Below are 288,358 nucleotides of genomic sequence, written 5' to 3' on the forward strand. Positions count from 1 at the left end.
ATGTGAGGGCAGCCCCCGCCCCTACGGCACCACCCACCACAGGGGAGGCGAGGGGGCTTCCTGGACCTGAGCAGCTGGGGCATGAGTGAGTGTCATGATACTCTGTGCTGCCCCCCGCCCCCTGCAGTCACCATTCCTGCCCCATGCTGGCAAGGGGCAGCCCCATCCCTCACCCCCTATTAGCCAAAAGTGAGGGGTAGCAGCAGGGGAGGAGATGCACATCTGATGGCATCCCCTTTCCCCCCCCCAGCACCCACCATAGGGGAGGCCAGGAGGCTTCCTGGACCTGGGAGGGGCCCTAGGAGCACATGCAGCGACGGTGGTGCAGGATGATTGTGCTGCCAGGGAGGAAGAGGGGAGCCCCTCCCCCGGAGCTTGCTGCTCCCAGCAGGGAGAGGGTTGTGGGGAGTCCTCCTCTTTGGCCCTAGCCCTGGGGCAGCCTGTCTGCACCCCAAACTCCTTCCCAGCCCTGCCACACCCCAGAGCCCTCACCCCACTGCACCCCAACCCTCAGCCCCAGCCCTGAGCCTCCTCCTGCACTGTGAACCCTTCAACCCCAGCCCCCCCAGAGCCTTCACCTGAGGGGAAAAAACACACAACTTAAATTCAGTGGTCGGTTTGGGGTGTGATCGTGTTTAGCACAATACTTGATTATTTTACACCCTTTAAAATATATAAGTGGTTGTATATGGGTACAACAAAATAAAATGCATTGAAGCAGGTGAGCATTGCTTCTGACTTTCACTTTTAATTGGCCCTTGTAATCTTGTAGCACCGGCGCATTGCAGCTTCATTTTATCCCAGCAACAAATTCTTGATTTGTAGGACCCATAATAATCAACAATGGATACATTCTTAATAAAGTTACCCAGAGAAAAAGGAAGAAAAGGGTAATTCATCAAGTGATGGCCTGAGTTCAACACCCAGCTTTCAAACTGAAAGTTATAGAAAAGAAGGATGTGGCAAATCTACAAGACAAGAAAAGGAGTTTTCAGCAATCTTGGCTATCAAGATTTATGTGGTTGGAGTACAATAGCAAATAAGACAGAGCTTTTTGCTCAGTCTGCAGAAACTGTTCTGAAAAGAAGATCTTAATATTTTCTACAAAGGCCAAACCAATGTTTATTTTGTCCGGATTTCAAGATTGGAGACACACATTGCATGGTTTTACATCACATGAAAGATCCTCCTGTCACAAGGAAGTGGTAATGAAGTATGCTGCTCTGCAATCACAGGTACGTGGTCTGCACTAATGTTGGCCAGTTACAGAAAAGAATCACAATCAGCTAGGAATGCACCGCACAAAACTTTTACCAGTGTTCAGTACCTAGCTCAACAAGGAATAGCATTACATGAGTGATTCAAATTTGATGCAGCTGTTGTTGCTATGCAATACAGATTCAGAGGAACTGAGAAAGTGGCTTAGTCGCACAAAATACAAGTGGCTGTCACATGAGGTTATTAATGAAATAATTGAAATGATGGCATTAAGACCAATTGTGCAAAAGATAAAGGCTTAAAAGTTTTCCACCATTGGAATGGATGACACTACTGGTTTGTCAAAAGAACAAGTAAGTTTTTCTTTAAGGTTCTTTTTTGTGAAGACTGGGAGATTTATGAGGAGTTTATTGGGTTTTACCAAACTGACGCAATGGCTGCTGCTTCTCTTTTCAAAATTGTGGAAGACACACTTCTTAGGTGTGATTTTCCCTTTTCTGATTGCTGGGGGCAGTGTTACAACGGAGCCAATAATGTGTCCATAAAATGTACAGGGGTCCAAGCCAGAGTGACACAACACAGGATGCCATGCATAATATTCTAGAACATCGAAAACATATCACGACAGTGAAAGATCTCATCAGTGCCTTCAGGGAGTCACCAAAGTGTGTGGCAGCAATCAGAGAGTTTCAGAATGAAGGGGAGCCTTCTTTACGACATTGTACCCAACAAGATGGACACTAAGGATCAGTAGCATTAAATCATTGTGCCACAACTCCAAGGCCCTGATGAACTGCCTAGATGAATTTAGTTACTCTTCTGATGGATTTGGCTCAAAATGTAGTGGATTCTCGAAGCAACTTCAAACTTTTTCAACATATTTTATGCTAACAGTTCTTGTGAAAGCCATGGGGCCTATAGAAGAAGCTAATGCAAGAATTCAAAGCCCAAACATGTCATTGGGAAGCTTTATGGAGAAAGTTGGCTTGTTGCAAGAGGTGTTGAGTGGGATGCACACAGACTTGTCATACAATCACTTCTGGGAAACAACAGTAGAGAAGGCAAGAAATCTTTATTTAGATTATCTTACACTCCCGAGAAAATGCAAGCCACGGAGATGGAAGCCTTCCTCATACCTTCAGTGACCACAAACAGTATTTTTGTCAAATATATGTTGGGATCATTGATGCTTGCAAAGTTGCCATTGAACAGAGGTTTTCAACAGAGAGCTTTACATTTGCAATAAAATTGGAGAAGCATATAGCTGATGCAGCAAATGGCTCAAAACAGGACATTGTCCCAATAAATGAAGCATTCCATGGTGACATTAACATGCTCTCTTCATTTAAAAATGTTGAGTAATATTTGTAGATTGAGAAATTGCCAGCTTAATTCGGTGAGCGAAGTGAAGCAATTTCTGAAACAAAATGAAGGCTTGAGTAACATATTGTTAGAAGTTACAATTCTCCTGAAATTATTCTACACATAATTCTACACATCCGACTACAACCTGCACCGCAGAGCAAGCATTCAGTTGCCTGCACAGACTGAAAAATTATTTGCGAACAATTGGTCAAGAATGTCTAAATCACTTGGATTTCTGCACATTCATAATTACTCTACCTCTAAATTGGACATTGCAAGTCTCCTGGATGAGTTCATTTCAAGAACTGAACAACAACGGAAAGTGTTTGCTGCCTCCTGAAGAACATCACAAAAGAAGGGGCTATATTTGTTTTAATTTTAGCAAGTATTTGCTTTTGAGGGTTATTGATCCAAGAATGCTTGGTTGTTTCCGTATTCAAAGTATTAATAAAGTTGATATTCTTAGTTAAATAATTTTTTTACGATAGCGATATTGTGCAATATAGGGAAACTGTTAAATGCTTACTGTTTCCAATCCATTTTTACAGTATTTTAAAAATATATATTGGCTTACGAGGACTTGGACCCATTCTGGGCACCACCAAAAATTATAAAAATCTGCCATCCCTGTCAACAAGCATGTGAACAAGGGGGATCCAGTGGATATAGTGTTTTTAGATTTTCAGAAAGCCTTTAACAAGGTCCCTCACCAAAGGCTCTTAAGCAAGTAAGCTGTCATGGGATAAGAGGGACGGTTCTCCCATGGATTGTAACTGGTTAAAAGATAGGAAACAAAGGGTAGGAATAAATGGTCAGTTTTCAGAATGGAGAGAGGCAAATAGTGGTGTCCCCCAGGGGTTTGTACTGGGACCAGTCCTATTCAACATATTCATAAATGATCTGGAAAAAGGGGTAAACAGTGAGGTGGCACAATATGCTGATGATACAAAACTACTCACGATAGTTAAGTCCCAGGCAGACTGCTAAGAACTACAAAAGGATCTCTCAGAACTGGATGACTGGGCAACAAAATGGCAGATGAAATTCAGTGTTGATAAATGCAAACTAATGCACATTGGAAAGCATAATCCCAACTATACATATCAAGTGATGGGTTCTGAATTAGCTGTTACCACTCAAGAAAGAGAACTTGGAGTCATTGTGGGCAGTTCTCTGAAAACATCACTCAATGTGCCGGAGCAGTAAACACACACACAAACAACCCCCCACCCCCAAACAAACTGAATGTTGGGCATCATTAAGTAAGGGATCGATAATAAGACTGAAAATATCACATTGCAGCTAAATACATCTATGGTACACCCACATCTCGAGTACTGCGTACAGATGCTGCTGCCCCATCTCGAAAAAGATATATTCGACTTGAAAAAGGTTCAGAAAAGGGCAACAAAAATTATTAAGGGTATGGAACGGCTTCTGTATAAGGAGAGATTAATAAGACTTGGGACTATTCAGGTTGGAAAAGAGACAGCTAAGGGGGGATATAATTGAGGTTTATAAAATCACGACTGGTGTGGAGAAAGTAAATAAGGAAGTGTTAGTTCTTGTGTTATAAGGGTCACCAAATGAAACTAACAGTCAGCAGATTTAAAACAAACAAAAGGAAGTATTTCTTCACAGAATGCAGAGTCAACCTGTGGAACTCTTTGCCAGAGGATGTTGTGAAGGCCAAGACTATAACAGGGTTCAAAAAAGATAAATTCATGGAGGATAGGTCCATCAATGGCTATTAGCCAGGATGGGTAGGGATGGTGTCCCTAACCTCTGTTTGTTAGAGGCTGGAAATGGGTGACAGAGGATGGGTCACTGATGATTACCTGTTCTGTTCATTCCCTCTAGGGCACCCGGCACTGGCCACTGTCAGAAGACAAGATACTGGGCTAGATGGACCTTTGGTCTGACCCAGTATGGCCATTCTTATGTTTTTAATGGTGGTAGGTTTGTTTGTTTATTTTTGGTGTTCTGTTTTTTACTTCATTTACTAGATATTTTAGTTTAAGTGCAGTTGACTATGGATACAGCAAGCATGTTTCTACATTAGTTGAATTAAATGGCTTTTATTTATATTGTATCACTGTTGCAGTTTATCTGTACCAGGTTTATTTTAAAAACCATTAAAAAAAAACCCCACAACCCTTTCCCCTCATTTCTGTTTCCATGTACAGCCAACACAAGAAACGGCAATTACTGTGAGGTTTGTGTTACCACAGCAACCATTCTCACATACTTTTGTCACTCAGAGGAGTTACAACGCGGGAGGAAATGACTATGACTTCCTCCTCTGATCTTACTTAGAAATAATTTTAATCATCGTGTTGGCAACTTTGCAATTTTTCTCATAAATTGAAACAAGTATGACAAGTCACTAATCCAGTATTTAATTTACTATACTGTACATACCACATGATATTAAGATTTCTTATAAAATATGCTTCCAGATGCTAAGTATTTAAATACTCTAAATATACTATTACTATTTAATATATGCATTAATGAAGCACCAACAATAGTGATATAGTTTTGAGATCCAGTGTCAAAACCCCTTTTGACTTCAATGTGAAAGTCACTATTGTATCTTAACTGCATGTGAATTGTGGAAGAAGAGGCACTTTATGATCCAGTGATCATTTCTGACAGCAGGTGTCAGGATTCCTGGGTTCTGTCCCCAGCCATGGCACTGATTTCATTCCCAGGGGCAAGTTACTTACTCCCTCTCCCACAGAATATCTGTAAGTATTTCTCCCTCACAGGATTGCGTGAAGTGCCTGAGATGCTCAGATGAAAGATGCTGTAATAGAGCAAATTATCATTAGTATTGCTTGTTGTTATGCAGAATTATAACAGAGCTGCGCCTACTGCACTGAGGTGGGGACCCTCAGCTGGTAAAAATTATCATTGTTCAAATAAATGGATTTTGCTGAGTCAGTCCACAGTTTTATTTTGCTTGGGGAACAGGTATAAGCTATGCTCACCTAAGCACCTTGTTGCCAGAGGTGAAAGTAACTTAAGGGACTTGTGTGTGTGTGTGTGGGGGGGGGGGGCGGTGGGTCAGGCAGAAGGGGTGGAGCCTCGGGTGGGACCTTTACATTTCTGGGTCCTTTAAGTCACTGCTGCTACCCCGGGGCTCTGGCTGCAGTAGCAGCGGCCGGGAGCCTTGGGCCCTTTAAATCACTGCCGGAGCCCCATGGTAGCAGTAGCTGCAGTGGCATCCCGGAGCCCTGGGGTTCTGGTGGTGATTTAAAGGGCCAGGGCCTCTGGCCGCTGCGCTCTGTCTGCGGTAGTGGCAGCTGGAAGCCCTGGGACCTTTAAATCACCGCCAGAGCCCCATGGTAGCTGTAGCTGCAGTGGCGGCCAGGAGCCTGGGCACTAGTTGTGATTTAAAGGGCCTGGGGCTCTGGCTGCTGCTGGGAGCCCAGGGCACTTTTAAATTTCTGGCCTGGGGAAGCTGCCTCCTGCTGGTATGGTTGGCTGTGTACCGGCTCTTGCCGGTATGCCAGACTGGACTGGCTTACTCTCTCCTCTGCTCTTCTCCAGCTTTTCTCCATCACAGTACAAGCATGCTTCAGTCACTCCCAGCTCACAAAATCCACCCTCGACCCTACTTGCCTCCCCAACTACCATCCCATATGTTTTCTCCCTTTCATCTCTAAGCTCATTGAACGCTGTCTAGTGTGCCTTCCTCCAGTTAATTTTAGACCCTCTCCAATACAGTTTCTTCCCCTTGCTTTCCCCTGAAACTATTCTCAGCAAAGTCTCTAATAACCTTTCCTAGACAAATCTCAGAACCAGTGTTCCATCCTCATCCTCCTTCAGCTAGCAGCCACCTTTGATAACATCAGCTATGAACTTAATCTTATCTTCCATTGGCTTCCAGGTCTCTGACCTCTTCTAGTTCTCCTCCTGCCCCTCTAACTGATCCTTGAGCATTTCCTTCAGAGAATCCTCATTTCTTCCCCTGCCCCGGCCCCGCCCCGGCAGCTTTCTGTGAGGGTTCTATAGGGCACTGTACTTAGTTCCCTTCACTTCCCCTCTATAAATTAGCTCTAGATAATCTCATTCATAACCACAAATGTAACAGCCATCTGTCGGGCCCTGTATGGATATTAGCCAAGGTGGTCAGGGATGCAAGCCCAGGCTCTGGATGTCCCTAAGCCTCTGATTGCCAGATGCTGGGATTGGACAACAAGGGATGAATCACTTGATAATTGCTCTGTTCTGTTCATTCCCTCCAAAGCATCTGGTACTGGCTACTGACAGAAGACAGGGTATTGGACCAGGTGGACCATTGGTCTGACCCAGTATGGCCATTTTTATGTTCTGTGTGGATTCTTCACAAATCTCCCTCTCTGCTCCAAACCTTTCTTCTTCTGTCTTGCAGATGGTTTCCACAATCATTTCTAAGATATGGCCTTTCTCATCCATACACACAACTAAAACACTCCTCCATGATCTCATCTCCCATCTCAGTTACTGCAACATCCTTCTCTCTGGCCCTGAAAAATGCATTTGTGCCCCACTCATATCCATTTAGAATGCTTCTGCAAAGATCATTTTGCTAGCCTGTCTCTTTAACTATGTCACCCTCTTTGTATCTCTCCAAGGACTTCCCTCTTCTCTATCACATCACATGTAAGCTATTTGTCTTCATTTCAGTGTCCCTCACAGCTGATTTTATAGGGACAGTCCCGATTTCAGTTACTCTTAAAAATTAAAACTTTTCTATAATCTTAAAAGAAACTATTTTTATCTGCTTATTTATTCATGCCATATGTACAGATTCTAGCATGCAAATTTGTCATCCTATATGATAAGGATAAATTGTGCATCAAAGTCATGAAATGGGCTACAAGTGCAATTAAAAATAAGGTATTCAATTGCAAGAGCAGTTTAAGTATTCTGTAGTACTCTTTAGTGCTTCATTTTCAAACATTAATGCTTCTGTTTCTGGAACACATTCTGCACGGACTTGAACTTCATGCAGCCCCATTGAGTTACCCGGAGTGTCACTAAGTGAAACTGGGTGCAGAATTTGACCGCATCTCAGTATGGGTAATTTTTTAGCCTCACTCAAGTGACTGTGCCTTTACATGAGCTAAATGTTGGAAGGTCCTGTCCAGGCTCCTCTCAATGATCCAAATTAATCTCTGTTGGAAAACTCCTGCCTTCTGTTGTAATGCATCAGGAACGAGTCTGGACTCAGTAACTTCAGTGCCCAGGCCCACTACAATTATGGCAGAAGAAATTAAGATAAAATTATGGGTTTCTGATGACACACAGAGTGTCTGGCAGACTCTGATAATCTTGTTATTTTAGCCATAGTGCTGAATAAAAATTCAACATGATCTGTCTGGAGTATAGACTCACTCGTCAATTAAGGAACTTCCAAATTCTGTATTTGCACCATTTGTAATGGTAATAATGCTAGTTGTCATTTGGCTTATGTTCTTATACGATGTGTTATGTTTCCAAGGGAATAGAAGAATCTAAAACTTATTAGAGGTGCACCAATGTCTAGGAGAAACATCATGGGAGTTGGAGCCAGGAACTTTGTTATAGAGTTAATGTGTGACCTTGGGCAAGTCACTTTGGCAACTTTTGAAGATGTTGCCCTCAGTTTTTGGATGCTCAACTTGAGACATGTAGGGCTGGATTTTCAGAAGTGCTGAACCACCTCTATTTCCAGCTGAAGTCAGTGGCAGCTGTGAGTTCTTGGCACCTCTGAAAATCAGCCCTCTAAAGTTGGCACCAAGATATCAAGGTACCAAAAAACAGAGGCCACTTGGGAAAATGCTGACCTTTGTTTCACATGCTTTGGTTTCCTCTCTGTAAAATGTGAGAAATACCCACAATATTTACCTCACGGGGCTTAGTCTGGTAATGTTTGGAGAGTGCTTTGAGATTATCAGCAAGTGCTAAATCTGTTTTTTGAAGGGGCTGTAATTAACAGTCCTTATCAGTACACTATAATCTATTAAATATGGCCTTGCTAACCCTCCAAGCCTGGTGGATTTTGCTTTATATCCATCTGTGAGATATAGAGTGACCAGACAGTAAATGTGAAAAATTGGAACGGGGGTGAGGGGTAATAGGGGCCTATATAAGAAAAAGACCCAAAAATCGGGACTGTCTCTATAAAATCGGGACATTTGGTCACTCTAATGAGATATATGGAGGACCATTGTATATTCTGCTTCAACACCGCATCTCCAAAGAAAACATTTTGCTCAAAAGAGCTTTTTGATTATCAGACTTGGTCTGAGTGGAAATAATGGGGTCGTTTAGATTAGAAAATAGCAGTTCTTCATGCCAAGCCATTTGTCTGTGCCAGCAGGTAGAGTACAGCAGGTGACTGATCCACTGAGTTGTAATCATAGCCGTGGTTTTGTTGATTAAGGGGGAGAGGGCAGGGGAAAGAGGCTTTTGTAACACAAAAATCAATTATATGGCTCCTGTTGTTTATTATAGAGAAATCCCTCTGCTGTGCTCAAAGGGCAGCCTTCACCAATGTGTCCTGGTTACAACATGGTGGTACTCTGACATGTTAACACAGTCTGGTCTGATGGTGTAAACAGGTGCAAATCATATGGTAACCATATTTCTGAATCGTTAATATTGGCTTTTAGCAAGTCTATAGCATGATTTGGGAACATGATTAAAACACGATTTGACCCCCCTCTACGCCTCAAGATGAGACTGTCTGAAATATTGTGGGATGACAGCGAGGTAAATGTATCCCTCAAAGTGGTATTAGTTTCAGCATAATTATGTCCAGAGCCACAGAATCCTAGTGCAGATGGGATCTTAGTTATTAAAGCATATAGGGTGGGGTAAGGGGAGGAATATAACCTATCATAAGACACCCATCATGTATTCGGTGACTCTCAGTCAAAATACAGTGAGTGCTCCCTAGTGTATGCTGAGGAATGGGAAACCTTTCAGTTGAGTTGTGTTATAGTGCCCCTATTGGTCTAAGACCAAATTGTTGTATATGCTAGACTTGCTATTGTTAAAGCACATTCTTCCTCTGCTTTACAAGAGAAAGCCCAAAAGATAGAAATGTTGGCCTCTTATTTGAAAGATCTTTTTAGATTTGCACTCCTGGAAGTGGAAATCTGCCCTAATGAGTGTGACATTGGCTTTGCCAGTGGACGGTAGGGGATAGATGGCTGTCAGAACTTCCAGGAGTGCAAATCTAAAAAGATCTTTCAAATTAAGGTTATTTGCTGCTCTCTGAGCTATTGCATGCCTTGACATTCCAGCATTTGAAGTTGTATCAAAATATATATGTTTGAATGTCAACTAAAAACCATTCCAAGATTTCACCTTCAAATCCTCTGGAAATGTGTTGCTTAACTTCCTGTATTGGAATGAGCTAGGCAGTGTGTATGGATGGAATCGGCACTGGTAATCTGTGTCTCGTAGTCCCCACACTGTTAATGGGAGATTCTCCTTTAGCTTGTCGTAAGGGCCTGTGTTCTTAGAACAGGAGGACGTGAATTCCAGCCTCACTGCTGCTGTGAGTTACCTGGTGTGCAGCAGGAAGGAAAGGCTGAAGTCCTAGGTAGCCCCACATTTATTACAATATTATATGCTATTGCTTAGGATCTTTGGAAGCTTGTGAGTTCATTTAGAAGTGAATATAAATGAGCCACCTGTAAGGGTTTAAAAAAATTTAGATGTGATGCATTCATGAGGTTGACAAAAATTAGTAAGAGGAAAAGCATGCAGCAGTAATGTGCAGAGTGTATGTGCCCAGCAACTTGTTCTCTCAAAGGATGTGTCATGGTCTGAGGTAACACTATGTGTTTAAAATTATATTTCAAACTCAGCAGGAACAACTGCCAGCTAACTAGTCTTGATCCAGGATCACAACTGCTGGAGGATGTCAACAACAAGGTATTCAATTACACGGGCAGGACATTTTAACCTTTTATATCCTGGCTACAATCCTATGTTTGCAATGAATACGTGCTTTAACATCCATCAGTTCTGTGTTTGTTCTTAGTGTGCTTCATTTCTGAACTGCCAAAAGGCCAATAGTTTCTTACCTCCAAGCGATCTGCTGTAGATTAATTAATCCCTTTGTTCTCTATATAACAGAGATGTTGGCAGTCCATTTTCTTTCCTCCGTGGATGATAATGGAAGGGAACTTAAATCCTTAACAACATGAGGTATCAATATTCCCCCTCTGCTCGATTAAATTTGTTGACTAATTCATATAAATATATATGCTTTTTGCCCTTTATTTGATGAGCAGTTGCTTCTTGTGTGTTCAGGTAAGTTACAGGTAATTTTTACCTTCTGAGCACCTCTTGCTGCTGCATGCAGTTCTGCAGGCCTCTTCCAGCTCCTGGCACCCCCTTTAAGTTGTCAGCCTTACTTGGCAGGCCTTCAGTGATTCAGCCCTCCAGCCAGGTCACTCAGTCAAAAAGAACTCCTTCTGGGGTAGCAAAGAGTCCAACAAAACTGTCTGTCTGCCCCCACCAGGGTCTACATCTCCAGCTCTGGGCCTTTAAATTGGCTTGGGCTTCCAAACTAGCCTTGTTCCCGTCTTGAGTTTTACACCATTTTGCTGAGTGGGAGACCCAGGCCTGCCCACTTATGCAGGTTCCACTCCAGGAACCCTGTACCCAGCAGCCATGCACCACTCACTCAAATTCATTGCTACTAATTCTCTGGGCTTCTTCCCACCTTGTCCTTTTATCTTCATCTCTTACCTTAGGGTTAAAGTTCTCAGGTCCTCTATCTCCCAGCTTCAGCAAATGCAGCCAGAACTAATCTCTTGTTGTCCCTCAAGTCCCTTTGGCCAGACAGGCACACCATTCCTCACTCCTCTGGTCCCAGACAGAAACTGATCTGTTATAGCCCTGCTGCTCCTTTTATCTGAGCCTACTGGGCTCCTCTGTGCAGTCTCTCTAGGCAGGCCTGGAGGACTCATCTTCACTGCTCCTTTCCTGGAGTAGAGTGTAGTTTGACTGAATCCTCTACATTTTCTGAGGACTGGCACTGGTGCATATACACAGAGCTTTTCGCCTCTGGTTCATGTTGCTAGCCATCAGAAGTTGTCATCTAACAGCTCTAATGGTGAGTTGTTTGAAATGTCAGTGACCTCTCTTCAGTTGAGTGGCTTCTACATCACATAAGTATTGGAGCATAAGCTTTTGTGGGTGAATACCCACTGCATCTGACGAAGTGGGTATTCACCCACGAAAGCTCATGCTTCAATACGTCTGTTAGTCTATAAGGTGCTACACGTCTCTTTGTAGCTTTGTACAGATCCAGACTAACATGGCTACCCCTCTGATACTTCTACATTACAGAATCCACAATTGGCACTCCAGAAAAGAGGAAAAGAATTGAATGGAAGTGGACACCAGGGCCATCCAGATCAAAGTTCAGGGCAAATCAGCATGGGGGAGCTCATGCTGCTATCTAATCTGCAGAGAGTTTAAACGGAGCACCTTCTTTTCCTTCTGCCAATCTGACACACTTCACGAGCACTAAAAAAACTCCCTAGAAAGGATTTGTTTTGTTCCATATCATCTAATGTACAATTTAACAGCCCATCCTTTCCTTTGGCATTTGCTGTCTAAAAATACCCTAATTTTCACCTACTGCTATTGCTTTTAATGTCAGTGAAAGCTGCATGTTTTATATGCATATATGCAAATTAAAAAAGAAATTAGATGCAAATAGTGTAGATATTATACACAGCAAATTTAGATACATATTAACTTTAGATTTCGCTATTCCACCTCAGTGTGTTGCAACCACCGAAGCATAATTTTGGCGCAATACTGCCTCCCATTGTGATTTGCCCAATTATTCTAATATCAAGATTATACATTAAAAGCTAGGCTTTTCTAGCCTCATTGTTTGAAGCGGATCTTCGGCAAAAGAGCTCTATTAAGTCCAATATTAAATTTGAGAATTTAAACACCCAGGCCAAGACTAGGAAAAGAATAACCATGCAGTTAAAACATAGAGCTGGGAGTCAAGTGGCCTGAATTCGGTTCTTATTTCTAACAGATTTCCTGTGTAACCTTGGGAAAATCTGTAAACACCCTGTAAAATAATAGCCACCTTTGGTTTGTGTGTGTGTAGGACAAAGACTGAAACAGATTTGTGCATTCATGCTCCCTCTAGTGGCTAAACAGAAGCAGTTTTACTAACAAGGGCCTGATCCTGTAAGGTGCTCCTATGAAGATGTCAATGTTGGTTGATGAGAGCATTCAGCATCTCACAAGAGGCACTTTGCAGAGTTGGGCTATGACCCAGACTGGACTATTGACATCACTGATGATTTCAAACTTTCAAGGAGGAGGAGGAGGTGCTGATAGAAAATCTCTGAACGGAAACCGGGAAAATGACAAAAGGGATGGTAAGTCTGCCTTCATCTACCCCCTAGATCTCAATAGTTACATCGGTGTGAGCACACAGCTAGGTGCTCTGCCTCCTGAAAAACAATGGCGAGAAAACAGCAGTATTCAAAGCTGTCTAAAAAGCACAGTAGATGGCTATTCACTCCAGCAGCACATGCATTTTGACACCACAGGCTGAGTTGACAACTCGCTAGAGCTGAGGGTTGTGTCTAATTTCCATATAAATTTACATATACTTAGGGACCAGTTCAGTGGCATATAAACATAACACTGGTTTGTGCCTGACTCTTCCTTGACAGATGAATAAGAATTACCTCAAAATCCCTGCAGTTCATGAGTTTTCTTCGTTCTTTGATAGTTAAAGGCATGACAACCAAAGGCTAATTAGTGGGAGCAGCTCAGGCTTCTAGGTTGACCCTCTGAGATCCACAGAGGTTCTCAAAAGTCCCTCACCCACCATTAATTATTGAAAGAAATGTGCTTCACTATCCGTTTTCTAAACTCTGTTGAAACTATTACACAAGCAAAGATAAAATCAAGAAAAACACATCACCAAAGCTAAGCTACTATTAATAATATTAAACTAAATGAAGAATAAAGCAATGCAACTATCAAATCAGAATCAAATCAATAAATCAGCAAGTTTGTTTCAGCACTGGATTGGAATTAAATAATCAAATTAGTTACGTCTTCAGATTAATTTAAAAAACAAACAAACAATCCTTAGAATTTAAAAGACGGTATCTAAGGAAGTGGTTGTCCATTTGGCTACAAACCCCTATTAAATAATTTTAGTAAGGCAATTAAATGGAAGTGGTTCAAATACTGAAGCCAATTTATTGTCGAATGTTTGAATCATACCCTCAGAGCCAGTTATAAGCTTCCTCTTTAGATGCCAATTCTTTTCTGGTAGGTAACCCTCCCCCCTTCTCCCAGAACAGAGATGTTCAAATCCAGACTTCAACAAAATGAATGTAATAAGCAGAAGTCTGACAACTTTTGTGAATTTTAAACATAGGACATGGAACATGCCTTAATGACTATCTTGATGAGGCAATGTTTGGGGCTAGTTAAAAGTGGGGAATTTTCTTTCTGACACCTTCCTTGTGTGGACTTTCTGGGTGCTCCTACACACATGGACAGCCACAATTTCACACCCTAATGTTAAAAATATAAAAAGGCTGGGACATCTCTCAGCTAATGAAAGCAAAAGACAAAAAAAGGGAAAATAAGTTACTTAAGATGATGGGCTGGGGTGAGGCGATGGGGCTTGTAAACTCTATAGCTCTCTCAGTCTTCTGAATTTGTAGAGCAGGAGCAGGGACCATAGTCATGAAGACAGATGATGATCTGCTGGCACAGCTCTTCTCACTAGTGGGCCTCCTTCAGGTGCAGGGAGACTGGTCAAAGGTAGGCGTAGCCTGTTTTTTGATGTCTTGACTTTCCCGCCTGAAGGCCCAGCTGGCCTTGGAGATTCTGGAACATCATTCTTCCCCCAGGTAACTTGTTTACCCACAAGGTGAGGCCTTCAAACAAATGAGGTGTTGGGCCTAGCTTGTAGCCCTGCAACTTGGTCCAGTCAGGTTTGAATGGGATCATCCTTAGCTCGTATTAACTTTGAAAAGTCCCCCTTAAGCCTGCCATTTTTAAAATGTGCTGTGAATATCACAGAGATGGAATTTGTGACCCTCCCCTCCTACTAGGATTGCCAATTTTGGTTGAATGTGTTCCTGGAGGTTTCATCACATGACATAATCTTTAATTAAAGATTAATCTTTAATTCCTGGAGACTCCAGGACAATTCTGGAGGGTTGGGAACCGTACCTCTTATCCCTCCCCCACATGATAATTAACTAACTAAATAAATAAATCCAGTGCCAGAGACCATTTCTGAGAAAGCTGTCATGGTCCTATCTGGGTGTAAAGTTCGTGAGATGACATTATGTCACCAGTTTCTGGAGAGTTTCACACACAAATTGTATAAATATAGCTGATTGCTATGGTTCTTTTCAACAACTAGTCACTCGACACTCATCAATCAGCTGCATTAAAAATCATTTGGATAATTTATGATGAGTGTTATTTTCACAAACAAGACAATTTACAATAATCTTTCTAATTTGAAACCAGGCTGTAAATTAAACAGCATATCTTTGGTAATCTTCACCTTGATAGAGAAAAGTTGCCTTTAAGATTAAATCCATTAAAAAAAAATTAAAAGTTTATATAAGGTCTGTATTCCCATATACTATTTTCTCAAGCGGGGCTGCTGAGGGAAGATTTGAGTAAAGATTTTAAAAGTGGATGCCTAAAGTTAGGCTCCTAAATAAGTGGTCTGATTTTTCAAAAGTGCTGAGTATACAAGCTCCCATTCAATTCAAAGAACATTTGAAAATCAGACCAGGTATCTGAATATAGACTAAGGAACCTAACTTTAGATTTTCACTGGTGCAACCAGTTTTAGTGGTTCGAATAATGAATTTCCTTTTCTCAAAACCAAAGAAACAAAATAACAACCCTACCTGAGGGAAGACTGGGCCTTGAAGAGGGAAAGTCAAGCAAATATCCAGTACTTTATTTAATGCTGCAGATACAGTGTGTATGGAAGATGCTCAACAAAACATAATTGTTGAATTGTATTTCCTAGTGGCTCACAAGAGGGCAGTGCATTCATATAATTTGCTTAGCTGGGCTGAGAACCTCTTTCAGTGTGTCTCTGTAAAGTCTGTGTGTCCTCTAAAAACCACAGCTATCACACAAGTGTTATATTTTTGCATGCCACTTGGCTGATTCCAATTTAGTGTTTCAGCTGTAGTTAGTGTCAAATATTAAGCAGCTTCCGTCTGAAATGTGTTGAAGATGATGATGATTGTTAACTAAGAGGATTCCTGAGAAAGGAGATTGCTCTAAACTCATAAGCCCCAATTGTCTACCAAATCTGTGTTGCGCTCAGATGCATAGAATGGAGAGTGGTGACCCCAGAATGCCAGTGGCAGCTCATTGATCCTCAGACACCTGGCCTTGGGAGAAGTTACAGCAGTTGGAGGGGCTTGTTCTAACTTCCACCACTGGTGGCATTTACAACCATGGAGGATCAGGCATAATGGCACTTTGCTCTATCACGCCCCTTCTTGCTCCCAACAGGCCCTCTGTTCCTTCCATCTAAGGGTGAAGGGGTGGTTAGCTCACATGGGAAGCAGCTATGCCAGTGCACAGGATTATGTGACAGAACAGAATCCAGCTGCTATGAAGGGGAAGCAGTGAAGTGTGTGTGCGCGAGTGTACGTACTGCATAAAGAGTCAATTCCTGAGGCGGGTGGGGAAGAGGGAGGAGGGATAGCTTTTTAGAAAACTAATGATGTGTTTAGACCCTGAAACAAAGGATCAGTGCAGCTTGATCCCCAGTTTTGTATTGGACTTGAGAGAGAAGAGGATTTGGGGTGAGCCTGCAGTGAGTGGTGAGAGATTAGGTATTTCAGACCTGAGGCTTATTAGGGCTTGGCTACACTAGAGAGTTGCAGCGCTGGTGAGGGGGTTACAGCGCTGCAACTTAGGATGTGGCGACACGTGCAAAACATGGCCAGTGCTGCAACTCCCTGGTTGCAGCGCTGGCTGTACACCCGGTCGAGCCTCAGGTGTAGGGATTCCAGCGCTGGTGATCCAGCGCTGGTCAGCAAGTGTGGACACCCACCAGCGCTTTTATTGACCTCCGGGGTATAAGGAGGTATCCCAGAATTCCTGTCCACAACAAACCGGAAGAAAGGGAGAGCTCGGAGTTCAGCCAAACTGCTTATTTAAAAAACAAACACAGCTCCTGTTTGCTGAGCGAGCAGAGGCAGGCAGGGGAATTACTTTGGAATGTTCACAGCTGTTTGCTTGAAGAGAGAAACAGCACTCTCACATGGCGGGGGGGAGGGGGAAGTCCGTGTTCAGCAGTTGCTGATCTGGTCTGACGGGTATTTAGCAGTAAATAATTTGCAATTAGTGAATGAGAGAGGAGTGGGGGAAGGGAGTTAGAACTTTTAAAATGATTGAAGGTAGGCACAGTCCTTAGAACTTGCAAGGCAGGGAGCTGAGAACAGTGTCAACTCCAAAAATCCATTCTGTCTGTCTCCTCCACGCTCCCTGTCACATTCCACCCCACCTCCCTCTTTTGAAAAGCACGTTGCAGCCACTTGAATGCTGGGAAAGCTGCCCACAATGCACCACTCCCAACAGCGCTGCAAGTGCTGCAAATGTGGCCACACTGCAGCGCTGGTAGCTGTCAGTGTGGCCACACTGCAGCGCTGGCCCTATACAGCTGTACAAACACAGCTGTAACTACCAGCGCTGCAAAACTGTAAGTGTAGCCATACCCTAAGTTCCAAGTCGTTTACTGTGTGAATGAGGATCTTCTGACTGAGGTTCTCTGCTGTATATGGCGTTAATGATCCCATGGCACTTTTCTGATAGGTCTTTTGTCCTGTGTCCTTGGTCATAGTCCCCATTCATTCCCTAGCCTCCACTCCACCAGAACTGTGTGCTGTGCACCAGTTCTCTTCTATCTGGATTTCAGTGGTGCTGTTATCCTGACTGTAAACAAGTTTATAGGAAAATTAAAAATTCCCACTATGGGTCACTCCCCATCCCTTTCTTCAGGGCTTGTTTTATTTCCAAAAACAAAGCTCTGAATCACTGCAAATCAACTTGAACTATGGAGTAAGACCCCCCTCTGAGGCCTTTCCAGCTTCAGCCAGCTGCAAGGAGAGCCCTTCCCCTAAGGTAACCTCCTTTCTATTTCCTTTTCTAACAACACTTGAGATCAGCCATGTGATAAACAGGAACTCGGTAATCATTGAAATGCCAGAGTGCCTTTACCCCTTCCCACGTGACTTTATCATTTTATTGATATAGCGCCATAACTGTTCATAGCACTTTCCAAACCTACAGGGACAAGGTCAGTGGCCTGATTACCTTATGTTTTGTGACCCAAATCTTGAAGTCCTTACTCAGATTTTAAGCAGTCCTTCCTCCACCAATCTCTTGTTGAAAGTTGACTCCTTTTTTTCTGGAGCTGTACAGTGGCAGAGACCTGGGTTCTATTCCCTGCTAAACCACAGACTTCCTGAGTGACCTTGGGCAAATCGTTTAATCTCTCTGTGCCTCAGTTCCTTGTCTGTATAACGGGGATCATAGCACTGTGCTATCATCCAGGGGTGTTGTGAAGACGGATATATTAAGATTGTGAGATGCTCAGATACAAGGGTGATGGGGGGCCTTATAAGTACCTTAGGTAGATAACAAGGTATTCTTTTCCAAGGCACAGCCTTCGTACTGCTTTCAGGTTAAAAACAAACCAACCACCTAAATATTTAGACTAATTTCCCCTACTGTTCTTTATAGAATCTCAGTGACAACAGCCTTCAAAAGTTCTCCTTGGAAGACATGCACCTATTTTTTATTTATTATAGAGAGAGCTGGGTTGGAAATGGGTTTTCCACCCTGTGAAAATTTTGAAAGAGAGACTCCCCTCTTTCATGTGGGCAAGACATAGCCTGGTGGTTAGGCACTCACCTGGGATGTAGGAGAGCCAGGTTCGAGTCCCTGTATTTCCCACATCCTAGGTGAATACTGTACGCTCTGGGCCATGAAGTCAGTTTCTCTCTCTCACCCACTGAATATTAAATACTCACACAAGTGGAACAGTGACAACATTAGAGACGGGGGGTATGTCTGTACAGCCCATGGCAATGAGCCTTCCAGCCAGGGTCGACAGATCAGGCTAGCAGGGCTTGCTCGTGCTCTAAGAATAGCTGTGTAGGCAGTGCCTTGACATTCTGCTGAGGCTCTAAAGCCCCAGCCCAAGCTGTAATGTCACAGCACTGTCTATGCAGCTCAATTTAGAGTGCTAGTGCAAGCACCGCTAGCCCAAGCTGTTGACTTGGGCTAGGAGTCAGGAAGAGGAGGTTGGCCGACGGGATTTCCTGTGACTGTACGTCCTATTTCCGTTCCTCCGTCTGTTCACGCATCCGGACAGAGTTCTATGGGCGGCGTCCACTGGCTCCCTTGACGCCTTCGAGGAGCAGTGGGCCTTGTCCAGGGTTCTCTGCTCGGTGTCCCCATCTGGTTCCCTTTGTTTAGCCCTATGACCTCACTCCCGATCCTGTTTTTTCATTAGTTGTCCCCCGTAATTACTTGGTGTCCCAGACCTGTGGGTCCTCCCCTTAGGCTGGGGGGAGGCCCTTTAGAAGTGTGCGGGCTTTGCCCGCCCACCCCCGCTGGATGCCAATAGGACTTGGGCTAGGAGGGTCGTTTCCATGGGCTGCATGGACATACCCTGAGAAAGACCCCCCTTTCCACCTTAGAATAGCCAATAGCCTCCTGGTTAGGACAGTCACTTGGGCTGTGGGGAGACCCAGGTTCAAGTTCTTGGTCCAAATCAGGGTCCTCCTACATCCACCAGGTTATTCTTGGTGTGGGTCTCTCCCTCCTTCCCTCTCTCTTTCAGTTTTGGCCAATTGGCATTTTCTGATGGAAAAATTCCTGACCAGCTCTAATTCCACGCAACTTGCACCGTTAATTTTTCTGGCCACAATCTCTTCTTTAAAAACTAAAATGCTTTTCTCTTGCACTGCAGTCAATGTGGAAAGCAACAAGGCTGACCTCTGAGACTGGGGAAAATGCATTTTGAATCTGAAAGGCAAGTGTGTGCCCTGCAGTGTTTGATAAATATCACCTGGAAATGTCATTTGTGTTCGTTTAACTTCTCTAGTGCATTGCCCCAGGACAGCTCACTTTTGCATGGGATATGGCACTCACTTTGTTGTTTTCCACCGGGCTGGAGCTTTATCAGCCCATGCTCACAGGAAATAAACAGCCGTTAGTTCTGTTCAATGACAGCCCTCTTCATTTGCTGTATGTACCATCACTCTATGATTGCCATAGAATATGGAACCCACGGTTGCAGTCTCTGGCTATTGATTCATCTTCACTGCTTTTTAATGTGCCCTCTATCATTTCTTGTATTGTTTGTTTCTTCTCATAATATAAATGTTGTGCAAACACCTTTTAATAAACTTGATCATTTGCACAGGGACATGCCATTTAAATACACAGATTAAAACATTGACTTTTAAACCCACTATTCCATTGGATGCAGATCTAACATGTAGCAAGCACTCCTACTCATGTCCAGACGAATAGCAGAATGCAAGAACCTGTCACCACCAGGGTTAGTGAATCTGTCCACGACTTTCAATAATTAAAAGGCACATTTATCGAAACCAAACTGACATTAGCTGACACTATCTACATTTTCTAGCTTGGTTTTCCGTTGAACTATTTATCTTTCCTGCTTTTTAATGATTTGCAAGTGTACCCACATAGAGATAAAATGGAGAAGTATCGGTGATGTAACACAACAAATATTTGAAGGTGTAACCCTCAAGTGAAAATTACACTATTCGGAGTAGTAGAACTAGGAGCAATGGGATGAGATTTAGAAGGGAGGAGTCAGAATTTGAGCTGCTTTACCCTCAGTGTGTAGTTTATGGCCATGTTAGCCCTAAACATTTTTAGTGGGCCAAGGCTTGAAGATCCTCCATGCTAGAAAGTATAGGGGCAGCCTACCCGTTTGTCTCTGGAGCTCCACCATAACTTCCATAGTCCCCCAGCATGGGCTCTAGTTTCTGCATCAATGCCTGAAGCATCATTTAAGCTGCTTGCAGAGGATGATGAATGAGCTTGCTGTATCATGTGCTGCATCCGATACAATTGAAATGGTAGCTCCTGCATCCACATCCATCTGACGTGATTATCTTTCCTCTGCTGGAGTCATCCTGCATCCATGTGAGAACCTTGATGCAGGGCTTGTTCCTGCAAATCCTCACTCATGAGCAGGCCTTACTCATGTGAGTAGCCCCATTTACTTCAATGGAGCCGCTTGTGTGAATAAGGATTATGTGTGAGAGTGAGTGTTTGCCAAATTGGGCCCCAGGTTACCATCTGCAAAGTTATGTCTTTTGAGCTACTCAGTTAGTCCTGGTTCTGTTGCAGTTCTTCCTGTCATGTCTCACTGCCTATGTTGTACCTTTACTGCCATTAGTCTTTTCCTGGAACTTTATTCTCCTGCTTACAGGTGTGTTCTCCTTGCACTGTTGACACATTAAATTCTTACACTAACATGCAGCTTCCGAATGACCCATTATGCCATATCAAATGCATCCTCAACTACCTGACATTTTTCTTGCAAGTCTCATTGTTAGGAGGGTAGATGGTATGCAGTCTTTAGCTAGGAATCAAGTCCTGGAGTGTCATCTGGAAGCACATTCAAAGCCAGGGCAGTCCATAGAAACTTTCAAGTGTGCTGGGATTGGGATGGAATTTGGAGAATGCGATCCCTGCTGGAATCTACCTGTCAGTTGGGTGTCCCTCGCTTCATTGCTTCTGTAGGCCAAGCTTACTACACACACCAGGGGCTCTATGTGCATTCCTCTATACCACCCCCCTGGTGTCTCAGCCTCTCACCCCCCTTTATCTCAGGGACTTACTGAAATACCCCCTCTCTGTCCCTCATGCCAGAGGTTCTGGGCATCCCCCATTCCCTTGCCCATGCCAGGGCTTGCCCATTCCCCATCCTACCAGGGTCTCACATTCTCCCTCCATTCCTCCCTTCCTTTCAAGTCTTCTGATTCTGCTCCCCCACCATTCTTTCTTTTCAGGGTGCTGACATTTTAACCTCAAGAGGGACATGGACAGAGCTAAAATGAAGACTATTCTTACATGGAATGTGCTGATTTCTGCTGTCAACCATTTCTTTGCTCTATACCGAATTACAGAGATGATTGAAGCTGCTGGCTTTGCTAACCAGATGCAAGGGGTCCATTTCCCTCTTCTGGTTTTTCCATCATTCACAAAAATCAGCAGGGTTTTGCCCATTGAGGCCTAGAAGATTCCCTGAAATTTTGGAATTGACAGATGCAGTGTTCCAAACTTATTATGTTACATCCAACCAGAGAAATGCCGTCAAGATGAGTGTAGGAGCCTCACAAGCCTGACCAATTATGGTAAAAATATTATTTACTGAGCTGTGACCATCATCCTACAGATATAGGAGAAGACACAGTGTGAAATCCTGTCCCCACTGAAATCAATGGGAATTTTGCCATTGATTTCAATGGAGCTAGGATTTTACCCAGTCTTGGCCCCAATTTTTGGTTTGAACCAATGGTGTCCACCATATTTTCAGGAACTTCTAGTGGATTTTACAAAACTAGAATATTGAGATTATTCACTTATCATTTTAATCCACTGATGATTGAATAATTTTTTAAATATAAATTATGCAAACAAACATATATAAGTTATAGGCAATAAATAGATCTGGCTGAAACATTTTTAGGGGTGGGAGCAAAAAATGGCTTTTCAACTAAAACCAATTTTTTTATTAGTCCAGATTATTTATTTATTAAAAAATGAAACAAACTGAAAATGAAACATTTGTGGAGGGGGGGAATTTTTGGTGGAAAGTTTGTTTTCAAACTGAAAACAAATTTCTAATTCAAAAACCAATTTTTGGTGAAAAATTTTGAAACAATTTTTTTAACTGGCACTGGTTGAAAAGAGCAATTATTCTTCATGGGAAATTTTGAAAGCAATTTTTTTCCAAAATTTCCCATGAAAAGTAATTGCTATTTTTCAACTAATGATAGTTAAAATGTGTTTTATTTAAAAACTGTTGGATGCAAATGTTTTAAACATTTACTATCTTCTTGATGATCATTTGATTCCAGTACTTATACAAAGATATATTAAGAATATTTGTCAATAGTATTTTTACCTATCTAAATGATACTGAGGCATCAATGAGTTATTCCTCACATTAGCAGATGGTGGCTCAGTAAGAAGATATGTTTTCATACCCTCACAATTTATTCCCAGACTAAACAAAGCCACTTAGATAATAAGGCTAATTTATTTTAATCTATGTTAATATATTTCTTATCAAACTCCATCAGCCTACTACATCTGAAGATGTCTAGACTTTGGATAAGAGTCTTCTTTATGATATATGAAAAGCATCATTAGAATTTCAATACAACACAGCAATTTTTGTGTTAATTAGGTAAGAACCTTTAAAGTGCTAAAGTAATGTTAAGCATTTGTAGCAAGAAGCACCATAAAATATGGTGATCAGAAATGTGGCACAGGGCAGTTATAAGGACACACGATTGTTTTGTTTTGTTATAGACATTATTGCTTGCACACAGGTGAGATAAGAGGGGCTGTAAAATTTGCATTATCTGAAACCAAGCTCTTTCTTGTATTCTGTGTCTTTGTCATAAATTTTATTGCCTGTTTTGAAAGGTGTTAGAGGAAGCTGATTTTAAAAGAGGTCAATCCAATTTTTCTGCCAGCAAAAGCTTATATTATGGCATTTAAATGTGTTTCTGCAGGTATGATAAGCTAAATAGGATTTAGGTCAGTTCTCTACATTTTATCATTTTATTGTTATAGCTGAATAACTGACTAATTCAATAATTCACCTATGTTTAATGGACAAAAATGCCAAAAATAAGGATTTTTAAGAAATAAATAAATATAAGGTTTCTAAACTAAGATTCATGCTTTTTAAATGTAATTGATATTTTTAAAATGTTGACAAACAAATGCTGTCTGTACCAAACGACAAGGTAATCACTCTCCCATTACACAGGGCCAGTTTTACACAGCTCCTTAAAGATTTTTTTTATACAACTTTACTGTGAATCCTTAAATGTTACATGTCAATAAGCAATTTGAGCTTTAGGGGTGAACTTGACAGTTCATTTTATATTATATATTTAAATATTCAAAGAAAATTGATTAATATGAATTTAGAGAGACCAAGTGGGTGAGGTAATATCTTTTATTGGACCAACTTCTGTTGGTGGGAAGTGAAAGCTTTTGAACTTGATAGATTTTACATGATTTTAGTAAGTCACATTTTCTCACTTTTATTTTTAATCCAAAAAATGTAATCGGACATTAACAAAAACAAATAGAATAAAAACACATATCAAAGTAAAACTATAGTGTAGGACAGGGGTCGGCAACCTCTGGCATGCAGCTTGCCAGAGTGCTTATCCTGGCAGGCCGGGCCAGTTTATTTACCTGCCGCGTCGGCTGGTTCGGCCAGTCATGGCTCCCACTGGCTGCAGTTTGCCATCCCAGGCCAATGGGGGTGGTGGGAAGCTGCGGCCAGCACATCCCTCGGCCCGCACCGCTTCCTGCAGCCCTCATTGGCCTGGGACGGTGAACCATGGCCATGGGAGCCGCGGTTGGCTGAACCTGCCGACGTGGCAGGTGAACAAACTGGCCTGTCCTGTGAGGGTGCTTACCCTGGTGAGCTGCATGCCAGAGGCTGCCGACCCCTTGTGTAGGACCTTTTATTGTGTTCTGTATCTCCTGAGTTTAGCCGCTGTATTTCTGGTAGCAAATGATATGCAGAGATGAGGTAGACTGCAAAGATCTCTGTCTGTTCAGAAGGACAGTGTGTTCTAGTGGATAAGCTATGGGACTAGAATCCAGGAGATATTGTATTTCTGGCTCTGCCTCTGATCTGCTGTGTGATGTTGGAAAGCCACTCCAACACTTTCTTTTCTTTGTTTTTATATACAGTAGCATGCTGTCTCCTGGGAGTGTATTGTTTCCTCTTCAAACTTCTTTCCTATCAGGGTGGGTACACTATGGACAAATTTTATTAAAGGAAAACAGGAAGTTCAAAAAGGGTAAGAGGGACTCTTCACCAGGAAAGAATTCTGAAGTAGTATTTTCAAAGGCAATTAGATCAGAGCTGGAGGGGGGGACACTTCAGGCCTGCGCCTTTGATGTCAGTGTGAGTTTTGTCTGTGAGAAACTGTATCCCCAACATTCCTCAAAGTATGTGTGCATGGACACGGAGCTAATGCTCAAATGTTCTAATTTTACAGATTTTGTGCCAGTGACTATGTTCTTTAGATGCCATATCCTGAAATCCTTACCCAAGACTAAGTCAAGTAAAACTTCCTATGAAATGCAATCTGAGTCAGTCAGGAGCACAGCATTTAACCCTTCATGATTATTAGAAGCTGTGGGTTTTTTCTGTCACCATCCAGTAGTACTATTTTTAAGATGTTCAAAATCATCGCATGTACAATGAGCGTAACTAGCCACTAGGTGTCACTGTTCTTCTGTAGAGATACAGGGACAAGGTGTTCATATAAAACTGTATAAAGCAATTTTGGATAACTGATATTTTTCTTTTCCTACACCTATGTGGGTAGAAATTGAAGTTAACCAATAATCCAACGTTATGGGCTGTAGAAGAGTGTTGGTGGGGATTTCAAATCCACTCAAAAATGGAGGCTTCAATCAAGGATGCTGGAACAATTTGTACAGTGTGGGTGCTGAGAGGCATTGAACCAAACTGTAAACTCTGACTATGATGGAAACCACTTCAAGCCAGGGGGTGCGGCAGTAACCCCAGCATCCTTAGTTCCAGCATCTATGGCTTCAATGTTTCCTAATGGAATCAAACTCTTGGAGGGTTAATTTGTGCTTAATAGTGTGGAGAAACAGAGAGAGATGGTGGCATTTGCCTGTCTGTTCCTTTGTTGCCTCAGCCGGTAATAAAATTGTAGGGAGTCCTTCAAGTGAAAAATAAGGAGCAAGAAGGGAAGTAGTGGGATTTTTTAGGATCCAGTGAAAGCTAGGTAACTGAGCAGTGAAGTCTGGGAGGCTGGGTAGTCGGGAAGCAATGACTGAGAAGAGGAAAGAGCTTCTGATAGAGAGGTTCTTGGGAGTAGAAAGGGGCAAGGCGACAAGAGATCTGTTGTGAGGAACAGGGGACTAGCTACCAACATGAAGTGTGTACACGTGCTGGAAGAACCAGTCTCCGCAGTATGCCAATAGTTTCCCCAAGGAAACCTGACATTACACACAATCTAATCACTAACACAGGAGACTTTCAGCTAACAAGTTTTGTCTTCACTGACAATAATGGTGTGCTTTTACCACAGGATAACTAATGCACGTTAGCTATCTCTTTGTAAAAACACAGTGGAGGTAAGGCATGGTAGTTTTACTGTGAGGTAAACTAGTGAGATCAATCAAGGATGGAGTGTATAGCGCTGAACTTACCTAGCTACCTCATGGTAAATGCTACCAGTACCTTGTCTCTGCTAGGATTTTATAGCAAGGTAACTAGCCCATATTTGTTATCTTGTTGTTAAAAAAAGCCCCACACCTTTGTGTCGGTGAAGACAAAAAGCCACAGAGTTCTAATATTGGTTGATAAAGCACTAAAAGAACTGTAAAAAATGTTGTCTCTGGAAATTTTAAATTGTTCTAGGCTTGATTCGCCACTGGGCCCGAGCATGCCCTCTCTTTCTGGTTTATTCCCCCCAACCCTGACATACCTTCTCCCTCCTCTCATGCTGACTTGGAGAGAAGAGGTACCTGTGCAAGAGACAGAGTAGCTGGTGTAAGAGGTGGAGTAGGCACCTCACACCTATGGAAAGTCCCACTCCATATGAGGAATTCTCAGATATCTTCAGCTGCTTTAGGCTCTCACTGCATGATATAAGCAGCATAAAGTGAACGTGGCAAACTGGGGAATCCAATCTATTGCGCTGTGTATGTAGAACAGACCTGGCTACAGTGATGGCATAAAGAGAGAGTAGATGGTGGAAATGACCAGTGTACATTTTCTTCACACGTATTCACATGGGATTGGAAAATGTAGGCACATTTTGGTACAGAGTGATGCCTTTCCTTCCCAACATGCCAATATTGACGTTACTGATGTCGCTTAGAACACAACAGAGCTCTTAGTCACAGTAGCTCACTTTAAACTCCTTTCCAGACGAGGGAAGGCTTGTATCAAAAGCAGTAATGCTAGGGCTAACCAATACCCATATTGAAATAAATATCTGAGAGGGGAACAGGCAGAGGGAGTTAAAAACCAATGCTCAGTAATAAGATGGGCTCATTGGAGAGGAGAGCAGATGCAGCTGAATTTGATGGGCCATTTACAGAAGCCAGTTGAAACTCTGTCTTTAAGATAGAGGCTTAGTGATACATTAATTCAATGAGGCTTCCTTTGCTTTCCTCTACTAAATAGCCAAGCTGTGTAGGTAGCTGAGTGACAGCCTCGGGTGCTTGCTCTTATCCACAAATTTATAGTGAGATTTCAAAAGCATGTAAATTAGGTGCCCAGCTCCCATTTATGTTCAGTGGATGTTGGGCATCAAACTCCCTTAAGCACTTTTGAAACTCCCACTTTGAATGTGTTTTGGAAGGAACATCGAAATAGCTGACTGGGTCAGACACCTAGAGAAGCTACTCCAGTGTCATGTCTCCAGTGGTGATCAACACCAGATGCTTCAGAGTAAGAGATGAAAAACGCCACAGCAGGCAGATAATCTTATCCTCTCCCTAAAGAGTTAGAGATTGGTTTCAAACATGAGGTTTTATTTCCCTTCCAAACATTTTTATTTGGCATTTACCCTTCTAAATCTGGCAATTCTTGTTATCCATATAAAAGTCCAGTCCTCCTTTGAATCTTGCTAAGAATTAAACTACAGCTGGAAGAGTATTTCTGTTACTGTACTAAGAATCTGATGGGGACCTTGAATACAGCTGCTTGTTGGAGTGCAGCCAGTCTTGTACTAAATCTAACACCTCTGCACCATATTGGGTCTCTCTTGCACCTTTCAGCAACTGTCAATCTTGCTGCAAAAGGCATACTGGCTTCTTTAGCTGGTGCCCCCCTACATGATATTTGAAAAGTTGCAAGACTGACTATCTTCTTTGTAATTTGTGCAGTGGCTCTGTGGATGATGTTGGCATAGCTGTGGAGCTAAACCACCAGTTTGGTGGGCAGTCTGATCAAGATGAACGTCAGCTGTTTATATCCCAAAGTTTAGGGTAGGCAACCTATGGCACGGGTGCCGAAGGCGGCACGCGAGCTGATTTTCAGTAGCACTCTCACTGCCTGGGTCCTGGCCTCTGGTCTGGGGGGCTCTGCATTTTATTTAATTTTAAATGAAGCTTCTTAAACATTTTAAAAACCTTATTTACTTTACATACAACAATAGTTTAGTTATATATTATAGACTTAGAGACCTTCTAAAAACATTAAACATCTTAAATTAGAGTGACTGAATGAAGACTCGGCACACCACTTCTGAAAGGTTGCTGACCCCTGCCCCAAACTGTTAAATTGCTCATCTCTTTCAGAGCCGTGGCAACACACCAAATATTAATGGAGTGATTATGCATCCGCATGGGGAATTCAAAAAGATCCTAATCAGTCTAAAATCAGTTTGAAAAAAAATTGGATTAATTTGGTCAGGGAAAATAACCCACTTCCTCCCCTGACGAACCAAGGGACAGACCCCACCCAGGTACCTATTCGCTACAACAACACTGACTTAGACTCTAAATACACTCTCTGGGTGGCATACCCGAGGTCACTTATTCAACGATGCTTTAAAAACTCCCGCAACCCAATCTGGGTCTATGCTGATTATGTGCTATGTATGTATCTTGTGAACCTTGTAACTGATACTTCTCATAACTCAAGCCTGACCCCAGATGTACAATACCTTCCCTCTTAACTTGTGTTAATTTGATTTTAAACATTAGCTTTCATAAAAAAAATTAATTTGTTTTAGAGATTTTTTTTTTTGGTTTTTGTTTTGTTTTGCTTAGTTCTCTTTTGAAATGTAATTATACGTGTTGCTGTGGCACCAGCAGAGAGAGTACAACCCATTGCCTGCTGGATTCTGCCCCTGGCTTTGGCCACTATACCCTGCTCTAGTGGTGTATAGGGGCTGTAGGGGAACCTCAGTAAAAGAATTCCCCTACCACAGGAAACAGCATAGGGCCCATGTAACCAGTCCAATCCTGCTCACCCTTACAGGACCTGTTGAGCTGGGAGGCACGGGCAGGGGCAGGTAGGTGAATCAGGGGTAGAAGGGAGCGTGCATGTAGCACTCATTGTTATAGGGAGTCTGGGCTGTCCATCAGCCCAAGTACCATAAACTGAGTGTAAAATTCATCTCCTTTGATCACCTGATATAAAACATTGCCCTTGAGCTCAAAATGGAGTATCTGCACAACTAAGTTGAATCACTTCACTCTCTGTGAGGGATATTCCTTCTTTGTATACCCTACAGAGGAAGGCCTCACTCTGTTGCTCCATGCTCAAATTAGAGGGACCCAGCAATTTATCTACATCTACGGGATCCTGTTCCCCACCTATCAATACAGCCGGGATGTCCAGGTGGGTTCAGGTCAGGTTGTCTTCCGTCTATGTTGGACTAGCACTTTCTCCCACCCACGAGCCAGTGTTTTCCCGCTGCTGGTCCCTGTCTTCATGCCTGGTGACTCTTCTTTCCCACTTGGCTTTATGGGATTTTGTCTGAGCTATGAACAAGTCTTCATTTGTAAATGTAGAATGCTCTCCCAGGGTCTTCTCCACCTGGGAGGGAGTTTCCCTGATTTCTTCCATCAGTATTTGTACCAGGTGTCAGAAATCCAGCCAGTCTTGACCTGTCAGACCCAAGTATGATCCTTCTTGGCTATTGAACATAAGAACACAAGAATGTCCATACTGGGCCACAGCAATGGTCCACCTAGCCCAGTGTCCTGTCTTCCAACAGTGGCAAATGCCAGATGTTTCCAAGGGAATGAACAGAACAGGGCAATCATTGAGTTATCCATCCCCTGACATCCAGTCCCAGCATCTGTCAGAGAATGGGGTTGTATCCCTGACCATCTTGGCTCATAGCTCCATGAACTATGGAACTTGGCTCCATGAACTTAACTAATTCTTTTTTGAACCCAGTTATATTTTTGGCCTCCACAACATCCCATGGCAATTAGTTCCACAGGTTGACTGTGCATTGTGTGAAGAAGTACTTCATTTTGTTTATTTTAAATCTGCTGCATATTAATTTCATTGGATGACCCCTGGTTTCTGTGTTATGTGAAGGGGTAAATAACATTTCCTTATTCCCTTTCTCCACACCGTTCATGATTTTATAGACCTCTATCATATCCCCCCTCACTCATCTCTTTTCTAAGATGAACAGTCCCAGTCTTTTTAATCTCTCATCGTATGGAAGCCATTCCATACCTTCTAATCATTTTTGTTGCCCTTCTCTGTACCTTCTCCAATTCTAATATGTCTTTTTTGAGATGGGGAGACCAGAACTGCACGCAGTTCTCTCAAGGTGTGGGTGAACTCTGCATTTATTTAGTGGCATTATATTTACTGTCTTAATATCTAGCCCTTTCCTAATGGCTCCTAACATTCTGTTTGGTTTTTTTTGATTGACACTGCACTTTGAGTGGATGTTTTCAGAGAACTATTCATGATGACTCCAAGATCTTTGAGTGGTAACCACTAATTTAGATTCCATATTTTTGTATGTATACTTGGGATTACACTTTCAAATATGCATAACTGTTGTAATCACATCACTATTGTGATGGTGACATGATTCATTTGTCCTTCCTCTGCTGACCCTACCTTCTCAGTGAACGCAAATCCTGAAATCACTTTAGAAGTCAGTTTTAAATTCTGAAAAGATCAAGAAAAGAAACACCCATGATGATAGCAATGTTTGGATTTTTTTTAAAAGAAGAAATGTAAATAGATTTTCTGAAATACTAGTATTAGCCTTTGCTAGGGAGAAAGAGAGATCATGTTTTATTCCCAGTAAAGCATGCGATGGGTTCGATGGGTCTCTCATTAGTTATTACAGCATTGTTGAAACAATTTAGATGTCTTTTAACCCATTTTAAAAATTACATTTGTTTTTTAAAAAATCGTTAGGAAAAACTTAGTGCTTGCAATATCAAAGCTTTTAAGTTTTTCAGATTTACATAAAGATGAATTTATAAGTATTTAAAATATTTTAGATTAATCTTCTTTTAAATCAATGTACATTGAGTAATATATCAATTCAACATGTTAGCTTATAAAATTTATCGCTACCTTTATTTGGTTGAACCATAGAACTTTTTGGGAAAGGTCTATCATGTTTCCTAACTCAGGGGTTCTCTAACTTTTCTGTAGTGTGGGACCACATGCTTAGATTCAGCGGTGATAGGCACTATGTAAAAATCTTAAATACATTTCAATAGAGAGAGTGTCTATGGACCACTTTATCTCACACTCATTATCTCATCATAACACTTTTGTGGCAACTGGAGCAACTGCTTGTGTAGTGACATCCCTGGAAGGTATCATCACTGAACCAGGCACTAGAGCTCTTTGAAATTTTTTTGAAAACTTGTCATAGAAAAAGGGACAAACGTTGCACTAAAATTTTCAGGAACAGATTTCCCGGTGTGTTGTTTAAACCAGCTCTACCTGGATCCTCTGAACCTAAAGACTTGTGCCTCTATTGTTTGAGCTAAAGAGGCAGAGGTGAGAGTCTCAGGGTACATCTACACTACTGGATTATTCCGATTTTACATAAACCGGTTTTGTAAAACAGATTGTATAAAGTCTAGTGCATGCGGCCACACTAGGCACATTAATTCTGCGATGTGCGTCCATGGTCCGAGGCTAGCGTCGATTTCTGGAGCATTGCACTGTGGGTAGCTATCCCATAGTTGCCGCAGTCTCCCCCTCCCCTTGGAATTCTGGGTTGAGATCCCAGTGCCTGATAGGACAAAAATCATTGTCGCGGGTGGTTCTGGGTACAGCCTCACCCCTCCCTCCCTGAAAGCAGCAGACAACCGTTTCGCACCTTTTTTTCCTGGGTGAACTGTGCAGATGCCATAGCACGGCAAGCATGGACCCTGCTCAGATCGATACCGCAATAGTGGACATTGTAAACACCTCACGCATTCTCGTGCAGTCTATGCTGAACCAGGACCTGCAAAGCCAGGCGAGGAAGAGGAGGCGGCTATGGCAGTGTGGCGACGAGTGATGAGGACATGGACACACAATTCTCTCAAACTGTGGGCCCCTGCGCTTTGGAGATCCTGCTAGTAATGGGGCAGGTTCTAGCTATTGAACGCTGATTTTGGGCCCAGGAAACAAGCACAGACTGGTGGGACTGCATAGTTTTGCCGGTGTGGGATGATTCACAGTGGCTGCAAAACTTTCGTATGCGTAAGGGCACTTTCATGGAACTTTGTGACTTGCTTTCCCCTGCCCTGAAACGCCATAATATCAAGATGAGAGCAGTCCTCACAGTTGAGAAGCAAGTGGCATGCAACGCCAGACAGCTACTAGTCAGTCAGGAATCAATTTGGAGTGGGAAAATCTACTGTGGGGGCTGCTATGATGCAAGTAGCCAAAGCAATCATTAAGCTGCTGCTACGAAAGGTTGTGACTCTGGGAAACGTGCAGGTCATAGTGGATGGCTTTGCTACAATGGGATTCCCTGACTGTGGGGGTGCGATAGATAGAACCCACATCCCTATCTTGGCACCAGGGCACCCAGTACATAAACCGCAAGGGGTACTTTTCAGTGGTGCTGCAAGCACTGGTGGATCACAAGGGACGTTTCACCAACATCCACGTGGGATGGCCAGGAAGGGTTCATGACACTTGCTTCTTCAGGAACACTACTCTGTTTAAATGGCTGCAGCAAGGGAATTACTTCCCAGACCAGAAAATAACAGTTGGGGATGTTGAAATGCCTGTAGTTATCCTGGGGGACCCAGCCTACCCCTTGATGCCATGGCTCATGAAGCCATACACAGGCAGCCTGGACAGTGGTCAGGAGCTGTTCAACTACAGGCTGAGCAAGTGCAGGATGGTGGTAGAATGTGCATTTGGCCATTTAAAGGCGCTCTGGCGCACATTACTGTCTCGCTCAGACCTCAGCCAAACCAACGTCCCCTTTGTTATTGCTGCTTGCTGCGTGCTCCACAATCTCTGTGAGAGTAAGGGGGAGACCTTTATGGTGAGGTGGGAGGCTGAGCCAAAACCCCTGGCCACTGATTACGCACAGCCAGACACCAGGGTGATTAAAAGAGCACACCATGAAGCGGTGCACATCAGAGAAGCTTTGAAAATGAGTTTCATAATGGGCCAGGGTACGGTGTAACTGTTTTGTGTTTGTTTCCCCTTGATGACCCCCCCCTTGATTGACTCATTCCCTGTAAGCAACCCACCCTTCCCCTTCGATTACAGCTTGCTTAAGGAAATAAAGTCACTATCATTTAAAAATCATGTATTCTTTATTAAAAAGTCATTATAATAAGAGGGAGAGAAATGACAAGGTATCCCGGGTGTGGTTTGGGAGGAGGATAGGAGGGAAGGAAAAGGCTACTAAAAACATTTCAGTGTAATGACAGCCTTTTGGTTGGGCTATCCATGGGTAGAGTGGGCGGGTGCACAAAGCCTTCCTCCACGCATTCTTACATGTCTGGGTGAGAAAGATATGGAACATGGTGAGGGTGGTTACACAGGGGCTGCAGCGGCACTCTGTGACCCCGCTGCTCTTCCTGAAGCTCCACCAGACGCCGGAGGATGTCAGTTTGATCACGCAGCAGCCCCAGCGTTGCATCCCGCCACCGCTGATCTTCCTGCCTACACCTCTGATCTTCCTGATGCCACCTCTCATCTCGAGCGTCTCTCCTATCCTCACGTTGGTCCCTCCTGTCCTCACGTTCACTGGCATCTTTCCTGTAATTTGATACCACGTGCTTCCACTCATTCAGATGAGCTCTTTCATTGCGGGTCACTTCCATGATTTCCAAGAACATTTTGTCTCGCATCTTCTTTTTCCTCCGCCTTATCTGAGATAGCCTTCGGGATGGAGTAGGGAGACTTGAAAAATGTGCAGCTGCATGAGGGAGGGAAAAAAGGGAGAGAAGTATTTAAAAAGATACATTTTACAGAACAATGGTTATACTCTTTCACAGTGAACAACACTATTCACCTTACATAGCACATGTGATTTCACTACAAGGTCGCATTTTGCATCTTAATATTGAGTGCCTGCTGCTCTGGTGTTACAGATCTCACAGACGCAGGTCCAGGCATCAGAATTCAGCTTGCATGCGTCCATGGTAAGCCATTGTCTTTCGGCTTCTGCATCCTTCATATACACAGTGCCCTCCTTTCCCAAATACCAAGCAAAGCCCGTTCAGTGCTGCTTCTTTCCTGTTAACATGCAGCAGCAGAAGCCACACCCCCAGGGCCGGTGCTACCATTTAGGCAGCCTAGGGCGCCAGAATAATTGGTGGGTGCCGTTTTGCCGGACGGGGTGGCAGGTGGCTCCGGTGGAGCTGCCGCAGTTGTGCCTGCGGACAGTCGGCTGCTCGCACGGCACCGGTGGACCGCCCGCAGGCATAACTGCGGCAGCTCCACTGGAGCCACGGAGCACTGGACCCTCCGCAGGCACCACTGCAGCAGCTCCAGCGGAGCCGCGGGACCAGCGCGTGGGGCGGCGAAATTGCCGTCCGCCTAGGGCGCTCAAACCCCTAGCGCCAGTCCTGCACACCCCCCCTCCAATTCTGTGGAATGATCGCTTTACCCTTCCCCCCACCGCATGGCTGGTATCATGGAAGATCACTGCTAATCACCCCCCCTCCCCCTGCCCACTGCGTGGCTGGTAGCAGGGAAGATCCCTGATAGCCAAACGCGAAAAAGCTCAGCACTATTCCCCTCCCCCTGCTTGGCTAGCGCAAGGAAGGATTTCTTTTAAGCAACAGGCAAACAGGCCAGTAGGAATGGCCATCTCTGTCCCTTTACTTAAATTCCTGAATTTCAACCAGGTTACCATAAACGATATCACTCTCCTGAGGATAACACAGCTTGATAAAGAATGGATGTTTCTTGAATGCCAGCAATCACCAGGACTATACGCAGCTAGGCTTTGTCATGCAATGATACCCGATTACTTGCTACATGCATGGTGTGGTAAAGTGTCCTACCATGGTGGACGGAATAAGGCTGCCTTGCCCAGAAACCTTCTGCAAAGGCTTTTGGAGTACCTCCAGGAGCGATTCATGGAGATGTCCCTGGAGGATTTCCGCTCCATCCCCAGACATGTTAACAAACTTTTCCAATAACTGTACTGGCCACGTATGCATCCCAAGTCCTCTGGGCAAATCAATCATTTAAAAACGCTTGCTTTTAAACCATGTTTTATATTTACAAAGGTGCACTCACCAGAGGTCGCTTCCATGGCTTCACTGTCTGGGCTAGTGGCTTGGGAGGACTGGGAGGGTAATTCTGTCTGTGTAAGAAAAAGCTCCTGGCTGTTGGGGCTAACTGAGTGCTGTGTGCTCTCTGCAAGCTCATCTTCCTCTTCCTCCTCCTCATCTTCCCCGTCCACAGAATCCTCAGCCATGGCTGAGATTACTACCACTACCTCGGAATCCAGGGACAGAGGTGGGGTAGTGGTGGTGGACCACCCTAGAATTGCATGCAGCTCAGAGTAGAAGCGGCATGTTTTCGGCCCTGCCCCGGACCTTCCATTTGCTTCTTTGGGTTTCTGGTAGGCTTGTCTGAGCTCCTTAACTTTCACTCTGCACTGCAATGAGTCCCTGGTGTGGCCTTTCTCCATCATAGCCTCGGAAATTTTTTCAAATATTTTTTCATTTCGTCTTTTGGAATGGAGTTCTGTTAGCACAGAATCCTCTCCCCATATAGCGATCAGATCCAGTACCTCCCATGTGGTCCATGCTGGAGCTCTTTTTTGATTCTCAGGAGACTGCATTGTTACCTGTGCTGATGAGCTCTGCATGGTCACCTGTGCTGATCAGAGCTCCACGCTGGCCAAACAGGAAATGAAATTCAAAAGTTCGTGGGGCTGTTCCTGTATACCTGGCCAGTGAATCCGAGTTGAGATTGCTGTCCAGAGCGGTCACAATGGTGCACTGTGGGATACCGCCTGGAGGCCAATACCATCGATTTGCGGCCACACTAACTCTAATCCGATATGGTAATACTGATTTTAGCGCTACTCCTCTCGTTGGGGAGGAGTACAGAAACCGATTTAAAGAGCCCTTTATATCGATATAAAGGGCCTCATTGTGTAGATTGGTTTAACGCTGCTAAAATTGATTTAAACGCGTAGTGTAGACCAGGCCTCACGCCTGCTCTGGCCCCTTTATTCTGGATGAAAGAGCCAGGGTGGCTGAAGAGGGTGCTAAAAGTCCCAGATCTAGCATATGGAGGATAGTCCTGGCACAGGAACTGACAAACACAGCCATAAGGTGTCTTCCAAGTCCTATATTAGGGGCATCTAGAGGTGTGTTTCAGGGGTGGTGCTGCAGCATGTAGCCCTGTAGCTTGTAGCAATGCTCTGCCACAGCACTAGGCAAGGCAATGACTCTAGCCCCAACACCTGGGCACCTGAATGAGTGGCACAGGCCCAGTTCTTGACCTTGAGTTGAAAGGGAGAGGGAGAGTCATAGCTCTGCTAGTGACACCAGACTCTGCAAAAGTTGCAGAAAGGGGTGCGGGAGGCTCCCTCCTTTGGCACTGACTTTCAGAATAAACTATGTCTTTGTGGGGAAGCACACACTGCACTTCCAAAGAGGCAGCTTACAAGCCATTCCAAGCATGATCCTGGAGGTATTTTGCCTGCCTCAGCACAGCAGGCTGCAGCAGCAGCCAAAATGCAGATAGAATCTGTGTCTGATGTGCGGCCTCTTCTGTCCCCATAATGCAGCTAAGCTATGGCTTTGAAAGCTACTGTAGAGTCCAGATTTTATAAGGCACTTGAGATCGTCTGGGGTAAAAGGCTTTGTATGATACGTGTAAGATCATAATTATTAGCACTTTGGATTTATTTCCATTGCTTTACTTGACATAATGGATGCTTTGAAGAACAGTATTGCATATGTTCTACCACACAAAAAGATTACATATTTCAAGGTTTCAGGTACTAGACAGAACAGAACACAAATGCCATCAATATACTTTGCACTTTACTTATCCAAACTATGGAATTCTAGCTTTCGGAAGGAAGAGAAGTTCAGACTAACAGAGAAGAGGATTCAGAGAAATGCATCTCCTTATGTTTGTTGCCAGAAGAATCATCACATATACCAAGTGGTAGAGGCTTGACAGTGAGTCAGCCACCAGTAGACAGGTGACACAATGGTCCCAGGACTTTCTAAATTATGTTAGGGTCTATAGAATAACCCAGGATTGGGAAAATACAAAGGAGACTTAACCTCTCTTCCCTTCCTCTTCAGCTGTTTGTTCTGTGCTATCTCCTGGTGGTGCAGCACAGAACCTCACTCCAGGTGCATTGGCTCAGAAACAGAAGCAGACTTCTAAACCCTTATATGTGCTCTAGTTGGTGACAGAGAATTATATGGTGTTAGCATGGGTTACACTTCCATGGAAAAGTAATATTTATGGATTTTGACAAAAGGAGGGTAGCCAGCATCATCTGACCAGCAAACTTTCTGTGGACCATTAGTGTTCCACACATTTCAAGTAGAGAACTTCTGATCTAATCCTTCCCTTCCCCTCCCCCGACCTCTCCCAGAGAAGGACTGTACCCTGTAGCACCTTGATTCCCCAGTGCTTTGTTCCATCTAGATTAAGCTGTTCCAAGTGCAAGGGTGTCTACTACTTCCCTCAGAAGGCACTTTTGCATCCTAATAGATCTCATTGCCAGGAAGTCTTTCCTGATATTCAGATTACATTTTCCTTTCCTTACTATCATTCATTTTATTTCTAACTGCATCCCCCTCCTATGCCACCTTAAACAATTTCCACCCTTTCTTGGTGTTTATCAGATGCTTGTAGATGGTTATCACATTCTTCCTACCTCTTTTTAGTTGGTATTTAGTCAAACTATGTAATTAGGTTTTGGTTCAGCAGAGGAACAGGCAGTGTCCTTTTAGCATCAGAAAAGGAAATCTTCAAATACAGAACTTGTGTATTTCTACATAAATCGCATTTAGTTTATATGACTCATCCTTTATAACCTTTGGTGGTGATGAATCAGGTGACCTTCCTCTAGCAGCGTAGATAATGCTAGATAATGCTGGTTAAAGAAAGTTTCTGATCGCTCAGAAGTTCTGGCTGTAAATTAATTCCCCTTTTTTTCAAATCCACTTCAATGTAGAAAGAACATAACATTCAGCCTTAAATTAGTGACTGCAGACAACCTCAACTGCTGATGGCAACTTCATCTGTGAGGAAAGTGTTTCCTGAGGCAAACACAATAGAAAGGAGGTTAAAGTAATGTCACTCTTGCATAACCTATCGAAATGGATGTTGACAATGAATGAACTGCGCCTTTCCCAGGCTTTAAGGGAAACCTAGATCACTTTTACTTCAAGATTATAAATATAGCTTTCTTTCTGCAGGGTAAGCACGTTAGTCTTGGCTATACTCGATGCACCCATACTGACAAGGATCTCTGTAACCTATATGACCTCTGTGTATCGAGGTTGTCATCTTATCCTGACAATTTCTGTGCCAGGAAGCAGAGGCAACTTCCCAAGTGGTGCTCAACCTCCGCCAGGAGCGGCACCAGGGTTTTTGGCGCCCTAGGCGGGGGTCCTTCCGTGCTCCCGGTCGTTGGCGGTAATTCAGCGGCAGGGGGGTCCTTCCGCGCTCCCGGTCTTCAGGGCACTTCGGCGGTGGGTCCCAGAGCGAGTGAAGGACCTGCCGCAGAATTGCTGCCGAAGACCTGGAGCGCGGAAGGACCCCCTGCTGCCGAATTGCCACCGAGGGCCGCAAGATGCCGCCCCCCCAAATCCTGATGCCCTAGGCGACCGCCTAGGTCTCCTAAATGGAAGCACTGGCCCTGACCCCTGCTTTGCTCCAGGCCCTAGTGGTTAGTGCCCCAGACCTCCAAACCCTTGTTTCTCTGTCAGGGTGGAGGTAGCAGTATCTGGTTCCTGACCTAAGGTCGGGAGTGTTTGGACCTCCTCCCCCTCCATCTGGGCCTTTGTCCTTAAGTAGGGTGTGGTAGGTGGACCCCGGCCTTCCCTCTGCACTGGGTGGCAAACCCAGGGCCTTGTGGGAAGTAACACTAGTAAGGTCCTCTGTGCAGTGAGTCTAAGTCTGCTGTCTTGGGCTACTTCTTATCTATGTACTCCTTCAATCTGGGGCATTGACCCTATAGTCCAAACAGTGAACAGCTTCACAAAGTCCAAATGAGCAGGGCCCTGCAAGATCTGCTGGTTCTTGAAGTGGTGGTTGAAGAAGGCTCTGCCTGAGAACTTTATCTTCTCTGTGGTTGCCTCTCAAGGTCCACCTTCTGTCTGGCTTCCTGGAGGAGAATTCCTCTCTCCTGCAGCCTGTCCACCACCCTTTTCTTGTGCTTCTGAGGTCCTTTTAACCCACTCCTGCAGCTGGAGTCTGCTAGGCAGGGCTACCTGAATTCAGCTAGGGTGACCAAATAGCAAGTGTGAAAAATCAGGATGGAGTTGGAGGGTAATAGGCACCTATATAAGACAAAGCTCAAAATATCGGGATTGTCCTTATAAAATTGGAACAGCTGGTCACCGTAGTTGCTCAGCATTGCCTTGTAACCCCTTCGGGCCAAGTGTGGGGTTTGTATACAGCATCACAGCCCCCCCCCCATCAATTATTAGCTCAGCTCTACACCTATTAAAAGGCCTTCTCTTCCATCTCTCCCCTTTTTCCCGGGGCAAGAAACTAACAAAGTACTGAGCCCAGCATAGTCAGTGCCCACTCTGTCCACGTCCCCAGGATTCAGGGCATCACACATTCCGTACTGACCAGCAGGTTTGGGGGATGATGGAGAACTTGGATTTGAGAACTAATTGCACCATTTTTTACTCAAAAGATAAGGCAGGTGCAATTAGACCAAACTGTTGGTCCATTTTGCTTGTTTTCCAGTTCCTAATTGGATTATTTCCTGACTGTTGAGACTTGTGCCATAAAAAGCACTTGGGAAATACAAGTGCATTCCTTGTGTCTGTTGGTGGCTCATGTTATCAGGCGCTGTATGTTGGTAGTGCACACTGAAGACTAGAGTGTGTGAAGGCCTTCTGCGCCATTGCTTACTGGCCACTTCTTGCTGGGAGAAGCTAGTCTCCAATAAATGGTGCGAAGAAAATGGGGTCATGGCCTCAACCTTCAGGCTTCTTTTTTTCCATTCACCCACAGAAGCAAAGGGAGCAGGTCTGGCATGCCGGAGAGAACAATCTGCAACATCCTAATAGCTCTGCGTTGCTTCCTATGCAGGTCTTAAAAGTCAGGGGCCAGCCTTAATTTTGACGAATCTCCAGTTTTCCGCACATTTGCTTGAAAGAGTCTCCTAGCAAAAATGTTATTCATTCTGATTAAGGGCAGTGCTCTGCATGGCCAGAGGATTTTGGTTTGCTTGGTTTCATTTATAGGATTAATTTTACTTTGACACCAGGCCATGCTGTACTCTTGTTCTATTTCCTTCTCTGCCTCAGAGGAAGTGTTCATCACTTTGTTGCAATAAGCAGCAGTACAGCAGGCTAGCTTCCAAGATGCAATAGATTAATTTGATGCTTTTGTTACAGCACACTGGTCTGATTATTGCCAAATTAGCTTTAAGGTAGCTATGGAATTGACTCTGGCACTTCAAGTTTTCATGTAGACTGGTAGAGGGACTGCTGGAATTTGTTTTTAGGATGAGATGTCCTGATCAGGTGTAGTGTTTAAGATTTCCTCCTGTTTTGCAAGAACAGGAGGAGTTTAACTCTGGTTTCCTGGCCAAATACAATTAGGATGATAATAGTTGTGCAATCACAGCTACACCTGCAGTTTACACTAATTGCAGCAGTGCCACACCTGCCTAAAGTGGGCAACTGAAAAGCCTGAGGTTTGAATCTTGACTGTTCCTGTGCACCTGTCCCTAAGGTTTTTCTTTGCCCTTAGATATACATACAGAAATATTGGCATAAAAGAAATTGATTTTCTTCTAATCAGGAAAATAATATATAATGTAACTTGAGTGACTCTGGACTACAGCATGTTTCATTAGCTCAAATGGTGTCTTCTTTGCAGCCTGTTTTAATAAGACCTATTTCCATATCCCAGAGCTACAGCTCTGAAAGTCCTCAAGTTATGGAGGCAGACCTGACAAATCCTACAGACCCCGAGGCTTGGCAGGTCTGAACATTTTCCACTCCCTATCCTTGAGGCCTGATTTTCAAAAATGCTCAGCCCCCATAATTCCCACTGAAGTCTATGGAAGCCACAGGTGCTCAGCACCTAAAAAAGTTATTCCATTAGTGTGCAATGCTACCAGAGACACCAAATTACACTGCAAAGGTGGCTGCCCTTTTTCAATTGTGAGTGAAGTGATTGCTAGACATGAAGGAACATGGCCTTATTCAGGGACAGCCTCAGCATGTGGGTATTTGGACAAGTGCCAGGCCCAATTGCAGGCCTTGAACTTGAGTTGAAGAGAAGGGGAGTCATAGCTCTGCCAGTGATATTAGACTCTCTGAAAGCTGCAGGAAGGGGTTAGGGAGGCACTGGATTTCAGAATAAACCATGTATTAGTGGAGAAGCACATACTGCACTTCCAAAGAAACACTCTAGGAGCCATTCCAAGTATGATCCTGGAGGCATTTTGCCTGTCTCAGCAAAATGCAGCTGGAATCTGCATCTGATGTGTAGCCTCTTCTGTCCTCATCATGCAGCTTTGAAACTATGGCTTTGAAAGCCACAAAAGAGCCCAGATTTTAGTGAGACACTTTAGGTCCTTTGGGATGAAAGGTTTTGTCTGTTACTTGCAAGGGACTATAATAATTAGCACTTTTGACCTATTTTATTGCTTGAGGTGAAGTAACAGATGCTTTGAAGGACAGTATTGCAAATGTTCTACCACACAAAATGATTGAATATTTCAGTGAAAAGGTATCGGGTACTGTATAAAACCAAAGATAAGTGCCATCAATATAGTCCAAACTGTGGAATTCTACCTTTGAGAGGAAAAGAAGTTCAGACTAGCAGAGAAGAGAGATTCAGAGAAATTTTTCTCCTAGTGTTTGTGGCCATGAGAATCATCACACATAGAATGCAGTGGAGGCTTGACAGTGAGTCAGCCACCAGTAGATAGATGACATGATGTCTCAGTTGACATTGAAGTAAATGATCAGTTAATCCTATATACAAAGTTCAACTCCAGCCTTCTTTCTACACCCCTGTGTAAATGCAGGTGAACATGTAGCATTCAAATAGCTGATGATAGCACCATCTGCAAAAGGCTAATGGCTCAGTCATCAAGCAGTGTGAGCCACAGTCTAATCAGATATTGTAAGATGAATAATTCAACAATAATCCAAGTGCTTTTGAATAAATATTAATTGAAGCAAAAACGTACATATGGTATGTTACGGGAACAAAAAAGGCATTTTTCAATTTCCCAGGCTGACAAGCTTGGTTATATTAGACATTAATCATGTGCATGCCTAAGACCCACGGAGAGGTTTTGAGTGAGGTGCTTGTGACACGGCATTAGTAAGCAGAAGGAGCTACAGAGCCCATGAGAAGATCCATTAGCTCTGTACTTTGTGGTTAGAGCCATGTAATCTGCATGCGGTACTACTAGAGGAAGGATGAACCAGTACACAGGGCAGTAGCCTGGGATTTGGGAGATCCAGGTTTGATTTCCTGCTCTGCCAAAGACTCCCTCTGTGATGTTGGGCAAATAAGTTTGTCATCACCAGTTGTTAGCTCAAGATATAACTTGTGTGTTGCCTCTAACCTGACTCCCGTCCACACACAAAAATCTCTAACCGGCCTGGAAGGGAATGGGGGTTGAAGCTCAAGTACTGCAGATGCTTGAGCTAATGCAGTGGGGACTCAGCTACTATGTGCTGCTAATCCAATCACTCTGTGCATAGGGTGACCCGATGTCCCAGTTTTATAGGGACAGTTCTGATATTCAGGGCTTTGTCATATAAAGGCACCGATTACCCCCCACCTCCTGTTGATTTTTCACACTTGCTATCTGTGCAGCTCCAGTGCTGTTTTGTGGTTTGTCATTTCTCACTCAAACTAGGTTAACCTGAGTGTAGATAATTCACGTCAGCACTGCACTGAGTGAAGGCAAGGTTTTAGTCTCTCTCAGCCTCAGTTCTGAATCTGTAAAATAGGGAAAACAGTAATTCTCTGCTTCACAGAGGTGTTGTGAGGGTAAATACATTAAAGATTGTGTAATGTGCAGGTACTATGGGCCTAAAGGGTAAAAGCGGCCATATAATTGCGGGCAAGAAGATAGATGAAACACAGACATCTCTGTGGTGCTCCTATCAGGTGGCTGGTCCAGCTATCCTACAATCCCTTATAATACTTGTAATGTTGATATAAAATCTGAATGTTATATTCCAAGTCAGATTAAATTCCTATTTAAGTGTAGATAAATCACAAAATTCATTCCTTTTCTTTCCATGTCCAGAAATGTCTGGGATTAAGCAAATGGCATCCTCCTGCTGACACAGGTAAAGCTATGGTACATTTCCAATAGAACAGCATCATCGGCATGACTTTAATATCAGACACACAGTGCTGATTTATATATCATTATTATCACCTAAACTGTCTAACTGTGTTTATGGTCAAAAGTAGGGCTGGGTCAGAAATTGTTTTCCCATCCTGAGAATAATTTCAAGAGTTCAAGAGTCTTGTTCAGGACAAAAAGTTGAAATCTTTGAAATATTTACACACAGAAAAAAACATTTTTTTTTTCATTTCAGGCAATCGAAACATTTCAGTTTGATAATTTCAATTTATTTAGTTTAGATTTTGACCTTTTTTCTTTAACTTTTTGTCAGCATAGTTAGTGTAAATTTCTAAACAAAAAGTTGTTTTGAAAGAGCAAACCAGTAGTTTTTATTTTGAAAATGTCTAAATGAAATGTTTTGAAACTTTTTTTTTCTTGACATTTTTTCAGCTAGGGAAATTCATTGAACCTGACTCTGTTTTGTGAACACTTTCAATTTCAACAATTTGGTTTTCTTTTTCTTTTCTTTCTTTTGACAAAAAAAGAATTTGTTGCAAAAGTCTTGATTAGCTTTAGTCAGAAGGACTCCATAAGTGGTCTTATGGGGACTTGTATTTATGCACACTCCAGGGTATGGCCTCCCATTGAGCTCAGAAATATGCCAGAGGCCACAAAGTAGGCAGAAGGATATGTGCAGTTGTTTGAGTGACTTACCTTGTGGGCTCACTGCCTCTAATAGGCAGAAAACAGTGCTATTACCTGTTCCCAGTAAAATCCTTGCCTCGGACCCCCAGCAGGAGCCCAGAAAATGCTGCATGGTGGGTTCCTGGCTGTGCGGGCTGCTCCTAGCCACTCTCCCCATGTGAGTACCTGCCCCGTCTGCCCACAGCCACCCGCAGCTGCCCCCTGCCCGCAGCCACAGCCCCTGCCACAGCCACCCCTTGCCAAAGCCCCTGCCCGCAGCCACAGCCTCTGCCCATAGCCTCCCGCAGCCGCCCCTGCCCCCAGCCACGCCCTGCCCACAGCCTCCTGCAGCCACAGCCCCAGCCCCCAGCCATCCCTTGCCGCAGCCACCCCCTGCCCACAGCCACAGCCCCTGCCCACAGCCTGCCACAGCCGCCCCCTGCCCACAGCCACAGCCCCTGCCCACAGCCTCCCGCAGCCGCCCCCTGCCCACAGCCCCTGCCCCCAACCACCTCCTGCCACAGCCTCTGCCCACAGCCAGCCCCTGCCCACAGCCTCCCGCAGCTGCCCCCTGCCCGCAGCCACAGCCCCTGCCACAGCCACCCCCTGCCAAAGCCCCTGCCCGCAGCCACAGCCTCTGCCCATAGCCTCCTGCAGCTGCCCCTTGCCCGCAGCCACAGCACCTGCCCACAGCCGCTCGCTGCTACAGCCTCTGCCTGCAGCCACAGACTCTGCCCACAGCCGCCCCCTGCCTGCAGCCACAGCCCCTGCCCACACCCTCCCGCAGCCACAGCCCCTGCCACAGCCACCCCCTGCCAAAGCCCCTGCCCGCAGCCACAGCCTCTGCCCATAGCCTCCCGCAGCCGCCCCCTGCCCGCAGCCACCTCCTGCCCACAGCCTCCTGCAGCCACAGCTCCTGCCCCCAGCCATCCCTTGCCACAGCCCCTGCCCACAGCCACAGCCCCTGCCCACAGCCTCCCGCAGCCGCCCACAGCCACAGCCCCTGCCCAAAGCCTCCCGCAGCCGCCCCCTGCCCACAGCCACAGCCCCTGCCCCCAACCACCTCCTGCCACAGCCTCTGCCCACAGCCATCCCCTGCCCCCAGCCATCTCCTGACCACAGCTCCTGCCCGCAGCCGCCCCCTGCCCACAGACCCAGCCCCTGCCTGCAGCCACCCCCTGCCACAGCCCCTGCCCACAGCCTCCTGCAGCCACAGCTCCTGCCACAGCTGCCCGCAGCCATCCCCTGCCACAGCCCCTGCCAGCAGCCTCCCGCAGCCACCCCCTGCCCACAGCCAGCCCGCTGCCCGCAGCCACCCCCTGCCACAGTCCCTGCCCGCAGCCACCCACAGCCGCAGCCACAGCCCCTGCCCACAGCCTCCTGCAGCCGCCCCCTGCCCACAGCCTCCTGCAGCCCCTGCCCACAGCCTCCCGCAGCTGCCCCCTGCCACAGCCCCTGCCCACAGCCACCCCCTGCCCACAGCCAGCCCCTGTCTGCACCACCTGCCCACAGCCAGCCTGTTGCAGCCAGCCTGTGTCACACTCCCTGCCTCCAGCTAGCCCTGCCCCACCCCCCTGTCTGCAGCCAACCCCAGGTCCACTGGTGCCCTGCAGTTCTCAGGGCAGTAACCTGCTTCAATGAGGGGGACAGGGAGCAGCTGGGACCCACACATGTGCACACCCTAGGGTGACCAGACAGCAAGTGTGAAAAATCGGGACGGGGGTGAGGGGTAATAGAGCCTCTATAATAAAAAGACCCAAAAATTGAGACTGTCCCTATAAAATTGGGACATCTGGTCACCCTAGCACACCCCAAGGGAGTGGCAGGGACCCACACATGTGAAACGGAGCTCATTTCTAGTTCAGGCCCATCTTTTTAAAAAAGAACTTTAGGTAGGGTTAACATACATCTGTATTTTCCCAGAGATGTCAGGCTTTTAGGTCTTAAATTGCTGTCTGGGTGGAATTTTAAATTTAAATTTTAAAAATTCCTCCCGGGAAAATACGGACGTATGGTAACCCTATTGGTACAAAAAATATATACTGTGGCACATCTCTTAAATCAGAGCTTTTTATAGGGAACTGATTGTTAAGATTTTAGCAGCTCATCACTGGTGATCAGGAACAGTCAGCATGGATTCACCAAGGGCAAGTCATGCCTGACTAACCTTATTGCCTTGTATGATGAGATAACTGACTCTGTGGATGAGGGGAAAGCAGTAGATGTGTTATTCCTTGACTTTAGCAAAGCTTTTGATACGGTCTCCCACAGTATTCTTGCTGGGACGTTAAAGAAATATGGGCTGGATGAATGAACTATAAGGTGGCTAGAAAGCTGGGTAGATCATTGGACTCAACGAGTAGTGATCAATGGCTCCATGTCTACTTGGCAACTGGTATTAAGCGAACTGCCCCAAGGGCCGGTCCTGGGGCCGGTTTAGTTCAATGTCTTCATTAATGATCTGGAGGATGGCGTGGACTGAACCCTCAGTAAGTTCGCTGATGACATTAAACTGGGAGGAGTGGTACATACGCTGAAGGGTAGGGATAGGATATAGAGGGACCTAGACAAATTGGAGGATTGGGCCAAAAAAAATCTGATGAGGTTCAACAAAAACAAGTGCAGAGTCCTGCACTTAAGACGGAAGAATTCCATGCACTGGCAAAGACTAGGGACCGAATGGCGAGGCAGCAGTTCTGCAGAAAAGGACCGAGGGGTTACAGGGGATGAGAAACTGGATATGAGTCGACAGTGTGCCCTTGTTGCCAAGAAGGCTAATGGCAATTTGGGCTGTATGAGTAGTGGCATTGCCAGCAGATCGAGGGACGTGATCATTCCCGTCTACTCGACGTTGGTAGGGCCTCATCTGCAGTAGTGTGTCCAGTTTTGGGCCCCACGCTACAAGAAGGATGTGGGAAAAATTGGAAAGAGTCTAGCAGAGGGCAACAAAAATGTTTAGGGAGCTGGAGCACATGATTTATGAGGAGAGGCTGAGGGAACTGGGATTGTTTAGTCAGAAGAGAAGAATGAGGGAGGATTTGATAGCTGCTTTCAACTACCTGAAAGGGAGTTCCAAAGAGAATGGATCTAGACTATGGTGGGAGGGATAGCTCAGTGGTTTGAGCATTGGCCTGCTAAACCCAAGGTTGTGAGTTCAATCTTTGAGGGGGCCATTTAGGGATCTGGGGCAAAAATCTGTCTGGGAATTGGTCCTTCTCTGAGCAGGGGGTTGGACTAGATGACTTTCTGAGGTCCCTTCTAATGCTGGTATTCTATGATTCTACCAAGTGCAATACTCTGGCAATCCAGTTAGTGCTGCTGGAGTGACCCAGTGTAAATCTGGTACTTCCAAACTCCTGAGAGTGAAAAATGTCATTGGTTTCAAATTATATATCTTCCCCAGTGAGAAATGCCTGTCCTTTCTTTTACTGTCTCCTTTGGTGAGACTTTAGAGTCTTTAAAGGTCTTCAGTGCTCTTCCCTTGTCAGAGCAAAGGTGTTTCTCCTTGTCTAGATTTTGCAAGGCCATCACTAGGGTTTAAAATGCCCTCCTTACACACCATGGCCTTGCCCCCTTCTCGGGGTGGTGGTAGCAGGGCCCATTCACACAGAAGCCCACTATAGGGTGGTGGTAGGTCTGACCCACTGCCACTGGTCTTTAGGAGAGCTATGACTTTCCCTTCTCCCTGCCTACTGCTCCAGCCTTCATGTAGGCTAGGGGCCAGTCCAGGAATTAACAGGCTTCAGGCCTACTGCCAGAGCCCTCCTCCTGGCATGCAAGTGTATGAGAGAGGGAGACGCCTCTCTAGCAGTACTCTCTGATGGAGTGCTAGCTGAGGCCCACTCCACAAAATCTTCTGTTGGGTTTGGGTTGCTGAGAAGTGGCAGGAGGTCCTCTTCTGGGGTGACAGGGTGTTTCCCAACATATAGCCTTCTGCTGGAGTGGCATGGAGCATGGCCTCCCACACAAAACTCTCTGCTGGGGGCCTTTCAACTGCATCCTCCCCATGATGGCTCTTCCAAGATATGGCAGCCTTAATCTCAGTCAGAGAGATGACAGGGGGGATCTGCTAAATTAGCCCAGTTGGACTATCTGCCAGTGTGGGCTCTGTGGTGAATGTAGCCTAGTATCTCTAAATACTGTGGCATGGTTGGCAAATTGGGGCCATATTAAACTGAATTAGAAAAACATACCCATTGAATTTTGTTTTGCATTCACCCTGATGGCCTTTTGAGTCTGTCTGGGAGGGTACCCTGAAATAGACGCTGCTTTCATCTTTATGTTAGTGACTCCTCCAAGAGAGATGATGCCATTAATCCAGTTATGTATAGATTGTATCATGTCATTCATCCAATCATAGTATTGTTGTCCCTTTGGCCCAAGTGAATCTGGGGCCTTACAGCTTTGTATCTGCTAGGAGGAGAAACTGATGAGATGAGTCAGGTATAATTCTTATGTGCAACCCTGTATATTTACAAAGAATGTACACAAAGGCCTGTTTCCCTGAGTGTGGTAGAAACAAACAACAGCAGGCAAATTGCTCAGAATTTCCCAGGCCTGCCTTTCTAGCACATTCTGTGCCCAAATAGCTTAGTCTCCCTGCTCCCTGTCAGGGCCACAATCGTGACTGATTCTCTTGTCATCTGCTGGCTTTCTGCCTCTCTTACACAGCTTGCCAAACAATCCCCCAACTCCTGTGTTTCAATCAGGCAACCCCTCAGCCCACTTTATCGCCTCTGATCAGGCCTTGTCATGCAGTCCTTTGTCTTGGGCAGTGGCTTCTCTTATTTGCAGTTAACTCATTACGTAAAGTAGCTTAATTTTTCCTTCCATTTAGCCTGAAAGAAGGGTGCTTGCCACATTTGTTGACTTTAACCATACTGTGATTGTCTATGAACAAAAGACTTGCTTGATGCCAGTCATTAACACCTTCCAGCATAATAGTATGCTAATATCTCTGATAAGTTTTATCATAGATCAGGGCAACTGTACCTGTATTCCCCCTCTGTGGTCCCCCGAGGGCACCACTTAAGGCTCCTGGCTCCTCAGCTGTCACCTCTCTTGGATGGGGATCCACATCTTTCTTTTTCCCGACTGGGTTGTTTTCCAGGCTGCACAGTTCCCTGACTACACTGTGATGTCTCCATCAAGCCAGATTGCCTTAACAGGACAGAGTCTATGCTTTGCTGTAATTGCCAACAGTTACATTACTACACCGTCCTTTGCAAGCAAGAACATTTATATTTAAGGTGAAAGCATTACAGAGAGCATCATAAAAACAATAAAAGAACCTACATGCATGCTAATAAGCTACCCAGAGATCACTCCCTGGCTCCAAAAAGGGATCTGAAAGTCAGTCCTTCAAACCCCACAAAGGATATTTCTTGTGGTTACAGTTCATAACAGCCCTAGATCAGAACTGGCACCCCCATAGGTTAGTCTTTCTTTTATACAGCTTGAGCCTTTGATATTCAGATTCTGGGAACAGGTAATCAGCAGGCACTGGTCCCCTCCTCAGGATGTAGTTTCAAAAGGCTGGGGTTCTGCATAACTGGAGATGGGGAATTTGTCTTCCCCATTCCCTAGAGATTCCCAGGAAAATCACTTAACCCTGTTTGTCTCAAAAGTCCATTTGTCAAGTTGTCTGGCATATTGTTTAACATAGTCCTCTGAAGTTCACAACACTTTCCAGGGTTCACTTCACATCTCCCTCACCCCCACGGAGAGGTTACCTTCAATCCTGGCTCACAATAATACATAAATTTTGCATTTAATACAATGGACCCCAAAGAGACTTAAACTTAATTAAATCAGGTTTTTCAAGGATATTGTAGAAAATTGCCATATTTGTCACAAGTATACTATGAAAAGCAGAGTTGTTATTGCTTAGGATTCCTTGTAAAGCTATTTTAGTACTCCATTCTTCATTAACAAAGCATAGTTGCTCAGTGTAATGCTTAGTTTGCTCATTCTTTTTGGCAACTAGAACAGAAACATTATTAAGCACTGTCATATCTTACCTGTTTGTACTGTACGTAAACTCAGAATATCTTCTACAAGTGATTCAAAAAACTTCTCCAGAGCCCTCTTGCTCAGGGCTTTTCCTTGCTTTGATCTTTCCAGACTATAATACTTGAAAATTGTTTGGGTTTCTCACTTCTCAATAGGACAGTTTTCAGGTTACTTTTGATATTGTGGAGCTAGTGATTCTTCTGCAGATGGGTATAACAAAGAAGTACTGATTTCTTTTTAGCCACCAGCCTTTAAGGGAACAAAAAAACCCCAAAGGTTTCTGGAGTTCGCTTGTGACAGTCTTGGACGTTTAAGTCCTATAGCTACAGGCAGTGCTGCTTAGGTACAGCTTAGGCAGTGCCGCACTTCCAGCTACTCACCATTGCTATATCAAAGTAACTTGAAGAAGGATCCTCTATCTAATCTATATATAGTTTGATCACTGTGGTATTTAAGTATCAGACAACAAATTAATGAAGCAATGACTGTGCCCTAATGGCTATATTCAGGCATGTGTGTTGTAATTTTTATTTATGGCATTGGGAAGCAGCTATTACTAGGGAAGGCCTTGTCAAAGGCAAGATCTTCTACTAGCAGAAGTACCTATTGCTGACAATAGGCTTCAACAACAGGTTCAGCAATGCACAGATTAACTGCAAACCCATTTACCATCATTTTAGAAAACTGTGGTTCAGATATTCTTGGTGTTGGTTTTAACTGTAGTTTGTCCTCATCTACACTTACATTTAAACTGTATGCAGCCCTTAAATGGTGCTGAGCCTGTTGCTGATACCTTTTGTCAGTAACTGGCCCAACAGAAATGATGGACAGGTAAGGCTAGGTGTCATCTGCAAACTGAAGACACTACAGTGAGACCACACTTTCCCACTAAGGTCTTGTTTATACTGCTAAAATGGCGTGTATTTAATCTCAGGGTCACTCACATGTGAGCTATGCCAAGATAAGACTATAGCAAGACAAGGCACTTTAGGTTTACTATGAGGTACACTTGCTAAGTCAGCCCTATACCTCAGGCTGGGGTTTACCTTGCCTAATTTACTTTGTAGTCAAACTAAAGTACCTTGTCTTCACTATCTTTTTACTTTGGGATAGCTCATGAATGTGAGGTAAAAAGCTCACCATTTTTAGCAGAGAAGCCAAAGCCTATGCCTTCTAATGGCTCAATATACACACTGAACAGGAGAGGTGACAGAATGGAACCTTGACTGAGGGAGGCATCAGGGTAGACAAGCAACTGCCCAGTACTACTTTCAGAGATCTCTCGGGTGTGGAGGAAAAGAAATAAAGAAAAGAAAAGAAAGAGGCCCTGTTCTAGCAGTTTTCACACCTCAACTGCTAGAACAGGGCCTCATCCTCCCTGATTGAACTACCTCATTATCTCTAGCTTGCCTGCATATATATACCTGCCCCTGGAAATTTCCACCACATGTATCTGACGAAGTGGGTATTCACCCACGAAAGCTCATGCTCCAAAATGTCTGTTAGTCTATAAGGTGCCACAGGATTCTTTGCTGCTTTTACAATCAGTGTAGTTTCCATGCTATGACCAGGCCTAAAACCAAAATCACTGGTTCTGAAGAGACCAACAATGGCTCCAGCGACTCTAACCGCTTGGTGACTTGATGTCACCAACAGAGAGTGACATGGTTCTGACTCAGGCCTGGTTTACACTAAAAGTATGTTTGACATAATTATGGAGCTCAGTGGTTGGTGATGGGATGTTGGATGGGATGGGATCTGAGTTACTGCAGAGAATTCTTTTCTGAGTGCTGGCTGGTGAGTCTTGCCCATATGCTCAGGGTTTAGCTGATCACCATATTTGGGGTCGGGAGGGAATTTTCCTTCAGGGCAGATTGGCAGAGGCCCTGGAGGTTTTTCACCTTCCCCTGCAGCGTGGGGCATGGGTCACTTGCTGGTGGATTCTCTGCAGCTTGAGGTCTTCAAACCACAATTTGAAGACTTCAATAACTCAGGCATAGGTTAGGGGTTTGCTATAGAAGTGGATGGGTAGGGTTCTGTGGCCTGCTTTGTGCAGGGGGTCGGACTATATGATCACATTGGTCCCTTCTGACCCTAGAATCTATGAATCTATGTGAAAAATCCACATCCCTGAAGGCCATAGCTAAAATACCTAACCCCTGGTGTAAATGCAGCTAGGTCAATGGAAGAATGCATCTGTTGATCTAGTTACTGTCGCTCAGGGAAGGTGGAGTTCCGTCAGTGACAGAAAAATCCCTTCCATTGCTGTAGGAAACTTCGACACTATGGTGTTACAGTGGCATAACTACAGCACTATGATGTCTGTAATGTAGACATGGTCTCACATGTAGCCTGAGACTCTCCATGAATTGTGTACATACAAGAAGGCCAAATTACAGGTGAGGAATAATGTTGTGCCACTTGCTGAAATGAGCTGCTATTCATGCAGTTCTGTAACTGTATTAATTACCTAGTGATATTTTCAAAAGTGCCCATGAGAGTTAGGGATCTAGCCTGCTGCAGAGCTTTTGAAATTCCTGCTAGGTGCTTATCTGCATATTTAGGCACCTAAATACTTTTGAAAATCTGACCTCAAGTGCCAAAGTCAGTTTTGAAAGTGGGATTTAGGCTCCTCAGTCACTAACAGCCAGATTTTTTTTACTGTTCAGCTGGATATTTTATGGTTCAACAGAGTCTGCACCAATACAATCTACGCCAGTTCTTGCCTCTATAATAATCTGGGGTGACATCAATTGCTGCCTCCTCAACAATCAGTTGAAGCACTTCTATGTATGGACACAAGGTGCTCTTTAAATCGACTGAGGGGTTAACTATCAGTGTAACTTCTTCAGTAGAGACACGGTCAAAACCACTAAAATCCTATTAGGTCCTTTCAAATTAGAACAACAGTATACTGGCTGTGGAGAAGTTTGGATTGCTGTTGCCAGTTACATTCTTGGTCTGGGTACTGTCAGCCTGGCTCAATTCATAAATGCTACTGTAAATTCTCTTATTGTTAAATATGTATGCTTGGGCCTTGGACAGGTCTACACTACAACCCCTCATAGCAGCGAGTAGCCTTGGTCAAATGATTTGGGCTTGCATCACAGGGCTAAAAATAGCAGTGTAGACATTCCCACTAGGGATGGACCCTGGGCTCTGAGACCCACCCCCGTCACCAGGTTTCACAGCCCAGGCTCAAGCCCAAGCAGGAATGTCTCACTGCTATTTTTAGCCCGGTAGCATTAACTCAGTCAGTTGACCCAGGCTCTAAGCCTGGCTGCTGTGGTTTTTTGTTTTTTTTTCAGTGTAGACGTACCCGGAGTTTTCTTTCCCCAAAGATGTCAAGGACAAAAGAGTGAAAAGAGAAAAGTAAAGCAGCCTGAAAGACAGGATGCTCAGGAATGCTTTACCCATGCATAAATGGTAGAACATATTTAAAATGTTCTGTTCAAATATTAATATTTCTAGGACTACTGTTGGCAGCTGTCACCTTGCTTATCTTAAGATACAAGCAGCATATGGGATCCAGTAAAAGAGAAGAGAAACGTTTTCATTTTGATTTAATGTTAAAACCATCAGGGGAAAAAAACATTTTACTGGTTATCAGGAAGAAAATAGGATGTCATAAACGTTAGGCCTGATTCTGAAACTGGCTCAGTACAGACAGAATCCTGTGCCTGTGCAGAGCTAGATGAAAGATGGGGTCCTTAGATTAAATATTAAAACAAGTCCCTTAGAACATGAACTAATTTATTCTAGGGCTGTCAGGCGATTAAAAAAATTAATCGTGCAATTAATCGTGCTGTTAAACAATAATAGAATACAATTTATTTAAATATTTTTGATGTTTTCTACATTTTCAAATATATTGTACAAAGTGTACAGCGCTCACTTTATATTTATTTTTATTACAAATATTTGCACTGTAAAATAACAAAAGAAATAGTATTTTTCAATTCACCTAAAACAAGTACTGGAGCGCAATCTCTTTATTATGAAAGTTGAACTTACAAATGTAGAATTATGTCCAAAAAAAACCTGCATTCAAAAATAAAACAATGTAAAACTTTAGAGCCTACAAGTCCACTCAGTCCTACTTCAGCCAATGACACATACAAACAAGTTTGGTTACAATTTGCAGGAGATAATGCCACCAATGTCACCTAAAAGTGAGAACAGGCATTCTCATGGCACTGTTATAGCTGGTGTTGCAAGATATTTAAGTGCCAGATGTGCTAAAAATTCTTATGTCCCTTCATGCTTCATCCACTATTCCAGAGGACTTGCATCCATGCTGATGATGGGTTCTGCTCAATAACGATCCAAAGCAGACACATGTTCATTTTCATTATCTGAGTCAGATGCCACCAGCAGAAGGTTGATTTTATATTTTGGTGGTTCAGGTTCTGCAGTTTCCAGGTCTGAGTACTGCTCTTTTAAGACATCTGAGAGCATGTTCCACACCTTGTCCATCTCAGATTTTGGACAGCACTTCAGATTCTTCAACCTGGGGTCAAGTGCTGTAGCTATTTTTAGAAATCGCACATTGGTACTTTCTTTGTGTTTTGTCAAATCTGCAGTTAAAGTGTTCTTAAAATGAACATGTGCTGGGTCATCATCCAAGACTGCTATAACATGAAATATATGGCAGAAAGCAGGTAAAATAGAACAGGAGATACACATTTCAGTCACAAATTTAATTAATGCATTATTTTTTTATCAAGCATCATCAGCATGGAAGAATGTTCTCTGGAATGATGGCCAAAGCGTGAAGGGGCATACGAATGTTTAGCACATCTGGCACATAAATACTTTGTAACGCTGGCTGCAAAAGTGCAATGTGAATGCCTGTTCTCACTTTAAGGTGACATTGTAAATAAGCAGCAGTATCTCCCGTAAATGTAAACAAACCTGTTTGTCTTAGCGATTGGCTGAACAAGAAGTAGGACTAAGTGGACTTGTGGGCTCTAAAGTTTTGCATTGTTTTGTTTTTGTGTGCAGTTATGTAACAAAAAAAATCTATTTGTAAGTTACATTTTCACGATAAAGAGATTGCAGTACAGTATTTGTATGAGGTGAATTGAAAAATACTATTATCATTTTTACAGTGCAAATATTTATAATATAAAGTGAGCACTGTACCCTTTGTATTCTGTGTTGTAAAATAAATCAATACATTTGAAAATGTAGAAAAACATCAAAAATATTTAATACATTTCAATTGGTATTCTATTATTTAACAGTGTGATTGATCGCAATTAATTTTTAATTGATTAATTTTTTGAGTTAAACGCATGAATTAACTGTGATTAATCGACAGCCTTAGTTTATTCTTATTACTGTTTGCCAAATTCATTCAAATACTTACTCTAAAATGTGCCAAACTTACACTGGATCAATATTGTGCCTGTAATTAATTTATTGTGCTAATCATTTATTATTTTGATTAAGATTATAAGCAAGTTAAGGTCTTGATCCTGCAAACCCATACATGTGGATGGATAATCTGTCCCAACTGAATGAATCTGAAGAACTAGGGCCTTTGTAAACAAATCTTCTAATAAAAGCATCCTTCCATAAGATGGACCTTAATGATAATTTGTATCTATGCTGTTTTCAGCAGTCTTATGTGGAATGTTACTGTAGCATTCATGGCGTTGATGGATTTCCACTCTATAGGGGCAGCAAAGAATCCTGTGGCACCTTATAGACTAACAGACATTTTGGAGCATGAGCTTTCGTGGGTGAATACCCACTTCCTCAGATGCATGTATCTATCTACATGCATCCGAGGAAGTGGGTATTCACCCACGAAAGCTCATGCTCCAAAAGTCTGTTAGTCTATAAGGTGCCACAGGATTCTTTGCTGCTTTTACAGATCCAGACTAACACGGCTACCCCTCTGATACTTGACACTCTATAGGGCTAAATGCAGTGCCTTGCATAATGACAGGTTTCAGAGTAGCAGCCGTGTTAGTCTGTATCCGCAAAAAGAACAGTTAGTGTCTAAGGTGCCACAAGTACTCCTGTTCTTTTTGTGTAGCACTCATTATTATCAAGTGTGCATATGACAAATTTCTATATACTTGCAAAAAATGCCAGAAGTTCATGCCAAAGTATATAGAGTAAAATAGTAACACCTATTTTAAATGTAATAATGCTATTATTGTGATGCTATAATTAACCATTCATATATAAAGTTTCAAAGATTAATACTGTACACTTGTACAATATGCTGTCCCATTATCAGAGAAAAAGGATCAAATAATGAAATTAATGGCAGTCAGCTTTACAATGAACAAAAGGCTATTTCTACACACAGCCTGTAGTCAGTTCATAGAACTCATGCCACAAGAGATCAGTCATACTATAGAGTAATTTTTTTTAAAGAGGCTGGATAATTTTATGATCAATAATATTTGTAGTTAGGGGACACCGAAGTCAATATAGGACAAAATTGTTTTGTTTAAAAAAAAAAAGTCAAAAAGCCAAGGGGTTTATAACAGCTAAGATTCAAAACTCTATTGAAGATTGTAAGCACCAGCTTCTATGCGCCAGCCCTTAACACTGGATTTAAACATTCTCCTGTGAGGCAGAAAGTAAAACTGCCAAGAAACAAAAGTGAAACTAACTGCTTTCATTGTCCAGTGTCCACAGTAGGTGAAATGCAAATAATCGTCAATAATGTTAAAAAGCATGTGCAGATGTTTTAAGTTCCTGCTGGTGTGGTAATCTACAGTGATACTGATTAAAAAAATAACATTTTATTTTAAAATATGGAATTTCAACCTCCCCATCTCCCTTTATGCATGCCAAAATAAGTCTAATCAAATCTCATGTTTAGGATGTAAATTGATTACTGCAGGAGTCAGAAAAAAAATAACTCCTTTCTTCCACCCTACAGCAAATAACAATTTTTATTCTTCCATAGCATCTTCCGTCCAGGGACATCAAACTGCTTCACAATGCTGTACAGTGGCCCTGTGAGGAAAGGAAATATTGTCCCCATTTTACAGGTGGTGAGGAAACTGGTAGAAACAAGTTTTTGCTTTGTTTGTGGAGATAGCAAGTCAGTGGAAGAGGTGAAAACAAAACCCAGATCTGATTCCTGTGCTGTAACAACTAACAGACCCCTCTGAGACTGAAGGCTTTTTAACATAGGTAAAGATGGAATAAAACAGAAAAGATTGTGAAAGGAGGAAACATGCTCCCCACCTCCCCCCATTTCCTACTGAAGTCAGTGGGATTTTTCTGCTCTGAATTTCAAATGTTGAGTTCTCAGTTTCTAGCTGTAACAACCTCTGTGATAATTAAGAATAAAAATTAGCTTGTCTCACTGCTAATTTCTATTTAAAATTAGTATTTGTGTAACAGACATTGTAGCCAACACCGTTTTCAGTCTTCAATTTGGAAAAACTGAAACCATGAATCCCAGCTGGTAACCTATATATATATATATATATAAACTCTTTGCCTGGGCCTGCTCAATCTGATTCCTAAAGAACACGTTTTAGTTTTGTTTTTTAAAAACCCTAAATTGCAGATCCCCCGTAAAGTGCACTTGAGCTCCCCTCGTCTGCGATTTAGACATGTATGGTTGGCTTTTAACTCCTTCGCTCTCTCTCCTCTGTCCCCCAAGGAGTCCCAGATTGTCAAAGGAAATGCTCCAAACACACCTATAAAAGCCCCTAACCTCCTACCCAGCAAGGGAGAAGCTTAAAATTGGATCACACGGGCGATCTCTCCCCTCTCTCGACAAGCCACAGAGGCACCCCCCCACCCCCACCTTTTCCTCCAGTCCCAGCCAGAGTGTCTCTCTCTCTCTGCCATTATGTTCAACCATCTTTTAACCAGGCCTCTCTGCAGGCTGCAGTGGCAGTGAGAGAGCCCTGAGCCCTGTCTGCCCGAGGTCCCCCTTGCAGGAGCAGCCCCCCGGGTGCGGGTCGCTGGCCCTGCAGGGCAGCAGCAGGTCTGTTTGCATGGGGGTGCGGTGTGTGCATGCAGCGGGTTCGCTTTCTCCCCAGGGCCTGGCTGCTGCTCCCACGCGCGCTAGGCCCCGCTGGGCTGGGGCAGAGCGGCCTGGAGCGCGGCAGCCGCGGCTCTCTCCCCGGGCCCGGCTGTCGCCGCCGCCGCCGCTCCTGCAGCAGCCGCCGCCGCCCAGGGGGCTCCCGGGCCGCCGGGGGGAGGGGAAAGGGTGTCCCCTGTCTCTCAGTGGGGGGACTCCTCCGGAATGGGGAGGCAGCCGGCGCCAGCGCGCAGGGCCGAGGTCACCGGAGCGGTACAGCTGCCAAGGCCTGACGGCTGCAAAGTCCAGCACGGCGGGGGATGGTTAGCGGCTCCCCTGCCTCCAGCCGCTGGAGGGATTAGGGCGTAGGCACCACGGCCTCCCAGGGGAGCGCCCTCTCCTCCAGGCAGGGCCCCTGCGGCCTCCAGGCCTCAGCTACCCTCTGAGCAGGAAGGGGCTTTAGTTTGGTGCTGGAGAGCATGTAGGGATTCTAGTTAGGAGCCCCCCCCCCCAGTGTGGAAGGGATGGGGGCCAGGAGTGCAGAGGAGATTGGTTGGGGGTCTGCCATTGTGGGGGGAAGATGGGTGTCAGGGATGCAGAAGGGAGCATGGTTAGGAGCCTCCCCGGGAGGAGGGGGTGAAGGGTGTGGAGGAAACTGACCATGGTTAGGAGCCCTCCAGTGAAGGGCGGGGATGGGGGTGAAGGGTGTGGAGGAGACTGCGGTTAGGAGCCCCCCAGTGAGGGGTGGGGATGGGAGTGAAGGGTCTGGAGGAGACTGACCGTGGTTAGGAGCCCCCAGTGAGGGGTGGGGATGGGGGTGAAGGGTGTAGAGGAGACTGGCTGTGGTTAGGAGCCCCCCGGTGAAGGCAAGGGATGAGGATGACAAGTGTGGAGAAGACGTCGTTAGGAGCTCCCCCAGTGTATTGAGGGGATGGGGGCAAGCAGTGAGGCATGGGGATGGGAGCGAGGGATGCAGAGAAGATTGTGGTTTTGATCTGCCCCAGAGAGGAGAAGGGATGGGGAGTGAGTGAACCAGAAAAGACTGTGATTAGGAGCCGCCCCAGAGTGAAGAGGAGATGAGTGTGAGGGATGTAGAGAAGACTGTGGCTACGAACCACTTCTGTGTGGAGAGAAGATGGGGTGAGGATCAGAGAGAGACAAGACTTTTATTAGGAGCCACTTCTTTAAGAGGAAGTGTTGGAGTGAAGAAACCGGTGATAGGTTATACCAGTGGGGGGATTGGTTGGGATGGTGCAGAGAAAACCTTGTTGAGGCACCACCTTACTGAGGACATGGGAAAGGGCACAGAAAAGATTGATGGTGGACAGGACAGCAATGGGGGCATAATAGATCCTGATTTGGAGCCGCTCTCAAGTGTGTGTTGAGGAAGCCAGGCCCTGGATTAGAGGATGGAGGAGGAAGAGGGGAACTTGGTTGGGAACTATCCCAGTGCTGAGAGGGGTGGGTGCAGAAAAGGCCTTGATGAGGAGTCATTCCAGACCTTTGGGAAGTTGAGCGGACCTTGATCAGGACAGAGTCACATTTGGGGATGGGGGTTGTGGGAGATGAGAATACTTCAGTTAGCAGCACCCTCTCCGTACCCCCTGTGGTTTGTGAAGGTGTGGGGGAAGATCAGACCTTGGTTAACAACTCTTTTCCACCAGTGCCCTAAAGCGGGTTGAGAGGCAAAAGAAACCACCACAGTGATATTGGGTGTGGGGAGGGGACAAAGAAGGGATTTCTTCTGGAAGTGGATTGTGGGGTGGGGAGAAAAATGATGTGTGGAAGAAGAAAACACTTATTAGTGTTGTCCCAAATACTGTGAAGAGATGGGAGGATGGGAAGGAGAAGACCTTGGTTAGCTGCCACCCCAGAGCTGCTGGCATGAGGGGGCAGTTATGACGTTAATCGGCAGCCACCCTGTACTGTAGGGAGTGGAGTCAGAGAAGACCTTGGTTAGCAGTCACCCCACTGCTGCGGCCGAGTCTGCCTTGTGCAGCAAGAGAGATCCTATGAGGATTTTTATTGCAGTCTCTTTGTTAGCTACAGACACACAGCTCACAGCTTTCAGCCAGGTTGTGGGAGGTAAGTGGGGGAGGAGAGGAAGGGAATGTTTGTGGGGTGGAGTTGGGGTGTAAGGATGTTTGTATGTAGTGGGGATATATTTGAAATAGGGGGACATAATGGAAATCACCCACACACACAAAGAAGAAAAGAGCCCCTGCGATTTTCAGGGACTTGTTGGCAACTCAGCGAGGGTTGCCATAGCTTTTTATGTAGGGTGACCAGAACCGGCTGAAACTGGTTTGAGGCAGATCAGCTCCTGAACACAATGCAGTCACTGAGCTACTACAGTGGGATAGCTTCCTCCCTTCATGGCAGCCAAAAGCAGAGGAGCTTGCAGAAAGATATCATCCCAAAACAGTATGTGAATGCACACTTTAGACACACAGCACTGGTATGTGGCTAATGTAGTCATAAAGGATTCTGTATATAAATTTACATATTTGCAGTAACTGAGATTACTTTAGCTTTTCATTCCTTTTTATGTTTAAAGAATGGGCAGGAGCTGAGATTTATGACCCTTATTAAAATATTTTTTCTTTGCAAGGGTGGGACACTGGTTAAATGAAATAAAAATGGATTGAATGATTTGTAATTGTAGTTATGCTTGTGACTGAAGAATGCTGCTTTGCATGCTGTTTTATTTACAGGGTGTTGTCTTACGGTTTTCTTCGTTATAAGATGTGAAGGGGGGGGGTGCTATGTCTTTCTTAAAGGCCAAAGGAAACAGTATTGTTGTAGAATTGTGCATAAAAGCATTGCAAAGATGCTATAAGGCATACTCTCTCTCTCTTTTTTTCTTGTAGGCCTATTGATTGGGGCTGCCTTTAACCCTTTCATATTTGCAGAGGTAATGCATCTCTGACAATAACTGAGCATTGGCTAAAAAATCTTTCAAAGGTCAAGGTTCACAAGGTGAGATATGGCATTTTGAGTATGACTATAACAACAGTATGAAGCTACATGTATACAAAAACTAAATCTGACTCCTGATTGCACACTTGACACATTGGTGAAGAAACAATGGTTTAAATGTAGGTGAAGAAATACTATTAACTTCATCCAAATTTAATGGGATTAAAGCTGTTATTTGTAAAGACTTACTGATACCCAGGCTAAATACAATATCTTCATTTATATATCTCATAGAGGAGGATTTTTTCACTATTCAGTCATACAGAATAGGCCTCTGAGTGACAATCATAAATTGTGGACCACATGGCATTGAGCTGTTCTGCATTGCAGTACAGCATTACACATTTAGAATTTTCCATCTAATTATTTATAGATATTGATTGCATGGCCAAATCTAGGTAGCCTACTTACTATTTCTGAATTAACTACTTTAATGTAATACCGGTGTTTTATATATGTTTTATATATAAGTGTATAATATATATAAAACATACCAAGTTGATTGTGTTTCTTAAACTGTATTACACCGAGAGGATTTTGTAGCCAAGTGGAAGGATATATTTTAGAGCTTTGATGGCGTTCCAGTGGATTATTAGTGACATAAATTATAATATTGAGCAGTTATGAAATAAGGATAGAAATGGGCAGCGCATCAGCTGCTAAGGGATGACTACTTTTAACCAAAGCTTCACAGCAATGGATAATGGACAGGGTTTTTTTTGTCATCTAAAAAATAAATGTGTACTTAGATTTGAGCTGGTATTTGCATCTTATACTGAAAGCTGGAGGCTTCAGAGAGGGAGAGGGAGAGAAGAAAGCAGTAATGATTATAGCAAAGGGAAGAACAAAGGCTGTTAGAGCTTACACACTGGAACACTAAATATTTTGCCTTGGGGATTCTTTTGCTAGAACTGTTACTTCCTAAAACAGGAAATCAGCAACTCTTGAATCTTATCCAGTATATTTTCACAAAGCTAACGAGTCCTGGATGTAAGCTGGTTTTATAAATCTACAGTCAAGAAAAATATAGAGGAAAAATATTGAAAATGTATTTTATTCTAGTGTGAAATGAGTTTTTTTCTTTGTGTTCAGGGGAATAAAGTAGACAGTCTTAAAAGCCTTGAGAATTTTTGGATTGGGTAAGTTGTATGGTGGCTGTTGATAGGTAGGGTGTCTATATCAAAGAGTGACAAATATAAAGGAACCTTTTTATTTCTGACTGCAGTAGATTACATAAGGTATTTGGAAGTGAATTGTGATATAATGGAAGTGGCATGTTTTAAATGTTTACCCAGATTATATTTTATATAGTTTTATATGTAGGTATAATATATTGTGTTTCTCAAATTTGATAGGGTAATGAATAGCTTACATGGTGGAGTAAAATGCCTAACAAATCACTGTGCTGTGATTTCTTCTAATAGTTTACAGAATTTCTGAGTGCAGAGGTTCTATATTTGACTATAAACATCTGTAGCAGAATTCTGCTTGCAAACACGAATCCATGTTGCATGATAGGAATAGTATTTGTTGCTGATGATGATGCATGCTCTTTTCCAAGTGTCAGCTAAAATTCATAGGGTTACATGGGAACACCTTTCATTTCATTTTTCCCCACCAGAATAGTAAACTATTTTAAAACTGTAGGTACTTGAATTGAACAAAACTCAGTGTATCTATTTTATTTGGATTTTGGCACTAGTTCTGCATTACGCATTTTTTATTTTTTGAAAGGATGTCTTATTTACATTTTACATTTGCGAGGAAGTTTATACTGTAACATGAGAAACCTGAATAGATGCTGGTTTATATGGTACTTCTGGTGGCTTTGTTTTTTCCACATAGGCCAGCCTTTTCAGTTGAAAATGCTGCTTAATGTTAGAGGGTTGGTCCTCTGTATCAGTAATCATGAGCTCATCTTGGATTGAGGATTATCTTGGGTATTTGATCTTGAACAGAGGGATAATGATTTATCAGGTTCGAGGTCTCCTTTGAATGAAACAGCTAGGTTTCTGTTTCTTGGAAGTATGACTGTAAGATAGAACATACATATGCATACTGATTCCTGGAACTGAATGTAAAAATATTGACCCTAATGTTTTCAGGGCCTGTTCTCTTTGCTGGTGTTGCGCAGACAGGCCTTGCCTGATTTGGAGTGCTCTTACTGAGATTCCCTGTAGCTGCTTCATGCTGCTTTTGAGCAAGAATTGCCATCCACTTTGCAGAAGACTGTATTAGTCTGAGTGGAGGAAATAAATGGAAGAAAGTGTAATTAGAATTTATTCTCTTTTTCGTTAGATTCAGGATATTAGGAGCTGTTAAGTTACCATTATAAATTCTTTATGTTCAGGTGTCTGTAACTTAAAGTTTCAGCCTATTTTACATACAAAAGATATCAGGGTAGGAGAGAGAGCTATTTTTGTAATAATCTTTCAAAATAGCATGCAAAAAGAGAAGTTTTGTGGATTTAGATGGTTTTGGGGCTTGTCTTCAGTTTAAAGAGAAACTATTGTGGCTGATAGACCCAAAACTTGACGTACCATATTTAACCAAATTTGTTAGCAAAATGTAGGCCATTTTATATCTGTCATCTTCCTCCACAGTTTTACTGTGGAAGTGGTCTGCTCAGCTTCAGAGAGTGGATGGGAAAGCAGTGCTGTGTCATGGCCTAGACTAGAGCAGCGCTCTCCAAACTGTGGGGCAGGGGGTGCAAAGGACCGTTTGTGGGAGGGCATGGTGGCTCCAGGCTAGCCCTCATGGGCGGCAGGGTGGGAGTTTAACCCAGCCCCTCCCCACCGCCACCTCTGCTTCCAGCCCTGTCCCCGCCCCCCAGCCGGGGCTCTGTTCCCAGCCCTGCCCTCAGTCGCGGCTCCGTTCCTGCCCCCAGCCCTACCCCCAGCTGCAGACAATTCCCCTTACTCCTGTTCACGTCTCCCTCCTCACTCCCTCCACCGGAGCCATGGCCCTGCTCCCAGGGGTGGTCGTGTAGACGGGGATACCCCTGAAAAATTTGGGGACCACTGGCTTAGAGAATAGAGCACTGGATGAGGAGTTAGGAGACCTGAGTTCTGTTTTTGGCTTTGCTGCAGACCTGCTGAGTCACTTTGGGCAAGTCACTTCCTGTCTCAGTTCCCCCATCTCTAAAATAGGGATAACCTCCTTTGTAAAGTGCTTTGAGATCTACTGGTAAATGCTATTTATTATTATCATGTTAGTGAAAAATCTACCCTCCTGCTGCCAACCAAAGAGTGGCAATAACAAAGTTTGAAAAACCACATTTGGTTCTTTTTGACTAGAAGAATGGGACATGGGCACACAAGACATATACAGAAGGGAAGAACCAAAAAGAGGAATAGGTATTTAGAAATTTGGCACTCTTCCTAGTGTACTCAGAAGAGGAGGGCTCACCAGCTGGCAAGCCAGTTGGCCAGGTTCTTTGAATATTAACCTGATCCTGAGCAAGTAATGTACAATGTAACTTTGCCTTAATAAAAAGTACAAAAGACAACCCCAACAACAACAAAAACACAGCCAAGAAGTAGGCCGTTAGGAGTGAGAACTCCAGATGAAACTCCAGAGAATTTCCTTTCTTCTCCTTTCACTTTCTCCCCATTTCCATTAAGAAGTTAAATTCTACGTTAACAGCCCGCTTTGTAGACAATTGATGATTGAAAGAGGAAGTAGATTTTCAAGCTTCCGAAGAGTCATAAATCACCAGTGATTTTTTTTTTAAATAGTAGAAAATATCAGTGTGTGATTTGACTTTTTTTTTTAAATATGGAAGCTTTGTTAGTTTAATTATAACAATTGTGAAAACAAAAACTAACCTTTCAACAAATCAGACATTAAAAAATTCCAAGATATAGTACCCATAATTTAAAAACAAAACAACAGTTGCCAACAGTTAGCTATTATAAGCATAGGAAATTGTTGGCAAATGGCAAACTACTGAAGTTCTCTTTAGAGATCAAAACAAAACATAGTTGTGTGATAGTGGACCATTCTTGGCTTGCCATTGCTTGGTAGTCCATAACTGTAAAACTCAACTAAGGTGTATACACAAATAGTGGTCTGGCCATACCTTATAGTAAAGATTTCACAGCCAAATTCTGTACAAAAGTTTTGTATTTTTTAAGATCCCAAACCTGAACCCATAAGCAAAGACTGTTTGAAAGAGCTTTGTCTCTAGGAACTACAGAAAGCTAGGGGAATATAATGCTGATTTCCAACTGTTTGCTCAGCCTGTCTGGAGCTGCTGTTGCACCGTATGTCAAGAAGTGGATGCAGACCAATGCCTGCTGAGGCACCCAAATTAGTTGTGTGTCCCAGTGGAAGCTGTTAGGCATAGACCTACATCCTTGGCTGTTCTCTCTGCCAAATCATAGAAATACGCTATGGATATTTTCTGTCTGGCATGGATACCTGTATGTGTCTGGGGTCCCCATGGCTTCACCATCCCAACTATAGACTTCAGATGCTTTAATTCCTAAGATGTTTTCGTAAAATGGCACATTGCTTGAGCTCAAGACTTCATTATTTTTACAAAATATATCACAGTACACTACAAAGTATTATAAATAATTAAAACCAAACGACAGTTGTCAAAATCAACAAAGTACATTTTGTGATGCATTATCTTCGTTAATTGTTGGCTTACCGTATTTGCTAATTCACAAAATGTCAGTAATTGACAATCAGTCTCCCAGGTATTAGTATGGATTAACAAGGTTCTACTGTCCTTCAGAAATAGGATAATGTAAAAATGAGTTAAAAAGAGAGAATATTACATTTTTATTACAACAATTTTTATTCCATCGTATATATTTGATAGTTTGCTTCTAATGTTGCCTTTAGTTTACAATGCCAACTAATAATAATCTGGGAGTATAATGTACTCAAATCTCATTCCATGGGCAGGTTAGTGATAGAAAGGTAAGGGAGGTGTCATTTGTTTTGTAAACTCTACAGAATCATAATTTCAGTGGTGTCACCCTCCGCAGCATGGCAGGAGGTACTTGCTGTCTCCCGTGGCTCTCAGCTCTGTGTCTCTGGTTGGTGGAAATTTTGATAATACAGTGTCGTCAGAAATGGGTTGAGTTTGGTATTATTCGAAAGCCATTTCTCCAGTGCAGTGGGTCTCAACCAGGGGTCCGGGACCCCCTGGAGGACCATGAGCAGATTTCATGGGCATGGGCAACGCATGACTCCTCTGTTTGGGGAGGCTGTGGCCGCACCCTGATGCCCACTTCTGCTCAGCCTCCTCTCCTGGAAGCCCTGCCCATGCTCCACCCCTAGCCCCGCTCAGCCCTCTCACCTGCCACTTGCGCCTGTTCTCCCCCTCCCCAGGACCCCCCCTGCCGCTTGCATCTCTTTGCCCCTTCCCTCAGATACCCACCGGCTGGCCAGCAACTCATGCAAGCATGCCTCTTGTGCCCAATCCCCCCAGACCGCCGCCGGCTGACCAGCAACTCACACAGGTGTGCCTCTTGTGCCCAATCCCCCCAGACCCCCGCCGGCTGACCAGCAACTCACACAGGCGTGCCTCTCGCACCCAATCCCCCCTGCCTGCCCACTGGCTGGCCAGCAACTCACGCAGGTGTGCCTCTTGCGCCCAATCCTCTCAGACCCCCGCCGGCTGACCAGCAACTCACACAGTCGTGCCTCTTGCGCCCAATCCTCTCAGACCCACGCTGACTGGCCAACAACTCATGCAGGTGTGCCTCTTGCGCCCAATCCCCCCAGACTCCCGCCGGCTGGCCAGCAACTCACGCAGGCATGCCTCTTGTGCCCAGTCCCCTTGGATCCCCACTGGCTGGCCAGCAACTCAGGCAAGTGTGCCTCTCGTGCCCAATCCCCTCTGCCGGCTGGCCGCTAACTCGCCTCTTTGCCCCCTCCCCAGGGGCTGCTAACCAGCAGAGACAGCTGGCCAGCCACTCATGCGCCTCTTTGCCCCCTCAGAGCCCTCCCCTCGCCTGGCCACTCACATGCATTTGTGTGCCTCTTTGCCCTGTCTCCCCACCTGCCGGCCAGCCAGCTGGCCTCTCATATGCGTGCACCTTTTCTCCCCTGGCGCCTCCCAGCCGGCTGGCCACTCATGCACCTCTTCACCCCCACTGGCCAGCTGATCCAGCCAGCCTCTTCACCCCCTCCCATGAGGCTCCCTTGCCGGTGGAGCTGATTTGGGAAGAGGATAAGTCAGACTGGGGTCTCAGGCAGGAGCACATGCAGGACCGCAGGCGGGATGCCCACCTGTTTGGCGGTGGTGCGCTTAGCCTCCCCTGGCCTTTTATACGTGCCGCCTATGTTCAGGGGTCCACCAGGCATGGCTAGTGTTATACTTGCTAGGGCCCAGACAGCCAAAGCCTTACTGCATGGGACTGCAGCCTGGGGCAGCAGGACCCACCAACAGGTGCTGAAGCCAAAGCCTGAGCAATGTAACTTCACAGTGCGCTCTGTGGTGTGGGGTCCTGGACAGTTTCCTGGCTTGCTAACCTCTAAAGCCAGCCTTGTCTTTTCTATGCAGAAAAAAAGTTGGTGTGACACAGGTGGGCCATGGAGTTTTTATAACCTGATAGGAAGGGCCTCAGAAAGAAAAAGATTGAGAACCTGACTCCAGGGAACACAGTGGTAGCAAACATGACAAACAAAGAACAATTATTTAGCTATATATTTGAGAAAATGTTATGTTATCATAGAATCATAGAATATCAGGGTTGGAAGGGACCTCAGGAGGTCATCTAGTCCCACCCCCTGCTCAAAGCAGGACCAGTTCCCAACTAAATCATCCCAGCCAGGGCTTTGTCAAGCCTGACCTTAAAAACCTGTAAGGAAGGACATTCCACCACCTCACTAGGTAACCCATTCCAGTGTTTTACCACCCTCCTAGTGAAAAAGTTTTTCCTAATATCCAACGTAAACCTCCCCCACTGCAACTTGAGACCATTACTCCTTGTTCTGTCATCTGCAATCACTGACAACAGTCTAGCTCCATCCTGTTTGGAACTCCCTTTCAGGTAGTTGAAAGCAGCTTTCAAATCCCCCCTTATTGTTCTCTTCTGCAGACAATCCCAGTTCCCTCAGCCTCTCCTCATAAATCATGTTCCCCAACCCCCTAATCATTTTTGTTGCCCCCCGCTGGACTCTTCCCAATTTTTCCACACCCTTGTTGTAGTTTGGGGCCCAAAACTGGACACACTACTCCAGATGAGGCTTCACCAATGTCAAATAGAGGGGAACGATCACGTCCCTCGATCTGCTGGCAATGCCCCTACTTATAGAGCACAAAATGCCGTTAGCCTTCTTGGCAACAAGGGCACACTGTCGACTCATATCCAGCTTCTCGTCCACTGTAACCCCTAGGTCCTTTTCTGCAGAACTGCTGCCTAGCCATTCGGTCCCTAGTCTTTAGCAGTGCATGGGATTCTTCCGTCTTAAGTGCAGGACTCTGCACTTGTCCTTGTTGAACCTCATCAGATTTCTTTTGACCCAATCCTCTAATTTGTCTAGGTCCTTCTGTATTCTATCCCTACCCCCCAGCTTATCTACCACTCCTCCCGGTTTAGTATCATTGGCAAAGTTGCTGAGGGCGCAATCCACGCCATCCTCCAGATCATTAATGAAGATATTGAACTAAACTGACCCTTGGGGCAGTCTGCTTGATACCAGCTACCAACATGGAGCCATTGATCACTACCCGTTGAGCCCAACGATCTGCCCAGCTTTCCATCCATTTTATAATCCATTCATCCAGCCCATACTACTTTAACTTGCTGTTAAGAATACTGTGGGAGACCGTATCAAAAGCTTTGCTAAAGTGAAGGAATAACACGTCCACTGCTTTTCCCTCATCCACAGAACCAGTTATCTTGTCATACAAGGCAATTAGGTTAGTCAGGCATGACTTGCCCTTGGTGAATCCATGCTGACTGTTCCTGATCACTTTTCTCTCCTTTAAGTGCTTCAGAATTGATTCCATGAGGACCTGCTCCATGATTTTTCCCAGGGACTGAGGTGAGACTGACTGGGCTGTAGTTCCCCAGATCCTCCTCCTTCCCTTTTTTAAAGATGGGCACTACATTAACCTTTTTCCAGTCATCCGGGATGCACTGCTTACATAAAAAAGACACCGATCTTTGATGATCCTAGGGAAGTTAGCCTTGACATGTAGGACTGAAAACATTTATTCATCAAAGACAACTTCGGTGTTGTCTCCATACAGGGCACCACTGCTTGACATGTTGTCACGCTGATACTCGTCTGAGCCACACTTGCACATCTCTGTACAAGGTAGGCTGCTGACCAAACATTAGCAGGGGTGGTGAGCATCTGGTGTTTGCACACAAACATTTGATTAGCTTAAGGATTGATTCGGAAGCACGTGGTATTTTGCACATAACTGGTGTGATCAGTCCATCCTTCAAGACACATCTCTGTCCAATAGGGGAGGGTAGTTTTGGATGTGCTTTATCATCCTGGAGCTATTCCATTGCTTGATGATTTGACTTCTTGATGCCAGGTATAAATGTTGCCCTTGTTGATAGTAATTTTTTTTCTTTTTGTCTGCTTCTTGGAAAACATCCCCCAATGTAGCTCAGCAAGTGTCATAATGTTGGTCTTCAAATGGTAAACTCAGCAGATGAACATCTCCTTTGCATTTACGACCTCATCAATGACTGTCGTAGCCATTCCAAGCATATTCAGAGTGAAGAGAGAATCTCTGGAGTCTGAATCAAATGCTTTCCAGTAAGATAATTCAGTCTTTCCAACAGCACTTGTAGTGGTAGATTATGCACCTTTGGCACACAGTTGTCGTAGAAACCTGTCTTTCACTTAAGCAGTCGTACATGAGGTTCTCTGATAAAATGACAGCCTTGAGCTCCGTTTGCTTACTGTCATACTTCTGGTGCTGAAGTCACTGCAACTGCTGATGCACTACCTAAAGAAGAACTACAAGTCATGCAATTTTTTTTTTTTTTATTTTTTTTTAGGTTTGGCATCAGCTATGGATCCCTGAAGCTCTCACGTACTGCAGGACAGAACACTTTTCCATAAAAATTTAGCAGCTGCATATAACTCTTGACGTCAGCACTTTCTTCCGCTTTTCACAGCACCATGTTTTTTGCAGCTTTTAAGGATAAGTGCTGTGATTCATTTCTGTTGATAGGGTTGCTAAAAGCTACATCGCTATCCCATAGTTCATCTTCAATAAGTGCTTTAAGAGCTTTTCCGCTAAGCATCTGTTCCTCTTCAGTCCAGTTCAGAGCACATATTTCTCTGTACTTAGCCTCTGCATCAGCTATTGCCACCACTTTCCTCTCAATTAAAGACTCTGTGAGGCAATTTATGTACTCTAACTGAGTCTCACAGTTTGCAATAGTAAAATCAGCCATTGTTTCTCTTGAATTTTACTTTTTGACACATCACATAACATACATTGTTGGTGTAGTACTCGATGTGACACGCTCTGTCCTAGGCGTGGACTCCTTTTGGGTCAGTGCACTCTCACTTTACTTTCCATGCAACATTCTCTCTAAGAGTGATTGATTTATAGTGTCTCACCAATGTCACATATTGAAACAGTGTTTGATGGATGCCTTTGGGCTTTCGGTTTACTGTAAAAGAAACAGGTGTTCTTCTCAAAACGCATGTCCAGGGACGTAGTACAAGACAAATCTCGCCCATAGCAGGCACTTTCTCTGGCATCTTCAACTTTTTCCTGAAGCTTGATATACTTCCTCTCCAACCGTACCACTTCAGTTTGTGTGTGCTTCTTGTGTTTAACCAGGTCTGCCACAGTGGTATTCTCCAAAGATTCAGCTACTAGTTGGTATTCTCCAGCTCCCCATTGACGCCTAAAAATAATCAAGGCCAAAGTAAAAACAAGAATTTTGTAATCAGTTACTTTGGGATTGTAGTTAATTATGTCAGCTATATTATATAAGTATGTGCCGGCTATTTGTGGATGGATTCCCATAATTTATGGCTTGCTGGTGATGTCTTAACCAGTGCCTCATTACAACTCTTTTGACATAATAAAGCTGATAATCAGTATCACTGAACCATTCCTTTTTTGCCAATGATGGCTGTGACCTGGGGTGCCTGGGGCAGCCCTCACTTAAAAGGCCAGCATCAGGGCAGGCTGCAAAAGAGAGAGCAGATAACCTCCAGTTTGGTGAGTTTAACTTCAGTGTTACTCCCAAACCAGTCATAAACTGTGCTGCTGATCCCCCACACTGGTTATCAAGAAGCCGAAAGAAATCACATAGCCCCTTTTATTGCATTCCTTCTCTGGCTCCCAATCAGGACATAGATCCAGTACAGTGAGAAGTTACTTAAAAACTATACAAAATGTTCTTCTGACCCCAAAAGGTCAGCCGCATTACCAGGTTACTATTAGGTTAGATCTTACCCAAAATACTACACTGCCAGCCAATTCTTTAGTGCAGGGGTAGGCAGTGTATGGTACGCGTGCCAAAGGTGGCACGCAAGCTGATTTTTCAGTGGCACTCACACTGCCTGAGTCCTGGCCACCGATCTGGGCATCTCAGCATTTTAATTTAATTTTAAATGAAGCTTCTTAAACATTTTAAAAACCTTATTTACTTTAAATACAACAATAGTTTAGATATATATTATAGACTTATAGAAAGAGACCTTCTAAAAACATTAATGTGTTAGTGGCACGCAAAACCTTAAATTTGAGTGAATAAATGAAAACTCTGCACACCACTTCTGAAAGGTTGCCGACCCCTGCGTTAGTGTTTAGAACTAAAGGTTTTATTATAAAGTAAAAAAGTATAATTTTAAAAAGTTGAATAAAAATATATTTTCTTGAATATAAACCAGCAGTTCTCAAACTGTGGGTTGGGACCCCCTTTGAATGGGGTCACCAGGGCTGTCTTAGACTTGCTGGGGCCTAAGGCTGAAGCCAAAGCCCGAGGGCTTCAGTCCTGGGCGGCTGGGCTCATGTTGCAGGCCCCGTGCCTGGGGCTGAAGCCCTGGAGCTTCAACTTTGGCTCCTCTGCCCAGAGCAGTGGAGTTCGGGTTTTGGCCCCGCACCTGGGCAGTGGAGCTTGGGCGGGCTCAGGTTTCATTTCCCCTTCCTAGGGTAATGAAGTAATTTTTGTTGCCAAAACGGGGGGGGGGGGGGGGGGAGGGAGGGGGCGGCAATGAAGTTTGAGAACCCCTGATATATATTATTCTAGATTTTTCATGTTTGGTACCATTGTGTTTGTAGGAGGAAGGACTTTCAAATGATACCTAACTTTCCACTCATTTCCAATGACATTGTATTATCAAAATTTCCACCAACCAGAGGACTTGAAGCTGTGAGGTGGAGGACACAAAGTTCCTCCTGCCATGCTGCAGAGGGTGACAAGACTGAAATTGTGATACTGTAGGTTTTTATGAATCAAGTGATGTCTTCTTTACCTTTCTGTCATTAACTTGCCCACAGAATTACACATGCTCCCAGACTATAATACATTATGTTGTTAATGGGTGGTGAAGTTTGAAATTTCAATTTTTTTCTTCTATTATCATTCTAATTTGCTCTCAGTATCTTGAATCATGAAACTAACCTAAAAATCGTTTAACTAAAGCAAAAGTGCACCACCATTGTCACAGCAACGTGCGTTTTAAATAGCATCATAGAAATTCATTTATACTCTTCTCTTACCTCCCTCTCCAGGATTTCTCTAAATTAAATTTCTGAACATACGGCCATGTAGTTTGTCCTTAAGTAGATTTAAAAAAAAAGGTGGCTGAAATTTGTACTTGTTTTGAGAAAAAATATATTATTAACTTGGTCTAGTTTAGCATGGTAGGAGGTGCACAAGCTTCCCTATTACTGCACTTCAACCATAACTTTTATAGCCAGTCTTGGCCCTGCTTCAGCATAGCTCTCCAGGTGTACACTGCTTTTGTGATAGAAACAAACAAGGCTATGGAATATCCCCAAAGATATGTTTGTTTGGGACCTGAGCTCCTATTGGGTTCTTGTCTCAAGAGAGGAAAAGCTGCTGGAATACACCCAGTTGTGCTGTCTACTCCCAGATACAAATTTTTCTTTTGTCTTCATGTTCCTAACTCTAGCCTCCAAGTTTTTTAGATAGCAATAGTTTTACAGTAAAACTATGCAATGTGTTATTTCTGTTGTTGTAACATCTTAACCTTGAGGTCAGAGTTAAGGTTGTGCATATGAGTGTGTTAAAGAATTGAATATATTCATTATGGGTGGCGGTATTTTAGAAAGGCTAGGAAGTTTGCTGTGGCACTAGAGAGGCTGAGTGTAGTTGAATATTATGTTTTGAAGCGAACCCTGTGACCGATTAGGTTTGGATATTAATTTTGCCTTAACTGGTGATGTTTTTGATTTTTAGTGATTCGGGAAATGTAGCTGAACATCCTTAACAATTTTTTTTGAGTGGAATAATAAATTTTTAAACTTTTTTAGGCATCAATCAACTATTAGTTACAGTTCATAAATGTAATTCATGATTTTCTTTGCAATTAGCATTAATTTAAAAGTTTTAATATTGGGAAGATTTTGCCAGTAGTATCCTTGCTGAGATTTCTGTTTTCTAAAGAGAAACAGAACTTTTTTGAAAAACGTGTGCAAATTGAGAGGCTGGTATTAACATTTCTTCTACGCATTGCAGTTTATGCATAGAGACAAACTTGATTTTTTGTTTAAGTTTAATAATTGTTTATTATGTTGAATTATATTAAGTTCTGTTGCTTGGTGCAAATTTGTCTGAAGGTGAGACATACTAGCACTTCAACAAAGATATTAAGGAAACTGACTTCATCACTTTATTGGTATTATGGGTAGGGTAAATAACTTTTATTAGGATTCAGAGTAGCAGCCGTGTTAGTCTGTATCCGCAAAAAGAACAGGAGTACTTGTGGCACCTTAGAGACTAAGTACTTCTGTCCTTTTATTAGGATAGAGAGTAAAAAGCTTGTGTATTGTAATAGTTGCATTTCTGAAGCAGTGTTTCTTCTGGCTGTCCCTTAGTAACAAATTGTGGGATTTTTGATAAGCCAGAAAGGCCTTGTGTGCTATGCAGGGATGAGAGGCATTACTGATTGAGGTTAAGGTGGCTTCTACCATATCCTAGTTACCTTCTGAGTATTTCAGACCACAGTTTGAGTTGTGATTAATCCTATTTCCTGGAGAAGTTCTGCTAGTTGATAGCTCATGAAAACTAGTGTATTGCTTTTGTTTGCCTTAACATATTTGGCATTAACAGCAACTATTGATCAGCTGTCGCTGCTAACATACTTGCATTTGTTTAGGCTGGTGTTAAGAACTGATATCCATTATTGATGTTCTAACTGGGAGATAGGGCATGTCTATGTGGGAAAATTTCCTGACACAGCTACATGAGAATAGTTATTCTGTTGTAGGTACATTATTATAGCTCTTTGTGGGGACACTTGATAAAAGTGAATTTATTCCAGAGTAGAATGTCCACACGGGTACTTATACTTGTGTACTTACACTGAAATGACCAACTGGGCGTAGCTATGCTGGGAAATTTTCCAATTTGACAACACTTCAAGCTATCCACTGATAAGCTCCCTGCACCTTACTACTATTTATTATTTTTACAGTACTCAAACTGTTGCTGGGTTGCTTTACAGATCAAATAGAAAAATGTGGTCTCTGTCCTGAATAATTAATAGCCTAGTTCTAGACATAATATGAATTTGGACAGCAACTGTTAAGGAGAGAATTGGGTGAGGAAGGAAAGGTTAGAGTCAGAAATTTGCCTTTTTTTTTTCTTTTTTTTTTTTGGTGTAGGCATATGCACATTTTGAATGTCTCAAGCCCCCTTATCCTCCATAATAATTGTAGACTCACTTCTTGTGGGAATTGCAAAAGATGTGCAGAGATTGAAGAGGTATTTGAATAAGGAGACAGGGCTACTATGTAGGTATTGGCAGAACTATGTAGGGCCTGGAAGGTGAGGACAAGGTAGTTAGATGTCATGGAGCAGAAAAGAGGGAGCCAGAAGAACGTTTGAGAGACTGTGTAATGTGGTTAGATTCATGAAGAAAGAGGTGTGATGGTTCTTGGGGCACCCAGGAGTGGGAGTCGCCTTGTTACCTACTGCCTTGTTATGCCTTTTCTCTAGCTTGAGGTTAGCTCTCTGACACCACCTGCTTTTTAACCTCTCAAGTTATCACCCAAATCCCTGAGCCCCTTTCATTCATTCCCCTGTGACGTTCAGCCCCTGACACTGGCTACTCATAGACATTCCAGATTCTGTGCACCCAAAGGGGCAGTGTTTACCAGTTTACCTTAAACCATGGCTCCTCTAAACCATACAGCACTTGTAAACACTTATGATAAAACAAAAGTAGGTTTATCTAAGAAAAAACAAAGATTTAACGAGAAACAAGAGAAGAGTGGTGGAAAGAAATTGTTACAATACAAAACAAAATCATAAAATGGGAAGTAGGGGCTATCTCATAAAGGATATTTTCCCCCTCAAAGTTTGATCTGTTGCAGAGCTGTCTGGTTTCTCAAGAACCAGGATCCAAATGTTTGTGAAAGAACGCCCACTTCACAAAGGATTTCCTCAGTGAATGGATACAATGTGTTTCTCCTGTTATACCGAAAACAGCCTTTTGTTTCTAGTCGCAGACAGGGCGAACCTCTGTCTTCTAAGTTCTCTTATACCTTTACGTGATTTTGATTGATTGTCATTTTCTCTGATGGTTTCCCATTCAAAGTTTTAGTATTTTGCAAGGATAAAGAATTGAGTCTTGTACTGGATCACTGGCCAAACAGAAGGGGGTGGCAACTCTCCCTTGCCAGTATGGGCCACTCCCAAGACACATTATCTACTGGTAACTAATTTCTACTCCCAAATCCATTAAAAAAAAGTTTCAGCATAAAGACATTATTCCTTAACTATTACCCATACAATCATCTCACAAAGACTGTGAATGTTGACAAGTTACAAGCTTTCTGTAGATACCAAACATGTTACTCTTTTTTATGAATAAATAACCTGTAAAACACAGAATTGTAGGACTGGAAGGGACCTTCAGAGTTCATCTAATTCAGTGTGCTGCGTGCATGGCAGGACTAAGTATTATCTAGACCATCCCTGACAGGTGTTTGTCTAACCTGCTCTTAAAAATCTCCCAAGATTCCACAGCCTCCCCCAGTGCATAATCACCCTGACTGGAAGTTTTTTCCTAATGTCCTACCTAAACCGCACTTGCTGCAATTTAACCCATTGCTGCTTGTTCTACCCTCTGAGGTTAAAGAGAACAGTTTCTCTTCCGTTTCCGTGTAATAACCTTTATGTACTTGAAAACTGTTATCATGACCTCTCTGTCTTTTCTTCTCCAGGCTAAAAAACCCCAATTTTTTCAATCTTTCCCATAGGTCATGTTTTCTAGACCTTTAAGCGTTTTTGCTGTGCTTCTCTGGACTTTCTCCCATTTGTCCACATCTTTCCTGAAATGTGGTGCCCAGAACTTGACACAATGAGGCCATATCAGCGTAGAGTAGAGTGGAAGAATTACTTCTCATATCCTACTTACAGCACTCTTGCTGACACATCCCAGAATGATGTTTGCTTTTTTTGCAACAGTGTTACATTGTTGATTTGTTTACAGTAGAACCTCAGAGTTATGGACACCTCAGGAATGGAGGCTGTTCATAAGTTTAAAATGTTCGTAACTCTGAGCAAAACATTATAGTTGTTATTTCAAAAGTTTACAACTGAACATTGACTGCAAAGCTTTGAAACTTTACTGTGCGGAAGAAAAACGCTGCTTTCCCCTTTTTTTTAGTAGTTTATGTTTAACACAGTACTGTACTGTTTTTGTTTTTTTGGTCTCTGCTGCTGCCTGATTACATAATTGTGGTTCCAAATGAGGTGGGTGACTGGTCAGTTCATAACTCTGGAATTCGTAACTCTGAGGTTCTACAGTGACCCCAAGATCCCTTTCTGCAGTACTGTTTCCCATGCAATCATTTCCCATTTTATATGTGTGCAACTGATTGTACCTTCCTAAATGGAATATTTGCATTTGTCCTTATTTTTACTTCAGACCTTTTCTCCAGTTTGTCCAGCTAATTTTGAATTTTAATCCCATCCTCCAAAGCATTTGCACCCCTTCCCAGCTACGTATCATCTGCAAAGTTTGTAAGTGTACTCTCTATGCCATTATCTAAATCGTTGATGAAAATATTGGACAGAACTGGACCAAGAACTGATCCCTGCGGGTCCCCACTCGTTATGACAGTCCAGATTGACTGTGAACTGCTGATAACTACTCTCTGGGAATGGTTTTGTAACCAGTTATGCACCCACCTTATAGTATTTCCCTAATTTGTTTGAGAAGGTCATGTGAGACAGTATCAAAAGCCTTACTAAAGTCAAGATATACCACATCTACCGTTTTCGCCGAGCCACAAGGCTTGTTACCCTGTCAAAGAAAGCTATTAGGTTGACTTGGCACAATTTGTTCTTGACAAATCCATGCTGACTGTTACTTGTCACCTTATTATCTTCTAGATAGTCACAGATTGATTGCTTAATTATTTGTTGCGTTATCTTTCCAGGTACTGAAGCTGACTGGTCTATAATTCCCTGGTTGTCCTTGTTCCCCTTTGTATAGATTGGCACTATATTTGTCCTTTTCCAGTCCTCTGGAATCTCTCCCGTCTTCTGTGACTTTTCAGAGATAATCGCTAATGGCTCAGATATCTCCTCAGTCAGCTCCTTGAGTATTAGAGGATGTATTTAATTAGGCTGTGGTGACTTGAAGCCATCTAACTTGTCTCAGTAATTTTTAACTTGTTCTTTCTGTATTTTAGCCTCTGATCTTCATTTTCACTGGCATTCACTATGTTAGACATCCCCAATTGCTACTAACCTTTTTGGTGAAAACTAAAACGAGTTATTTAGCATTTCTGCCATTTCCACATTTTCTGTTGTTGTTCCCCCATTGAATAATGGGCCTACCCTGTCCTCGGTCTTCCTCTTGCGTCTAATGTATTTGTAGAATGTTTTCTTGTTACCCTTTATGTCTCTAGCTAGTTTCATTTCGTTTTGTGCCTTGGCCTTTCTAATTTTTCCCCTACATCTTTGTTGTTGTTTTTATATTCATCCTTCATCATTTCACTTAGATTCCACTTTTTGACATGTGTTTGGTCTTGTGGGTTTGTTGCATCTGAGGTGAGAGACATTTGCAAAGAATAGGGGACCCGTTGCCAAATAGTTTTTATGTCACAGGGGGCTAGTTTTAGCAACTATTTTAGATGGACAGGAGAGAGAGAGAGATGATGATGTGGGTATGATGAAGGCTGGAGAGTAGGAAGTTGCAGTAGTTTAGATAGGAGCAGATCAGGGAATAAAAGTAATTTTAGTTGTTGGGATAGAGAGAAACATCTTCAAAATGTGGAGGGGGAAATGCAAAAGTTGTACACAGCTTGCATGCGAGGACAAAATGCAGAGTAGGAGATGAAGATCACACAGAGATTTAAAGTCTGAGTGACAAGGAGGATGGTGGTGATAATAGGGAAGGAAAAAGGGGTAAGTGAGGAAGGTTTAGGAGAAAATGAGCTTTATATTTTACTGTTACACTTAAGTTGTTAGCAAAATATCTTAAAGGGAGGTTGCTGAGGCAGCCTGAAATTCAGTTGGAAGCACAACACAAGTCAGGAGTGGAAAATGTAAATTTGCAAGTCATCTTCATAGAAATGGTAACTGAATTTGGGTGAGCAAATAATGTTGCTCAGCTATAAGGTTTAGAGGGAGAAGAAGGGGCCCTGAACCCATGTAGGTCCCACAAAGTGGAGAGGAGAGGGGGCACTGAAAGAGCGGTTATTGGTAAGAAGAAAATTAAAGGAAGGACAGTTTTACAAAGGTTAGAGCAGGGGTGGGCAAACTCTTTGGCCCGAGGGCCACATTGGGGTTGTGAAATGGTATGGAGGGCTGGGTAGGGAAGGCTGTGCCTCCCCAAACAGCCTGACCCCTACCCCCATCCACCCCCTCCCACTTCCTGCCCCCTGACCGCCCACCTCAAAACCTCTGACTCATCCAACGTCCCTGCTCCTTGTCCCCTGACCACCTCCTTCCAGGACCCCTCGCCCCTAACCGCCTCCCCGGGACCCCATCCACTATCCAACCACCCTCCTCCCAGTTCCCTGACTGCCCCTGACCCCTGTTCACATCCCTGCCACCGACAAGCTCCCTGGGACTCCCACCCGCTGTTCAACTCCCTCCCTGTCCCCTGACTGCTCCCTCCTGGGACCCCCCACCCCTAACCACCTCCTGGGACCCCACCCCCTATCCAGCCCCCCCCGTCCCCTGACTGCCCCCTCCCAGAACCCCCTGCCCTCCCTAGCCCCTTTTGGAATGTGGCCCTGCGAACATGGGCGGAGGACTCAGGAGGAACAGGGGCAGCGGCGTAGCTGGAGAGAAACGGCGGTTTCCCCTTGAAAGTGCTGCTTCTCTGTGGCTGGCTGCGTGGCCGCCTGGTGCTCCTCCTGAGTCTTCCAGCCTGCGCTCACCACGCTCCCGCCACGCACACCTCCCGCTGCTCCCCTGAGGCTGCAGGTGAGCCTTCCTCCCTGCTCTCCCCTGTCCCCCCCTGAGGGGGTGCGCTGGTGCTGAGTTGCCCGGTGGCAGGGTGAGCTGAGGCTGCAGGGGAGGGGGATCAGCAGGGGAGGGGCCCAGGGCTAGCCTCCCCGGCCGGGAGTTCAGGGGCTGGGCAAGATGGCCCTGTGGGCCAGATGTGGCGGGCCCTACTTTGCCCACCTCTGGGCTAAAGGAAAGGACAGGATATCAAGGAGGGAAGAGGAGAATCAGCTGTATCAACAATAGTGGAGGAATGAAGGAGACTAAGGACTGAGCATATGGTGCCCAAGATGTAATCAGGAAGTGATAGTTAGAAACCTCTACATTTATTGAATAGTAATTTGAGAAGAAAAAAGGTTGTTTAGCATAACCACTTCCACAGAAGTTGCAGTCAGTCGTGTCTGCTTGTAACTGAGAGGGCAGAACCAGACCTCTGAGCTACTAGTACAGAGGTTCCCTGGGTTATGCAAACCTGCAATTATGGAAAAAGTTTCATAAGCGTTGGGTGTTTTTTGTGTAATTGTCCAGTATATGTCCCCAACTTATGCAAAATTTGACTTACGCAATGCGTTCCGGAACAGAACGCTTGCGTAAGTCGAGGAGCATCTGGTCTGGTATAGAGCTAAGCTCATCCACTGAGGAGGCTGCCAGGTTATTTTGTTTCCATATCTACATTGGGCTGACAAATCTCCTACAAGGCATCAGGCTGTTTTATACTGATTTTTCAGTTTTCCTCTTTACAGCTCAAAACAAAACCAAAAAAACCTTTTCAGTTTCAGCATTAATTTATAGTGGCTTGGCTTCATTCCTGGAAGATTGGGGAAAAACTATCTCCTGTCTGAGGCACTGCCCCAGTCCTGTCGCTCCAGCTCTAAGTGAAATCGCAGACAAAAAAGCTAGGACACAACAATGATTTTTCTTGTTCTTTTCCCCACTAGAGTATTCGAAAGCATAGTTTTGTTGGTTTTGCTCTTAGGACTAGAGTCCCTCCAACTCAAACCAGTTCAGTTACAGAGCTTAGGGAGGAGTGACGAAGAATCGCTTTAAATCCAGGTGCCTTCATTAACCACTCTGCAAGGAGCCCCACACCAGGGAAACAGCTACTGCTACTAAACTGCCTGAGGGTGTTTCAACGTGGCATATGTGAACTTCCCCCACTTCCAGATCCACAACAGCTGTGATAAATCAATATTTCAACACAGGTTCTAGGAAACCAGGCCAGTAGTGGTAAGGGCCTCCAGTCATAGATTTCCTGCTGCAGCAACTTTCTTCCCATACAGTACTATCAAGGGTCAGCATCGTTTTCTGCCTTTCCGTCTCAGCAACCATGTAGTGTGGGCCACAGAGGAACCACAGAAATGGAGTGTTTCCAGTGGCAAACCACTGAATTCTTGCCCTGGTTCCCACTTTGTGTGTCTGTAGTTAGCAAGCCCCAGCGAGCTATCTTGTATTAATGCTACAGTCATACCAGTGATTTGCTTCACTGGAACTTGTGTGTGATGAACTGCATTAAAATGATAAACAGGAAGAAAATAAAGAGGCAATGAAACAGCAAGGCAGAATTTTCCCTTCAGCTCAAAAATGGACCCTTTTCATGCTGTTCTCTAGATGTAATTACTTATAGACTCATAGGTCAGAAGGGACCAATATTATCATCTAGTCTGACCTCCTGCACAAGGCAGGCCACAGAACCCTACCCATCCACTTTTATAACAACCCCTAACCCAGGACTGAATTATTGAAATCCTCAAAATTGGTTTGAAGACCTCAAGCTGCAGAGAATCCACCAGCAAGCGACCCATGCCCCACGCTGCAGGGGAAGGCGAAAAACCTCCAGGGCCCCTGCCAATCCGCCCTGGAGGAAAATTCCTTCCTGACCCCAAATATGGCGATCAGCTAAACCCTGAGCATGTGGGCAAGACTCACCAGCCAGCACCCAAGAAGGAATTCTCTGCAGTAACTCAGTTCCCATCCCATCCAACATCTCCCCGCAGACCATTGAGCAGACTTATCTGGTGATAATCCAAGATCAATTGCCCAAATTAAACTATCCTATCATAACATCCCCTCCATATACTTATCAAGCTTACTCTTAAAGCCAGATAAGTCTTTTGCCCCCACTACTTCCCTCGGAAGGCTGTTCCAGAACTTCACCCCCCCTAATGGTTAGAAACCTTCGTCTAATTTCAAGTCTAAACTTCCTAATATCCAGTTTGTACCCATTCGTCCTCGTGCCTACATTAGTACTAAATTCCCTCTCTAATGTTAACCCCCCTGATATATTTATATAGAGCAAGCATATCCCCCCGCAGCCTTCTTTTGGCCAGGCTAAACAAGCCAAGCTCTTTGAGTCTCCTTTCATAAGGCAGGTTTTCCATTCCTCGGATCAACCTAGTAGCCCGTCTCTGGACCTGTTCCAGTTTGAATTCATCCTTGAACATGAGACACCAGAACTGCACACAATATTCCAGATGGGGTCTCACCAGCGCCTTATATAATGGTACTAACACCTCCTTATCCTTGCTGGAAATACCTCGCCTGATGCATCCTAAAATCGCATTTGCTTTTTTAACAGCCGTAGCACATTGGCGGCTCATAGTCATCCTGCTGTCAACCAATACCCCAAGGTCCTTCTCCTCTGTCGCTTCCAACTGATGCGTCCCCAACGTATATCTAAAATTCTTATTATTAATCCCTAAGTGCATGACCTTGCACTTTTCACTATTGTATTTCATCCTATTACTATTACTCCAGTTTACAAGGTGGTCCAGATCTTCCTGAATAGTATCCCTGTCCTTCTCCGTGTTAGCAATACCCCCCAGCTTTGTGTCATCCGCAAACTTTATTAGCACATTCCCGCTCTTTGTGCCAAGGTCAGTAATAAAAAGGTTAAATAAGATCGGTCCCAAAACCGATCCTTGAGGGACTCCACTAGTGACCTCCTTCTAGCCTGACAGTTCACCCTTCAATACGACCTGCTGGAGTCTCCCCTTCAACCAGTTCCTTATCCACCTTACAACTTTCATATTCATCCCCATCTTTTCCAATTTAACTAACAGTTCCGCATGTGGAACCGTGTCAAACGCCTTACTGAAATCGAGGTAAATTAGATCTACCGCATTTCCTTTATCTAAGTAATCCGTCACCTTCTCAAAGAAGGAGATCAGATTGGTTTGGCACGATCTACCTTTAGTAAATCCATGTTGCAATTCGTCCCAATTACCATTGACCTCTATGTCCTTAACTACTTTCTCCCTTAAAATTTTTTCCAAGACCTTACATACTACAGACGTCAAGCTAACAGACCTATAATTACCTGGATCACTTTTATTCCCTTTCTTAAAAATAGGAACTACGTTAGCAATTCTCCAGTCGTACGGCACAACCCCCGAGTTTATCGATTGCTTAAAAATTCTCGCTAACGGGCTCGCAATTTCACGCACCAGTTCCTTTAATATCCTCGGATGGAGATTGTCCGGGCCCTCCGATTTTGTCCCATTAAGCTGTTCAAGTTTGGCCTCTACCTCAGTTGCGGTAATATCCACCTCCATATCCACATTCCCGTTTATCATCCCTCCATTATCGCTAAACTCCTCACTAGTCTTATTAAAAACTGAGGCAAAGTACTTATTTAGATATTGGGCCATGCCTAGGTTATCCTTAACCTCCATTCCATCCTCAGTGTATAGCGGCCCCACTTCTTCTTTCCTTGTTTTCTTCTTATTTATGTGGCTGTAGAACCTTTTACTATTGGTTTTGATTCCCTTTGCAAGGTCCAGTTCAATGCGGCTTTTAGCCTTCCTCACTTTATCCCTACATGTTCTGACCTCACCAAGGTAGCTTCCCTTGCTAATCCCGCCTTTCTTCCACTCCCTGTAAGCTTTTCGCTTTTTCCTAATCCCCTCTATGAGTTGCTTGCTCATCCAGCTTGGCCTACAACTCCTGCCCATGGTTTTTTTCCCCTTTCTTGGGATGCAGGCTTCCGACAATTTCCGCAGCTGCGACTTAAAGTAATTCCAGGCCTCCTCCGCATTTAAATCCAAAGTTCCTCCGTCCAATCCACTTCCCTAACTAATTTCCTTAACTCTTTAAATTTAGCCCTCGAGAAGTCGAAAACCCTAATCGCAGATCTACATTCGTTTATCCTTCCATCTAGTTTGAACTGAATCAGCTCATGATCACTCGAACCAAGGTTGTCCCCTAACACCATTTCTTCTATGAGGTCCTCACTGCTCACCAAAACCAAATCTAAAATGGCATCCCCTCTCGTAGGTACTTCAACTACTTGATGAAGAAATCCATCCGCTATCACATCCAGAAAAATCTGACCCCTATTATTCTTGCAAACACTCGTCCTCCAGTCTATATCCGGGAAGTTGAAGTCTCCCATAATCACACATTTCCCCTTTGTGTTTACTTCATTAAAGACATTAAAGAGGTCTCTATCCATATCCAGATCAGATCTCTGTGGTCTATAGCACACCCCAAGCACTATCTCAGGGGAAGCTCTAGTTGCTTTTTTACCCAGTGTGATTTTTGCCCAGACAGACTCTGTCTTATCCATTCTATCGCTTCTTATTTCATTACAGTTAATCTCATCATTGATGTACAAGGCTAGTCCACCACCTTTGCCTTTCTTCCTGTCTTTTCTAAACAGCACATAGCCTTCAATACCTGTACTCCAGTCATGAGTACTATTCCACCAGGTTTCTGTTATCCCTATAATATCCAGTTTCACTTCCTGCACCAGTAGCTCCAGTTCCTCCATCTTGTTACCTAGGCTCCTCGCATTAGTGTACAGACATTGTAATTTTTGGCGTTTGGCGTCAGTGACATTCTTCCCCACGTCGTGCACAGACCTTCTACCACCAGCATCACCCGTTAATCTGGTTTCTACTCCACTATTCCTCCTTGGATCAATTCTTTGGTCCGCAAGGGTATCCCCTCTCACTTTGTTTACTTCCCTCTCCAGGTTATATTCCGGCGTGGAGATCTCCTGAACATCTCCCAACCATCTCCCCCAAGTTCCTAGTTTAAAGCTCTCTTGATGAGGTTGGTGAGCCTCCATCCTAGAATTCTATTTCCCTCCTTACTTAGATGAAGTCCATCCTGAGCGAACAGTTGTCTATCCGTAAACGCTTCCCAATGACCGTACATCCCAAAGCCCTCCTTATAACACCAATGCCTGAGCCATCTGTTGATCGCCATAATCTTGTCACTCCTTCGTCACCCTGCTCTAGGAACCGGCAGAATCCCACTGAAGATCACCTGAGCCTCGATTTCTTTGAGCGTCTTCCCCAGTCTGGCATAGTCCTCCTTGATACAGTCCAGCGAGTAACTAGCCGTATCGTTCGTTCCCACATGAAGGACAATCAACGGATTCTTTCCCGCTCCCGCTAGAATCCTATTCAGCCTCAGGTCCACATCCTGTATCTTAGCCCCTGGCAGACGGCACACCCTTCTGTTCTCCTGATCAGGTCTAGTTACAGGCCTGTCTATTCTTCTCAGTAAAGAGTCTCCAATCACGTAGACTTGCCTTTTCCTGGCGACAGTGTGATTCTCCGGTCTATCCCCCACACCAGCTGGCCGCAAGTCCTCTCGATTTGTATTCGCCCTTACAATCCTCCTAGGGCTCATACTTGGTGTCGCCTCCATTGACTCCTCCCCTCCTTCTGATTAGGCACTTTCAAAGAAACAACGTGAACAGTCATGAACATTTACTACATCCATAGAAGCAAAGGAGATTTCCTTTTCTCCTGGAACTTGATGCCGAAGATTAAACGTTGGTAAAAGACACGGAGGCCCACAAAAGGACTTTCTACCAAAAGAGCCTATCGATAGGTGAGTGGACTCTTCCTTGAAAATAAAGAAGCAGTGAGAGGCAAAAAGGCATCCTTTAAAAAGTGGAAGTTAAATCCTAATGAGGAAAATAGAAAGGAGCATAAACCTGGCAATTGAAGTGTAAAAATATAATTAGGAAGGCCAAAAAAGAATTTGAAGAACTGCTGGCCAGAGACTCAAAAAGTAATAGCAATTTTTTTTTAAAGTACATCAGAAGCAGGAAGCCTGCTAAACAACCAGTGGGGCCACTGGACTATCGAGATGATAAAGGAGCACTCAAGGATGATAAGGCCATTGCGGAGAAACTACGTGAATTCTTTTCATTGGTCTTCACGGTTGAGTATGTAAGGGAGATTCCCAAACCTGAGCCATTCTTTTAGGTGACAAATCAGAGGAACTGTCCCAGATCGAAGTCTCATTAGAGGAGGTTTTGGAACAAATAGATAAATTAACTGTAATAAGTCACCAGGAAAGATGGTATTCACCCAAGAGTTCTGAAGGAACTCAGATGTAAAATTGCAGGACTACTAACTGTCATCTGTAACCTATAATTTAAAAATTAGCTTCTGTACCAAATGACTGGAGGCTAGCTAATGTGATGCCAATTTTTCATTAGGCCTCCAGAGGGGACCACAGCAATTACAGGCCGGTAAGCCTAACTTCAGTACCAGGCAAACTTGTTGAAACTATAGTAAAGAACAAAATTGTCAGACACATAGATGACCATAATTTGTTGGGGAATAGTCAACATGGTTGGTGTAAAGGGAAATCATGCCTCACAAATCTACTAGAATTTTTGAGTGGGTCAACAAGCATGTGGACAAAAGGGATCCAGTGGATATAGTGTATTTAGATTTTCAGAAAGCCTTTGACAAGGTCCCTCACCAAAAACTCTTTAAGAAAAGTAAACAGTCATGGGATAAGAGGGAAGGTTCTTTCATGGATTGATAACTGCTTAAAAGATAAGAAACTCAGGCCTGGTCTACACTACGCGTTTAAACGGATTTTAGCAGCGTTAAATCCATTTAACGCTGCACCTGTCCACACAACGAGGCCCTTTATATCGATATAAAGGGCCCTTTAAACCGGTTTCTGTACTTCTCCCCGATGAGAGGAGTAGCGCTGAAATCGGTATTACCATATGGGATTAGGGTTAGTGTGGCCGCAAATCGACGGTATTGGCCTCCGGGCGGTATCCCACAGTGCACCATTGTGACCACTCTGGATAGCAATCTCAACTCGGATGCAGTGGCCAGGTAGACAGGAAAAGCCCCACGAACTTTTGAATTTCATTTCCTGTTTGCCCAGTGTGGAGCTCTGATCAACACGGGTGGCGATGCAGTCCCAAATCCAAAAAGAGTTCCAGCATGGACTGTACGGGAGATACTGGATCTGACCGCTGTATGGGGATACAAATCTGTTCTATCAGAGCTCCGTTACAGAAGACGAAATGACAAAGCATTTTAAAAAAATCTCCAGGCTATGATACAGAGTTCACAGCACAGTGCTGCGTGACATGCATAAAGAAAAGCCAAAGAATCAAATAGATGCTCATGAAGGGAGGGAGGGGATACTGAGGACTCCAGCTATCCCACAGTCCCCAGCGGTCTCCAAAAAGTATTTACATTCTTGGCTGAGCTCCCAATGCCTGTAGGGTCAAACACATTGTCTGGGGTGGTTCAGGTTATAGCTCATTAATTTACCCCCCTTCCTCCCCCCGTGAAAGAAAAGGAAAAAAAATCATTTCTTGACTTTTTTTCAATGTCACCCTATGTCTACTGCATGCTGCTGGTAGACGCGATGCTGCGGCAGTGAACAGCAGTATCCTCACCTCTCCCCTCCCCGTTGGCAGACAGTACAATATGACTGCTATCAGTCGTCATCATCAGCCCATGAGTGCTCCTGGCTGGCCTCAGGTGAGGTCGGCCGGGGGCGCCAGGGTAAAAATAGGAATGACTCCCAGTCATTCCCAGTAGATGGTACAGAATGGTTGATAACTGTCTTCATCATAGCAACTGGGGGCTGAGTTCCATCAGCCCCCTCCCTTTCATATGTAAAGAAAAGATTCTGTCCTGCCTGGACTATCATAGCAGCGGGATGCTGGGCTCCTCTCCCCCACACTGTTTAATGTCCTGCCTGGACTATCACAGCAGCTGGAGGCTGCCTCCCCTCATTTTATCTCACTAACAAGTCAATGTTTCTTATTCCTGCATTCTTTATTACTTCATCACACAAATGGGGGGACACTGCAACGGTAGCCCAGGAGGGTTGGGGGAGCAGGGAATCAACGGGTGGGGTTGTTGCAGGGGCATCCCCTAGAATGGCATGTAGCTCATCATTTCTGCGGGATCTGGCACGCAGTGGCTGTGCTCTCTGGTACACTGGTTTTCTTGTACACTTGCCCCATATTCTAGGCAGGACTGACTATTTTTGGATAAACCATAAAGGAGGGATTGACTTGGGGAGTCATTCCCATTTTTGTCTTTGCGCTCCCGGCCGACCTCAGCCAGGGGCACCCATGACAGCAGCAGACGATACAGAACGACTGGTAACCGTCATCTCATCGTCAATTTACAATGGCATGGCAGACGGTACAGAACAACTGATAACCGTCTCTGCTATCTTGCAAAGGCAAATGAATGCTGCTGTGTAGCACTGCAGTACCACTTCTGTTAGCAACATCCAGTAGACATACGGTGACAGTAAAAAAAAGCTGAATGGGCTCCATGGTTGCTGTGCTACGGCGTCTGCCAGGGCAATCCAGGGAAAAAGGGCACGAAATGATTGTCTGCCGTTGCTTTCCCGGAGGAAGGAATGAGTGACGACATTTACCCAGAATCACCCGCGACATTGTTTTTGCACCATCATGCATTGGGGTCTCAACCCACAATTCCAATGGACGAGGGAGACTGCGGGAACTATGGATAGCTACGGGATAGCTACCCACAATGCAGCGCTCCATAAATCGATGCTAGCCTCAGACCATGGATGCACACCACTGAATTAATGTGCTTACTGTGGCCGCGTGCACTTGACTTTATACAATCTGTTTTACAAAACGGGTTTATGTAAAATCGGAATAATCCCATAGTGTAGACATATCCAAAGAGTAGGAATGAATGGTCAGTTTTCAGAACAGAGAGAGGTAAATAGTGGTGTTCCCCAGGGGTATGTACTGGGCCCAATCCTATTCAACATATTCATAAATGATCAGGAAAAAGAGGTAAAAAGTGGGGTGGCAAAATTGGCAGATGATACAAAACTACTAAAGATAGTTTAAGTCCCAGGCAGACTGCGAAGAGCTACAAACGGATCTCTCAGAACTGGGTGACTGGACAACAAAGTGGCAGATGAAATTCAGTGCTGATAAACACAAAGTAATGCACGTTGCAAAATATAATCCCACCTATACATGTAAAATGATGGGGTCTAAATTAGCTGTTACCACTCAAGGAAGAGCTCTTGGAATCATTGTGGATAGTTCTCTGAAAACATCCACTCTATGTGCAGTGGCAGTCAACAAAGCGAACAGAATGTTGGGAATCATTAAGAGAGGGATAGATAATAAGACAGAAAATATTATATTGCCTCTCTCTATAAATCCATGATACGCCCACATCTTGACTACTGTGTGCAGATGTGGTTGCCCCATCTCAAAAAAGATATATTGCAATTGGAAAAGGTTCGGAAAAGGGCAGCAGAAATTATTATGGGTATGAAATGGCTCCCATATGAGGAAAGATTAATAAGACTGGGACTTTTTAGCTTGGAAAAGAGACAACTAAGGAGGGATGTGATAGAGGTCTATAAACTCGTGACTGGTGTGGAGAAAGTAAATAAGGAAGTGTTATTTACTCCTTCTCATAACACAAAAACTAGGGGCCACAAAATGAAATTAATAGGCAGCAGGTTTAGAACAAAAGGAAGTCTTTTTTCACACAACGCACAGTCAGCCTGTGTCACTCCTTGCCAGAGGTTATTGTGAAGGCCAAGAAAATAACAGGGTTAAAAAAAGAACTAGATAAATTCATGGAGAATAGGCCTATCAGCCAGGATGGACAGGGATATTTTCCGTAGCTTCTGTTTGCCAGAAGCTGGGAATGGGTGACGGGATCGATCTCTTGATGATTACCTGTTCTGTTCATTCCCTCTGGGGCATCTCGCATTGGCCACTGTTGGAAGACAGGATACTGGGCTAGACGGACCTTTGTTCTGACCAAGTATAAATGTTCTTATGTTCTTATGTCCCTGGGGCCTATAGCATCTTCTGTGTTTTTTTCTGGGATGGGATCTGTGAGAGGTCCCACCACACGCTGTCAGAAAAGCAAGCTTAATTCATATGATCCACTTCACTGGTGTTACTCTCTGTTATGTAGTGGTCTCTTGAAAGCATTTCGGCACTCTGCTAGAAGACCAGTATCCAGGCTTAAAGAACTCCTACATTCTTTGGAAAACTTCTGAGAAAAAATCTTTGAGTGATCAGTAGAAAAAGTAGTGGCTGAATTTTGAGAGAAGCTGAGAAAACGCTTCTCGTAACTCAAGTAGTATGAAAGGGATTTCAAGTCCTTTTACAAAAGCAGGAAGTCCTTTGCTGGGTAGTCGGAATAGACAACCAGTACAAAAGAGGGAAATCAAACAGGTCTAGAGGAGGTAGGACTAGGAGAGATCTCATTCTGTATCACCCCCTCTGAAGTGAGAGTCCCTGATTTGAATACTAAATGGCCCCTCATCGCATTGGTCAGATGGGTTCAATAAATAATCAGAATGGATAGGCTATAAAATTAAATCAGTATCCCCAAACACAAGTTGTTTTTATGTACTGCACCCCAAAATTGGTGGAGAACAGACATGAAGGAAGTTGCATTTCAGAGTAATTGTCCACCATTCTAAGACTGGGCAGAAATGAGTGGTCTTGAACTTCAAACTTTTTCTGTTCTGTTAATCTGAGATACATATCCGTGTTTGCACATCTCACAGAATACTTTTCAGATTTAAGTATGGTTTTAACCATTTTACATTCTAAGTGCTTCCACTTGCTCTCTCAAGTGCACTACAAATCTTTACCAAAGCACTTGTAGCCTTAGTGGCAGCCCTCAGGCAGAAAGGTTTTCACTTTTACCTGTCTCCTAATTTGGGCACCATTCATGGAGAAAGTGAAAGCAGATATTCTGTGAATAATCCATTCTTGGGAGATCATGGTTTCATGACAAATCAGAATGTCACCTTATCCCTGTTGTAATGGACTTTGCAAACTGCACGTTAGGCCAGGGCAGGAGTAGAAGTCAGTGGTCTGGCCTGCAGGCAGATTGCTGTTGATTTTATCCTAAAACACATACCAGAAATCATGCTTGGAAGTAGAGCTCTCCAGGATGAAGGAATAATCAGGAAGGGACCTTGAGATAAAAGAGAGGAATCAGGGTTCAAATGCCTGGCTATTGTGATAGAGCCAAAATGTAATTTAAGTTGGGAAGGTATTGGTCCCAGATGCCTGAGAACAACAGCCTGCCTAAAAGAGGGAAGAGCAGTAGCAGTGCTTTTTCCTGGGGTGAAGGGAAGCTCTGGCTACAAACTTTTCATCCACTCAGCAAGTGGGAATACTGGCCACTTGCATGTATGTGAGTTTTTCCTGTATGAGTTGAGTTCACAGACTGTTTGAAAGTCCAGTGAATGGGAAAGACCCATAGTAGGAAGGGTGAGCCTGGATGTGAGATACAAGTAAACTTTGTTTTACCTGATGTTTTTCACCAAGCATCCAGGCTCACCATTCCTACCCACCTGTACTGGGAATTGATCTACCTTCTTTTGACAGACATTTAGAACTATGCCTTATGTACTCTTTTGGTGAAGTTTAAACATTTAACCTTAACCACGCCTAATGTTACAGCATGCAAGTTCTTTTGAGCTATTTTTCAGCTTTGGAAGCAAACTTAACTGAATTCTTAGTGAGGGAGGAACAAAATTCCTGTTTTGACCTGGACAATTTCAGTCTTACACAGTATTTTATCTGAGGACTTTTATTATGGTGCTATTGTCATATGTAAAAAGTTCAAAATGTATAATTAAAAGAAAATCTTAAACTAAACAGATTTTAACTCTCCCAGAGCTCCCCAAATCAGTTAAATGGATATTTTCTTAAATTTCTAGAATTTTTGAGGGGTTAGCTAGTAATTGGTGTCTCTCCTTACATATTCTCTTTGAAGAACATCAGCATTGTCCTTCTGGTAAGGCAACCTTGAATCATGGCTGACAATACATAGCACAAAGCCAAGGGGTCTAAGCAGCATGACAATTTCCTTCTAGCCATGTACTGAAAGCGAGTTCCCCGTTAACATGTTGTCCCTCCCTTTGGTGTGCCAACCAGTGTAGACTCCATGCTAATTTGCAATTCAGCGAAGACCTTGCAGAATAGAAATGTAACTGAGTGTTGGTCTACAAAGGGAATTCGCTGAGTTCAAGCACACTAGCAGATCCACTGTACATAAGCAGATGTAATAGCTTGCAAATATCTTTAGTCCTCAAAGTCTCAAGGATCTGCCATAGTGGATGTTTTAGTAGCTTTTATGTCCCCTACCTCCTTTACAGATGATGAAGAGAAGATCTATACTTAGCACTAAGGAAAGGAAGTAGTGTAGCTGTTTGGGGCAGGGACTGTCTTTTTATTCTGTAGGTACCACGCTTTGCACAATGGGATCCTGGTCCTTCACAGGGGTTTCAAGGCACTATGATTATATTACTAATAAGTTATTCAAGGCTTCAGTGGCTTTCTTTTTGCTTCCTGCTGGTGTATGATAAATGACAATTATAACTTATTATTTTCATCCATGGACATTTTACATATAGCTTTGTGTTCCAGAATTGTTAAACTGGCTGTGTTTGCCTAGGAAGAAATAGATTTTAAGGCTAGGTGGGACTGTTTAACTATCTTTTTAATCTATGCTGAAGTCCTGAAGGATGTTGGCCAAAGAACCTCACCCAATAATTACTATTTCAATCCAATAACTTCTGTTTGAACTCTAGCATATCTTTTAAAAAAAATCCGGTCTTGATTTATATAGGTAGGATTTGTGCCCATGAAGGTGTCATTCCTCTCCTTATCCTAATTCCTCCTTTCTGATCACTGCTGTCCATTCTGCAATAGCTTCCCTGACCAAACCTAATACAGGTATCAACTACTGCCTCAAAGGTGGAATTGCTGCAGATGCAAATCTTCAATCCCCATCTCTGATTCTTAAAGAAACAGTATAAGGCCAAGAAAATAGAAGACCAGATGAAAAACACAAATGTCCTCAGTGATTTGGATGAACTTTAAAAATGGTCTATTTTCATTTATAATCGAAGAGTCTATCCTTGGCTCTAGGCACTTTTAATATTTATAAAATACACAGTACAGTATATAAAATTCACATTATCGCATTCAATACAGGCACTGCCAATGAACCTATAATAACTCCCACATATGTTGTGACTTCATTCTCTCCCTCAACTAGCTCCCTTCTCAAATATCTGAGCATTTATGGACTGTTCAGCATGCCTGGATAATCATCAATGTTGTGGTCTGGCAGACCGAGTGGAGCAAGTTCTTGAGTCTAGGATGCTTCAGGAAAAAATAATAACCTGCCAGAAAGCCCCACCAATTTTTTAAAAACAAAGCGGGCTTGAGCATATTCACTGATCTAACATGCAGAGGTTTATTCTAGTCAGAGAAATCATCTCAGATAGGCGGTTCCCAAATTCTTCAAGGCTTTAAGTTTTTTTAAAAGTCCTTTTAAAGTCCATTCTGAAATCAGCAGGCAGCCAGAACACATCTGGGAGCATTGATACCATGTGCTGTCAGTGAGAAACGTGGCCAATAAGTAGGTTGCCATATTCTTTGCTAGCTTCAGTTTCTAGATGGTCTCAAAATGTATTTCTATTTAGAGCACAGCCGGTTAATATTGTCTTGAGGTGGCAAAGGCATGTATTACTGTAGCAGGATCCTCAAATGAAAGAAAGTCAGTCATCTTACCATAACAGATGGAATATCTGGCTACAGCTCCTATCTGAATAGCCTAGTATCTAGCAAGATCCTTAAATTGCAAATGTGCATATAATCTTCAGTTTTTATGGCCATGTCTTGCATTTACCAACGTTAGGTTTATCTGGATTGAACATCAGTCTGTTAGCTCTCCTCTAATCCCCAATTTTATGCAAGCACTAGGAAACGTATACAGAAAATTCCCTCTGGAACATTAATTGCTAGGAGTGACAGACATGGTTAAGGTAGAGACAAATTATTTTGGTGTCCATGATTGTTGATCTTGGCTCACCTCTGCATTTCTTTTTACAGTAGTTTTATGGTAGTCTCTAAGCTCTTATTTTTTCTGACTGTCATCATTTTTGCTCTGTGAACTTTTTTGTATCTTTCTGGTAATGAGGGTCCAGTACTGAATTAATATTCTAGACGTTGCTGTATCAAAGCCATATTGAGACTACTAACCTTCTTGGTTTTTTACATGAAGCCTTTGTCTCTATCAGCAAGGTAAGGGTGTGATTCCCCTCCTCATGCACACATACTCACACTAGTTCCTATGAAGCTAGTCCAAGTATAAATAGCAGTAGGACTAGTAGCAGCAGTAGAAGCATGGTTGAGCCGTGCTGAGTACATACCCACCTGGGTGGGTATATATTTGGCATGGTTCAACTGTTCCTCCGCTGTTGCTGCCAGTGTTATGGTGGCTACACTGCTTTTTGTGCTCGTGCTAGCTCAATGAGAGGTAGGGTAAGTATGTGTACACGAGCAGGGAAATTACACTCCTATATGGCAATGTAGACATAGCCTACAACATTTATCATAAAGATGCATTGTCCTCTTTTGCTACCAGATCACACTGCACAACCAAGATTTAATTTGCAGTCCAGTGTTGACCTTCAGGGTACATCTACACTGCAATGTAAGCCAAGGGTTAGTCTATGAACCTTGGGTTTGCAAGCCCAGGCCTTGAACCTCCACACTGCATATTGATTCTGGGTTTAGAATGTCTGGAGCTCGGCCTCAGACCTAGGACTCCAGCTTCCAAACTGCAGTACTGAGTCAGACCTGAGTCAAACCACTATCCCAGGCTTCCTAGCACCCTCTCCAGATGTGGCCGCTTTAGGCTTTGGTTTATTCTGCAGCATGGGAAAACTTGGCTGTCCACCATGCATGTACAAGAAGTTCCCAACAGATCCTGCCAAGTTATCTTTTGGGTCTGCATTCTCCCGGCAACTGGAGCAGTAATACTGGGAGGAGCCACCGTTTGAAGAGCTTCTCTTGCTTACGCTTTCACTCCTGTTTCAGCAAATGGGCAGAGAGCATCCATTAGATGCCATTGGACATTCTGGCAGCAGATTGTGGTGGTGGTGGAGGAGGAGTAGGATGATAGACATGGAAAAATGGAACTGGCTGATGCTGCTTGTGGCTATTGGTGTAGCTGTTGATGTCTGTGTAGATACACATTCCTAGAGCCCAGCCACAAGCAGAGATTAATGGGATCACATCATCGTGCAGACCCGGAATGACCAGCAGTGAGTCCAGAACTTCCGCAGAAAGAAAGTTAAATTTCTGGAGCTTTCTGAGCAGCTTGCCGTACCCTCCAGCATCACAACAAATACATGTGTGCGGTCGTATGAGTCAAGAAGTGGGTTTCTATAACCGTCTGAAAGCTGGCTTATAACCCAGACTAATAAAGGTCCATTACTAACCAGTTTGGCGTTGGAAAGTCAGCTGTGGGTAAAGTGTTCATGGAGGTTTCGGTGCCAATCAGGCGTGTGGTTTACCCAAACAGGCCAAAACAATATTCCTGAAGTAACTGTTGGTTTTGAGAGAATGGGGTTTCCAGACTGCGCCGGGGCCATGGACTGGACTCATGTGCCCATTGTTTGCCCTCTTCAAGGAACATGTGAGTACATAAAGTGCAGAGGGTTCTACGTTAATATGCAGGCCCTTGTGGACCACAGAGGCTTATTTATGGATGCTAGTATGGGCTACTCTGGAAAAGTTCATGATGCCATGGTTTTCTGGTGGTCAGGAGTCTACAGTAGACTGGGATACTATTCCCGCCAAATGACATTGTCATAAATGGAGTTACTGCCCCCACTGTTATTGTGGGGGACCCCACATATCCCCTTTTGCCTTGGGTATGAAACCATATCTAGATCTCAGAGGGACTAGCAAAAGAACATTCAGTTATATTCTTAGCAGATGAAGAATGGCAGTTAAATGTGTATTTGGCAGACTGAAATCCCACTGGCGCTGTTTACAGACACATTTGGAAGCCTTTGTCATGAATGCTGTCCATATTATTGTGGCTTGCTGTGCTCTTCATAATACTTGTGATGCCAAAGGTGCGCCATGTGCCTGTCCATGGAGCTCTTACAGTAATGGATTGCTGAACTGGTGCAATCAACCAGAAAGTCCACCTATCACAACTAGGACAGTATGCATCTACGCACACAAATCAGGGATGCTCGGTGCTCCCACATCATGGACTTACGGAAGAGGAAGAATACTAAATTTATGAATATGCTTGCACAGTCTTTACATCTTGCAATGAAATGTATGTGGGAGGTTGATAGCCGTGCATTGTAGTTATGAATATCATGACAGCTTACGAAGTGGCAAGCACTGGATTTTAGAGTATGGCTTGATTTAGAGAAATTTATTGAGAAATAATGATTGCGTACAACTTCCGAGTTGTCCCTTTTTATGTGATAACCTTTTATTATTTGAAGTACACATTACATGATATAATACAGCGATGCCAATAAAATTTCTTAATAAAATAAACTTTATTTTTTGAAGATTTATTAGAAACACACAATATTAAACCAAATTGTTTGGAACTGATCGCACTGTCAACTCCTGCTGTTGAGTGTCTCTGGCCCCCATTCTCCTTTGCTTTTCTTCTACCTTTAGTGTGCACTTGGTGCCACAGCAGGTGGGTGGAGCTGTTCACAGGGGCAGAGGTCAGCAAGTGGTTGTATGTATGCAAGGAGGAGGGGGCCAGCATGGGCTGGAGATCTGCATGTGGTACATTTGCCGTATCCAACTGCTGTTAAGTCCTGATTGCATGGGCCAGCCAACCATGGAATTGTCCAAAGTGTTCCCGGTCTGCAGCACATGGAACCACGGAGGGGGACTACGACCATGGTGCAGGTGCAGCAAGAGGCTGTATTCTGATGGCTAAAAGCATAAGGTCTCAAACAGGTCTTTCGGCTGAGCTCTTTCTTTGTTTCCTCAACTTTTATATTCCTCCTCCAGAAACTGTGCTGCACACCTCCCTTATGTACTGAAACTCTGTCCTCTCACTCTGCAGCCTGCCTGTGTCTTTCTACTTGCCGCAAATCTTTCTCCCTCTGGCACTGCACCTGCTTGTTGGTTCAGAATGTCCAGAAACATTTCTGCTTGGACTGGTCTGTGACAGTTCTGCATCCCAGGGGCCTGCTGGAGTGGGCCTATGCTGCTGAGGTGGCAGGACCATCAGACATTGCAGGACCATCAGAGCTGGAAGAGTCTAAAAGCAGATATCAGACTGTGTGCATTATTATTTGTGTTTCCCAGAGAGGTTCAGTGCCTCGTGAAACAACAAGCTAAAAATGATCTTTTGTAACCTGAGCTCATGAAGATTCTGAGAGGAATGCCTCAGCTCCCAGAAGCTGCTTAGACAAAATTCAGTTAATCACAGTGAAAAGACTGCACAGACAATGGTAAGTTACAATTTACTATGATTTTGTTTAAAAGTTACAGAGCTCCTTGACCTTTTGGGGATTGTTGAAGGGCTGGTGTAGCTTTCTACGTAAACCTTCTCTATACTTTCAGGCATTCCACATTCTTGAAGACATCACCAATCCTAGAGGTCCCAGAATGATGAAGGGGGATTTTATTCCAAGCTGCTGGTGGCAAGACAGTTGTGTCTGAGACAGAGGTGTTTCTTGACAGAGCAGCATATGTACGAGTGGAGTGGGCTGTTGACCTATAGAGGAGGGCCTGGAAAATATTCCCTTCCCTGAAATTTGTCTGACTATCTGGAGTCACTACTACAGGGAAAAAGTGCTGCTTCAGTGCCCAGGATTGGATCAGAATTCATGAGGGAATCAACAGAATGCTGTACAATTGTCCACATAGATGATTGTCTCTCTGCTGCTCTGTACAGCACTCATAGGCTGTTCTGAATGCATCTACCCAGGAACTATGCGTAAACACACATTCTGTCCTCCCCCATCTTCTTGGAACATTTCTGTACTGCATACAACCTCCTGGTTGTACTCCAGACATTGATTTTGTCACCCATGGACTACACTTAGCCTCCCCAACAGTGGACAATTTTCTGTTTACGGGTGACTTGTTATGATGTGGCATGCCTGATTTGTACAATGTGGTGTATTAAAAGGGAAAGCAGTATTGGTTCTTATTTTACACATCCTGGCACATCTCTGTAAGCATGTGTGAGTTTGTAGTAAAATTTTAGTTTTAAATGCTTGTTTCATTGTTCTTTGTATTTCCTTGAATCATAGGTGCCAACTTTCCCCGGCACCAGTGGGGGCTCGTGCCCCCCCGGCCCCTCCCTGACTCCACCCTTTCCCCACCCTTGCCCTGCCCTCATTCCAACCCCTTCCCCAAAGTCCCCGCCCCAACTCCACCCCCGCCCTGCCTCTTTCCCGAGCGTGCCACTTACCCCCTCCCCCCCGAGTTGTGTGAAACAGCTGTTTCATGGCGCAAGCGCTGGGAGCTGGGGGGAAAAGGCGGGCACATGGCGCATTCGGAAGGAGGCGGAACGAAGGCAGAGGTCAGCTGGGCGGGGAGCTGCCGGTGGGTGTCGAGTACCCACCAGTTTTTCCCTGTGGGTGCTCTAGCCCCAGAGCACCCACGGAGTCGGCATCTATGCCTTGAATCCCTTGTGGTGTGTGTCTGGAGGGGCTTATGTCACAGCGCTAGGCATTAGCAGATATATGTTGGTGCCCATAGCTTGCAATAAATTTTGTACTGGGTTATAAATAGGAAATTCCTCCCATCCCTATGTTAATAACAACAAACATGGAGCCAGAAACTTAACAAGCTCAGGGACTACTTCTGCCTTTTGCATTTCTGATGCTGCATTCTCTTTAGTAACTTTGTAATTCTGTTTAACAAAAGAAAAAAATCATGTTTCTTTGCTGCTGCTTATTGCTAATGGTTCAGTTATCTGTTAATTTTTTCTCTTGTTACTGTGAAGACTGTGTTAAAAGCCACATTTATAACTACATCAAGCATTTTACAATTTTCCGTTATCTCTGTTTAGAAACCACCCTTCATTATGGATTTGAAACTGCCTGGAATTCGTCCCAATACAACAGCGCCTTCTCTAAGGGCAACTGCTGTCTTTGAACTAGTGTCCTAAAACTCGCTTTATCCACATGACTCGGGTCCTTCAAGCTGTTCCACACAGACATAATCTGCATTGGTATGGAGACCTATTGAAGTCAATAGGGCTGTACATTGGCTCAGAAATCTGAGTGGGTGAAATAACTGGATGGGCACTGTAGTTTGTGCACAGGGCTCTGCACTTTGCCTAATTTTGTGTTTTTTATTTTATTTTATTTTATTTTTATTGCAGTAGTGACTAGGAACCCTAGTCGTCATATAGGACTTGGTGCTCTACATTTCTTTATATTTTTATACGGCAATTCAAAACAGCTGTTAAAAATAACAAACTATGTTTTTATTTCATCTATTATATGTGTAGGATAACATGCAGTTAAGTCAGTGTTTCAGCTACAGGTGACTTTTTTAACATTAAAATCGGTTTTTACAATAGTATGAGCATTTGTATTAAATGTTTTAAAAGTAGGGCTGTGAAGCAATTAAAAAAATAATTGTGATTAATCACAATGTTAGAATACCAGTTATTTAAATATTTTGGATGTTTTCTACATTTTCAAATATATTGATTTCAGTTACAACACAGAATATAAAGTTTATAGTGCTCACTTTATGTTTATTTTTAATTACAAGTATTTGTGCTGTAAAAAAAAAAACAACTCCAAAAGAAATAGTATTTTTCACTTCACCTAATACAAGTACTGTAGTGCAGTCTTTTTATCATGAATGTTGAACTTAGAAATGTAGAATTATGTACAAAAAAAATTGCGTTCAGAAATAAAACAATGTAAAATTTTAGAGCCTACAAGTCCGATCGGTCCTACTTCTTGTTCACCTATTGCTCAGACTAACAACTTTATTTACATTATGCAGGGGCATAAGAATGTTTAGCATATCTGGCACATAAATACTTTTCAATACTGGCTACAAAAGTGCCATGCAAATGGCTATTTTCACTTCCTGGGGACATTGTAAATAAGAAGAGGGCAGCATTATCTCCCGTAAATGTAAACAAATCTGTTTGTCTTAATGGTTGGCTGAAGAAGTATGACTGAGTGGACTTGTAGGCTCTGAAGTTTTACGTTGTTTTGTTTTTAAGTGCAGTTATGTAACAAAAAATGTACATTTGTAAGTTGCACTTTCAGGACAAAGAGATTGCACTTCCGTACTTGTAAGAGGTGAATTGAAAAAATATTGTTTTATTTATATAGTGCAAATATTTGTAATAAAAATATACACTTTGATTTCAGTTACAACATAGAATACAATATATATAAAAATGTAGAAAAACATCCAAAATATTGAATACATTTCAATTGGTATTCTGTTTAACAGTGCAATTAGAATAGCAATTAATCACGATTAATTTTTTTAATTGCGATTAATTTTTTCGAGTTAATCGCATGAGTTAACTGATTATTCAACAGCCCTATTTAAAAACAGATTATTTTTAGTATCAACTATATGATTACATTTTTTTTGTAGGGCCAAATTAATTTTTTTAAATAGAATTCTCAGCCCTCTTCATTAAAAGTCTACCTCTTTTAAGAGACCATCTTTTGTGTCGATGTTTGAGTGGTCGATTACTATCGGTTTAACTGTATTTGGTCCATTTTTTTTTCATTAGGGATAGACATCACACTTTCCAGATTCAATTATCAGGGTCACATTTCTTATCTTTTTTGACAACTAGACAAACAAGTGTTTCTCATCTTCAATGTCTCCCTAATTCTCTGGCTTTTCAAAAATTATTGTCAGTGGTTCGGTAAGTTATACTTTCCTTAACACAAATGGATGTCATTTGGACCACCAGATTTGAATACAGTGGAATTCAGTAATTTGCACTAATGGCTGCAACTATAATTTTGAATAAATTAATTTTGTAAATTTGTAATTAAGTGCACAAACAATAGAACAAGGCTACTGTTATTTCAAAATGTACTTTTTATGCTTGAAAAGTGTAGTTTGTTTATATCAGTGTTTCTCAAACTGTGGTCACTGCTTGTGTAGGGAAAGCCCCTGGTGGTCCAGGCCGGTTTGTTTACCTGCCCCGTTCGCAGGTCCGGCTGTTTGGGGCTTCTACTGGCCGCGGTTCGCTGCTGCAGGCCATTGGGAGCAGCTGGAAGCGGCGGCCAGTATGTCTCTCGGCCCGCGCCACTTCAAGCAGCCCCCATTGGCCCGGTGCAGTGAATATCGCGGCCAGTGGAAGCAGTGATCGGCCAGACCTGCAGAGGGGGCAGGTAAACAGCCCGGCCCGTCAGGGGTTTTCCTTACAGAAGCGGCGACCCCAGTTTGAGAGAAACTGGTTTATATGCTACAGTGCACCAGTATGTTTTTTGTAAAAGTCATAAAATCTTGAGTACAATACTTTGCTAACAGTCTTTACTGAGAAGGTGAATTATTCTGAATCAAGAAATGCAGTTTGGAGAAGTATGAATTAGTGAGGTACAGTTGTGTATTATTTTCAAGAAGTGAATTTATTTAAATCAAAGCAATTTCAGATCACTTACTTCAATCATGATTTAAATCATTAATTTTAATCCTCTTTTGAATATGTACTTTTTAGTTATTTTCCTAAAGAAAGATTAATACATGTTATTTGTTAACTGTTAAAACGTTTTGCTTGGGAACTAAATTCCTATTAAATTTGATCCTTCTTTTTGGTAACCAGGAGGATACACTATCTATACACATTAATTAAGCTGTTACATAAAGTGTAAGTTATATTTATTCAAATTCTTATTTTTTACATTTTGCGTATGTTAGAAAATGGTGAATAATGCATTTCCTATTTACTAGATGGTTAATTTTTTAACATGTGAGCCTGTCAAGCTCTAGTTGGATAGAAATTCAGATCAATTAAAAATGCACAACACCAGTATTTTAAAACTTTTTGTTAAATAAAACTACTTAAATCTGGTGCATACATAACAAACAAAATTATGAAAGATTTCTTTGCATTGTAAACTAACCAATTTATTAAACAAAGGAAGTATTGTCTATAGTTAATAAATTGAACTGATTGTTTTTGGTCATCATGTCCTTCAAGATTTTAAAACGAGTAGATCTCATCCTCTCACACCTAGTTTTTTTTTTTCCCCCATAGATTGGAAGAGGAAACTAAATCCCAGTTGGTTTCTTAACTTTGAATGAACTAATCATTGAATTGAACTGGTTGACTAAACAAATACATTGTTTTCTGTGCTCCTGCAGAAGAGGCTACTCCTGTCAAAAGTTGATTTAGCATTTCAACAGTCTGATTCCAGGAGCTTAGCCAGTTCCTCCAGTTCAGTGTTGAATGTTAATTTTTTGTATTTAATTTACACAATTTTAATATAAGAAGCTTGGGCCATAATATAGGTTGTTGGTTGCAAATTAATTTTAAATAGGTTTATTTAAAAAACATTTAATTTAAATAAAAATCCAGATTTGATTTTTTTTTAAAAAATCTTGATTTTTATCGACCCTGTTTTCACTCCAATTCCTGATTTTTATTCATAGTAGGGCTGTCAAACAATTAAAAAAATTGTGAAATTAATTGCATGATTAATTGCACTATTAATAATAGAATACCATTTATTATTTATTTAAATATTTTTGGATGTTTTGTACATTTTCAAATATACTGTTAATAATAGAATACCATTTATTTAAATATTTTTGGATGTTTTGTACATTTTCAAATATACTGATTTCGATTACAAGATTACAAAGTGCACAATGCTCACATTATATTTATTTATATATATTTAGTTCTGATTACAAGTATGCTAAGCATATCTGGCACGTAAATACCTTGCAAGGCTAGCTACAAATGTCCCATGCAAATGCCTGTTCTCACTTTCCAGTGACATTGTAAATAAGAAGTGGGCAGCATTATCTCCCATAAATGTAAACAGACTTGTTTGTCTTAACGAATGGCTGAAGTAGAAGTAGGACTGAGTGGACTTGTAGGCGCTAAAGTTTTGCATTGTTTTTGTTTTTGAATGCAGTTATGTAACAAAAAAAAATCTACATTTGTAAGTTGCTCTTTCACGATGAAAAGATTGTACTACAGTACTTGTAAGAGGTGAATTGAAAAATACTGTGTCTTTTGTTTATCATTGTTACAGTGCAAATATTTGTAATAAAAAATAGTATAAACTGAGCACTGTACACTTTGTATTCTGTGTTGTAATTGAAATCAATATATTTGAAAATGTAGAAAAACTCCAAAAATATTTAATACATTTCAGTTGGAATTCGGTTGTTTAACAGTGCGATTAAAACTGTGATTAATTTTTTTTTAGTTTATGCATGAATTAACTGTGATTAATTGACAGTTCTAATTTATAGGTATTTTTTCAACCTCTTTATTATTTCCTAATTTTCCAAACTTTTTTTCCTGTTAAAGACAGATGTTAAAACTGATTTCACATGCCTTGCCATTTTTAGTCGTAGTCATTTTATATGGTTCTTTTTTCTCAATAGAAGTATTCTCCCTTCTCTGCTATATTTGTGAAAACCCTTTTAATTCTTATCTCCTGTAGCTATCAGCAACTTGTTCTTCTTTCTCTGGTGCCACTCCCCTCATCACATGACATCTTTCCGACAAAGAGAACCATTTCTTCTCTCTATCCAGTTTTCTCTATTGTCACCTCTGTCATTCCCCATTCCTTTTTTTGAAGACACTGTTAATTCTCAAAATTACAACCATCATACCACTGTTGGCCTCCAAAACAAAACCACCACCCATCCCCAAGTTAACGATGTGTTACTTACTGTTTCTCAATACAGTACAGGATGTAGTGATCTTATCTTTTAATGACATCATTTCCTACCACATCCTCAGTCCATTTTAATATCTCCTGCCTCTTCCTTAGCACTGAACCTACACTTCTTATTGTGGTCAGTCACTCCTTCCCACTGTTCTGATCTTGCCTCCCTTACACTACCTTATTTTCGTCTTTGACCTCAGCACTGTATTTGACATTATTGGCTACATCAATCCTATGTTTTAAACATGATGGTGGTATCTGATATTCTTTTGTCTTTCTAATAGCTATTGGAACGTGGATTATAGGTCCACTAAAGGCTGTCCTTGAAAGTTCTAGCTGCGTCCACTTCTTTGTGTACTGTTTCCAGCATGGATGTCCAGAGTCTCTTCTATCAGAGCACAAAGGATTTCTGAAATCCTATGCTGTGACTATGAAGAAAAGATTATTTACCTCCACAGTAGCATTTGCAAAGTCCATGGCAACTGAACTGATCTGAGGTGGCAGGCTAGTAAACGTAATGTGGTGATGGCTGAGCTTATTTAGTAGTGAGGAATTTTAGGATTACTTTTTTTAAAAAGAGTTTTTTGTCAGGGTTTGTCAGCTACAAAATAAAAAATTTATTGCTTAGATTAAATACTAGCAACATTTAATATGACAATTCTAATTTATATTAAAACTTCCCTTTTAACCCCTGGGAAAGTCTCCAGCATCTCTCATTTGTTTGTCTGCTGAGCAGTCAATTCCACTGTCATAAATTGTCAGCCATATCTTGGCCATGGAATGGCTAGTTGTTGGTTCGCCAAGCGTGGTGTGCAGTAGAAGTGCTGATGCTCCCAGGCTACCCAAATCCTATTACAAGTATACTTGCAAATGTGATTCTCAGATGACTGCCTGCCATATGACAGCTAAATTCCTGGACTGCACAAGGTTGTCTCCTGATTGTCATAGCACATAGGGTTTTCCATATTAGATCAAACCAAAGATACCTCAGACCCAGTAGTATCCTGTCTCCAGAAGTGGCCTATGCTTGATGTTTCAGAGGCATGTAAATACCCAAGCATCAGTAAGATATCTGGACATAGGTGCAGTCCTGGATGCAGTGTGTGTGGGGTGGTGAGTAGAAACTTCCTTCCTTCCCAAATACCTATGCTGTGACCATGGCCTGAGATACTTCTAGCTACCAGCTGAATGGTAGACATGTGAGTTTTCAAAAGTGGCAGGATTGGACCAACAAAGGCATCTTCTAGCTGTATTTTAACTATCTGTGACGTATTATGTTCATGGTTAACGCTAACAAAGCTGGAGCCCCTGCAAAGCTATTTTATTGTTCCCCTTACATACAAGGGCCAGAATTCAATAATCAAGGTTCTTTCCTCTTTCCACCCCAAATACCTATGCTGTGACCATGGCCTGAGATACTTGTAGCTATCAGCTGAATGGTAGACATGTGGGTTTTCAAAAGTGGCAGTATTGGACCCTCAAGTCACTGTACAGACAAAATGGCAATTTCCCCAGTCTTTAGACTTTTATATTATCTGCCTTTCCTTTTGAAGGTGTCCATCACCAGTGTATCAGGGCACCAAACACAGCTATTAGACATGCATTATTTTGTTCCCAAACACTTGTACTTACTATAACAAGACTTTAGTCCATCTCAGGATGGATGGTCAGTTCATCTGTAAAAATCGCATCTCAACATATCTGAAAAACTTTTAAGGAGCTCAGTCATCTGGTAACACAAAATGAGTTACAGAAACTGAACACACACGTTTAAATGTCACAAGCAAACAATTCTGTTGCAACTCAGCCTTGATTATCTGAAATGTAGTCCTGTCCCCCACCCCCATCATCTTTTCAAACTATGGTCTGGGGAGCCCTTCTGGGTGATCCATGGAACATAATCTGTCATATTAGCGAAGCCTCTGTCATTCTTCAAAGTAGTGATGATTTCTTCCGGATGTGGCACAAGACTTGTAGGGCTGTTCTACATGGGGAACATTTTTCTAAAATGCTACTCTCTGTTTCTAAAACTAGTTAAGCCAAACAGATTTTAATGCTGGCTGAAGCTTTAGGATAGATTCATTTTTAGATCCTGAACCATTTTTACTCAACTGGTGTCAAAAAGCAGATTTTGAACTAAGTGTCAAATTTAAGGTGAAGAGCAGAATCCTCAGCTTTTGCAGTTAAATACCTCAAGAGAACTGTAGCAGTGAGTAGCATCAGTACAGCTGAAAAAGGGATGGGGCTTAAGGTCTCTGTTAAACTTTTAAAAGTCTTGTCCTGGTTTACATTTTCATTGCTGCACACATACATAAGTTCTCGTTTGTGGTACGTTTGAGAAAGAGAGTGCACAGGTCACTTCAGTGGAGCTGCACTGGTTTACATCGCCTAAGGCTCAGACCTTTGAATCTTCCTTGTATACCAGAAATGAAAGATATAGGCATGGGCTAGCCCAACTGGCTGATTATGTGGAGAATAAAGTACTGAGGATAAAGGCGTGAAACAACATGTTTTAGATATTTCAGTACAGATGTAAGCACCAGAGAGGCAAGAAGGCTACTGAATAGTCACAGAGCTGCATACTGTAGTACCTGTATGCAGAATTATTGTTTTAAAAAAAGAAAAAAAAAACATTCAAACAGTCCTATCCTATTTCTCCTCTTCAAAAACAAACAGTCCCCCAAACAAAAAGAAAAACCCAACCATCACCACTGTCACCACCACAATAACCTGGTAAATTTGTTTATTTTATTTTTGTTTAATACCTTATTTTATTTTACTTGTATCGCATCCTGAGTGTGCTTCAATAAACCTATTCTGAGCAGCTGGCTAGTGATATCTCTCCATGGGGAGATTAAGATATTTTAAATTCCACTGGAAACCAAAACTTGTGTATATGGTCTTTAGGAGATCCTGTGAATTTGTGGCCCAACATCCTGTTTTTCTCTGGTTAGGTTGTCAATGAAATAGTTGAGAACTACTGCGTTCTTCCAACAAAGGCATCTTCTAGTTGTATTTTAACTGTCTGTGATGTATTATGTTCATGGTTAACGCTAACAAAGCTGGAGCCCCTGCAAATCTATTTTATTGTTCCCCTTACACACAAGGGCCAGAATTCAATAATCAAGCTTCTTTCCTCTTTCCGCCCCAAATACCTATGCTGTGACCATGGCCTGAGATGGGAAGGGAAGTCTAGGTATTATGTTTAGACTAGGTATATGTATTCATGGAAGGAGTTAAGTGAGTAGTGAGTGAAGATTTCTGGTTAGTAGAAATAAAGAGGAATGTGTGATTTCCCCTAGTGATATACATGGATGATACTCGCAAACAGTACAAGGTGCTGAAGTTATGGCCAGAGAGCCCTTGTTCAGTAAGTAGCAGCTTGTTCTGCACACCATGTGCTCATCAAAGCACTGGAGCACAAGCAATAAAAATGTCACTAGTACTTCATTCTGTCTCAGGTGGGAGCCCGTGGCCTGACTCCTCCTGCAGATGTGGTAGCATTGTCTGATCCATCACTGCTCTTGTTAACTATATGTGACAGGACCCAGTACTCTCTTTTAATTTTATCCTGTCAAACAGCTCCTTTAATGGTAGCAAGCAGAGCCCTCTGCCTGTCCTGCACAGGAAGTAAGCATGCCACTAAGTTCAAGCTCCTGACTCTTTCATCAGGTTTTCAGAGAGTTAGGACTTGTGTGCATGGGGAAATTGACAGGCAGCTATAACGGAAAATCCCTGCGTAGACACACTGTTCTGAAATAAATGTAACTTTATTCTGAAGTAACTACTTTGCTTCCAAAGTATTTTTGGAAGCAGAGTAGTTATTCCAGGCTAAATCACTTTTATTCTGGAATGGAGTGTCTACATGGGTATTAGTATTTCAGAATAGCTGTGCTGGTAAGTTTCCTCTGGGAAGACAAGGCCTTAGCCAGAATCTTCTCAGGTGCTTATGAATTTGCACAAGGCAGATCTATCCCCATCACTTGGTATTCTAAAGGCTGTAGTTGAACTTTTGTCCCTCTGAAGCTCCCAGGACAAACCCTGAGATTAGAAAGCTTTTGCTGCTTTGTTATAATCTCCAGGTCTGCTTCCTTACAGCCAAAAATGTTCTATTTTCATTAGCGAAAACTTGGTTGTCTTCCCAAATATCATTACTTTACAAATGAGGTCAATATGGTATTTTAGTCTAGGATGTCAAGTAGTCGTGCTTGTCTGGATCTGTGAACAGTGACAGAGTCCTGTGCCACCTTATAGACTAACAGACGTATTGGAGCATGAGCTTTCGTGGGTGTATACCCACTTTGTCAGATGAAGTCTAGTCTAGGATGTGTTTGTTTAAAGACCATCTGAAAAATGTTACTGCATTACATCCATTGGTCAGGCAAACGATGTTGGTATGATATGTGTTTACAAGCAGTTCAGTTAATAGGATTTTAACCCTAGAGTAGAGGGGGAGCAAAAGGTCCTTTGCAGGTATTCCTCATACTCTAACCTTGTGAAAATATTCTGGGGGCAGTTAGTTAATAACCCACCCTTTTGTAAACTCAAAGGAATTTCAATCTGCCTAGTTCTTGCAGAGAAAAAGGAAAGATTGCAGGGCAGTGTCACAGTTAACAAAGGGCAGCCACCATAACAAAAGTACTTAACAGTCAATGGGACTACTCAGAGTACATAAAGTTAAGCAAGTGTGTAAATCTTTGCAGGATTCGGGTCCATCGTGAGTGACTGGAAATAGTCTGTGAAATAGCTTATTGAGGTTAACTGTTTACTGTGAAGATCGTTCAAATGCCCAGGACTGCAAAGACCTCATGACCTTAATTGATTCAGTCACTAGATATGCTGTGTTGCTGTAGCCATGTTGGTCCCAATGTGTTAGAGAAACCAGGTGGGTGAGGTAATATCTTTTATTGGCCCAACTTCTGTTGGTGACAGAGACAAGCTTTTGAGCTACATAGAGCTCTTCCTCAGGTCTGGGAAAGGTACTCAAGACTGTCACCGATAGTTTGATCTTGTATTTAGCTATGACACTCCTGAGTACCATTTCCAGACTTGAAGAAGAGCTCTGTGTAGCTCAAAAGCTTGTCTCTCATCAACAGAAGTTGGTCCAGTAGAAGATACGACATCACCCATCTTGTCTCAGTCAATAGATGTCAAATAGTGGGCAACACACCTCCCTCTCTACTCCTTTGTCTATTTAATTGGAGCAGAACTTATCAGCCTAAATATATAGACTAAATTGGAATTAATCCTGATGGAACCTGTTTCATAGCTGTACTGAAAAGTGAGTATTCTGGACATCCAAGTCATATAGAGGGTAGTGTGATGGAACAATGCATTTTTAAAAATGCATTTGATCTACATTCTTTGTGTATGTTCAGTGATCTGCCTAACTGTGAAAAGTACAAATGTATAAGAGATCTAGGTTTTTAAGTTCCATAATGTAGAGGTGTCTGGCTTTTAAATACAGGAGTAGGGTGCTTTTGAAAGGAAAGTGTAAATCTAAAACAAAAGGGAAAATTATAATCCCCAAAGACTTCTTTTGTGCTGGTCTCACAGTGTAATCATTTGGCATGTTCGCTTGGACCTGGACAGCTATTGTATAATTTCTAATTTCTGAAAAGAAATTGTGATTTATAGCACTTCTGTACATTCATGGGTGAAATAAGTGTATGGTAACACTTCGCAAAACTATTTGCAAACTATGTATAGGGGCATTATTTTTATTATATATATTATATTCAAATATGGTTTTGATGTTTAATATACTGATATAAAGATTTTCTGCTCTTTTTACAGATTTGCTTCCAAACAAATACATGAACATGGGGGATATGAAGACTCCCGACTTTGACGACCTTCTTGCAGCCTTTGACATCCCAGACATGGTTGATCCTAAAGCAGCCATTGAGTCTGGACATGATGATCATGAAAACCACATAAAACAGAATGCTCACACAGATGAAGATTCTCATGTGCCATCATCATCAGATGTTGGTGTGAGCGTCATTGTGAAAAATGTACGTAATATTGATTCTTCTGAAGGAGTGGATAAGGATGGCCACCATTCCACAGGCAATGGCTTACATAATGGTTTTCTAACAGCATCTGCTCTTGAAAGTTATGGTAAAGATGAAGGGAAGTGTCTGAAAGAGGAGGGGTCAGCCTCTGAGGGTACTCTGAAAGACTCAGCTTTCAACCAGTTTAGCCCAATCTCAAGTGCTGAAGAATTTGATGATGATGAAAAAATAGAAGTGGATGATCCTCCAGATAAAGAAGAGATGCGTGCAAATTTCAGAGCAAATGTGTTAACAGGATCAGTTTCTCAGCAGGAATATGACAAACTAAAGATGCTTGGAGGGGAAAACTTGATTAAACCTGGAATTCCAGTTTCAAGTAATGTAGATAAAAACAAAGGTGTTAAAAGAGAAACAGAAACAAACTCAGTGAATTTAAGTGTCTATGAACCATTCAAAGCCCGAAAAATAGAGGACAAATTGCTAAAAGACAATTCTGAAAACAGGGTACTTGATGGAAAACTAGGTACTGAAAAAGGTGAAACAAATCTTGCTAGCATTTCACAGTCCAAAGCAAAGTCATCAGCAAAGCTTTCTTCATGCATTGCTGCAATTGCAGCACTGAGTGCTAAAAAGGCAGCTACAGATACTAGTAACGAATTACTGTCTACTTCAAGAGAATCTTCTCCATTACCAAAAGACATGAATGAAAGTCCCCGGGCTATTGAAAAATCACCTGAATCTCAGAGTCTTATTGATGGTGCTAAAAAACCATCTATAAAACAACCCGATAGTCCCCGAAGTGTATCAAGTGAAAACAGCAGCAAAGGGTCTCCATCTTCTCCTGCAGGGTCAACGCCAGCCATTCCAAAAGTTCGCATAAAAACCATCAAGACTTCCTCGGGGGAAATCAAGAGAACAGTTACAAGGGTGTTGCCAGAAGTTGATTTGGACTCTGGTAAAAAGCCAGAGCAAACTGCTTCCATGGTAGCTTCCATGACATCTCTCCTATCCTCTCCAACTTCTGCTGCTGTTCTTTCTTCTCCTCCTAGGACACCTCTCCAGTCAGCAGTTGTCACTAATGCAGTTACATCTGCAGAACTTGCACCAAAACAGGTCACTATTAAACCTGTGGCTACTGCCTTTCTCCCAGTTTCAGCAGTTAAAACAGCAGGTTCACAAGTTATTAATCTGAAGCTTGCTAACAATACTACAGTGAAAGCCACTGTAATATCTGCTGCTTCTGTGCAAAGTGCCAGTAGTGCCATTATTAAAGCTGCTAATGCTATACAGCAGCAGACTGTTGTGGTGCCAGCATCAAGCCTAGCCAGTGCTAAACTTGTGCCAAAGACAGTCCATCTTGCCAACCTTAATCTTCTGCCTCAAGGTGCTCAAACCACCTCTGAACTCCGCCAAGTGCTAACAAAACCTCAGCAACAAATAAAGCAGGCAATAATTTCTGCAGCAGCCTCACAGCCTTCTAAAAAAGTGTCGCGAGTCCAGGTGGTATCATCTCTGCAGAGTTCTGTAGTGGAAGCCTTCAATAAGGTGCTGAGTAGTGTTAATCCCGTCCCAGTTTACGTCCCAAACCTCAGTCCTCCTGCCAATGCAGGTATAACGTTACCAACACGTGGTTACAAGTGTTTGGAATGTGGTGATTCGTTTGCACTCGAAAAGAGTCTGACACAGCATTATGATAGAAGGAGTGTGCGAATTGAAGTGACATGTAACCATTGTACAAAAAATTTAGTTTTCTACAATAAATGCAGTCTTCTTTCCCATGCTCGTGGACATAAGGAAAAAGGAGTTGTAATGCAGTGCTCCCATTTGATTTTAAAACCAGTCCCAGCAGATCAAATGATAGCGTCTCCTTCAAGCAATACTGTTGCATCTTCTACTCTTCAAAGCCCTACGGGAGTTGGCACACATACTGTAACCAAGATACAGTCTGGCATAACTGGAACAGTAATATCAGCCCCAGCAAGTACACCTATCATTCCAGCTATGCCTCTAGATGAAGATCCATCAAAACTCTGTAGACATAGTCTAAAGTGTTTGGAGTGCAATGAAGTTTTCCAAGATGAGACATCTCTTGCTACACATTTCCAGCAGGCTGCAGACACAAGTGGACAAGTAGAGTATCTTATGTTTAAATTCCAGTGTTTCAGCAGTAAGAATAGGAGATTTGAATATGTTTTTTGCTTTCACTTAAACATTCATACCTCATTTGAGAGAAGTAATAAATACTTGAAAAAATATTTTAAAAATAGAAAAAAAACTGCAAGCACAAAATAGTGAATGTCATTGTTTTCAGAATTAGAGTATACTGTTAGAAAAATTTTACTCAATCCAGGTCTTAAAAGTTTACATCTGTAAGGGTGTTTTAGGTTTTTTAAATTAAGATTTAGCAAAGTTGTTTAGAACTATGCCCTGAGATACTGATATTGGTAATGAGAATTTGTAGTGATCCTTTATTATGCTTTGGAATTTAAATATACAATGGAATCCACTTAATTGGCACCCTCCTTAACAGTACTCTCACTTAATGGGAATGATTGTCTTATGGTTGATTCTGTCTTTGATTTGATTTCAATTTTTATTACTTGTAGTGCGTAAGTGTGCTAGGCGCTTATTTGGGTGCTACAGTGATTCTAGGCAATGAATAAATGGCACACTAACTCTATTTAAATGATATGCCTGCTGTGTTTTGCGGGCCTTCTGAAAATAGGAGTGAAAAGTGATGTTTGCTAGCATATATTTCGAGCTGTGTGCCCATTTGTTTACTTGTTACTGCTTTCTTTCTCTCTTATGGTTGGTAAAATGAGTCAAATTGATCTTAATATAGTATTTTAAAAATGTTGTGTACATTGCATACTTTAAATAAAAACTTATTAAATAAAAGTGAAATAAACCAATGCACAATGTATTCTATAAGCCTCTGATAATTGAGACCATTGCTTAATTGGCATATTTGGATTTTCCCTGGGGTGTGCCAATTAAAAAGGATTCTACTGTATTTCAAAGCATTTCGGTGGCTTTTGTGTTGCAACTTCCTGTTATGTGTGAATAGAAAGCCAGTAAATCCACTCAGATCGACAGAGACAGGAGTGTGGTATAACGTTCTTCATCTTACGGACAATGGCAGGGGTAGACTTGCTGAGCTTTTGCACTTAGTAAGAAATCCTCTGATAGTACAGATGCAGATGGCTTCTACAAGGGCCTCCATATTATTTAAGACTCATTGTGGGACTGTGCTCCTGGGATGTCTGTGAAACAACACTTTGTACACGTCACCTCACGTAGCTAATCATATAAAGGTAGATGAGTGTGGAAACACTGAATCCAGGATTGCGTGGATTATGTGACACAGTAGCAGATGGTATTCCAGCTATTAGCTGGGATAATAGTTACAGAGGGCCTGTAGTGAAATCTCATGGCCTTACTCTGGGTTGCTATGTACGAATTCCCACTCTTTGAATGCTGTAGAGATTCCTGCATAAAGTCTGATTACTCAGGCTTTGGGTGAAGAAGATGGAATGGTGAATTTTCACCCTTAGGTCCCACTATAATTTTTAACCAAGCGTTTAACCAGTTATTGGCATGGTTGACTCTAAATATATTTTGTGTCGATGCACAACATAGTTAAAACTCCATAACTGGTCAGCTCACCCTGTAAGAGGCCTAGGCTGGCATACAGTTGGCTTTTTTATAACTAATCCATTACTATTATTTATATTATGGTAGTGCCTAGGAACCCCACCTAATCAAGGCCCCATTGGGCTTGACACTGTAAAAGCAAGTAATAAAGAAGACATTCCCTGCCCCAGATCGCTCAGAAGCTACATATCAGACAGGACACGTGGCATGCGGGTGGGGTGGGAGGATGAGGTAAGGATAAAATGAACAGAGTTGAGCAGAAAAGCATGAAAAAAAAATTCTGCTCCATCATGCTGGGTCTTTGTTTGTGGTTTTGCAGAACAACCTATTCATGTTTGTGTAATCGGTGTGGCTTGTGCTGTTTCCTCCCAGTTGTCCCTAAACGAGGATGTTCTTGCCTAATGGGACAGCTGCCCAGATTTCCCCAGAATAAGCCTGAGTAGGCAGAATGAGAGGTGCAGACATTCAAATACAGTTGTGAAGGCAGAAAAGCTGCTATGGGGACGCAAACTAGACTGTATTGCATATAACTTGTGAACGACATGGCTGTCTCTAACTGGTAACAAAACCTCTTTAAAAGTTTAAGTGTTGACAAGGCCTTAGTATCTGGCCACGTGATATTCTGTTTTCAAAGAAAAAAAACAAGCATTTTAGCTACATCGGCCTCTATCATTTCAGTGAGCCACTGCAAGGGCAGAAAGTTTTAAATTCTCTTTTTTTTTAAAGGACACTGATAATAAATAAATTTTAAATGCTATAAATCTCTGTTTGCAAAATCCTCTTTAAAAAACTGAATTATTTTTCCTATTTATTGTGGTCTTTTTCCTTTGTCAGACATGGTTTTAACCTCTCTGACTACTTTTTTATATATGTGCATTATTACATTCAGTAGTATTACAACTGAGATGCAGTGCCCAACGTGAAAGCAGCTTTAATGAACACGACCATTTTAGGTAACGACAGTATATCACATTTTTCTGACAAGATATATTTTTGTGCTCTGTCATCAATCATTGTAAGCATTGTGGGAATAGTGTTTGTTGCAGAAGGACATTATCTGGGTATTTATTAATAATTTTTGAATTTTTCTCTGATTATAATATCCCTTTAGAAACTTGAAAGAGAAATATTATTTCTTTATTGACTTTTGTTCTTCCTTGTACGTAGTACTGGCTTATTATTGAGAAGTTGCTCAAGAATGTGGGTTGCTAGCACTGATTTGTTTTCTGGGGCCGGGGGGAGTGGAGAAGAGGTCGGAAAAGGTGAATTGATTTGGGGGGGGGATGAGGGAAGAACACGTGGAATTATTTGGATTTTGCAAACAAATAGAAAGCACAGTAACTCCTATTTGGAGGTTACCAATCTTCAGTGTCCTTTTAACTACTCTTGCAACGCAGGTAGCACAAATGTTGTGTTTTGGTTTAGTCTAGATAATAATTTTTTCTTTTCAAAAATATTTCTCAGAAAGAGAAAACTATCCAAAAAACCCTATCCGCCCAACTGTTTGAACATGGAGGTCCTTCTCCATATATTATAGGAACTCTTCTGTGTTATTTTGTGAAAGATCCACACAAACCACCGCAGAAACGGACTATGTGTCTAATACTGTAGATGAATAAGGGCTTATCTACATGGCAGTATAGAACTGTGTCAGTGCAAAGTAGGTATTTTTTAGAGCATGCCAGCAGGGCCCAAATGGAGCAATTAGAGTGCTTCACAAATTACACCCGGTTAGAGTTATTTGCCACAGTGTGTAGACAAGCCCAAACTTTATTCATGTAAGTAGTCCCATTGAACTCAATGGGCCCACTCATGTAGGTGCAGGATTGAGCCAGTGGGCTATATAGTGAACTTGAAGATAGTGAACTTGAAGTAATAAAATGTTCAGGTAAGATAGGCTTAGAGGTATATTGCATAGCTCTCATGGAAGCTGTGTAGCCAATACCCCTTAATATGACTTAACTGGTCTTGTGGGTTTTTATTTCTCTTCACCACCATTTTCCCCTAAGCCTCTTCCTCCTTACTCCTAGATCCTAAATGAAGACGTAATCCTTGTCACACTGAGAAAAACATGTTTTGTTCTTATGTGGGTTGGAATGATGGACGTGGACATTCAGGCCCACCTTAAGCCCAACATAAAGTGTTAAGCAGAAGTGTTGGCTTGTAGAATTCCCTGGTAGTGTCTTGTAAGCAGCTACAATTACAAATATTTTCTACACTTGTCAAAGTAGACAGTTTGCTACGTTAACAACTAGTATTGCTGGAGTTTTGTGACATTCTGCGGTGTTAGTGTTGTAGACTAATTATGCAAAGTGCTTGCTGTCACTTCTGAACTGAGGAATACTTAGTGGGATTGGTAATGGTGTATGGCTTTTCTGTGGCGTAACATCCAGGTTTTCTTTTGTAGTGCTGCAAACAAAGATACTTTGGAAGGAATATGAAAAATCCATATATTTCTATTATTGGAATAAGAAGTTTTGTTTTGCCATTTTCTTATGTAATCAAAGAATACTCCAGATTCTCCACTATTGTATTACTGCTTGTTAATACGTAGATGGCAAAAGATAAATTGTGGCAGTGGTACTGAAGCTCAATAAATGTGGTAAGAACATTTTAAATAGAGTTATGGTTAGTCAGGCTTTTGCCCTTAAGCCTGTGATTAACACAAAATTAAAACCCCACGTTAGTTCTATTAGTAATGGAAGTCATAATTGAGTGTTTCAGGAATTATTTGTTGGGACAATTGAGAACAAATATTTGGCTTTTTGAAGTTTGTGTGTGTGTGTAAAATGAGGACGTTTTGTGGCACATGCTTGGAACAAGCCCACGCTCCAACGTATACGGCCATCAAGATTATAAAGTAAAGTTTAAAAGTGAACTGCTTAAAAATAAACTCCCTAATTCAGTGTAGAGTTCAAGATATTTCATGTTAATCTTTAAAATAAAACTTTTTATAATTTTTTTTCTGGGTTTGCATGGGTCCTCAAAAGCATTTAGGCCGAGATCTTGCATTATGAAAGGAATAAAAATGAACTTACTTTGTCTCTTGTCAGGTTTCTAAAATTAGAGAGCTGTACAAAATAGTATCTTTAAAAAAGAATCCCTTTATACCTGAAATACTGGCATCATTGAAGTCAAAGGCAAACTTCCATGAAGCCAGGATTTCACCTTATATATTTAGGGTCTGATCCTGCAGTCCTGCTCAGATAAGCAATCCTTACTGGAACATGCCTGTGACCCTGGTGGAGAATCACCATAATATTAATAAAAAGTATATTCCATGTTAGAATAAGCATAACATTCTCAAACTGTTAAATTGTTTGGGCGATTACTTTTGCTCATGGTATTTAGTAATATTCTTTTAAAAAACAAATAAACCCCTTAATGTTATCGTTCACAGTAACTATTAAGGCCCTGTTCTTGCTTCTTTTGTAGTCGGTATCAAAACTCTGACTTACATGGGAGCAGGTTTAGGCCCTAACTTTACATGGGTGCATAGACTCAATTGCCAATGATGATGAGTCAGCACCATATGTAAGCTACTTATAACTAGGGCCCTACTAAATTTAGGGTCCATTTCGGTCAATTATATGGTCATAGGATTTTAAAAATTGTAAATTTCATGATTTCAGATATTTAAATCTGAAATTTAATAGTGTTGTAATTGTAGGGGTCCTGACCCAAAAAGAAGTTATTGGAGAGTTGCAAGGTTATTGTAGGGGGGGTTGTGGTACTGCTACACTTACTTCTGTGCTGCTGATGGCGGTGGTGCTGCCTTCAGAGCTGGGTGTGGCTGGAGAGTGGCAGTTGTTGGCCGGGTGCCCAAATCTGAAGGCAGTGCCCCATCAGCAACAACACAGAAGTAAGGGTGGCAATACCATACCATGCTGCACTGTTGCCTTCAGAGGTGGGTGGTCAGAGAGCGGCAGCTGCTGGCCAGGAGCCCAGCTCTGAAGGCAGAGCTGCCGCCAGCAGCAGGGAAGAAGTAAGGATGGCATGGCATGATATTGCCACCCTTATTTCTGTGCTGCTGCCTTCAAAGCTGGGCCCTGATTCAGCAACTGCCACTCTCCAGCCACCCACCTCTGAAGGCAACAGTGCAGCATGATATGGTAGGTATTGTCACCTTCTGTGCTGTTGCTGACGGGGCACTGCCTTCAGAGTTGGGCACCTGGCCAACAACTGCCACTCTCTGGCTGTCCAGCTCTGAAGGCAGTGCAGAAGTAAGGATGACAATACCACAACTCCCCTAAAATAACCTTGCAACCCCCCACAACCCCTTTTTGGGTCAGGAACTCCAGTTTAGAAACGCAGGTCTCCCCTTGTGAAATCTGTACACAAAAGACCCTAATATGTTTTTCATGGCTGTGAATGTGGTAGGACCTTACTTATAACATTCTACTATTGTGTTTACAACTGCAATTTTGATTCTACTGTTGTCACTATAATTGCAACATATTGTGAAGGAGCAGCTTTGGACTATTAAACTAATTCAAAATTATTCAAAGGAAAATGGTCCAGAATTGGAGGAGATGGTCGTTTTCATATCATGGCTACCATTTGAGGGGGACAGCAAGAATAAACACACTCTATTGAATTATTTCATAATTATAATTTTGTTTAATCAGTTCAATAAGTCTGTAAGACTAATTGATAGAGGATTTTTTGTTTTGTGTTTTAGTAAAACATGCACATCATTATGGGTAAAATTTTCAAGTCTTATTTTCAAAAGCACCTATATCACTTAGGAGGCTCGATTTTATTTTCAAAAGTGCCTAAGTCACTCAAGAGCATAAGTCCCACTGAAAGTCATGGGGCACTTTTGAAAAATGATCCTAAAATCCATCAGAGCAGAAATTGAACATTTTAAAAGTTGTACTTTCTCATGGACAATGACCTCCTTCCTCTAATTTTTTTTAGCGAAGAAAAAATAGAAACACCAAAAAGTACCAGAAGCCCTCTACATTAGATATCCATTATTTATGTATATCATAATTTGGTTTACAGTGTAGGACCTAAGAGATGTGCTTGTTTTAGTTTTTAGTTTAATTTCAGGCTTCAGCTTGAGGCTTATAGCTTTCTGCCTTGGATCAATCACTTATTATTATTAATTTTTTATTATTTTATTATAACCAGCTTGTTATTTAAAAACAAAGTATTAAAAAGAGGAATTAGGGATCCTGTTCTGCAAAGACTTAACATCTAATACTTAATTTTAAGCATGTGAATAGTTCCGTTGAAGTCATTGGAACTGCTCATGTGCTTGAAGTCAGGCACTGAGCATAAATCTGTCCAGGCTTGTAGCCTAGCTATTTAGAGATGCTTTTTTCCATACATGTAACTAAAACCTATGTGGGCCAGATTCACAGGTACCCTTCAGCCTCTTTGTGCCTCTCCAGTGATGGAAAGGAGCTGTAAACCCAATTTAAATCTGTGTTTACATCTGATTTACACCATTTGCATTCCATCCCTGGAATGGCACAAAGCAGCCAGAAAGTACTGATGATTCTGACTTGACAAGTGATCAGCATGTACTAAAGGATTTTACTGATTTTTTTAGTTTGAAAACCAAAAATAATTGCTTGAGATTGGGAAAGTGGCTACTGCACTTACAGAGACTCCTTTTCAAAGAAAAGCTTTAGAAATACTTTATATAAATGTAGTTCTTATTTACATGTGCAATATTTACAATGCATACACAATTCTCTGGTCTTGTGGGTAAATATATTTAAAACCACCTTCTTAAAGAAAAAAAATGAATTAACCTTCCCCTCCCCCACACACAATCAAGTGGCACTTGAATACCACACACAATCAAGTGGCACTTAAATACCAAATGTTACAATTAAAAAACAACATAAGCAAGGAGTTCTAAAAGTAAAGACAACACTCCATATTTAAGTTTATTTTGGTGGAGTAGATTTTTCTGTGGTGCTCTGAGTTAAGGGCATAAATATAGTTCACATGGACCGTTAGGCTCCTTCACAGTGCCAGAGTGGTGTGTAAAGGGGACTTTATATCAGGCCCAGAATGTCCAATTTAGAGGCCTCTGTCTTACAAAGGGATCCAGGACTAGGGCCTGCATCTAAATTTGTCTGCTCTTGTTGGTTTATATCACAACCATAGCACAGATTTTTTCTTTTAAATGTACTGTTATGTTTGACAGAAGAAAGCATATAGTTGAACCAAACCATTTGTTTTATCTATTTTGGTCTATCATTTAGAAGACTTGCAATATCTGCCAGATGCTGCTTCCTAACCAGTGCAGTTTTGCATCACACCAGAGAATTCATCAGCATAAATCTCCATATACGTGTCCTGAATGTGGAGCTATCTGCAGATCGGTCCACTTCCAGACCCACGTCACTAAGAACTGCCTACATTACACACGAAGAGTTGGTTTTCGGTCAGTATTACACATGTGTAACTAAAATATGTTGTTATATACATACATATATAAATGTTTTTTTCCTATGTTTTTCAAACTTAAACTAAAATAGTTTCTCTTTATTGTGAAAATTGCTTGCAAGATGCTGTTTTATTGTTTTAAAGTTGTCATGGCTAAATACTATTTGTACTACACATTTTGGGATACAAATTCTTGCTGGATGTCAGCCATGTATTTGGACATCTGCTTATGTATGGTACTCAGAATATTACTACCATGAGAGGCCATATTTAAGGCATACAGTTTTTAAGCTAATAAATTCAGACATGTTTTACTAATTTAGTTTCTTTAAAAAAAGACATAAGCTGACTTTTAGGTAGTCTTGGTAGAATAATCATAACCTTTTTTGTATTTACTGCTAGACAGTATCTTTAAAGGACTGATGGGTGTATTCCATTTGTCTGTCAGATACAGAAGGTAACTTTGTTGAAGTCTTTCTCCCTCTCTTTTCTCACTCTTTCTCCTCAGTTGGGGAAGTCCAGGTTCCCAGTGCTGGATTTTCCACTACACTATACTTTAAACCAGTTCACATTGTCCATCAGAGAGTGCAACAGTCTGCTACTTTGGCTGTTTGTTGAGAGTCTTCAATTCTTGTGTTTCCCCATATTTTCTGCTGGGAAGCAGCTGTCAGTGGGGTGATCAGGATTGGAGGAGTATCAAGGAAACTTCTAGCCTTGCACTGAGCAGCCTTGAAACTCCCTAGAATTCCACCAAAACTCAGAGCAGCACCAAGGCAACAGCTCAGAAGAGTCTCCCTTTTCCAAGCTCCTTGAGCAGGCTTCTTCATAGCACTTCAGTATAGCCTTGCAGTCAATGTTAAGTGGCTACCTAAAGATAGAGTGGTGTGATTTAGAATCCCACCAGCCGATAGTACGTCTTCCCCTCAAGGAAACACAGTTCGGTTATCAGGATGACTGAGAAGTTTTCTGTTAAGGTTACTCTGAGGGGAGGATGAAGTCTTTTTACTGAATCTAGGCAGATGTTATGGCAGGATCTTTCTGGTTTTGGTGACGTGGATAGGTCAGGCCAAAGATTCAACTCTCATCTTCCCCAAAGTCTCTTTTGAGTATTCTCTCTCTCCTTCTTCCCCTTCTCCTGAGTAATCGGGTGCTCTGAAGAAGGGGGAGGTTTCTGCTGTCTTCCATCTAGGGTGATCAGATGTCTCGATATTTAGGTGTTTGTTCTGCGTCCTAATCGTTCCGCTGGCAGCACTCGGCTTCCCCGCCCCCCGCTGCTCTGCCGGCAGCACTCGCCTTTTTTTTTTTTCCTCGCTGCTCCGCCGGCAGCACGCACCATTTTTTTTTCTTGCGCCGTCCACCCCTCCCCCCACCAACGTGTCCTGATATTTTCTCCCTCTCATCTGGTTACCCTACTTCCATCCCCAGCCCATTCCCTTCCTATTCCTATTCACCTGTGGGACTCAGATGCAACATCTTCCTCAGAGACACCTGGCCTCTACCCATATTCCCATAGCAGCCAGAAGACCCCATTATAGTCAAAATCTACTTTCTACAATGAATCAGGACAATGGTGCTAAATTATCCAGGATTTTTCTTCAAAACCCTATGAGAAACTGTCTGAACCCCTCACCACAGTCTGCATCCAAGTTCTTTTTCTCCTCTCCATCCGATGAGCGTAAAATAAAAATCCATCTTCTTCCTTATTAGAATCCTCAGAATCTCCTCATCAACACCAAACTTTCTTTTGAGGGAGGATGTATTTCCTCCAGCCTTTCTGAACAGTGTCTGATAATTTAAGGAAGTTGTTTGATGCCAGTGATCTGGACTAGTTGATTGAGCTAATTAAATTGAGGAAATTCAGCTCACTTGACTCAAGCTGAATTCTCTCAAACTGGGTGAGAAAAAGCTGCTGCAACAGTGAGTCCAGGAGGGGGGACCCGGAACTGAGTGGGACCCAGATCTTCAGCAGAGCTACTTCTGTATTCAGGCAGACATGCAGATTATAGTCAGCATTGGATACTTATATTTGTGGATTATTTTATTTATAAGGAAAAAAACTCATTTCAAAAAAAAATCCTCTTGAATGTGATATCACTAGCACATTAGAAGTAGAACTAATATGGAGTTAAATGTAAAAAGAAGATGATACTTAAAAGTTAGTGTTGTGGAGAGGTGCGTGTCTGTAGTTAAGATGGAAGTTCGTTTTCATTTACAAGTTCCATTTGAGCCCCTCCCATCTTTAACAAATTTAAGCCAAATCACCTGAAATTTCACATATATGCTGTTATGTTGAAGTAGAGGGGTTTTTTTTAGAAATTTTGAGGTATCTCAGAGACAATGTGTTTGTGAGATACGAGTGCTCAAAAATTGTGCTTTCACTTTTCAAAAAGTTTCCTAATTCTTTTGGCTTGCCATATCTGAAAAATGGCATATTGTTTCCTATATCATCATGCTATCTCTCTTCCATAAGATCACCGTATCTCTAAAAGGATATAACAGACATAGAAGGAGTTCAGAGATGGGTAACGAAAATAATTAGAGGCATGGAAAATCTTCCATAAGAAGAGAGATTTAAAAGGTAGGAACTGTTTAGTTTAGAGAAGATATGAACAGGTAGAGACATGATAGATGCAAAATAATAAATGATATATAATAAGTGAATTTGCCCTTTCTCTCTTAATATAAAAAGAAGGGGACAGTTAATGAAATGGGAGGCGAATTTTTTTAAATGCAATGCATAATTGGTCTGTGGAACTCATTGCCAACATTGAGGCCAGCAGATTAGTGGGTGTCAAAAGGATTGGACATTTATCTGGCTAACGAGAACTTCCATAATTATAGTAGATAGAAATAAAGTTTCGAAGGGATACAAACCTTCATGCTTCAAGTGAACTTCCAAAAGATTGGGATTAGTAAGAAACTTTCCCTATAAGCAAGTTATTCCATAATTGTCCACTACAGGTTATTTTTGGAACTTCTTTGAAGCAGCTAGTACTGGAGAGAGGATACTGGACTAAATGGGCCACTGGCTTGATCTAGTATGGAAATTCCTGTGTTCTTATATTAATTCAATTTATGTTACTTGCTTTACTGTATATTGAATTGTGGGAAGGTGTCAGACACTAAGATTTCAAAGGCATATTTTAGAAAAAGGTTTTCAGAATCCCAACCTGATGTTTAGAAAAGATTGTAAAGCTCCTGTGTAATCACTCTGAATTTAAGTTTACTCTTCTCTGTCCTAATATTGATTTGACTACGTGCAGAGAAAAATCACTCAGTTAAGAAAACATTTTCATTAAAGTTAAACCTGAATAAATATAGTAAAGTTGTTATTCTTTTTGTATTTCATTTTTGGTAGCTTCTAGATTGCAATATGGTTCTTCATACAATCCCCTACTCCTGATAAAAATGTATTTTCTAGGACCTATGGGTCTAAAAAGTTCTTATTTATAAACAACAGATGGAATAGATTCCATTGGCCGTTTTGACTGTTGTTAACATATTATCAAAGATATTATCAAATCTTGTCCTCTAGCGTTAGATCTTGCAAATTAATTATTCTTATCTTTTTTAGGTCTATAACCATTTTGTTTCTGTTGGATCTTAATGTGTGACTTGTACTTTCCAGTATTATTGTAGCCGTGTCGGTCCCAGGAAATTAGAGAGACAAGGTGCCTGAGGTAATATCTTTTATTGGAACAGTTGTCTCTCTCAACAACAGAAGTTGGTCCAGTAAAAGCTATTACCTCACCCACCTTGTCTCTGTGATTTGTACTTTAACCAATCAAATCATATGATTGTATCAGATTGAATACATAACCCTCCCTCCTCCATCTGCCTAAAACCCAGTTTTGATTCCACATATTCTAGTACACTTTTGTGTTATGTTATATTGACTCTTTTCCCCTCCTCTTACAGCTGTGTACATTGCAATGTTGTGTACTCTGATGTGGCTGCACTCAAGTCTCACATTCAAGGTTCTCACTGTGAAGTCTTCTACAAGTGTCCTATCTGTCCCATGGCATTTAAATCTGCACCCAGCACACATTCCCATGCCTATACACAACACCCTGGTATCAAGATAGGAGAACCAAAGTAAGAAATATTAAATCTTTTGCTCTTACTCTAATGCTATATTTTAATAACCAATGAAATTACATTCTCTGTTGTATTTATAACGTTAACAGTCACATACTGCATAACCAGCAATTTGTCATACTGTTGATAATGTGTGGAGTACATGTCACATTTTCTAGTCATTTATTTGGCAAAGGTAAGATTTCCATGAACATAACAATAAGATTTCTTTAACCATGGCAGCACAGAAAACTTGATACAATTGCACCCAAGAAGCTACCTGTATTCAGTCTTGCTCAGTGTTTTTTTATCCATTGTTAAACTAAATGATTTTAAATCAGCTGCATTTTTAATCAGGAACTAGAGTATCAGTAGTGACAGTTCAAACCATTAACGTATTTGCTGTTTTTGAAATGTGTTGAGACATATATAATTCTAACAGAGTACTGTTTCTGTCTAATGTTCTATTTGCTGGCATAAACCTACAACCTGAGGAAACCGTGATGGTCACTTGACATTTTTTTCACAACATACTATTATTCATTAATTAGTAAAATAATTGCATGTTTATGCTGTGATATAATAAACGTATATTCATAACTTTACAGTGCAATAATAATATTGATAAATTGACATAATCATGGATGACTTGATTCTGATTTAAAACTTGGAAACAATGTACAGGTGAATCAGCAAGTATTTTGCTTACAGTGATAAGTCATCCATATTATAATTGCTCTGCAGGACAAAAGTGTAATATTATGGTTTTGTGGAAATGGTCTCTAATTTAGGATGCAAACACCACAAGCCTTAAAAAAGTTAGAAACTAGCATAATGTCTCTCTGATTATGTTAAATTAAGTCCAGACGTTCTCCATGTCAACCAGCATTCAAAGGTACCAGAGAAATTGCAGTAATTTTTTACATACATCTAGTTCTTCTCTCCCAAGCTCCTCAGTATAGCTCTGCCTTTCAAACTGAACAGAAAGAGCCCTTGCTTTCCACACCTTCTAGAATGCACTCTAGTTAATGTAACTTTTCCATTTAGTGTAGCTTAATAATCATTAATATTCCTCAGCACTGTTATTGCACTTTTCTACTTCATAATGCTTGCCTGACAAACCAGAAAAGATAAATGCTTAACATATTGCAGAGCAGATGACTCCAGAGAACTTGGTTCTTTCAGTCACTTTTGCTCGCAGGGCTGTAGATAGTCACTTTTGGCAGTCTCGGAAATGCCAGGTATTCTCCGTTCATGGGTTTCATGCTGTTCTGTCAGGGAAGAATTGTCTGTGGCCTAAAGTTCTCCCAGGTAGGCCATTTCATGACAAGATGTGTTTTTTCTCCAGGAGATGTTGTCCCACATCAGTCTTTTCTACCTGACTTGTCTTCACTACTAGCCCCAACCTTTGGGAGTGCTGAACTAGGCTTGCACCTTCACAAGACCCACATGTCATCAAGAAAAAGAGAATTCCAACTGCAGTTAAATGAGAGGCCCACCACTAAACATTCTCCAAATTTGCTTGTCAAGATCAAGGCAGATGCACCTTGGTCTGTCTCTGCACGTGCCTTTTTTGATGCAAAACAATTCCTCTGTTAAATGGGGTAGCATTTACTACAGAGGGGTTTAGAAGGAGAGTAAGTGATTTACCCAAGGTCTGTGGGAGAGTTAGGATTTGAGCTTCAGGATCCTGTTTTTCAGAAATATTGAGCGTAAGCTCCAGCTGAACTCAGTGGAATCTACATACCTCCTAAACCTCAACCCAACCTAAATCCCAGTGCCTTTGCCACAAAGCTGTCCTTCCTCTACCTGATTTCTCCAATGTAGAGTATTAAAATATTCAAGAATTCTGCTCTATCTCACCCTCTGAAATGCAGAGAGCATGACTCTGTATTTCAATACCTTGCATGCTCAAAAAAAAATGTCAAGGAGGCAGAGTAAAAGAACAGTGCAGCATGCATCATTATGTCTAATTTTAAGCCTTTTAAACTTGACACTGTCGTGTTTAATATTCCAAAGTTCACCTCTGCCCCGATATAACGCTGTCCTTGGGAGCTAAAAAATCTTACCCCGCGTTATAGGTGAAACCACGTTATATCGAACTTGCTTTGATCCGCCGGAGTGCGCAGCCTCCCCTCCCCCGAGCGCTGCTTTACAGCGTTATATCCAAATTCGTATTATGTCAGGTTGCGTTATATTGGGGTAGAGGTGTATATTTTATTCTTCAGATTGTTCAAACCCATATTGAAGCAGAATTGAAACTAATGTATGGGCTCTGACCCTGAATTCCCATGTTTCCATTGCTGCAAATTATGTTCCTTTTTAGCAAGATGGCATCTCTGACAGTGGGCTCAGAAATGCCAACATTTAATTCAGAAATTTTTAAATTGCTGTGGAAACAGTTCTTTAGTTATGTGATTTTTTTTATTAGTAGTAGTGTAAAAGCCAGTGTGACAGAGTGCTAAGCAAGAACAGCTGATTCAGTACTCTGGTCACAGCAGCTCCAATCAAACAACGTAGAATGGAGCTGTTTAAACAGAGCTGTGCCTAATTTGTGGTGGAGGAGAGCTGGAGGGCTAATTAAGCTGGAAGGCTAATTAAACTATTAGGCACAGGAAGGAAGTAGAGAGAGATTGCCCTTCCCTGCTTGGTATAGGAGTTGGGGGCTCCATAGGATTGTTGAAGCAGAGCTGTATATAGTATGAAAGTATTGGGAACCCATATTGTAAATAAACTACACAAGATGTTTGACCAGCACAAGGGTCTCTGAGCAGTTTGTAAGCCAGAGCAGAGGCAGGAGCCAGAGGGCCGTCCCACAGCCAGCAAAAAAACCTAAAATCAGAAATTACAAGTGACTATTTCACATTGAAAGAGTTCAAAAGATATCTTGAATAAATCTTGACCGTATTGAGCTATATCATGTCATGTTCACAGGTTAATTCTTTTGAGCTGGCTCCCCTAATTGTAGATATGTACTGACATGCTTTTTCTGAGTATGAACTGGTGTATCGTTAGAGCCATATGCAGAAGGAGGAACATGCATTTTTGTGGAATACATTTGTAGAGCCCATTTGATATCCCATCTGCCCATGGGCAGTAAACAAAAATTCACGGCCCATGACCTGTCCATGACGTGTACTATACACCCCTGACTAAATCTTGGAGGAGGGGTCGGCCCAGGGCTGCCACGGGTGCTAGAGGGGGGTGGCGCAGGGGTGCTGCGGCTGCTGCAGGGGGTGGCCCAGAGACATGGCAGGCACTGGGGGGGGGGGGGGCGGTGGCTTGGGGGCACGCAGCCTGGGAGCCCTGGTGGTGCTGGGGTAAGGAGGAATTGGCAGGGCTGGCAGGCTCCCTACCTGGCTCTGCAACCTCCCCAGAAGTCGCGACATCACCTTCCCTCAGTTTCTAGGTGGAAGCACAGCCAACCGGCTTCACCACTCCCATTGGTCAGGAACCGCAGCCTGCAATTCCTCTGGGAATCGTGTGTGCTCAGCACCTCAGAAAATAAGGTGTGATGGGTGGACTGGTTCAGGAAGGATTTATTGGTCTGTCCTGAAGACAAGGGCTGAAGCCACCCCTGAAACACCTGTCCAGAAATGAATGAAGGACCCTCCTCTGGCTGAAGGGGAAAACAGGCTTCAGGCTTGGACTCTCCAGACACAGAGTTTTTGTGTGTCAGAGGGAAAGTTTGATAGGCAAGGGCCTGTGCAACCTGAACTAGGAACACTTGGAACAGCCCAGCCTGGACAGAAGTCTTGAAGTGGACTTACAGTTGCCTTACTGCTCCTCTGTTTGTTACAAAAATGAAACCCTAGGAGGGAGGTGAGTTTTGACCCTACACAGGGATGTGCACTGTGTTTGCAGCTGGGGCAGTCAGCTTCTCATACGGTCTGTTTTGTTTGCAGGAACTAATGGATATAGAGCATTAAGTAAGCCACTGTATGCCCTTGGCATTTAGTGGAATTTCATGATTTATAATTGTATTACTAATGTCTGTTTATCAGAACAGATGCAGCAAATAAGATATGATTTCACTTCTTAAATTTAATTTTAACCTGTTTTATGAAAAACCACATTAGGTAGAATGGCTCTCAATAGGTACAAATGAGATTATTTTAATATGGGGGAAAGGAAGGCTTTTTCTATTTTAATTCTACACATACACACACCCATCCCGACCACCACACCCAATCTTGTCAGGAATAGCTTAATTTATTTTATGGGCTAAAGATGCTCCTGTGCGACTTTTTCTTAGTAGTTAGTATGAGCTCTTAGGAATAGCAGTAAGATTTTTTTAAATCCTTTTAAACCTTAGGGAAATTAATATTTATGCAACCAATTTATTAATAACATTAGACTGTTGTTACACAATATAGTACATTATTGTACAGTTATCATTTGTATAGAAAACTAAATTATTGGAAGGAGAAATGCTGTGGCCTAGTAGAGACACCTTTAAAATTATTAATTGTCTTTTAATGTGATGTTCAGGTATCTACCTATAGATTCCATGTTTATTTGTTCTAAGGAAAATTTTAGAATTTCTATTGGCCAGATTTTCCCAGATTGAAATAAGTGCATTTCCCACATACAGTTGTTGGTACATAATATTTGTGAGGAAATATTTAGCATGTGCATGCATATAGGCCCCAATTCACTGACCTCAACTAGACTACCCATGAGCTTTAACTAAGTCATGTGTTTCAGTATTTTGTTGAATTGGGGCTACAGTAATTTAGATCCTGATCGAGCATAGCCCTTAAACACGTGCTTTAGTACTTTGTTTGATCAGGGCCTTAGCTAGACACATTTGCTATTGACTCACATTATTTGTTTAATTCACAAATGTATGTGCTCAGTTGTATATACTGTGACAAAGTTCCTCCTCTACCTTGGTGGGTCCTGCGCTTATTGGCAGATTTGCTCACCTCAGTGATCTTCCCCACAGCCTGGGTCAACTCCCCCTGTGTCTGATCAGGAGTTGGGAGGTTTAGGGGGAACCGGGGCCCACCCTCTACTCCGGGTTCCAGCCCAGGGCCCTGTGGATTGCAGCTGTCTATAGTGCCTCTTGTAACAGCAGCATGACAGCTACACCTCCCTGGGCTACTTCCCCATGGCCTCCTCCAAACAACCTTCTTTATCCTCACCACAGGGTCTTCCTCCTGGTGTCTGATAACGCTTGTACTGCTTAGTCCTCCAGCAGCACAGCCTCTCACTTTCAGCTCCTTGTGCCTCTTGCTCCCACTCCTCACACACACTTCTTCTCCTCTGGCTCCCCTCCCCTGACTGGAGTGAGCTCCTTTTTAAACCCAGGTGCCCGGATTAGCCTGCCTTGATTGGCTGCAGGTGTTCTAATCAGCCTGTCTGCCTGAATTGGTTCTAGCAGGTTCCTGATTACTCTATTGCAGCCCCTGCTCTGGTCACTCAGGGAACAGAAAACTACTCATCCAGTGACCAGTATATTTGCCCTCTACCAGACTCCTGTACCCCACTGGCTTGGGTCTGTCACATATCCCTCTCCCTTGCTCAACACCAAGGGGTTGGGCAGCTTGGGATGCCAGACAGTGCACACGTGACAAGCCATCGACATTACCGTGACGGCTCCCTGCTCTGTGTTGCACACGGAACTGGAAAGGTTGGAGGGATAAGAACCACCTGGTCACCCTTGTGTTCTTCTCCTTGTTCCACTGCATCCATTGAAGAGGGGCATGGTCAGTCACGAGGACAAATCTGCGCCCGAGCAAGTAGTAGCGCAATGCTTCCATGGGCCATTTTACGGCGAGGCACTCTCTCTCCACCATTGCATATTTTTGTTCCCTCGGAAGGAGTTTCCTACTGAGGTAGAGAATTGAGTGTTCCTCCTCCCCGATCGTCTGTGATAGAATGGCCCCCAACCCTACTACCGATGCATCTGTCTGCAGGATAAATTCCTTGGTGAAATCAGGGGCTATCAGTACAGAGGGCAGTCCGTAGGTCTGTGAATGCTTCCTCTCCTGCGTCAGACCATCTCACCAGATCAGGTCCACGGGCTTTCACTAGGTCTGTCAGGGGGCTTTCCCTTGTGGCAAAGTGGGGGATAAATCGTCAGTAATACCCCACTACACCTAGGAATGCCCGGACTTGTTTCTTGCGATGTCGTCGGGGCCAATTTTGGATGCCTCCAACTTATTCACTTGGGGTTTTACCAGACCTTTTCCCACAATGTAGCCAAGTTATTTGGCCTCCGTAAAGCCTACAGCACACTTGGCAGGGTTTGCTGTAAGGCCAGCTCGCCTGAAGGTATCAAGGACTGCCTCCATCTTCTCTAGGTGAGTTTCCCAGTCTGGGGTATGAATGACCACGTCATCCAAGTAGGCAGCAGCATAACTGTTATGCAGGCGTAATAGCTTGTCCATGAGGCGCTGGAAAGTAGCTGGGGCCCCATGTAATCCAAAAGGGAGGACGGTATATTGAAAAAGACCCTCTGGTGTAGAGAATGCAGTCTTTTCCTTTGCATCTTCTGCAAGGGGAATCTGCCAGTACCCCTTTGTCAAGTCTAGGGTAGTCAAGTACCGGGCATTCCCCAGACGATCCACTAGCTCATCTATGCAAGCTATGCGGTACGCATCTATCATAACCTAGTCCCAGATTTGGACCTTAGCGTCCAAAATGTGGGGGTTAGCATGAAAATCTCCAAGCTTAGTTACCAGCTTGGACCTGGTAAAGCTGCCACCACCCAAAAAATTAGAGTGTTTTGGGGCACTCTGGTCCCCCCAAAACCTTCCCTGGGGACCCCAAGACCCAAATCCCTTGAGTCTCACAACAAAGGGAAATAAACCTTTTCCCTTCCCCCCTCCAGGTGTTCCTGGAGAGAGAGACAGAAGCAAACTTCGTGAATCTAAACAGAGGGATTCCACCCTCTTTATTTCCAGGCCTGGAAACACAAGCACTTCCCTCTTCACCCAGAGGGAATGCAAAGTCAGGCTAGTAAATCTAACACACACAGATTTCCCCCTGACTTCTTCCTCCCACCAATTCCCTGGTGAGCTGCAGACTCAATTCCCTGGAGTTCCCCACTAAAGAAAAACTCCAACAGGTCTTAAAAGAAAGCTTTATATAAAAAGAAAGAAAAATACATAAAAATGGTCTCTCTGTATTAAGGTGACAAATACAGGGTCATTTGCTTAAAAGAATATTGAATAAACAGCCTTATTCAAAAAGAATACAATTCAAAGCACTCCAGCAACTATAGACATGTAAATACAAAAAGAAAAACAATAGAAACCTTACTGCCTTACTATATTGTACTTACAACTTGGAAACAGAAGATTAGAAAGCAGGAAACAGAAATCACTTCTCATAGCCGAGAGAGTGCAGGCAGAAGACCCAAGAACAAAGGACTCACACACAAAAAACCCTCCACCCAGATTTGAAAAAGTCTTGTTTCCTGATTGGTCCTCTGGTCAGGTGTTTCAGATTACTTCTTTCCAGGTGTAAGAGACATTAACCCTTAGCTATCTGTTTATGACAGCGTCGAACTGAGATACTTCGTTTAGTCCCAGAAGTCATTGCAAAACCTTGTGGTGCCATCAGGTTTGGGCATCGGCACGATTGGGCTGGACCACTGATTGTGGGATTCTTTGATGATCCCCAACTCCAGCATTTTTTTTACTTCTGCTTTTATTTCCTCCTTTTGGCTGCTGGCACCCGATAGGGCCTCATTGTTTTTCTGGCCCCAGGGTTTGTGACGATGTGGTGATATGTCTCGGTTGTTCGACCTGGTTTTGTCGAGAACGCATCTTGGTTCCAGAAGATCATCTCAGATACCTCATTCTTCTGGTCTGGTGTTAAATCGGGAGACACTCTCACCTGTTTGGAAGGCTTGTTTTCCTGGATAGTTATTGTCATAAACAGATAGCTAAGGGTTAATGTTCTTTTACCTGTAAAGGGGTAACACCAGTAACCTGAAACACCTGACCAGAGGACCAATTAGGAAACAAGACTTTTTCAAATCTGGGTGGAGGGAAGTTTGTGTGTGAGTTCTTTGTTTTGTTCTTCGGCCTCCATTTTTGTATTGGAAGGCATGGTTCCTGTTTTCTTGTGTTGGGGTGCCCTCCGGTGTTTATCTTCTGAACTGCAGGCTCTCTGTTGCCTCCTGGGGTCTGCTAGCAACAGTGCCTTTTTCCCTTTTTTCCTCTAGCTAATCTTTTAAATGTAAAGTAAACCAGAAAAACCACTTTATTTGCATGTGTATTGCTGGATACTTGACTCACAATCGGAGTGCTATTGTCTGACAAAAGACCCTTTTGTCACAGCTTAATGGTTCCTTGCTTAATATGCAAGCTACTGCCAGGAGAGAACAGAAAAGAAAATTCTCTCTGGTTCCTTTTAAAACCAAACCCTCTCTGCTTAAAAGCCCCTAGCAGAGAAAAGAAAAATATAATATTCCTACTGGCTTCTATCTATCCCACCACTGCACACCATGTCATAACATTTTTTCCAGATTTGGACCTTAGCGTCCAAAATATGGGTGTTAGCATGAAAACCTCCAAGCTTAGTTACCAGCTTGGACCTGGTAAAGCTGCCACCAGCCAGGAATCTATACAGTGCCTGGCGTACTGTGGTCTCCCCAAAACCTTCCCTGGGGGACCCCCAGACTCAGATTTCTTGAGTCTCACAACAAAGGGGAATAAACCATTTCCCCTCCCCGTCCTGCCCTCCAGGTGTTCCCTCCCTAGGTTCCTGGAGAGATATACAGAAGCAAACTTCGTGAATCTAAACAGAGGGACTCCACCCTCTCTGCTTCCAGTCCTGGAAAACAGAAGTACCGAGAGCTAATCTCTCTTCCCCCCTCACCCAGAGGGTATGCAAAGTCAGGCTTAGTAAATCTAACACAAAGAGATTTCCCCCCTGACTTCTTCCTCCCACCAATTCCCTGGTGAGCTGCAGACTCAATTCCCTGGAGTCCCCACTAAAGAAAAACTCCAACAGGTCTTAAAAAGAAAGCTTTATATAAAAAGAAAGAAAAGGACATCAAAATGGTCTCTCTGTATTAAGGTGACAAATACAGGGTCATTTGCTTAAAAGAGAAATGAACAAACAGCCTTATTCAAAAAGAATACAATTCAAAACATTCCAGCAACTACACACATGTAAATACAAAAAAAAAACAATATAAACCTTATTGTCTTACTATCTTGTACTTACAACTTGGAAACAGAAGATTAGAAAGCCAGGAGATAGAAAAATCACTCTCATAGCCGAGAGGGTCAGACACAAGACAAAGAACAAAGAACTCACACACAAACTTCCCTCCACCCAGATTTGAAAAAGTCTTGTTTCCTGATTGGTCCTCTGGTCAGGTGTTTCAGGTTACTGGTGTTACCCCTTTACAGGTAAAAGAACATTAACCCTTAGCTATCTGTTTATAACAGTTATGCATGCCTCTTGTGCATGCCAGGGTTTCAGAAGGTTGATGTGATAAATCTGTTCTTGTTTTTGGCATCCTGGCTGCCGCACCTTGTAGGTTACTTCCCCCATGGGTTCAGCCACCTCATAGGGCCCCTACCATTGGGCCAGAAGCTTGCTTCTGCCGTGGGTACCAACACCATCACCCGATCCCCTGGTTGGAACTGTCGGACTTTTGCCTGGCGATTGTAATAGGTTCTCTAGGCCTCCTGTGCCCTTTCCAAATGTTCCCGTACAATAGGGGTGACAGGGGCTATCTGGTCTTACATCTGTATCACATGTTCTATTATACTCTTCTCCCCTCATTGGGTTCCTCTTCCCAAATCTCTTTAGCAATATAATAACTCGAATGGGGAAAACCCAGTTGAGGCCCTGAGGTACCTCCCGGATAGCGAATATAAGGTAGGGCAGTAGGGTGTCCCAATCCTTCCCGTCCCGACTTACCACCTTCCTTATCATAGCCTTGAGGGTTCGGTTAAACCTTTCTACCAACCCATCAGTCTGCGGATGGTAAACTGAAGTTCTCAGGGTATGTATATGGAGCAGCATACAGAGGTCCTTCATTAGCTTTGACATAAATGGGGTTCCTTGGTATATTAATATCTCTTTTGGTAGCCCCACTCGGGCAAAGATCCCCACCAGCTCTTTGGCTATCATTTTAGAGGCTGTGTTCCGCAGGGCGACGGCTTCTTGGTAGCGAGTAGCATAGTCCAAAACAACAAGTATATATTGGTGGCCCAGAGCCGTCTTCTCCAGGGGTCCCACTAGGTCCATGGCTATTCGCTCAAAGGGGACTTCTATGATGAGAAGGGGTACTAAAGGTGCCCTCAGGTGGGGACAGGGACTGTGCAGCTGACACTCCGGGCATGATGCACAGTACCTCTGCACTTCTTCATGTACTCCGGGCCAGAAGAACCGTCGTAGGACTCGTGCCAGGGTCTTCTCTACCCCCAAGTGCCCCCCCAAAAGATGACTATGAGCAAGACTTAATACAGCGTTCTGGTGTTTTTGAGGTACTAAGATCTTCTGTACCTTCTGCCCCTGTACTGATGCAAGCCGGTATAAGAGATTCTTCTTCATTATGAAGTAGGGTCCTGGTCCCTGGGTTCTCCCTTCCACGAGGACCCCATCTATTTCAGTCACCTTCTTTCTAATGTTGTCTCTCATAGACTCATAGGTCAGAAGGGACCAATCTGATCATCTAGTCTGACCTCCTGCACAAGGCAGGCCACAGAACCCCACCCATCCAATTTTATACAACCCCTATCCCAGGACTGAGTTATTGAAATCCTCAAAAATGGTTTGAAGACCTCAAGCTGCAGAGACACCACCAGCAAGCGACCCGTGCCCCACGCTGCAGGGGAAGGCGAAAAACCTCCAGGGCACCTGCCAATCCGCCCTGGAGGAAAATTCCTCCCGACCCCAAATATGGCGATCAGCTAAACCCTGAGCATGTGGGCAAGAGTCACCAGCCAGCACCCAAGAAGGAGTTCTCCGCAGCAACTCAGTACCCATCGCATGCAACATCTCCCCGCAGACCATTGAGCAGACCTGTCTGGTGGTAATTCAAGATCAATTGCCCAAATTAACGATCCTATCATAACATCCCCTCCATATACTTATCAAGCTTTGTCTTAAAGCCAGGAAAGTCTTTTGCCCCTACTACTTCCCTCGGAAGGCTATTCCAGAACTTCACTCCCCTAATGGTCAGAAACCTTCGTCTAATTTCAAGTCTAAACTTCCTAATATCCAGTTTATACCCATTCGTCCTCGTGGCTACATTAGTACTAAACTTAAATAATTCCTCTCCCTCCCTAACGTTAACCCCCTTGATATATTTATATAGGGTGAGCATATCCCCCCTCAGCCTTCTTTTGGCCAGGCTAAACAAGCCAAGCTCTTTGAGTCTCCTTTCATAAGGCAGTTTTTCCATTCCTCAGATCATCCTCGTAGCCCGTCTCTGAACCTGTTCCAGTTTGAATTCATCCTTCTTGAACATGGGACACCAGAACTGCACACAGTATTCCAGATGGGGTCTCACCAACGCCGTATACAACGGTACTAACACCTCCTTATCCTTGCAGGAAATACCCCGCCTGATGCATCCCAAAATCGCATTTGCTTTTTTAACAGCCGTATCACATTGGCGACTCATAGTCATCCTGCTATCAACCAGTACCCCAAGGTCCTTCTCTTCCTCCGTCGCTTCCAACTGATGCGCCCCCAACGTATATCCAAAATTCTTATTATTAATTCCTAAATGCATGACCTTGCACTTTTCACTATTGTATTTCATCCTATTTCTATTACTCCAGTTTACAAGGTGGTTCAGATCTTCCTGAATAGTATCCCTGTCCTTCTCCGTGTTAGCAATACCCCCCAGCTTCGTGTCATCCGCGAACTTTATTAGCACATTCCCGCTCTTTGTGCCAAGGTCAGTAATAAAAAGGTTAAATAAGATCGGTCCCAAAACCGATCCTTGAGGGACTCCACTGGTGACCTCCTTCCAGTCCGACAGTTCACCTTTCAATACGACCCTCTGGAGTCTCCCCTTTAACCAGTTCCTTATCCACCTTACAACTTTCATATTCACTCCCAGCTTTTCCAATTTAACTAACAGCTCCGTGTGCGGAACCGTGTCGAACGCCTTACTGAAATCTAGGTAAATTATATCTACCGCATTTCCTTTATCTAAGTAATCCGTCACCTTCTCAAAGAAGGAGATCAGATTGGTTTGGCACGATCTACCTTTAGTAAATCCGTGTTGCAATTCGTCCCAATTACCATTGACCTCTATGTCCTTAACTACTTTCTCCCTTAAAATTTTTTCCAAGACCTTACATACTACAGACGTCAAGCTAACAGGCCTATAATTACCCGGATCACTCTTTTTCCCTTTCTTAAAAATAGGAACTACATTAGCAATCCTCCAGTCATACGGCACAACACCCGAGATTATCGATTGCTTAAAAATTCTCGCTAACGGGCTCGCAATTTCACGCGCCAGTTCCTTTAATATCCTCGGGTGGAGATTGTCCGGGCCCTCCGACTTCGACCCATCGAGCTGTTCAAGTACGGCCTCTACCTCAGTTGCAGTAATATCCACTTCCATATCCACATTCCCGTTTATCATCCCTCCATCATCGCAAGGTTCCTCACTAGTCTTATTAAAAACCGAGGCAAAGTACTTGTTTAGATGTTGGGCCATGCCTAGGTTATCCTTAACCTCCATTCCATCCTCAGTGTATAGCGGCCCCACTTCTTCTTTCTTTGTTTTCTTCTTATTTATGTGGCTGTAGAACCTTTTACTATTGGTTTTAATTCCCTTTGCAAGTTCCAGTTCAATGCGGCTTTTAGCCTTCCTCACTTTATCCCTACATGTTCTGACCTCAGCAAGGTAGCTTTCTTTACTGATCCTGCCTTCCTTCCACTCCCTGTAAGCTTTCTGCTTTTGTCTAATCCCCTCTCTGAGTTGCTTGCTCATCCAGTTTGGCTTGCAACTCCTGCCCATGGTTCTTTTCCCCTTTCTCGGGATGCAGGCTTCCGACAGTCTCCGTAGCTGCGACTTAAAGTAATTCCAGGCCTCCTCCACATTTAAATCCACTAATTCCTCCATCCAATCCACTTCCCTAACTAATTTCCTTAACTCTTTAAAATTAGCCCTCGAGAAGTCAAAAACCCTAATCGCAGATCTACATTTGTTTATCCTTCCATCTAGTTTGAACTGAATCAGCTCATGATCACTCGAACCAAGGTTGTCCCCTACCACCATTTCTTCTACGAGGTCCTCACTGCTCACCAACACCAAGTCTAAAATGGCATCCCCTCTCGTAGGTGCTTCAACTACTTGATGAAGAAATCCATCCGCTATCACATCCAGAAAAATCTGACCCCTATTATTCGTGCAAGTACTCGTCCTCCAGTCTATATCCGGGAAGTTGAAGTCCCCCATAATCACACATTTCCCCTTTGTGTTTACTTCATTAAAGACATTAAAGAGGTCTCTATCCATATCCCAATCCGATCCCGGCGGTCTGTAGCACACCCCAAGCACTATCTCAGGGGAAGCTCTAGTTGCTTTTTTACCCAGCGTGATTTTTGCCCAGACGGACTCCGTCTTATCCATTCCATCGCATCTTATTTCGCTACATTTAATTTCATCATTGATGTACAAGGCTACTCCCCCACCTTTGCCTTTCTTCCTGTCTTTTCTGAACAGCACATAGCCTTCAATACCCGTGCTCCAGTCATGAGTACTATTCCACCAGGTTTCGGTAATCCCTATAATATCCGGCTTCACTTCCCGCACGAGTAACTCCAGTTCCTCCATCTTGTTACCTAGGCTCCTCGCATTAGTGTACAAACCTTTTAATTTTCGGCGTTTGGCGTCAGTGACATTCTTTCCCCCATCGTGCACAAACTGTCTGCCACCAGCATCACCCGTTACTCTGGTTTCTACTCCACTATTCCTCCTTGGATCAAATCTTGGGGCTGCAAGGGTATCCTTGGGTCTTCAGCTTGGTCCCATCTAAAATTTCCTCTTCTGGGACTAATCTGCCCCAGATCTAGGGGCCCAGTCTCTGTTGCCTCTACTGGTTCAGAAGCGTTAGGGTAGGGGTCAGACTCGGGTGCTTCTCCCTCCTGGGTGGCCTTCTTTTCAGCTGCTCGGGTCCGCCTACCTGCTAGGGCGATCCTCTGGTTTTCGGCCAGTATTCGTGTTCCCAAGGCCTTAGCTGCCCTCCTTTCCTTTTTCGACTTTCTACCCTGCCTGGGAATGGAAATTAAATCTGGGAATATTTCAGAGAAGACTAGGGGTGGACAGTCTACTGTGGATGCCTCACTAACTTCAGGATTCCCCTCTTTATCCAATTCTCCTACTGAGAGTAAGTCTCCAAACCCTGGGAAGTCCCTCCCTATGAGTACCGGCTATGGGAGTTCAGGGACTACAGCTGCTGCTACCTCAGTAGTGTTCCCCTGAATCTCAATTTTTACTTGGATGGTGGGGTAATAACCAACTGTCCCATGGACACATATTATCCCCGTACGCTTAGCCCGCAGCAGCTGACTACACTTCATGAGCTTCCCCGAGACAAGTGTGATAGCACTCCCTGAATCAACCAGTGCTGTGGTCTCTACCCCATTTAGCTTTATTGGTCTGGTGTACATATGTGGGGTTAGTGAGACACCCACAAGGTGGATTAGGGAACATGGGTCTGCCCAGTTCCCCAGGTTACACTGCATAGGCTCCTCAGCATTGGGACACTGTGCAGCTATATGTCCCCACTCCCCGCAGGCATAACATCTGTATGGGGCCTTAGGAATTCCCCGGTCTCTTGGTTTGGGCAGTCTAACATCACGATCCTGTTCTCCTTCAGTGCTCCGACTCTTTGTGGCTTCTGGTGGGCCTTCAACCCCTCTCTTTTTCCACCTGTGATCCCCTGGTTGCCCAGTTACCTGAGCTCTAGGGCTTGGTGCTGCTAGTTTAACCCGGTGCTGCTGCCTCTTCCTTCACTGGTCGGGTCAGCTCCCTCGCTGTCCTTCGCCTCTCTACCAGTGCGACAACCTCATCATAGGTGGAGGGTTCGTTCTGACTTACCCAAGCATGAAGGTCTGGCGGTAGCCTCCTCATCTATTGGTCGATGACCAGAATCTCTAGTATTTCTTCCGGACTTCGGGATTCCATTCACAACCACTTTCGTGCGAGATGGATGAGGTCATACAATTGGGACCGCGGGGTTTTGTTTTCCTGGTACCTCCACTCGTGCTACCGCTGGGCCCGTACTGGTGTTGTTACCCCAGATCTGGCCAGGATCTCTGCTTTCAGCTGGGAGTAGTCTGCTGCAGCCTCTTCAGGCAGATCATAGTAGGCCTTCCCACACAGGAATGGGGCAAGGATGCCAGACCACTGATCTTGAGGCCAGGCCTCCCGTAGGGTTGTCCTCTCAAAGGCCAGAAGGTATGCCTCTACATCATCCTCCCGCATCATTTTCTGCGGCCAATGGCTGGCCCGTATGATCTGCGTCCCATCATGGCCGCGGTTCAACTCTGTAAGGGTCTTTACCTGGTTTACCAGTTCCCGCAACATAGCTCGGTCTTGAGAAGCCTGGTCCATCAGCAGGCGATTAGTCTCTTGTTGCAGCCACACTGTCTCCTGTTGGGCAGCTGCCTGGACACAGGTAGCCTCCTGCTGGGCCGCCATAGCTTGTATCAATGCCCGTACTAGGTCATTCATTGTGGTGGGGGAAAAAAAAAAACACCTCTACTTTTTCTTTTTTTAAAATCACCCTCCTCCTTCTGCCGCGCTGTGCACACCAAAATCCCACAACTGACACCAGTTGTGACAAAGTTCCTCGTCTACCTTGGTGGGTCCTACGCTTATTGGCAGATTTGCTCACCTCAGTGATCTTCCCCACAGTCTGGGTCAACTCCTCCTGTGTCTGATCAGGAGTTGGGAGGTTTGGGGGGAACCCGGGCCCGCCCTCTACTCCAGGTTCCAGCCCAGGGCCCTGTGGATTGCAGCTGTCTATAGTACCTCCTGTAACAGCAGCATGACAGCTACACCTCCCTGGGCTACTTTCCCAGGGCCTCCTCCAAACGCCTTCTTTATCCTTACCACAGGATCTTCCTCCTGGTGTCTGATAACACTTGTACTCCTTAGCCCTCCAGCAGCACACCCTCTCACTCTCAGCTCCTTGTGCCTCTTGCTCCCAGCTCCTCTCACACACTTCCTCTCCTCTGGCTCCCCACTCCCCTGACTGGAGTGAGCTCCTTTTGAAACCCAGGTGCCCGGATTAGCCTGCCTTGATTGGCTGCAGGTGTTCTAATCAGCTTATCTGCCTGAATTGGTTCTAGCAGGTTCCTGATTACTCTAGTGCAGCCCCTGCTCTGTTCACTCAGGGAACAGAAAACTACTCATCCAATGACCAGTATATTTGCCCTTTACCAGACTCCTGTATCCCACTGGCCTGGGTCTGTCACAATACCTAACTTTGAAAATGTGGCTGAAAGAAATATTTTGTAATGGATTGGATCCATGTGTCTACGATGATCCATGTGTCTACCATGATACACATGATACATCATGTGTCTACCATGATACATGATATTCTGTATGTATATACCATACAGAATACGTGTATCAATTTAACGTAGTTGAGTTTATTCTGAAAATAGATGACTTGGGAATTTGGACTCCTATTGGGAAGATTTTGAACTTCTGCGAAAGCAGAGCAACTTTAACGTAAATGTTTATTTAAAATGTGAATATTAAGAATCGGATATTTTTAAAGAGGTGTAATATTCTCAGTAGCAGATTTATTTTCTCCTATCAGTATTTGCTGGCTTTGCTAATGAGCACCGTGTTGCTCCATTACACATGCAGTGATTAGGCAAGGATTAATTTACTTTAAATACAATGAAAAGATCACAAAGCAAAGCAAATTAAAAAGTATTAACATAATATTTCTCCATTTGACAATATATACGTTCCTGTAGTCGCAAATTTATAGATTAGGGACCTGAAACAGTTTCCACTGGAGTCATTGGCTGTGGAACTGTACCCTAGATGACTTACGAGGTTTTTCTGATTTATAATGTACACAATTTTATTTGAAATATATGTTTATAGTCAGAGTAAGGGTATTAACTTTTAGTTCTTTCCACTTCTTCCATTTTCTCACTCAAACTGTATGGAATCAGAATGATGTCATTTTATTCCCTTCTTAGTTTCTAACCGTGTAATCAAGTGGGTAGTGATGGGTATCAGAAGTCAGGATTCTAGTGTTCTGTCTAGTGTGTTGCCATGGGTGACAATTGTTTGGAGGGTCAGTGCCATGGTGTATAACCTTGTTCAAGTCTCTTAACCTTCCCATGCCTCAGTTTCCAAACCTGGTTATAATTATTAATTAGCTTTGTAAAACACTTTATTAGAGATGAGTCACATCACAAAATATGGGTATCTGATACATGCCATCTGTTGTTATTGATGGAAATACACATCTTCTTTACAAAATGTATGAATAAATGAGAATTACTTATACTCTTGCTAGTGAGTAGCTCTTTATTTTCTCACATAAAAATGAAGAATGCTGTGAATAAAATATTACCATTTTAAACTGTTGCATTACTGCTGAGCCAGGCCATCACTGGGAGTGTGCACCCCCTATAAAGTATAGAGCTACACCGCAGCTCTCTGTGTGCCAAATGGTGGAGGGTGAACACATTGCTATGTGAATCCTTGGGTTCTCCCCATCCACTATGGATGCATTATGGGCACAGGTGCTATTGAATGCTTAGGGGTTAAGTGATGTGCATGGTACATGTCCAAAATAGCTCTGTGGTCAGGAGAAGATTCCTTTGCTCTGCATCTCTCTCCAGCATTCCGCTCAGGTGCTCTGACTGGGCACTGAGTTGAGGATTTCGCTTTAACACAGTTAGCTCTTCCAGTAGTTTAGGGACAAAATACAACCAGTACCAGTATGATTCAGCTGAATATTCCTCAGCATTGGAAAATTATGATTAACATTTAAAAAGTAAATTTTAGAAATGTTGATGATGAAAAAATGTCAGGGAACTCTAGATACTTACACTTTTCTATGAAGTGGATACTAGGTTAGTTGGACCACTGGTCTGATCAAATATGGCAAATTCCTTTGCTTCTATGTTATTTTTCCCTTTCAGCTGCCATTTTCTGTTTCCTTTTTCTAAAGAAAAATTACAACAGTTCTGAAGAAATAAAGGGAATTACATGGGCTTTATAAACATATATAAAAAAGAGGATACATTTTGAACCTACCAATCTTGACAGTGCATTTTTATTTAAAAATTAAAATAACTTATTCCAGAGAGCCAAACATGTAAATAGGAAAACAAACAAAAAATCATGAAAAGAAAACCAGTGCATAACATTCCACGTTGTTTGCAAAATCATTGGCAAAATGCAGCCAGCCTCAAACCATTATTATATAGTATTAGTTCTTTCACTTAAACCAGAGGGTTACCCTCTCTGTGAACTGACTGGATCTCTCCATTTCACTAGCACATCCTAGTTTCACTCTGGTTTATTACTTATTGGTGAGGAGCTTGACAGAGTCAGAATTCTGCTGAAATTATACCCATTTCAAGATTAATTCATAATTTTTCCTTAATTTTAGGAAGCATTGTTATGCTGTCATTTTAACTCGCTTTCAGAGACTGCTGTTACAATGTCTTTTACTAATTCAGCCTGTTTTGGTCCTTGCTAATTACTATCTTAGATTCTTCACCAGGCTTTTTATAAAGTCTGGATGAATTTATGCATTACCTAATCATCAGCTGACTCATAAAGTACTTTTGTTGCTAGTTAACATCTTTATGAGAATATTGTAATACAGGAAGGAAGTTGATTCACTTGCTATTAAAATACACAGTTGGCTTTTGCTGTTTCCAGCAGTCCTCCATCAGCACTACTAGAGGCTGTGCTTTGGTCACTTCTGTACAATGCTTTGAAATAGGTAGCTGATGAAAAAAATTAAATTTCCAAATAGAAAGGCTGCCTTCCAGTGAAATTTCAGCTTCAAAGAGACTAGAGGGATTGGACTAATAGTTCAAGAAGTTGAGAAGACACATCTAAGCCAAAAGTGAACCTGACTTAACATGTTAATACTTTTGATCAAATCAGTAACCCCGTCAAATTAGTGCCTTTGAATTCCAAAGTCAGGTAGACCAACAGCTCTTTTGTGATAAATGTGAATTAAAGATCTAAAGATATATATGTTAGGAAAATCTTGTCAGAAGCGTTTACTGGTTATATATATAATGGTTATAAATAGGTGTAAATGTGCCCTTGGTTTTGGATTTTAATACTATTTTTCTTGAGTGCTGCTTTACTTTCCATTTTGAGGATTATTTTTAAATTAGTTGTATCATTTTCATTTTTGATTTTCCACAACAGACTAATATGTTCATGTATACATACATTTGGTCTCACCTGTGATGAAAAGAAATTTAACAGTGATTCCTGCTGATAAGTGATCAGGATGACTGACTTTTATTTACTGAACTTCTTCTGTTTTCAGAATAATATATAAATGTTCCATGTGTGACACCGTGTTTACCCTACAACCCTTGCTGTATCGCCACTTTGATCAACACATTGAAAACCAGAAGGTGTCTGTTTTCAAGTGTCCGGACTGTTCTCTCTTATATGCACAGAAGCAACTTATGATGGATCATATCAAGGTGTGTGAGCATCTCCTTTCATTTGAATTCTTATACAGCATTTGTCATGTTTAAAGCCGTACACAAAATCATTTCAGAAAAGCACAAAATTATGAGAAAACTACTAAAAGTAATAGGTGATAGTTATACCTAAAGAGTAATTTGCAGTTAATATCTCTAAGCAGTTAAAATATAGAATCTATATATTCTAGTCACTAACTCGATTTCTCTGTGTGAACGTTAGTATTTTATATATTGGCAGTGACTATGTGTACTGCATGCAAGATGATATATTATAAAAATAATACTGATTACAATGAGATTTATGCACCCAATATTGCTAAGTGTTGGCATCTCCTTCAGTGTGTGCTAAGTATCATCAGCTGTCGTTGAAGTCAGTTGGGAGTTGATGGTGCTCAGCTCATTACAAAATCAAGCTTTCTGTACTCAGAACTCACTGATAAGAGAAGCATTCTGCTGCTTGTATGGATGCAGAAATATATATACCCTTAAATGGTAAAATTTAACAGAATATCTCATAACTATATTTATACAAGAAGATGATTTATTGGAGAACTCTGGCTGTTATCCTTCCAATCTGTGTTATTAAGAGACAGTAACACCCTATCCCACCCCCTGGCTGTAACTGGTTAGCCATTTATTTTAAATATATTGCTTTACCTTGTTTTTAAAGCGCTGGAGGCCTTAGCAACTCTTAGATTCCTTAAACCACAAGGGTGTGATTCATCATTGCCCTGTACCGTGTGTCATCATACGCCGTATTTAACTTAAAATAATGTTAGCTATCAGAGTCAAATGTTTTACAACAGTTCTGAAGAAATAAAGGGAATTACATGGGCTTTATAAACATATATAAAAAAGAGGATACATTTTGAACCTACCAATCTTGACAGTGCATTTTTATTTAAAATGTGCAGAATACTTAAAAATGAGCAACCAGTTTTAACCTTTCTTCTTTTTGGATGTCAGATGGGTGAAGTGAAAGTACCTTATCTTTTTAGTCACAGTTTTTAATGAAACATTTTGGTTTTGAAAGTAAATGGCATTAATTTCTGTAGAGACCACTTAAACAGAAAGACAGTTCTGTCCCACAGCACAGCTGAGTATGACATTTGTGAAGTACCTGGCAAACAGTCAATGGGAATCATCTGGTTATCCTACAAAGAAGAGCCTAATAGTGAGATAGTTTGGCTTTGCTAAAGTATCAGATTTATATCCCAGTATCAGTTTCCTCTGGTTCAACAACATATTGAATGGTTTTGGCTGCTGGGACTACTTGCTCAGCGCAGCTATAGGATAGGATGATTATATTCAGAGTGGCTGGACATGCAAACCAGCAAGGCAAAGGTAATGGACAGTGTAAGAGACCATGAGAACACTGGCAATTGGAAGGCAAGACTTTCATATGTGAAGGTAATCTCCTGACTGGCAAATTCATGGTTGAAAGGGGTTATTAACGGAGTTATCTAATCTTTCACAAGCCGTCTTTACTTGTATCTCTTTCCCAGTATTGCTGCCCAAACTCTCAATGCAAACATCTTTACAGGAAACCATAAGCTAGACTATATATCAGGTGGTCCACATTAGGGAAGACTGTTCCACTTTATTGTGCAAGTAAAATGAAAAATTAGAGTTAATCAGGATAAAGAAGGCCTTTTAAGAAAGCCCCCACTCCCCCCCAAAAGCAAGTTAAACCTCTCACACATTTTTATATTGCTTGTTTGTATTACAACCTTGTTTTTATTTAAACATTGTTTTGAATGTCCTTATATTAGATATATATCATGAGGGTAGAAAGTAGTAAAACCTTTAGTCAGATAATTTTTTACATTTTAGCCACACCAATAGCTAACTCTTTTGTAACATTTTTATTTTTTATATTTTAGTCTATGCATGGAACATTGAAAAGTGTTGAGGGGCCACCAAACTTGGGTATAAATTTGCTCCTGAGCACTAAACCCACAACTCAAAACTCAGCCAGTCAAAACAAAGAGGATGCAAAATCCATCAATGGAACAGAAAAGCTGGAGAAGAAATCTCCCTCTCCTATAAAGAAAGCAGAGCCCAAAAAAATAACCAACCCTGGCTGGACGTGCTGGGAATGTGATCGACTCTTCACTCAGAGAGATGTGTACATATCCCACATGAGGAAGGAGCATGGAAAGGTAAATTACTGTAGCTTCCGAATTAAATGAATTAATACTAAAATAGAAACAGTTATTTTTTTCAAATTCAATAGACCTTTATAAATAGAGTGATAACTTCTGATTATTTCATTTTGTGCACTATTTTCTTCTTCCCTGTTCTCGTATCCATTTCCTTTTTCTTTTTATGTTGCTTAGCTTTTTAAGTTTCTGTTGAAAGACTCTCACCGCCCTCAGTTAATTGTAGGGTTATTTAGTCAATACAAAAGGTTGTTCAAGAACAGATAGAATGACTGAAAAAAGTTCCTATGAAATTTTTCTGAGTCAGCTAAACTGATTTTGGATTCTCTTTCCATTCCCCTCCCACAGTTCTTTAATAGTTTGATTCCAGAGGACATAATTTTTTTTGTTTTTGTTTGACCAGATGAGTATGGTTGTTGTAAATTACAGATGTATGTTGCATTCCTCATGCATCTTTGACTGCCTCTTTTAGGTCTAATAATATTTAGAGCTAGTCAAAAAATAGAAAAAAAATCCACCCAAAAAGCCTATTTTTCTTCTTTGAGTAGTGTCCCTATGGGTGCTCCTCTTCAGGTCCCCATGTGCCTCTTGAGCCTTTGATCAGAGATTTTCCGTTAGCAGTGTCATTTGGCCTTCACATTTTCCGAATGCTTCCTCATGCCAGACACTGAGAATATACAGGGATGCGTGGTTGAACCCCTGTCAATTATTTCTCAGCCATCTCGGCCTGAGATAGAGCTTGAGCGGGTCCATCTTGAACGTGCCTCTGCTATCCTGTATACACTTTTTTCCGATCGTTGTTTGTTTAGTTAGTATAGGTTAAAGCAACAAAGAATCCTGTGGCACCTTATAGACTAACAGACGTTTTGGAGCATGAGCTTTCGTGGGTGAATACCCACTTCTTGCATCTGAAGAAGTGGGTATTCACCCACGAAAGCTCATGCTCCAAAACGTCTGTTAGTCTATAAGGTGCCACAGGATTCTTTGTTGCTTTTACAGATCCAGACTAACATGGCTACCCCTCTGATAGTATAGGTTAGTTATTAGTGATAGTTTTAGTTAGAGATATGTAATGAGAGGATTGTTTTGTTCCTCTCCTTCCCCTCGGGGAGCCTTATTCTCCAGGCAGGGCATGCCTGGCTCGTCAAGTTTTATACTCTGCCTCTCCTGCCGAGAGGCTCTACCTGTTAGCGATAGCCACTATAAGTGTGTCCATTCCTTGGGTGAGTGCCATATCTCCCAGAAGTGAAGCTTCTGCCTGGCTCTCAAATCCAATTTAAGGATGGAAAAGGAGATTAAACTCAGACTGTTGAAGATGGAACACTCCCTTTGACAGCTTTTGAATCAGATTAGAAAAACCTTCCGTACATCTGTCTCTGGACAGATCGAGCACTCCTTCAATCTTGGCAAGCACCTCCCCTTAGAAAAAGGAAGATTTTGGAGGCTTCAGCTAAGGTTGCTAAAAAGAGGAGTGCAGGCTCTCATCTTAAGAAGCCAGCTCCAAAAAAGCCCAGGTCCTCTTCGAGATTTACTGTCTCCAAAGCCTCAACCTTTCAGTTTAGTATTGTTGAGTCGAAGGACTCCTCCTCTGGTACTGGTGGAGCTGGAAAGTTCCAGAGCTTGAAGGAGAGACATGGCTCCAACAGGGCCACAGCACAAGGAGAGCATGTGTAAACATTCCAAACTGACACCATTGGGCTCAGCCCTCTGTCAGTACCTACCCATTCAGCACCCTTGGAACCAAACAAGCAATGGCTCCAAACACCACTGACGCCTGCGTTGTTAGGGCTCTCCTCCACCGTAAGCTTTGGCCACTGCATCCTCAGTACCACGTCAGTACCATTCTCCAACTTAGTACCACAAGAGTTCAGATACACTAAGGACCTGTGTGTAACAGACAAATCAAAGTCCTGGCTTTCTACAACCCAAAATTAATCTCTGAATCTACTGCTTTATGTAATCCCATTATGAATATGTAACTAATATTAAATGTAAATGAAGCAATTTTTTTAAATAGAAAATCTCGCAAACTGGGACTAACTAGTTTTTCCAGGGGCAATAAAAAACATGATTTACCTGGTAGAAACTACCTCTGATAAATACTATGCCATTCCTGCCACCCCAGCCTAAGACCTAAACCTTGTAATCAGTTACCTTATGAGATCTCCATTTGAACCAATGGCAGCCTGTTCACTGCTCCATTTATCTGCGAAGGAAGCCTTTTTAACAGCCATCATGTCAGCCTGTAGGATCAGAGAGATTGTAGCCTTGATGGCAGATCACCCCTTTAAGGTCTTCAACCATAAAGTATATTTATGTCCACACCCTAAATTTTTACCTAAGGGTACTATTGGAGTTCCACCTGAACCAATCCATTCATCTACCAGTGTTTTTTCCAAAACTGCATAGCTCTTTGCATGTGACCTATTCTCATGTCTTGGATATTAGAAGGGGGTTGGCTTTATATTTAGATAGGGCCATCCAATTTTGAAATGTCACCTAGACTATTAATCTCTTTCACAGATAGTCTCTGTGCACAGATCATGTATCTATCAAGATAGATATCTGGGTATATTATCACTAGTTTTGGTACTGCGGACATTCACCCCCTGCAAAGGGTGATAACCTATTCTACCAGATCACAAGCAACATCCACAACATTACTTAGGAATGTGTCAGTATCTGAGATATTAGGGTTGCAACATGGGCTTCATTATATACATTTTCTAAACATTACACTTTGATCCATGCCACTGGATCCGATGTGGCACTTGGTAATGAAGTACTGTCTTCAGTTTTGGACCCAGTTCCAAAAGTTCCTCTTCTCTCTGGGAATACTGATCGGAAGTCATCTGAAGTGAAGCACCCATAGGGACACTATTTAAAAGAAAAAAAGATTACTCATCTTGTGCAGTAACTGCAGTTTCTCAAGATGTGTCCTCGTTGGATGCGCCACTACCCGCCCTCCTTCCCCTCTGCTTTGGACTGTTCTCTATGGAACGTTTGGGCGGAGAAGGACCTGAGGGCAGTTTGCTTGCACATCCCCATACAGCCTTGGTGTCCAACACAATAAGATATAGGGAGCATGTGCGGGCTGAACAGACACAGTTAATGGAAAATCTCTGATCAAGGGCTCGAGAGATGCATACACACATGAAGTGGATCATCCATAGGGACATACTTTTCAAAGATCCACAATTACTGCACAAGTGCACAATCTCTTCTTCTTCAAAATTACCAACATTTTCTGATTTGTTCTACTGACATTTCAAACATTGGAACAGCTTGTAGCAGACATTTACAAAAGAAACAAAATATGCTAGAGAAATGTTTCCTTTTTTCCCCAGTTGTGGAAATTCCTGAAAATTATAATGGCCTGTTGTGCAAGTAGACATTACTTTGTGTTGCACTAGTGTCAGGTTCATATCTCATGACCAAAGAGGGCTAGATGTAGGAGCTTTATGTGGAAATATATATACGGAATTTTCTCTCTGTATATTTGGAAAAGGAGAGAATTCTAGCTTCCCAACGAGACATGTGCCTTTCTTCTAGGTCTAGCAGTCCTGAGATATAAAACCATGATATTATTATGTTTAGAACTATTTTAGGTAGTTTTTACAGGTTTCTAAAATCTGTAGGACTTGTTGAAAAATTCCAAAATTCAAAATTTTAATTACTTTTTTTTTTTCAAAATGTCAGCACAGAAAAAAGACTAAATTTTTGTGAAACAATGTAAATGAATTTCCCATTTTTCAAAAATGTATTTCTTGTTTTTCTCTCTCAGGGAGGCCTGTATAGTTGGATTCATGGTACTAACCAAGCCTGGCTTTACAGGTGGAGGGTATGAGAAATAGTACCAATAAAAACAATTCAATTCTCAAAAAAAAAATCTTTTTCCCCTCTGAAATGGACTGAGTAAAGAGAATATATGGGAGTGTAATGTGGTATAACGTTTTTGGATGGCCCATATAACACTTTCATGGCTTCACCATGAGAAGTAGTCATCCATAGCTCTTGCTGAACTTTAAAGCACACCACCAGGCATTTATATATTCTAAAAATGTGGTTTCAGACTGTCTTCAGCTCATGTCCCTCCAAATGTCTTTTCTTTTAGAAACGTGTACAAGGATTTATACCCTGAAGAAGCATGGTACTTAAGAAACATAAGAACAGCCATACTGGGTCTGACCAATGGTCCATCTAGCCCAGTATCCTGTCTTCCAACAGTGGCCAATGCCAGCTACTTCAGGCGGAATGACCAGAGCAGGGCAATTATGGAGTGCTTAACTGTAAGCATGTGAGTAGTCCCATAAGCTTCAGTGGGGCTCCTTACATGCTTAAAGGTAGGCAAATATTTAAATATCTTACTGAACAGGGTCTTAATCCCTAAAATGGGACTAATAATTTTGCAATATCACAGGAGAAAATGGTTTACATTTTTTTTCAACTGGCTTAAGGAGTCACGATTTTAAATATTAAATATAAAATGGAAGTTGGAGTCAGACAGGACTGTCTCTCTAAAAAGTTTCTAATTTAGGATTTACCCCATTTGATATATTTTCTCCATTATCTGTCAGAGGTCCTGCAGCTATTCCTAAGTAGTGTAACCATTAGGGAGGATGTGCACACCAGCTGATGATCTGGCATTCAAAACTATAGAGATGAAATAATTGTCCTTAAAATCATCTTCAGTTCCTCTTATTTTTGGCAGCACAAGCAATCTGGAAACATTCCCTTGTCGTCAGCCTGTTGTAAAGTTAGGATTTAGGGTTGTTTGGGGATTTTAAGTTAGGTTGGGCAGATCTACACAAGTGCTCTCCATTCAAGACATGTACCTCCTGTCATATTGAAATGCCTGTATGAGATCAACATATGGGTTTCAGAGTTGTTTAAGAATTGGCATTTATGTAGGGGCTATTCGGCTTCAGGGGATAGGAATGAATGGAGCCAGAAACTGAATGTCATCCTCCTGAAAAAGTCCTTACTGCTCATTCCTTTGAATCTGTTGGGTAGGAATTGATGGTTTCACCTCTGGAGCCTAGGTCTTAAGCATTGATCCAAGAACTCGGCTCAGAAGTCCCAAATGGATTACTGGAAGACACTGATTTACCTGGCCAGTGCCCATGAGAAAAAGAGGAAGGAGAGGAAGTTTGAGTCACTCTGGAGGAAAGGTGTGGTCTCTATCAGAAAAGGAATAAATGATCCTAGATATCAGATATTTCTTCTTCTAGGCACCAGGCAGACTTTGGATCAGATTATGTCTCAGTGCCATCCTCTCACTTGAACCTGAATGGCAAGTATGAGCCATCCTCAAATCAGAGCACTTCAGCTCAATGTCTGAGTAATCTGGATTTCCTTCTATGGGCTCAGTGCTTCTAGGGTCCAACCCAGTTCTTTCAGATCTGTTGCATATTCAGACCCAGAGAGTCCTTGGATCTAAGAGTCTCCTAGTTGGGAGGGGATAGTTTGAGTGAACCAGGAGCCTGGTTCTGATAAGCTCAGTTGAAGGCTCATCTAAGTCAAAGTGATCTGTTAGATCTGTTAGTATCAGAGGGGTAGCCGTGTTAGTCTGGATCTGTAAAAGCAGCAAAGAATCCTGTGGCACCTTATAGGCTAACAGACATTTTGGAGCATGAGCTTTCGTGGATGAATACCCAGTTCGTTGGATGCAACTCACTTTGTCTGTTAGCTTTCTTTTGGCTTTTTCTTTCAATCCTCTGTTCCAGTGGGGGACTAACTTATCAATTTCTGAAGTGTTTAAGCTGTCAATAAAATTAAATTATGGCTGCAAAGATAAACTTCTAATTGTAAAGCTTCTAGTCTTCTGAGTGTGCAATGAATGAGCAGTATCTTTCCTGCAAGCTCAAGGTGATAGATCTGTTGTTTAAGGGACTAACTTGCTGAGTTCTTGGATTGGTGATATGCCAGATCAGTTATAGGGGACATTAACAGTGGCTTGTTCTTTGAGCTTTTGTGGCCCATAAGTGGGAAGAAGTGTTCTTCGGATACTAGAGACTCTCTGGCCATTCTCACTAGGAGTACCATCACTACAGATGATTCCATTAATCTTCTCTTTTAGAGAAACACAACACAATAGAGGGCTTTTTTGCTGGCACCTGCAGCTGCATCTATTTCAAGCAAGTACAGTTTTGAAAAAAATCTCTTGAGAGCTCAGAGTGAACTGACATAAATTGCTCTGCTTATTTCCTTCCTTTCTGGGATTGTTTTTCCCGCCTCCTTCCACATGGTAGTCTATAATATAAAACTATTAGATCCTCGAAATTATAAAGAAGGTTTTGTCCTACAATGGAATGCCATGCTATAGCCCCTCTTTCCGCATGCGTTTTCAGGGATCTTTCCTGTGAGTCAATGATGTGAGATGAAATCACCACACATCAAATTTGGCAGGCCAGTGCTTCAGTCTATTTTCAATTAGGTATCCCTCATCCTTCCTCCTGCAGTTGTCTGCTGCTTGCTAATCTACCAGAATGAAGATCGGCAGAAGCAATTTGGCAGTGGAGAAAGCGTTATTTAAAAGTAACTGGAGTTATCTGAAAACATTGTCTTTGTAAATTCAAACCAATCCTCCCTTTTTCCCTTCCGTCTTTGGTAGCAGAGAAGAATTGAGAAGGGGGCAAGGGCATATCTTTTTTTTAATTACAATTTACAATGCTGGTAGGTGTGTGAATGCCTCTTAATGGTCACACAGTTTAGAAATTGTTCTGGGACCAATGACTCCTACAGTGTCCTCAAAGAATAAAAGATCTTGGTAAGTAACCTTACTTGATTATTTTTAAAAGATTGAAAATGTCTACTGCCTTTGATTACCTTGCTAGTTAATATTTTATTTTTTTCCCTTCTTTAAAGCAAATGAAGAAACATCCTTGTCGACAATGTGACAAATCTTTCAGTTCATCCCATAGTCTATGTCGCCACAATCGTATCAAACACAAAGGCATTAGGAAAGTTTATACCTGCTCGTAAGTTCTACTTTTAATGTTCTTTAAGATCAATGGAGCGAAAGGTAAAGAGAAAAGTAGAGGCTGTTGTCAGTTTATCTGCACTTCTTATTTATGCAAAACCAAACATCTAATTAATTCAGTTAGATCAGTTAACTTATTATATGAATGCATGGATCAGTCTGAATTTGAATGACAACCGGAGTATCCGGACTGTCTCACTTATGTATAATATAGCACAGTGGTTCTCACCCAGGGATATGTGTACCCCTGGGGTTACTCAGAGGTCTTCCGGGGGTATATCAACTCATCTAGATATTTGCCTGGTTTTACCACAGGCTACGTAAAAAGCACTAGCAAAGTCAGGTACAAACTAAAATTTCATACAGACAATGACTTGTTTATACTGCTGTATATACTATATACAGAAATGTAAGCACTATATTTATATTCCAATTGATTTATTTTATAATTATATGGTAAAAATGAGAAAAAAAGCAATTTTTCATTAATAGTGTGCTGTGACAGTTTTGTATTTATGTGTTTAATTTTGTAAGCAAGTAGTTTTTAAGTGAGGTGAAACTTGGGATATGCAAGATAAATCAGACTCCTGAAAGGGGTACAGTAGTCTGGAAAGGTTGAGAACCATTGATCTAGCATATTGCTTTACAGACTTAAAATAATTAGCATAGTAATGGGTATGTCACCTCTTTGGTTATTGGGCAGCATCTGCCATACTCTGAAATCCATTTCAGGCTGATTTCAGCTGATCTACTAAGTAGTATCGAGTTGCATTAATCACTGATTATATGATCTGGTTGGCCACTGTTCCATTTGTTCCATTTGTCACGTGATGAGCATCAAGCGCTCCTATTTTGACTTACATCGCCTTTAAAAGAAAACATAATGTGTATGTTCATTTTAATGTCAGAATCATCTGTGTGTATCATAAAGAATATTGTCCTTTTTGAATTAGCAATGTAGTTATCATAAAAAATGTTAATTCCTGAAAAGGGAGAGATTTTGAAAGAGAATATTGGCGTGTATCTCTTTCCCCTGTTCTCTGCTGGGCACACCCCTTCTAGGAACCATTCTACAACACCCCATCCCCTACCCAAACATCACTTGGGGTATGTTAAATAATATCCAAGCCCCACAACCACCTCCAGCTGAGGGAGCAAGCCAGATGGGGAGATAAGATTGCTCTCTTGACCAACCTGAATGCATGCCAAGAACAGCAGGCATCAGTGAAGTGGAAATGGAGCTATGAAGGGATGCTTGGTTCAAAGAGGGAGGTGAATCTAGTCGAAACTTAGAAGAATCCGGGGATGAGGTCAGACTGAAAAGTTTCTACAGTGCCTAGCTCAATGGGGTCCTGGTCTATTAATAAGCCTCCTAGGCACTAGTAAAACAAATAATAATAATGGTGATATTTGGAATCCAATTTCAGACTGTAGGGGAGATGTTTGCTGCCCAAGTGAAGCTTGGATTGGGGAGGGGAGATGAAGAATGAGTGTGTCTAATTTTAGCCACTGGTGATGTGGACAGAAGAGTAGAGGAGGGAGGAGCTCAGATACTTCAGTTTTCACTTTGTCTCCCAGTATGTGAGCTTCTAGGATGTTACATCAGAGATATCCACAGCAAGAGAGAGAGGTTAATTTGCTCAAATATTTGTAATTAATAGTGTATTTGGTAATTTTGTTTACTTTTTAATACTTATGTAGACAAACTTAGTTAGAAAAACATTGGCATTTTCTTTAACAAATTGCAATGGTGCCTGGATATAGTGCACTACTTCATATCTGTCTTAATCTTTTTTTTTTTTTTTGTTTATAAAAAAGGTAAACATTTGACCATATGTATGTCTGCTTTGTACTTATACAGGCACTGCCCGGATTCAAGACGCACTTTTACTAAGCGGCTGATGTTAGAAAAACATATTCAGTTGATGCATGGCATTAAAGACCCTGATGTGAAAGAAATGACAGAATCAACCAATATAGAAGAAAGTGAAGTAAAAGAAGACACAAAAGTAAACACTTTAGGAGTACCTCTTTCAAAAAATGAATTTTTTGGTCCGTTCTTGTTTGTGTGAAGTTAGACCTTTTTATAGATACTTAGATTTTAGGACCAGAAGGGACCATTATGATTGTCTAATCTGATCTCCTGTTTAACATAGGCCAAAGCATTTCACTCAGTAATTCCTGCATTGAGTCCATATAGGGTGACCAGATAGCAAGTGTGAAAAATTGAGACGGGGTTGGGGATAGTAGGTGCCTATATAAGAAAAAGCCCCAAATATCAGGACTGTCCCTATAAAATGGGGACATCTAGTCACCCTAGGTCCATAGCTTGTGGTTGAACTAGGGCATGTTTATTAGAAAGACATCTAGAGAGAATTCAGCCTCTGTCTTGGTGAGTTGTTTCAATAGCACCTTTTTAAAGGTGCTCTGTTGGAAGCTCTGCAAACCCAAATCCTTTATCAACCAAACAGCTACAGCTTAGATAGAAGCAGAAGCTAGAGGTACAACCTTCCTCAGAATACTGTGTCAGTGTGCCTCAGTCCTGTGCTGGACAGAGCACCCCTGCATGTGAGAGGCTAGCGCCGTCTCCTTGGTTATTCAGAGTTTGTTCTGTCTGCTAGAAATAACAGTGATGCCAATTTATTGATAACTCGTGGTAGCTTTGTTATGTGGACATATGTTTACTGACAAACTGGCACCACCAAACTCATTTCACATAGGACGCTGAACAGCCATCACATAGTAATAATACCAATTTAGGCTTAGTTTAAAGTAGTCATTTAAACATGAAAAATTTGCAGTAATCTCTAGAATAAGGCAGTCGTCCTGCAGTGCCGGATGAGTGAGTGGTGTTGCCCAGCACTGAACAATCATCCTTTGCCAGAGGAATGCTGATCCAAAAACAGAGCTTTGAATGTTCATGGTATATATTAAAAGCAGCACCAGAGTCCTGTGGCACCTTATAGTCTAACAGATGTTTTGGAGCACGAGCTTCTTCTTCGAGTGATTGCTCATATCCATTCCAGTTAGGTGTGCGCGCCGCGCGTGCACATTCGTCGGAAAACTTTTACCCTAGCAACTCGGTGGGCCGGCAGGTCGCCCCCTAGAGTGGCGCCATCATGGCGCTTGATATATATCCCTGCCGGCCCACCCGCTCCTCAGTTCCTTCTTACCGCCCGTGTCGGTCGTTGGAACAGTGGAGCGCGGCTTAGCTGACCTCCACTTCCCTAGCTACTCGTAGTTCTCGTATATAGTTATACAGTTATAATTCTTTTATATATATATTTGTATAGTTATACGTTTTTTCTCTGCTAACATAGTTAGATTGATAATTGTTAGCGGGGTTCAGGAAGTAGCCCCTTCCATGAACCCGGTGCCGGAGCCCATGCACGGCTCACCGGGGTTTAAAATGGGCTCGGCCTGCCAGAAGCCGATGCCGAAGGGAGATCCACACGACTCCTGTTTGAAGTGCCTCAGGGAATCACTTGACAGCTAAGTACCCCATTTGCAAGGCTTTTAAGCCGAGAACAAAAAGGAGCGGGACTTTCACTTACCCCTCCACCTTGGGCGCCGAGCGATGATCAAGCGGCTGGCAGAAGCGCCTCCTCGGCACCGGACTCCGCCGGTACTGCCAAGGCCTTTCGGCACCGGCCGTCGCCGGCACCGAAGTCGACTCGGCACCGCTCCCTTCCTCCGAGGTTGAGAGAGCCTACAATTCCTGCTGGTGCCTGACGGCTCCCCGGCATGCGCCGTGGTAGAGCCCCCTGCTCCTGCTGCTTCCGTGCCACCTGCATCGCAGCCAGAGAGCTCGCCTAAGTCGGATGGCCCGGCACCGACACCTGCAGAGGCACCGATGACATCGGCACCGTCGATTCCAGTCCCCCAGGGCCATTGAATCCGGTGCCTAACAGCTCCCCGGCACGCGCCGTGGTAGAGCTTACTGCTCCTGCTGCTTCCGTGCCGACTGCACCGCAGCCAGAGAGCTCGTCTAAGTCGGATCGCCCGGCACCGACACCTGCTGAGGCACCAACGACGTCGGCACCGTCGATCCCGGTCGCACAAGGGCCGTAGAATCCGGTGCCTGACGGCTCCCCGGCACGCGCCGTGGTTGAGCTACTGCTCCTGCTGCTTCCGTGCCATCGGCACCGCAGCCAGAGAGCTCGTCTAAGTCGGATCGCCTGGCACCAACACCTGCTGCGGCACCGACGACGTCGGCACCGTCGATCCCGGTCCCACAAGGGCCGTAGAATCCGGTGCCTGACGGCTCCCCGGCACGCGCCGTGGTTGAGCTTCTGCTCCTGCTGCTTCCGTGCCAACGGCACCGCAGCCAGAGAGCTCGTCTAGTCGGATCGCCTGGCACCGGCACCAGCACCTGCTGCGGCACCGACGACGTCGGCACCGTCGATCCCGGTCCCACAAGGGCCGTAGAATCCGGTGCCTGACGGCTCCCCGGCACGCGCCGTGGTTGAGCTACTGCTCCTGCTGCTTCCGTGCCAACGGCACCGCAGCCAGAGAGCTCGTCTCAGTCGGATCGCCCCGCACCGACACTTGCTGCGACACCGACGACGTCGGCACCGTCGATCCCGGTCCCATAAAGGCCGTAGAATCCGGTGCCTGACGGCTCCCCGGCACGCGCCGTGGTTGAGCTACTGCTCCTGCTGCTTCCGTGCCAACGGCGCCGCAGCCAGCTCGTCTAAGTCGGATTGCCCGGCACCGACACCTCTGAGGCACCGACAACGTCGGCACCGTCGATTCCAGTCCCACAAGGGCCGTGGAATCCGGTGCCTGACGGCTCCCCGGCGCGCGCCGTGGTTGAGCTTATTGCTCCTGCTGCTTCCGTGCCGACGGCACCGCAGCCACACAGCTCATCTAACTCGGATCGCCCGGCACCGACGCCCACCGAAGCTCTGACGACCTCGGTACCGTCGATCCCGGTCCCATGAGGGCCTTCAAATCCGGTGCCTGACAGCTCCCCAGTATGCACTGTGGTTGAGCCTGCTGTTCCCTCCATGCTGGAGGCATTACCAACGGCGAGGGATCTCATTGCCATGACAGAGTCGATGCTGCCTGACCCCGGCACCGCCGGTGCGGGTAATACAGTCTCTTCATGTGACCATCCTCTGTCAGCACAGCAGAGCAGCACCGTTCATGATCACGGTCCCGCAGACACTCCAGATCCTGTCGGCACGCCCGACACCACTTGCAGTCCCGGTGCTGTTTTCCTCATCGGTACTAGTCGCACTCGCTGCACCGGTCGGTATCCCATTCGCCGACCCGCTATCGGCACCGTTCCGACTCCCGGCACCGCGACAGGTACCTTGACTCCTGTAGCCTTTCCCCGAGCCTCGAGATCTCGGTCGACCTCCAGGCACCATTCTGGTTGCGGGTCTGGATCTCGTTCCAGGTACCGGTACGCATCCCGGTGCCGGTTCCCGGTGCCGAGTTGGGCAAGGTCCGATAGAGTCAGAGACTCTGCCTGTGCCTTCTTTTAGTACCTCCATGGCCATCCGGACGCGCATGCGTGTCATCCCACATGCGCAGATCTTATGCTCAGGACCACGATTCTGATATGATGGCCAGCGGGCGCCAGCCCCGAAACCGGCCAAGAGTTCGCTGCCGTCTTGAAGGACGGGGGAAAAGAAAAAGGTACCCAGAGCATCCCTCCAGGCCTCGTTCGATGCAGCAGACTCTGCAGCCAGGACTCTGGCCTTTGGTGTCGCCATGAGGTGCATCTCATGGCTCCAGGTTAAACCTCCGGCCGGAGCTGCAGTATGCCATTCAGGATTTACCCTTTGTGGTAAAGGCCTTTCGCGGCAAAGACAGCCCCAGGCTGCCAAGCCTAATGGACAATAGGGTCCTAATGCGCTCTCTCAGCATGCATTTGCCAGCGACCAAACGCAGGCCTTTCTGCCCCCACCCGCCATACTCTGTGCCTAGCCAGAGACAGGACTTTGGCAAACGGCGAGGCCAAGGCGGTCGCAGACGAACGTCAGGACCCCTAAAGAGCCCAGGTCAAGGTCCCTTGCAATTACCACTGGGACCAAAGACGAACCTTCCAAGGTGCGCCTGAGGGCGGTGTACCAGTCACAGACCGGGATCCCAATCCCGCTTTCTCCTGGCGTGGCCCTAGTTAATTTCAGATCGCTGGATCCTGCGCACGGTGGAGCATAGATACCACCTCTAATTTGTTCCAGCCCTGTCCCCGTTCAGGGACCCCTCTCACGAGCAATTCCTCGTACAAGAGGTGCAGACGCCGATGGACGAAAGGGGCAAGGGGTTTTACTCCCGTTATGCCCTAGTTCCCCACTCGAACGCAGGTCTCAGACCTTCCTAGTCCTGCACGGACTCAACCGGTTTAGGATAAGATTGAAGTTCTGCACGGTATCCCTGGGAACCATTATTCCATCCTTGCCTCCTGGGGGCTACTATGCCGCCCTGGATATGAAGGACGCGTACTTTCGCTACGCCATCTTCCCTCCGCACAGGAGATACCTCTGCTTTCTAGCTGACTGTCAGTACTTCTGGTTTACGGCCATAGTCGCCGCCTACCTTCGCTGATGTCGGATATGCGTTTTTCCGTATCTGGACGATTCGCTTATCCGAGGAGACTCTGAGACACAAACCACTCAGCGCGTGGGCATCGTCACGGTCTTATTCACAGGTCAAGGCCTGATGATTACTATAGAGCAATCCACTCTGGTTCCCACGCAGAGGTTGGACTTCCTAGGAGCTATCTTGGTCTCCTACCTAGCCGGAGCCTGCTTATCACAACTGCGGTTTTAGGCGATGGCAACAATCATCTGAGGTCTGCAGGCTTTCCCAACGACCTCGACTCGTACTTGTCTCAGTCTCCTGGGTCCATGGTTGCCCGCAAGTTGGTAACCAAACACGCCAAGCTCCGCCTCCGTCCTTTCCAAGTCCGACTCACCTCGGCGTACCACCCGGACAGGGAGCCAATGGTCATGGTAGTCACCGTTCCCTCGAGCACCTTAGGCTCCCTAGAGTGGTGGCTAACTCCCTCCCTGGTGTGGGCAGGGAGGCGGTTTCCTCCGCCCCAGCCCTCACTGCCCCTGACGACGGACGCGTCATCTCTCTGCTCAAGTGCTCACGGTCACCTCCGAGCTTAAGGCCTTTGGTCTTCTCGGGAGCTGGCATTCCACATCAATGCCCCAAAAATGAGAGTAGTCCGCCTGGCGTACCAGGGGTTCCAGCGGCAGCTGCGAGGCCGTTGTATCTCGGTGTTTACAGCCAACACAGCGGCCATGTGCTTCATAAGTATCCAGGGAGGGACATGGCCCTCCCCCCCCCCCCTTTTTTGTCAGGAGGCCATCCATTTCCGGGACTTTTGCATGGCCTACTCGATGGAGCTGGTGACGTCCTTTTTCCCAGGTGTTCGGAACGTCTTGGCGCTTGGACTCAGCAGGTCTTTCCTGTCTTACGAGTGATCACTCTGCCCCATGTGAGGCGTTCTGCTGTCCAGAAGCGGAGATGTTTCCTCACATAGACCTGTTCGCTCACCGAGAGAGCAGAAAATGCCAGATGTTCTGCTCCTTCCAAGGTCTCTCCTCAGGATCGGTCTTGGGCGCATTCCTGATGCCGTGGAAAGGCCAACTCCATTATGCCTTCCCACTGTTCCCACTGGTTCATTAGGTCCTGCTCAAACTCCGCAGGGGCAGAGCGCACATCATCATGATCACTCCAGAGTGGTCCAGGCAGCACTGATATACCACGTTGCTCGGCCTGTCAATAACAGACCCAATTACCCTGCCACCCCACCCAGACCTCATCACTCAGGGCAACAACAGGCTTCGTCACTCGGGCCTGCAGCCTCTTCGCCTCACGGTGTGGCCGCTGCGTAACTGAGCCGGGGTGACAGGAAGCCTTCCACCTGGTCAACGTACCGGGCCAGGTGGAAGCGTTTCTTCTACAGCTGCGATACGCTCGATCTTGCTCTTGCTGAGGTCTCGACCCCCTCTATTTGGCCTACCTCTGGCCTTCAGCGGCAGGTCCTGGCGGTATCATCGCTGAGGATACACTCAGCAACCATCTCTACCTTCCAGCCAGGCTAAGGTGGACGTTCCGTGTTCTCACGCTCTATGGGTTCGAGATCCCTCAAGGGCTTGGAGAGCTTGCACCCTCGGGTGCGCCGCCAGCCCCAACCTGGGACCTCAACCTAGTTTTAATCAGACTTATGTCTCCCCCAGTCGAGCCGTTCATGACTGGCCCTCTGATATACCCGTCTTGGAGGACAAACTTTCCTCGTAGCTGTTACATCGGCCAGACGGGTCTCCGAGCTCAGAGCTCTTACGAGGGTTCCGCCGTACACTAGGTTTCACAAAGACAAGGTGCAGTTATGACCGCACCCGGCTTTCCTCCCTAAGGTGGTTTCGGCCTTTCATGTTACCCACAGCTCAACGCAATGGGCACAACCATTGCACTCCTTGGACATCTGTGGAGTGCTCGCATTTATATTGCGATGCCAGAACCATTTCGTAAGGTGCCCCAGCTCTGTCACGGTAGCGGGCCAAAGGGAGGGCTTGCTTGTTTTCCTCTCAGAGGATCACATCTCGGGTGATGGCAGACTTCCGAACTTGTTATGATTTGGCTCATATTTTCCCCAAGCCACATCATCGTGCAGTTTACCAGGGCTCAGGCTTCATCTGCCGCCTTGCTGGCTCGTGTTCCTACCCACGAGATCTGTCGCGCAGCTCCATTGGTCCTCGGTCCATACCTTTGCTTCGCAGTATGCCCTGGTTCAACAGTCAAGAGATGCTGTAGCCTCTGACTCAGCAGTTTTCATTCTGCCACATTTCACTCCGACCCCACCGCCTACGTAAGGCTTGGGATTCACCTAACTGGAATGGATATGAGCAATCACTCGAAGAAGAAAAGACGGTTACTTACCTTTGTAACTGTTGTTCTTCGAGATGTGTTGCTCATATCCATTCCACACCCGCCCTCCTTCCCCACTGTCGGAGTAGCCGGCAAGAAGGAACTGAGGAGCGGGTGGGCCGGCAGGGATATATATCAAGCGCCATGATGGCGCCACTCTAGGGGGCGACCTGCCGGCCCACCGAGTTGCTAGGGTAAAAGTTTTCCGACGAATGTGCACGCGCGGCGCGCACACCTAACTGGAATGGATATGAGCAACACATCTCGAAGAACAACAGTTACAAAGGTAAGTAACCGTCTTTTTCATGGGTGAATACCCGCTTCGTCATGCATCCGATGAAGCAGGTATTCACCCATGAGAGCTCATGCTCCAAAACGTCTGTTAGTCTATAAGGTGCCACAGGATTCTTTGCTGCTTTTACAGATCCAGACTAACACGGCTACCCCTCTGATACTTGGTATATATTAAGTACCTTGGTTTTATTGAGACAGGCCTCGTTTTCCATTTGATGCCTGGGAATTTCTTTCAGGACACCTGGAATAGTCCCATTTTTTTTCATTACATCAATCAAATGTTTGTATTTTTTTAATCAACGTTTATTTCCATACTGAGTAAAATGTGCTTTGTGTTTACCAGAAATGAATAGTAGAGTGGAATTAGTGTTCAGTGTGATGAAGAATGTTAGGAGTGAAGAGAAAACTAAAATGGCTCTAGGGTGCTGTCAGAGCTGTGGAGTTGCATAGGGTGAATGGTAATGACACTTGTTCAGTGTTTTATGATCAACTCGTTCTGTACACTAAGAAATATACACGGCTTTGAGTCATAGGCTGATAGTGGTGACACCTGCACACATTTTTTTAAAAGATAATTTTTGAGTGACTGTTTCACTACCCTAAAAAATGTTGCCATGGAATTGTCCCCCCTTTCTAAAAACATTTTTGAAAATAGAGTCATGTTAGGTATATAGTCTTGAAATATAACATGGATTCTCTGGGCCAAATAGGTAAGTGAAAGATTCTTGAAAAATATGCCTCTTGAGCAATAAAATGAAGAAACACATTGGTGGTACATTAGTAATCAAAAATTGTACTCAGTAGTCATCTTTCTCCAGCATCTCCTTTTGGCCACAAATAATCAGGAGGTGATCTACAGTCTTCATCATCATGCATGGAATAAAATCAAATCCAATTAAGATTGAGATTCTGAAAGTAAGCACTCAAGTGCTGATAGAATGATATCCTAAATATGTCCATCATTGCTGTAGCAGTGAATATTATATTTTAACACAGTAATACTGGAAAACATTTATTAATGTTCATACAGCATTTGGCACATTGTTACCTAGCAAAATCAATCTGAACTGATTCTTGTTGACATAGATGGTTGTTATTATTTGAGAGATTGGATTTAGCAGGGGGTTATTAGAACATATCCATGGAAGATTTTTAAGTCCACAAGTGGTGAATATTCATGAGAAGAACTGTGTATTTATAACTGCATAAAATACACTTTTATTGTTTTTTAGGTTCCCAGTCCAAAGCGTAAGTTGGAAGAACCTGTACTGGAATTCAGGCCTCCCAGAGGAGCAATCACGCAGCCATTGAAGAAGTTGAAGATTAATGTCTTTAAAGTCCACAAATGTGCTGTGTGTGGCTTTACAACAGAAAATCTTCTTCAATTTCATGAACATATCCCTCAACACAAATCTGATGGCTCTTCGTATCAGTGTAGGGAATGTGGCCTCTGCTATACCTCTCACGTATCTCTCTCCAGGCATCTCTTCATTGTACATAAGCTGAAGGAGCCTCAGCCAGTATCAAAACAGAACGGATCTGGGGAGGATAATCAACAAGAAAATAAACCCAATCATGAAGATGAATCATCTGACAACATGGTATCAGATCGAAAATGCAAAGTGTGTGCAAAGACATTTGAAACTGAAGCGGCCTTAAATACTCATATGAGAACACATGGCATGGCCTTCATTAAATCTAAAAGATTGAGTTCAGCTGAAAAGTGATCAGATATTTGAGAAGCAAAAACTCATCTCCACATTGGAATATAAATGACATTTTTGTTACAGAAAGTTCTCCATATAATAGTGTTAACAGTACGGTTCAGGCTGTTGCAATATATTCTACATAAATGTATCCTCTTCACCTCATTGTCTATATGCTCACTAAGCATTAAAACAGTATTTGAGTTGAAAAGAGTTTGTATATATTTAAACTAACAATTTTTATACTCTTTGTTACGTGTTTGTATTGATATTTAGTGGAAAATCAGTTGTTTGTTTTGTTTGTTTTGTAGTAAGTTTCTTTACAACAGAGTTCTTAATACAGGGGCAGTTCCTTGGGTTCTGTTAAACTGTTTTATATATGAAATGCTTCTGAAAGAAAGTTTAGTTAATGAAACTGCACCAGAAAGCAGTGCTTTTATGTATAGGGAAGATTTTGAAAATCAGTGGGACTTCTGCTTCTAAATCTCTCAGGCGGTTTTGAAAATCTTTCCCTAAGGAATAGTCACTGCATCTATAGAGAAGACAGTGTTGGGTTTAAGCAGTAACACCAGAAATACCAAGTGTTTACTATTCAGGGTGCATATTCCTTAGAAAGTCATTGCACTTTTGAAAACATGTTACTGCACAACTGGGCATCACTACATAATTTGTTTAGGCCCTGCAAGGAGGTCTTTAAGGTCACACAAAGTTAAAATTGTTACAGAAGAGGTGGGCTGCTGTGGATTAAACAAATAAAATGTAATTAGATAAATACGTTTTATAATTATGGTGGGTTTTGTCATATAATTTATTTAATGTTATATAGAAGCGAGTACACAGCATTGTGTATTTTCCTTTCTTCTGGCTCTTGAAAGAAAACAGTTTAATTCCTTGGCTGTGTGAGTTGGTATTTCCCAGCTCTTTATGCTAATGCCAAATGTTCTGGTGCTCAATGTTCTGTCCAACCACAACTGTCAAGAAGGTAATACACGAGCCTATTTAAGGAAAAGTTGTCCTTTCAACATTAGCACAGACCATCTGAAACTAGTTCAGTCATTTCAAAAAGTATACCTAATATTACTGGTTATGCTTTCTTGAAGTACAGCAAAGGTACCATACTGTCCCTTTCATATATAGTTCTCTGTGAGAGTTATATTTTTGTTTGTTTGCTTTTGCATTTTATACCTTGTATGTATCCCTAAACAAATTTTGTACCTTTTTTTAAAAAAAATTGTGTATATATAGATATCCGCATGATATACTGTAGTAATTGTTTGGTTCTTTAAAAGTCTTGCTGCTGTCAAATGTTACTATACACTATGTCCATTATAACTGTATTAAACACATTTCATATGTAAATAAATGTGGTGCATTTTGCCCCTAAAGATTTGTGAGATTCTGTTATTTATCATTAAATTCTAACAGCGTTAGAAACCTGAGCATCTATGTAAAAATTCCTCTTGCCACTCTGTGTTGTATATCAGAAACTTTAGCGCTACCTTTTCTCTCCATCCATGGTTGATTAGTAGATGCTTGTTATCCCCTTTATACACTACTCAAGTATTAGGTGGTTATGCAGTACTTCTGTATGCTAAAGCTTATAGCTGAAGTTGCAGGTTCCTGGTATGTTTTTGTCAGTTATGTGCACTGGCTATCATTGCCCTTTTGTTAAGTGTATACCTCTTTAACACTTGTTTGTTGATGAGCACTGTCAACTGTACAGCAAATAAGTTATCACTATGCAGCAATGGTGTTTTGTATACAGTGAACAGATAATAAAGGTTAAATTTGCACAGGCATTATTAATACTTTTTGTTGTCTGTTCCCTTTCCATTATTGTACACCTACAAAGGAGAAACCCCGAACCAATGGTTTTATGTCACTACATACAGGGCAAAAAACTGCCAAGTTAGTAATGGCTCCAAGTTTTTAGGTAGGCTAGGTGACATGAGTTTGGTGATCACAGTCCAGTTTCCAAGTGTGCATGTGTGCATCAAAGAATCTGCCACAAATTGTCCATTAGGGATTTCGTTTTGCCAATCTGTTAAGTGGGTGGAACTCAGATATTTGGTAATGAGCGCCAGTCAAAACCCCAGGTTGGCAGAATTGGCATTCCTTGGTAGTAATTTCAGCAGAGGTTTAATGGGAGACAGGGATTGAACAAGTCCAGAACTCCTAGAAGCATTTCTTCTAGATTTATAGAAATTGGTTTATAGACATTGGTAGAACAGCATATGGAAATACAACCTGTCACTATCAGTAACATACCTTCTATTTAAATAAATGTCTTCGAATTTCCATAAGCCCTGAATACACACACATGCCTTTTAAGAAGAGAGATAGAATACCATAATAGCTGCCCCACCATCCCATCTCTGTGTCTCATCCAACTCCTCAAAGCAGTTCTCCAGCTCTCTTCTTTCTTTTCCCCCCACCCCCCTTCTGTTGCCAAGTTGAAGGAAGAATGCTAGAAAAGTGGCTAGCCCTTTTCAGGTGAAAATATGCTCGATGACATTCTGTTAAGAGCATTCTTAGCACAAGCTAAGCGTGCGGGTGGAGGGAGGGCTCCTTACCGTCAGGAAAATACCTCCATCTCAGGATGGTTATCTACACCAAAGCAGAGAAATATTTCATATCTCAGGACATACAGCCCCTGTGGGTAGCCCTCCAGGATGTTCTGTTCCTCAAGTGCAGTTTCATGGAGGGGTTTCCTGTGGTGGTCATGGCACTTTCCACCTTCTGTGGTCTTGATCTGCCAAGTGAGGCTATTCTTAAGTCTTCTAGTCACTTATCCTGAGAAAACGTCATCATCTCTCTTTTCTGTCAGATATATTTCCTTCCCCAGTCAAACATGCACTCTTACAATGGATCTATGACGCAAAACTACCCAGTGCACAACTTATTCCCTGTTTTGAAGGTCCATCTGTGCTACCAGGGAATCAAGACTCCTGGATGGGCTGTGGGGGTCACTGAACAGGATAGTCCCTCTATAGACAGTGATTCAAGGATGAAATTTTTTTGTATTACACAGTCAGCTCTGATGAACATACCTTTATGCAAAAGTCCCACTTCAAGCAATCTGGGGCATCAGCCCAGATAACAGTGGTTCAAATCAAATTGGCAAGAAAAAGGCAGTGTATAAACTAAGGTGACCAGACGTCCCTGGATGAGGGTCTATGTGCCTGGGCAAACTATGGTCCCCGGAAGAGTCCCTGGTTCACAAAACTCATCCCTGAATACCCTTGCTTTTAATTTCTTACGTTGGTTTATATGTCTAATGCATAAACACGTTGGAGAGAAATATCCAGAACACTTCCATTATTGTTATTATTACTATTAGCTATACCAGATGTAAGCAGGGTCTGAATGAGCTCTCTCCCTTGACATCTAGTGATGAGCTGGGGGACAATACTTCAGGGGAGGACACTAAGCTGGGGTGAAAGGCTTCAGGGACTGCTATGGGGCAGGGGGCACGAGGCTCGGGTGAAGGGGGGCTTTGGCCACTCAGGTGAGGGGCATGAGGCTGGGGTGTAGTGGCTGGGGAGGGGGCTGTGCCGCATTAAGTGCCCCAGCACAAGGGGATGCTGCAGGACTCCGTCAGGCACTTACCAGCCAGGTTGCCCAGTCGGGCCTGGGGCCCACAAGTCACAACTCCATGGCCAGCTGAAAAGAATTTGAAGTAGGGCTCCGACAGTACTGCCCTCTTATTGGTCTGCAGAGTGAGCACATGACACCGCATTGTTCCCTGATTGGAGGGGCAGGTTGTGGTGGAGACACATTAGGCTCCGTGTGGGTGGCGACGTCCCCCTCAAACGTCACCGCTCACCACTCCCCATCCCCGCGCTGCTGCCATTGGGATGCAGCTGCACAAGCCACTGCCCGGGGACACAACATGGCGTTTGGCAGCAGAGGCAAGAAAGAGATTCTTTAAACAGGCATACGGACAGTGGGTATGGAAAACTGACGTTCCTGAACAGTGTTTTTGTCTTGTTTGTCATCAGTGGCTGAATGCACTCCTTCAGTGCACGGTCACAGCTGTGGTGATTATATGCATATTTGTTTTGTATTTTTCATTTATATGTGCAACTATTAAAATTTAAGCTGCTAAACATTTTTTGCCTCGCTACGCTCCACAACTTAACATTTTCAATCTCAGCTATTTTGTTGTGGTCCCATCCCTGTGTGCCCCCGGATTTGGTTCCCAAAATATGGTCCCCTTACTGTACATTTAAAAAGAGTCCAAGGGACCTTGATCCTCAGGGCTTTTGTCTGTTTACCTCGCTTGTCCCTCCGAGGGGGCTAATAGGCTTTCAGAGGCAGTCTGCTGCTAATTCTGCTGGCTGGGAGAAAGTTACTGCTTCTTAGCCATCCCAAGCTCTTTCCCCTGTCTCTTCCTGTTCCTTCCTCTGCATAGTTGGGCTTGTCCCTATTACTCACAGCTGTGAGTGTGGATCCATAACTGGCATTTCTCAGAGCTGAGCTGGGGTGTGGCTAGTTTCGGTGTCTGCAGATAGGTAGGGTCTTAACTGCCTGTATTTTGTAGGGGGTTTGTAGCCTTCATCAGATACATCTACTGAAGCTCAGAGATATTCAACCAGCATTTGAGGGGGTGGGAATCCTTCCTGAGATGCCAGCATGTCCTTGCAGAGTCTTAGATTCCAAAGTCAAAAGGGACCATTGTGATCATCCAGTCTAACCTCATGTATTACACAAGTCATATAGAACTTCCCCAAAATAATTTCCAGAGAGTAGCTTTTTGTAAAACAGCCAATCTGGATTTTAAAATGGCCAGTGATGGATAATCCATCCATTCCAATAGTTAATTACCTTCATTGTTCAAAATTTACAGCTCATTTCCAGTCTGAATTTCTCTAATTTCACCTCCAGCTATTGGATGGCATTGTATTCTGCTAGATTGAAGAGCCCATTATCAAATAATTGTTCTCCCTGAGGTATATATAGACTGTAATCAAGTCACCCTTTAACCTTCTTCTTGTTAAGCTAAATAGCTTGAGCTCTGTATTGTGCCACAGCCCCTATTTAATCCAGAGGAGGAAACAAGAAGTTTTCTGTACAACTGGGCTTCACCCTGCCATGAATAGCTGGTTTGGCATTTATCTGGTCCTGCCATCTGAGCCTGACCTGGTATCCTGACACTTGCTAACTGCCTCCTGGTTCCTGCCCTCTAGTTCCATCGTCTGAACTTGATCTCCTGGTATCCTGACTTGGCCTGACTCTTGGTAAGTGACTCCTGATCCCTGCCCTTTGGTTTATTCCATCTCAGCCTGATTCCCAGTAATTGGCTCCTGGCCCCTTGGCCTGTGCCTGATGCTAACTCCTAAGCCAGACTTCCCATGCCCTGGCCCTGACACTGCATGCACCAACTTACCAACTAGTGCTGCTGCACCCGCTCACAAAAACTCAGTCACTGATGCTGACTTGACCACTAGTATCAACTCAACTACCAGTAGTGATACCCTTAGCCCCTTCACTGGACACAGGATGACACATCCTCGGAATCAGACATCTGCACCACCTTCCCATTCCAACCTCCCTCCCCAGTGATGTATCCAGAGGACAAATTGCCAGGAACTAGCTGATGCCTAACCTGTAAACCATGTCTGGAACACCCTTAGAGTCCTTCTCCTTTTCCCAATGCCCCACCTCATTGGGCTTTCTGGAACCCTTGGGTCCCCTGAAGTGACCAATTTTATAGTGTGCCCTCATGTAAGAGGCTCCATCAGGAGGACCAGCTCCTGTTCCTCATGGAGACCTTTCAGAGGATCAAGAACTAAGAGATGAGAAGGAAGCACCTCCTTCCAATAAATCCTCTTTCTCTCCAGACAAGGCAGTTATTCCCCCTTCTCCATTCTATGCAAATAATTTTGAAATCTTTCAAGAACTGATGAGGAAGGGTGTCTGTGACTTTGCAAATTCCCCCGGAGAAGATACAGGAGCTTCAGCTCTTTCAGGTGGATATCCTGCATACTACATCTCAAGGAAAGATAGCTTGCCTATTAATGATGCCCTCTTGTCATCAGTCCATACTACATGGCAGACCTTTAGTTAACCAGCAACTGTGACACTCCCTGGTAATACCCAGGGCTGTGAGGCCCCCTCACCCTGAGCATGAGGGAGCCTTATCTGTGCCTATCGGGGGTCAGTTCCCTGACTCCACTAGTCATGGGCAACACACGCACTCTTCTCAGTCTACACAGGCTGCTCTTTCCTTCTACAGATTAGTGATAGGAACATTCCAACTCCCGAGTCCTCTGGGCATCCCTCTGTTGTGCCCAACCCCTGTTCCACTGGACACTCACCATATTTACAGATACTCTGTTCCCAAAGGAACAGTACACCCAGCTTACCAGTTTCACCTCAGGATTACCACCCTGCTTAACTCACAACACTTAGATTTGTTGAAAGTGAAAATAAGTATATGTTTATTTAACAAAGAACAGAGCTTCAATAATAGCAAGTAGGTAGAAATATTGGAAACAATTGGCTACATCTAAAACAAAGTCATAATACGCCTTCTAGAGCCTAGACATAATGAACAAAGACGCTCTCCTGGCCCATAAAGTTTACCTCACCCAATGTCTTTCTTCCAGTGATTAACAACTGGATCAGCTGTGACCCTGTGCTCATAAGCATGGGCAGCTTGTCCCCTAGCTGAAGGACACTGGGTGTCTCTCTGCATTCGCCTGATAGAACAGAGTCTAGCTTGATCTTAGTCATCATCAGGATGCCCTCCCCACCTTCACTGGGTGCGCCTTCCTACAGATTTTGTGATCTCTTGTCAGCTTTGCAATCTTGATTAGCTGGTGGCTCCATATACAAATAGACTTACATTGTAAGACACAATTGTCAGCTAGGGAGTGATAAGTGTCTCCTACAGCCTGTCTGAACAGAACATGTTTATCTCCTTCAGGTGACCTATCTTACCTTACATACCTTAAGACCATCGTTTTCATGATAGAGACATAATTCCTTAAATGTCATCCAGCCATACATTTCACAATGATTAGGACAACCAGTGCCTTACTGGCTGTTGGTAGTGACCGCACATGCCCCCCCTTTGGCACACTATTATGTAGACATTAACTCCTATGCACAGCCCCCTTATGCCTTCTGCCAGTTGGTACCAAGGGGTCTCTGGGTCACACAAGCCTCCCCTGGTGCTGCTGACACAGTCTCTTGCTCTATGGCTACAACCATACTTATCTGCCAATCTTTCTGGCTGCAGTTTGCTGGTCTCCTTAGAGAAGTGCAGAATATGGCGAAAGAGCGTCCCTTCAAAGGTCCCAGGCTTGACAATGATGCAGGGGCAAGTCCTTGCACTGTTTCAAGGATGCCAGGGCAACCCTGAAATCCTTGAATATTTACATCCCTGCAACAAAAAGGAAATTTAGCAAGTTCCAGAAAGCCAATGGTCTTGCCCAGTGCAGTACTTCACCTCCCACGGACCAACCAAACCACCCAAGAGCAGATCTAGATTTCACAAGAAGGAACCATCTTCTACTGTTACCTCCCAGTCAGCAACCTCTTCCAAATGGCCATTTTGACCTGTTGGTCAAGGATCACAAATCACCCCACCCCACTGTGTGACTCCTATGATGGACCATACTGTCCTCCATCTATCCTATGGGGACCATCTCTCCCATTTTATACCTGCCTTGGAGCTCATTATATCAGACAGATATTGGAAATAGTTTTATCAGGCCACACCACACCTTTCAACTCCATTCCCCCACTGACCCTCCTCCCCATCTTTCTTCAGGGCCACTTCTCATGAGGGCTGTTTAAAGCAGGAGGATCGATCTCTCTGGCTAGTGGTGGTTATCGAACCTCCAGAATTCACTACAAGGGGGTTCTACTTCAGGAAGAAAGAGGAATGCAGGCCAATCCTGGACCCCAGGCTTCTGAACACTTTCATCCAGATACAGAGTTTCAGTATGGTAACCCTAGCAGTGGTAGTACCATCATAAGCTCCAGGGGACTAGTTTATGTCCCTCAGCCTCCATGATGCATACTGCCATATATCCCATACACAGATGTTTCCTATAGTTTATTGTTGATGATGACCACTACCATTACCAGTACCAGGTTCTTCCCTTGCTGTTTCAATTTCCCCAGGAGACTTCACAAAGGTCCTCTCAGTGGTCACAGTCATCTTTGACCGATGGGAATAATTGTATTCCCCTACCTGAATGATTGGCTCCTCAAGGATTGTTCCATTCTCTGAGGTTCAGTCTGCCACCAACCAGGCCTAGCTCTTTCCCACCCTCTGGGCCTTCAACTCAGTATAGAGAACTCCACTTTAACACCTGTCCAACACACCAACTTCATTGGAGCCATCCTGGATTCCACAATCAGCAGGGTATGCCTACCTACAGCCAGGTTTGTCACAAAGTCCAGTCTCATTTCTGTTCTGCAGCAGCAAACTCATACCACACCAAGGTCTTGTCTGCAACTTCTAGGTCATATGGCAGCCCCAAGCCAGGCCTTCACTCTCAGTGTCTCCAAGTGTGGTTCAGAACCATCTATATTCCCAACAAGCACAGCCTGTCCAAACAGGTAGCTGTTTCCCAGAGTCCTAGATTGCCTCAAGTGATGTAAGGACCCCCACAGCAGGAGAGAGAAAGAGAGCTTTACTCAATTACCCCATCATTATGATACTCACCTGAGATATGGGATACTTTGGGTCAAGTCCCTACTCTGAATCAGACAAAGCAGGGATTTGAACCTTTGACATACAAGGTGAGTGACCTGACCACCAATCTATAACCTATTCTGGGGTGTTCTTTTGTGAAATTTTTGGAAGATCTCATTTTCATTCTGTATCAGAAGGTTTCAAATGTTGAAACCTTGATATTTTTGCAAAATGAAATTGTTTCCAACCAGCCCTACTCCTCTCCCTTCCAGCAGCTGTGGACATGAGGTGGGAGGCTTCAAACATCAGATGCATCTGCTACCAGAGGATGTGAAAGGTGGATCACTCCCCTGCAGGATCTACAGACATCTCCCTGATAGGAATTCAACACATGCTAGAACATGTGGGAAATTTTTGGTATATTTTCCCAGCATACACAAGTCCCAAGGTTCTGTTCCTGTATGCTTACTTACTACCTCATTGTGCTTCATAAGAAACAGAATTGTGAGGGACTCATTTTGTCCAAATGGTAAATTAAACTGGTAAAAAGGAGAGAATTTTTCAAGATCTTAATATGATATTATAAATGATAGCAATTTTAAATAGGCTTTTGTGTGTCCCTTCACTTTGCTCTTCTCTTCTCCACTCCTCATGATTACCATGCAAATTGTATAATTTGACCCTGTTTCTAAAGAAAATCTGCAAGCATGAAAATACTGTTTGTCATCTGTAATTTTCCTATGACAGCTACAAACAAAAGGGTACAATCTAGCATGCAAGTTTCCCTTCCTACTTTGGGCAGTTCCCCCATCTATTTTTTCAATTGCATGTGTTCATACTGCTGTAAGGAACGTAGTGGAATCAGAGTATATTGTACCTTCCCGCTACCCTTTTACTGGAAATTAAAACACAACCACTAAAATCCTTTGGCTTGGCCTCATTGTATAGTTTGAGGACATGATGACCAGACAAGCAACTAAGTTCATATGATTTTCATTTTCTTTTTAGTCTCCTGAAAGGCCAGTTCCTGCACCCATTGAAATCAATGGCAAAATACTCAGGGACTCCGGTAGGATTAGGATAAAAACTGAAGGGTTTATTCTTGGCACTACTGCTGTGTAGTACATATAGACAGACTCAATAAAATGTGTTATCTACAGAAGAGATACTGTATGTGTGGTCACCATGTAAGTAACCAAACCCTGTCTGGACAATGTGCTCTGACCTGCAGGGACCACCCTTAAGACTGAAGGAAAATTTCGGTTTTCATGTCCATTTAGACCCTGGCATCTCTGGGTATGTCTACACTGCACACTAAGCCCAGATTCTGACTCAGGTTTGAATCCAAGCACCCCTTCTGTCCACACACAAATCAGTCTGAATCAGGTCAGCAAGCACTCAGGACCTGGGTGCTAGGACCCTGCTAGGGTGGTAGGGCTGAGCCCTGCATCCGATGAAGCAGGTATTCACCCACGAGAGCTCATGCTCCAAAACGTCTGTTAGTCTATAAGGTGCCACAGGACTCTTTGCTGCTTTTACAGATCCAAACTAACACAGCTACCCCTCTGATACTTGACATTATGATTCCTAATATTCTTCTCACTTTTTTGATTGCCACTGCATATTGAACAGACGTTTTCAGAGAACTATCAATGATGACTCCAAAATCTCTTTCTTGCCTGGTAACAGCTACTTTAGACCACATCATTTCATGTGTATAGCAGGGGTTAAGTTTTCCAACGTGCATTACTTTTCACTGATCAACACTGAATTTCAGCTGCTATTTTCTTGCCCAGTCACCCAGCTTTGTGAGATCCCTTCATAATTGGGGAGGGATAGCTCAGTGGTTTGAGCATTGGCCTGCTATATCTAGGGGTGTGAGTTTAATCCTTGAGGGGGCCGCTTAGGGATCTGGAGCAAAAAATCTGTCTGGGGATTGGTCCTGCTTTGAGCAGGGGGTTGTACTAGATGACCTCCTGAGGTCCTGTCCAATCCAGATATTCTATGATAACTCTTCACAGTCAGCTTTGGTCTTAACTATTTTGAGTAATTTTGTATCCTCTGCAAACTTTGCTACTTACCTGTTTGCCCCTTTTCCAGATTGTGAGAATAAAGCTGATTAGTTAATTTACATTGTTCAATAAGTGATATGCAAAATGAAAACAAAGAATATAAGCAGTAGAAAGTAAATTGAATTTGAAACATAATCTGTCAGTTTCAATGAGCTAAGCTATGTTGTGAGTAACAGAGGTAAGAACATTTTCTTTGGTTTGCAAATGTGTCTGTTATCAAAAATGACTAGTGATGATATGTAGCACTTTGAAGGAGCTTGATTTTTCAAAAAGTGCTCACTCACCCTCTGAAAAACAGGTCTTTCTAAGGGGTCAGAAGTGGGGCACCCATAAAATCACAGAGAGCAAGGGACTCCTGAATTCCAGTCCCACCTGACGCCAGCTCCCTCTCTAGCTTTACTCAAGTCACTTACCCATCTTATGCTCATTTGGTTCCCCCATCTGTTAAATGGGGCTAATATTACTTACCTACCACAACAGAGTTGCTGAGTAAAGTTTGTAAAGATTTATCTAAGTGCCAATGCACACAACTCTCCAGAAACTGGGGAGAGCCTCAGATGCTTTACCTGATTTGCACAATGGCCTGTTGCAAAATGTTTTTATTTCATGTATTTATTTAACTAATCACATGAGGTAACATGCTAACTCAGCCAACTAGCAACATTAAATTTTTATATGCTGATAAGAGTTTTGGATGTTTTAATTTATGTATGGTCTCCTGTGTATAGATGCAGCTTTCTACTTGTCTTTTAGCAGCAGATTCAGGGTCAAAACTGTGTCAGTGCTGCTACAAACTCACCTGGCCAACACATTTCGCACTGTTGCTCCTTTCACAAATTGCTGATGTGAAACCCGACTCCTAAAATGATGTAGAAATGCTCATTTCAGTTAATTAGTCACATCTTTTGGGTTAGGAAATGAAAGCATTGCAATCTGCTCATGTGTAAGCAGAGTCAGGATAAGCTCTACCCTGACATCTGGTGGAAAGAATGTCAGAGAGTGTATTTGCATATGCACGCCTACCCTATCCCAGACTGCTGAGCGGTGGGACTGCTTGGTGACAAATGACTCACCCTCAGTTGGGTGGTACTTGCTAGACAAGGGACATGGGTTCCAAAACCCAGTGAAGGGAGAGAGGCTGGGGACGGGTATCTGTGCCTGGTGGTGTAGTCTCCTTGTGGAGCCAGAAACACCAGTTCCACCCCCTCCTCTCTCCACTGTGGAATGTCAGAGTTGATTTTTTTTATTCCCTCAAGAATCTAAATACAGGTTACTGAGCTGAATGCACTTTGGGCTAATGGTGCACTAGTGCTGGGGCTCCCCCACTAAGAGCTGAGATCACTAAGAGTTGAAATCACAAAAAAGCTGAAATGACTGAGCTGAGAGCACTGAGCATTGTGCTAACTAGTGGGGGAGCCTGAAGATATGCTGTGGAACAGAGCAGCTGGCGGAGTGGAGCAGTTGCGAGGACGGCTGGAGCGGATCACGGGACAGCTGGTGGCAGCAGAGCGGCTGGCAGAGCAGAGTAGCTGTGGGACAGGTGGAGCGGCCCACAGAGTGAGCAGAGCCGAGCAGTTTTGCAGAGCAGCTCATGGAGCAGAGCAGCTGGTGGAGCGGAGCAGTTCCTGAGGACGGCTGGAGGAGCAGAGTGGAGCAGCTGGTAAAGCGGAGCAGTTCGTGGAGAAGGCGGAAGCAGAACCCACGGAGAGGCAGGGCAGTTGGCCCTGGACCAAGTAAGGTGCCCCTTTCTACCCAGCCTGGGGGGAGGGACCTTTACAGATAGACTCTCGAACTCTGGGGTGGCATTGACCAGAGACTTTTGGGTTGTTGGACTTTGGGGTGGTTGGACTTAAAACCCTAAGGGGAAAAAGGACAGTGCCAAACGTACTTGGAGGTGGGTTTTTATTTATGGTTTGTGTTATAACCCTGTTTGTGGTGTTTCTCCAATGGGATGCCGCATTGATTCCTTCCTTTATTAAAAAAGATTTTGCTACACTCAGACTCCGTGCTTGCGAGAGGGGAAGTATTGCCTCCTAGAGGCGCCCAGGGGGGTGTGGTATGTGAGTGTCCCAGGTCACTGGGTGGGGGCTCGAGCCGGTTATGCATTGTGTTACTGAAACGGAACCCCTGGATACTGAACCCGGCCCTTGTTGCTGCCAACTAGAGGGGCAGAAGGGTTACACATGTAAAGCGTTAAAACCAAGCTAAACACAAAGACGAAGGATGGTTTAGTTAGGGCACTAGCCTGAAGTTTGGATTTGGGTCCTTGCTCTGTCATAGGCTTCTTGTGTGATCTGGGCAAGTCACTTAGCCTCTCTATGCTTTAGTCCTTCATCTGTAAATATGGAGCTACATCCCTACATCACAAGGATGTTGTGAGGATAAATACATTTCAGACTGCTAGGTGCTCAGATACTATGGTAATGGGGGGCATATAAGTTCCCTAGATAGAGAGATGGGCCTAAAGCCTCTTAGGTATGTAGGCTTCTAACTCCTATCTTTGAGGATCTGGGCCAAATTCTTTAGCACTATCAGTTCAGCGACAGTGTAAGCAGGGTCTGAATGAGCTCTCCCCTGACATCTAGTGGCACACTGGGGGAAAAGACTTCAGGAGAAGATCATGTTTGCCTAGCCACTGCCTGAGTGTGCAGCATGATGGAGCTGCTTTGTCAAAATGATCAGTTCTGGCTGGTTTTGAGTTACAAATTACTCAAGGGGTAATGAAATGTTATCATTATTGTATAAGCTAGGGGTAGCAGAACAGTGCTTCGTATGTCCTGATTGAGGGGGTCACCCTCAACTGAACCTCTCTTGCTAAGCAGAGGTTAGGGATGCCAAATATCAGGGAAGAGGAGAATGGATGAGAATATGTGTTCTTATTCGGTGATGTGGAGTCTACCTGAAGAGTCTTAGTCACTGCTTGACTTGTCCCTTTCCAGCATTTAATGACAGAGTTGATTAAGCTTAATTAAGAGTTCTTGTTTCCAATTAGTGGTTCCTAGCACCGTTCTCACTGCTGAACAAGTTTAGGGACTGTCTTTGACCTTGTGTGAGACCAGAGAAGGACAACACAAACTACACTGGTGATGAGGTTCCCCACTATCTGCTGAAATCACTGAGAGCTGGGTTATGTGGTGGAACCTCTGAATGTGATTTCACAGCAGCTAGTGATGGCAGCAACAGAGAGTGGTGCCAATGAGACAGCAGCTAGTGGTGGCAGAGAGAGGGTAGTGGCAGCAAGACAGCAGCAGCTATGAGCCTATTGCAGGAGTGGCAACAGCAGCAGAGGCATTGCTCAATGCCACTTCCTCTCCCTTCCCCCCTATGGTGGGAGGTGAACTCTGTGACTCTGGGTCTTCACTAACCAAGGACCACCAACAGTGAGTGGGGTACAGCGGAGGGAGAGGGGAGTGATGTATTAAAGGGACATTTGTTCATTGGACTTTCCCACTGCCAAATGGGAAACTGAGGCAAAGGATGTTGATCAATACACTATGAAGCTGGGTTTGCTTATGGTCACATGCTTTTGAATGGGATTGTGGTGTTTGCCCAAATTAAAGCTGGGTTCCCTTTTAATGAAAGCTCTTTTTTGTTATACACTAGTCTAAGTGAGTGCTAGTGGGGAAGTTTGGCCTTTTAGAGGCACCCAAAGGTGGTGATGGTAAATTTTCCTGGATTACTGAATGATGGCTCGAGCTGCTTCTGTTTCTTATTGTAAAGAGGAACCGCTAGATATTGAACCTAGCAATTTTTGCTGCCAACTCTCCCTCACAGGAGGGTTACATTAGTAAGCACTAAATTGGCACCATTAAAGTGTGTGTGTGTTTGTGTGTGTTTGTGTTTGTGTGTGTAAAAAGATACACATACTCTCTCTCTCTCTCTCTCTCAGACACATACACACACACACACACACACACACAGAGAATATGGTTAAAAGCAGTATCCAGACTGAACGTCAGTTTTGATCTGCATAGCTAATGGATGGCAGGTGGCTGGAAGGGCATAGGAAACTGGAGAGTTGTTTTATTCAACAGAAAGTAGGTGCATAAATTGTTTTTCACGCTTTCACATTTCTGTTGCTCTGCAGCTGTTTTGGAAAGCATGTCGTGTCTATGCATAATAAGAAAAAGGAAGTATCACATTTTCCTCTGACCTGTGTGAAATTATGAGTGTCCCTTACATATATCTTGTGATATATTTAAGGGACACAAGTGAAGAGCCTAGTGAAAATAGAAGTAGAGAAATGTCGGTCTCCTTGTTAATGCTCCTTCTGATGCCTCTAATATGTCATGCTTCTCCTGTAAGAAATGTTTCTCTAAGATGTTTGGAAGACACCAATCAATTTCTTTCTGATCTGAATGCAATGGAACCAAAAGCGTATGCAATCATGAGTAAGTACATTTTTCTACCTCTGGTATGTTTACAAGGGTGAAATTCGGCTATGCCACCTAGTGACCACAATACAAAACTTAGGAGCAGAGATGGAAAGGCTGATCTGTTTCTGTATTTCTAAGAACCCACAGATGCAATTTTGGTCTCAGATATAAATGGTGAGGGATATAGAATCCAAGAGGTAGGAATTTAACTCTGATCTATCTACCTATGGTAATTATATGGCCACTACCATACTATTTGAGCATCTCACAACCATTAAGGTATCTATACTCACAACATCCCTGCGAGGTAGAGATGTATCTCCCATTTTCCCAAAGCTGTTCCCATTTTACAGAGGGGGGGCACTGAAGAACAGAGAGACTAGGTCACACAGGAACTCTGTGATGGAGCAGGGAGTTCGGTTCTCCTAAGTCTCAGGCTAGAGGGCCAACCAATGGACCATCCTTCCATTAGGACCATCCTTTCCTCAGGGATCACTAGAACTATAGCAAGGAATGTCTTTAATGGGAAACTCTGCTTTAAACCTTCCTTTAAACAGTTCAATTTAGGATCAAATCTTGTTTGCCGTCCTCAGATGGGCATCCTAGTGAAGTCAATTGTCTCACTAAAGCTTTAATCCTGCAGTTTCATGTATTGGTACAGACTGTAACATTCAGTTTCACAGAGCTCCAGGGGGGTCTGTACTAACATATTCAATTATAGGACCAAGCTCTAAGAAGGTAACATGATGGCAGATGAAATACATTATTTTGCAGTTGTCTATGATGTATATTGGAAGCACCTTGGAAACCTGCAGAGGGCATTTCTCTTCATTTCAATGGGTCAATCCTACCTTCTCAGTGGTGGAGATACACAGAAATTTCTTTTAGCCTTGAAATAATCTGAGATACTGGACTTTAAAGGTCTCGTTTTATTTTTAGCTATTTTAGGTTGGGCTTCTGGTAACTGAAAACCCCTGGCTTTATGGACAGAGGGATACAACAGTTCAGAGTGGGGCGTGAACATGATTTTTTTCCCCCCTGATAACGCTGAGAAACAAAATTCTAGTTGCCACAGAGTTTATTTCATAGCTAATGAAACTGGGTCAAGACTAAATTTTAGTTCAAGTACAAGACAGTGGTAAGGTTGGTACCATACTTTGTATTATCAAAGAGTTCTCTGATTGGACAGCCTGACTTTTAAACAAGTGTTAATTTCATATGGGATGCATGGCAGGCAACATACCTCTTAAACTGCCTTGAGCTTCCAGCTTTGTCTAAGGACCTTTATTTACTCAGTATATTTGTTTTGAAATTTCAGTGTACGATTCTCTGGGAAAGCTTAGTAGCAATATCCTTGGTGGAAATACAGACAGACTGGGATCCTACACTGAATGTCTGTCTGCCAAGGTGCCTTCAGGTAAATTCCAAGGACAATACTGCAAATTGCAAGTGCAGCAGGTATACTCCTTTCAAGTACTATATTATTTTGATTGATGTTATACTGGTGTGCTACAGTTGACTAAAACTTGCTTAAATGCTTAGGTGCCGATCCTGTAGTCACCTATGAAACCAAACCTCTGCTGATGTCAACTGTATGCAAGGAATATAGAATCAGGCCCTTCAGTATGCAAAAATAATGACTGCAATTGAATTTCAGGAAATTATTATTTATTTGAATTGTGGTGGTACCCAGCAGCCCCAGTCATGGATCGGGACCTCATGCTAAGCTCTATACCTACACAGAAAAAAAAAGACATTTCCTGTTGCAAGGAGTTTACAATCTGAACTACAAAGCCATAAATTCTACCTAAACAGATTTTGTCTGAGAATTCACCATTACAATAATTTTAAATCAACTGCCCCCTCAGCCTTCATCTGATAGTTTATTGACATGAAATAATTGACTACATTTCAGTAATAACTTATCTTTATTCCTACACTTCTTTTGAAAATTGCTAGGTTTCTGATTAGGAATCCTGCACTTGCAAAGGGTTGAAACAGTGGATTCTACATGCCAAAAAAGGCTTCCAAATTTAAGTTAGTTTTCAACCAAGCTCAAATGTAAAAGATGATGCCAGTGTGTGATGCGTGATGATGTTGTCTTTGTTTGCTATTATTTACTTGTAACAGCAGTGAGCAGGAATCCCAATGAAGACGGGGTGCCTTATTGTGCTCAGCACTGTACAAACAAGTAACAAAGAGGATAGTCCCTACTCCAGAGAGTCACAGTAGAGGTGTTAGGCAGGTTTACCAAATAGACAAATGGAGATAGGGGTAGTAAAGAGGATGAAGTAACAGTAAAATGAGCAATGTGGAATTCCTCTTGGCTTCAGTGGGAGTTTCATGAGCAGTATCAGATCCTACATTTGAAAATATCTTACTTCCAAGATCACTGGAGGCACTGAAATCTCATTCTTGACCATCACAAATACTTTTAGGGATTGGATTGCTAAGGTAAATCAGCCTCCACTCTGTTACTTGCATGTAGAGATATTCCACCAGCACTGTTTATCAACATGATACATTTCAAATGTGTTACATTAAGCTAATAAATAAAATTAAAAAATTATATACTTTTTATGATCAACATAAAAACACAGTAAAGATAAGAAAATTCTCTCTTTTCAATATTTTGTAAGTTCAAATATGACCCAAAATAAACATAAGAATGGCCATACTGGGTCAGACCAAAGGTCCATGTAGCCCAGTATCCTGTCTTCTGACAGTGACCACTGCCAGGTGCCCCAGAGGGAATGAACAGAACAGGTAATCATCAAATGATCCATCCCCTGTAGCCCATTCCCAGCTTCTGGCAAACAGAGGCTAGGGACACCATCCCTGCCCATCCTGGCTGGTAACCATTGATGGACATATCTTCTATGAATTTATCTAGTTCTTTTTTAAACCCTGTTATAGTCAGATTCATAAATCTTAAATGCAGGAGACAGCAAATTTATCATCAAATCCTCATCAGTTGATGGAGACTCATTGAATTATTCTTTCTTAATAAGCAACAAATACACAATTAATATCTGATGTCTTCAATCAGATAAGTGGTTTTTGACGGAAATGAATGTCATAAACAATTAAGAAAATATTTGAATACAATTTTGCTCTTTGTCTGACATTTGCATTGTTTGTTTTTAACTATTATTGTGAACCTGATAGTGCATTATAATGATCATGTTAATACTTTGCTTTTCTACAGCACCTTTCCTTGGAGGAACTAACGTATGTTAGCTAAGCCCCACAAAAATCCATTTGAGGCAGACCAGGAATCACTTGACCCATCCCTGAGATGCAGTCACTGCTTTGGTAGAATCCAGCACATCAACTCTACACCACAGTTTAGAACAGGAGATACTGACTGAACTAGCAGGAAGAATTTAGTTTGGCGGAATGTAGACACCTACTTCAGAATCTGGCTATCACAGTGGAGTTAACATTGGGCCAGTGAAGAATGTCTGGCAAGAACATTAAACTCACCCAAAACCAATGATGGGATCAGATTTTAGCAAATCTGACCATCAGGCCAGGTCCATAGCAAGGACGGGAGAAAGATCAGCCAGCTTGAGCTGTGGCAGTTCCCTTCGAGGCTGTAGGACAGCCTACTCCAAAACTTTACTTATGCTATACTCTGTTGTTGGTGAGTTAGTAATTGTCTAGTGAGTCCCCTCTTGCTACCTGCTGAGCCCCAGTGCCTCACACCCAGGCCCTTCTGGGGAAGTGAGATGGCTGTAAGGTGACCCAATGGCCCAATTTTATAGGGACAGTCTCAATAGTTGGGGCTTTGTCTTATAAAGGTGTCTATTACACGCTCCCCCCCCCCCCGCTGATTTTTCACCCTTGCTATCTGGTCACCCTAGATGGCCGCTGCCTCATTTTGCCTTTTACTCTGGGGAGAGTCACCTGCTACAAAGACTCCCACTCAATCGCTTTGGCTCTTCATAGGGATAGGAAGTTACCTCACCCTTTCCCCTTCGGGCAGATACACTAACACTTGCAGGAGTATAACAGTGCTCAGGGAAGCATTACCCCTTCACCACCTTTTCCTGGGTACCACATGCATTCCCCTCCATTGCTGGCCAGCACCACTAGCCAGTTACAGAGGGTGATAGGGAATGGCTATGCCTTTTCCTTGATCCTTTTGGGGTGGCTGGTACTCTGTGTGGTGCCATCCTGGAATACATTTGGACCAGGCCCCTGCACAGTGGTGGTGTTTGGAGGCTCCATGTGCCTTTTTTGTGTACCTACCAAAGCAAGGACCAAACACAATCATATGAGGGAATAACTCTCTCCACAGACATCTTGTAAATATTGACTAGGGCTAAGATTTTCAAAGGAGCACTCAAATTCCAATGAAACTCTATGGGTTAGGGAATCTAACTCCCTGAGGGTCCATCCTCTGCCTAGGCCTCTACCTCTCAGCCTAGGTTGTTTGTAAACATTTTGGGCAAAAAGTGCTAAAGAGAGTTATGTCTTCCAGGAAGGGTTTGATTACAGTATTGGTATATGTGTTCCTGACTCCTGCCATGATGAAGACATTACAACGTTAGCAATATTAGGTAAGAAATACGTGTTTTTATCAACTCTTTAAAAAGCAAAAAGTTGAGGTTGAGAGTTTGTTTTGGTGGAGTCCAGCCAGCATCCAGAAACAATATTCTTCTTTCTTTACAAAAATCCCAAGTGTTAAATTAAGAGATTTTTCAAAACTACCTGTGAGATTTTGACACTCAGTTTGCATTAATTTTAATGGGAATTTTGTGTCCAGATCTCATAGGTATCTTTGCAAATCTCATCCAACAACCTCTGAGAACAAACAGTGAAAGGATCCAGATGGATCGCTACTGCCATAAATGCCCTCCTCACTCACTATTACCCTAACCAGCTTTAACTGCCTGTCTAACTTTAATCTCACCCCTACATTTTGTAACGTTGTCATATGCAGCAGGTAAAATAATGAATTACTAATGAATTTCGTCTCCCCATGCTGTTAAACGCTTCTTCCAGTTAGCCTACCAAATACTGACAGTGGCTAGATAGTTGGTGTGCTGTGATCATAATGATCTCATTGTAACTCTGTGCCGCTCCCCACCATTGACTGTTATCATATGTAAAAACAGCAAAGAATCCTGTGGCACCTTATAGACTAACAGACGTTTTGGAGCATGAGCTTTCGTGGGTGAATACCCACTTCTTCAGATGCACGAAAGCTCATGCTCCAAAACGTCTGTTAGTCTATAAGGTGCCACAGGATTCTTTGCTGCTTTTACAGATCCAGACTAACACAGCTACCCCTCTGATACTTGTTATCATATGGTTAGGATGTAATCCCTTTGAGATCCTGGCCATCTTTGTGTTATGTATGTACAGTGCCTAACGCAGTAGGGCCTCAATAACGATGGGGCCTCCAAGCAACATCATATTACAAATAATTATTAACAAATGTTATCAACTCCTGTTTTCTATTCAAGTCATCTCTTGCCAGTATACTGCCACACTACCATACTATAACAATACTTGGCAAAGAGTTTGAGCCAGATCCTCAGCTGGTATAAACTGGCATAATTTCACTGAAGACAATGGAGCTACGTGATTTGTACCAGCTGAAGACCTGGCCCTATGTACATTAGTTGCTACTTAGTCTAGTTAAAAATACAAACTTTCTCGAGCTAAATGCACTGGCTATGGCACCCTATAATCTACGCATTCTATGCCAAACAGATTACCTATTCAGCTTCTGCCAGAAGAGGATGGGCTAGATAACCTAATAGGCCTTTCTCATGTTTAACTGTCCTGTTCTACTGATAGTTACTGAATTTCCATATTCACAGAAAATGAACACTTGATTCAGATCAAGCTGTGCTGCCATTCTGTGCACTTGGGCCACTTTTCTATCATTATGGAGAATTATCACTGGAACGTGCTGTTTAAAGATTTAAAGAGGAACTAGACAGAAAAGGTGGGGGAGGTCATATCTCTTATTGTACCAGCTTCTGGTGGTGAGAGAGACAAGCTTTCAGGCTACACAGAGCTCTTCTTCAGGGCAACTACAACACCACCACATTTAAAGAAGAACTAGACACTTATATTGATAACAAGAATATCCAGGGTTATAACAGTAAAAATTAAACCAAAGCCAACACAAGCATTTTGGAAGGAATAAAAACCCTCCTGACATAATCCACCCTTTAGCTACTGGGGATAGAAGGGAATTATCCTGGGGCAGCGGGGCAGATTATTCCATTATTGCTTATGGCAAGGTTTCTTCCTCTGAAGCAGTTGATACTGACCATAGTCAGAGACAGGAAACAGCACTAGATGTGTCCACTGGCCTGATCCAGCCTGACAATTCCTTTCTCCTTAAAAAAATAATGATAATAGTACTTTATTTGAAGGAAAACAAACTTCTGGAGGTAAAGGCCTGCTCTAGCCTCCACCAGTGCCACCTGGCAGTACAGCGTGTTGAAAAGGTTTTGATTTTCCAAAAAATTCATTGTCATTTAAAAAAAAAAAAAACAATCTCCTTATAACACTATTGACAATATTTGATTTTTTTTGGTTCCTGTTTTTTCAACCAGCTGTATTTTCCACTGGCTTGCCTGCTGTGCTGTGACTGCCAAACCAGCTTAACCAGGCCCAGGAAATACCTCTGCTGGGCCTGTTTATTTTCCAGACAGTAATGGAGTTGGCCTCTGCTGGGTGAGCCGCTGTGAGGGATAGAGAGGTTGGGGGCGAATCAAAGGGGTGTGGCCCAGCCACAGAGCATTCAGATTATTCTGAGCCAGCAGACCAGCGGTGGGAGGCCACCAGAAATGATCACAGCCTCCACCAACTCCTCCTGAGCTGTATCTCCTGAAGTGGGACCAATATTGCTAACTCAGAGTTTAAATGTGTATTCTTCCCACAGCTAAAATGTCCTGTGTTCCTCCAACGAGGAGGCCGTGTCTACTGCTGGATGAACGATAATTCCCTAATAAATTTCCCACAACTCTGTGGTACTCTGGGAGAGTACTATGCAGTAGGATCAAATCACATGGCAGAAGGGGTGTGTGTGTCTTACACTGGCTTTATTTTTTCATAAACATAGTCTCTTATTTACTAAGGGTCTGATTTTGCTCCCATTGAAGCCAATGGGAGTTTTGCCACTGAGTTCAGTGGTAGCAAGGTTGGACCTTTAGAGCATGTCTACACTGCAGTAAAACGCTCCCAGCAGGCCTGGGTCAGCTGACTCGGGCTCCTGGGGCTCAGGATCTGGGGCTATAAAATTGCAATATAGACACTGGGGCTTGGGTTGAAGTCTGGGCTCTGGGACCCTTCCCCCTCATGGGGGCTCAGAGCCCAGGCTCCAGCCCTAGCCTGAACCTCTACACTGCAATTGTAGAGTGTCATAAACAGATAGCTAAGGGTTAATGTCTCTTTCACCTGTAAAGGGTTAACAAACAGTGACCTGTAACACATGACCAGAGGACCAATCAGGAGACAAGATATTTTCAAATCTCATGTGGAGGGAAGCCTTTGTTTGTGGGTTTTGGGTTTTGTTTTGTTCTCTCTGGGTCCTGGATGGGACTAGAGGTGCAATCAGGTTTCTGCCAATCTCCCTGCTGCAGTCTCTTATCTATTCAGAATTGTGAGTAAGAAAAAAGGCGGTTATAGTCTTTTAATTTGTTTTCTTATTTGCAGATGTGTACTTGCTGGAAGTAGCTTAAATTGTGTTTCTGCTGGAGAAAGCTTCTTTCTATTGTCTATAAGCTAGAAAAACCCTGTATATTTACCATCTTGATTACAGAGACAGTTTTTATGTTTTTCCTTCTTTATTAAAGTTTTCCTCTTTTTTTTTAGAATCTAATTGATTTTTTTTGGTTATCTTTTGTAAGACTCCAGGGAAGGGAGTCTGTACTCACCAGGGAATTGGTGGGAGAAAGGAAAGGGAGGAGGGTAGAAAAACCTGCTCTCGGCTTTATCTGTGTATCTCCCTCCGGGGAAGAAGGGAAGGGAAGTGGTGATTCAAGGATTTGAATCACGGTGGTTTCCTAGTGTAACCAGGGAGGAAGAAAGGAGAGGGGAAGGGAAATGGCTTATTCCTCTTTGTTGTGAGACTCAAGGAATCTGGGCCTTGGGGTTCCCAGGGAAGATTTTGGGGGGACCAGAGGGTATCAGGCCCTAGAAATTCCTGATTGGTGGCAGCGCTACAGAATCTAAGCTGGTAATTAAGCTTAGAGGACTTTATGCTAGTACCCATATCCTGGATGCTAAGGTCCAGATTTGGGAATTATATTATGACATAGAGCTCCTCAGCCTGACCCCTACGAGCCCGAGTTAGCTGACCCATACCAGCTCTGAGTGTTTTATTCAGTGGAGACATATCCTAAGTAGTTTAAGAGAGTCAGGCACCCAACCCACCTCATGCTGAATTTCATTGGGGGCACTGAACTCTCTCAACTGCCTTCAAAAATCTGAGCCAAATGTGTTACATATAGTATCAGGAGTAACAAAAAGAATAATATTAAATAATAAAATCAGATTCAACCCCACATGTTTTGGGGGTAGGGGGGGAAATGACAGTGCTTGGAACGCAGTGAAGGCCTATAAAAATTCAACACCTAGGATCTTGTCATCCTCAAGAATCCAAGCTAAGGGTCCAAACTGGCTCTACAAGCCAAAACAACTAGGCCAAAAAAGGTGACCGTGCGCCTATGAAAGGACAGCTCTAGGCGTGGGAACTAATAAGTAAAGATGGAGTGTCATTTTCAGGTGACACTCAGGTCCTTCAGAGAACCCCTCAAAAAGGGCCAGACACTCATCTTGAACCCTGCCTGCCTACCCCAGAGCTTTGCAGTTACTGTCTATGATAAGTATCAGTAAATAATTGCTGAAAGTTTAATATTCTTGGAAGAGAAAATTTGTTTACAGCTTGGGCTTACAGATGAACAGTTGTTTAATAAAACTGATTGTACTAAACAAAAATACAGTCTGGGCCTTAAAGAACAAATCTTTTCATTTACTCTCTTGAACAAGCTGCTAAGATCTATAATCAAAAAAGTTGCCTTATCTGGGACTGTAATACGAATTCATTCTTTCTTGACAGATATATTTAAATTCAAGACCATCTCTTTTGTATCACCTTTCCCATCTCTCTTCACTTTGAATTCTACAGTCTCAGTTGTGATTGTAGCCAGATGTGCCAAAGGCCTTTTTTCTATTGATGCGTTTGCTGCTATTTGTTTGTGAGTATGGGAGGATTTGGGACATCAGTTTTAAAAAAGTGTCCTATAAAAGTGATTGTCACTCTGCAGTAATGAACTTTATTTCCTCCAGGTTTGTTAGCATTGTGTTTATTGTCTTACCAATCACTGGAACTGTTTATGCTGCCGCTGTGAGGTGGGAAGTGAAATTTGAGGAATCACCATCAGATAGTTTACCTTCTGCAAATTACGGGAGCACATCTTCAAATGAGAAAGATAAGAGTGAATCAAAGGGAGATATCAGACGGAATCATTATAAAATGAATTCAGTGCTGCCAGTTGTTTCTGATGATGTCTGCTACACAAAGATAAGTATGTATTTTCTCTGAATGAAGACCACAAGCATGTCAAGTCACACTTTACATAGTACACATTTGGGAAACAATAGATTAAATGCTCTACTGTAACAAAATACAAGGTTGGTTTCAGATATCACCTGGAGATATCTCTTTTAAAGAGCACATCAAACATGTATCATAAATGTACCAGTGCTTCAATATTAGTTTCCATATTTTATATTACAAGAAATGGCTGTGACTTAAAACTATCCTGTGCAAGGTTTGGATACACAGCAAAAAAATTCTGTTTGATCTTAGAATGTGGATCCCTAAACGTTATTATATTTTAACTATTAGTCATTTTATTGCCATAGTCAAATCAAATGTTTTGGTGATGTCAAAGGCAAAGGTACATATATAAATATAATAGATACTAGTTTGAAAAGAAGTTCAGTGCCCAAATATTAAAAAGAAATGAAAAGCAGAAGAGGTCTGATCCAAAGTTCATTGAAGTCAATAGAAAGACTCCCAGTCTTAATCAAGGACAATAAATAAGGACCCAATCCTCCAAACTTTGCTCAAATGATGAATCCTTATTCACATGAGTTGTCCCAGTGGAGTAAATGGAACTGCTTAGGTGAATAAGGTGATTAATTTGGGTGAATAATGGCTGCAGAATCAGGCTCCGAGTTAGGTTAGGTGGTCCAAGTCTGGTTCTTAGTGGACATGTGATTACATCTCAAAAACCATTCTAGACACAGGGATGTATAACTTGAAAGGCCGTGTGCTGTGTGTCAGAGCTAAAGCTGTTCATGAAATATGTAGGGTTTTTTTCCCCCGGGAATATTATTGTTCACTGAATGTACTTGGTATATGGCTAGTGGAATATTTGTATAAATCAACTGGTCACTTGCATAATTTTTAATGCTTAACAGTTTTTTGTTTAATTGTTATGTAATTTGTGTAAGGGCACGTTAATCCCTGGATCAGCCTTGACTATAAATTATCTACGTTGGAATACCATTTGTGGGGGAAAATACTGATTACAATCTGTATAAATCGAGAGTGACACAAAGTCTCACTGAAACTACTCATTGACAGTATTGAAACCGTTCAATTATTATTATAATCTATAATATTTTGGGCAAAATCTATCTTTATGGAAAAGTCTATCCAATTTTCTTTGATAATTTGAAAAATAGTTTCTTTCTTTGGTTTTTTGGTTATTCCTCTGTTGGATTTTACAATGCCAAATTAAATTATTTACATGATTTATATGTTACCAAGCTATCATCACTTGAATTGTCATTAAATATCACCTCCCTGATCCAAATCCCTTCTGAGTCTTCTTATTGATTTTAATGGTTTTGGGATCAGGATCAAAGACAATGGCAAAACACTCATTAACTCTATGGAAGTAAAATGGAGCCCTTGGAAAAAGAAAAATGTCATTTTTATGTTAATGATACAAAATTCATTGGTTAAAAATTCCAGGGTGAATTCATCTTCGTTATTCTAGCTTTTTTAGGTGCCTTGGACAGCACTCTAAAATGCTTTTCCCTGCAAAAGAATCTTCCAACTATATGGACAGTGAAATCCTCTAAAGGTGTCTGCTCTGCACTAAATGGTATCCGCATTTTGAGTCTTGTATGGATAATTTCTGGACACACCAGTCAGATGGCAGCCTGGCAGAATTTAGGTATGGGGAATGTGACAAATTAACATACATTATTGGGTTTAAAGAGAGACCAGTGTTTATTTTGTGTGCTCACAGGCAAATCACAGTTTAATAACATACTTGGAAGTCAGGTACAGACTCCATAGACTGTAAACATCCCCCTGGGGAAGCAGAGGAGAACTTGTTGCCAGAAGATTATGTTTATTTTTTTAGGGGACCTAAATAATTATGAGGAAGTAGTATGGGCAAGAGGCCTCACTATGAGGCTATATGTTCCACAATGGAAATGTAAAGAGTTTCTTTAAAGGAAATAATAAGGATGATGCCCAATAGAAAGTCTACAGATCTTCTAGACCAGCTGGGGTGCAAAGAGGTCCATCAAAGAGATCATGGAGAAATTGAAGATTATTTTCCACATTTGTCTCCATGACAGACGATTATGGAGAAAGCCTTATATTCTGGTTAGGAGTAATTCAGGTGGAAAATTGTCACAGATAAACTTTATCCAAAAGGAAAAGAGAGAGAGAGAGAGAACAGATGGAGCAACTTGAGAAATGTAATTGGAATTAGTTATGTAGGACTGGATGGTATTAAACCAAGAATTCCTAGGGAAATAAATAGTAATTTGTTATAAGCACACTTCTACCCCAATATAACGGGACCCGATAGAACGTAGGTTCGCATACAAGGCGGTAAAGCTCTGACGCTGCTCTGAGTAGCATGCTAAGAGTGCGGGCCAGGCTGGGGCCAAGGGGTTCGATAAGGGGCAGAGGATCTCGGGGGCAGTCAGAGGCTCCTCCCCAGGGTCTGGGGGGGCGGGAGCTGTGGGAGGGCACTTTTGGGGGCCCTGCAGTCCCAAAGTGGCCAGGGGGATTAGTGGGGGGTCAGGAGCAGCCCTCTCTGCTTCCCTCGCCCCGGCCCCAGCTGTGTTGCTCGGGGGAGGAGGTTTGGGAGAAGGGATCCCCCCCGCACTCAACAGCAGCAGTGGAAGTGGAGCAGCCCAGCCCCAGCCCGCTTCACTCTGCCAGCTCCCAGCCGCAGCGCTCCGCTTCCCGCTGCAGGTTAGTAGAGGGGGCGTCCTTTCCCCAGCCTCCCCGCACTCACCGATGGCGGGAAGCAGAATGCTACGACTGGAAGCTGGCGGAGTGGAGCGGGCTGGGGCCAGGCTGCTTCGCTTCCTGCCGCTGCCGGTGAGAGCCTGGGCAGGGGGGAGGGAGGTGGATAGGGGTCAGAGCAGTCACGGGCAGGGGTGTTGGGTAGGGGGTGGGGTCCTGGGGGTGATTAGGGACGGGGGTTTCTGGAGGGGGCGGTCAGGGAACAAGGAATGGGTGGGGCAAAGCAAGTTTGATGTAACACGGTCTCACCTATAATGCAGTGAGATTTTTTTATCTCCCGAGGACTGCGTTATATTGGGGTAGAGGTGTAATTTGGTATTTAGACACTAGCTTGATGGATGCGTAGACAAACCTAAGAGGAGGATAACAGTAAGGCTTAGCACTTACATAGCACTTTTCGTCCATGGCTTTCAAGGTTCTTTACAGAAGATAAGCGTTATTGTCCCATTTCATCTATCAGAAAAACAGAGGCCCAGGGTGGTTACTTGTCCAACATCACATAGCATGTCAATAACAGCGCAGGGGATAAGACCTAGGAATCCTGACTCCCACCCTAGGGCTTTCTCTATCTCCTAGATGACGCTGCCTTTCCTGTGTGACATTATACATTATTAAAACACATCAGCCTATGTTTCTTACTTTTTTACTATATATTTTATATTTCACTACAGATAATGTGTTGGAATGGAAAGCACGAGTGCTAAAAAATCCCATATATGTTTATTCTCGGAGTGGACCTTTTTATTTAGGTGTTGATACATTTTTTCTGATCAGGTAATAAGATTAAATTATCTGGGTTTATTTAAGCTCTGACTGTTTGCATTCTAGTGGGCTGATAAAGGTTGCTTTGACATTTAAACTACTAGAAAGTATGGTTTATTGCTCTGTAAACATTGTGGGCCCAGTTCTCACTGCCTTGCACCCAGAGTAGTCATTTACTTCTGTGCAAAGTGAATGCAGGTGGTACCATTGGTATAAGTGAATGGCAAAATCTGATTTGGTAGAAATTCAGATCCACTTTGCACAATGCAGATAACTACACAAGGCAATGGTTAATCAGGCCTGTGTTTCAATATCCTTGGCTTTTGTATTAGTGAACTGTCTCATGTATCTACACCCCTTTCTTTAACTGGATGTACTTAGAATTGCTCGACTGTATATCAGAGGCCTGTGCTGCTAAAAGCTGAGAGAAAGTCTGGTTTCATTCAGACTAGGGCCATGTGGTTTGGAGCTAACTGATCTGAGTTCTATCATTTTCACCATAAAGCTTTGAGTCACCAGCATACCTGAGTCAAATATAGCCCAGCCATAAGATTTCAATTAATTTTAACTGTATGAAAAGTTTGAAGTGCCTGTGTTATTCCATTGTTAAGCTCATTGGACTGACACACATGCAAAATTTCTTAAAGGATCCAGGCCCAGAGTCTCAAAGGTGTTTAGGCTCCTAACTTTCATTGAAATCAATGGAAGCTAGGAGACAAATTGTTTCGAGGATCTGGGTCCAAGTTTTTAATTAATTGCAAGTCATAAACTAATTAACAGATTTACTTGTAAATTCTCAGAAAATTCATTCTGTACTCTAAGAATAAGTGCTGTAATTTTGGGGAGGATATTCTGTTTTTCACACAAAACCAAAGAGGTTGATTCCCTGCTCTAAGTGCAAAACAGAACTCAGCCTTAATTATGGAATTGTAGCCAAAGCTTCCATAATAATCTGTATCTGAAAGAAAATATATTTGCATTTTGTTTTTTTAAGAATACCTAGTGGCTGTTCAATGGCCTATATACAATGGATTGGTGTTCTTGGTCTAATTCCTTGTGGGCTGGTGTCCAAATCAGAAAGACACTGCTTTAATTGGCAGACTTGACAGAAATTTTGGGACAGAAGCCTAGGATCAAGTGGGCATGCAGAATCTGGTCATGTCTGTACCACACTAGTGGGGCAGTAGAACCAAACTTATATCTCTCCTATGGACCCAGGACGGCCTATTCTGGTGCTATTAACCTAGCACTTTCACAAGAAACCTGTTAATAGGGACAGTCTCCAAAGTTGGGGAAATAGTAAACATAATATTAATTTGTTTCCAGTGGCTGGTTGAGTTCCAGGTCACTTCTAAACATGGTTCATCACTCAGAAAAAGGAATCACCCTGGAAGTCACACTGAAATATCTTTGTTATCGACTAACCCGGTATGTTTAACAATATTTTCTCATATAGTTGTCTGGCAGAAAGGTTCCCAGTTTAGAAATTAAAAGCAAGAAAAGAAGAGTAAAACCAAAAGGAAAAAAAGTGATGTTAGAGTGTTATATAGAGGATGTTTCACTTCCTTTCTTTAAAATTATATAAAGGCTTATCTGCAGTATGAGATATTAATGGTAGCAACAGAAATAAGTGTTGTTAGCTGGATTTTTGCAAGGTGCTATGTCCATTTAATTCTTCCTGAAATCAGTTGGTCTGGTTCTCATTTACACTGAGGCCTCTTTGCCCTGAAAGTGGGTGTAAATGGGCCTGAGTATGAATGCAAATCAGGGTCAAGGAATTGAGGGTGTGGAGCACCTCACGGGATCAACCCTCCCCCCCCCCCCCCCCCCGTGGTTGTGTAGCCTGAACTTTCTGCTAGGGCCATTTTGTTCAACATGGCCTTAACCCAGCCAAAGATTCCCAGGTGTGGACCCTTCTGTGCTGGTGCAGAGATGGTGCAGACACCATGGTCACCTTGTACATCTGCCACCACTCCCCCTAACATAAGACAAAGAAAGTGGCCATGCGAGTGTGGGACTGGGACAAGAGGCTATGCCCAGACCTCCAATGGTGCAAGGGATTTTATACCATCAGCATCAGACGTGTAAATCAGAACAGGAGACCACAGCTCTGAATCAGAGAGCCACATCTGGCTCCGTGAAGTCATCCTTCACTATGTCTAAGCACAGCTTAGGTGTAGTAGAGACTCAGAGTCTCTAAGGCTTTTGAAGATGCTATCTGAATTCAACTGTAATTTTTCTTGTGGGTCTTTACAATGTTGATGGCGCTGGGGAAGTGCTCCTGTTGCTTCCTCGCCCCATATCACCCCATAGACTTATTGCACAATATTTTTAACTGAAATCCCTTCTTTCTTGCAGGTCTAGTAAAACTGCATTTTAGGGCTTTATCATTAGAGCTGGGTGGGTTGTGTTCCCAGTCAACTCAGTGCCTGTGCCAAGGCCTCAACACAGTTGAGGACCCAATTCAGTACTCCTTGTGAAAGAAAATCTCCCACTGAAGTCAGTGGCAAGTCTGTTACCCTCACCCACAACCCCCATGACAGGTTTTCATTTATACATTAAGTTAACAGCACCCATGGTAATAAGATAGAGTCCTGGAAAGTCCTTGGAGTCACAGTATACATGCAAAAACCTTGGAGATTACAGAGTTATTCCAAACAAGTTCATCCACCATGTATACATTTTAATGAATCTCTTTTGATTGTATTATATTTACAAACATACAATAATATAATTATATAGCAGAGTCTGCTTTGAAAATGCAATCACTTAAAAATGGTGGCAGCTCCTACCTAAATCATGGATAAAGAACCTTTATAAAACCTAATCAACTCTCTTCTTCCTGTGTTTTCAGACTTCAGCCACTCCATATGTATTCCATATGTCTTTTAGTTGGGCTTTACTCTGTGATTCCCTGGGGATCGGTATGGGAGATCTCCAAATTTCATCTGGATAACTGCAGAAGGGTGTGGTGGTCCAATCTTTTTCTCCTAAACAACTTCATTTCTGTAACAGAATCAGTAAGTCTAAACAAAAATATTTTCTCACACATCATTTATTTAGCCAACTTAATTCACTAGCACGAGAAGTCGAACGCTGTAGCTGGATAATTTTATGATGAATAACTGCAATTGTAGTCATATTTGCTAAGATTGTGGTAAGCAAATCTCTTTTGCTCTAATGGATGATCACTACTTCATAAAGAAGAAATAAGCCCATTTTACTACTGGCTAGGAGAATTATGGAATTGTTATTAGTTACAGAGCTGCCCAGAAGGGGGGGCAAGGGGGGTAATTTGCCCCAGGCCCTGGGCCCCACAGGGGCCCCCACAAGAATATAGTATTCTATAGTATTGCAACTTTATTTTTGTGGAAGGGGCCCTTGAAATTGCTTTGCTCCAGGCCCTCTGAATCCTCTGGGCAGCCCTGGTTAGTTACCTCTGGAGTATTGAGTATTCACGATTGTTAAAGGATGCCAGACTTGATGGTATGATTTACTATAACAAATCACACATGGTCAAATCTGATGTCCTTTCTTAGGCAAAGCTCCCACTGATGTCTTTGGGTGGTGTCAGACTGTCTGGAGTGGCTCACGAATGTGAATGTCTAACTTTTTCCTTCCCCAGTCAGGACATTATTCTGAGCTGCAACCCTCTCTTGGTCCAGAGATGGGTCAGCTTGCTGAGCCTTCACAAACTCTTTTTAGGTCTCACTTAAATTCAGAGCAGACTCGGAAGGATTTCCAAATTCCCCCTGAGAAGGCAAATTGCAACTGTCAACAGACTGAGGGCACTTCTCTTCCCTTTGCCACCTTCCCTGCTGTCCACGGACAAAGCAGGTAGATCAGATCCATGCTCTCTCCAGGACTATGTTATAACACTAGCCTGCTTAGATGTGGCTAAAATGTTATTACCTATTAATAGCAAATTTCTGATGCCTACAATAACATCACTCTTAAATCTTCCCTCTCAAGGTGACCTATAGCTGGGGCACAGTCACAGAAACTTCAGCCAAAGCTAAAACATTTAGACTTTTTTGCCAGGAAGTCTGTCCTCATCCCTTACCAAACTTTCCTTTATCAAAATGACTTGTGATGCCTCATCTCTCCACTCAGCACATTCAATACCATTCACTCTAGCACTCTTAATAAATTCTTCACTATCTTCCCAAGACTCAGTCGTAATATAGTTAATGAGGTCATTGTCCTCCCCTACAATTTCCTCTGAGATCAAGATGATAGCATTGGCACTCCCTGTGGGGGAACTGGGTGCCCCTTAAGTTTTGGGCAATTTAGTTTTATTTGGCCAGGAGCCCCACAGTGATGGCAGACTACCTGCCTTCCCTCAGGCAAGAGGTTTTAAAATCTGGGCTCCCATGTGGTTTTTTAATGAAGTTGGTCTTAGGTTTATTCCTAAACCCCCTCATCCCTCTTAACCTGGGGAACGGGAAGAGTTTGCAACCTCATGAGCCTTTCACTCAATATATTCATCAGCAATTTCTGCTGTCTTCAAAACTATGGAAGGCTTTTTGTCACAGATGGCCATTTTTACCTCATCAGCGACTGTCCCCAGTAATTGCTCTTTTGCCACCAGATCAAACTGTCTGGGGATTTGTCCTGCTTTGAGCAGGGGCTTGGACTAGATGATCTCCTGAGGTCCCTTCCAACCTTGATATTCTATGAATCAAACAGTTTTTCATAGCTACCTTCAGCCCCTGCCCCTACTACCCATTTTTCATATAATTAAATATCTCATGCATATATTCCACATGAATGACTGTCAAACATTTTAAGATTTCCTTACTTCAATCAATAGGGTAATCTTAAACCTTTTCTATACATTTTCATTAAATTTCTCATAGACCTTAGTATCACCCTCCTCCAATCATGAAAAACTTGTCTGGGTTTCCCAATAAATCTGGTCAAGAGAACAGGCATCTATTTATCCTCTGGAATCTTATGGGTCCCACACAGTCTCTCAAAGGTGGACAGGAACTCTTCTATGCAGTCTCTCAATAAATTGGGCAGGCTTTCCCCACTCCCAGCTATTGAGAGGGGATGAACTCACAATCTGAGGCTGCTGCATTTGCTGTTCCAGTACTCTGAGCTGAAACGCGGGAGTTTTCTCATCAGTCACTAGTTGTTCCATGCATCTGCCGAAAGCTTTCTCCTCCATTTCAGCACTGGTTTGGACAGCTGTCATACGTTCCAGGAGTCTTTGGGAGGCTCTCTCTGCTCAGCTTCCTCGGTTTCTTTCTTCTTCTTGATTCGGAAGCCCACCATCAGTATCTGATGCTGACGTTCTTTCTGGGCTTCCAGGAACTTCAGCCCAACCCGTTCCATAGTAGTGGTCTCTGTGGCATCTAAGTATGGAGGTACTCGGACTTTGCTCCATCAAAATCTACAAGTAAAGCTCTCAGTTCCTTTCTCTTTATGGGAGAGTCCCCTATTTTTACATAATTTTTATGGGCTTTTTTGTCAAGATGACTGTGATTTACTCATTGTGACTAATCTTTAACCCTTAAAAACTCTCAACATCAAATTAAAACTTTTAACAGTGCTGGGGTTAAGAGCTATCAATCCAATTGACCACAGGTGCTGACTTTCCAAAGTGCCAGGGGTGCTCGACCGCTGGCTTTGCCACAGGCCCCACACCACCCCTTCCCTCAATGCCCCACCCCACCTCTTTCCACCCCAGTGCCGCCTCTTTCTACCTAGGTCTACCCGCACCACTGAGCACACCGTGTCCTCACTTCTCCCCACTCCCTCCCTGCACACCACAAAACACTCACTGTTTTTCCCCCATGGGTGCTCCACCCCCATAGAACCCACAGAGTTGGAACCTATGCAGTTGACCTTTGGCATTTGAATCCTGCTAAGACTATACCAGTTGTCTCGCTCTCTGGAGTGGCTCATGACCATGAATGCTTCCAGTCCCAAGAGACCAGTCACTTACCCCAGATCAGTTGGTATCCTAGATCTTACACCAAAGACAACGCCTGTAGCCAGTCTTGTAATAAACTATCTAATGGTTTATTAACTAGGAAACAGAAATAAGAGTTATTTACAGGTTAAAGTAAGCAAACATATATACACAAATGAATTACCATCTAAATCCTAAGAGTGACAGACTTGTAGTGATCTGTCAGTTCAAACTCTCTTTCAGGGCAAATCCAGGAGGTAACCCCAGGAGAGCTCTGGCTTCAGTTTCAACCACAAAGAGCTGGAAAATTTTCCTGTGGCTTTGGCCTTGTCTACACTGCAGCAGGGGAGCTGGAACAATTTGTGTAGTAGGGGTGCTGAGAGCCATTGAACCAAACTGCAAACCCTGTTTGTAATGGAAACCACGTCAAGACAGGGGGTGCTACAGCACCCCTAGTTCCAGAAACCTATGCGCTGCAGATTTTTGTTGCTAAAAGAAAAAAGTCCCCCTTCCCCTGCCTCAGGACTAGTTGCTTCCAGTGACTGTCTGAATTTAGGGGACAGCTTGCTGACATACTCACTCTTCTCCAACACACACATTCTCCCAACACACACTCTGTCTCTCTCACATACACACTCTCCGCACACACTCTCTCCTATGCTGCCCCAACACACACACTGTTTCTGTCTCTCCCCACACACATACACGCACCCTGTCACACACTTCTCCCACCCCCACCACACACACCTCAGCTGAAATGCAGCTGCCAATTTAGTAGGACACCCATGGAACAATGAGATTAAGAAACCTGCATCATGTGACACTGTAACTGCCCCATGAGGCATTGCAAACCCTTCTCAAAGCACCCAGAAGCCAGTTGCATAGTGGGATATCTACCACAGTGCACTGCTCTCTTTGTCGATGCAAGAGCTGCTAGTGTGGATGCACTCTGCCAACACAAGGAGCTAGTGTGGACATGCAACAGCAGTTTAATTAAAGTGCTTTAATAACTTTTGGTGACAAAATTCTGCAGTGCAGACATAGCCTTTGTTTTATTTCCTTCATTCAGCCTTCAAGTCCTCAGGGCAAGCTTCCTTGCACTTAGCATTTCCAAGGTGCGATAGGACCGTTAATCAATCCTTTGTATTACGATGTACCTTGCTGGCCCATCTGACTTTGACAGTCCTTCTGGATGGGCAGCGGGAAAGGAGTTGAAGGAAAGAGGGGGAGGATGGTTCCCATGCCTGGGTTCACAAGTTCAGAGAAAACATTTTCAAAGTTATGAAGCAAAGCTTACATATTTTCTGATAGCCTGGAGTACAGACATTACAAGTGAGATTAATACATGCAGCAATTCACAAGCATTTCACAGAGTCTCAACACTAATTACATTCTTATAAGAGGAATGGCTACTTTGAGCAAATCAACATACAGGTAAACTGGTCTGGTCTCCAGCTCTGAGTTTGTTAGTTCTTAGCTAATGCTTGCAGCATGGGTAAGAGAGGCACTTGGCTTGCCAGCGTCACAGACTAATTGTAGATTAAGACATCAAAGGAAGCTTTACTTAAGTAAAGAGTAAAAATTGAGTAAAGACTTCAAGCTTTGGCTCTGTATTTGCAGTTAGCGAACATAACTTCGCACTATAAGAGCACTGTCAGCTACCGAGGCGTGAATAGGAGGTTGGCGTAATTCAGACAGGCAAACAAAGCTTTGGATCCTCTCCAAAGTTTATCCAAATTTCTTGAATCTGCAAACCTAGCCTGGAAATCTCTTAAGAACAGTCGGTTAAGCTTGCTTTTGATTTCTGCCATTTCCTCTTTTCATGTACCAAAGGCCCTTCCGCTCCTCAAAAGCTCTCCTCCAAACTCTTTTTTTTTTTTTGGCTGGCTTTCTACCCCAATCGCACTCCCATGTTATCTACTCCTACTCTGACAGCCCTCCATATAGCATTAGCCTGCTAAACTCAGGGTTATGAGTTCAATTCTTGAGGGGGCCATTTAGGGATCAGTCCTGTTTTGAGCAGGAGGTTGGCCTAGATGACCTCCTGAGGTCCCTTCCAACCCTGATAGTCTATGATTAGAAATAATGGGAAAAACTGTCCCTTGAAATCTATTATTATTTTATTTTATTTATTAATTATGGTAGCCCCTAGGAGCCTCAGTTATAGATCAGGACCCCATTGTGCTAGTCACTGTACAAACACGGGTCCCTGCCCCCAAGAAATATATATGAGCTATATTCCTTGGAAAACATCAGTCTCCTAACAACTAAATTTCCTTCCCATTATTTACAGTTCTCTCTCCACTGCTTCCTTCTCTTCATGGTTTCTTGTCATTTTGTTATCTGCCCATCATAGATGGTAAATTTAAGACCTCATGTTCTTATTTGTCTGTCATGGGTCATGCTCACTTATGATACTATTGCATCAAAATCAAACAAACAAACACCCCTCAGTTAAAAGTATGCTATGGTTGCAATATCAAGCCCACACAAGTTAGGAAATGCCAGAATTAAGGTTATGATAAAGTCCTCAATTACATAGCTATAACTCCCCAATTTTTTATCATTGATACCATGTTTCCTTTCTCCTCCTCCTTTCCTTTCAACCTCATTCTTCAACGTCTGTTACTGTTTCACATCTGTAAAAAGGTGGGTTTTGCACTCGGTTCTGAAAACAGGCTGAGCATGTCGGGTGACCAGATGGCCCCATTTTATAGGGACAGTCCCGATATTTGGGACTTTTTCTTATACAGATACCTATTAACCCCCACCCCGTCCCAATTTTTCACACTTGCTGTCTGCTCACCATATGAGCATGTCTCATTTTGATCTCATCCAATAGGGAGTTTCAGTGCCCAGAATCCTTAAATCCTGCAGCTTGACTTGCATCCAGACTGCAGAATTACAGGGCTTGGGCCTGGGCCACAGCTGCAGCGAGACTTGGGCTCTGACTCACTCCGCTAGCAGGGTTCTAGGACCCAAGTGTTTGCTGATTTGTGTGTGGACTGAAGTGGGGGTTGGGTGAAAATCTGAGCCACAGCCCAGGCTGAGAGTGTAGTATAGACATACCCTGAGCGCTTTCATGTCCTCAAGGTTTTGATGGATTATTGATGGAAAGGTGATCTTCAAGATAGCCTGGTCAGAGGACAGTGAGAAGGCCTTGCATGCATATCACTATTGGAACTGGAACCTTGTAGGACTTGACCTCCCTATGGGCCTGGAGCAGGGTGCAAGGCACCAGCTTTAGATGCTTTTGGGGTCTAACCTCTCTCAAAAGGAGGGGCTACAAACTCATTGCTTCTCTAATCCCACTCTGCACGCATGCACAAGTTACTCCCTTTAAAAGTTATTTTCTTTATAGGCCTAAACAAAGCTGTACATGTGATCTCTCTGGAATGATCTATCTCATCCCTTTATTAGGGAGTCTAATTATTAGTCTAATAATTAGGGCAAGGATCGATCCAGCAGGGGTCGGTTTATCGACCGCTGACTGCTCTCCCGTCGACTCTGGTACTGTACCAGAACGAGGAGTGCAAGTGGAGTCGACGAGAGAGTGTCAGCTGTTAATTTACCTCAGTGAAGAAACCGCGGTAAGTAGATCTAAGTATGCTGACTTCAGCTACTCTAGTCATGTAGCTGATGTTGCGTAACCTAGATCAACCCTGCGTAGTAGTGTAGACAAGCCCTAAAAAAGGAGGCTGAACTTCTTTGAAGAACTAAGCAAACCCAAGAATCGTGCTCTGCATGAAACATAGCTTCCTGTTTACTTCAGTGGACACTAATTGGTCTTTGATTATCAGCAGATAAGTATGCCCAGTGATCTGTGATGGGATGTTGGATGGGATGGGATCTGAGTTACTGCAGAGAATTCTTTCCTGAGTGCTGGCTGGTGAGTCTTGCCCACCTGCTCAGGGTTTAGCTGATCGCCATATTTGGAGTTGGGAAGGCATTTTCCTCCGGGGCAGATTGGCAGAGGCCCTGGAGGTTTTTCGCCTTCCTCTGCAGTGTGGGGCATGGGTCACTTGCTGGTGGATTCTCTGCAGCTTGAGGTCTTCAAACCACAATTTGAACACTTCAATAACTCGGATATAGATTAGGGGTTTGTTATAGAAGTGGATGGGTAGGGTTCTGTGGCCTGCTTTGTGCAGGAGGTCAGACTAGATGATCATATTGGTCCCTTCTGACCCTAAAGTCTGTGAGTCTAATGTCAAAACTAGGTCACAAAGCTGTTTGGTGGGAAATCATTTTTTGTAATAACCCAGAGTGTGATAAAAGCTTGAACACTTTTATTTTCAGTGCAATGGATGGACATGGTATCTTGCTAATGATTTCCAGTTCTATCTCACAACACCTTTGGTGATCTTTTTATATCTTAGGTGAGTATTCTTTGAAAGTGAGATTGTTTACTGTAAAAATGGCACATTAGACTTGGCATATTTTTCCAGTGGAGAGTCTCAGTTCATTAAAAGGCACTTTACAAGTGCTGTATGCAGGGGAAAGTTATATGCCTCTCTTTTGACACAATGGATATAGTTTAGGCTTTGAATATTTTGCAAGGGTATTTTTTTCAGTCAAGTGGATGCATGAGGTATGCAAGTTGTATGTGCAGAGAACTGATACTGAAAAAATATGGAAAGAGGTTTTATACAGACAGACAGTCTGCGAACATTTTTATTAATAGCAAAAATAATAGTATTTTGCACTTAGATAACATATAGATAGGTTCTGAAGTCAAATGGGCTTCATATGGCACAGCAGTCTGCTTGTGTGCTGTCATTGCAGGAGTGGCCCATTGATTACTGTTGCTGCTGGATAATCTGTTATTCCAAGATATGCCACTACAACTGCTAGGACCTGAAGGGTTGACTGTTACTGGCCAAGTATTTTATGCAGATGTTCTGTGTCAGTGGCTGTCATATGTAGTTGTAGCCATGTTGGTCTCAGGATATTAGCGAGACAAGTTGGGTGAGGTAATATCTTTTTTTCTTCAAGTCAAGAAGACGAGCTCTGTGTGGCTCAAAAGCTTGTTTCTCTCACCACCAGAAGGTGGTCCAGTAAAAGATATTACCTCACCTACCACATCTCTCTAATGGCCAGGGGTGGCTCCAGGCCCCAGCAGGCCAAGCATGTGCTTGGGGTGGCATACTGCAGAGGGCGTTCTGCCGGTCGCCAGGAGGGCGGCAGGCAGGCAGCCTTTGGCAGCATGCCTGCGGAGGGTCCGCTGGTCCTGCGGCTCCGGTGGACCTCCCGCAGGCATGCTTGCGGAGGGTCCGCTGGTCCTGCAGCTTCGGTGGAGCCGTGAGACCAGTGGACCCTCCACAGGCACGCCTGTGGGAGGTCCACCGGAGCTGCGGGACTGGTGACCGGCAGAGTGCCCCCGCAGCATGCCACCATGCTTGGGGCTGCAAAATGTCTAGAGCTGCCCCTGCTAATGGCTATGTCACGCAAAAAGATGTGTCCTTAAAGATGATTTCTAATGGAATTTTTTAAAAATTGAACTGATCTCCTTTTTTGTTTCATGATGATGCATAAAAAGGCCAGAAAAATATTTTAAACATTTTGTTTGCTTTTGCTTTTTTCAATCTTAACATCAGGAATATCCAAGAGATAGGCTCCCCGAGCTCTGTCCAGGCTGCATTCAGACAAATCTGGCCTGTTGTCTGCAGATCAGGAGTGGCTAAAATAAATATCACCCGATTCCCCCTAAGTATATATACTGCTCTAGAAATTTAGGGTAAAATCCTGGCCCCACTGAAGTCAAAGGAAGTTTTGCGATTGAGTAAAATGGGGCCAGTATTTCATCCTTACTTGTATTTGTCTGTGTGTTCAAAAACACTTCCCCTTGTTCATTGTGAAATCAATACCCTGAGATCAAACATGCTAATTCTAAATACCAGTGGTCCTGTGTCTCTTGTCAAATTTCAAATTCTGTATGGTTTGAACAATGCTTCAGATACTACACATCTCTCTGCCTCTTTTTTTTTTTTTTTGCCTTCTCTATTTTCCCCCAAAGAACACAATATAATAAGCTTCAATTGTATATGGTTTCTGAAAAGTCTTAAGGAATATGATGAAAGACTTGATTTAAGATTGCTGTGAACATCTCACAGAAGGGTCTGTCTCAAGAGAACTGAGTAAAAGCTAGATGCTTTCCATTATCGCTTTGTTGAAGTGCAAGCAATGATCAGATCCTCCAGGTGAGACTCTCACCTTGACGTTATCTATTCTACTAGCCCTATAGCATGTGATAGGCCTACAGTCAAATTTTCATAAGTGGTTTTGGGTACACATCTTGACAAACTTTTGGGCTGATTTTCAGAGATGTGACTCCCACTGAGTTTTCTGGCTGATTGGAAGACTCACCCTGGATCTGTTTCAGTCTCACTAGCCTCTCAATTCAGCTTTGGTTTTACATGCTAACAATAAATATTAGTATCTGTCTGTTCAACTGTCATATAGCTATAAACTCCCAATTTTTTATCATTGATACCATGTTCTGAAGATGTTTTTAATCAAGCAAATAAATTGAACCACAACGAACAATATGACCCTCAATCAATGACGGAGAAAAGCGTGTCCCTTTAAAGCACATAGGTAAGTATTGTAATGCATCAGGGTCTTATAATTGCACAGTTGTGGCATTAATAATCAGAGCTCATGACATTCACAATGAGATACACCAAGATTTTACAATGGATCACTAAAGTGATTGTGTGCCACGATTAGAAGAAATTATTTTGAGACTCCAGAAAAGGAACAAGTGGAATAAAATTACAGGATGAAAGAAACGTTTGCAAAGAGATCAGAAAATGGGATGTTAAAAATGTTTTTTGTTACATTTTACTTGTAGAAGCAAATGTGGGTTGATTATCTTAGGAACCACTCTGTTCCTGGCATCTTTCACTGTTACAGCCTTGCTGTCATCATTTTTCAGACTTCCTGTTGCATCTCCTTCAGATATGAGGTAAGGGGTCTACAAATACTCTTCATCTCTTACTACTAGGGTTAGATGGAAATTAGTTTTTGAATAGCTCTTCAGCCACAATGCTGATACTCAGGATGAATAGCTATTCAAAGGATGATTTCTGTAAAGTCATGACAGTAAGAGAGAAATTTCCAATATATACAAGTCTTCAGTTTTAATACATTTTTTCAAATACCTGGTTGAAGCCAGGCATGGCCAACTCAACAGCAGCTTCTCCCCTCTTCTTCCTAACACAAAGGTTCAATCACAATTGAGTAAGTGTAGTCCTTCCTATTATCTTAACTTTCTAGGTCAGCATTACAGCACTACATAATTTTATTAACTGTATTGTTAATGGGGTGTCTGAGCATTTAAAGCTTGGATAGGCATCTTTTTAGTTAGTATTTAAATCTGAATAAACAAAATACATTATTTTAATAAAAAAGCAATATTCACCCAAAGCAGTCTGAGCCACAGAGCATTCAGACTAAGGTATTTAACCTCTCTAGACTCTGTTTGTCCTCTTTAGGTTTTAGAAACAAAATGTATTGACATTTTGTAAAAGGAAAAATCATTCTTTTCAGGTATGCATTAATTTTGAAAGTATTTGATAATATATCAAATTCTAAGAAAGACGAGTGCAAAGTACTGGACTTTGGAAGGAAAAATCAAATGTATACAAAATGAGGAATAATTAACTAGGCATCAGTATTGCAGAAAAGGAGTTAGGGGTTATAGCAATCACAAATTGCATGAGTCGACACTGGGATTCAATTGTGAAAAAGTAAATATCATTCTGGATTATTGTCATGGGATCAGTGGCTCTTCAGGAAGGATTAGGGCCTAACGGGCCCATGATGCCCCCCTGGGGAATACCTGGGAGCAATCAGGTGCTCCAGGTGGTGACCATTTAGCTAATTAGAAATGGAGCAGCTGAGTTAGAAAGCTAGAACAATACAAAGAGGAGAATATAGAGAGGCCTGTGGCTCTTGCAGGCTGGAGGAACTCACAGGAGGTGGATTAGGCCTCTGTGAGGACCAGCCATGTATGAGGGCTTAGAGTTGACAGTAAAAGCCCCAAGAAAACTGTCAGAGTCCCTTGGGAAGTGAGACAACGGGGAGCTTCTGTCAGTAAGCTTCAAAAAGAGAGCTGGTGACTGTCTCTAGATCAGAGAGGCCTACAATTTGAGCCTGGCTCCTGGGAAGGAAGTAGGAAGGTCAAGAGTGCTGTCAAAGACACAAACTCCCTGAACAAGGGGTTATTGTAGAGTAAGTCTGACCTGGGACTGATTTATACAGCCAAAAGAGAAAACTGAGGCACAGCCTGGGCTTGGGACAGTTGTATTAACAGAGTGTTGTATGTAAGCCATAGTAGTTGTTCTGCTCTGCTTGGAACTGGTGAGGCCTCAGCTGGAGTACTGTGGCTTAGTTTGCAGAAAGGGAGATTTGGTTAGATATTAGGAAAAACTTTCTAATTATAAGGAAGGTTAAGCACTGGAACAGACCTCCTAGGGAAGTTGTGGAATGCCTGACATTGGAAGCTTTTAAGAAGAGGTTGGACAAACACCTGTCAGTGATGGTCTGGGTGTACTTAATTCTGACTCAGCATGAGTGAAGGACTAGGTAACATCTTGAGGTACCTTCTAGCCCTACATTTCTATGATTCTTTAAGCTGAAGAAGAAATGATATTGCCAACCATAAGCATTCAAAAATCATGACTCAGGCTCTCCCCCTACCCCCCAAAAAAGGATCAGATTGCCTTAAAAATCATAAGGTGTGGTGGGTTTTTTGTAAACAAATTTGGGGTTCTTTTATTTTGCCTTCTGGTTTTTGAGGTTTTTTTATGGTTCACTTGTTCAAGCTCTACTCCGCAACCATGAGGGCTAGAAACTTACTTTTTTATTAATGAAAGCTGAGATTTTTTTCTTAATCGCATACCTTCAGGAGCTGGGGCTTTCAGAAAAACCAAATATCACAAAACTCCTGATAAAATGCCATTGAAAAGGGTGAAGGGAGGAAAAAAGGAGGAGAAAGGAGGAAAGAAAAAACAATGAGTAACATTTCATTTTCCAATTTAATCGGGGGAAAAAATTAAAATTTGTGAAATTCCTGATTTTTGAAATAAAGGTTGGTTTTCATTTGAAAAACTTTGAGCAGCTCCAATAACAACCATACACTGTTTGGAATGGTTTCAGGGCCGAGCCCATTCCGATGCTTAGCTCCATTTTTATGGGGTGGGGGTGGGGGAGAAATTGTAAGATTAAAAACCAGCAAATAAAAAAGGATCTTGTTTGCTCTCCCAAAGCTGTGTGCCCCTGCATTGCTTAAAGGAGTAGCAAGTAGCAAACATTTATATTTGTCCCTAGAACAAACACATACAGCTCTGAATACAGGGCAGAGCTGTTGAATAAGATGGTGCCATTTTTGCAGCAGTTATGGCTGGAGAACCACAATTTAAGAATAGATGAACTAAGGTTGGCCTCTTCATGAACAATAGGTAACTATCTTACTGTTCACTCAGAACTTCAGTAGAATCCTTTCCTATTTACTTTTAGGGAAACGTCCACAGTGATGTATTTCACAGAATACTATACAAAACCTTACTGTCGATATGGTCCATTTCTAGTTGGGGTCCTTCTGGAGCTTTTCATGTATCACCAGCAAGCACAAATCCTCAGAAACAAGGTACATGGATGCAGTCTCTACATAGGTGCTGACTTTTGCTTTTGCCAGTAGGTGCTTTCGAAGAGGGGTGTGTGTTTGGGTGGGGGGGACACTCTGCCAGTTTTGGGCTGAGGCTATTTTCAGCATATTTATACACTTCTTTCATGTTCTAGTTACTGAAGGTGTCTGTCATTTGTATCTTTAATATTTTAATAATCATTCAATTGTTATGAACTATATAATTACATTATCATGAATTACAGCATATTAAAATTCTTGCAATCACCTAAAAGCTGTCTTCACTAACATCCCAGTTTAAAGACATTATGCCTCGCTGTCAGCAATCTTATTTACATCTAGTTTCCTGGTATGGTCTTGACACATGTTAAGGACAGCTACGTTATTCAGTTGCGTCTGTCCCATTGATGACTAGAGAGAATTTTTAAGTCTTCTGAAGCTGGAGAATGAGCTCAGGATGATACAGGCACAGTGAGAAGGATTCCTGCAAATGACTCCAAGATCTCTTTCTTGATGGGTAACAGCTAATTTAGGCCCCATCATTTTGTATGTATGGTTGGGATTATATTTTGCCGTGTGCATTACTTTGCATTTAACATGGAATTTCATCTGCCATTTTGTTGCACACTCACTCAGGTTTGTGAAATCCCTTTGTGTAACTCTTTGTAGTTTGTTCTGGACTTAACTATCTTGAGTAATTTTGTATCATCTGCAAACTGTCACCTCACTGTTTACCCCTTTTTGCAGATCATTTATGAATATGTTCAACAGCACAAGCCACTCCGGGACCCCACTATTTACTTCTCTCCATTCTGAAAATGGACCATTTATTCCTACTCTTTGTTTCCTGTCTTTTAACTGGAGTGCCTGGGAAAGCTTTCAGGATTATCTAATGATGCTTAATTTAATGTAATGAGAAGCCTTTTGTTATCTTAATAACTCTGCCTCTGTTTATAAACGAACTCCCTGCCCCAAGAACTCATCACATTCCACACTCAAGCTCTGGCTCCTGGGTGCTGATCACCCACTATTTTTTCTCGCGGTGGCTGAGCACCCACGGAGTTGGCACCTTTGGGTCTCTAAAAAGACTGTAAAGCCTGATGTTGATATGAGTTTTCTTCTGGTTTAATCATCAGCTCCCTCTAGGGCATAGGTATAATGAGCTGCATGCAAAGTGAACTGCTAGACAAGGCCCCGATTCAGCACGGTACTTAAACGTATACCTAATGTTTTACTTCAGTGAAACTGCGTGTGAACTCATGTTAGGTGAGCGCTTAAGTACCTTGCTGAGTTGAGGCTAAAATAAGTGGCTGCGTTCTCCAGTAGTTGTCCGGATTCCTCCCCCCAGAAAAATCTAGGCTTTCTGAATCTAACCATGTGTACCAGTAACAGCTAAAAGTTACTTTGTGAATCATCATCATCATCAATCATCTTTCCCACACCATCAGGCAGAAGTCAAACAGGGCCAATCATCCCTATCCTGGGCTCATTTGCACAGCTCTTTTATATTCAGATGTAATAATGCCACTGCAGCCATTATTGCACGGTGCAGTGTAACTTTAGGTTGCCCTCTCTGTCTCTTGCCCTGGAAAGAAATGGTTGTTTAGACCAGTGGTTCTCAACCAGGGATGTGCAGAGGTCTTCCAGGGGGTACCTGGAACTCATCTAGATGTTTGCCTTGTTTTACAACAGGCTACATAAAAAGCACTAGCAAAGTCAATGCAAACTAAATTTCATACAGACAATGACTTATTTATACTGCTCTATATACTATACACTGAAATGTAAGTGCAATATTTATATTCCAATTGATGTATTTTATAATTAGATGGTAAAAATGAGAAAGTCAGCAATTTTGCAGTAACAGTGTACTGTGACACTTTTGTATTTTTATGTCTGATTTTGTACGTAAGTAGTTTTTAAGTGAGGTGAAACTTGGAGACACACAAGACAAATCAAACGCCTGATAGATGTACAGTAGTCTGGAAAGGCTGAGACCCACTGGTTTAGACATCCTATTATTGGGCATTCTTAAGATCTGGTGAAGAACTTTGTGAATACTGGTTTTATTTACCTATTGCCATTTTTACTCAATGGGAATAGCCTTATGAGATGCACATCTTGATTTTGTGGAGGGCCCCAGTTAGAATATGACTATCATGCTGCAGTGCAATACAAATGACCCAGTGCAGGACAGGCATTTAAAATAGCAGGCACCACTGAGCAGCCACCATTTCAGTCCTTTTTACACTGGCAAGGCATCTTGAGATGATTCATCAAAAGTGCCTTCAAATCAAACTAGGCCACACTGGTGTCTTTTTCAAAGAAGCCAGGTACAGTTGCTTATTCCAGCTGTTTGGAACTACTGTAAAGCCCCCAAACTGACCTCCAGGATGTTTATGTGTTTTGCCTCCAGGTGTTTTAAAAAACAATAGACCAGACTGTGCAATGGAAGGAATTTGCTATTTCTCTTGGAGAAAAGTGATTATAAATATACTGGTGCCATGTGATGAATAAATTAGCTCTATGAGACAAACTAGCATCATTGTTGTAAAAGAACTTAACTTACCAGCTCACTTTGTTTGACTGAGCTGCCAAATCCCGCAGTCCTCACTCTGGCAGAAAGTCCTAGTGAAGACTGAATGTTTTGCTCTGAGATTGTAAGGAAACAATGAACCAACAGTGAGTTGCATTTCCATCAAATGGCAAAGGAGTAGATGTTCCAGGGTGAGGACAAAGGATAATGAAACAAGCAGGGAATGAGTCAGACAACACGCTCTATAAAGAGAAGGAGGAAGACAAAGTAATAAGCATGGCTGATCAGGAAATCACATTAATAAACAATTCTATTGGGATGAACCAATGACTACGCGTCTGTTCCTGAGGCAGTCTTTTTGTGCCAGGGAATTCTTGGCACACATGGGACTTGAGACAATCCCCTTGATGGTCAATATTATGCAGTGGTTGGGATTTCTTTTAGAACAATGTGAAAATGTCATTGCTGAGCTTGAGTGAAGCTCCATTTCAATATCAAGAGGAGCAGTGGCCGTGATCTGACAAGAGAGTCTGATGCACTCTAGTGCATGTGAAGAGGAAGCTTATGACTGAGAATGAAGAAGGCAGACCACTAAGTGGGAAGGCAGCAGGGAAGAGGTAGAAAGAGAGAGCGAGGTACCCAGAGGTACAGCAGTCACATCAGGCATCATGACAAGGTTGAAACTTGCGCAGCTGGGGGAGACAGTTAGATGAAAAGAAAGAGCTCATTCAGAGCTACTGAAAAAGTTCACTAAGAATATGTTTCAAAGCATGTTGTTCTTCATCTCTACAGGTGCAGGCTTCTCTGGGGTGGCTTTGTGCAATACTTGCCATGCTAGCGGTAGTCTCTTTGGCATATACCATAGAAGTCTCCGTGAACTCCTATTCCCCTGCTGCTGTAATTTATCAAGCACTTCACCGGACCCTGTGGGCTGCAGCAATTGGTTGGATCATTTTTGCATGTCAAGAAGGCTATGGAGGTACCTGACAGTTAGTGATCAGATTTGGCTGTAAATCCATTCTTTAAAACCGACTGGCTTAAACAATGGTCCAGCTCACATGAACGTGCTCTTACTGCTGGTTTGTTTTGTCAGTGCATTACACAGCCCAGATCCTTTGAAACGGAGGAGGAGGAGGACATAGCAAAACTCAGGAAGAGGAATTACTGCAGGGGTGAATATGGGCTAAGCTCACACTGGCACAGCTGAAGGGGAAGGGCGAAAGTTGGCTTTCTACCATCTCTCCATTTCCCTGATCCTGGGGCTACGAGGTGTCATTTTGTCTTCTGGTATAACTTAGGGCAGCCTAAGATTTGCTACATTACTCTGAGTGGAGCAGTCCATAGCAATAAATCTGCTGCTCAAGGATTGGGTAGAGCAGTGTGAATACCAGCCCTGCCCACAAACCCTCTTCTGCCTCCTGTGCTGAGAGAGGCAAAGTGGGAGGCATGAACCCAACTCGACCACATTTATGCCATCCAAGGGTTCCCCTCCACTGGAGGAATCCTGAGCTGCCTGTTTGAGTCAACTCTGCATAGCCTTTGTGCTTCTGAAGGGGCACAAAGGGCCCTTAACCTGGGCCCAGATTTGGTCCTATGACCTACTCATAGAATTGCATGTACTCTTACACCATTTCTACCATCCCAATATTACAAGAGTATCAGATGGGATCAGCTCTGGACATTCCCAAATGTTGAACTTAGTTCAAAGAGCAGCACTATTTCTTCATGCATCGTGCTTGTCTCTTTGCTTTGCTGATGTGGGCCCTGGAGATGTGGGGGCTGTTGTGGGGCTCCCACTCTTCAGATGTCACTGTCCTTTCTTCTGGCACACTGTCCCACTAAGCAGAGGCAGCTCACCTGGATTCAACAAGGAGCAGAAGCAGATCCATGCAGAACAGGTGGCAAGGCATCTAGTTTGGCTGTTCTGGTGGCACTTGCAGTCAGAGAGAGGTGAGAGGAAAGATGGGGGCCAGAGGATGCACAAAGAGAGAGACAAGGTAAGGGAGAGAGAGACGTGGAAGAAGAGTGGACACGGGGATGGCATGATGGAGAGAAAAGAGAGAAACAATGGGAAGGATGTAGTTGGAAGAAACAACAGACTATACACTGTATTTACTTGATCCGCGGCTGATATAAATCAGCCTGGGGCCTTTGGGATCCATAGAGATCTGCTGATTTACACCAGATGAGGCTCTGCCCCCATGTGTTATAGGATTTGTCTTCTAACCTCAGTGGAACACTTTTTAGTTGAATAACCAAAGTGCAGGAATTGTCAGTGTCAGAGCAAACAGCGTTAGAAATATTGACGTAGCAGTGGCGCTAGAGAAAAATAGTCCCAAACTGTGGTTTGCTGTAGTGCAGAGAAGCTGCACTGAAACAAACTCATTTATCCAAGAGCTTACTGTTTGCAGCAATGGGGAAAGTGAAATTCCTATTTCTTTTTTTAAATGAAAAGGTAGAATCTGCAGAAGTTTGCAGAATGTAGGAAAACTGAGACGCCCTAAAATTATGAGTTCCAAGTGATTTTTTTCACACCTATGATTTCTCCTTTCACTGATGAATATACTGGAGGATTTTTCTGTGCGTGTTTCATCCCTCTCATGCAAACTGTCCTGGCATTAGGCCCTGTTCCTGCCTATCACCCTGCTCAGGCCGGATATGGAGCAAGTGAGGTCACAGAGAGGACAGAGCTTTATAAAGCTCTGGTAAATATTGTAGCACATGGCCACTGCATATGAGTTCATTTTTTAAACTCCCACCCTCAAACACCAGCCCTTGATAGGAACCAGTCCTCACTGGGAAGCCAGCATTCAAGTTTAACTGCTTTGGCTGTGTCTGTGTCTAAAAAGGCGTAGCTAGAATTTTTAAATGTTGCTAAGGTGATGCATTGGTCTTGTGCAATGGAGTGAATGTCATTCATAGGCCCCCAGTTCAGCAAAGTACTTCAGCCATTGCTAAAGTACGTCCCTATTCAGCAAAGCACATGAGTATGTGCTCCAACCCCATTCAAGTCCTTTGGTCTTAAGAACATGCATAAGTGTGTGTTTAAATGCTTTGCTGAATCAGGGCATTAGTGGATATGTCCTTTCACAGAAGTATGGACAAACGCCCAACATACAAAAGAGGGCTGTGATGAATTTAAATAAAAGCCTGAATTTGCTGCTGAAGTGAGGCTATCTGGCTGTAAATCTGTAGAATAGCCCCCGCTCCCCAAGTCTAAAACAATCTTCAAAAATATATGCATTCAAATAAATAGAAAATAAGGTTAAACATTTTGTATTTTCTCATGAAACAATCCATAAAATTGAAATCCAACTATGCATCAACTTTATGTTGTTCTGGAAGCTTGTTTCATTCACTCTATCACATTGCTATGCTGAGAATTAGTCTGCTTTGTGCTTGTTGTAAAGTGTACAGTTTTGGTCTAGCTCTCACGGATTTTTTTTATTACTATTTTAAGGATAAGAAAACTAGTAAAAATTGTTTCAGGCTTTAAAGAGGGGCCAGTATGGTGCCGGGTGAAACAGATATTCTGCTCTTTTCCCAACAGGTTTGGCTAACTGGGTGCTTTCATGGGACATTTGGACTCTGCTAGCTAAAATTAGTTATGCCTGCTATTTGGTGCATCCAATGTTAATCATACTTTATAATGGACTTCAGGAAACTCTTATGCACTACTCAGACATAAACATGGTGAGTGGGCTTATCTGATCTTTTAGGAGATATTACTGTTTTTTCATTGTTAAATGAAACACGATTGATTAACGTTTATTATCATTTGTGTTTTTATTAAATCTTTGAGCTGCTGTTGAAAATAACATTATTTTTATAGCAGACTTTGTTTCTAATATATTAGTGCTCATTGTGACAGCACATTCTGTAGGCTAAGAGCTATTATCATTTGGTTCATAGATAAGGCTTGTTTTCTTCTTATGCCAGTATGAATCTGATGAAAGAGCATTCATTTCAAAGGTGTTACATGTGAATTACAAAGGTGTGAGAGAAGAATCAGGCCCAATGTATTTTCCTGCATTGCTGTAGCCAAGGGTGGCCAAACCGTGGTGCTTTTACAATTAAAATGTGACTCGTGGAGCCCCTCCCCGATTATCCACCTACCAGACTAGGGGAAGTGGGGGAGATCTCATGGCTTCTGCCCTGCAGCAGGGTGGTGGGCCTTGGGGCTTCGAGACCCCTTTTCCCCATGGGGCTGAAGCCCCAAGCCCCAGCAGACACACCCCCAATACTGAAACTTCTGAAGATTGTTGTATGCGGTTCAGAGGCTAAGTACGTTTGGCCACCCCTGCTCTAGATATTTTGTTCTTCAGTTTTATAGTGATTAAGGTACATGCTGAACACAGTTGATATTTTATTACTGATTTAATGCATCCCCTGGCTACAATGAACTAATAATCTGCATAAAAAACAAGGGAAAATTAAAGTTTTGAACCCACATACGAAACCCTTCTAACCAATCCTGTGCTTTTCCCTGTAGCTCTACCTGTTTTTTGGACACTGTCTGATGACGTTCATCATCGGGTTGGCATTGACTGTGCTGGTTGAGAAGCCATTTGAAGGGTTAAAGCAGTCTCTTAAATGTCAGTTTCACGGAAAGGCCTTGTTGTAAAAGGGAAAACAAAGGTGGAATGGTGCTCTGAAAATATGTGTAATGCCATTGCCCTAACCCAGAGGTGGGCAAACTATGGCCCGGGGGACCCTCCTGACCAGCTCCTGAGCCCCTGCCCAGGGAGGCTAGTCCCCGGGCCCTCCCCCTCTGTTTCCCCTCCACCGCAGCCTCAGCTCGCCCCACCGCCGGTGCAATGCTCTGGGTGGTGGAGCTGAGAGCTCTTGCTGGGTCGAACAGCTGCAGAGCCGCGGCCTGACCCAGTGCTCTGTGCTGCGCAGTGGCATGGCTGGCTCCAGCTGGAAGGTGTGGCTGCCTGTCCTGGTGAGCCACGCTGCCAACCTCTGGTGCTCCAGGCAGTGCAGTAAGGGGGCAGGGAGCAGGGGTGGATAGGGGTCGGGGTGGTCAGAGGGTGGGAATAGGGGGGTTGAATGGGGGCAGGGGTCCCGGGGGCAGTCAGGAAGGAGAGAGGGGGTTGGATGGGGTGGGAGGGCACTCGGGGCAGGGGTTCCAGGGGTGGTCAGGGGACAGGTAGAAGGGATGGTTGGATGGGGCAGGGGTCCTGGGGGGCAGTCAGGAATGAGATGAGGGGTTGGATAGGGTGGCGGGGGGGCAGTCAGGGGCAGGGAACTGGGGGGTTGAATGGGGGCAGCAGTCCCGGGGCAGCAGTCAGGAATGAGAGGAGGGGTTGGATGGGGTGGCAGGACGCAGTCAGGGGCAGGGAACAGGGGGGTGGATGGGACAGGAGTCCCAGGGGGCCATCAGGGGGTGAGAAGTAGGAGGAGTTGGATAGGGGCCGGGGGCCTGGCTGTTTGGGGAGGCATAGCCTCCCCTAACCGGCCCTCCATACAATCTCAGAAACCCGATGTGGCCCTCAGACCAAAAAGTTTGCCGCCCCTGGCCTAACCTATCAGATCAGATCCCTCCTTAAGATCCCACTTTTATCATGATACTGGTGAAACATTATTAGGTGATCATGGCTAGGCAAGTAGCAAGGGGAAATTACTGATATTTATCTACCTCTATCACCAGGAATGACCTTGTCCACTAAGGACTTTGGACCAAAGTTAAGTGTGAGAGGGGGAAACTCCACATCTGTGGGACAAATGAAGCATTTTCCTGTTGGGTTGATTTAATTTTTGTATAAACGGTGGCTGTTTGAAGCTGTTCAGGTATGGGAATACTTCAATAAGTTCTGGGGGAGACGGCAGAGGGTAGAGAAGGTAGTCAAAAGTGCATGTCAGATTATGGAACCATATGACAAAATTAATTTATCACATGGTCTCTCCACCCTTCCTCTCTGGCTGTGTCTCAGGGCAGGGGGAAAGCCTTAACTTTCCCAGCAGCCAAAAGAAGGCAAAGTTGAAGCCCCATGTCAATAACTAGAGGAATAAAGAAGACACTGCTCCCATCCAGCGCTCCAGAGGAAGTAAAGGTAGATCTACGCTCAGAAGCTGGGGTGATGGTCATGCCCAGGAGAGGGACAAACAAAACTCCATCCATCCATTTAGTCCAGTTCTCTACCAGACCCAGTACTGGTAGTGAGCAGCAGTCAGACCCTGGTCCCTGAAAGCTGCTGGTATCTTTGGGGTGATGGTCCTGGATTATTTCCTTGGCTCAAAGGAAGTGTCATCATAATGGTATGTGCAAATCTCCACTCTGTTAGCTGTATGGAAACCTGGAAGCATGGAAATACATCTTAAATGTAAATACTCCAGCATGCATTTGGTGTTTGCAAATACGATGAAATAATTCAGGTTAACTTCAGCAGGTACAAGCGCATGCTTATTGTGAATATCTCCCACCCTTTCTGTGTATGTTATAGAGTTGTAGATTATGTTCTGGAGTAAATTTATTAAAATACCTTTGTGTGTGGAATGTTGACTTGTTTGATTTATTCAGCTGCTGCATTATCTTCCCTGTGATAGTAACAGTAGCAGCACGCTAAAACACCTAACACAAGGATTAAATAGTGATTTCTTCTAGCTGTGTTTAGAAAAAGAGATCCCTGCACATATACACAATTTATATTCTCATCTGATCTGCGATCCGCAAACATGGTCCTCAGATTTGCAGGGCTCTATAGATACATGCAAAGGGACTCATTCATCACTCTCCACGGTTTTTACTTTTTAAGCAGCTGTCTTGTGTCCATATTTTTAAAAGCACCCCTGTTTGTCTATGTTAGTGGCTTGTTTATACGTCAGGAATCTTCCAGTTTTGCCTGTCCAAACTATCTAGCTAGTATCTTGAAAGACGTTGCTCTGGGGGAGAGATTTAATCTCCGTGGCTTCTGTAAAACCAGGTAGTTTCTCCTTTAATATATTGATTAAAGTCTCATGATTCAGGCAGGCCACATTTTATGCCCATGTGGGGGAGATTGTTTTGCAGTGACCATAATATGTAATAGCAGCAAAGAATCCTGTGGCACCTTATAGACTAACAGACATTTTGGAGCATGAGCTTTCGTGGGTGAATACCCACTTCCTCAGATGCGTGTATTCACCCACGAAAGCTCATGCTCCAAAACGTCTGTTAGTCTATAAGGTGCCACAGGATTCTTTGCTGCTTTTACAGATCCAGACTAACACGGCTACCCCTCTGATACTTGACATTTCTCTTGTAAGCTCTCTGGGGGCAGGAACTGTTAAAGGACAGAGTAGCTACCTCCCCAGCTGCAGCTAATTGTTGACGAGCAAACAATTGGGAGAAGAGGCTGGCAACCGGGCAGAGGCAGGGGCTGTGGCTGTGGCCGTGGCTGGGGAGGACTGTACACTGGGTGGGAAGCAGCTCAAGAAGCCGGAACCCCCAAGGACAAAGCCCTGAGATGACCTGGTCTGTGAAAGACAGTTGCCAACTCTGGAGATTTTTGCCCAGGTGGCATGGTACAGTCTCCTGAGTGGTGTGAGAAGCTCCGGCCCATTAGAAATTTGAACCCTCTGATTGGCTGCCCGCCCCACTTGCCTGCCTCCTGGAGCAGAATAACAAATCAGAGCTACTGCAGGCAGAGCTTCTCCCTCTCCTTTGCAATCCAGAGCCATTTAGAAAAAAAACTAGCATCTCCTTCTTCCTCTCTATGGAGCAATGGGAATGGGAAGCACCACTCTTTGTTCCCCTACTCTTCCTGCAGCACCCAGCCTGGGAGAAGAGAGTGGGGATTAAGAGCCTCTGGATCCCTCAATCTGGAAAGGGGGCTGCAGTCCCCCCAGGCCTGTAAAAGGGTGATGAAGGACCCCAGGAGGAGCAGAGGTGAGACTCAGGGGAGGTGGGGATGAACTGATGAGGGTGAAGGGCAGAATGAATTGCTGGGCAGATGTGGGGGTCAGAGCTCCTGCAGCAGGAGCCAAAATCACCTTACTCAGTAAATGTGGGTGCATAGGCCACACTGGTTGTCACACACACATGCTATAGATGGTGGGTGAGGGGGTCCAAAAAAACCAACGACCAACTGAAAATCACAATATATCACAATTTCCCTGCTTGCCCTCCTGTAAAAGCCCTCCTGAGACAAGAGAGCAAGGACTGTTGAGCTCAGGGTGGGGATGAAGAACTTGCATAATGGCATTAATCTTTGTTGGTTGGACTCTTACCTACCCAGCAAAACTACCCTGGCTGGAGGCTGAGTTATGAGACGGGGCAAACCACTACAGGTCTAGAGGGGGTGCCAGAATTGAAGATGTTACTGCACCATACTTGGCTATGAGGGGGCGTCACTGAGTGACCCCCTCCACACCAAGGCTCTTCTCTCTTCCCTTTGAATATGCCTCCTGCACTTGGGTCAATGGAGACAGCAATGTAGGGCTCATCAACCCCGCACACTCCTGATATTGGCATATAAAGTACATAGACTGCGTGGCCCCTAGAATGGGTATAAATAGCAGTGTAGATGGGGAGGCCCTGATTAAGTGTGTGTGTGAAGGGGTAAAGACTCTCCTGACCCCAGTGGGAATCTACCCTACACTGCTTTCTACTCATCCGTGCACCTCCCAGTTTGCGCTACTATTTTTAGCAATGCAATGTCCCGTTGCCTCCCCACTGCTGGATCCTTTCCCTACTGCCTATGCCCTGCCAGAGCCTTTTATTGACATATGTAGCTATACGCTGCAGTGTGGACGCAGCCTGCTTTTCACGGTGGTGTGTAAGTGTACACACTGCTGCCAGTGTAGACACAGAGCCATAGCATTGCTACAGCTGAGCTACAGCAGCTTTAGTCCAGGTTTGGGTCCACTGCCTCTCTAGCTGACTTGCAGTACAAGCAGCCATAGCAGAGCCAAGAATTGGGCTTATCTTTCCCCTGGCATTGCTCTGCCCTAAATCCTAGAGAAAAATAATCTGTTTGAGTCAGTTCAATTATAAACTAGCAGGCCTGATTCTGTGTTCCCCAAAACTGGTGTAAATCCCAAGTAGTTTCACTGAAGCCAAAGGAGTTATGCTGGTGTATGCGAGGGAAGAATGCAGATCATAGTGTTTGGATAGCTTGGTTACAGTAGTGTGTCTATGTAGCCATGATACACAAACCTGGAATGGTTTGGAGACTGGAGTTAATTAACTTACTGTAGCTTTGGGAATCTTTGCTCATTGATCTGAATCGCTTGAGTCTACAAAACTGGACACCGATTTACACAGGTAAAACCTTTCTTGTGATATTTCCAGAATTCCTAGCTTCAGTCACAGCCAGAAATGGCTGGTGAAATATGTGTATATATAGAGAGAGAGAGAGGGACAGAAATATCTAGAACTGAATAAAAGGTTTGGTTCACTTCTAAATGTGAACAAAGGATTAAAGGACTGGAGTTCTGGTAGTTTTCTGAACCGATTTGCCCATCTCTAATTGATAATAGTCAGGGTAACTTGCCTCTCCAATGCAACATTGAACGCCTTTCCAAATTTCAGCCTGGCTAAAATATGGTTATGTCACGTGTCTCCATACCTGTATGTGAGAGTGGAACACAAACTGGCTGCACCTTCAGAATCCAGTTTCCACTTGGAACCCTAGCATAACATCTTCCCCCTATGATCTTTGCAAATCTCCATACCATACAGCTTTATTTTGATGAATGCATATTCTGGAGCTCTTGTAACTGGGCCTTGCCAAACTGAAAGTGCCACTTAATTGGCCTATCTGGTGCTGTATAATTTTGTCCTTAAATGACCCAGAATTCCAGATGCCCTAACTAAGTCAAATGCACTCTTTTCACTGAAGCCTTCAGGGAAACTGCAGTGTTGTCCTACATGTTTATAAGATTAGTACCAAGTGTGTTATGACACCAAATCTCCCCTGAGACGCTAGTAAATAAAATGCCATACATTTAAATTGATCATTTCTGTTGTTTGTAATACGATATTCACTCATTTGAAATGTCACACCTGGAGAAAGCTGAGGAACACACTAATAACAGGAGCTCTTGCTACAACAGTTGATCAAATTCTTACCTCCACCCCAAAATATGCCAATTAAACTTGTATCAGCGCAGAGAGCCAGCACCGTAGTTGATTTGTTTCATTCTGCTTCATGTTGTACTTTATTGATCTCTGCAGACTTTCAAAAGCTCTGTGCCTGTATCTAATGATGCCTCTGAAAACCATGCTCAGCTAGGGCAATGCAATACGAACAGGAACTATGTATCAACATTCCCAGGAACTGTAAGGAATCCCATGCCTTACCTGATATTTACAAATGGGCTATTTGTTAATGAGATGTATTTCTTCTACTCTGTTCTGTCATGTCCATGTTGAGAATACACTGATATCTATGATGTGTATGGCACACATGTAGACACACTTACATCTAAGTGTGAATAACATATAAATGTGTAATATACTTAGATGGATATCAGATGTGTCTGAGTTTCACAGTAGGCTCCTTGGGGTAGGGGCTTTGACTAATTTTTTTTATTTAAGTATCATATGCACTTGTGGAGTCCTACAAGTAAAATACTTCCCAATCAAACTCAAACAGATCTGCTCTTGTGGATACCAAAGGGTGATGGGGTGTCCACCCCACACAAGGCCTGAAGGGGTTAAGGTGGTCAGGTAGGCCAATTAACTGCCTAAGTTGCACCTGGAGGAGGAGCCAGGGAGCAAGGCCTGATGAGAGGAGGCTCAGCTGGACAGGAACAGGAGGGGCCTGTATAAAGGCCAGGAGCTGAGCACAGAAGAGGGTTGAGGGGGGGTAGTTTGTAGCTGCTTTTCTTTTCCTTGGCTGGTGTAACACAGCAACTACAATTTCACCAGAGGTTGATTGAGCCAAATGGCTATGCCAGGAGTAGCAGAATTTATTGCCATAATGCCTGCTTCATATTTACAAATTGGGCAATAGATGGTGATATGTTTGATGGGTTGTTGTGGGGAGCCACACTTGCATACTGGGGAGTCCTTGCGGCTCCATTGGTGTGTTAGATGTCCCCATCTACCAGGTTTGGTTCAGATTTGGTTCATAGCTGACCTAGGTTGAACCCAGGAACCTTCTGCATGGGATACAGCACAAGGTGATTTTTTTTGTCTTGCTTAGCTCAATCTGCTTTCCAGACCTCTTTCTGATTGTAGCCTGACTGCATGAGGCTAAGCAAATGTTCCCAGAAAGGTGTGTGGGACTTAAGACACTGGGGGGAAAATATTGGCAAGAGTCTTCAGTCACTCCCTAGGAGAAGGGAGGTGTTTTGAGGGCTATAGAGGCAAGTAACTACAGTTGCTCTGTGGGAGGAGGGAGTTTTGTGTCTGGCAAACCGAGAGAGGAGGGAGAGCTGGAAAGGTTTAGGGGAAAAGCAGCAAGGCATAGGATAGGGTTGCCAACTTTCTAATCACACAAAACTGAACTTCCTGAGGGGGGCCCCCCCCTCACTTACTTTCACTGGGCTGGGGCAGGGGGTTGGGATGTGGGAGTGGGTGAGGGCTCTGGCTGCGGTGTGGGCTCTGGGGTGGGGATGAGGAGTTTGGGGTGCAGGAGGAGGCTCTAGGCTGGTGGTGAGGCCAAGGGATTTGGAGTGTGGGAGGGGACTGTGGGTTGAGGCAGGGGGCTGGGGTGTGTGAGGGGGGTAAGGGATCTGGGCTGGGAGTGCTGGCTCTGTGGTGGGGCCAGGGATGAGAAGTTCAGTGTGTATGTGTGCAGGGGGCCCTGGGCTGGGGCAGGAGGATGGGTTGTGGGCTCTGGGCTGGGGGTGGATGAGGGGTTCAGGGGGGCTCTGTGTTTGGAGGGATCAGGGCTGAGGCAGGGGGTTGGGGCACAGGCTTACTTCAGGTGCCTCCTGCTCAGCAGGGCTAAGGCAGGCTGCCTGCTTGTCCTGTGCGCACTCTGGAAACAGCCAGCAGGTCTGGTGCCGGGGCCAGGAGGCTCCATGTGCTGTTCTTGCCCACAGGCACTGCCCCCCAGCTCCCATTGGCTGTGGTTCCCAACCAATGGGAGTGTGGAGCCAGTCCTCGGGGTGGGGGCAGCATGTGGAGTCCCATGGCCCCCCTTGCCTAGGAGCCGGACCTGCTGGTCACTTCTGGGGGGCAGTGTGTTTAGATCCACAGCGCCACCGACCAGACTTTTAATGGCCTGGTTGGCGGTGCTGACTGGAGCTGCCAGGGTCCCTTTTTGACCAAGTGTTCCATTCAAAAAATGGACACCTAGTCACTCTTGCAGAGGATAGTGAAGACTTTCTCTGCTGAAGAGAATCCCCAAAGTGGAACCTAGAGTAGAGGATGGGCCTGGGTTTTCCTCACAATCACTGGAGAAGTGGCACAGATCAGGCAGCAGAGAGCAGATGGCCTGGGACAGTTTGCTCTGAAAGGGGAAACCATGTAGTGACCTGGCCTGAGGGCTGAGTCACAAGAAGGAAGCAACAGCTTCTGGACCAAAGAGCAGCTGCAGATAGTGAAGGAGAGAGTGCTGTGAAATGCAGCTGCAGGAAGCATCATTGGCCTGGCAGAGCTAATTCCCCACAACCACCAGGAGGCAGTGTCATCCAGCAGACAGCTGCTGCCGTGCCTGCCCCCACCCAACCCCCAGTCACACAGACACTTATTTAAATTACTGCTATTTAATCCCTAGCCTTAAAATTCATTTGATGGTCACATGAGTGACACACCCTGGATAGACAAAACAGCATCACTTTGGTTGTCTTAAAGCCAAAGTGTGTGGAAAACCTAGGTGATTGCTATAACAGGCTCTCACTTTGTTCATTAGAGTACAAGTCCCACCCCTGCCCACTATGCAGCAGAGATAAAGTGGTTATGCAAAAGTGGAGACAAAGTGGGAGAAGCCTGTGTAGGAGCACCACGTGTATGTGTGTGCTAGGGAGAGAGGGGGTGTCATCAGAAACACAGACAGTAAATCCCCAGCCCCCTAGACCACCACCTTATCCACTCTTGTATCTTCTGAGGAAGGCTTGGAGGCTGCCGTAGAATTGTAGGGGAGCTGCCCTAGACTTCAATGACCAGGGAGGATTAAATCCCCCTGATTCAGGAGGAGCACCCAGGCTGTGAGCTTTTTAAAAAAAAAAAACCTGGCCATTTTTTTTTTTTTTTGAGAAATCAGTGTTTCATTCTAAAAAGTTCAGTTTTGGTCCACATCTGTTTTGGAGGGAAAGGGAGTTGTTTGGTTTAACCCCCAAACAGGAAAAACCTGTGTTCTCATCTCTACTAGTGGGATATAGCATTGGAATATGGAACAGTGTAAAGTGGGACACTGATTTTTGCATCTCATGCTCTTTCTTTCTAAAACATAAAAAATGATAGTGAAGTCTGGTGTTGCGATGCTGCTGCGCATTTGTAGGTGCAGAGATTGGAATAAGCTGGGATTGCAGTTTGAAATGAGCACTTACATAAAATACTTACTGTTTTCCTTTGCCTTTGTTGCTAGAAAATCCCTGGAATTCTCTGGGTGCCCTCTGGCGGCTGGCTTAACACCTGAATAAAATAATTTTTAATTAAGACTCAGGGGTGGGAGGGTACCTTCAACATGTGCTGTGTTGGGAGCTACATCTGTAACTTCCCCTAGGGATGTGAGAATAGATGACTTTTTAGTTAAGTGGACCCAGTTTTAAGCAATGAAGGCAAGGGGCAAGAATTCTTGTAGGGATTGTTTCCATGTACAATGCAATATCATTATCTGAAGCATCTTATGAGGGGATAGATGCTGTCTTTCCACCTAATTATTTTTCTTCCATGAGGGAAGAAAAAAGTTGATGCAATACCCAACATTCAGTAGGCTGTGTCAGTGTCCTAGTACTAGTGCTTCCTGCTGGCATATAAAACCAGAACTTCATTCCTAGGTGTGGTGTAACTGCCCTATGTGCTGTAGACAACAGTCACACAGCCGAGAGAAATCTCTTTCATCTACACACAGAGCTGGGACATGTACCCTGTTTCTTCACCTCCAAAAACACAAACCTCTCCCCATTGAGGGGAAGGCTGTTACCTCAAGCTGTTAGTAACAGGTCTCTTGTCCTTTCAAGGTCAGCCATGGGCAGCTGATAAAACTCTCACACAGCACCAGTGCATGTCACTCCTGGAGCTAGCAGGCAGGGCCAGCTTTAGGCCAATTCAACCAATTCCCCTGAATCGGGCCCCGCACCCAAGCCCCAGTACGGCATACTGGCAAGAGCCCATGTGCTGTACCGGGGTGGCCTGGCTTCCCCATGGGGCAATTTAAAGGGCCTGGGGCTCCCAGCAGGGGCTGGAGCCCCAGGCCCTTTAAATTGCCACCAGAGCCCCCACTGCTGGAGCCCTGGGGTAAGGATCTAGGGGCTATTTAAAATGTCTGGAGCTCCCATTGCTTCTACTGCCCCAGCCCTTAAAACAGCTGCTGAAGCCCTGCTGCTTTCCCAGGGCTCCTGCAGCTATTTAAAGGGCCGGGGCAGTAGAAGTGGGGGAGCCCTGGGCCTTTTAAATAGCCCCCAGAGCCCTGGGGTAGCAGGGGGCTCCATGGGCTATTTAAAGGGCCCTGGGCTCCAGCTGCCTTTGCCACCCCAGTCCTTTAAACAGCCCCCAGAGCCCCGCCCCTTTCCCAGGTCTCCAGCAGCTATTTACAGGGCCGGGGCAGTAGAAGCAGGGGAGCCCCGGGCCCTTTAAATAGCCCCCAGAGCCCCAGGCTGCTGCTGCTACCCAAGTAGGGGAGGGAGGAGGAGGTGACACTCACTGTACAGGTGTGCCGTACCTCCTGTACCTGCTGCACCCTCTGCTCACACCAGCCCCGCACCCCCTGCCCTGCCTCCAGCCAGCCACGCACCCCCTGCCTGCAGCCAGCCCTTCTCCAGCCAGCCCCTGCAATACCCCCTGCCCTGCCTGCACCAGCCTTACACCCCCTGCCCTGCCCATACTAGCCCCACACCCCCTGCCCTGTCTCCAGCCAACCTCTGCTGCATCCCCCTGCCTGAAGCCAGCTAGTCCCGCACTCCTCTGTCTCCAGACCTGCCAACCCCATGCCGCACCCCCCTGTGGCCCTGCCTGAAGCCAGCCAGCCCAACCCACACTCCCCTGTCTCCAGCCAGCCCCGCGCCCTTTGCCCTGCCTGCAGCCAGACCCTACCTCCAGTCAGCCCCTGCCCTGCCTCCAGCCAGCCCCATGTCCACTGGTGCCCTGCAGTTCCCAGGGCAGTAAGCCTGCACAGCTGCTTCAATGAAGGAGGCACGGAGCAGCTGGGTCCCACACATGTGCACACCTTAAGGTGACCAGACAGCAAGTGGAGGGTAATAGGATCCTATATAAGAAAAAGACCCCAAAATTGGGACTGTCTATATAAAATTGGGACATCTGGTCACCTTAGAACACTCCCAGGGAGTGGCGGGAGCCACACATGTGAAAAGGAGCTCATTTCTAGTTCACGTCTATCTTTTTTAAAAAGAACTTTAGGTAGGGTTAACATACATCCATATTTTCCCGGACATGTCAGGCTTTTGGTTCTTAAATTGCTGTCCGGGAGGAAAATACAGATGTATGGTAACCCTATTGGTACAAAATATACACACTGTGGCACATCCCTTAAATCAGAACTTTTTATAGGGAACCGGTTGCTAAGAAATGAAAGGCTTTTTTTTACATGTTTTTTTTTTTAAGTCATCCCTGCTGGGACCCCGCCAAAACTGTTCGAATTGGGCCCTGCACTTCCTAAAGCCAGCCCTGCTAGCAGGTACACTTGATGCCTTGTGTGAAGAGAGCTAGTGAGCCCTAGAACTAATGTGATCACAAGAGTTGACCAGAACAAACAGCTGGGTTCTACGCCTGAAGCAGAAGAAGACAGCGGAACCTGAAATTCACCCTCTGTTACATTTGGGGCGTATCCCACAATCGTATGATGGACAGGGAGAGTGAAATTGTTTCACAGGCCTGCATGAAAATTCACAGGCAAACTCTGCTAGATAACATAGTCAGTCTGGGATGATGCCGGGACTGATATGGGGGCTGCTAAACTTCTAATCTAGGAGCCAGAACTTACCAATGTACATCACCAAAGAGCCACAGTAATACATCAGCAGCCCCCCATCAGCTCCCTCCCCACATCCCCCACACTCCCAGCACCTCTCATCCACTGCAGTCCCACTGATCAGCACCTCTCCCTCCCGATCAGCTGTTTTGTGGTGTGCTGGAGGCTCTTTGGGGAAGGGAGGGAAAAGTGAGGGCATGGCAGGCTCAGGGGAGGGCCTGGAAAGGGGTGGAGTGGGGGCAGGGCCTGTGGCAGAGCCAGGGGTTGAGCAGTGAGCACCCCCCGGCACATTGGAAAGTTGGTGCCTATAGCTCCAGACCCAGAGTCGGTGGCTGTACCAGGAGCTGCATATTAACCTCTGAAGAGCCACATGTGACTCCACAGCCACAGGTGAGCCACCCCTGTTCTAATCTATCCACCATTGCTAATGGCGGCTGCTGCAGAGAGAACTCTCCTCCTGCATCCCCCATTTTAGTGCTAGTAGCACATCATCCTGTCTTGCCCCCTCTCCCCCAACCTAATCATACCCCAGGGCATTCTTGCTGCCCCAATCCCTATTCTTACCTAGAGCACTCTGCTGGCCCCAGTCCCAGCCTTTCCCTAGCCTGAGGCCCTCTGCTGGCCCCTGAGCCTAACTCTGGCCAGGCTACCCCTGATAGTGCCCAAGCCTAATCCCAGCCGGAGGCCCTCTGCCAGCCCATCCCCTAACTATAGCCAAGGGTTCTCTGCCAGCCCATCCCCTAACCTAGCTTGGGGCCCTCTGCTGGCAACAACCCTAATCCTTAACCCTTGCAGGTTCCAACGCCAACCTTCGCCAGAAGTCCTCTGCTGGTCCAAACCAGTGCTTGAGTTCTTTTTTTAAAATTAAAGTGCTGAACTCATGATTTCAACAAGAATAACGGTAACAAATTTCATTTTATTGCACATCTGAAATTCTGGCATTTTCTAATTCTTGAGTGCTTGACTTCACAACCTTAGTGCTGTTTTTCTACTGATTTTATGTGTGTGGTAGAGTTATATAGGGCCAAATGCTTGGCGGTGCTGAACTGTGGGTCACAGTCTGGAGTCTTTATATGGAAATAGTCATGTAGTGGGCCGGACATTCTGCAAGGTATCTTGAGGCATTTATTCTCCATTTTTCTTCGGGGCTGCAGGTTTCCCCATGCCACCTTGAAAGGCTCATAAACCTCATGAATTGTTAGGGTTTCCAACTCTCTGGTTTTGCTGTGAGTCTCCTGGAATCAGGTTCTATCTCCCAGAGGCTGCTGAAGCCAAACTAGGAGATTTTAGGCTGCTAAAAATTCAGTGGTGCAGTGGGTCTTAGGCAAGCTCCCTGCCTGCGCTGGCCCTACGCCTCTCCTGGAAGTGCCCGGCATGTCCCTGGGCGCTGACTCTGCAGCTCCCATAGGCAGGGAACTGTGGCCAATGGAAGTTGTGGGGGTGGTGCCTGCAGCCGTGGGCAGAGCCCCTTGCCCTCCAAGGATATGCTGGCCACAGGGATATGCTGGCCACTTCTGGGAGCAGCACGCAGAGGGGGCAGTGCATGGAGCCCTCGGACCCTGATTACCTCGGGTGGCTCACAGTTCCTGGCCAATGGGAGCTGCAAAGGTGGTACACGGGGTACAGGCAGTGCATGGAGACTTCTGGCCTGCCCCAAGAGGCTGCAGGGATGTGCCTGCTGCTTCCAGGAGCGGCACGGGCACAGGACAAGCAGGGAGTCTACCTTAGCCCCACTGTGCTGCCGACTGAGAGCTTGTCATAGTATAATTCCCAATTCTGAACCTTAGCGTCCAAAATATGGGTACTAGCATGAATTCCCCTAAACTTAATTACCAGCTTAGATGCTGTAGTGCTGCCACCAATCAGGACTTAGAGTAGAATGCCTGATAAACTCTGGTCTCCCCCAAAACCTTCCCTGGGGACTCCCAAGACCCAAATTCCTTGAGTCTCACAACAAAGGTGAATAAACCATTTTTCTTCCCCCTCCTCCCTTCCTCCCAGCTCCTTTCCACCCTGGGTACACTAGGAGATCACCGTGATTCAAACTCCTTGAATCACCACACGGAGAGGAATGATACCTTCCCCTCCCCTCCTCTTTTCCCTTCACCCAGAGGCAATACAGATTCAAACTCCGTGAATCTAAAACAAAGAGGAAATTCACCTTTCCCTTCTCCCCACCAATTCCCTGGTGAGTACAGACTCAGTTCCCTTGAGCCTCAACAAGGGAAAAAAATCAGGCAGGTCTTAAAGCAAAACTTTTAATAAAAAATTTTACCTTTTTTTATTTCTTATCTCTGTAATTTAGATGGTATAAGTTACAGGGTCTGTCAGCTTATAGAAATTGGAGAAACAGCCTCCTCCAGCAGAAATACAATTTAAATTACTTTCAGCCAAATACACATTTGCAAATAAAGAAAAAACAAATAAAAAGACTATACCGCATTTCTAGCTTTGTACTTACAAAATTGGAATAGAAGATTAGAGAGCCTGTAGGTACGTGTGGTCACTCTCAGAGCCCAGAGAGAACAAAGCAAAACCCAAAAAACACAAACAAAGGCTTCCCTCCACTGACATTTGAAAGTATCTGTTTATGACAGAGCTGCCCAAGGTAAGCACTGCCTGGCTGATGCCCTCACCCCCTTCTGCACCCCAACACCCTGCCACTTCCCAGAGCCCCTCCTGCACCCCAACACCCTCCCAGAGCCCACACTGCTCTCCCCCAGCCCTAAGCCCCCTCCATCACCCAAACTCCCTCCCAGAGCTTGCACCCTGCACCCCTTTCTGCACCCCAACCCCCTGCCCCAGGCTCAGCCCAGAGCTGTTCCCACAGTCCGAATCCCTCAGCACCAGTGCAGAGCCCGCACTCTCTCCCACACTCCTGCTCCTGCCCCTGCCCCAGCCTGGTGAAAGTGAGTGAGGGTCGGGAAGAGAGCAAGCAATAGAGCTAGAAGGGATGGCGTGAGTGGGGTGGGGCCTCAGAGAAGCTGTGGGGCAAGGGCAGGGCCTCAGGGAAGGGACAGGGCATGGGCAGGGCAAGGGTGGTGAGGTTTGTGTGACTAGACAGTTGGCAACCCTATGAATCGTCCAAGATCCATGCAGATGTTGGAGAACCTGAAGGGGGCACAGAGCCAATTGTGCGGAGGCCCTATGGTTCCGCAGCAGCCCAGGCTCTGCTCCTGCCCCTCTAGCAGTGCCATGCTTAGCTGCAGGATTCCCAGGAAGGAGGATGTGGAAATGTTATTTAGCATCTGGCTGTATCACATCGGAGGGAGGGAGAGAAATCATCACTGGGTGCAGCGAGTGGGTTTATACCCATCGCCCCGGCTTCTTCTCACCCAACTTTTCTCGTGGCCCTTGCACTGATTCTCACACACACAGAGGGCCCTCCACAGGGTTGATGTTGCTGCAGAGATGGCTAGCCTACCCTTCATCACACTGATCAGAAAGGCATAGGATGGCTTACTAAAGTTGATGGGAGTTTGGCTTGCGTAAGGACTAAATTAGGTGTGAGAAGGAAGATGAAGAAAAGTGTAGGCCCACTACTCAGTGAGGAAGGAGAGCTAATAAAGGATTACCACAAGAAGGCTGAGGTGTTTAATGCCTATATTGCTTCAGTCTTCAGTAAAAAGGTTAAATGTGGCCAGCTGCTTAACATAATTAATATTAATAACAAGGGGGAAGGAATACAAGCCAGAATAGGGAAAGAACGGGTTCAAGAATATTTAAATAACTTAGATATCTTCAAGTCAGCAGGGCCTGCTGAAATTATCCTAAGATTCTTAAGGAACTAGCTGGAACTGTTAGCAATTATCTTTGAGAACTCTTGGAAGCATGAGATCACAGAAGAGTGGAGAAGGACAAATCTAGCACCGGTTTTCAAAATGAGGAATAAAGAGGACATGGGGAATTATAGACCAGTCTGCTTGGAAAGATACTGGAACAAATTATTAAATAATAAATCTGTACACACCTACAGGATAATAGGAAAATAAGAAACAGCCAACAGGGATTTAAGAACAAGTTATGCCAAACCAATATAATTTCCTTCTTTGACAGGTTTACTAGCCTAGTGGATGAGTGGAAGCTGTAGACATGATATATCTTGATTTTTAGTAAGGCTGCAGACACAGTTCCCCATGACATTCTCAAAAGCAACCTAGGGAAATGTGGTATGGATGAACTTACTAAAGGTGGATGCACAACTAGCTGAAAGACCATACTCAAAGAGTAGTTATCAATGGGTTCACTGCCAAACTGGGAGGGTGAGTCTAGTGGGGTTCCACAGGGGTCTGTTCTGGGCCTGGTATCTAACTTCCCTCTAAACTGCCTATTAATCCTCACACAGGCGCCCAGAGCTGCAGCAGGGAGAGATTACTCTCACCCAGACTCAACCCAACCCAGCCTGGCCCAGATCTTCTCTGGTCAGGAGAGTAGCGTCTCTCCCTTGGCCCAAACTCGGCCTGGCCTGGAGGTGCCGTGGAGCTCCTCATTCAGCTCACGCCAAGGCTCTGGCACAGTGGCAGCACCGTGACTCAAATGTGCTGTGCATGAAACAGGAGGAGTGTCTCTTTGCCATTCTGTCCTGCGCGGTGGCTCAGCATGCTCCCTCAGGCAATAGCCAGAGAGTCACCTAATGCGGCGCAAGCGTTGGGTGCACTCCGGGCTGCAGTGGGTTGAGGTTGGGGGAAGAGCACCTATCCCACAGCCGCAGCAGGTCTGTGTTGGGGACGGAGGAGGGGCGCCTCTCCCATGGCCACAGTGGGGTCAGGCCAGGCTGGGTTGGAGCTGAGGGAGGGGTGTCTCTCCCATGGCTGTGGCAGGGCCAGGCCAGGTTGGGGCCATGGGAGAGGAACCCCTCCCCTGGCCCCAACCCAGCCTGGACCTGCTGGGGCCCAGGGAGAGGCACCTCTTCCCCGCCCCAGCCCAAGTATTGCTGTGGGGAGAGAGCAGGGGGGAGTCCTCTCTCTTCGTCGCAACCCTGGGGCAGCCTGCACCCCCCACCCTAGAGCCCACACCCCCAACCAGAGCCCTCACCACCCCACACACCAACCCTCTACCCCAGCCCTGAGCCCCTCATCCCTGGCCCCACCCCAGAGCCCACAGCCCCAGCTGGAGCCCTCACTCCCCTGCACTCCAACCCTCTGCCCCAGCCCTGAGCCGCCTCCCACACACCGAACCCCTTGGCCCCACCCCGCCACATGAATTTTGTTATGTGCACCAATATCTCACCTCCATATTGGTGCACATAACAAAATTCATTCCACACACGGGTGGGAAAAAATAGGGGGGACACGGCCTGGTACTAGTCAATATTTTCATTTTTTACTTGGATAATGGACTGGAGAGTGTGTTTATAAAATTTGCAGATGACACTAAACTGGAAGAGATCACAAGGACTTTGGAGGACAGGATTAGAATTCCAAAGAAGCATGATAAACTGGAGAATTGGTCTGAAATTTAATAAGATGAAAATCAATAAAGACAAGCACAAAGAATTGCATTTAGGAAGGAAAAATCAAATGCGCAGCTACAAAATGGGGAATAACTGGCTCTGTGGTAGTACTGCTGAAGAGGATCTTGGAGTCATAGTGGATCACAAATTGAATGTGATCCAACAACATGGTGCAGTTGTGAAAGGCTGGGTGTTTTAACAGGAGTGTCATATGTAAGACATGGGAGTTGATTTTCCTGTTTTTCTCAGTATTAGTGAGGCTTCTGCTGGAATACTATGTCCAGTTCCGGCACCACACTTTAGGAAAGAGAGTGGAGAAATTGGAGTCCAAAGAAGAGCAACAGAAATGATAAAAGCTGTGGAAAAATCTGACCTATGAGGAAAGGGTAAAAAACTAGGCATATTTAGTCTTAAAAAAAGAAGACTGTGGAGGACCTCATAATAGTCTTCAAATATGTTAAGGGCTTTTATAAAGAGGATATTGATAAATTATTCTCAATGTTCACTGCTTAATCTGCAGCAAGGGAGATTACAGTTAGATAGATTACAGTTAGATATTAGGAAAAATTGTCTAACTATAAGGATATTTAAGCACTGGAATAGGCTTCCCAGGGAGATTGTGGAATGTCTGTGATTGGAGGTTTTTAAGAACAGATTAGACAAACACCTGGCAGGTCTAGGTATACTTAATTTTGCCTCTGCATAGAGGGCTAGACTAGATGACCTGTTGAGGTCCCTTCCAATCCTACATTTCTAATAGTTTATTAATAAACTTTGAGTGAATATCTCAGGTTTCACCCATTGTCATTGGTTAAAATAATTTTCTGCTAAAAGCAAGGTGACAAATGACAAAAAGTTCTTTGTCCCTAACTTAGAGTCTCACATAATGTGCATGAGGTCTTTGCACCCTTAAATATTGTCTCCAGAGAGTGTGTGAACTTTCCTTACCTCTTGTGTTTCTAGCATGTCCTTTTGTTTGGGACCCTCATGTGTCACATATTGGCTGGACCACTTTCAACAAAGAAAGCATCCGCTTGACTCCATGCTGTTATGTGACATAGTTTGTTACCATAAATATTATATTAGCCAGACTGCTACGTGCAAGCACACTGATTGATTTTTAGAGGCTATCCTGAAAACACTGTAAAAATACAGTTGGCTCATCATATGACACAGAAGTAGGGGATAACAGAGAACGCTGTCCATGTAAAACAAGCCCAGTGTGGGCAGGAAGACTATTACAGAGACTTTTATAACACACTGAATACACACATTTTTATCGGGAGGCATTCTTATTGGTGAGCGAGAAGACATGCAGTATTATGTGAAATGACAGTGTGTGGAATTAGAATAGCACAGCAAGAAAACAATACAAAATCCCATTTCCATTTTACAGATGGATTTATTAATGTACTTTCCAAACAATTCAATTTGGAGGTAATGAAAGTACCCATGGAAAAGGAAGGCTTCGTGAACCGCAGGAAGGAACAATGAAAGAATAGAAGTGGGACACTAGAGAATCCAAAGTTGCCTTGTTTAATGAAATCAGCCATTTAGCTCTATAGGAAGCAAAACTCTTGGCAAAGAGAACTACAATACAGTAACAGGTGTTCTGACTTGGAGAGGCATTTAGTTCTCAATCTGCTCCTCCGACTGAGCTGACAGATTGCATGATTTAGACATTAAAATAGGACAAAACACAAGGGAGCCGAGGACTAGTTCAAAGAAGTTTGCTACGGACATCCTCGCTAATGTCATGCCATGCCATGCTGCAATGGTCTATCCATGCTTGCCCTATAGATTATTCCTCCTTTGCTGATAGCTGCTGGCCTGTAGTGATTAGTTCTATGGTTATTGATGCAGCTGACAGGATCTGTTTCCATTTTGGTGTCACATGTTGTTGTGTGTGTCAGGAATAGGAATGGGTTGAATCAACTGGGAAAAATAAGAACCAGCTCAAACTGAACTGATAATTGAGGGCGGTGAATTATATAAAGGCATTATGTTAAGGGGGTGGCCACAGCTGGAATTTTTTGTTTTGTTCCTTATGCATTTTAACATTATGTTAGCTCTTTTGGTCGCAGTTCTACATCATCAATCAGAGGTCTACAGTGAGCTGTCTAAAAAAATGTGGGTAAACGTCTCATTGGCACTTCTCATTGTAAAACTCTCTTTGCAGTTCTCTCTAGTCAACAAAATCCTTCTTCCTATTATCCCTCTCCGGCAGTTCCCCTGATCTTGCTGTCTTCCACTCTGCCCCTTTGAGTGCAAACAGCTCCTGGTTCACCAACTGTCTTGCTTTTTTAATTCCCAGAGCCCAATGCATCTCTTTCTCCCTCATGTCAAAGTTCTTTCCTTCTCTGACATTCAAGCTCTGAGCTGTCTGAGACACCCTTATCTTTGCACCTACTAATTCGGTCTCCTACAAGTTGGTGTAAATAAGAACTAACTACACTGAAATCAGTGGAGTTACCTGGGTGTGAACCCATGTGAATGAGAGCCCTATATAACTGTTATTAGCTGGATCTGTGTGTTGTACTGTTTTGAGGAGATCCAGGGGAACACTATTTCTTTGTTTGTTTCTTACTTTTGAATAAGGATGCCAGCAATAATTAGCTTATTTTCCCATGATGAACTCTGAAAGCTTATAATCACATGTGTAGTATATGCCCAATGATTTTTATGGCTCATCTTGTGCTTTTACTCTAGCAACATCTTGAGGCTTCTAATAACCATGATTTCGTCTTGGTTTGGGATTAAACTTAACTACATACTGCAGCTGGTAATAAAAGGCATCTGTTCAGCACCTTGTGGGCTGGTGGTTGAAGTAAACAGATGGATTTCAATCCAATTATTATCTGATTTGATTTTGAAACATCCACTCCCAAATATGGCTGCACCACTATGCTTTTCTGGTTTTCTCCTCACCCCCCCAGGATAAATGACACATCAGGTGTCTATATGAACCTCACAATACCCTTTATATAAATGGGGCTAGGTATGTGCTTAGAGTTAAGCATGTATTTCGTTCTCTGCTGGGGCCTTTAAAATCACCTGTAGGGTTAACAAAGGACTTCAGAGTAGTGGAAGTCCAGCAGAAGAGTTGGCCTTGAGATCCATCCCTGAGGAGAGAACTCTGGCAAGAGAACAGAAAGAAGCCACTGGGGTGCAGAAAACTCTGGTGGATGAACCCTGATAAAAGGGCAGAACTGGCACCTCCAGGGAGAAAGCCCTGGGAGGCGTTCAGCTGAGAAAATGAGCATGGGAAACTTAAGAGGGATGAAAGCTCAAGGCCAAAGAGGACCAAGGTGGTTTAAGTTTATATTTTCATTTGAGATTTTTGAGGGGAGTCCCTGGGAGCTCCTGCTCTGAATGAAGGGTGGAGCCCATGGGGTTGTGGAGCCTGAGAAGAATGCAGGTACACAGTGGGCCCAGGAGGGGCTAAGGAAGAGGCTTGCAAACAGGCTAAGGTAGGAAGAAGTGTAGTGAGGAAGTAGGGGTTGGAGTCTGAAAAGACAGATTTTGCCTGCTGACTGTAGGGTCCGTGGGCTGAAACCCAGTGGGGAGAGAAGTCCTGGGTTTCCTTACAGGCTCACTGAAACAGTTGTTGCAAAGACACCTGGAGACCAGGGGTGAAAGGACTACCAATTCTGGACTCAGATCCCAGGGTCAGCGTCAGGCTGTTGGACTCTTTACCTGGAAGGAGTGGGACTAAATGTGACATGGTTGGTTGGCCGAGTCATGAGAAGAGGCAGAGCCAAAGCAGCTGTTGGGAGGGGATGCTGGATTAAGGGAGCCTGCCACAAGGGAGCATGCCAGCCGTGAGACCACTATTCTACACTGAGTTATTTACATGTCTAGTGTCTCTTCCATTCTAGTGCCAATATGAAGTCAATGGGAGTTGCAGGTGCTCAGCACCTCTGAGGTTCTGGCCCAAAACAAACCAGCAGATAGCAGAATCTGTGGTGATATCATATGCAGAGATACTTTTTCCAGTTACTTGTCACTTTTTAACTAAAAAGCAAAATTGTGACCCAGATGCTCATTGTGGAGGTCCTTGTTTTGTTAAACGTGTGCGTGATATCTTTTTTAATTTCTCAGCTTTTATAACACTTGCAAATGTTAATTAATTTAAAAGCAGGTTATTCGTTCGAGAACCCCTTACACAGCGTACTGATACAGATTCGCCTATTTAGGATAATGATATGTAGTATTTTTAAAAAGGAGAAAAATGCTTTGAAAGCCTTGCACCCTAGTGCTATACCAGTGACTAACTGGGGCTGGGAGTTTCAAAGGAGCCAAAGGAAGTTATGGACTTTCAATGGGATTTGTATGCAAAAGATTTAGGCTCATTGGAACATCCCAGCCTGGAAGACTATCACAAGTCCGACTGGGGAACCCAGGACCCCAGCCTCCGAGCATAGTCAGAGGTTGCTGAGTTGTCGTTCAACTGCTAGAGATAGAAGCCTGTGTACTGCTGTGAGCCCTCTCACAGGGGCTGTCATATGAACAGGGATTGGTAGCTGACCTTCTGGCTTCAGGTGAGGAAGTGTGGTGGTGGTCAGTTGTCTGAGAGGAGAAAGAAGAACATAATGGGATAAATTTAAGAACAAAAATGGAAGAGAAAATGAAACACCAAGAAAGACAGCATAAAAGTTACTCTTTGCTGATTTGCCTCATGATATGGCTAAAGATCCAGATTCTGCCACCCTTACTTGTGTTGAGTAGCACCTTGACCAGTGAGTAGCCTCATCCAAGTCCTCTTGTGGAGTAAGGTTTGATTCAGCAAGAATCTGACCCATAGCTTTCTCTTTACTTCTAGACTTTTATTTTTGAGGGCATTTTGAAAGCACAACCTGACCCCCCCAAAAAGGTCCAGATGTTATCAGCTCTTAAACGTCTGCAGGAGTGTCTGTGGGGAATTCAGTATGTCAGGCCTGCTTAGTTTAAAAAGGATTTTTATATAACTCTGACCTTTTCATTCTGTTAATATTACTTTCCTCAGTACACCTAGAGCACACAGGCAGATGCCAGGGCAATAATGGGACTCTTAAACACCTACTTTATTCTAAAACCTTTCTCAAACATGAGGGCATGTTTGGAGTGAATGTCTCTGTATTTGAATTTCAGATGATTATTAAAAGGTTATCTGTCTGATGTCCCACAAGGAACAAGAAGGGATAATGCAGTGGAAAGAGAAACAAGAATATAGTGTAGCAAACACACTGTGCACCTAAAGCTAGCTGACCTATACTCCTGGGGTGTCTGCTGCAAGCTCTGACTACCAGTTGGGAAGAACGTGAAAGGCTTAATTCCCCACCTCCCCTCTCTAAAATATTGCTAGAGCTGATATTGCTGATCTGCCTTCTGCTTGCATATAGGAACTGGTCATTTATTACCATTTCTCCTACAATACTGAAAATCAGGCTTCTGACTTCAGGGTATGTCTACACTGCAATTAGACACCCTGGCTGGCCCATGTTAGCTGACTTGGGCTCAGGTTAAGCGGCTGTTTAACTGCGGTGTAGATATTCTGGCTCAGGCTGGAGCCTGGGCTCTAGGACCCTGGGCGGTGGGAGGGTCCCAGAGCTTGGCCTGCAGCCCAAGCATGAACATTTAAACTGCAGTCCCTTAGCCTGAGCCCTGCGAGCCTGAATCAGTTGGCATGAGCCAGCCATGGGTTTTTAATTGCAGTGTCCACATACCCTCTGTCTTGTCTAAAACAGGAATTAGGGTAAACAACAGGAATGTAGGTGCAGCCTATGCTACAAGGATAAAATTCATCCCTTTGGAGATGGTCTGCGCAAGGGCTATGTATCACTCTAGTCCCATCCAAACTGTATTTTGAGGATGTAGATGGAATGTAAGGTGGTACATGCACTTTGTGCAGGTCTTCTACACAAAGGTGAATTTCACCACAAATGAAAGAGAATTGGTGCACACAAATATACCAAGAAGGAGGTGGAGGGTTGGGAGAAAGAGGAAATGTGCACTTTATATGCTAAAACCTTTCCCAAAGTGCTCCATTCTGACATCAGCATTGTTCCTCTGACAAAAGGTAGCAGACGTCCAGAGCCTTTCAGATCAGCTTCCCTAGAACAGAGGTGATCAAACAGCATGCAGCATGGGTGGTGGGTGGAGTCCCCTTTTGGGGAGGCTAGCCCCTGTGGCCTCATCCCTTCTGCCTGAGGCTCACCTCCAAGAAATCCCCCCCCCCCACAGGTAGAGGACCCCCAGGCCAGCTGGAGGCCCAAGCCCTCTTCTGCCCCCCAGTAGCCAGAGCCTACCTCCAGCCATGCTGTGCCTCCCCTCCTGAGACCTCATGCCACCTCGTGGGAAAAGCTCATTTCTTCTCAAAGAACTTGAGCTTTTGATATGTGCCATGCAGGTTCTGGGGCATCTGAGGAAGTGGTATGAGTTATTCAGCTTCCTGGGTTCATCCATAATCTCCCTGGAGTCCAGGAGTATATTAATAAGCAAAAACTTCCCCTGCAAACCCCGGAATCAGCGGCCACAGCTCTGCCTGGGGAGGCTTAGCCTGCCCTAGCCTATTATATCCCCAGCCTATGGCATGCAGATATTTGCTATTTTACTATATTCCTGGATTAGGATCCCATCTTCATAGCCAAGTGTGTATTGTTTTTTACACAGCATATATATAATATGAAGGAATGACACAGACATGGTGAGGAACAAATAACTGTGATTACTAAATATATAACATGCAAGGTATAGTAGCATGTTTACACTGCTACTTCAGCACAATTCTGGTAGTTTCTGAAACAGAAAACAGTGAGGGTCTACAGAGCGCTCACAAACTATTAAAAAGATACTAGTCAGTTCTTATGCACTACAGTAACTTCTCCCTGGGAATGCTTGGGTATAAAGGAGGTTGATGGAGGTGGGAGCTTGCTCCTCCTTTTGGAATGAACAACTGGAATACTTTAAGGTAAAGAGCCAGGAGGAGAAACTGTGTCCCCTTCCCTATTCTCTTCAGATCCCAACTTCTGAAGTGTCTAACATTTATTTCTCTTACTAAATATCTCCCCTTCAGGGATACTGTACCTTTCCTGTAGGGATGTTCCTGTAGTGTGCGAAAGAGCCTTAGAAAAAACTGGCAACTGACTAGAAAACTTAGCCCAGCATCTCCAAAATAGCTTCATGGATCCAAACCTAAAGTCTTTCCTTAGGACTAGATTATCTCTGACACTCATGTGGGCCTGCAGGGGAAGATGGTTCAAACAGATTCCTGCCATAAAAAAGAGCAGGTGTAACAGCAGTACCTGTGTTCAGGACAGCACAGGGACTGTTCCCTCTTTACATTCCCAAGGGTACAGAAATCCCAAAAGAGGTCATGTCTCCAGGGCCCCCAGAGGATTCAGGGGGCACTTTGGTGGCGGGTCCTGGAGCAGAAGGACCCCCCGCCGCCGAATTGCTGCCGAAGACTCGGCACTTCGGCAGCGGGTCCCGGAGCAGAAGGACCCCCCGCAGCTGAATTGCTGCTGAAGACCCGGAGTGGAAGAAGCTCCGGGGGCCCAAGAGAGTTTTCCAGGGCTCCCAGAGCAAGTGAAGAACCCACTCCAGGGGCCCCAAAAAACTCTCGTGTGGGTCATTGTGGGGCCCGGGGCCTGGGGCAAATTGCTCCACTTGCCCCCGCTCCTGGGTGGCCCTGCATGTCTCTACCATCCTGCTGATTTATATCCTCCCACTGCACACTAGGGAGCTCAGCAGGATTGTAGCTGCTGAGCTCCCAGAGCAGAACAGCTCTGCCCCACCCCAGATCTCAGTCTCTTTTTGCTCAGGCACTGCGCGTTCGCAGAGACTGAAAAGCTCAAGGACTCTAGTTCCTTATGAGACTGAGGCCTAGGGGAAACCCGCTTGAGCGATGGAGTGAGAGCAGATGTGCTAACTATGCCCGAGCAATCCTGAATTTAGCTGCACAGTTTTAAGAACTGGAAAGCCAAGGCATGGAGAATAGTCTTAATTCCCTTCTTTTTGTCTTTCTTACCCAACCCTCCAATTTTTACTTCGAAAACTAGGTAAATTTTGAGTAATAATGTGTCTATTAGAAAAATAAATTGAGCTTTGTATCCTCAAATGTGTCCTTTAATATGATTTTTTTCTCCAGTAGCCTTATCCAGTGTGCCTATTTTATAGTCTCCAGTCCAAATATTTTATATTCGCTGATTCAAATATTATTCTACTTATATAGATGCACTACATTATAAACAGAGCTGTGCTTGGAATTCTGCTTAATGACTGGTTAATAGCACCCTGGTACATGCCAGATTAATATTCAAGGTCAAGCTCAAAAAGACTCTGCTTTGTGTGACGGGCACTTTCTCCATATTTAAAATGCAGAGGAGCTTCAGACGAATGCAATTCACTCATAATTGGAGCTGCTTTCTCAAAATATCACTCGCTTGCTACTTTTCCCTCCCACTGCTGTTAGGGAATGAACAATGCCTTTGTTTGTATGCAAAGGAACATGTCTTCATCAAGTGATTCCAGAAGCATTTTGCATCAATGTGATCTGTTTCCCTACATGATGCAGAGATACAGCTTTCTATTTTTTTTAAATTTTAGATTTATCGTCATATGCTCATAAAATTTGGGGAGTAAGTAGCATCAAACTGGAAAAACTAAGCCCAGATGCCAAGTACATCTCTGTTGTGACATGGTCCCTCCCATTAAGGGCAACAGAGTTATCTTCCGTGTTTGTACACCTTCTGCCGCAATGGAACTCCAATTCTCACTGAGACCTTAGAGGACTACGGTAACATATTGTTTTTATTGTCTTGCTTTGATAAGAGTTTTAGCCCAAGATCTTCAAAGTGAGTTGAGCAAATAGCAAAATAGAAGTGCAAATCTGCATGCCTATGGGCTAAGTTCTCTGCTGGTGTAATACCATTGAAATTCCCAGAGAAAATACTCCCTGAAGAGAGTTAAAGTTGTGAGTATCTTGTAATTATTGCAAAAACAAACTTTACAAATTTAGGAAACCCAGAGTAAACCTTAAGTTAAAGAAAGCCAAACATGCAACAATGAAGGTATGGAAATACACTGTTAAAGGACCCAAATAATATTAATTCTGCCCTGTAGCGTAATTATAGTTATGGCAGAAGACAATTAGGCCTGAAGATTTTATAGAACCTTACGTCTAAGAATCTGAAAGCTCTGTACAAATGTTTGTGAATTTAAGCCTTCTCAAATCCCCGGTGGGATAACTGGTGTTTTTACAGATGGGTAAACTGGACAATGCAAAAGGTAAGTAATAATATATGAATGGCCACACTGGATCAGACCAATGATCCATCTAGTTTAGAATCCTGTCTTATGACAGTGGCTGGTGTCAGATGCTTCAGAGGGAATAAGCAGAACAGGGCAATTATTGAATGATCCATCCCCTGTCATCAAGTGCCAGCTTCTGGCAGTCTGAGGTTTAGGAACACCTAGAGCATGGGGTTGCATCCCTGACCATCTTGGCAAATAGCCATGATGGGCCTATTCTCCACGAAGTTATCTAATTCTTTTTTGAACCCAGTTATACTTTTGGCCTTCACAACATTTTCCTAGCAAGGAGTTCCACTGGTTGACTGTGCATTGTGCGAAGTACTTCGTTTCGTTGGTTTTAAACCTGCTGCCTATTGACTTCATTGGCTGATCCCTGGATCTTCCGTTATGTGACAGGGTAAATAACACATCCCTATTCACTTTCTACACACCATTCATGATTTTATAGACCACTATCACATCGACCCATGAGTTGCATCTCTTCTAAACTGAATACTCCCGGTCTTCTTAATCTGTCCTCCTATGGAACCTGTTCCATACACCTAATAATTTTTTTGCCTCTCTCTACCTTTTCCAATGCTCATATATTTCTTTTTAGATTGGTGGCCGGGTGTGACCAGAACTGCACAGTTTTCAAGGTCTGGCCATACCATGGATTTATATAGTGGCATTATATTTTCTGTATTATTATCTAACCCTTTCCTAATAGCTTCTATCATTCTGTCAGCTTTTTTGGACTGCACACTAAGCAGATGTTTTCAGAGAACTATCCACAATGGCTCAGATCTTTCTTGCATGGTAACAGCTAATTTAGACTCCATCATTTTGTATGTATTTGACATTGCATGGGATTGTTTTCCAATGTGCATTACTCTGCATTTATAATATATTGAAGAGTTAAAAAGGGATCTCAGAAAACGGAATGACTGGGCATGGTAGATGAAATTCATAGTCAGCTTTAGACTTAAGTATCTTGAGTAATTTTGTATTACCTGCAAACTTTGTCACCTCATGTTTACCCCTTTTTCCAGATCATTTACGAATGCTGAACAGCACTGGTCCCAGTACAGATACCTGGGAGATCTTGCTATTTACCTCTATCACTGTGAAAACCAATGGTTTATTCCTCCCCTTTGTTTCCTATCTTTTAACCATAATTCATAAAAGGACATTCCTTCTTATCCTATGACTGCCTACTTTCCTTAAGAGCCTTTGGTGTCAGACCTTGTCCAGGGACACTATATCCACTGGATCAACCTTGTCCACATGCTTGTTGACCCTCTTGAAGAATTCTAATAGAGTAGTGAGGCATGATTTCCTTTACAAAAGCCATGTTGATGCTTCCACAATATATCATATTTATCGGTGTGTCTGGTAATTCTGTTGTTTACAACAGTTCCAAGAAATTTGCCTATGACTTCACACAAGAAGTCATTATCTGAGCTAGTGCTTCAACCACCAATCATTACTACATATTTGCATTCACCTTATAATTCCTAGATTTTCTTGGAAAATGGCATTTGAACAAGTAGGAGGGACTTTGCATGACACGTAAGCTGCACCGCACATTAAAGTAACAATAGACTTCCAAGTTACAAAGAACATATTTAGCATTGCCCACATGCAGTTATTTGGGCACCAATAAATAGTTTCCCAAGACTTACCAATATGAGAAATTAGACAATTCAGAGTATTCAGATGCCTTTTGTTACTATGTAAAGTACTATGGCAATCTGTTTGTCTCTCTATGATCTTCTAATAACATGATGAATAATAACACGGCAACATTCTCATGCTAACTGTTTCACTCTCAATCACTCCAGCAGAGAAATGGCATATGCTGGGACAGAATGCATTTGGGAAAGTGCCAAGGTTTCTGGGATGCAGAGCACCAAATACACCCCCGTAGCAGGGTGGTTACCATGCTCCTGCCCTGAAGAGGTTAAAGCCAGCCCTGGGAGAGGGCTGAGGCTGGGAAGGAAAGCCTAGGCTGAGTGGGGAAACAGCTGCAGCTGTGGCCACACCCCAAACAGACTCAACTGGCCTGTATAAAGAGGCTGTGAGACAGGAGCTCAGAACTCAGTCTCTCTCTGTTTGTTTGTAGAGGGAGATACGCCTGCCTGCAGGGGGCTAGAGACAGGGTATCTGAGTGGAGCAGGGCTGGGGAAAGGCAGAGGAGCTGGGGAGCTCCAGCCTGGAAAGCCCCAGGCTGCGGCCTAGCACAAGGCCAACAGGTACTGGGGATTGCAGAGGGCAGCCCAGGGGTAGGCAACGGCAGCAGGTCCAAACCCAACCTTGCCAGTGATGAGTAGGCTGATACTGCCGTCTGCTCCAGGGCATGGGGGGCTAGACGATGACTGGCAGTAGCCTTATACTGAGTCGAGGTGGGGATAGCGGGTGGAGGTTCCCCTGGGAGGGGGAGACCCTCAGGCTGAAAGGGGTTATTGCCAAGGGGCCACACCCCAGGTAAACGGGGCACCAAGGTCCAGAGAGGGACACGACAGCCAAAGGACAGGTGGATCACCAGCCTGCAGAGGGCACTCCGGAGCTGAAACAAGCTAATTCCCTGAGAAACCAGTAGGAGGTGCCCCAGGGGTGAGTCTGCTCCTCTATAACCCCCATCCTCCAAATTTCAGTCACTTCTGGCTCTTACCAAATTTCATAATCCTCATCTGCCTTCTTGATACCAAAACCCCAAATATCCCGCATGCCTTTCTGGGTGCAAAATGGCCCAACTGACCCCTGCGCACGCACGCATGCACGCACGCACGCACGCACACACACACCAGTTGTCAACCTCCCCAGCTTCCCCCATGCATTTACTCCTTCTGAATACAACAATCTACAACACCGTGAAAATTTAAAATGTGGGGACCATTTAAAATAAATGAATAACACAAGGGATAGTTAACTGGTGAGAATGGGAGGTGGGTTGGGGGCAGTATGCGGGAAGAGGGAAGTCTGGCATAATTCCAGGATCATGCATGCACAATTTAGACCTAATATACTGCATAGCGTGCAGGACCTTGCCCATACTACAGACAAACTTCAGGATTAATGGACTATGTCTAATTAAACATTAGCCTCATGTTGTAGGTGTATCTGGGTCTCATCCAGCATTCACTGAAGTCAGTGCAGCATTTCCATTGACTTCACTAGGGTATTGGATCAAGACCTTATTCTTTTAGCCTGTATCTGCAAATTGTGCTTTGCTTCTACCCCCGTTAAAGGAAGAGCTAAACTGTGTCCACACTTGACATTTCTCGCCTAAAACTTCCTACCAGCGATGGCAAGATTGGGAGCAGTGGAGTAGATTAGCCACCTGCAGAGCAGGTCAAGATGACAAAGGTGTTAAACCACACAGAATGGCTACTGCCTTGCTTACACCCACTTTTCTATGAGTGGAACTGAACTAGTGGTAGCATTGGTGCAAAATTGTTAAGGGGTGGTGGGAGGGACTAGTGTAGAGAAGGTGATGTAGATTGCCACGTACTTTTAGGGGCGAAAGAAAAATGCAGACCTGTTATTTACCAGGCTGCACGTGGCAATAGACTGTATAGGTAAGGGATGCAAGGAGAGTATGGGTCACGAAGCACACTGCAGGCACGCACACAACTAAAATTAATTAATTTAAAGTTTTATTGGGGATAGTTACAAGGGGTAGGGGAGCAGCATATGATTAGCTAATAGAGTTATTGGAACTTAAAACATACAATGGCTAAAGTATTTACTATTAAACAATATTTATAAACAAAGATGCAGTAAACAATATTTATAAACAAAGATGCAGCATTTAGTAATAACCAATACTTACGAATACAAACCAACTCATAACGACTGGCAAACGTAGAAACTCTGCTTAAAACATGTGAGCTGAGAGAGAGACTTCGAGGTGATCAGGCTCGGTTACGGGTGTGCACAAGATACACAGGATTCGTTTTTCTTTCTCCTCTCCTGCCTGCATATGACAGATCAGCCTAAAGTACCCACTATGACATCATAGAAGTGTCATAGGGGACAGGGCCCAAAAACTGTGTGTGTTCGTTTCTGATTGGTACAAGCAAAGTTTACACCAAGTAGGGGAGCAGGTGCCTGAAAGTCTGGCTTCGCCCCCAAAAGGTAAGGAAATGCATATAGTTTAGAATGCATTTAACACTGAATGACAAAAGAAGAGGCCAGGGCAATACCGGTATGGGCAAGTTTTTAGGATGCAGACAGGAACTTATCTTAACAGGTGATAGTGCAGCAGTGTTCTCTATGCCCTCAGATCAGCTGTGGAACAAATTTTTGGCATCTTCAAAGGTGTCTGGATGCCTTGACAAAGCTAAAATAGCTCACGGTGAGGTAAATTCTGATGGGTTGCTCCATGTTCCATATGCAACTTATAAAGGCAAGTGGTCCAGTGGGAGGATTTTATACAGGTGATAAACTATTAACTTGAAAGATCCACAGCAGTGGAATAAGTAGTATAAGGGGATTAAGGAGAAGACATGGGCTATGTGATTTTGAAAGAAACCCATACAGCCCATCTATCACTACATCACAATTTGAATAGTGCACATATAAATCAATTTACTTATGTCCTTCTGCTACACAGACCTCTAAGGGCCCAGTCCAAAGCCCATTTTATTTGATGAGTCTTTCCACTGATTTCAGTGTGTTGGATCTGGCCCCAGAGGAAGAAAGCTGCTTAGATTTTAGACAACATGGTGAACAAAAAAAGTTTACTACTCCACAGAAAGCCACGTTATTGCAGTGACTGTTGAACACAGTAAACACACAAGCCTTTCTTGTACAAACTCAGATGGAACCTTTATTCAGAACAAGAAAAACCAGGTAATTTCCCTAATTAGCAACTCCCTAGCTGAACAGCCTGCTAGCTTAAACTCTCCTCTCTCAAAACAGAACCCCCTTGGTCTCCGATAGGGAACAATGCTTCATTAATTTCTCACATTAAACATCTAGAACATAAACACAACACTGGCTATGCACTGATCTGAATTATAGGCTTCAGTAAGATGCCAAATTCTGATCAACCCTCTGTTCATTTGACTTAGCAGGGCACTCAGATTTTTAAATATGGTAAGTGCACCCCAGAAGTCACTGAGGCACTAACAGTTTTGGAAATGCATATGCATGCCTGGATTTACATGCTCAAATGGAGCGTGTGCTCATAAATAGGGTAGGCAACCACATGCAGCAAGGACCATTTACAGGTGCAAATCTGCCAGGGCAAATTTGGAGGCTGAGTTTGAAAACATGGTCTAAAATAACACACTTGTTCTGATATGACAACTCCATCATGTCAGCCGTTATCCAGAGCTTGCATTATGTGTGTGTTATTAATGGAAAGATGGGGCAGCTGCCTGACAGACACAAGGGACCATAAAACTGTTTTCCAGAGCGTCAATAAACCAGTGCAGGTGAGGCTTTTGTAAGTTCCAAGGCTGCTGAGCAAAAGTCACATTCAAGTGTAGGTGTAAGTAGGAGCATTATTACTGGTACAAATACCTGAACTTAAGTGTTGTTATTGAGAAGGAAGGATTAAGGCACCAAAGCGAAAGAACCAGGCTATCTAGCTTCTTTTTCTCAGTTCAGCTACAGATTTCCTCTGTGATCTTGGGCTTATCCTCTACTGTCTGTTTCTTCATCTGTGAAACAGAGATGAGTCTCATGGGGTGTTGTGAGGTCTGGTTCACTATTATCTGAAGCATGTCGATCCTCAGGCGCTATCAAAGTGTGAAGTATTATTATTCAATGCACATTTTCTGGGTACAACTTTAACCTATAAACATTAAAAATTCAGCATCTTGACTACTCCTCTACCCTTTCCAAGATGCACTAACCTTAGTCTGCAACTCCTGCTTTTCACACTACCACTGCAGTGTAACCAGGAATCTTAGCATGACAGAGAGAGCCCTTGAAACTAATGTGTGATATTTGTTTACTTAAGAAAAATGGTGAGGGAACTTAGCCGGGACAATCTGGGCCTGAAAGTTCAGGTCACTAGTGAGGATAGTAAAAACTCCCGTGCAACAGCATAGTGAACCAAATCCTGCAGGTGTTGCGTGCTCTCATATCCCACGGAAGATAATAGGCACACGCAACCTCTTAGGAGGCACTCAGCACCTTGCAGGACTGGGCCCAGGCTGGAGTGAAAGAAAAAGATGTCTGCCACCGGAGATAAATTATTTCTTAATGGCCAGACTCTTGTGGCTTTACAGTGGGTTGAACGTCACTAGAAACTGCTGGTACAATTTGTGTGAATTTCTCCCAGTTATCTCAGATAACATCCAGGCAATAAAAGGATGACATTTCCACTGAAGCGTTATTGTCAGCAGGATGGACATGTCTCCCAGATCTTAAGGTTTTAGAGCCATTCATTCGTCATCATGGCAAAACACTGTCAAAGCAACAATGCCCTCCTAAAAGAAGGCTTCACTTCTGCATCTGTAGTGATGCTTCGCTCATCTTTAAATATCAATCGCGCGACCTAGACTCCAGAATGAACTTGCTGTGATTTGAAACCTTTCCCAATACACTGAGGTGTGCTCAGAGTGCTTTGACACTATGTGTAGGACACATTAAGTGAGAAGTCAGAATAACAGATGAGTGTGTACAAGATTTATTGAACTTTATTTGCTAGGAACCGAAAGGAAAACAATTAGACTGTGCAAATATTTTGGATGGATTTGCAAGTGGTGCAGTTAGTGGACTAACCTGAGTGATGAATTTTTGGTTTGATCAGAAAGACTTTAATCTTTTCTTCTAATCAAGATTGTACAAGTGAACTTGCCCTAGCACATTAGCTCTTTCTTCTCCAGGCGGATAGGAAAGAACTGCTCAGTCAAGTTTACCCATGTTCTTTGAATACAAATGTCTATAAATAAAAAGTATTAAGTGAGAGAGGAGATCAAATAACTGAGGATTTAGAAAGGGATGAGATCCGTAATAGCTGCTTCCAACTTTTTCAAAAAGGACATGGTAAAGGAGGATCTGACATAAACATATGCAAAGGACAATTAGTAGAGACTGAGCAATTAATTAAAGAGCTGATTTTATTGAATATGTTTGTGAGGAAATGTTCTGAATGAAGTGTGTGGTTGGAGTAGATAATCCAAGAAGCCCTTCTCATCTCTCTCTATTTCTAGAGGCATTATCTCCTTTGTTAAAGAAGCAGCAATATCTTTTGATTTAATGCAATAGTCATTCAGAAGGCATAAGCCACCATGGCGGTGCACTGACCTGGAAATGAAGGAACAATACAGACATATGAAAATAAAGGACTTTAATTAAACTTTAGAACTTTTAATTATTACCCAGTTTTAATTAGATAAAATGCCTTCCCCTCCCCCCTAAAAAGAGGAAAATATTACAATAGGACCAAACAGTTTATCAATGAAATAAAAACATTTGTTGTGCTTAGGTTTGGGTGAAACCTTCTTGATGTTGGTGAGCATAATAGTCGCCCTTTGTTTGGGATAAATGGGAGAAGCAGTTAGGCATCACTTTGGGGTATGAGAGCTAAAACAATGGAAGCCATTGCCCAGAATACAGGGCACGTAGCAAGTCTGGTCAGGAGCTGAGCTATGTGGGTGGATGCGTTTTGTTGGGTGGAGCTGTGTATGTGAACAGAAACAGCAAAAAATCCAAGGAGACAGAAAATCACTGGGAGTGTGGACCTGAGAGAGTGTGCTTTTTGGGCAGAGTGCTGGCTGGAAAGAGGATTCAAACTGTGGGAAAAGAAACTTTTTCCTGTTTGTTTCCTGCAATGTTCAGGGAAACATGACTTTGAGTACATTCGTGCAATCCTGTTTATTAATAAATAAAGAAATACCTGACTGCATCGATTCTCCTAATGGAAACAAACTGCAAGACCTTGACTATTGGCTAATCACTTAGGCAATAATGTATAGGACCAGATTCCCTCACCTGCTCTATCCTGTTTGATCTGCTACTGGCTCTATGCCCACTGCCAGCTCCATAGTGGGCACTGAGGTGTTAAAGCTGACTCCTACTATATCCTTTCAGCACATTGCCGGGGGCATGCCAGGTGTAGGGAGGTAGTGTAGCTGGAGTGCATTGCCCTCCACCCATCCCTGGCTGGCAGATGGCCCCAGTCAATGGGCATAAGGTAGAGCAACCTCTACCCAAAGGACCTGGTGTTCAGCACTTCTGAAAATCAGGCCACATAGTTAGGTGCTTCACTATGGGTCTAAAAGCCTAATTCAGGCATCATTTTTTGAAATCGTGGCCTCTTCAATTTTTAATCTTTGTTTCTTTTTTCCTTACTGCTTGTGGTTACAGGTTTTACTAAATACTGATTCACTAAAATCATTGCTTGACAAGCAGGGCATATCTGGGGAACTGAATTTCAGTTTTATGCATTTGAACTCTGCTAGGCCATATAATGAAGCACGATTAGCCAAGACTTCAGATAGATTTACAGAGGAAGAATTGAGTGGGAGAACAGAAATCGGGGGGCATGTGAAGAGACTTCTTTTCCAAGACACTAGGCCTGGGCAAAGGAATGATTAGAACACTCTTTTCAAGCCCAACGCAATGACTATACCATGGATTTTAAATATTGTGTGGGTTGCAACATAAGGTATAGGGCATTATTTTTTAATCAGTTTCACCCAAGATATAAGTTACTTCTTCAGCTAGCAAAACATTTTGAGGACCATTCCAATGTGTTTTACTAGCACCCTGAATCCTTAGAATTCTAACATACTAGGAGAATCCCTGAGTGACTGCTGTTACAGCAGCTATCCTGCTACTTGGGCTGCAGAGCAGACTAAAAATATTCAATCATACATTTAGAAGTACAACTATGCAAAGCAATTTTCTGCACAATCTTGGTTCATTGCATCAAAACGGTGTTCATAAACAAAGCCTTCATAGCCAGTATTTACAGGATTTATAAGATTCTAGGGAGAAGATATGTAAGACAAACAGAATTCATGCTAGACAGATTCCCCGGCTATAGAAACTGGCCCTGGAGAAATATCTGTTTCCTGTCAGTGAGGCTAGAAATACCATCTTTTTGTTTTGAACAGCTTTGACCCTAATTTTGTAGGGCTCCATGCTGCAGCACTAGGGAAAGGAAAGTATTTAGCTGGGAATACTTCCTCTTTTAAACTCTGCTCCTATATGCTGATATTCACTGCTGTCTAAAACTCCCCTCCAGCAGAGCCAGGAGCCAAGGCAGCAGCAGTGGTGAAGGCAAAGCCCAACCAAAACCCCCCATGGACAGGCAGAGAACTTCCTTTCAAATGACTCCAACTTAATGCATCTAGTCTCTGCAGCTTCCCCCAACTTCTCCTGATGTGTGAGTTTGGGTATGAGGAAGCTCCTGATTCCAAGCCTGCCTTGAGAGCACCAAGATCCGTGTCTCTTGGGAGAAGCCAGGATTAGAAGAGGGATCCTCTGGAGTACCCTGTCCCTTGTAGCCCTCCCAACCATGTGATCTGGGAGAGGAAGAAGTTCCTGCAATGGCCTTCCGGGCCCTGAGAGCACAAAGGATCCCTTCTCCTTGGACAGCCAGGAGCAGCAGGTATGAGCCAGTATTTCAGTACTGAAGCCTTATTCAGTCCTCTTTGAGACTGCCAACCAGTATGTGAATTAGCACAAATTCAGAAGGTAAATTCTGTGATGTGAACACTTATCCACTAGAACTCGGATTGAGACCCCGAACTACTATCATATATATGCTGTTGAACAATTGTCAGCAATTTTGTATCGCTGCTGACCTCGGTCAGATCTGAACAAGGTACGTAGTGGTAAATGAGTAAAACATCTAACAGCAGTAGTCAGAACATGCTGCAATCTCAAAACTAGAATTAGAGCAGGTTTGTGCTAAGGGAATTGCAAGATTTAAGTCTAGCTGTACACAAAAAAGCAGAGCCTCTGACACAGAAGCTCAAACAATTCAGGTAGTGAAGACAGCTCTCTAAAAGATAACGTGTTGGCTTTTCAAGCCCTCTATTGGATTAATGCAAGTTTTGAAAGATAAATGAGACTTAAAGAGAGTGCTTAAATTATGAACTATGAGGTTAGAAGGAATGGTGACCCCATCAAAATTAAGGGGTGAAAACAAGTACTTGATTCAAGGCAGTAGTGATTCCTCAAAGACTAGTTGCAAAGGAATTTTCAATGAGATGCTTTAAATTGCAAAAATGTTGCTGACCACCTAGTGTTTAACATCCTGAAGATAAAGAAAGGAAGCTTATTCTGATGGAAGGTAGGTGAATCTGAATGCAGCGTAAAACTGAAATGACACACCATGGCAATAAAGTATGCCCAATGGCAACATAGACTGTAAGTACTAAATAAATCATGGCCTACATTAACCCATAGGGGGAATGTCAGTTTTTCAGTGATTGAGGGACAAGCCTCTGAAAGAGACAGTGACATCTCTCAGAAGACTTAAACCAAGACAATGCTGTCCCAGAAAGGCCAATTAAAAATGCAAACCACTATGGCCTACATTTTCGAAAGTAACTAGTCATTTTCAATAACTAAATTTTTGGGTTCCCAGCTGGAGGCCTTAAAAGGGCCTGATTTTTCAGAGAGCAGGTGCTCAACACTTCCTGAGGCACGGGCCGAGTGGTAGCACAGTCTGGAAGGGCAGACAGCAGGCCCTGGAAGAGTGAAGAGGGAGAACCTGCCTGATGAGGACAGGCCAGATCGGGGACAGCCCAGGACAAGCGCCAGGAGGAGCACTGTGCCAGGGAGGAATCGCACGAGAAGGACAGGCCGGAGCTGAACCCAGTATCATGGCTGCCCAGAGTTGCGGGGGGCTGTGAGTACTGGGGCTTGTGACTCTGCACTGGGAACAAGGAGGGAGGCTGCTGGCTAGTTAAGTGGGGAGGTGGTCACTCTGTGTGGCTTTGCAGAGGGCAGCAGAAGAGGTCACCAGAGGGGTTTGTTGGGAAAAGTTCACTGGGGCCGAAGATGACCAGGAGCACCCAAGACTCACCACTGAACTAGGACGTTGCTCAGGACTCCTGAACTTTGTGTGCAGACACATTGCTCAGTGTCTTCCCTTCCAGACTGTGCTACCACTGGGCCCATGGGGTTTTGGTTTGAATGCAGCCCTGTTTTACTGTTCCCCCTATATTTCCCCTTGTTGTTTTTCAACTCTCATTCCTCTGTAAATGAATATTTCCCTTGTTATATTCATTGTACTTTTCCTGTGGGTGGGTGTGTTCACTCTGGGGGGTTTGGAACAGGTGCCCCTGGGAAAAAGATTTAAAGGGGTCATGTTTTCTAAACCCCAAAGGGGTTACATGATGGACTAGAAGCAGAGGGAGACCTGATCCTGTGTTAATGAGTGCTGCTGCGCCACCAGCTAGTTCCTCTCTCTACTAGACAGAGCAAGGACTAGGAGGGAACATCATAAAAATTTTGCTCTGTTTGTATGCTGAGGATCACACTTACGTCCCTCTCTCCTAAAATATACCTATTCTCTGACACATTCACTCCTCATTCCTTTTAACTCTGCTCCTCTGAGAGGATAGGTGCAACTTCTATTCAGGTGGAGGACTGTACCTACTATTTAACCTTACTTGCATCCAGGTGTAATGTCTGCTTACATTTGAAACCCAGCACTCTAAGGACTTGTGAGATCAAGAACATAGTGAATTGTTAGTAAAAGCTGTTTCTTGTGGCTTTTGGACTGTGCTATGTACATTACTGGCTGCTACGAAGGGCTGAAGAGTGACTTTAAAGCAGAATTGTTCCCAATGCATTTGAAGGATGCTTGGTGGAGAAATCAGTGATTATGAATGTTGTTTTGCTTTGCTTTGCTGCCAAAAGGCTGTAAATGGCACTTGTGTATATCTCCCTGCTAACCTACACTTTTTATCTTACAGGCAAGCTGGTAGCTAATAGAACTTGAGCAGCTTTCTTGAAAGCAAATAGTCCTACTACAAATATTGCTTTATTTGATTTATAGAAAGCAATAATGCCTGGATGTTTACAAAGACCACTATATGCCAAGACGGACTGAATAGCAGAAGCTATAATTTAGCGTATTTAAAAAAAAACCCAGCATAATTTGTTAGCTGTGGGGCTTAGAAAGATCTACTGTACAAATATTGAAGTCTAATAACTAGCGAATGTGTAGATGTGTTCCTGCTCAAAATACATGTAACCTTTAACCATCCAAAAGCATGAGCCCCTCGACAGTAAAATAATAAACCCACAGACAGAAGCCTGAGAGCTTCGTAGCACCTCTGTGACAGGTAGAAAAAACTTTCATAAAATGGTCATATTTTGATTTGCTGAAAAAAACATGATGTCACAGTTCAGGGCAACTGCACTTGTATATCCCCTCAGTGGCCCAGCAAGGGCACCCCACCTCAGGCTTCCAGCTCTCCAGCCGTTGCCTCTCGTGGACCGAGACACTCGTCCCTCTCCCTTCTCACTCGGGTATTCCCAGGCTGCACAGTTCCCTGCCTTCACTGCATATTCCCAGCACAGACAGGTTGCCCTAGGACATCTGATTGCTTTCTCTGCAGAGATGGTTAACAGGTGTAATTACTTCAGCTATAAGGTGCCACACAGTACTTCCTCTGCAAGCCTACTTTATTCTTAAGGCAAACAGCGTTACAGAGAAAACACATTAAAAACAATAACACCTACATGCATGCTAATCTTGTTAGCATATGCGCAATGTGCCTCAAGTGGCACGTGACCAGGATTCATCACTGGATTTGGTCTGCTGGTTGGATCATTCGCTTCCCCCGCCCGGGCTGGGTACTGACTGGGAGCGTGATGTGAATACTGATCCATGCTCCACAGCACGCTAATAAGCTTACCAGAATTAACCTGAACCCTAACATGGATTCTGGAAGGCGCAGTCCTTCAATCCCCCGCCCCCCCAACTCGCCCAAAGGGAGTCCTTTTGGTTTCCAGTTTACAGCTGCAGCTTAGAACAAGCACGCTCATAACTCTATATATTTTAGGGGTCTTTGATCTGGAATTTCCAGAACCAGGTAATTGGTACATACCAGCTCACTCACGCTCTCTCTTTCTCTCTCTCTCTCTCTCTCTCCAGGGCATATCTTCAAAAGGTTGGCTTCAGACGGTAAAATTTGCATTTGCCTCACCCCAAGGTACTTCCTAGGAAATCTACTTTGCACACATTGTTCCAAAAAGACCTTTAAAGTTCCTAATACCTTCCAGGGATTGCATTAATCTTGTCTTTCTGCTAAAGAAATTTCATATTATCTCAGCCTAGTACATAAACATTTGCATTGTTAATACAATGCCACCCCAAAGGTATTAACCCTAATTCAATAAGGTTTAATTTAATTCAATAAACTTTACCTTAATTCCATAAGGTTTTTTAGGGTATTCTCAGTCTGCCACACATAAGCAAATGTACTTTTGGAAAAGGACTCTAGCACTAATTTGCAGCTGGTGATCTGGCAATATACTACCCAAAACCTGGTCTCAGAGTTGAATGTGTGTTTTGCATCCCAAAAGAGAACACACACTGTACCTTTGTGAGGCTAAACTAAACAGCTGACTTTCAATCCTACTCTGTCTCCAATTCAAAGTTACCCTCCAACTTCTCGAAATTCTGCACAGACTTTCTTTGCTTCACCTCTCTGACCCGCTACTTCAGTAGCTCACCCTGTCTGAGCCTTTTGTTTATTTTCCTCCCTTGAAACCCTGAAGGGAGTTGCCCTTTAGTTATGCTTCTCACACAGTTTGTCATTTACTTCCTCCAAGCCACTGTCACTTCCTCATCAAAATTGTTTTCTTAAAACAAGGCTGTGTATTCCTGACCAACATGTAAGGGGCAGTGGCCTACTGTGTCTCACACAAGGAACATTTTCATGTTTTCTGACTTCTTTGTAAATTAAAAATTTTCATATGAACAATAATGGCCAGTGATTGCGATCTAAATTATCTGTTGAGCTACTCCATTCAACATCATACAGTACACCGCAACACTCTAAACCATGGTCACCTTTTTTTCAGGTAAATATTATGAGCTGAGTGAAACCTTGTTAAGAGCATAAGAATGGCCATAGTGGGTCAGACCAATGGTCCATCTAGCCCAGCATCCTGTCTGTGACAATGGCCAGAACCAGATACTTCAGAGGGAATGAACAGAATACAGCAATTATTGAGTATCAGAGGGGTAGCCGTGTTAGTCTGGATCTGTAAAACCAGCAGAGTCCTGTGGCACCTTAAAGACTAATAGATGTATTCGAGCATGAGCTTTTGTGCGTGAATACCCACTTCGTTGGATGCGACGAAGCGGGTATTCACCCATGAAAGCTCATGCTCCAATATGTCTGCTAGTCTATAAGGTGCCACAGGACTCTTTGAGGCAATTATTGAGTGATCCATCCTGTTGTCCACTCCCAGGCTTCTGGAAGTGAGAGGCTTAGGGACACCCAGAGCATGGGGTTGTGTCCCTGAATATCTTGGGTATTAGCCATCGATGGACCTATAAAATTTATCTAATTCTCCATGAAGTTACATACTTCTTTTTTGAGCCCAGTTATAGTTTTGACCTTCACACCGTCCCCTGGCAATGAGTTCCATGTGTTGACTGTGCATTGTGTGACAAAGTATTTCCTTATGTTGGTTTTAAACCTGCTGAATTTCATCGGGTGACCCATTATTCTCGTGTGATGAGAAGGCATAAATAACACTTTCTTTTTCACTTTCTCCACCCCATTCATGATAATATAGACCTTTATCAGATCCCCACTTAATTTTCTCTTTTCCAAGATGAACAGTCCCTGTCTTTTTAATCTCTCCTAATATGGAAGCTGTTACATACCCCAATCAATTTTGATGCCCTTCTCTGAACCTTTTCCAATTCTAATGTATCTTTTTTGAGATGGGGTGACCAGAATGGCACACAGTATTCAAGGTGTGGATGTACCAGGGCTTTATATAGTGGCATTATGCTTTTTCTGTATTATTATCTGTCCCTTTTCTAATGGTTCCTAATATTCTGTTAGTTTTTTTTAACAGCTGCTGCACATTGATCAGATGTTTGCAGAAAACTATCCATGATTCTAAATTAGCTGTTACCACTCTTTTTGAGTGGTAACAGCTAATTCGGAAGCCAATATTTTTTATGTATAGTTGGCATTATTTTTTCCCATGTGCATTGCCTTGTGCTTTCCAATACTGCATTTCATTTGTCATTTTGTTGTCCAGTCACCCAGTTCTCAAGATTACTTTGTAGCTCTTTGCAGTGAGCTTTGGACTTAACTATCCCAAGCAATTTTTTATCATCTGCAAATTCTGCCACTTTGCAGTTTACCCCTTTTTACAAAACACGTATAAATATGTTGGACAACACAGGTCCCAGTATAGATCCTTGTGGGACCCTGGTCTTTACCACTTTCCATTGTGAAAACTGACCACTTATTCCTACCCTTTCCCCCCTATCTTTTAACCAGTTACTGATCCATGAGAGGACCTTCCCTCTTTAACCCATGACTGCTTAGTTTGCTTAAGAGCTTTTAGTCAGGGACTTCATCAAAGGCTTTCTGAAAGTCCAAGTACACGATATCCACTGGATCATCCTTGTCCACATGCTTGTTGACCCCCCTCAAAGAATTCTAATAGATTGATGAGGCATGATTTCCCTTTACAAAAGCTGTGTTGACTCTTCCCCAATATATTGCATTCATCTACGTATCTGATACTTCTGTTCTTTAATATAGTTTCAACCAACTTGCCTGGTACTGAAATTAGGCTTACAGTCCTGTAATTGCCAGGATTGCCTCTGGAGTCTTTTTAAAAATAGGTGTTATATTAGTAATCTGAAACACAAGCTGATTTAAGTGATAGATTACATACCACAGTTAGTAGTTCTTCAATTTCACATGTGAGTTCCTTCAGAACTCTTAGGTGAATACTATCTATTCCTAGTGATTTATAATTTATCAGTTGGTTCCAAAATCTCCTTTACTGATATCTCAATCTGGATCGATTCCTTAAATTTGTCCCCTAAACAAAATAATTCATGGATGGGGATTTCCCCATATCCTCCATAGTGATGACCAAAGCAAAAGGCCATTTTGCCTTTAACCACCTCTTCTTTGCTGTTTAGCCAGGGTGGCATTTTTGGTCCTCTTACTATTGGGTGGGTGGGTGGATTTTTTTAAAATTTGGGGGATAAATTTAGTTTGAGCCTCTATTATGGTTTTTAAATAGTCTCCATGAAGTTTTCAGGTATTTCATCCTTGTGACAGCTCCTTTTAATTTCCATTTTACTAGCTTCCTAATTTTTGTGGTGTGCCGCTTTTTGAAGTTAAATGCTATTGTGGTGGGTTTCTTTGATATTTTCCCCCCTACAGGGATGTTACATTTAATTACATCTATGGTTGTTATTACCAGCCGGTTCAGTTATAGCCATGTCTTTGACCACATCCTGTGTTTCACTTAGGATTAAATCAAGAATTGCCTCTTCCCTTGTGGATTCCAGGACATGCTGATCCAAGAAGCTGTTGTTTAATGTATATCAAAATGTTATCTCTGCATCCCATCCTGAGATGACATGTCAATATGAGAATAGTTGAAATCCCTCATTATTATTGCATTTCCCGTGTTTGTAGCCTCTCTAATCTTCCTGAGCATTTCACAATCAATCACTGTCACCATCTTGGTCAGGTGGTCAGCAGTATAGTCCTACTGCTCTACTCTTATGGTTCAAGGATGGAATTTCTACTAGGGTGACCAGATGAGAGACGTGAAATAATCGGGATGGGGGGGGTGGGGAGGTGCGGAGCAACAACAACAACAACAAAAACCCAAAAGCGAGCAGTGGAGGAAAAAACAAAAATGAAAGGAAAACAAAACAAAAAACACAAGAGGCCCCTACCCCCAGCCCCAGCTCGCCTTCGCTCCTCCTCCACCTCCCCTGAGCTGGCTGCCACTTCCTCCTTCTCCCCCCTCCCTCCAGCACTTGCACTGCCATACAGCTGATTAGCACAAGCCTGGGAGGGAGGGGTGAGGAGGAGGAATGCAGCGTTCTTGGGGAAGAGGTGGGGACAGAGTGGGGATTTGGGGAGGGATCCAGTGGGGCAGTGAGGGGGCGGGGCTGGGAGTGGGGACAGGGTGAGGATTTGGGGAGGGATCCAAAGTGGGAAGGAGGGGCCGGAGTCAGGGCAGGGCCGGGGTGGAGTTGGGACAGGGGGCGTGAGCCCCCTTCGCTTGTGCGCCGAAGGGCAAAATACCGGGACACTCCCTCCACTCTGTCATTTCTATATATTTTGTACCCTGGTACTACCACGTCCCATTGATTATCCTCATTCCACTAAGTTTCCATGATGCCTATTACATAACAGCTTCATTTTAATGCCAGGCACTCTAGTTCACCCATCTTATTACTTAGACTTCTAGCATTTGTATATAAACACGTGTCTATTTAGTCAATATTCAGTTGCTTGCTTCGATGTATTATATTTGGGGGGAAGAGTCTCTTTTATTTTCGACTGCTCCTATGGATTAGCATCTCATTCAAACTGACATGTGAACACACCCTTCATTTCAGATAGTTATGAGGGATGGGTAAGGTGCCACATCTAAAGCAAAGCCTACTAGAAACTGCCCAGACATTAGCATTATTTTGGCAGAGGGTTCAACTAAGTATTGTGACCACATGGGAGTGTGAACGAATACACAGAAACTGAGAACAGACAAGAACTGAGAGAAGAGAGAGGCAGAGGCAAACAGCAAGAAAGCCAAGCAGTCTGTGAGCACAGTGTGACTTAGGAAAAAGCTAGTAAGAGAGCTTTTTGTTTTGTTGGCTAAAGAGATTTTGGACTATAAGCTAATAAACTACTTCTGTTGCTGAGTCCCCTTGTGTTCAGAGAAGCAGGACAATGTATATTCCTTGTACATAAATAAGATTGCATCCAGGTCCGGATTAACCTTTTGTGGTGCCAAATATATTTGTGGGCACCATGGGGCAATGGGGCATAACATAGGGGAATGGGGGAGCTCAGTCCCTGGAGCAATGGGCCAGTCGCGGGCAATGGGGCATGGCACGGTGGAGATGGCCCTGCTCTGCCCAACCCAGCCGACCCTGTGCTACAAGAATGTTCCTTCCCCTCAGAGGCAGGCCTACCCCTATGCCCAGTGCCTCCTGCCCAAAGACCCCTCCACAGACTGGGACCAGGAACGGAGCTCTGGGCGGAGGGGGCTGGGTGGTAAGGATCCTGGACCCCAGTGTGTGGGGCCTGGCAGCAGCCTTGAACCTGGACCCGGCCATGGGGCTGGGTGGCTGGGCAGCCAGGCAGCAGCCCCGATGCTGACCCCTGCCGCACAGGGCTGCTGGGCAGCCTTGGACTCCTGCCAGATGGGGCTGGCAGGCAGTCCTGGACCCCTGACGCACAGCCCCAGACCCCATGGGGTGTCTGGCATCCCCAGACCCTCGCAGAGCCGGGCATCCAGCAGCCCCAACCTTGCAGGGCTGGCGGGCAGCCATGACCCTGACCCAGCCCCGCCGGGTGGTGGGGCCCCAGACCCTTGGTGGTCTTTAGCACACAGTTGGGCTATAGCTGTGTGCTAAGTGGGCCACATGTGCCTGGGGGGTTGAGAACCGCTGTATCTGGGGGCGGAATGGGGGGAAACTTTGTAGGGAAGTATGGTATAGTGAGCAATACACATTCAGAGCCTGAACTCCTACATATATCTGACTCTTCCACTGTCTCCAAGTGTGAGAGCAGTAACTTCCTCAGTTTACCCATCTGTATTCACCCAAGAGTTCTGAAAGAACTCAAATATGAAGTTGCAGAACTATTAACTAAGGTTTGTAACCTGTCCTTTAAATCGGCTTCGGTACCCAATGACTGGAAGTTAGCTAATGTAACGCCAATATTTAAAAAAGGGCTCTAGAAGTGATCCCGGCAATTACAGACCGGTAAGTCTAACATCGGTACCGGGCAAATTAGTCGAAACAATAGTTTAGAATAAAATTGTCAGACACATAGAAAAATATAAACTGTTGAGCAATAGTCAACATGGTTTCTGTAAAGGGAAATCGTGTCTTACTAATCTATTAGAGTTCTTTGAAGGGGTCAACAAACATGTGGACAAGGGGGATCCAGTGGACATAGTGTACTTAGATTTCCAGAAAGCCTTTGACAAGGTCCCTCACCAAAGGCTCTTACATAAATTAAGCTGTCATGGGATAAAAGGGAAGGTCCTTTCATGGATTGAGAACTGGCTAAAAGACAGGGAACAAAGGGTAGGAATTAATGGTAAATTCTCAGAATGGAGAGGGGTAACTAGTGGTGTTCCCCAAGGGTCAGTCTTAGGACCAATCCTATTCAATTTATTCATAAATGATCTGGAGAAAGGAGTAAACAGTGAGGTGGCAAAGTTTGCAGATGACACTAAACTACTCAAGATAGTTAAGACCAAAGCAGATTGTGAAAAACTTCAAAAAGATCTCATAAAACTGAGTGATTGAGCAACAAAATGGAAAATGAAATTTAATGTGGATAAATGTAAAGTGATGCACATTGGAAAAAATAACCCCAACTATACTTACAATATGATGGGGGCTAATTTAGCTACAACGAGTCAGGAAAAAGATCTTGGCGTCATCGTGGATAGTTCTCTGAAGATGTCCACGCAGTGTGCAGAGATGGTCAAAAAAGCAAACAAGATGTTAGGAATCATTAAAAAGGGGATAGAGAATAAGACTGAGAATATATTATTGCCCTTATATAAATCCATGGTATGCCCACATCTCAAATACTGTGTACAGATGTGGTCTCCTCACCTCAAAAAAGATATTCTAGCACTGGAAAAGGTTCAGAAAAGGGCAACTAAAATGATTAGGGGTTTGGAGAGGGTCCCATATGAGGAAAGATTGAAGAGGCTAGGCCTCTTCAGCTTGGAAAAGAGGAGACTAAGCGGGGATATGATAGAGGTATATAAAATCATGAGTGATGTGGAGAAAGTGGATAATGAAAAGTTATTTACTTATTCCCATAATACAAGAACTAGGGGTCACCAAATGAAATTAACAGGTAGCAGGTTTTAAACAAATAAAAGGAAGTTCTTCTTCACACAGCGCACAGTCAACTTGTGGAACTCCTTACCTGAGGAGGTTGTGAAGGCTGGGACTATAACAATGTTTAAAAGGGAACTGGTGGCTAAATCCATAAATGGCTATTAGCCAGGAAGGGTAAAGAATGGTATCCCTAGCCTCTGTTTGTCAGAGGATGGAGACGGATGGCAGGAGAGAGATCACTTGATCATTGCCTGTTAGGTTCACTCCCTCTGGTGTACCTGGCATTGGCCACTGTTGGTAGACAGATACTCGGCTAGATGGACCTTTGGTCTGACCTGGTACGGCCATTCTTATGTTCTTATGTAAAATATGTAATTCCACCTCTGTCAAATAGGTAGTGTAGATTGAGCTTCATTAACTTTGCCATAAAGCTCCAACTATGCTGAAAGTTTTGAAAGGATCACCCTTTTCTTTCATTAATAAACAGCACCTTTTCTAAAAGCTATATTTAAGGGGACACCATTAACTTGTATTCTAGTCAATATTTTTTAATGTCAAACCTCTGTGCGGTATATTTTGTGACTATACAAGGGAAGCCATAAAAAACAGCTTCATCCATGCACGTGTTGTCAAATATACAGAATAAACCAAACAATTGAAAAGAATATTTTTCTCACTGCTAATTTTTTAATCGCTGTAATCCTAAATGTTGCTAGTAATTATGGTCGAAAACTTCATCAATTTTAAATTGTTCTTTTAATCTTCCTGCCTGCAACCTACTCTCTCTCATGCTACTTTGGAGTCTGCCACTTCCTTCAATAGGAGTATGTGAGAGCCTTTAAAAAAGGAACTAATTATCTTAACTGAGTGGTGGGGGGAGGAAAGAAACTTCACAAGATGTTGATTTTCATCTAAACATACAAGATTCATGAATGCATTTCTGGAGCTGCCTCTTCTTGTTTTTCAGAGGGAGTTTCCCTCATTTTGATACATGTAATGGCTTTTTAAAACAAAAACAAAAATTGTAAAATGGTTTCATTTTGTTATAAAAATTGAGCTATAATCATATTGCCTAGTCAGCACAAATCTATTTCTAAGTGCAATTCACCACACTTCCTGCAGCCTAATGGAGCTCTCACTTCCACAGCAAGTTAATGTTAAATTTAATTGGTACTAATCCACCCAAGTTGAAGGAAATCACATGATTTACTGTACAAATGATTAACCCATTTTACAGTTTCCCCTTCTTGAAATGAGACGTTTTGCTTGGGTATTTCAGTGAGATATTTATTAGCTAATTAACTTTGATTCTCTCCTTTTCCAACTTGAGACTTTGCCTCTGTATTTCATCTGATAAAAATGATACTCAGCGTAAGTATGATGGGCACTACAGAAATAGTTAAAACTGACTATTATCAAGGCAGACATGTTTAAAATGTCCTTAATGTCCATCTTGCATTTACTTATTCCCAGAAGAAGTCTTATTTAGAGAGACCCTTTGAGCCTTCAAGATTTAAAATGTACACACATTTATTATGGCAGAGCAAACGCTCAGGCATAGTTAAGATTAAGTATAACTATATACGCACAAATCTGGGGGCCACTTAGAAAATTCAAGGCTATTACTATGCCACATACCAAGGCATACCAGAATTTCATGTTGATGGCCAGGTAGAACTCAGACCCACCCTGCTCCAAAACACAAGACTTTAACAATTGAGTTACAGGAGAAACTTATACTGATAGCAGTATAGGGCCTATGACACACAGCCGAACAGCTATCAGTCTCTCAGAAAAAGTGCTGCTACATACACACTCTAGTTGCCCAAAGCACCACTGGAGTGAAGCCACCAGGGTGAAGGCCACTTCCAATACATCAGGGGAGAGGACAATTTTGACCAAGGACACAGAAGTTACCCCCTGCTCTTACAAGATACACCACAGGGACTTTTCGTGTCTGTGCATGGCCAGTATCACAGGGACTCTCCTGAAACACCTGGCTCAGACTTGCAGGAGGCTGTAACTCAGCTGGTCAGTCTGAAAAGGGGCGAGGAGGGACCTCACCTTCCCTTCCCAGGAGGGGGAGATCTGAATCCCCACAGAGGGATCCTCCCTTCCCCACCGAGGCCAGAGCTAGCTCACAGGGTCCCACCCAGACAGCAACCAGGGGTTGTGCACTGGCTGCCAGAGACCTGACATTTACCCCTCAGCTGCAACCATGTTGCTTTGTTGGACTTCGCCTGTCATGTGCAGGGCCGGTGCAACCATTTAGGCGGACTAGGCGGTTGCCTAGGGCGCCGAGATTTGAGGGCGCCAAAAAGTGCCCTCAAATTATTTTTTATATGGTTCAGCAGCTGCTGCTGCTGGGACAGAGACGGAGTCTGAGCTGCCGGCGGCAGCCGGCAGCCCAGGTTGTCCCCTGGGTCAGGGCGCCTCTGCGGCAGCCCGCAGTCCAGGGGTTCCCCTGGGTCAGGGTGCCGCCGCGGCAGCCCGCAGTCCAGGAGGTTCCCTGGGTCAGGGCACCGCCACGGCAGCCCGCAGTCCAGGGGGTTCCCTGGGTCAGGGCACCGCCGCGGCAGCCGGCAGCTCAGGGTGTCCGGAGGGGGCGACAGGCAGCTCCTGTGGAGCTGCCGCAGTGGTGCCTGTGGAGAGTTGGCTGCTCGCGTGGCTCCAGTGGATCTCCTGCAGGCACCACTGCAGCAGCTCCACAGGAGCTGCGGAGCACCGGACCCTCCGCAGGCACCACTGCGGCAGTGGAGCTGCCTACCTGCCCAATCAGTGCATAGTGGGGGTTGAGGGGAGGGTTGAAGTATGGCTGATAAGAAACCTTATCGCTGTTTGGAATGTTCAGTGTCCCCCTTAGAAATGCTAACAAGCTTATTCAGCGAAGTTTTGATGTACTTGATACATGCTATTAGATTGTCATTTAGGCATCAACGAGATAATTTAAGAGTAAATGTCTTTTTGTTTGAAGTACCACTGAACACTAATCTGTCCATTGCCCTCTCCCTCCTGTGTTACTGCTTGAAGCAGAATCCTGGGTAACAGTAATGGGGATGCTGGTAAAACCTTTTAAAATATTTCCCTTTTATAATGCCACATTTTTAATACAATTTTAAAATTAGATCCCATAATTTCAAGGCATCGATTTCCCCGTTTGGACAATTAAATTGCAATTGTCGGCATGAACATCATTTTAAAGCTGGGTTTTGAAAATCTAATTTAACTTCAAAAATTAACTGCCAAAAGATGGGCACGTGAAGTAAGGTAAAAGTAATTAACCGAGGGTCTAGCATTCACTCCCAACACCGCAAAAGAGCTGAGGGATTTCCAAAGAACTCCGACACCACTACAGTGTATCATTCAAACGTGAGAATATAGTTACTACAGATAATAAATAATAAGTTACCTGAGTTGGAAATAGATCTTTGTGGAAGGGAAAGCAGGAAACTTGTCTTTTTGATTACAGAATTATTTTGCTTCTGGATCCATTAAAATCATAACCGATTTTTTGGGGGAGGGGATGTGGGGAAGAAACTCTTTTCTCTACTAGGTTTGTTTATAGGCAGCTGAAAAGAAAAGTTAACCGGCTTTGCACAGAACTGAAACCTAAAGGTCTCTCCTCCCTCCTTCTCTACTCTAACCCCTCTGGGCTATTCCAAGTTAATTGTCATCTAATTGCCCAGCAAAGAAAGAGATAGTGGCAGCAATTAGGCATAGCCCCCACCAGTTCAGGAGTCATTAACACAGTACAAAGATATGCTGCATGCTTTCCGTGCACCCAGGCCTAATGAGGGACTGGGGGCAAGAGGAGCAGGGCGGGGTGAACCCCTAAGGAGTGAGCCGCAGAGAGCCAGTGCCCAGGAGGCTGAGAGGACAAGGGGCTGCAGGGGTGTCCCCACTGCTATTTAAAATGCAGATCCCGCAGTGGTACCTCTCCATGGGACAGAGCCGGTTCCTCACAGAAGCTTCTGTCCAACAGCTCTTCCTTCTGTAGCTGCTCTTTGTGCTCCAGCTCCATCCATGGCAGCTGAACCCCCTATCCTGACTGCAGCCAACCCCTCATCCCCTGCCCTGCCTCCAGTCAGCCCCACACCCCTTCCCCTGCCTCCAGCCAGCCCCTCACCCCCTGCTCGCAGCCAGCCCCACACCCCCTGCCCTGCCTCAACCAGCCCCACATCCCCTGCCCTGCCCACAGCCAGCCCCTGCTACACCCCCTGCCCTGCCTGCAGCCAGTCCCACACCTCTGCCCTGCCCACAGCCAGCCCCACACCTCCTGTCTCCAGCCACCCCATACCCCCTGCCCTGCACACAGCCAGCCCCTCACTCCATGCCCTGCATGCAGCCAGCCCCTGCTGCACTCCTTGCCCTGTCCATAGCCAGCCAGCCCCACACCATCAGGTTATTCAATTATTTTCATTAAATATGTAGGCTAAATAATGAAATTAATACATTTTCAAGCTGAATATTAATTAATTATTAATTCTAATGAACAATGCCACATTATGCAGTATTCATTTTTGAAAGTTTATAATAAGCAATGCTCTGGGGGGAGGGGTGGTGGCAGAGGGCGCAAGGTGGAAGTTTCGCCTAGGGCGCAAAATATCCTTGCACCGGCCCTGGTCACGTGATCCACTGCGTCATCAGTTGAGGGGGCAGTGAGCGGGTGTCCACCTGCTCCCGGGCTGCGGAGTGGCTGGGCTCATGAGGATGGGGTGTCCCCCCACCTGCTCACAGGGCTAAATGTGGGGACCCCCCTCCTGCCCGCTGCAGGGATTCCTCCCTTGCCCCCACAGTCCCAGTGGGCGGGGGGAGGGGCCTGGGGGCAGAGAGGAGCCCTCAGCCAGCCAGTCAGCAGGCTGAGAGGAGCAAGCAGTGGAGGGTGAGTGGGGAGAGAAATCGGTGGGCAGGTGGGGCCTCAGAGTGGAGCGCAGGTACTTTAGTAGTTGTCTTATTCTCATTTCCACATCGGGCAAGCAGGGAAATGCATTTGTGGGAACAGTCAGCCATTCAGGAAACAGGCTTTAGGCTATTTCTACACTACAAAGATAAGTTGACTTCAGTTACGTAGACGATCATTTACCGCTGTAATTTAACGGCTTTTGCATGTCCACACAACGCTCCTTATGATGGCAAAGTGCATACACAGTGGGTGCTATTGCATTAACAAAGAAAGCAGTGCCCTGTGGGTAGCTCTCCCTTTGTGCAACTTGTCACAATCTGCCACTGAGTGCTCTGGGAAGGGATTACAGTACCTCACAGGGGCGGGCTCACCATCCGATGATGCAGTTTCCTCTGTCTCATCATTCTGACTACATTTTGTGCCACTTTTCAACAACCCCTGTAAACTGTGCACTTGCCATCTCTGTCAGAAAGCATGGATCCTGAACTGCTCTCCAATCTTGTGATAAGCGTTATCAACACAGTACGGCTGATCTTGCTGATCTTGCAATATTTAACGAGCGGCGAATCATGGTGTTTGTCTTGCTGTGTGAAACAATTCAGGATTGCTATTGGCATTCATGGAGCAGCTGCACACCGTGGACCATTGGTATGGAGCTTTGTAAACAAGCACTAAGTAGTAGGATCACATCGTGATGCAGATTTGGGCTGACGAGAAGTGGCAGAACTTTCAGATGTGCAAATCCACCTCCTGGAACTGTGTGCGGAGCTCGCCGCTGCCCTCCAGCATAAGGACACTGAAATGAAAGCTGCTCTCATGATGGAGAAGGAAGTGGTGATTGCTGTGTGGAAGCTGGCAACTCCAGACCGCTACTGATCAGTCAAGAATCAGTTTGGAGTTGAGAAGTCCACTGTGTCAGCTGCAGTGATGCAAGTGTGCAGAGCATTAGTCACCGCCTGCTACAAAGGACTGTGACTCTGGGCAATGTGCAGCAAATAGCGGATGGCTTTGTGGCAATAGGATTTCCTAACTGCGGCGTAATGATCGATGGCATGCATAGCCCCCATTTTGGCCCCAGACCACCTTGCAATTGAGTACACTAACAGAAAGGACTACTTTTCTATGCCAACTGTGATCCTGGGATACCCAGCCTACCCCTTGCTCCCATGGCTCATGAAGCCTTACACCAGAAACCTTAACTGCAGCAAAGAGCACTTCAACAACAGGCTCAGCAGGTGCAGAATGACTGTTGAATGTGCCTTTGGCAGGTTAAAGGCTGGTGCTGCCTTTTTGCCACGTTAGACCTCAGTGAGGAAAATATTCCAATGGTCATAGCAGCCTGCTGTGCTCTGCATAACATTTGTGAAACTAAGGGAGAGACATTTCTGCAGGGGTGGAGCATTAAGGTGGATCAGCTGGCAGCTGCTTTTGAGCAGCCAGATAGCAGGGCTGTTAGGGAGGTTCAACAGGGAGCTATTCGTAACAGGGAGGTTTTGAAGGAACTTTTTGACAATGAGCCCCAGCAATATGTCTTTCTGTAATACATTGAGCAGGCACTTCTGTCTTGCATCATAGCATGACCTCTGTAATGATTGCTGTTTGTGTTAATTGTACTCTGCAAATGCACAGATTGCCACTGTGTATGAATTTCAGCAGCAACCATTGTATGTAGGAGACAAATAAAAATTCATTTTCTTTCTATACATACATTTTTTATGTATACAGCTATACAAACATTTCTATTTCTTACTAGGGACATGACAACAAAGAGCACTTTTTGAAATGAGATCTTCCAACAAGATGTATGTTGAGCTGTCATTGTGAAACATGTCCCTAGGGGTGGAGTGCATGGGGTAATGCGATGGCTCGAGAACACATGAGGAATGTGTGTGGGGAGTTTGGGCAGGGCATGGAAGGCAGGTCTATACGGGCTGCAAGGGGAGGCGAACATGGATGTGTTCCACCTGCAGCACAATCAGCATGTCTGTTTGGTCCTCGAGTAGCTGTATCTTCCGTTCCTGCCTGATTCTTCTCCTGGCTATCCTTTCTCAGTTTTTCATTGACAGCTTCTCTCCATGCTCTCTGATCGCTATCAGCAGCATCAGATGGTTGCAACACCTCCCTGAACATGTCTTCTTTACTCCTTCTGGTTCATCTCCTTATCAGACAGAGCTGCTCAGTCAGTGTGTAGGAGGAGACCCTCAAGGGCACATCTACAGAAGCTAAAGAAATAACAGACAGAGGAACTATTGTGAATGCACTCACAGCTTTGATTCATACAAGTGACACATATTACTTTCTCACTTTCCCTTGGCAGGCACACACCTCAGCTAAAGTCCTAACCATTGTGAGTTTGGCCCGGGGGGAAAGAGGGAAGATGGGACAAAAGGTTGAGGCTGTTCAGAGAGGGATCACTACAAATGCCTAGGGACCTACAAATGTGACGGAGCATGCAGGCCCCACACTGGGACTGCGGGGGTTAACCCTTCACTGTGGGATGAGGAAGCCATGCCCCCACAGCCCTACTGGGCATGCTCTAAGTGCAACACCAGTATAAGAGGGAGCAGCCTGTCTCACTCTAGATGGACCGCCGTAGGGGAAGGAGGTGTCCTGCTGGCTCCTGCTGAAGGGCCATGGGCACTTCACAATGTGGAGGCCAGCCAGCTTACAGCAACCTTCAACCCCCAGGTGCTGGATGCGACTGAGGGAGAAGGAATCGAGGGAACTAGAAAGCCACAAGATGCAGAGAAGCAGGTAGGAAGAAACCCAGGGAGATTTTACAGGCAGTTGGTTGGACAACAGGAGGCTAGCTCAGCATGTTTTGGCCGGATCCCTGGGTTGGGACCCAGTGGAAAGGGAGGGCCTGAGTCCTCCTATCCTGGCAGTTGCCCCCATGAGGTGGCAGCTCATCCTGACACTGACTGATTCTGGCCACTTGGCCACACAGCCCTGAGCCTGGCAGCAGCCATGGACTCCAGCCACTAGGTGGCACAGCTATTATCAGTTTGCTAGCATCGAAAACAACTGTAGAAGGCTTATAGCTCATAAACCAATGGGCTCTACATAATCGTTGTAGAAGTCTAACAGCCATTCAGTTAGGCAATAATTGAGAACTGGTTCATTATAAGAAGACTAACTGGAAACAGAGGAACATATGAGAAATTATTCTTTCTTTTATGAGAATTCTGCGGAATGAAAATCAAATCCAGCTACTCATACAGTAATGGATGAAATTTGGAAACTTGAATCACTCATGAACCTCTCATTAACAATTAATCACAATATTGTGAACAGAATATGCCATAGCAGTGTCTGGACACTGGACTTACCCCACATCTTTGCCTAACTTTCCCTTTTATTCTTCTCTTCTTTTCTATCTGTTTTGTTTGGTGCCCTCTCTAAACTCTGTAAAAAGACTCCATATATCTTGGAAGATGTATGAAAAACAAGCTGAGGCTACAAACTATTTTGATAACACATACAACACCAACAGTATATGTCAGCTTCTCTTCTATTGATTGTTTTCCCTGATCAAGTTGCCACAAACACGATTTTTAATCTTTATTTTGTCACTTCTTCAATTAGATGAATAACAGATTTCCTCCTAATGAAAGGAGGAAAAATCCTTTTGAAGCCTAAACAGTACGGTAAGAAAACCTGTTTCACAAGAATTGCAGCCTTCACAAAGGAAGTGACTGATTTTGATTCTTTATTTCTTTACTGCTTCATATGGTAAAGCCCTCATTAAGAGTAACATTTCCATTGTTGCATACTCCTCTCCTTACTCAGATCTTAAATATGCTTCCTGAATCTGGTAATCTTGGAGACTTGATTTTGTCCTCCCATATCTCTTTGTTTGCTCCCATGTCTCCTTTGTTTATTAACACTTGTAAAACATTGAGTGACTACTGCATCTGTTTATCGGTGCAGCCTGCTCCAACCCTGTCCACCCAACATACACTGGTCTTACTGTGTGCTCCTGGAAGATTAGGGAAGGAGCAGTCTTTGTGACCCTGGGTTTTTAGGTACTACAGATCTGTTTTACATCAAGCAGATATTTGTAAATACTAGTGTGAAGTCTCTGGGTTTTGGTTAATACACTAACGGTATATCTACACTAGCAATTGTAAATGTGTCCATGTGTGGGCTTGTCCATTATCCATATGTAAACCCCTGAAGCATAAGTCTCAAGATGAGTAAAGGGCAAGCCCTGTACTGGTCGGTTTATAGTTTAGATGGCGGGTAAGAGGCAGGTGCCAAGCCTCAAGTATTAGTAGTCCTCCACCCCCATTTCTCTTTGACCCTTACCCAATCTATAAAGGTCTCTGTTCCCTTGTTTTCACCAGTGGAAGCATGCTGCATTGTCCACATCAGAACAGCTTTCCACTATACCCTTTACAGATCAATACAGGTGACAATGGTTACAGCTCTGACAGCAGCCACTTGGCCTGCTGAGCACACCTCGGTAATGATCAATGTCTGGGAGGAATATTCTATCCTCCTTGATTTTCTTTTTTTTTTGCCAGAGAGCAGAAACATTCACCCGTACTGGCAGGGCCGTCCTTAGGCATAGGCAACATAGGCAGCTGCGTAGGGCACCTGAAAATTTGGGGCACCACTGGGTCTTAGTGTCCACCCTTTTGTTTTCCTATCCCTGTTCTGACCCTTCCTGCAGGCTCCCACAGATGGCTGCTCTAGCCTGGTGAGTCTTCCTTGGGAGGGAATCTAGTAGTTAAAAGTGAAAAAACCTCCAGCCTGCCAGACCTATTAGCACAACATTGAAACTGTTAAAGAGACATTCAAGGGGTAATAAAGCCATTTAACAGGCATTTGCCAACCCCAAGGTATATACTGACAGGTTTCAGAGTGGTAGTCCTGTTAGTCTGTATCAGCAAAAACAAGGACGAGTCCTTGTGTCACCTCAAAGACTAACAAATTATTTGGGCATAAGCTTTTGTGGACTAGAACCCATTTCATCAGATGTCCACGAAAGCTTATGCCCAAATAAATTTTTATACTGTCAGTTTCTGACTTTACTGACAAAAACAGTTGTGCATTAATGTAATATTTACACAGAACATGTCAGTCTACAGGACCTTAGTTTAAAATTTGCTTTAAAAATATTTCATTAGTGAGCTGGTGAAGATTATAAAATCACATTTCTAAAAAATGCTTGCATAGAGTTTTAGATGCACAATCATCTTTAGCCTTAAATGTGTGGATCTTCACACATAGTTTTTTAAATAAATCCTTCAAAAGACCTCCCTTATCTAAAATACACATTTTAATTACTATAGTTAAAAAAAAAAGTGCTTCCAAGTCTTCCTGTCCTTTCTGTCCATCCCTTCACCACCTCTCCCCCCACTCTCCACTGAAGAGAGCCCTTAAAGGGACAACAGTCCTTCCCTTCCAGATAGCTGGACAAAGAGTTCCCTTTCTTTACTTCTGACTATCCGACAAACTAGTTTTAAAAGAACCCTCCAGCAAAATCAGTACCTTAGTAAGACAAAATCCTTGTTATACCTAAAATCTTTGGAAACATATTTTTTTAAAGTTGGTGAAATTTCTTAACCATGTCTCTTGTTATGGAGATCAAATAAAGTAAATTACTGTTCCCTTTTTCTAAAAGCAACGAACATTGTTATGAACACACTAAACCTCTCTGATTAATTTAAAAGAATGTCTTTCTTTCAGTGAGTTAAATATGTAGTAATCTGGAATGCTGGCTTAAGATTTGAGTACATTTAAAATATAAATTCAACTTAGAAATACCGATGAAGACAATGTAAAACAGAGAAGAGCTGCATCATGTATTCCATTATATGTAATGTTGTATTCAGCAGGACAGCTGACTCACCCTTACTATGAAGTTTTTGCAAATAAATCTCTGACAAACTTCAGGGCATATCAAAAAACCTGTGACTGACATTTTTTATTCCCAAATTTTAGTGCTTTTAATTAGGTACTTTCTTCATGTCCATTCTGCATGAGGGAGAGTGCATGGAAGTCTCTGCGGGGAACTGTGACTCTCCGCCACCATGAGGCAGGCTGGGCATCTCATTATCCTTTGCTGTCAAGTCCCTCCTCCCCCTCCCCCACCAGGCTGTGAGCTTGGGCTGCCATCCGGCATAGGGGCACCAGTTTAATAATACTGCCTAGGGCCCCATAAATCCTAAGGACGGCCCTGCGTACTGGGATATTTCATAGAGGCTGCAGGAGGCAGGTGTTCTGGCCCAGGACCGGGAACAGATTAAGCACTTGAGGAAGGCCATTCAAGATGTTACCTCTGATAACACCTCTGTAGTTATAGAACAAGAAGGGGCGGAGGGTTAGTGGGTTACAGATTATTATAATAAGCCATAAATTTAGTGTCTTTATTAAGACCATGATTTTTAGTGTCTAGCAAAGTTAAAAATTTAAGCTCCCAGGCTTATCTTCTGAAAATGTTATGCAGGTTTCCTTTGAGGATGAGGACTGCTAAGTCAGATATAGAGTGATCACTCTGTGAAAAGTGCTCACCCACAGGTGATAGGGTGTTTTTGTCTTTTATCATTTCCTGTATGAATTCATTTGAGAGAATAGTGATAGTCAGATTTCACCCACATAGTTATTATTAAGGCATGTACTGCAGTGGATGAGTTACACCACATGTTGTGACAGACATGTGTCTGACCCATGTGTCATGGAGTTCCCGGGCAATGCTCTAGAACTGCTCCCCACCAAGCCAGTCTGGACTTTGGGAAGCCTCCTCTCCCTTCAAGCAGACTGTCTCCTGGGCAAGAAGCTCACATAGCTTCACCTCCTGGGTCACTCCTTGGAGCATTCAGCATACTCTGCCCCTCCGTGCGCTTCTCACAGCGAGTCGACCCAGGCGGGGTCCTGGGGAAGCCACAGGATCCTGCACCCCCACTTCGCAGTCAGACATGACTCTTAGCTAGCCAGTAAAACAGAGGTTTATTCGATGACAGGAACACGGTCTAAAACAGAGCTTGTAGATACAGAGAACCGGACCCCTCAGCTGGGTCCATTCTGGGGCCCAGCGAGGCAGACCCCCACGTCTGCCCTCACTCCTCGTCCCCAGCCAGCTTCCAAACTGCAAAAGCCCCTCCTTCTCTGATGAGTTCCTTTCCTGGGCCGGGAGGTCACCTGACCTCTTTGTTCTCCCACACCTTTAGCATCCCCTTGCAGGGGGGAAGGGCCTGGCCATTAGTTGCCAGGGAGAGAGAGATCTATGCACACTGGCCTTTATCCCACCACCTAGAGACTTAAGAAATGCATAGGGGAAACTAAGGCACCCACACAGTATTCAGAGGAAACATTAAGAGTAGTCCCACTGCATCATACCATGGGTCTTGAAAGATGTCTTGTAGGAGCATTTATCATTGTAGCAGTGGAGAGATGTCTGCATGTTTTGCATCTGCTGTTCTAGAAGGGTCGGGTGCTGTTTTGAATTGGTGTCTCCTGGTCTGTGGGGAGCTTGCTTCTGATGATGAGCTTGGAGAGGTTGGGGGTTGTTTGAGGCAGAATATGTTTTGAAAAAATTTATTTCAGGATGGGGTCTCCATGGAATATGGGTTGTAGTTGTTTGATACCCAATATGAGTTCCAGTGTGGTGTGGTAGGTGACAACTAGAAGAGTGAAGTCAGAGGGGGTCTTATTTCTGTATTGAAGCTGGTTTTCTTTGGGTATTTGGATGTTCCATTCCATGATGCAATCTCTTTCTCTGGTGGCATATCCTTGTTTGGTGAAGGTAGTTTTAACTGGGTTAAACAGTATCCCAGACTATTTCCTTGGAGCATATTCTGAGGCATTTGAGTGCCTGGCTGTAGATAACAGATTTTGTGGCATGTTTGATGTGGTTACTGGATCTACAAAGGTAGAGGTGATGATCCATGGGTTTCTTGTACGTAACTGTTTATAGGATTCCATTCTTGAAGTTAATCATGGTGTGCAGGAAGTTGAAATAGTCTGAGTTTCAGAGAGAGTTTAATGGAGAGGTGGTAGCTGTTGAAGTTGTGGTGAAAATCTGATGGATTTTAAGTCATCTGTCCAGAAGATGAAAATATCAATCACTATATCTCAGGTATATCATTGGTTTTGTGGTGCATTTGTCCAGAAATTGTTCTTTGAGGTGGCCCATGAAGACGCTGGCATATTGAGGAGCCATCCTAGTATCCGTGGCTGTTTCCATGGCTTGGACAAAGTGTGTGTTATTGAATATAAAATTGCTATGAGTGAGGATGAAATAGATGAGTTTGGTGATGTGGTTAGGGTGGATATCTGAGGGTTGTCCATTGTCCTGTAAATATTTGAGGCAGATAGCTATGCCATCATTATGAAGGATGTTGGTGTATAGGGAAGTGACATCCATGGTGGCAGGGATGGTGTTCTGAGGGAGGTTATTAATGTTGTGGAGTTTGTGAAGGAAGTTTGTTGCGTCCTGAAGGAAACTGGCCCTTTATGTGGTGAGTGGTTTGAGTTTCTGAGTCCTGATATTCCTTCACTAAGAGTGCCATGGCCAGACAAGATGGGTATGCCTGGGCTCCTTTGTTTATCTTGGGAAGCATGTAGAAGGTCCCTGTGGTGAGTTCGTGGATGGATGCGTTTATAGAGTTTCTCTTGCAATTCTTTGGGGAAGGATTATAAGGATAATATCCTTAAAATCCTGGGTAAATTGCAGTGTGGGGTCTTTGAGTTCTTTATAGATTCAGAGTTGTCAGTTGGCCTTAATGCACTCATCATGGTTGAGGCAATGACGGAGCCCCCCTTGTCTGCTGGTTTGACACTATATGGTGACTTCAGGAACTGTACAGCTGGCCTCTTTGCAGTCGAGAGAGAAATCATGGTGCATGTAATGTTTGGCAAGGATTTCACTATCAATTTTTTTCCTGATGTAATCAATGTAGTGATAGAGTGTGATTTTATTCACTCTGTGGTGTCAGATGAATCTTTTTTCTTGTGATTGTTGGCAGGGACATAGTAATTGTGAGTGGTATCATCACTGCTGTTAAAGAGAATTCTTTCACAATGATACCACCACTCACATGGAAGCTAGACAATAAAAGCCATGCTCTTAATAAAGACACTGAATTCATGGCTTATTGCAAGTATCTCTAATCCACTAACCTCCCTTCTTATCCTATACCATATGGGAGGGGAGGAAAGAGATGTGCAAGGACTGCATGGCGCAAGCACAGCCCAGTGGACACCGCTATTTAAAAGATTCTGATCTCATACACATGAGCACCTGCAGTGGGGATCCATATGGACAAAAACTCTACATTTTGGGTGGTACTGTTTGTTCCATTGTCCTAAAAATTTGTGACTAAGTCGTGCAAGTGATATCACATACAAATGGCTTATGTCTTCACTGGGATCCACTTTTCATGTTCAGTACTTTATGGAGAAAGGAGTGTTTACAGCTTTGGCTGAGAGGGTTGCAGGAAATGCATCATTCTGTCCCCTGGGCAGGATGGCCCTGTATATGCAGAGCTTGCACACAGGGCAGCAGTGTTTCTACTGCGGGTTTGCCCTGATCAGTACAATCAGCAACCAAGTTCACGGAGACCCTAGTAGTCCCACCCTTCCCTTCTCCACACAACTCCAGCCCCGCACTCCTCCATCCCCCAGTCCCAACTATGGTTGCCAATTCTGAGGTACAAAAAGGCAGGATCTCTGCCTTCTGAAGAACAGAATCCTGGGACATCCATCTGCCCTCCACCCCTCATCGCATCCACCCTTGGGAAGCGCCTGCTCCCCCCCACCCAGGACACTGCCTCCCCACCCCACCCCCTACGTCGTCCTGCTCCGGGCACTGACCTCGCCAAGCAGTGACCCCAGAGCTGGCCCCGTAACTCCCCTGCCACTGAGGGGTGGCGAGCCAGCGGGGTCTCACTGACACATACCGGAGCCTCCCCACCACCAACCCCCGCCCCGCTTCGCCTTACACCCCTCAGCACCGCCCCCGCCTCCAGCTCCAGCCTCTCCCGCCACAGCCGTGAGCCCCGCCAATGAGCTGTGTCCACGGGGCAGCCGCTCAGACACGCAGCTGCCCAACACGCTGCCTGATCCAAGAGGCAGGGCCGGACACCCTGAGCTGTCACTCCAGGGTCCCGGTGGGGTACGCTGAGACTTCGATTCCCGCTTTGCGCGCGCCTAACAACAAACGGTTGAGCAGCACTATATACCCTTCATAGAGAGTCTGCCTCCGCAGGTAGCGTGCGACGGTGGCATTCTGGGAGTTGTAGTCCCTCCACTCTGCTGTTCCTTGCGCGGTACTGGAGGAGGATAAGGAGCTGGACTACAATTCCCAGGGGTCTAAGCGAGCCACAGATGACTGTCCCACCAGGACAGCCAGCTCGAGCGGCGGGAGAGCTCCGCGGCCAGAGGGAAGGGGCGGGGGGCTGCCTATAGTCGCCGCAGCTCGCGGCGTTTTGGGCCCCTTTGTCTGTGTGTGGCCCGCAGGCCACCCCCTCCACAAACCCCGCCCAGCGTCATGACGCCAGGCCCCCAAATTCCGTCCCTCCCTTTTTTTTGGGCGGTGTTGGCGGTTTTTCAAGCCAATCAGGCTTTTTGAGGGGCGGGTCTCCTGGCAACCCTCGGCTGGGTCTGGGGGCTTTGCTACTACGGCAGCCGTCGTGCCTCTGCTCCTGGGGGAACTTGGGGGGAGCTTAACCCTGCCCCACTCACTGGGGCTTAGCCCTGCCTGCCTCACTCACTCCGCTCCTGAGGGCTTAGCCTTGCCCCGCCCTCTGCTCCTGGGGGCAGGGGGGACTTGAGTGGCTTAACCTCCCCCCCCTTTCTTGGGGTGCAACCCGACGGGCTCAGCCCTGCCCCAGCCCCGCAGCTGTTAGGCAGGAACGACTGGTGGTCCCCCCCCCCGCTCTGGTTTCCTGCAGCCCCCCCCATTCCCTCTTTCTTTCCCTTGAGATTGGCACCGCAGAAGCAGCTGGCGATGGACGTCTTCGGGGACTTGCGGCGAATGAACAAACGCCAGGTAAAGGGGGTGGGTGGGGGTGCTACATGTGTCTTCAGATGTGGTGTTTTCCGATGTGCTTTGGGCCGCGTTGCATGCTCTTGGCTTCGTGGCAAGTTAAGGCTGCGGTTTGCATGCAAGTGTATGTGTTGTGCCACTCGCGTTACTAGCACCTGCCCCTGCTGTGTATGTAGCATCTGTTGTGCAGTTGCATGTGTGTAGTGATGTCTGCATGTTGGGCTGCTCAGTCTTGTGTTGCGCTGCATTCATTCTAGAGGTCTGGCGTTGTGAGTGTGCATTTCATGCTTGGTTTCAGAGTAGCAGCCGTGTTAGTCTGTGTCCGCAGAAAGAACAGGAGTACTTGTGGCACCTTAGAGACTAACAAATTTATTTGAGCAAGATGCCACAAATACTCCTGTTTCTTTTGCAGTTCATGCTTGTGTTTTTGTATCTAGCATATCATGGAGTGTCAGACCAAGTTGTTTTGTGGGTATCTCAGACATGGTTATTACATGTGTAGGATTCTCAGATTTTCAGCCTAAAAATATAAACCCTGGAATACCTGTCCTAAGCAATAACCTTTGTTTGAAGACTGGGAGGGTTGCACCTCAAGTTTTTTTTGGCTACTGGTGGAAGGAAAGAGTGCCTACACCTCCTCTTTTACAAAGTTACTCATCTCTATCTCCTTCCCCTGCCACTCAGGAGCGAGCAAGTTTGAGACAAAGTTAATGGGCTCATCAGGGTCTTTGTGGATGGGGAGGGTAAGGTGGCAGATGTGACAGGAAGACTACCACATATCAATAACAAGACTGCCACATGTGCACATGGCCAACTTGCTGTCAATATTACTGGTTCAATTATTGAGAAGCTGTGGAGGGGGGTCCCAAAAATCAGGCTGAAGCCCTGTTTTCTTGTAAAACTGTCTGAGGCATTGGAACAGGCCCCAAAAACTGGGACATCCTTGGTTTTCAGATATACAGTCATCTTACCCACGTAGCATAACAAGATGCTCAAGTTCTCAACCAGCCAATCTACGTTGTGCTTGTTATGTGGCAGATTGGCAATGTGCCCTATCTTTTGATATTTCCTTCCTGCTTGTTCTACTTTGTGAAAGTCCGTCGTGCTGCTATTCTTGATACTAATATGGGATCTCTGCACATATTTACTATGGTGAAACAGCTAATACACATGAACATCAGTGCTTTTTCTAGTATATACCTCAAAGTTCAGCTTTGTGTTTGTAGCTTCCTGTCAAAAATTTCAGGCTTTTTGATTCTGAGTTACATGCCTAGTCTTAGACCATTCTGTCTCTTGTAGTAAGCCAGAAGATATGGAGAGGTGCTCCTAGTCACTGCTGATCTCTAACTGGAGTATCCCTAAGTAAAATTTGCACTGTGAGGTCTCCTCTCTCCAACCTCCACCCTCCCAAAAATAAAGTGCCCCGCTAAGGGCTTGGCTACACTCGAAACTCCAAAGTGCTGCCTTGGGAGCTCTCCTGCGGCAGTGCTTTGAAGTGCGAGTGTGGTCGCAGCAGGTACTCCACCTCCCTGTGGGGATTAGCCACGCTCCCAGCGCTGGGGCACTGTTTACACTGGCGCTTTGCAGCGCTGTAACTTGCTGCGCTCAGGGGTGTGTTTTTTTTTCACACCCCTGAGTGAGAAAGTTGCAGAGCTGTAAAGCGCCAGTGTAGCCAAGGCCTAAGACTACCAAATCAGGCTTTTTTGTGGGGGGATGATGACAAGATTAAACCTAAATGTCTGCAATATTTTGCAAATGTGAGTTTCACGTATGAGGATAACAGAAATGATATACACAACTCCCAAATATTCTTGCTGAACAAAAGTATCACTTGCTTACAGTACAGTGGCTCTGAATGCTGATAGGTTCACAATAAAGGGCCTAGTTTCTTATGTAAGTGTGCAAGAAGCTTTCATGAACAGTAATTGGAGTGATATAAGTGCAATCAAGGAGAGAATTAGCACTTTCCTGAAGAGCATATCTTTCTCTTTTCTGTTTGTCCACATTACAAAATCACCTTGTGGTTTGTCAGTGGAAGTGTTGACAAGAGGTCCAGGAATGGAGTAGTAAATAGAGGTCTTGTAAGGCACAACTGAAGTGCAGGCACAGATATGGGGGAAACTTAAGCCTGATCCCACATTGTGATCTGCGGAGGTGGGCAGCTTTCCTGGGGGAATTCTGTCCCTCTGTGCACTATCAGGATTCATGTTCTGCAGAATATTTTTTCTCTGCAGAAAATACATTCTGCCTGAGAGGTGCTGCAGTTACACCTTTTGCCCACCAGGGGTTGTTGGGGTATCCAGAACAAAGGGCAGCTGCTGCTAGGCAGGAGCAGCCAGCAGGGGAGAGAGGGATAGAGAGAAGAAGCTATGTTTCTCACAGAGCCCTGACTCTGGGACCTGGTGAGGAGGCACAGGATATGGGTGGGGAGGATGCACAGTGTGGGCCACATGAAACTGCTGGGAGCTCACACAGACTGAATTCAGAAGGGTTAGTGGGGAGGACAAACTGGTGTGGGGGTGAATGGGTGTGGGGGTGCAGGGCTACATAAGGTTTGGGGGGGTCTGAGTGAGGATAGGGGACACACAGGGGTGAGGGTACAGGGACACATGGGGACAGGCACAGATGTGCCTGACTGAATGAGAGAGGCTAGGGGTCAGCCAAGATCTGTATGGTGGAGGCTCCCTAATAATTCTCTCCCTGGACCCCACCCCCAAAAAAAAAAACAAAACAAAAACCGTGTTCCATACTTTTCCCACCCATACCCAACAGCCCTCCAGTTCACTGCCAGGCTTCTTCCCAGCAATTACTTCCAGTTTCCTCGGCTCCTCCATTATCCCTGACTCGCCCAAGTCTTTGCACTGCTTCTGAGTGCTGTGGAACGTATGTTTTTGTACTGTAGTTTAAATGAATTATTACTTAGATTCTTTACTGGGCATATGAATACAGAATTCTATTTGTCAAAAAACATTTCTTGAATCTTTTATGTTGTCTGTATTATTACAGCCATATTTGTTGACAGGTATTTTGAAATAAATTACCAAAATAATTGAAACTGGCCTGATTACATTGTGTTATTTTGACAAAATATGCAGAATTTTAAAATATTGTGTGCAGAATTTCTAACTGTGACCTCACTGGGGCTCCATGTGGCTTCAGAAGTCCACCTGTGCAGGTCACAGTGCAGAACTGAGGCTTTAATCACAAGGTCTGAGATTGTGTTGCAGTGCAGTATAATGTAGCACAACATTTGCAGCTGTAGACAAGGGGTAGGAGTTAAATGGTCTTAAGTCACCATCTTGCCCTCCTGATCCTTGATTGTCCCTGGGGTTGTCTCAGTTACAGGAGCCTCCCCGTCTGCTCTAAGGACCACTTTGCTGCTCAGATTTCCACTGTGCTGCAGGCCCTTCTCTGACATGCCCCCCTACTCCAGGACTTTGCAAGGGGTCCTCAGGAAACTACATTGCTGTGGTCTAACACCTTGCCTGTGCCCAGGGAATCCTCCCTCAGTTGGTTATGGGGTTTTTAGGGCTCCTTTATGCTGCTCTGGCCTTTTCATGTGGCATAAAGAGACTAGAGTAGGGGTGAGGATGTCATCCCGGGGTGCAGTCCTGGCTCCATGGAAGTCAGCGATTGACTTCACCCTAGTCTACTTTAGTATGCTTGTGTCAAGACCATTGTACCACTATCATGACTGTTAATGCACAACTTTTTTATTTATTTTTTTTTTTTAAAGAAAAGCATACCAGTTTTGTTTTCTGGTTTCAGAGGTGTTCCAAATACTGGAAATTACCATATGTATTTATGTTGTGTACCTAAAACATCCATGTTTCATACGTCACACAGTTTTGTTTTGCAAAATAAAATAAGTTAAGAGTTGGTTAAATTTTCATAGTGTCCAGGTGTGACTTTGGTGAAGGAAATCCGCATTAAAATAGTGAGGTTAATGAAAACCTGTTTGTAGCAGGGATTTCTGCTTTTGTACCTCTAGTCTGTACTTGTTAACTGGACTATTTTATTTTTTGCGGGGGATCTTGGTTTGTTTGTGTCTTTGCAGCTATATTACCAAGTATTAAATTTTGCCATGATTGTGTCTTCTGCGCTTATGATATGGAAAGGTCTGATTGTCATCACGGGAAGTGAAAGCCCTATTGTTGTGGTACTCAGGTATGTCTGTTTAAATCGCTACTTGTTTTGTTATAACAATAGAACCTAACTTTTTTTCTGGTGCAAATATACCTCAAATTATTTGTTATCCAATAGTAAAATATTATCACATAGGTAAATAAGCACCCAGACTAACATTTTCAAACTGGGGTGCCTAAAGTTAGGTGCTTCAATCCATATTTGGGTATCTAAATAAAACATGGCCTGATTTTTAGAGCTGCCAGGTGCTTGCAGTCAGTGACAGCTCTGGATGCTTAGCACCTTTGAAAGTCCAGATGTTTTCGTTATATGCCTGAATGTGGAAAAGGTGCCTAATTTTATTATTATGTTCCCAGATTGCCTAGGAAGCCTAGTCGTGGAGCAGAACCCCAATGTAGAGACCAGGTGTGAAAATGTTAGTTCCAGTGGATAATTGCCTTATGAAGCTAATTAAATTATGGCATATTTTGCCTGCTGAAAAGATCTTTCAAGATAATATATATTAGCTGTAAATATTCAGAGTTGTTAACTGCCTCTCTACATTTTTCACCGTCAAATTGGCATCCTTCTCACTCAGATTTTTTTATGATCACATTATATTGATATTAGAGTGGGCAGTAATTGTGACAAAACTCCCTTTCTGGACAACTATTTATAAATGTCCGTGCTGCTTCTACCTCTCTCAGTAATGACTACATTTAATGTAATACTTTATTGTATAAAGGCCTCATCCTGCAAACCTATTAGGTTTGGTCAAATGTGTAAAGTTAAGCACACAGGGATTGGGCCCTATGAAATTGCATCAATAAAGATAATATGTAATAGTAGAATTAGGGAATATTTTAGGCTTTAGGTACAGCCAGAGTTCTGTGTTAGCTTTTAGCAAATCCTTAAATAACACTCTTTTTGTATATCTGTTTTAAGATCCATTTTAGATTAAGCTATTTTGCAAAGAATGGTAAGTTTACTGGAGAAATTTTTCTCCATGATCAGATCCTGTACAACTTTATTGTACATAAATATCTTCTTAGCTTTTGACCAGCCGACAAGGTGATCTCGTTTCCATGAGCAGTGGAGCAATACAGCTGTAAAGCACATATTAATTTCTGAACCATGTAAATATATGTTGGAATCCTTCATTGCTTCTGGGTGTCCACCCAAAACATTCGAGAGGTGACTCTGCTTTTGTAGCACTGCAGTCAAAACAAACTAATCTCAAATTTTAAAACAAAATGTTTTCATAACAAGCCAGTGTAAATTTTAGAGTTACACTGGCAAATGTATGTTTCTACCTTGTTCAAGAGATTGGAAATGGGATCTGTAGCCTTTATCTCCTGTAGCTTGCTGCCATTGAGTCAAAAACTGTCTTATTTTGAAAAATGGCTGTAAACTTTTCTGATGTGTAATTATGCAATTGAAGATTATTAATCAGCTATTCTGCTTCCATAAGCATGAGACTTACCTGCAGGAAATATCCCTTTCTATGTTACAGCTTTGCTTCGTAATATATTCTTGGTTTTTGTTTTTGTTTTTGGCCTGTCATTGAATTTAAGGTATTGGCCATTGCCTTGCTGGTGGCACGTTAGCCAGATTTGATTGACCAAAAGTCTGATCCACTATGGTAAAACCTTTGTTCTTCATTATAGCAGACAATACTAAATATTTTTCCACAGGACCTATTTAATGAAATCAATCTGTTAGCTTGTTCTTTGAAACTGGGGTTTCATTTTTCACAGGATCAGTCACTTGGATCTTTCAAAGGCAGGTCACATTTAAATAGGTTTTTATAGTTTTTAAAAGTAGTGTTGTTAATGAAAGGGCAAAACTCAGGCATCAGTTAAAATCACAGATTTGTGTATATGTATTAAATACTGTTTTTACTTTTCTTTTTAGTTCATTTTGCATACGTCATTATACTGCCAGTATAACCTTTCTCTGTTTGTTTGTAGTGGCAGTATGGAACCAGCATTTCATAGAGGAGACCTGTTGTTCTTAACAAATTTCCAAGAAGACCCTATTAGAGCTGGTGAAATAGTTGTTTTTAAAGTTGAAGGCAGAGATATTCCAATAGTTCACAGAGTAATCAAAATCCATGAAAAGTAATTACACTTTTTTTTTATTATTCTTAAGTATGCTTTTGTGTTGCTGTGTTTTCAGCTATGTTCTAATTTAATACTGTCTCCTGAAAATGGCAAATATGGTATACTGGAAGAGAAACCTTATTTCCAATATTTTAAAGAAACATTTTTCAGCTCTAATCTTGCAATAGGCAGGGTCTCTTTCCCACTTTGAACTTTAGCGTCCAGAAAGTGGGGACCTGCCTGTTCCCTTCTAAGCTTAATTCCTAGCTTAGATCTTATCACGCTGCCACCAACCCAAAATATAGTGTTTGGGTACACTCCATGTCCCCCAAAACCTTCCCTGGGGGACTCAAGACCCAAACTCCCTGGGTCTCAAAACAAAGGGAAATAAACCATTCCCCCCTCCTTTCTTCCTCCCAGATTTTCCCCTCCCTGGGTTACACTGGGAGATCCCTGTGATTCAACTCCTTGAATCTTAAAACAGAGAGGAAATTCACCTTCCCCCCCTCCCCCTCCCAGACTCTCCCTGAGAGAAACAGTGATCCTAACACAGAGAGAAAATAACCTTTCCCTCCCCCTTCTCTCCTTTCCCCCCACCAATCCCTGGTGAGTCCAGACCCTGTCCCCTGGGGTCTCACACAAGAATAAAAAAAAATCAATCAGGTTCTTAAAAGAAAAGCTTTTAATTTTTACTTTTTTCTTTCTTTAATTATCTATGTAAAATCAAGATGGAAAAATGTTACAGGGTCTTTCAGCTTCACCTAGACCAGGGGGATTCCCCCTCCCAGCCTAAGTATACAAATACAACAAACAGCGTTCAGATCCTTCCAGCAAAATACACATTTGCAATAAAGAAAACAAACAAATGCCTAATCCACCTGCTATCTAATACTTACAGTATTGAATAGAAGAGACTTTTTCAGAGAGATTGGAGAAATCTGGTTACATGACTGGCTTCTCTTAATCCCAAGAGAGAACAGAGAACAAAGAAAACAGCCCAAAACAAAGACTTCCCTCCACCCAGATTTGAAAGTATCTTGTCTCCCGGTTGGTCCTCTGGTCAGGTGTTAGCCAGGTTTACTGAGCTTGTTAACCCTTTACCACCTGTTTATGACAAGGCTCCTTTCAGGCAGACCCCTGTACCTGAGTGAAGCTCCACTTACTTCAGTGTAGGTACATGTACGCACCCAAAGATTATTCTGATAACAAAGGCCCTGATCCTTGAAGTTCTGGATCTCTGTGTGGGGCTAGGGGCTCGCCTGCATAGTGTTTGTTGCAGAATTGGGGCTTTTGTTACTAGAAGAGTGACTTTTACCGCATGAGCCGTCAGAAGTCTTAATATTTAAAAACGGTACAGTGAAGGCAGCAGTGTAAAGAATTCATTTACAATTCTGTCAAATCCATCCCCATCGATAAATGGAGTTTGTCAGAATACAGATTTGACCCAAAATAAATGAAAAAAGTTGTATTTTCTTCCTATTGTACAATAATAGACAATCCCCAAGATGATTCATTATTAAAAACAATAATAGAGCTACTGACGGATGTGTTTTATCTTTAAATGTTATCTGACACATTTAAAGGGAATAACTGAAGAGTGATGTGTTAAAAAGCAGACACCCATATTCTTGTATATGATGGACAACTTCTTCCAAAAAGAATGTAAGTGGTTTATATCATAACTCCATAACAGCAGAAATCTTCCACTGATGCTGCAGGTGTTAATCCAGTTGTCCGTCTGTGAGTTGGTACAAGGTGAACTAAAGATGTTGGTGGTTCTTCCCCCACATCATATCTTTTTTAATAAATATTCATGTATCCAAGTACCTTCTTTAATTTGAATAACTGCCTAAAATTCAGCATGACCTTCTGGAAGGCACCATGGTGGTGGGAAGAATAAGAAAAGGTTTTCTGTAAGGCAAAACAAGCCACAGCACCATCACCTTTATCCTGCCCCCATTCCAGATGTGAGTGATGCTAGCTGGAAAGAGGGTGGGGCAATGGAGGCGCTGATTCCATACATCCCTAAGCACAAGTAGGCTATGTCTACACTACAGACCTTACAGGGGCACAGCTTTAGCTGTCCTGTGTAGCTACTCTGTGCTGGCAGGAGAGAGCTCTCTGGCTGGCATAATTAAACCACCCCTAACGAGCGGCCATAGCTATGTGGGCAGGAGAGCATCTCCTGCCAACATAGCGTTTTCCACACTGGTGCTTTTGTCAGCGAAACTTCTCTGTCGAGGGTGCTAGTGTAGACATAGACTGAGATAGCAAGGTTTCTGTGGAAGTATGAAAGCTGTGCTGCATGCCTAGCTGCTGCAGGACAGCTGATGTTGCTTGTACCTGTAAGCGTCGCTGGCTGCTTAATCCACTGCCTCAAAATGGAGCAGGTCTTTAATACACAGCAGGGGTCAAGTGCCAACATGCCTTGTGCTTCTGACAAAAATCAAAAGACTTTCTCCTTGTCTCAGATGTGGGAGGATTTGTGCCTGTACGATGGAGGTGACAGTTTGGTACGATTGTGCTGTGGGGTTGACAACACATCTTCCCTGGAGGAGGTTTTAATGACTGGGAGGAAGCAATACACAGGCAGAGATTGAGGTTTACCCCCTTTATACTAAGGTATGATCTGTTTCTCAGTGCAGCCAGGTGGTTTTCAGCTCGTAGTTTGGTGCTAGGGCAGGTCAGATTTCAATTCTCCAGAGAAGAGGTTGAGAGAATTAGGCTTGTTAGTCTAGAAAAGAGAGAGCTGAAGGGGGCCTGATAAGTCTTCAAATATGTAAAATTGCTATAAAGAGGATGGTAAATTGTTCTCCATGTCCACTGAAGATGGGACAAGAAGGAATCGGCTTAGTTTGCAGCAAGGGAAATTTAGGTTAGGTATTAGGAAAAGCTTTTTATAAGCTTTTGTATAGGTTAAGCTCTGGCATAGGTTACCTGCCGAGGTTCTGAAATACCCATCACTGGAAATTTTAAAACAGGTTGGACAAACACCTGTTAGGGATGTTCTAGGTTTAATTGGTCCTCCCTCATTGCAGGGGGCTGGACTAGATGACCTCTTATGATCTTTTCCAGTCCTACATTTCTATGATTCTATGATAAACAGTTTTCTGGAAGACCACAGAGTTCACCAGATAAAGCAGTATATTTTCTTTTATTTTCAATCTTAATATCTCTCTAAATCCATGTAGAAGCAGATTGAGCAATTACATGCCATTGTGAATGTTGTAGAGTTAATCACTTTACATTTGTTTTAATCCTGATCCAAAGTGCTTTATATACACTTCAACTATACATGATATCGCTTCAGCCACTGCTGAAATGAAGCCATCTCTAGGGTGAAACATGGCAACTGTTTAACAGCAGACAGCAAATATGCAATATTCAGGACAAAGCGAAAAATATCCTTTCCATTTGAAACTGCAGGTAACATTTAGATAGGCAGAATATAGTGATCCACAATAGAATTTGGCCATGTCACTGGGCTTTAGACTCCTCCTCTTACAAAAAGAATCAAGGGCTTTTTGCCAACAAGTGGTCAGGACTGCAGTTTTGTGTCTTGTCTGAAAGTTGGTATCCATAGCAGTATGGTCCTCCATAATACTGTGCTTGACATTGATTCAATTCTATCTGGGAGGGAAGAGTGCCACCTACTGAATCGCCAATATAACTTCCGTAGCACCTGGGTGTTCCTTAAAGGTCTTGCATCTGAGTAGTTTTCAGAGTAGCAGCCGAATTAGTCTTTATCCGCAAAAAGAACAGGAGTACTTGTGGCACCTTAGAGACTAACAAATTTATTACAGCATAAGCTTTTGTGGGCTACAGCTCACTTCTTTCGATGCATTCTCCATTCTATGCATCTGAGTAGCGTCTCCATGAAACGCAGTAAAAGCCCCTTGTAGCTTGATAGTGCTTCATATGCTTTTTTTAAACAAAACATATTGCAATATATCAGTCTTCTATCATTTGCAAAATGATACAGATCTAACATAACTGATTCAGCCTGGATGGAAAGAATTGTGGCACTTAGCAGTTAACTTTTATGTGTCTCTGTGTTTCCAGTGCAGTCTTGCTATTTTATTAACCGTGTTTTGATTTTTATGTAGCTGTACCCTCTCTCCAGATTTAAAAGCGCATCAATATTTCTTTTAATCAAAAAAGAATATGGTAGAACAATTTTATCTTTGAAATAGCATATAATATCTGTGTTAATCATGGTGGTGAGTTGAACAAGAGCATGGAAGTTAAAGATGGAAATTACCTAGTGCTTTAGTCTATCAAGCCCATGCTACTACCAAGAGGCAGGATACAAGTTCTGACCCTCCCTTCAAAGGAACACATGATTAAACTTCTGTTAACTTTATTGGGAGTAAGATCAATCCTCTAATCCCCTGATAGAACAATATATCTGATACTTCACTGGATGTTGTTGCATTCTTCATCCTTCTCACAGACACACACGCACCCCCTAGACCTTTTCAAAATCAATAGTGCATTTTTCTTGATAGGGCCACTTTCAGTATTTTAGAACTGTATACTTTACTGTAAATATGTAGGGCTTTACATGCATATAACTGCTGTTGATGCTAATAGAAGATACATAGAGTCATAGAAGACTAGGGTTGGAAGAGACCTCAGGAGGCCATTTAGTCCATCCTCCTGCTCAAAGCAGGACCAACCCCAACTAAATCATCCAAGCCAGGGCTTTGTCAGTTCGGGCCTTAAAAACCTCCCAGGATGGAGATTCCACCACCTCCCTAGGTAACCTATTCCAGTGCTTCACCACCCTCTTAGTGAAATAGTTTTTCCTAATATCCAACCTAGACCTCCCCCACTGCAACTTGAGACCATCGTTTCTTGTTCTATCATCTGCCACCACTGAGAACAGCCTATCTCCATCCTCTTTGGAACCACCCTTCAGGTAGTTGAAGGCTGCTATCAAATACCTACTTGTATCTGATGGAAAACATCTTTCTAATGTTGAATGGTTGATGTAAAAACTTTGTTATATCTACTAAATCTGTCAGTGAAAACCATAAATGCCTTGATAATATTTATTAAACAAGTAGGACTGGGTGTACAGATTGGTATCTAATCTTATAGTATTTTACTTTTCATCTTCAATGTGCTTTGCAAATATTAATTAATAAGGTTGTAAATAAAGTGGAAATTTAATTTGTCACCCTGTTGCCTTCCAGAGAAAATGGAAACATCAAATTTCTGACTAAGGGTGATAATAATGAAGTTGATGATAGAGGCTTGTACAAAGAAGGTCAGAACTGGCTAGAAAAGAAGGATGTTGTTGGAAGAGCGAGAGGGTAAGCAGTACTTCTCTGTTTTTTCCTGCCTCAGTAATGCAGAAAGTACATGCAAGAAAGTATTTTGAGTTCTAGGTTGGGATCAATGTTGGTCGAAGCACAGGGATTAATACTATATCAAATCCTCTGATCATAAGGAGACAAACCCATCTCGAGAATTAGTTATTTTTCAGGTGAATCACATTAGGTCTTTGTCAGAATACTAACTGCCTAAGAACTTCTCTAAAGACCCCCAAAATAGTCAGTCAATATGGAGTGTTAAGGTCTGTGGTTATTTCACTATTATTTGGAACCTTCCTTAAAGCTACATAAGGACTTCACCTCCCATTGACTTCA

General features: G+C 43.6%; 2 protein-coding genes across 9 annotated transcripts in view; both read left to right on the forward strand.

Moving 5' to 3' along the window:
• The first annotated feature begins 4,448 nt into the window (after window positions 1–4,448).
• On the forward strand, window positions 4,449–165,298 carry ZNF532 (zinc finger protein 532). Of its 8 annotated transcripts, none has more exons than XM_050944644.1 (11): window positions 4,495–4,538; window positions 60,966–61,074; window positions 98,822–98,983; window positions 109,455–111,805; window positions 119,554–119,735; window positions 123,656–123,832; window positions 143,317–143,479; window positions 145,366–145,644; window positions 152,512–152,624; window positions 154,488–154,635; window positions 163,045–165,298. In XM_050944644.1, the coding sequence occupies exons 4-11, from the start codon at window positions 109,475–109,477 to the stop codon at window positions 163,537–163,539; spliced, it is 3,888 nt and encodes a 1,295-aa protein (XP_050800601.1). In that variant the 5' UTR covers window positions 4,495–4,538; window positions 60,966–61,074; window positions 98,822–98,983; window positions 109,455–109,474; the 3' UTR covers window positions 163,540–165,298. The 8 variants fall into 8 exon arrangements, with proteins under 8 accessions (XP_050800603.1, XP_050800601.1, XP_050800598.1 ...); XM_050944641.1 differs by lacking the exon at window positions 4,495–4,538 and adding an exon at window positions 57,930–58,059; XM_050944643.1 differs by lacking the exon at window positions 4,495–4,538 and adding an exon at window positions 60,080–60,180.
• A 110,917-nt stretch (window positions 165,299–276,215) lies between these two features.
• Window positions 276,216–288,358, forward strand: part of SEC11C (SEC11 homolog C, signal peptidase complex subunit) — a 13,604-nt gene continuing 1,461 nt past the window's right edge. Inside the window, exons 1-4 of the mRNA XM_050944805.1 lie at window positions 276,216–276,480; window positions 280,535–280,644; window positions 282,573–282,722; window positions 287,903–288,022. Coding sequence (XP_050800762.1) covers window positions 276,439–276,480; window positions 280,535–280,644; window positions 282,573–282,722; window positions 287,903–288,022 — 422 coding nt within the window. The 5' untranslated portion in view covers window positions 276,216–276,438. The remainder of the gene's footprint in view (window positions 276,481–280,534; window positions 280,645–282,572; window positions 282,723–287,902; window positions 288,023–288,358) is intronic.

This window comes from Gopherus flavomarginatus, chromosome 3 (assembly GCF_025201925.1).
Source record: "Gopherus flavomarginatus isolate rGopFla2 chromosome 3, rGopFla2.mat.asm, whole genome shotgun sequence".
In the NCBI taxonomy this organism is placed as follows: Eukaryota; Metazoa; Chordata; order Testudines; family Testudinidae; genus Gopherus; species Gopherus flavomarginatus.

Bases quoted from the DNA above. Each gene is read 5' to 3' on its own strand.
- ZNF532 (XM_050944646.1), top strand. From the start codon at position 109,475: ATGAACATGGGGGATATGAAGACTCCCGACTTTGACGACCTTCTTGCA. The intron at 111,806-119,553 runs GTAGAGTATCTT...TCTATCATTTAG, and splicing joins CTGCAGACACAAGTGGACAA to AAGACTTGCAATATCTGCCA. The intron at 152,625-154,487 runs GTAAGTTCTACT...GTACTTATACAG, and splicing joins AGGAAAGTTTATACCTGCTC to GCACTGCCCGGATTCAAGAC.